Consider the following 228,922-nt stretch of genomic DNA (forward strand, 5'->3'; position numbering starts at 1 on the left):
AGATGAAAGAGCAGGAGAGTGAGCTCAATCCCCAAGCAAAGGTGGGATGCAGCAAAAAAGCCAGAAGGCAGCCACCGGTGCAGGCATGAACAGGAAACACCACTTGCTCCCAGTAAGAAGCCACTTTGCTGCAAGCAGGTTTTAAAAATGCAGAGGGGGAATGCAAGCAACAGAGCTCTGCCTGCTAATGCCACTCCGCTCCAACCCATGTCTCCACGCAGCAGCATCACGTCAGGGAAATGGCGGTGGGTGAATCTGCAGGAAGAACAAAGCACCACAGCACCCTTGCAGCCACAAAGCCGGATTGTAAAAACTGCAAATTGCCAGGCTCTGCTGAAGTCCATGAGCGTCACACAATTCCCATGAGCTAAAGGCTTTTGCAACCACTCACACTATCTCTAGCGCCTCTGAAACAAAGTTCCTTCCAAAAGTCCCAAAAGAGCAACAGAAAAGTCCAAAAATGCAATCATAGGTCCCTGAAGCACATAATACTTAGCACTTTTTAAGACAGAAGCTGTCAGTAATAGGAGCTTCAAATGAAGTTTCACTTCTAAATAACAGGCCTTCCTTTAACAGCACTAGTTACTCCTGGGAGCTCTGCATATTTTTATGAAATCAGGCATCATGATGAATTGCCTGAATATACTCATTTTTATACTAAAAATCTATTCACTATGCCAAATTCTGCTCTCATATCTACCAGGGATTACTTGAAATAATGGAGTCACCTTTTTTATCCGAATAAGTTTAGGGTTGTCTGGCTGATTTTTGAACAACAGCTGTTCAAGTATTTTTCAGCACCTTTTTTCTCTGAAACAGGATTTTTCTTTAGCAATTAAATATCCAAAATACAGACTTAATTTCTTTTTTGAAACAGCCTACGATTTTCTTGCAAACCATGTTTGTAGCGTCTTGGGCTTTTGGCTGCTCAAAGCTGTTTTGATATTCCCTTTTGGTGACAAAAGAATTTTGATAATCATTTCAATGATGCTATCAGCAAAAAAAAGTTTATTCAAAATCCTAAAATTTCCTGATAAATTTGGGCAACAACTGGAAAACAACCTACTTAACTATTTGAAATGTTATACCCTGCTTTAAAATACTTCCCCTCTCCAGTCTGTGCTTAGATGTCTTATTACATCCCTGACCTACGATTGCAGCAACGATGAAACTTTCAATTTTCCCCACTTCAGAAGAAAAAAGAAATGAGAGCAACCCCGGTAAGTCCTGAAGGACAGAACATTTGGATTCAATATTGTGACCCCAACAGCTAGTTGATTCTGTGAATATATGTGACATTTACTGCCCCCAAAACCCACTGCAAATGCCTTCCAGATTTACATACTTATTTTCCAGGTTTTTTTTTGAGAGTATTACCTTGGTTTTGTTTTCTTTTTATGTGTAGAGCCCTACATTAAACATATGAAAAATAATCCATCACACTCAGAGTGCCTGTGAAGCTACAGAGATGCAAAAGAGCCTTCCTGGAAGGAGCTGATCCATCAGAGAGACCCTCTACACTCTGCCCAAGCTTTGCAAAACTACCAGGGTCAGTGATAATTACCATCAAGGCAAATTATATTCTCTGTCATGTCATATCACAATTAACCAAGCAGCCGTAATCACCTTCTATCTTGCTGAGTCTCTGAGTAGGCAGTTTGCTATCTGCTGTTGGGAGATAAGACAGATGCCCATGTAGCCGTGAGAAACATCCTGTTTTCTAGATATGCACAATCCATTTCAAAGGCAATAAATACCCAACAGTGTGCTATTTCACTCTTTCCCATAACCTCTCTCTCTGCAACCTGATTATCACAGGGACTCTGCCTTCCTCCTGGCAGCGGCCCCGTTTATACACTTGCCCATCATTTCTCCAAGTGTGGGCATGCAGTAGGAGATACGGAAGTGTCTATCTGCACTTGGAGAAATCATGCACTAACATACGAATGTTTCCCTCGCAGGGTTGTCCATCATGATTAATCAGCAGAGGCAAGGAAGGGCAAAGCAGAAGAGTCTCCGGTGCATAAAAAGCAACCTTTGCACAAGAGAGTGCCTCACTGCCTTAGTGCACCTACAATTATACCGCCACAAGCCAAAAGTATCCAAACAGCTGAGATTTCTGTCTTGTGCCTCTTTCTCCCTTGGCTATAACCTGGCTTTTGGAGATCAGAGCTTCTGAAATCAAAGCTTTTATAACAAACCTATAGCACAACTCCCAGCAACAGCCAGTCAGCCCAGTGTCATCCTTCCACTGCTCATGAACAGCCTTGATGAGAGCAAAAACAAAAGCTAACAAATGGTAAACTTTTATAAATACTTTTGATCATTACTCACTGGCCTCATAAATCTCTCACACATTAGACAGTCAGACTAACAGGACACAGAAATTTTGCTCTTAGAGCTATAAATCTTTCTCATGGTCTTTCTATGGTTATAATAATAGAAATTTATTGTTGCTTTCGTTTCCTCCCATATTCTGTATAATTAATCTCGATGTGTTGCTGTGTACGTTTAGAGACAGTACATTTTGTGCCTGCCCATTTGTATTTTTTTCAACAGCAAGTCCCATCTGAGTTAATATATTGTCTTATATTATATATAACCACTGACCATAACTCAGATAGAACACAACACATTTTCATTTTGTTGCCCCATTATTTTTGCAGTAAGTCGATACAATATGAGGTGAAGCGTGCCTTGCTCAGCACTTATTGATCTGTCTGTTTGCTCATTGCTTACATCAAAACACCACTTGTCAGCCCTGGCTCTGTTATGATTATCTTATCACGCAGGAAGCGACAGCCTCAAAGACTATACACTAGTCAACATCCAAGGTCAGGTGATACCAAGAACCAGCCCAAAGGGTTTTCAGTAAGGCAGAGATGAGTAACTAACACTTCAGGACCAAATCTCCTTTTCATTCAGGGCACCTCTACACTGCAATCAGGAAAAACAGCTATGGCAGATAGGGGAACACTTCAACCAGCTCTTGCAGCAGAGCAAGGCACAATGTAGGAATGGTGATACTGTCACAGTACTCCAAAACAAGAGGAACCCTATGGATCACAAATGACAGATAGACTGTCTCAATTTTTTGTAGAATAAAGGAGTCTAGAGTATACCAAAAGTTTGTTCATCTTGTTATAAGGAACGCTGACCTTGTTGGAGGTTCCACTGGAGCAGAAACGTTGTGCATTAGTTTGGACTTTTTACTTCCTCAACAAGTGCCTTGTACACTACAAAAACATAACCCTGCTTGTTGTTGAGGACATTTAGCTGGTTGTGTGTCAATATGGCATATCGATATCGCTTTGGACCAAGACCAAATGTCCAACATGTCACCGCTCTGCATATTCAATGCACCAAGACAGCATATGGTGTTCATCCATCTTGCCCTGACCTCATATGATGCCACTTGAGCAACAAAAATCACTACACCCTTCTCTCTTTCGTGTTTCTAAACGATATACTGGCCCTCCCTCCCCTGCAGACCACTGCTTTTAAGTTATTAAAAAGCTTTGAAAAATACATTTTGAAAGGCAGCTCTGCTCTTTCAGAGCATGCAGCAGGGCAGTCCCTGAATAAATGAATATGATTAGTGAACCCCTGCTTAAAGGATCAATCACTTTGTCTTTGTAAAGAAGAGTTGTGGAGAGACAGATGCCAACAGCCAATGTGCTGATGCATTTTGGAGTTTGTCAGCATGGGAGAAGGTAAGGCTGTGAGTGACAGCAGAGCCTCCTTGGGGTTTGGGTCACGCTGTCTTAAAAATCCAGACAGGAAAGATCAAGATTTATGGATGGACTACTGCTTGACTGAAATTATCTATCTGCCTACCCACAAAACAGCAAAGGCCCACTAGCAACCTCCAGTGTACAGTTGTCCTACTACATGAGGGTCAGTTATAAGCAAGCAGGATTTTTGTGCTTGGGCATGTACATAGGGGTGAGACTTTGGTGCTCTGGAGGAACCTCATTTCTTGAGGCTTTACAGCCTCTGCAAAGAGAGGAACTTGCTTACATGGTTGTTCAGAGCAAGAAAGAAACCCAAGTATCGCCTGATGCATAGGCACTCTAGGGTGCTGCGCAATGGCAGTGTGCAGAAAAGGTGAGAACCCCTCCACAGTACGTGGGCATTACCCATTACCAAATTATCATTCGTCTCAATCCCATGCTTTGGAGGCACTAGGTGAGATCAAGTGATGCTGCCTAGCACCATAATCACTGAAGGAGGCCCCCAGGCAGCACAACACAGGGGTCGCAAACCTTTGCACACTCTACCCAGCAACCTCTCTTTTTTGCCATCTCTTCTCTGTGGAACAACAGCTAGAGGGTTTTCTAGGATAACAGTGAGTGTTGGTACTGAACGTACCTGATGGCTTGGGGAGCACAAGGAGAGCTCAAACACCATCTGAGCCTCCATGCACGGCATCGGGGAGCTATGTGGAGCACATTATTTCTTCTGCTTCTTTCAGCGCAAAGCTGCAAAACAGGTTTAGACTAACTCATTTATGGCTGTACAATGCCAGCACCCAGGAACTCAACAGTCCACATAAATACAGACCCAAATTATTTGTTGTAATATGCTTATAAAAAGGAACTGAAGAGCATTTCCATGCTCTGCATGGTTTGCATTACCGGTGATTTTTTTTTAATGTAATCCAATACATTACAGCTAAATCTGATGAGGAAACAGCTCACTAGAGTCCCCAGAGGATTGTTTTCACGTGTTCTCCGATTTATGACTGTTTGATTTTGCTTTCATGTGCTGGATTTCTGATTGCAACCTACCCATATGCAAGTTTCAGCCCATATACCACACACTGCTAGTTACAGACCAAGGGGGACTCATAACCCCTCCCTCACCTGCTCTGCGACCTGATCCTGCCCTTATAGCGAAGCCCACTTGCTGTCTGTAGAACTCAATGCTTTACTCTTTGATGCACACAGTTTTCCTACCATGTCTCTCCCTTAAACTTCCCAGCTTCAGCTTTTGAGTTTCTTACTTTCCAGAGTCCCTTTTCTCCATCAGACGGTGTCTGACTTAAAGGCTCACGAGAGCTGCCTTACAGGTACCTGCTGCATTTCTCTATCATAGTTTGTAGAAACCATGGGTGGCATCCTTTAAACCCACTACTCTTTTGTTATCCAGAAAGCATCTCTTCTCCACCAAAACCGTGGGGCTCTGCTGGCAGTAGGCACCTCCCATTGCCTGGTGTTTCCATCCCCTGGGACGATGGAAGGGAAAGGTGCTAACGATATGATATTCATTTTGCAGCTGCAATATGCTTCTAGAGGGAGATAATCTAATTGGTACCTTATTACTGGAGCACTTTAACAGCAAATCAGTGACAGGAACGTGCGCATTGAAGCACTCAGTCATTTGAGGAGAGTTGATACAAGCTGTGGTGTCTGCGCTCATCACCGTGAACTCTGAGAAAATTAGATAGAAGTGAGCTAAGAGAGAGAAATTCTTGAACTAAGCTAAACTCTGTTTGGATCCCAGAAAAGCCCAATTAATTTCCTCTCTTATTCCTCATCTTTTGGATGATTTGGTTCCAAAACCTGCAGCTCAGGACCTCTGATCCCAACATTTAACTTCTCAAGATCCTGGGGAGCTGGCATGGTTTGAGGAGCCTCCACTAAAATGGAACTTTTGTGTAAATCAGTGCGAGGCACTGCCAGGGTCCACCAGCCACTGAGGGGCCGATGACGTCTTTTGAGGCTTTACCCCTTGGCCTTGTCTGTGTGAAGGGGGCACCTTCAGCCTCCTGGTGTTGCTGACACTGAGGTGGTCAGAAACCACAGCCCAGCTGACAAAGAACAGCTGAGTCTTCATTTGAATACTCACAAGGGGGAAAAAAAGCTCTTTTATTCAGTTCATTCTTCCTATTATTCTTCTTTGCACATGCTGCGTTTGTTTTTGTCATTAGGTTTCCAGTGTCCCTAATAAGTTATTAATGAGATGCTAATTCAACATGCAAATTACAGGAGACTGGCATGGAAAGGTTGCTATATTTAGAGCCAGAGCAGGATTTTAATGGCTGTCTTCACCCATCTTGTGCCTTTTGTCAATTGCTTCCTTACTCCAGTGAGCAGCCTTGCATCCCTGAAGTGTCTAGGTGACCTTGGAGGTTAGGAGAAATTACACAAATTCTGGACTATGTTACCATGGTAGTAATGAAAAAAAACCCACTATGTTCCAAAGACACTGTCAAAAGGAAGTCGTCCTCTTTAAAAAAAAAATAAATACCTTGAACCCTTGCCTATTCAGGGACAGCAGCAAGGGAAGGAGATATCCTGAGAAATTAGACTCGTGTTGCCACACTGCAGAGTTCAGGAGTGATGCCAGGATTGACATGTGACCCCACCACATAACCCGGTTTGGAGGAGCAGAGAGGGAGGAAAAGGGGTGCGCATATATCCTGTGGTCCAGCACAGGCAGCACAACATGTCCCATGGCCTGATTCATAGACGCTCTGCTCCTCCATCCGAATTCACAGCAGGGCTGTGTCTGCCCTGAGATCATTGCAAGCATACCAGCAGTTTGCTCTCTTAGAACAAATGCTGTTGGAAATGTCATCCTAAGAAAATAAGCAGGCTGAATGCTCAGGTATTGAGAGATGTGAAGTATTCAGGATGGGACGCTCCATTCCCAACACCTTTGCATTCCCATGACATGCATCTCTCCCACAGCTGGTGGGAAAGAGGACCTTCTCGCACCAAACTTGACGGCCAGCAATACGAGTCACACAAGAGCTCAAGGCTTCTATTTTGTCACCTGGAAACTGAGAATAAGGATGCAGCCTTGCATTTATAAATGTTGTAGCACCACGAAACACAAATAGAGCTATTTAATCACAGTACTTTTAAAGGTGCCCAAGCCTGAGAGAAGACCTAGGTATTAGGTACTGAAAACAACGTGTCCTTTCTTGCCATAAGCTGTTATCGAGTACCCTGCCCTGGAGGTTGTCATGAGAGGCTTGATAACCATGTCCCATTGTATTTTTAGGGTCAGCTTTCACAGTGCTGGGACACCCTGCCCTGAAGCAGCGGAATTAGGCTTCCCATCACACCAAGGACCAAGCCCTTCAAACTGCCAACTTTAGGTTGTGTTTGAGAAGAAATAGACTATTTTTTTTTTAATTCTTATTACTGAAAGGTGCTAGCAGAAGCTCACCAACTCATTTGCTGTCACCATGTTATCATGTGCACATCAGATGACCCCAACTTCATTACAGTGCACCCCCAACCCCTGCTGACAGTCAGTCCTGAGACATTTTTGTGACTCACAAAAGCCTAAAACATCCTTTTTCAGTCTGTAAGGAGACACGTACTTAAAGGGACTAGTTTACAAAGTTACTGAGTCCCCTAAACTAGACTCCCAGGTTGTGGAAATCAGTCTCAGCCCTTGAACCACAAGTTTGGGCAGGCATTGACTCAGTCTGTGTTTGCAGACTGCCTCACATACCAGGCTTCTGGCCCACAAACAGCATTTTTAATATTACTCTTTTAGATATTACCCTGAATTTCTGGCCAGACCTCTACTTTCAGACAGATGGCCCCGTGGCTCTGATGCTTCTTATATATTTCGATCATTTGCATCAGCTGAGAAACTGGCTCCTGTTTTATGGATTTATTTTTTTTTTCCTCTGAATCAGTCTCCAGACTAAAATGCTACCAAAATCTCTGCAGACTTCTCGTTCCCCCAGTGGTTTCAGCTGTTTTTATTGCTCTGAGGCACCAGACAGTTTTGTTAATAACGGTAAATCCTTTTAGCCTCTGGTTAGTGCAGGTTGTGCTGTGATTGACAAGGTAATAAAAGTGTTAATGAGAGAAAATGGCACAGCCAGAGATCAATAGTTGCCAATAAGAAAAACAATTCTGATACTTAATTTTGTAGAATTCCCCCAAAGCGGTTGAAAATACATCACAATCGGTCTATTTTATTGTTTAATAGATGTTCTCTCCCTGGTGCTCTCAGATAGAGATCAAATTAACTAGAGATTGGGCAAAGTGTCAAAGAAGCGAAGAGTATCTTCGTTCCTCCCAAGTCTGCAGGACGGTTGGGACATGGAGCTCTGGGGCAAAGCCATTTCTGAAATAAATGTGTTTGGGGCTACCTTTCCCAGCCAGATGATTTCCCCAAACAGCTCCTTCTTTGTGCACGTTTTTCCTGCAGTACAACTATAGAGGGGGAAATAACACACGAGGCCAGCTGTAGTGCCAGTGGTCATGTCTAGATTATGGCCATAAGATCAACCTCATGCAACAAAAATGCTGCATCAACTGTGCTGCCCCAAAGGGTAAAGTGACAGAGATGCTAAAGGAGCCAGGGCAAATACCCATTCAAAAGAAGCAGCTCTAAGATTAGTGCCAGTCTGGGTTTCTGAGAGCTAATCAGTGGTAAAAGCAGATGAAGTGCATGCAACGTGCAGCACGGATTAACATCAGTTGCTTGCTAACAGGCTCCCATACATGTCACAACCCTGTGTGGCCCTAAACACCCTGTAATACCCTAAATCTCCTCTCACAAATCTATCCCAGGCCAGATTCATATAAAAGCCTAATCCCATTTCAAGGGCAGCTGTTAAACGTAGGAGAGTGTGTGCTGGCAGGAGGAAGCACTGCCAAAATGGGAATGCAATGAGAGGAGGGAAACAATTTCAAGAGGGGCACAGAAAGGCTCTAAGTCAAATGGAATAGAGGCTGCTATGTATTCATGAAAATATGGAGAAGGTGAGAAGAACCAAGCCTTTACAACACAAAAATGACTGCAAATACATTTTCCAGAGGCTGGTTGGATTACGCACTATTTGGACAGCTAACAGACGGCAGCTTGCATGGTCCCACTGTTGTGCACAGGGTGTCCTAGCAAAGTCAAAGCGAAACACTGAAGAAGACCTCTCCACATGGGCTGTGCTCATGGAGGACACTGCTGTGAAATGATTTCCCAGGCAGGACAAAGAAATCTCCAGCTCCAGCTCTGACAGTAATAATTTTTGTTACATACACATTATTATCTGACAAAAAATTTCCATTTCTGCCCCTACATTATGAGACATTGAAGGCATTTTGTTGAACTGGAAAGTACAGAGGGAAGGCAAATGGTACTGGTACAGGCCTGGCTTTGAGCTCTAAGCCTAGCAGTTACCAAAACTGGTGCCAAAACTTCACTTGACTTTAGAAACAGCAGAGCTTGGGAAATATTAAAGGCTTATAGAAATCCCTCCACCCATTATTTTTATGCCTAGGAGTAACACACAGGCTCTAAAATGGACTAGTCTAGCATTACACCTCACAGGTGTGTGTGGGTTTTAGGGAAGGCCCATAGAGGCTGGGGATCACAGATGCTCTTACTTTACATCACGAAAGCTCTGCACGCTGATAAAGCCAGGATAATTTTTCAGCTACCCAAGTATGCAGATAGCAGCATGCCAGAGGGCTATTTTTTCCTGAAAGCTTTGGCGTGAGCTCAGAGGTGTTGTGAGCTGCGCTCTCAGCTGGCAGGAGAGGAGTTGTGCCTGAATTTTCCAGCATGGGCCCTTCGGCTTGCAACTAAAACTGTATGGAGCTGATCGGCAGGTCCAGTTGTGCATGCAAAGTCTCCAAATGCAGGCTCTGCCAAGGCAAGTACTGATTTCTGATGAGCAAATACAACTACAGAAGAGCCAAAAAAGGGTAGCTAGATCCAAATCTGTTCTTCCCTCCCCCTCCCATCCCACAGCATAATTAAACAAATATTCCTGCCTGTAAAGAGAAGAGAAGAGAATAATTGGAATCAAAGAGCATGAAGAGAGAGATCAGCATGAAAGGATACCCAGATGACACCAAGGGGTTTGGCTTATCCCTTTGGCTTTATCCTCCTTTTCTCCTCCTGTCTGTATTAATGTGGTGCTAAAACCTTGTATTGTCTGGCTGCATTATTATTAATGGCAACTGGTACCCCAGAGGTCAGGGTGGCACTGCAGCTTGCCATTCACTTTAATTATCGACGCACATCACCAGCTTGAGAAATAAGAAGCGATAAGGTGAGGATTATTGAATCCCATCTTATGCGGTGCGTTATCATACACTCTACATCCAGATCCGTTCCTATCAGCCTTTCTCAGCTCACTGTGGCAGGGGAGGGGGAAGCAAGAAGGTCTCCTGTTTACATTTTAATTTTGCCCACATCTTTACAAATTTGTCCAAAACAAATACTGACCATCACATTAACAGCTACATCTGCCCAGGGGCTTGGCTTGTGGACACAGTATTTAGATATTTAGCTCTTAAAATATCCAAATATTGAGGTATTTTGCTCTTTAGAAACCAAAATATTTAGATGCGTCTGCAGGAGTTGTTGTACTTCAGGACTTTCACTGAGACAGGTTATGTCACAAATACATGGCTTAGTCTCATTTGACAGGACCAGATCAGCCTAAAGAGAACTTAAAGATGTAGATAAAATTCACCATTCTTTGATAAAACTCAGCATTCACTGTCATTTTACCCAGTCTCCACACTGAAATAAGCAAGCTGAAACAAAAACAGGGGAAGGGATGGATTTCCCAATCAACAAAAAAGATTAATAAGATCTCAAGTGCAGTAAATATTTTCCCAGCAGAGCCCTTCCAACCTGAAAAACAAGCTCTTACATGACATATTCAGAGAGAGAGAATTGCCGGGTGGAAAAAAATTAACAGGTTCCCGGCATCTGCAGAAAGTCCCCTCCACATAGTGGGCATTGCCACTAAAATAATACTAACGTCTTATTTATGGAAATATATGCAAAAGCTAAACAAGAGAAGCTATCCATATGCACTAAGCACCCGTGCTGATTTTGAAAGGCAGCTTAGAAAAAATAGTAGCATTTTATCTATCCTGTCATTTACAAGCCACGTAACTCAGCTCTTGAGTTCCAACAGATTGCATGCTCCCAAACGTAAATCGTTGTGTTTGTTGGTGATAAAACAAGATTAGGAGGAAGAGGGGTTCAATAAAGCTTTCTGTGGGGAACACTGCCCAAGCCACTACCCAGCTTTACCCTATTTTCATGCAAGGCACATGTACCTTGTTAGCATTTCTTTTAAAACTTCCAATTACAATCAAGAGGCAGGTAGGCCTGCTGCATGAGTCAAAGAAAAGGTCTTTGACAACCCCCTTTCTGTACCGAAGCAATGAAATATATATACGCACAGCTCCAAACACTTTGCTCCCTTTCAAAACATGATGATTGCCTCTTACAGATGCAATGACAAGAGGCGCCTTTGGCAATCCCACAGTCCCCTTCTCCTTCTGAGAACTGGCAGAACGAGGGGGAAGAAAAGCCCAGAAGCCTTTTTTAGCCGCCTTATTTTTCTTTGTCACATCATTAAGGGTTCAATGAATCTCCAATTAAATTTCCCTGACTGCTGTCACCATTCTGATTGATAGGTGTCCTTGGATCAACCTCAGTAAGGCATGTTGTTGCACTGAGCCCCCCTTTCCCCTTGCCATCCGTTATCAGCCCCTTGTCATCATTACCTTCACATGTCAGTTCATTTACTACAGAAACGGTGTCACCAAGTAATAGGGGCAATAGAAAAACATTCGTTACAAATAAGGAAAAACTCTAATAAATCAGGTTACGCTTCAGTTTGAAACCCATGGAAAAAAAATATTTCTCCAGTGTGCTTGTTCAAAAATAGCCCTCAAATATTTTTTCCTGATGTTATATAAAATCCTAAACAAAGCACACACACAAAAAATGTACTTATTCTTAGAAGGAACAAACAAACAGGGCAGAGCCATGTGCAGATAAAGTTAAAACAGCTTTTACAGCTTTGGATTTTCTTCATTTTGAATCAAAAAAAAAATCTGAACACTTGAGTTAACTTCAAGTCCCTTACACATTAACAATATTTAAGCTATAGAAGCTAGGACTCCTAGCTACTGGCACTGTCCTGAGATTTTCTACCAAAACAAATTTTTCATCAGAAAGCAAATACTTTATCAAAATTAAAGCCAGTTGTGAGAAAGGATAATCCGTGATGAATTTCTGATACAAAAAAAGAAAACAGGAAGAAGGGATCAAGATATTTTAAGCCTCATGAAATGTCATATTTTTGAATTTTAGCTGTTTTGAAATTTGAATTTATAATAAAAATTTAAAAACCCCAAAATATATAAAGCACAATGCAAATTTTTAATTTTATCAAATAAAGTATTTATATTTATTTAAAAGAAACATAAAACTTTCCTTTTGACTTCTGCAGTCTCAGGACAGAATTTGGCTCTGTTTTGCAACTTCTCTGAAACTCAGAGAATCTACAAGCTGTGGGAAAACTGTTCTGTGTTTGGCACCAGCACAAGGAGCAGTGCAGACTTCAGGTGACACACGTACGGTCCCAGTGATCTGACTAGGACAACAGCCAGGTTTTTCTCCCTGTTTGTTCAGCATCTTGTGGAGTAGGAACCTGTCTGCGACAGATATGCCTGTCCTTGCAGTGATTTATCATATAAAAAGGTCTTTACAATTTACACACCAAGGACTGCGTCCACAAGGACTGACACACAACCATTGCTACAATCCCTTTTCTCCTTCTTTCATCTGATCACCATCAAAGCGTGGAAACACCCCTAGATGCCTGCCAATTGACAACCCAGCAGGGAAGATCTGCCCTTCAAGAACAAATAAGGGAAACCAGAACAGCCTTGCTGAATTATTTGCAATTGAATCCTAACTGCAAGTGTGCTGTAACACATCATCGTCCCCATCCCAGCAACAGCTCCTGATACAGGATGAGGTCAGCACACATTGCCCTGAAGCTGTTAGGTCTTGGGGAGACACAGCTGCTGTTCATATGAATGAGTTTCATCCTTTGGTAGAGGTTTTTCCACTACAGTAAGGGGTAGAGGTGTTGGTCCAACATACTGGACAATTTTACTCGAGCTCACCCAGTCCTTACCTCTAGATCCCACAAGATCCACCTATGCCAAGGGAGACAGCCAACCTCACGGCAGGAGAAGACTGGCTTTTTCCTTAGGGAATGTTTGGAAGGTCATCCAAGCAATTTAAAAGCTTCCCTGCTATTGAAATCAAGAGGATTAATGCTCTTAAACCCCAGGGATCCTTGTTCATCAGTCCACCAGCACACACTTTTTCCCATTTACCTCTAACTGCTATTAGCTGATGCATCCAGGAGCAGCAGGACAGTGGGTTCACATGCGGCAGCGGCTGCTTGGTGAGCAGAGGCCACAAGTCTGCAAAGAGCCCTCCAGAGCCCCACAATACTGCAGTTTGCACTGATTTATGGCACAATTAGCACAGGGTGCAGCTCAGTGCACTGCCTATGAAAGACAACACTTTCAAAGCTCAGCACTTAAAGCTGACTTCGTATTCAGACACCTAAATAACCACCCTGGTTTTCTTCACTCATTTCAATAAGAATTTTGTCTGAAAATGAAGATAACTTCTACAGATTCTCAGCGCTGAAAATCTCAATCAAACCAGATGCACAGGGGGGAGGTTTTCAACACGTATGCGTGGACTATGATAAACACTAGGCATATGAGGGCTGGGTGGATCACATGTGGCTCCTTCCCATACCCAGACCATGCCATCAGCCAGCAAAATATGGATTGAAGGCAGTGTGATTTTAACTGCTCAATTTTCTCTGCAGCTTGCTGTTGTCCAGGTGAAATCCTCTGTTTGTGGCAAAAGTCTCAAATCCTGGGCCCCTCACAACATGGATCAGAAAAATGACAAAGTCAGCCACTGCGTTTCTATTGAATATTTGTTCCAGTGGTTGCCAGTCCCTCACTGGATAAAGGAAGTCAGGCAAGACTGTTACTGAGGTTTTTTTCAGTTGGCTATTCTGAGGTCTCCGAGCATGCCTCAGCTCCCATAGCCTATTGAACATGCCCTCAAGGCAGCTTCCCTTCCCTCTGCCATTCACAGCAGTACACCTGTTTTCATTCTTCTGTGCACTGCTGAAAGCCTCTAACCGAGCAAATAATTTTGTGGGGTAGAATCACACCCCTTCGACTAAAAAACTTCTCCCAGCCCTTATAGAAACATGGGTAAAACACAGGCATAGAGAAAGGAAAAATTGAAGTTACTCCTGGAGGAGAGTGTCCAGAGATTAACAAGAGCCCTTCACCGTTGAGGATGGGACATGGTGTTGCTCTTCCTATCACAGGAAAAAACTCTGTTGCCATAATTGTCTTTTTCCAGTATTTGTACATTTCTTTCTTTCCTTGCTAGCAAACTGAGAAGAATAAGATACAGAAATGCCAAGCTACTAAGAGGGCCAAACCAGACATCAGAGAAATAAAAATGAAATAAAATCTGACTTCACAGAACTTTTAGTGATACTGTTTGTGGGAGATGTCTGAATTGCAGTTATAAAACTAGTAAAAGGAGCTGAAGGAATAGTCCTCCCCAGCACTGCAGGCCTTGAATAAATCCCAGGCTGTCCTTGGGCATCGGGTGCTGCACAACTTTTTTTTTTTTTTTCCTTAAGCCACCAGTTCGACCACATGAAGAAGAGTTTACTTAAAAACAAAACAACAAATAATTAAGCCAATTTTTTAAAAAAAGAAAAACACAATAACTCTTTTTTAAAAAAAACCAATAACTCATGTTCTGAAGTCCGACTTTGTCGAGAAAGATGGGTGAACGTTTCCCTCCTCTAAAGCCAGGCTGCTGCCTCAGGTGAGCCAGCTCCCTAGCCTTCACACGGCAGCCACGCACCAGTCCCAGGGACAAGCAACCTGAAACAGGGCAGCTTGAAGGAGAAGCTCATCTCCCAGAGGCTATCTTTGGCCAAAACTCTCTGGAAAAGCACTGTGTTTGCGCTGCCCTCGCACTGCTGCGTCTGTGGCGAGGGGTCAGTGACAGGCGCCTGCGTGAGGAGAGGCTGCCCGCTGAGTTCTGGATGGGTCTGTGGCAGCCCCACAGCCAGGCACTGCAGAGCCCCTTGGCAGTGCCTTGGGGAAAAACGCATTTGAGAAAGGGCAAAAAGCCTCCAGCCGGCAAGGAGTGAGGAGGGGAAGTGTAAGAAACAGCCCTGCAAGCACTGAGATGAGAGAAAAAGGAGAAAGGGGAGGAGGTGCTACAGGCACCGGAGCAGAGATCCCCCTGCAGCTTACGGAGAAGAGGCCCCACGCCTAAGCGGAGTGGTATTTCCTGAAGGTGTGACTTATTTAAATTAATAATAATTAAATTAATCATTTTTGAGATGGGAAACAGTTGAAAGATTATTCCTCATGACTAAGCAAGCCTAAGTGCATGAAAATGAGTTCTTCAGCATCATCACTACCAAAAATGAACTTCACTTTGGATGTGAAATATGTCTGATGGGCATGGTTAAAAAAATAGAAGGCTAATTTATGGAAGTTAATAAAATAAGCATTTTCTGACTGTTCAGCAGCTGTTTAATAGGATATCTGCCATCAACTGGCTATTATAAAGAGTAAAAGGGAGGAAATCCAGAGAGAGGACAGGAGTTGCTATGTTCAGCGTCGCTCGGCTTTCCTGGACCTCAGTCAGCTCAGCACAGCTCAAATCATGAAGAGAAACCATCAGGAAAGATACAAAAATAATTAGCAATAGATTGCAAAGGACTTCTGAAAGTATTTTACCATATTAGATTGAAAGGAAATTTTGTATTTTCTCCTCATACACATCCCACGCTAAAGCTCAGCTAGGAAGACATTTAAGAGTCAGAAAGTTACAAACAGCAAATGGGGTACTTTTTACCCAGCTACACCTGCAGCTGGGCTGGAAACTTTAAGGCTGAGTCATAACACACAGTTTAGAGAGAAGCATACAGTTTTGCTATGAAGACTTAAGGCAAAAGGACATGCACCACGTCTCTCAGTGAGCTGTTTCAACAGTTAATTCCCTCATTGTTAAAATCTGCCCTTTGTTTTGTAGCCTTCAGCTTTCAGCCTTCAAATCTCATCACACCCTTGTGTGCTCGACTGAAGAGCTCCTTAGCTAAAGAAAACATGGCCACATTCAGTCTTTGATCCAATCACTTTTCAGTTTGCTCTTTGTCAACCTGAACAGGCAGAGCTTCTGGGCAGCTCCCACATCTTTCATTTTGAAGGGCAATCAAGGAAAAGGCAAGGTGTTATTCCAGCAGCAGCTGAACAGGGGTTCAATACAGACCTTAATCTCTTGGCCCTACCTCTTTTAAAAGACCATCATGTTTACACAGTGGTATCTTTTTCAGGACAAATAATTACAGTAAAAGCAAGAAGCTAGGCATTCCCCCAGACTGGCACAAGACACCAGCTATTTCCCAACTCTGTGTCTTGCATCCTGTGAGTTCAGGGCAGCTCGCACACTGACCACAAGGGGATTCACACTGACCAGAAGATGATTAACATAGACCAAAAAACATTACCCAGCTACCCCTGCATCTGTCTTGGTGAATGAAAAGAAGAAAAACTATCATCAAAGACAGAAAAAGGAAGAACAACACATCAATGTGGGGAAACAAAACCAGCATATGAACCACTAAAAAAAAAACCAAAACAAAACAAGTTAAAATTTTGTCCCCAGGTGTTTGCCTTTTTGCAGGTTTCCACAGCCAAGGATCAGTTATCACTGTTTTCACAGGTGCTGAGAAAAGCGAGAATTGGTGAAGACTGCTAAAGCACCTTTCACTGACAGAGCAAGCAATAGCTTGGGCAGGGTATGCTCAGCACACCCATGTCACTCCCTGCCTCCTGCACTGGTAGGCAAACAGACACCAGCACTAGGAAGAAGAGACCAAGCAATTAAAAATATTTAAATACACAACAAAGAGAATTCCAGTCATTTTAAAGCACTGTTTCATTTAGTGTGTGTTTGGGGTTTTTTTCCCCCTTAACTCACTAATATCAAAAATAACTAAAAATTAAGTGTTCTCTCCCAGCTGTGGGTACAAAGGGAGGCACAGACTGGAACTGTTTGCTATCCTTTTCACTGCAATAAGTGAGTAAAAATGCAGATAAAAATAAATGATACATAATTGTTATCACCATTAACACCATCTGTCATCACCCATGTGTGTTGGTGGGTATATTATTTACATTTTTTAATATATATACATATATATGTACACATACACACAAACCTGTATATAACCACCCCCAGACAGCAGATTCTTCAGGACAGAGCGTCTCTCTTTGCTTTGCAAACTGCAGGACCACAGTCTCAATCCTCCCTGAGCTGCTGGATGCCCTTGTAACATACCCATCAGCACTCAAGGGAGACACAGATGTGAAGCAACCCACTGCTCCCAGCTACTCCAGTCATCCGAGGGGGCAGAAGGGCTCCATAAGGCAACATCAGGCCCAGAGACTTCTCTTTATAAGGGCAGAAGTAATGGTTTAAATATACAATATCCAGTTCCTCCAGGGAAAGGACTCCTGTTTTATTCTACTCCCACGATGTCCCACAGCTGTGCCTTTGAACTAGACCTTTCTTCCATTGTTAAAGAGTTGTGACATTTTCTTTATTTAGCACTTGAGATTTTATTTAAAAATACGAACCACCGAATTGTAAATCTTAACCAGGAACAAGAACCATCTGTGCATACTTATAAAGTACTCTGGCTGGAGATACATTAATGATGGAATATGGCACACATGCAAATTCCTGCTTGGGATATACTGTTAAAATGCTTTGTTTCTACAGAGGAGGCAAATGACAAATCGCTTCTGTTGTTTAGGTGCTTGAAGTGGAAATCGGGCATTTCTGCTGTTCTGCCTCCATTCCTAGGTGCTAAGCCCACATCTGTAGAATAAAGATAAAGCAACCCACAAACAGTCCAGACCTTGGCACAAAATCTCTCCCTCCCCCCTTGCCCCCAGGCTAAATATCTGGACTAATTGCTGCCTGCACGTGTATGTCAAACTGTCCCATATGTTTCATGATTCACTGTTGCAAAACAAAAATTGATCTGAAAATATGTGAATGAATCCAAGGTCAATCACACTCCTGCTACTGACTCCAACTTCCTTGCCACACACCTTCAAAAAGAGGGGTTCTGCCCATGTTTTGTCCTCATCCAAAACCAAATTCAGATGCCTAAAAAGTTACCTATTTGGAATTTAAGCCACCAAAGTCTAACCCTATTCCTGAAAAAAACATCACACAGCTGTTACCTACACAGAGCTCACCTGAATTCATCAGGCACCATGCTAGATTGTTTCCAGAAAGGCAGGTAGTTGTGCCAGAAAGTTTCTAGGTGCTCCAGTCCTACTCTGCATGCTGCAAAAATTGAGGCCAAGCCACTGGGTTTCTGCTTACAGGCAATCCTAATAACAGCCTCAAAACAAGGGGTGTCTCACCCATTTCACTTGGGCTTGCTCCAAGGCCTCCTGTCTACTGGGATTTCATGCCAAATGCAGTGGGAGCTGTCGCTCAGAGTCATTGTCCTGTTGTGGTGGATCTGGATCCCTTCACTGAGTGATCGCAAAACCAGGGAATAACATCTCTGACCCTACTTCCAATGTGTCGCCATGCTGGAAGAAATTAAAAATGCCTTTGGCCAGGCAGGTAACTGGAAAGATCTTGTGTTCCTCCTTCTATTCCATAAATAATTGTATGCCTTGAAGAACAATGCATGGTTGGACTGACCCTTTCCAGCTCATTGGCTGCAGAAAAGTATTTTGAAAATTACTTTAATACATATTTATCCAATGGACCAGAATGATTCACTCTAGCACATGAATATGCCTGATTAAAAGCTGCTTACACACAGGTTACTCAACCCAGCCCTTTTTTTCACCTCTTTGAGGCATGTAGGAAATACCATGTTCATTATCAACACGGGGACCCAAGTTATTTCCCCTACCTTCTGCTAGAGAAAAGGGGGTACCTTAAAAAGAGCATAATAAAAATGTTTACAATTAGTGTTGCAGATGCTATGAACTGCCTGAATAGAGTCTGTCTGCAACTAAAGCCAAGAGATAAGCCAGCCGAGGCCTGGCAGGGCCTGTAGTGATAGGACAAGGGGTAATGGATTTAAAGTAAAAGAGGGCAGATTCAGACTAGATATAAGGAAGAAATTTTTTACAAAAAGGGTGGTAAAAGACTGGAACAGGCTCCCCAGTGAGGTGGTAGAAGCCCCATCCTTGGAAAAATTCAAGGTCAGGTTGGACTGGGCTCTGAACACCCTGATCTAGCTAAAGATGTCCCTGCTCACTGCAGGGGGGGTGGACTAGTCTATGATTCTATGATTCTTCCCACCCTCCAGATAAAGATTCTCGCAGAGGTTGCACCTGCCCAGGGTGCAGAGACCCTTTTTTAACATGTTCTGGAAAGGCTTGTTTTTCAGTGGGATAAGAAAACCTTTCCACTATCCTCATCCTCTGCAACAAGTCAGCCCACCCGCTACACGAGCTTGCTTCACTTTATGTGTTGGGGCCAATCATCAGGGCCGAGCAGCCTCAGGGAAAAGTGCTGGTAATGCAATACCTTCACTTAGCACCCGCAAAGCAATTGAAAAATGGAATCAAACATTTTCTGGCTACACATTTAGGGAGCAGCCGGCTGTGTTGGCACGTTACTCCATTACTTAACCACTGGGTCATATATCTGTGACTACAGATGGCTTTTACATCCGCACCTCTTAAGCAGCATCTGATACCATCACTGAACCCTGGCCCAAGGGGAGGGATGCATTTGTTCTGACCAGAAAGACTTTTTCCTTTAAATTAAACACCATCTCAGTCAAGGCATCCAAACGGTTTTCTGTAGCCCCATTAGAGCCGTGGAAGCAGCCTTCCTCATCTCTAGCATGGGAACCACCATCCAGCTGCAATCCAGCTTCAGCTCTGCCTTGCAAAGCACAAGAATTGGCAAATAAAATGACCTTTCCCTGCTGATCTCTCACCAGCATGCCAGGACACCCACACTGCTTCCCATGGTATACTTCTAGTGATGGTTCTTAGTGATATTTTTCCTCCAACTCCCTTTCACCTGAGTCTTTTCTTCTAGGCATCTCCAAGGTACCTACAGCCTCCAGGGATGGCTGCAAAAACATCACTATGCAAGTATTTGCACCATAAATCTGCCAGGCTTAACGCTGACATGGCTACAGCAGCATATAGAATCATAGAATCATTAGGTTGGAAAGACCTCCAAGATCACCAAGTCCAGCTGTCCAACCCAGCACCACTATGCTCACTAAACCACATCCCCAAGTGCCACATCTGCAAGTCTTTTAAATGCCTCCAGGGCTGGTGACTCAACCACTTCCCTGGGCAGCCTGTTCCAATGACTGACAACTCTTTTGGTGAAGAAATTTTTCCTAATATCCAATCAAAACCTCCCCTGGCACAACTTGAGGCCATTTCCTCTCATCCTATTGCTAGTTACTTGGGAGAAGAGACCAACACACAACCTCCTTTCAGGCAGCTGTAGGGAGTGATAAGGTCTCCCCTCACCCTCCTCTTCTGACTAAACAACCCCAGTTCCCTCAGCCGCTCCTCACAAGACCTGTTCTCCAGACCCTTCACCAGCTTCATTGCCCTTCTCTGGACACCCTCCAGCACCTCAATGTCTTTCTTGTAGTGAGGGCCCCAAAACTGCACACAGTATTCGAGGTGTGGCCTCATCAGTGCCGAGCACAGGGGCACGATCACCTCCCCGCTCCTGCTGGCCACACTATTGCTGATACAGGCCAGGATGCTGTTGGCCTTCTTGGCCACCTGGGCACACTGCTGGCTCATGTTCAGCCAGCTGTCAACCAGCACCTCCAGATCCTTTCCTGCCGGGCAGCTTTCCAGCCACTCACCCCCAAACCTGTAGCATTCCATGGGGTTGTTGTGACCGAAGTGCAGGGCCTGACACTTGGCCTTGTTGAACCTCATAGCATTGGCCTCAGCCCATCGATCCAGCCTGTCCAGATCCCTCTGCAGAGCCTTTGTACCTTCAAGCAGATCAACACTTCCATCCAACTTGATGTCAACTGCAAACTCACTGAGGGAGCACTCAGTCCCCTCATTCAAATCATCAATAAAAATGTTAAACAAGACCGGTCCCAACATTGAGCCCTGGGGGACACTGGTTGTGACCAGCTGCCAGCTGGATTTAACTCCATTCACCACAACTCTCTGTGCTCGGCCGTCCAGACAGTTTTTTACCCAGTGAAGAGTGCACCTGTCTCAGCCATGAGCCGCCAGCTTCTACCAGTCCAGGTAGATGACAACCACAGCCTCATTAACTAGGTGGGTCAGCTGGTCATAGAAGGAGATCAGGTTGGTTAAGCAGGACCTGCCTTTCATGAACCCTTGCTTAGCTGTTGGCTGCACAGGGAAGGTAACGCAGATGATCAGCAAAATCACTTTGGGCTACCAAAGCCAATGTAACAGCAAAGTCAGTGATCGTTCAAAATACAAAAGCAGAATGGTCTTGCAGTCAGATCCACGGGACATCAGCTTATCAAGTATCAATATGAAAGCATTCATGCCATGGATCCTCTGTAGCACAGATAAGAAATGACACAGACCACAAAATCATGGCCCCTGGCTTACTGTACTTACCCAGGCTTCAACAAATGCCTCAATGGACATGCGTGGTCTCTCATCCCTATGCCCACCAGAAGCTAAACATCCAAATGCCTCAACTTTGTCAGAAATAATTAAATATTTTTATGCCTATGGTTAAACAGTGAAAGATTGTTTTGTTCAGGGAAAACAACGATGGGTGAAAATTGTATAAAGCTCTTTAGGACGTATTTCCTTATTTGAATGCTTCCCATACAAGGGAAGCCTCATATGGCAGCAGATCTTTTACATAATCTATTCTACTTGTAGAATAATCATTCAAATTATTCCATGTTATTAAGGACCCATGATTTATAAAACAACATGTGAGTAGTACCATATGACACACTTTAGGTTAACAAAACCAATTTGTTTCACTCAAAATGAAACTTCTCATTCTAAGTTTGAGGACTTTTCACCTTGCTGAAAGAATATGTTCACAAACTTAAAAACTGGGGCATTTCTTCTTTACTTCCCAGTTTTCACTCTGTTTCCATACACTTCTTGAAAATATCTTTCCTTCTTTCTTTCACCCAAAACTGCTTCCAAAGCTCAGCACACACTTGCAAACAGAATGTCAGCCCAAACCCTACTTTTATAGCAAACATTGCCCTCACCCCAGCAATTCTGCTACAGAAGCAACACAAAACTGAGGAGGGTTCTGCTTTCTTTCCATATGAATATTTAACTGGCTCAGACCCGATTTGCCTGGAGAGTCAAGCCACCTCTTTTCAGTGATTACTCTGCTAATTTCTTATTAGTGCTGAAGATCGTCTCTGTATATTTAGGAAGAAAGTTGAAATAAACTGGAAAATGAAAAAGTATTTAGTGGAGAGAAAGGGGAGTAAGGCTTCAACGCTGAGAGCAAAATTGTTTTGAAGTCTTCATTCTAAAGCAGGATGGGTAGCAGTGAAGTTTCTGTTAGTTTTTTTTAAAGCTCCCTACCAAACATTCTTTTCCCTATGGTTTCTTGAGGCTATGAAGTAGGGTATATCTCACTTCAGTAACACGTCCACAATAAAAAAAAAGGAAAATCTAAAGAGGGTGCAGGGGAAAGAAAAACACAGGCCGTTTCTGACCCTCAAAAGAGAGGCAATGAATGAATATTAATCTTCTTGTCCAACAAGAGCAGGAGGGGAGAATTAGTGTAACGAAGAGGACAGAGAACAAGGATTTCTTTTTGCGGCCAAAGGGTACAATTACACATCTCCTTGGGTCTTACCTGGCAGGACTGCCCAGGGTGAGTTAATTGACAGAAAAAGCTGTGTTTTCAAAGAAACTCAGCTCCCAGACCCTCCCGTTAACACGAGTAGCGGAGCCCTTCTTTTGAGCATGAAGCTACTGGATTTAGTGGCTACCTCCAGTCCTCTCTGAAATGAGTCCTAATAAAAAACAGCCGATGGTTACTGGGTAGAGTTTTCAAGTCTGCTACTCGGTTTGATCAAAGGTACTTGTATTTATTTCAGTATTTCCCAACGTTGTAGCTGAACTAGTTCAGAGTAAAGAATCAGGCAATAATGAAATTTACTCCATTTAGAAGTTAACATTTCTTACAGTGTACCATGATTAGAGTTGTATTTAACTTGCCACCAGTGCTGGGGAGTGCAGCATCAGAGCAAGAAAAGCTGGTTGTTTTAAAATCTTTTGTCTTGAAAACACATTCTCCAATCCATCAGTTGGATCAAATTTTCTTGCTAAAGGAGGAAAAAAAACCCACATACCAGAAATGAAAGTAATGGAATGCAAACTCTACAGCAAAAAAAAAAAAAAAAAAAACCAACATTCAGATTAACATTTTGAATCCTAGCATTAGAAAATATAAGGTTATAGTTGCCATAGTGACTACAAATCAATTACTTTACACACAGCTATTACAATATTAAAGTAAACACGTCCACAGTCAAAACTACTCTGTAGCCTCATGGGGACCAAGTTAAAATTGTTGTGGAGCCCAGAGCACGGTGGTAATACAAATGCATTATTATATAATTTTTTTTCTTTAATTTTCTTTTTTTTTTTGCTTTGCATTTCAAAGTGTTTAAGACCCTCAGCACCACAGAGTCGTTTGATGGGGGGGAGTGGGATTTCTCCTCCCTAAAACCTGTCCAATTTGGCCTTACAGACCTGAATATCTACAGGGGACCCAGGTGGTGGAGACTCAGATGAGCAGGGCTGGATCTGCAAGAAAACATTAACTTTCATCAGGTCCTGCCAGTTGTGATGAGTCTCTCTACACTGACTTTAAGGCTTAAGTATCTACGTGAGGATGACGAGCACCTCCCAAAAGTCAGCCACAAGGCTGAGCATGGCTGCCTTTTGCGGTGTGCCTGTTGTGGGATGCTATTTATACAAGCCCCAAATCCACAGGAATACCCACTAGAGCTAACACATTTTCATGTGCATCCTAATGGCAACTAGAAGCTGATTTCTACCCATGTTAAAAGAAGAGTATCACTATAGGTGCATACTGTGTTACAGCTCTAGCCACTTTTTCTCTTAATAAGCATCCTTTGGGGGACAGCAATGATGACAGAAATTCACCTTTCTGGGCCAGGTACACCCTGTTTGGTACAAATGTGGCACTTTGTACTTCCCTGGGGCCAGAGAGGGGTGAACTCAGACCCATCCATGTAACCTAATCATGTGCGATGACATTCAGAAAGTCTGAAAGCTTATTGATTTGTTTTATAATCATATTGTACATCCTTAAGAGCCAAACAAGTGCCTGATTTAAATGATTGGCTTGATTTTTTTTTCCCCCCAGTTCGTTTTAACAAAGGGTGATAGCACTTACTTATCGCCATTAACAGAAATGCAATTTACATTTGGGCTTTCGGGTCTGCTACCCTGATAGAGGCAAATGTCAGAGCAAAAGGGGATGATGCCTGAGAACCCACCTGACCTGCTCTTTTCTTAATTTTTAAACTGTTTTAATTTTTTTTCTTTAATTTTTCTGCCTGCTAGAAGGCAACAGTCCTGTTTGCTTCTGCCCTCCGCCATTTCACATTACTTTGTGTCTGCACTGGAATAAGCCAGGGTGATGAGCATCAGCTACCATTTTTGTTTTAAAAGCTTATTCAATAAGCTAATGCAATTCTCCTAGTGTAGTGCAACTAGACATCATTTTCCCAACACCAGGCAAAGTGCTGGGACATGAATTCATACCCAAAATTGTTAGGTAGGAAAATATAATTTAAAAAAAAAAAAAGAGCATATGCCATGTGCCACAAAATTGTCACCATAAAGCTCCAGGTGAAAACTCGTTTTTCCCATTTAATTAAAATTTTTGAAGTATGTCCAGAACAAAACCCTATCGCCATTTTTATTACTAACTTTTCTCTTTGCATCTCCTCCTCCGGCATTGCCTAGAAGTGGGAAACAGGGGTCTGGGGGTAGCAAGGGGAACAGAGGCAGCCTGTACCCCAGGGAAAGTGTGGTGCTGTCACCCAGCCCGGGGCCCTGGAGGATCACCCAGGACACAGTGAAAAACTTGCATGTTTTCCAGCAAAATGTCATTAAAACCTTTGAGGATATTCGGTTCCAGTTAAGACAAATGAGCACTCTCCCAGGGGAAAAAAAAAAAAAAAAAAAAAAAAAAAAAGGCGTCTCACTGGAAAATTCACAACCAGCTTTAGTGTTATAATAATACGATATCCTTTTCACCGCGGATCCACAATTTGTTTGCTTTTCCAAGCACGACTGTTTCGCCACCTCTTTTCCTTTATATTTTCTCACATTCATGTTTATCAGTTACGCACAGAAATAAAATTGTTTTATGGTGAATACCCTCATTAATGTGCTTTAAACACTGTTGACTTTAAAATGATCCACTCCAAAGCTCTAAAGGCATTTTTGAGATTAAAAGTATCATTCCCCTTCTAGTGCAAACAATGTGAAGGCACCAGGTAGAAGGTAGAGATAGGGGAAAGTCATTTCCAAAGCTGAAAGGGATTCACGAGATTTAGCTGCAGCCTATCCAGCTTAAAATAAAGTTACAGCCCCGTCCTTTCCTATGGCTCATGTCTCTGACAGCAAATGTCATTAAAGCCATACAGAGAGGTATCGCTACTTGTTCTGAATCGCTGAAACTTGACGACCGAGAAAATAATGCCAGCTAATGCATCCCTCCAGGGCCAAGTCCTTTAGTGTTTTGTTTTGTTTTTTAATTTGGGCAGGGAATACTGCTGAGGAGAAGCAGTGCAGCGGGAGGACATGTCTACGGGCACTGGGTACATATCCTGACGATGGTGTCAAAATTTAAAGCTTACCCTTGCTCTGAGGATTCAGGTAGTTTTCCGAAGGCACTAAATGTCATTTAAGCTTTCAGGTGCTTTAAATCAAGTTCCCAAGACGTACCGGAATGATCTCCTACCTCATTCACCTGCAATGAGCCTTAAACCTACTTCTGCACACGCACATACCCAAACTGCCTTTGCTTTCAAGTGCAGCTTCCCTCTCACTAACAAAAAACAAAAAAGCAAATTATTCATTTCAATGTCAGACCACACTAGGCAACTTCCATACTCCGCCCAGCTTTGCTGCATAAAAGTCTCCCTTCTTTTTGTGTTTGCAGAGGAAACCAGCTCATGGTCCTTTCTGCAAGCCAGAGTGCTCCAGCCTCCCAGAAACCCACCTCTGCTTTTCTACAGCACAGTAACATTGCACTTTTTGGGACCCTCTACTTAGTTGCTTCTAATTTTACCCCTGAGACCACACAAGTGGGCTGAGGAATCATTCCCGGGACCCAAATCAGAGCTGTCCATCGCTGTGGCTGCTGCCTGCTCCCAGACCCTGATGCCTGCCATGTATCTTCAGAGCAATAACGAAGCTGTCAGTTGCAACCAGCCTTTGTGGATTACCCATATACATTTTGTTCCTGTAAAGCCTCTATTAAGGATGCCATTCCATGATACATATTTAAGTCAGTATCTCAGCACCACGGTTGCCTGCGTGAAAGAAACCGAGAAACTATTACTGTGAAATTGCCTGCAGCTCTTGAGCACAGGAGGTAGCAACTGGCTAATAGTTTCTTAGACAGCCCCGGCAGATGTGTCAGGTTGCTTCGCAACTGTGCACCTCGTGGGAGACCGACGCACACAAAGCTCCCCCCTCCTAGCATCCCCAGCTGTAATTAATCCATAGCATCATTTCTATAGTGTCAGCAGCACCATATGGACCAAGCACTATTTTGCAGGACTAACCATAGAGGAGGTAGATTGCAATTATGCGTCTGATTATTCTCCAGAGCAGCCACGGGTTGTTTTATGGAAGGCAGGAGAGTGTGAAAGGGGTGGGATTGCCACAAATGTGGCCAAGAGGAGGAGGATGACCAGAGGAAGATGAAACAGCAGATGAAACTGCCCCTTATCTTCTGTACTGCTACGATCTTACACGACACTGCTTCCAGCCTTGCCCACAACGTGAATCTAAAAAGGGCAGCTCCAAAAGAAAACCTCTATTTGGAATTCAACTCACCAAGTTGTCCACTGCATGGTACATGTTGAGTGAGCAGTTAAGAAGGGTGCAAGGACATGTTGCTTTGATGCCAACATAAGATCTTCCTCTTTCCAAAGCTTATAAAGGGCTCCAGGGAGCTCCCAATCAGAGCAGAGTGCCTCGTTTCCCACAGGTATTTAAGTCAATAGCAGTTATGAACGTTTACAGGTCGAGGTTTAGGGGCAAAACTCCTTTAATTGTCTTTGAAAGCCTACCCTAGAAGGAGGGAAACATTTTTTAAAACAGAACAGCCTCCCTAACCATGTATTGAAATCATTTTGTTGGCAATGCCATTATTTACAAATTATCTACTTAATTTATATGTCTATATTATATGCATAATCAGATTAGATATAAGCTGATTTACTCAAGGAGACAACTGAGAAAGATCAAACACTGTGTTTCGCTGGTGGCATCAGCATTGCAACAACAAACTTCACTCCAGAACCCTAAAGGAGAGATCAGTGGGCCCTTGTGCTCCCATCAGCAGCCTCAAACTCCCCTGTCAGCAGGGAGATGTTGTGTTAGCCGTGCCCTGGTGTGCTGGGCAATGCATGTCAGCTGTCTCCAAGGCTCCAGGAAAACCCCACCAAAGCAAACAAATAAGAGCACTCTTTCCTTCCTTCCCTCCTTCCTTCCCTCCTTCCTTCCCTCCTTCCTTCCTTCCCTCCTTCCTTCCTTCCTTCCTTCCCTCCTTCCCTCCTTCCCTCCTTCCCTCCTTCCCTCCTTCCCCCCTTCCCCCCTTCCCCCCTTCCCCCCTTCCCCCCTTCCTTCCCCCCTTCCCCCCTTCCCCCCTTCCCCCCTTCCCCCCTTCCCCCCTTCCCCCCTTCCCTCCTTCCCTCCTTCCCTCCTTCCCTCCTTCCCTCCTTCCCTCCTTCCTTCCTTCCTTCCTTCCTTCCTTCCTTCCTTCCTTCCTTCCTTCCTTCCTTCCTTCCTTCCTTCCCCCAAATTTGATGTTTACCAGCAATACTTTTGTCATCAATTCAATACAGGGAGAAAGAGTTCATGCTTAAAAAATAACAACTGCTTGTATTTGAATATGCCTTACAGAGACAGTTGAAATAAAGCAGTTATGATCTCTGTGACAGTCGCTACTGCTAATGCCTATCATAAAAGCCAGTAAGGAGGCAGATACGTTGATTTATCATGCATTGCTGCTCCCATATATCTACTTTCTAATAAAAATCTGTGGAATTATTGCTTACACTGAGCTTCATGTGCCCATATTTGTATTACTAACCTCTCCTGGAAGATTTCAAAGCTTTATTTATGGGAAGCTTTTATCTACCCCTAGGAAAAGCGCTTGCAATGGGAGTGTGCCTGCCCCCGAGACTCGAACCCGTTAAGAGTACAGATTTATACCACCCAGATTCCCCAGTGGAGAAACATGCTCTTTATCTAAGCTCTCTATTAAAGCATGGCTCCAACTCATGCTTGCTGGCACTAAGGATACTGGTGACTGGGGATTTTTGTACGAGCCCCAGAAAAGTCCTCCAGCACCATCTCTTCAGGCAGGACCACATGTATCACCTAAGGTCAAGCCCTCCTTCTAAAGCACTTAAGGTTTTTCTCACAGCCATGTTTTTTCTCCTTCCCAATGCACTGCTTTCTTACCTGTTTTTCAATCATATCATAAAAGGATTTTTTTTTTAGATTTTAGGGTTTGGGGGTTTTTTGTCTTTACTACCTACACACAACATGCTGAGACGAGCGACACATTGTTTGAGCCAAAGCTATCTTAACTACCCATCAGGACAAAGTGGTTCCCTGTCTTTTCTCTACAATTCTTGCAGATTATGATGAATTTTGCCAGAATTAAGAACCAAAGAAACATATCAAGTGCTCTGCTTAAGAGCTACAAGGTTGTGAGATGAAAAAGGTTGATGCTTCGGAGAAAAACACTGGTATTTCCTATGCAAGTCCTGCTTGAGGATGGAGGTGGATACAGCAAGAAGCAAACTCCTGTTTCCAGCAGCAGTTTGGAGGTGTGTCCATCCTACCATGCCCATCCGAGCCCCCAAATTCACACTGAGAGCACATCACCTATGTCCGTCTTCAACAGGCACGTTGTCATAGCTCTGACTCTGATCATGGGGAAGGATCAGCATGCAGTACTGAGCCTAAATCACTTCTTTTGGGACAAATATCCTGAACCAGAGCTGTCTCTTTGGAAATTTCTCTACACTGGGATTCTTACCCAGGTTTGGGACACCATGTCCTGTCCATGTTTTTGCAAAATCTCAGCAAGCAATCATAGAATATGTGACCCCATGGGCACAGCACTGAAGGGACATGTAAAGGACAACATCCTCAATACATGGCATTATTTAAGGGGTGGATATAGTACCCAGCAAGACTTACCTTCTGAAAGTTAACTGCTGCTCTGTTTCCTGCCTTGAAACCAAACTGCAGCCCCCTGGTAGTTGCTCCATCAGTCAAAACACAGAGATCATTCTTAGTTGGGGGTGAAGCACAGCTCTGCCCAAAAAAGTAATTAGCATTGGCTAATTAATGAGACAACGTGCATGTGTGGATTTTCTAAACCACAGGCAAGGAGAGCCCATGGGAAAAGAAAGCCCGGTATGCACATATTGCTCCCCAAAAGGAGAGAGAAGCTAAGGCAGCACAGTCCACCTTCACCATCGTTTCAATTTGCCTTAGGATAGTATCAGTGTTGTAAACAACCTCCTTAGAGGAGTTACCTGAAGTGTACTAGAAAAATCAGTCCCGCTTAAAGAAAAAGCAATAAAACATTTGCATGTGCTCAGAATCAGGGCCAGAAATTTTTTTCTTGCCTTTTCTACTTATAGCCTTCACAATAAACTTTTCTATGTTTTCTTTTTCTCAGAAATCACACAAACACAATATTGGCCCATGGAGGATTTAGGGCTTCAAAACTTCATTTTTGCCCTTTTTCCCCTCAAAATTCTTTGATCTTTTTTTTTTTTTCTCTCCATAATTCATTCAGAATACACCTGTCCAAACTGGAGTTTAGCAAATCCGTCTGCTTTAATTTTCTTCCTACAAAGAACACAGGAGCTATTTGTGTTGCAGCTATTACAACAGCCTTTTGATGGATGGGAAGGAAGAGCTGGATTCTGCAGCATTTCCTCCACCAGTCTCCCCTGAAACACTGACAGGTCCCATCGAATCGGACCCAAACGCACCTTGAACCCTGAAGTTAAAGACAGCCGTATTTACATGCTGGGAGGGATGCTGGGCAAGGGTTCACATCTCTGCATGATTCTCCTGCTGCAAACAGAGCCAGGGCTGGTACTGAGCCAGTGTCAGCCACAAGGGCTAAGCGGAAGAGCAGAGACCGAACCCCAGCTGAGATCTCACCATTTTTCACAGCTCTCTGGCCCAACGTAATGTTTTGATGAGAAAGTGCAAAGAGGTGGACTGGGAGAAGGTTCCCATCTCGGCTCTTTACATGGAAAAGACAGAACTTGTAATCAACATCACACAAAAAAAAGTATGCACCAAATAAACCTTGAGGGCATCAGGAACAAGATGTGCTTATTCAGTAACCCCAGCAGCATGATGCCCTGGCTTCACTGAACCCAACACACCTTTTGTTATTGACTACAATGAGATCCTGAGCTTTCTTGTTATCACTTTAACTGCATTTTGCTGGAGCTTGCTTTGGAGAATCACTTAAAGCTTACACTTAGGTTAAGACTGAATTCCCATCTGTATCCCCTGTTAGAAAAAAAAAAAAAAAAAAAAGGCTTAAAAGAAGAACTTTATTCCCCTTCAGCTCTCCAAACCAAAATGAAAACCAGTTTAAATTCACTGGGTTTTTTGTGTATTTGTCAAAAACACTACCGGGGGGGAGGGGGGGGGGGGGGGGGGGCACATCCAGAAACAGAAAGAATCACCAACAGTTTCTCCAAGACAAATTTTCATTTTCATTTCTGATTAAGTCTGTTTCTGATATGCTTGAGGACGAAACATATCATGTCTAGGAAATAAGTGTATGAGCGACTTCTAAGAATAATCAGGATTTACAATGACCTTTTATTCTAGGCAAGCAAAGGCAAGCGGTATGACGGGTACAGAAAAAAATTACTGAGAAACAAGGAAATTTGCATCCAGCATCAGCAGTAGCGAATGGGACACTGAAACGTGCTTGCTTTACACAGAGGGCTACAGTGCCATGTTACTGCAGACACATGAAGGGATTGTATTAAAAATGCATAATTTAATCAAGAGAAAAACTACTAATCAGATGGAAATATGCAGACCTGATATTGGTTTTTTAATATTAGTGTTATTAAATTCTGCTGTAGTTTCTTACAGAATCGCCCAAATGTAAATTAATATAAGAAGAAACAGTTAACAAAATTACAGGACCAGATCAAACATTCCTGCTCATTCACAAGCATCCCACTGACTTGCAATATTAGGGATGGCATAAAAAGCTTAGTATAAAATACTACATGTGCTGATCTAATAGTATTTTCCCCCATCGGAGCAGCTTGAAATGAGCCTGACACATTTGTTGGCACCAGGTGAACAGGAGCTGGGGTTCGGTGCCAGCGTAAGTCTCTGCCTTGGCCCAACACAGAGCTGCTGCCTCCATGTGCCATAACCTGAGCATGGCCAGAGGGCTGCCAGCTCCACCCGAAACTGGCCCATGCTATGAGGAGCAGGAACTTATTCCCTGGATGCAACCAGCCTCCAGAACCAATACCTGCCGTGAGAAAACAGGGTTGAACATTCCTCTGACTTAACAAATTAAAAATATCTTCCATTTGTGCACACACAAAGGATGCGAGAGTCATCATCTCCGCTCAGCATCTCTTGGGCTTGTGGCACCTGCCCTTCCTTCGCCGGTGCTAAAGTGTGAGCTTCCAACTTGCCCATTTGACATGAGAGCAAAACAGCTGGGCAGAAATAGTGCCTTGGCGTTAAAGCTAGGAAAAGACCCCAGGTCACTTTTCTCATTTAAGTGTTTCTGATGTGGCAAACCTCAGCAAAGAGACATGTGCTTGTCTTGAATCTCCGCCAAGGAACTTGGGGCTCACGTTTCAGGCTACGCGCCTGTTCAGCTCTGCTCGAGTTACAGCAAGAAAGTCACTCTGTAACACCATTTTTCCAGAAAACGAAGAATTATTAATGTTGACTTGGTTTGTAAGAGTGCCTAGAGGCCCTGGCCCCACTGTTTCAAGGAGCGCAGAAACACCAGAAAAATTACACTTATATTTTTTTTCCCCCCTTGTCAATTAGAACACAAACACTATAGAGCAGAGATTCTTCCTTTTCATTTGCACAGCACCTTGTACTGTAAGGTCCTAATCTTTCAGGCATATCTGAACACACACAAAGAGGATCAAAACAGGTAGTGAGCATTTAACGTTAACACTGATTCCCACTGACACTTTATTTGATATCCACGTATGAGAGAAAGAGGAGACACGCAGCAGGAAAGCAAGGGAAATTAAACAGCATGTGTGACCGGTAATACACAAAATTGCTCATTTTGCAAAAATAGCTGTAGACTCTTTTAGACCGAAAGCTGATGTGTCAGTCTCACTTCCTACTTCTTTTTCATTTTATGTTATTTACCATATGAGTGTTTGTGACACTACTCGCACCAGGGGATAAATAAAGCCAAACCAGATTCCTTCTGCTTCCTTATATCCCCATTTTTACCAGCTGCTACCTCAACCGATCGTAGGTCCTGCAGGAGCATGACACCGTAGCACTGCACACACGCAGACACCAGCAGCATCAGGTAACGGCCAGGAAGCTGCTGCTGCTCTCGATTCCCTGCTGTGTTACACCAGTGTTAATGAGGAGAAAATAATAATAATGAATCAGCTTTCTTCAGCTGACAGTAAGGCATTCAATATTCGCTGAAGCCACTGGCAACTCAGGGTTGGTTTCCAGAGGCCCCCCTGTCCAGCAAATGTTGCAATACTGCAAACACCATATATTCTGGAAGAACAACTCTATGGTATAAACTTCAAAGCACCTCATCCTGCCAGACTGGGAGGTCCTTTGCAGATGGCAGGTGAATGAAGCTGGAGGGGACATTCACCCTCATGGGTTCCAGCCTGTCTCAAGCAGTGTGTGCCTGGGCTTGACATCGCCCATCTACCCAAAGAAATGCTGCTGCAGAGCCCTTCTGGCTCACAGGGTGGGTCAGGATCTAGCAGATGCAGGTAAATCCTCAGGGGGTCGTGGGCACCCTGGCTGAGAGGGCTGCAATAAGCCATGCTACCACATAATTAGAGCTGGCTGGGGCAACGTCCCTCTGAGCTGCAATACCACTTCACTTTTGCTTCCTGACATAGCAGCATATCCTCCAAAAGGAGAAGCCCAACTCACTCTGAAGTCAAGTTCCCTGCAATCCCCGAAGAACTCTCGCAGGTTTAGGAAAAGCAGCCAAAACACAGTGCTATAACCAGGCCCAGCAGCATGGCCACGGGGGGAGCTGACACACATGTGCTGCTCACACGAGACCCCTGCTAGGCAGCAACAGAATCATAAACAATCTTCCAAGCTAATACACTAAGCAGTGCCTTTGTCTTGCTGTAAACATTTCTGGTTTTAACCAACATGTTAGGCAAAGTTATTCCTCACTGATTTGAGCCAGGAAACATGTGGTACTTCCCAGGCCAACAAGCTTTGTCCCAGATGGCTTCTCCTGTCTGTGACACAGAGCTGGCACCACCATCCTCATATCTGAGGAGTTTTGCTGTCCCGACCCTCCCAACAACTGTGCAATAGAGCACTGCTATGAGATATGATCCGAGGAGTCAGGAGGCAAAGGCACTCAGGCAGACTGGTGACAGAGTGTGGACAGGACCCTGCTCCTCAGCTAGAATTGTCTGCATTGGCTTGGTGGCTGGTAAGCACAAAATTTAGGAAGATCCATGGTAAAATGTAGTGGCTAAAGGCATACCATTGCCTGAAACTCTTAAAAGACCAAAGCACTGGTCTTACCCACTCTGTTTCCATCGCCATTTTGATGTTCCCTTTATTCTACGGAGGCTGCTACAGAGTTAACAGGTAGGAATTGAAAACGTGGAAGGAGTAAGTATAAGCAAATCAAGAGGACAATTCTTTAACTTCTGGAGAGTTTTGGGAACAAAACACTGGAAGGAAGACTTAGCAATTGAATTCCACTTCACTAGAGGGAGAACCATTTCTAAAAGAAATAATCATCAAGATGGAAATCCAACAGTTGAGCAACAGGTCTGGAAGGGAAAAAAGACACAGCTTTCTGCTGAAAGCCTTGCAGCAGCAGTGTCCTACACTTTATTGGCCTCTAGTGGAAAACAGAAGCTACGTTTTGCAATCACAAAACTTCATTTACTGAGCACAGGGTAAAATATACCGCTCCCCATACAGAGCTTGAATACATACCTGACGAAGGAATGCAAGGCACGCGACTGAAAAGGACGAGTATTCTGCATTCATGCAGAATCTTAGTATTGCTGTCAATCAGGGAAGACACTGAATTAAATATTAGTTCCTTTCTACATATGTTTCCATTCAGGTGCACCTCTTAACTGTCTGCCATAAAAGAATCAGAATTTCACCTGCAGAGGCACTACCTTTGTCAGTATCTGGGCTAGAAGCTCCAAGCCATTACATGTGACCCACTGAACGTTAACCCTTGTAGCACTCAGACCGCAGTGCTTTGGCTATAAAGTAGACTCAGTTGCTACCTTCTGTAAACACAGGCTCTCGAGAGTAAAACATATGCCTGTACGGAGCAGGCAGTGATTGTGATATCAGTTCTGCCTAGGTATAAATTTAGTGATTCAAAACCCATGGCTTCAGTTTCCATGGATATAAAGGAGATGACAGCTCTCTCAATTAATTAAAAATACAAACCATAATCAAAAGAAAGCACTAAGTAGGGTCACAGGAACAAACCTCTGAGAAGGTAAGTCAATGGAGGGCAGCAGGCTCAGCGCAGAGATATCAGACAGCATAAAAGAGCGAGTCATCTGTTGGACAGAGCAGAGCTCTCAAAACCAGAGCCAGCCAAAAACCAAACGCTGCCCCAGCAGAACTGTGCACACCAACAGTGAGCAGATGCCTCCTGAGCAGAGAAGGGATGAGGATCACTGGCGGACGCTGGCCACCTTCAGCTGAGTGCAAGTCCCTGTGCATCCCTCCAACAGCTCTGTAAGCTTGGCTTGGCTTCCTCCCTCCTCCAATGCCTGCTGCCTTCTGGAGCCCAGGGCAGCGTGGCAAGGTTTGCTGCATCTGTGGCGGCAGCCTTGAGATGGTGGAAGGCAGCTGGCAGCGCCGCACTCGGCACTGAGCGGACCGCTTGGCTGGCATTCAGCAGAGGCATGGCCCTGCCTCCAGCTCCAAGGGTGTGCCTGCGATCCTACACAGAGGCTTGGCACTTGGGAGCCTCCGTACACAGGAAAAGGGAAAAGAGCAACAGGCACTCTCAAACCTGGGAAAAAAATTATTCAAAACATACTTTCAGTCTATTTTGACTGGTTTTTGCATCTGTTTGCTCTCCTGCATTCATTTTACCAGCGTCTATGCCAGCCAGGGTACAGGAGCATATCATTTGAAGCTTCTTTGGAGGCTGAACTGCCAAAAAAAAAGCAAACAACAACAAAAAAAACCCATACCAAAACAACACAGCATTCATTCATTCAGAGTGAGATGATGTCAGCTACCTAACAAATCTGAAAAGAAAACACTTTTGAAAGCCAAGTGCAGTCTTCTGACTTGTTTGTTCCGGTCAAATTGCTTGCATTCCCTGTTTACCTTCAAGGAGAGAAGAGACAGCAACAGCCAAAAGCCACCACGTTAATATTTTTTGCCAGTTCAGAAGTGTTCATACCACCCACTCTGTGAGTGTGTGAGAGAAATGTAACCAGCAGCAGGGAAACTCTAGGCAGTAAATACCAGGATACCTCTTGCTTGAGTTCCCTTGGCTCAGTGCTGGTCCAAATGCCTTTTTTTTCTGCAACACTTAGCAGAGTAACCCAAAGCAGCCTGATTTTTATGCCATAAATGTAAAATAATCAAGCACAGGACTTTGAGCTCCTGAATCCTCAGGGCTGGCTGAACTCCCATCAGTAAATCCTACAGATTAGTTATGTTTGTTACCTTCATGAGGGGAAGAAAGAAAAAAAAAAAAGAGAGAGAAAAAATATTAAATACAATGATAGAACCAGTCTGAGCTGGAAATAGGTTTCTCTCCACCTCTTATACAGATTGGGATCTCAGAAAAAGCAATAGAAAGCAAATACAATGGCAGTAGGACTGGTGTGTGGCAGAGCTCCACCAGGCTGGGGCAGCATCAGAAGCCAAGTAAGGTTATTGCTGCACAGGAAAACTTTCCCCAGGGTCAAGAGAGGCAGCAGGGAGAGCTTTCCACACCTCGTCCTTTGGCTTTCTTCGCACAACATAATGAAGTCAGCTTTACAATCTTAATTCCTTAGGCTGCCAACAGTTGGCACCAGTTTGATATATATTCTTTCAGTTAAGCATGCATGTGGATAATACCCAGTTCAAAACAGAAAAGGGAAAAAAAAAATAAAAATCACACGATCCTTAACAGACAAGTTAAACCTGCTTATCTGCAGAGGAATGAGAGTCTTATTTTAGTAACAGCTGAATCATGTGAGAAAGCATCACAGTCATGCACCAGCAGATCACATACCAGTGTGACAAAGTTGCTTCCTACAGGAGAGAAGGATCCTTTTAACTCAAGATAGTAAAAATACACAAGAAACTCACATAGTAAAACCAATCCTGAGCTGCCAAAGATGTGTAATAAATGTGACTTCTAACAATCTCTTCTACCACCACTGGGCAACGTGGAGCTTCTGAGGCTGTTCTCAACTCACGGGTACAAGCATATGCCCTTACATCCACCACCTCTCAAGGCACAAATGAACACACGAGCTCAGAACTGGCTTGGTAATCCCCGAGCAGTGACTGTGGCTCACGGCACACACCAAGCAAGTAACTCGCATGCCATGCCTGCAGCTGAGCTACAGTACAACCACTGGCACCTTTGCTTGGTCCTGGGCCACTGGATAACCTGCTTCCTCCTGCTGTGCAGCAGAGAAAGCCATCCAATTCGGATAATTTTTAAGACAAGTACTTTGCTTTTTATCCACTAAGATAAAAATATTTAAGTTGAATTCTTTTACATGCAAGAGAAATTCAGCCTCAGTTTCTGTTGTGTCTCCTGTGGACTGTGCACCTTACCTGTTATCACTTCTTACAACTCCTGAAAGTTTTCAGACCTTCCAATGACATGACAAACTTGAAACAGAACATCTATGATCAGTGGAGGAACTGAAAAACACACACACACACAAAAGAACCAATACAAAGATAAAAGACAAAGAATCTCCTTGCTTCCTAAAAGTTAATACTGGGTCACTGTACAGATTTTACTGGAACTGCCCTCCTTCCATGAAGTTATGACTGGGTCTAATTGGCACAGGAAGGGCATATGTTCTGATTCTTCCAGGTTAAGGCAGGTAAAAGAAAAAGATGCATTAACAATCTTCCTGCTTATCAAAATACAGTACGTGATATACGTGGTTATTGCTTTGTTTCTGTTCAATGCATTGATTTGATCCAATTAACAAGAAGCTGTGATGGATTGTCCTGGATGAAAGCACCTCCAAAACACTGCAGTGAAGAAAAGCTGTAATGATTTCTCGTGTCAGACCGCGAGCACAAGAGAGCACGACCCTGTCTGAACAGTCAGGATGAGGAAAGAGAGTCCCTAGATCCATGTTCTGCTCGAGGGAAACTACAAAGCAACCAACACAGCAGCTGACCAGAACAGAACAGCGCTCAAGTCACATCAGCTTCGGGCCCTCTGCAAGAAGGCAGCGCCACCCTCCCCTTCCCATTCTGCACAGCCCAGGGGCACAAGCGTTGTGGATGAGTGCACACTCACCCAGGCACGCAGAAGAGGCACCAGACGGCTCAGCGTTAGAGCCAGATTTGCCACTGCTCTAGTTAATAACGGTAATTACTGGAGTTGAGACAGGGCTTCAAGAACCATGGGCACTGCAGGTCGAAATGCTGCACTTCAGCAAGGTTCTCGCTGGCACAATGCTGACACGTGCTGCTTGGGCGGGGTGGACGGGAATGAATGTTATAAACTGAGTTTATAGAACCTTCCAGGAGTGGAAAACCCCTCTTGCTCCCTTCTCTGCAACATTTAAATAACGTAATAGGCTATAATTCGTAGCACAGTACACTGCTGTTCTGGAGATTTTTTCCTCACACTTCCACCTCCAAAAATTGTTTTGGGTCCAGAATTGTTTTAGTACTGATCCAGACTCCCAAGTGTTAAATGCTGGACAACCCTACAACACTTTGCTTATAACAAAAACAGTGAGTTCAGATGAGGCAAAGATACTTTAAAACAACCAACCACCACCAAAAAGAAGCCCAACAACAACAACCCAGCGCTACCCATAGTATACTTGAGTCCAGTTTGAATTTTATATCATTCCTAGGGAGACCTACTATTATAATCCACAGTAAAATTTTGAGAAAATGAGCTCGTTGCTGCGGAATTAATGAGACCTATGTAGATTGATATTCCCAGGAGATAAAGGGAAAGGGAAAAATATTAAAAACTGATGCTCCTGGCAAATGAAAAACTAATGGACCATATTTTCCCAAAGGGATGGGAGGTGCTTTCATTTTATTTCACTTTGATGACTATGTGAGACCTGCCATAATAGGTAACTCTCAAAGCGCACCATCTCAAGCTAAATGGAAACACCTCGAAAATTTCATAGAGAATGCGGAGGAGAGTCGCATACATCACATACCAAATCTGAAGAGCGCTGAATAATTGAGACACTGTAGCAGAATGCAGCTCTCTTTATGATTTACCCAAAACCCAATGTATTTCTGCAACATTTCAACCCAGAGTTTCTGTACAACCATGGCAGGAACAGCAGGATCCAGATTGGAACCAAAACCACTGTCAACTAGGAATACAGTTTTCTCAAAGCTAATCTGTATTGGCATCTGATGTTCAACAAGGCCCACTGTCGGGTCCCACACTTGGTCACAACAACCCCATGCAGCATTACAGGCTGGGGGATGAGTGGCTGGAAAGCTGCCCAGCAGAAAAGGACCTGGGGGTGCTGGTTGACAGACAGATGAAGATGAGCCAGCAGTGTGCCCAGGTGGCCAAGAAGGCCAACAGCATCCTGGCCTGTATCAGCAATGGTGTGGCCAGCAGGAGTAGGGAAGTGATTGTGCCCCTGTACTTGGCACTGGTGAGGCTGCACCTTGAATCCTGTGTGCAGTTTCGGGCCCCTGACTACAAGAAAGACATTGAGGTGCTGGAGGGTGTCCAGAGAAGGGCAACGAAGCTGGTGAAGAATCTAGAGAACAGGTCTTGTGAGGAATGGCTGAGGGAACTGGGGTTGTTTAGCCTGGAGACAAGGAGGCCGAGGGGAGACCTTATTGCTCTCTACAGCTACCTGAAAGGAGGTTGTAGTGAGGTGGGTGTCAGTCTCTTCTCCCAAGTAACAAGTGATAGGACAAGAGGAAATGGCCTCAAGTTGTGGCAGGGGAAGTTATACTAGACATTAGGAAAAATGTCTTTACTGAAAGAGTGGTCAAACATTGGAACAGGCTGCCCAGGGAAGTGGTGGAGTCACCAGCCCTCGAGGTGTTTAAAAGACAGGTAGATGTGGCACTTTGAGACATGGTTTAGTGATGGACTTGGCAATGTTAGGTTAATGGCTGGACTTGATCTTAAAGGTCTTTTCCAACCTAAATGATCCTATTCTATGAAAAATATTTTACCTTCAAACTCCTCTTAACAGTTTCAACAACTCCAACAGAATCACAGAATGGTAGGGGTTGGAAGAGACCTCTGGAGATCATCTAGTCCATCCCCCCTGCTACAGCAGGTTCACCTGCAGCAGGCCACACAGGACTGCACCCAGGTGGGTTTTGAGTATCTCCAAGGAAGGAGACTCCACAGCCTCCCTGGGCAGCCTGTTCCCCGTGCTCTGTCACCCTTGATGTAAAGAAGTTTTTCTGCATGTTCACATGGAACTTCCTGTGCTACAGTTTGTGCCCACTGCCCCTTGTCCTGTCACTGGGCACCACTGAAAAGAGCCTGGCCCCATCCTCTTGACACCCACCCTTTAGATATTTGTAAGGGTTGATAAGGTCCCCTCTCAGTCTTCTCCAGGCTAAAGAGCCCCAGGTCTCTCAGCCTTTCCTAATAAGAGAGATGCTCCAGTTCCCTGATCATCTTAGTAGCCCTCCGCTGGACTCTCTCCAGCTGTTCTCTGTCCCTCTTGAACTGGGGGGCCCAGAACTGGACACAGTGCTCCAGATGTGGCCTCACCAGGGCAGAGCAGAGGGGGAGAAGAACCTCCCTCGACCTGCTGGCCACACTCTTCTTAATGCACCCCAGGATACCACTGAAAGATTTCACTGTTGGTGACGTCCTCAAAGCCAGTTAAGGTAACTCACATTATCTATAAATACTTACAAGTCAAACTCATACAATTACCTGCATTTTCAAAACCACATGGGCTACTAGAAAATTAATTCTTAAATGATTTGGAAATCAAAGAAATCAAAACAGCTTTGCATTGTTTAATTTTTATTAATACAAAAGAAAAAATAATTTGTAACAAATAAGGTATTTACAGTTTACACTGGAGAATGATCTTTTAAGACCAATGAAATGAAATAACATTCCCCTAAATCTGGGGTGTATTTCCAGTTGGATGGTAGTCAGTCTGTTCTTTAGAACTCCTTTGCATTAGATGATCTTCAATTTGCAGGCAAAGTTATGGGGAAGAGGTCTCCAACAACATGCTTCTTTCTTTTGGTCTAAATTATAAAAAGAATAGAAATTAGTCCAGATTAACACAGTTACTGTGCTATAATATTAGGGAGTTACTAGACAGTAAAGCGGAACAACTGCAAATCGTACTCACAGCAGCAAGGACATTAGAGCATTCACCTATTCCTGTGGCAAATCAATAAAAATATTAGTATCATTTCAATTATGCTCAGTAGAGCACATTAGCCTAATTTAACTAACGATGATCTCTAACGAATGTGTTCCTCTGTGCAAAGTTTGGAGTCGTCAAAGCCACACCTGGCTGTGACACTGATGTTTGTTCTGCGTGTGTGTTCTCATGCCGTCTCTAGTGGGAAAGGTTGTGTTTTGTGCAGGACCAAGAGGCCTCTGCAGTCAATGTGCGTGTAGGTTTCATGCTATTTTTATAAAAATCTTGTGTGTATTTTAATTCATTTAAGCTCACGTTTAGACAAATGGTCTGCAATCTACGATCTACAGTCCCAAAGGCCGCACAAAGCTGCTGACAGAAGGGAAAAGTCCAACAATTAAAACTGTTGCCAACTGGAGAGAATAACATCTGATGCATCTCACCACATCAAGTGACAGCAGAGGACTGTGACTCCAGATGCAGAGTTACACGGAAAAAGCAGCTACATGATAGCCTGGACTGCACAAGATGCCAAATTTTCAAGCTGGCTGGAGACCCGCAGAGAATGAAGACTGCTGTTAAGATTCGCAAAGCCCACTATCAAGATACCTTACACTAAAATGTTTTGGGGCATATAAGCAGAAAACAGTTGGCTAATTCCCCAAAATTCATCAGTGGACTTCTCATCAAACTCAGTGTGTGTCTTCCTTAGAAGGACAGCTCGGAGCAAAGACCAGAAGGGGACAGAGCTGACAGCCTAACACCACTCAGTACGTGGTGCTCTGGCAAACCCCACACTCTTCCGGGTGGCACATCCATGGCCTGCTGCGTGACAGGGGAAAGGCCCTCCGCTTGAGGCGTACAGCGTAAGGGTCTTCCCAACACGAGCGTGAACTAATCTTATAGAACAGCACCTTCCATAGCATGGCAGTGTCTGATTTCACAGAATGGTTGAGGTTGGAAGGGACCTCTGGAAGTCGTCTGCTCCGACCCTCCTGCTCAAGCAGGACCACCTAGGGCCAGTTGTCCTGGATTGAGATCAGCTCTCTTTCCCCACAGATGAGCTTTTGTCTCCTGATCTCTTCTGTACCTCTTGACCTCTCCGCTGCAACCACAACGACAAGAATGAGGATGCCAAGTATGTACGCAAACCCTCTGATGTACTTTGCAAATACACACTCCCCGCCACGGGCAGCAAGTAGGGTAGAACAGAGGTGGCAGGTTCTGAATCGCGTGGACAGAGCCGTGCCAGATGGAAGGGTATGTCAAATGCGCTTGGTATGTCTCTAAGAGAAATGCATGAAGGCGATCCTGAAGGGCCACACAGCATTTCCAGCTTATTCAGTCCAGGCTCCTTCTTAGACACCCCAGAAACACCAAAAATGAGGAAGATTATTTTCTCCTGGCATTTACCAGAAAAGCCAAGCAGCAAGGAGGTGTGAGAGGACAGACATGTCCCATCCATATCTGCGGCAGCAGGCATGCGCTGCCATGCTAGACCTCTGTGCCAAAACCAGCATTCCCACTGGCAAGCGGAATGAAGATGTAAGAGCAGGTGAATGCCTGGACTAGCCTGCCAATACAAAATCAGGGTATGGCACGGTGCCTAAGCGATGGCAGAGCCGTGGCAAGATCGTGCCAAGGCAAAGGAAGTCACCAGCATGCTGAATTAGCGCTACAGAAGGAGCAAAAAGCACAACGCCATGATGCTCTGGGCTAAGTCTGGCCAAAGGGAACAGTGCTGGGATGGATTCTTTCGGCACTGCAGAGCCAGCCTCACCAGATGGATGAGGCTCAAGGGCAACCATTCAGGTCTGAAGCGGTCTCAGTTCTGCTTCTGCAGTCTGGAAAACAGCAGATGATGGCAGTAACAAACACCGTGCCAGTGACATCCTAAGCCGACCTTCTTGGGATTAAAACCACACCAAAGCCTTTCAAAGAACGGAGGCCAAAGGAAGCTTTGCATCACTTCTCTGAGGGAGAAAACTGGGAGCTTTGCCAGGCTCCGTACAAAGCTTGAAGGAGAGGTAGCAAAGGAACTTCCAGGCACAAGAACACCTCTGAAATAATTCAAATGCCTGGAACTGAGTTAGAAGAATGATGCAATCCTTGCAAGCGGCACAAAGACAAAAAAGAAAGGGGCAAGGTGGGGCACAGGAGGACTGGGACATCCACCTCATTTGCAACCCTCAGCATCTCACCAGAGGTGAGCTTTGCAAGCTTATAAAGTCCTCCAGAAGAGGAGCCAAATTATTTTCATTAAAACCAATATTCCTATTATAGTGTCACATTTCCCCCCCCCTTTTTTTCCATCAAGGAACACAAGGTGTCATGCAGCGTGGGTGCAGGAGGTAAGCAACAGAAGCTATTTCATGACAAGGTAATGATTTCTGTGAACTTAAGTGGGGTTAGCAACTGAACAAAATGAAGCTATTCTAAATTCTGATAATTCACTCAATGCAATCTGTTTGAAAGGTTAAACAGGATGCCAAGATGGACCCAGGTTGCCACAAAATGAAGAGGCAAATAAAGTGAACGTTTAGAGTTACTTTGTCTTTACAAAACAGCAGGGCTTTCCCGCTAGCTAAAATACTGTTCAAGTCTGGCATCTGTGTTCCAAAGTATTCCTGCAGCGACCTCTGTGCTCTACCTATGAATTACCTCAAGAGTGCATAGCAAAGCTTACTTGCTCAACAGGCAAATGTCTGCTTCTACTAATATGAAGAAAATCAGCCATAATAAAAGTCAGAGAGCATTTGCTCGATGCAAAAAGGCCTCTGCAATTATCACTTAATTGTCCTTCATGGGCCAATACTGGGAGCCTCATACTTTCCCCTTAAGGTTGCTCCCTCCTTCAGCACTTTTTCTTAACTGGCTACTTAATTAGTCTTCCTTCCTGGACTTAATTGTAAATTTGTTTTGATTAATTAGCCTCAGAGCTGACTTGGCACTAACCGAAATACAGAAGTGCTCAGTTTCTTCAGCATATAGGCTACTGCATCCTAGGGGAGCTCCCTCTTTGTCAGCAATAAAATTTCAAGTTCAGATTGTGTTTGAAAAAAACTTCTTCATAATTAACTTTCATTTCTTGTAATTGCCCCCTCAGTACAGAAGTGATGATAACATAAAGAAAGGATAAAATTCAGTAAGTTCAGGCCTCTTGTTCAGCGAATTATACACCATGTTCATTAGCTGAATCCTGCAGTTTTAGATAAGCTGACAATGATCTCAAACACACGTGATCGTGGCACTACTAGAATTCCAAATCTAGAGTGTAAGTTACGAGCACAAACAGCTCTGTTCTCATGGCACTGATGCCAGAAAGGTTTCCCTTACCGAAGAGCAGAGTCATGCTCTGCTCTTCCAAAAGTTACGGAATTCCATTGAAAACCCTTTGCATAACCTAGACAAGCCAGTCTGCAACACCTTTGCACACTACTATAGCTCTTCGTTACGTTTACGCCTCTCATATCACTCCTTTCCTCTCCCTCTTTATGGCACGTTGACTCCAGAAGGCACCCACACAGTGTTACCATGCACCTGCCATCTTGATCAATTCTCATTTCAGCTGCTGTTACTGAAAACACAGGAAAAGGTAATTTCAAACACCATGACCATGAAACAAATGTAATAAGCTAAATAATGTGTGTTAGCAGCTATTGTACCCATTTAATAAACTTCCTAAATAGCTGTCAAAAGCACCTCAATTCTTCAGTTTTCAAATTTAGAAGTCCTTACCTATCGGCCTGCAAAGAGAAGTTAAAAATCCTACTCAGGACATTAATACGTTTTTCTGTGAACACTTTTAGATTTGCATCTCAACTGAACAGTCAGACTGAGAAAGTAAACACTTTGCTTCTTTCAGCTCCTTGTTTCAATTATTGTCCCTCTTGTGCTCCAAACAAAAAAAAAAGGCTGCAGAAATGCAAAGTAAATGTGGTTTTACAGCCTTTTGTGTGAGCCTTTGCTGGAGCACAGGAGTTCAGATGAAGCAAACCAGAACAGGAGCTTTGTGGGTGGGCTTATGAGCACAGAGCAGCTCTGCAGGCACTCCTGTTAATGTATTCTTTCCCTAGTAAGCTGCAGCCAACTGTTTTGACAGATGGTCACCTACTGTTTTCATCTTAGAACTGGACCATAGGAATCACTTTGGTTGTCAAATCCTAAACGAAGCTTTTCCATGCAACCTGAGAAACAGTTGGCTTCGAGATCTCTTCTGACTACACTTGTGAACATCCACGAAGTGACGGGACATTCTGAAAAGGAAATGTACCAGCTTGGAAGGACTAAGACATGCAGTTACAACAGCTGCCAACACCGTTTCAGAGGCACGGTCCATACTCTTTGGTTAGACGTATTATCTGCAGTCAATTACCACTTAAAGTAAATCCCGTATTACAAAAGACATCGTGCAACAGAGTCTATACATCAGTAGAAACGTAAGAAATATTCCTTCGTGCTGAAATGCCTTTTCAGCTGTTACAAAATGAAGTAACAGCTCTTTAGGTTTACTGCATTCCCCAAATGTTAATTTAATATCATCTGCAGATAGACAGAAGAGACTGTATGTGTGCCTCAGCAATCTGTTTATTTTTCTGTAATTACTCAGCTCACATTCTCCTATTTTATGTTTACAAAGTTGTACAAATATGAATGTGCACACATATCTGACAGTTTTGCATCCATTCTTCTACCACTATAAACTGCAAAGAAGCTTTATTTTGTAAAACAGGAACAGCTTTCTAACCAAATTAAACTACAAAAAACACCTTTTCAAGAGAACCTACTAACCAGTAAAGTAATTTTTTTCAAAGGGATACAAAGCCTTCAAAGCCCTGACTTTTTATTGTGGTGGGACACTGTCAGTTAAGCTCCTTAAAAGAAGCCTCTAATTGTTACCACAATACTACCATGGAACACATATACCTACTAACGTGAAACTGATGAAATACGTGACTCGGCTTTTGTTTCCAGCTCTCTCAATTACTGTTGACAGAAAACAAGGAATTAATTACTAAACCAGTGATATCCTCCAGGAATAGCGTGCGTACCACACAGTCAACAGAAAAGGCCACGTTTCTTTCACGATGACGATCCCAACTTCCCTCCGCAGAGGTAACACTGGCTAACTGACTTTGGCCTAGCTTAGCACAAACCTGGCTCAGACCTCTACTACCATTAGAGGTGATGTTCTGAACTCTAATGTAAGTAACAAGTTGTGCCATCTGAGCTGGCTATATAAGCCACTACACTCTATGAAATAATTTAAAAGCTGGTTTAAAAGCTGCAACAGTCAAATAACATTACAGAAGCAACACATATTTAAGCCTCAGACCATGACATGCTCTGTATGGGCTATTACTCCAGCATTTTACGAAGTCTAAATAGTTTTGTCTATTTGAAAACTATTTGAAACCATCACACTACTCTGTGGAAGTCAGATTACTGAACAGAGTAGAAAATATGCTGATTAAAAGAATCACACATACTCAGGAAGAAGAATGACAACTTCTTACGTTTCAGAGGCTTTTTTTTTTTCTTTCTTTACATATTCGCTAAAGGAAAAAATTAGACCACCAAAGGTTACCCACAACTACTAGTAGCCTGATGTACACAAAAATGTAGGAAGCAGGAGTCAAAGCAAGACCAGGTAGAGGTGAAACATCAGCTGCTTCTTCTAAGAATAAATTCTTGTTTGCCACACTGCACAACTCCACACCCATAGGAGTCCTGGAACTCAGACCATTCTCCCGCACTTCCTCACACTATATTCAGGCTAATGACATGGAAGCAAGTTTTTTTACAAGTGTCAAGCTGAAGAAAAAAATTTAAAATGCAATCCAGAGAAACGGTGAACAACGTAGCACAACTCAACTCCTGCTGTGCATTAAATGTTTTAAAAAACAACTTTGAGCAAGTGGCTCCAACTAGTACATCATACACCGTAACAGAGCAAACTTAGCAAGGTTCAGTGCCAAGTCCTAATGTTAATGGAAACTGATTTACATCTCCTTGCAACAGAATTCAACTGAATTTTTCTCTGCCTGTAACATACTCTTCTTCCCTCCTCTCAAAAACCAAACGCCACTGAACACAGACGCCAGGCAAACAGCTGTGCTTGCAGCCCCATCTAGTGACAAACAGTGGAATTGTTGCTAAACTAACGCAACATCCTGAAAACATCACCACGCTTGGCACGATTGATTTTGCTACTTAAAAAGAAACAAAACCAAAACAACAAACATTTTGAGATGTACCCTAGCTATGAAATGTTCTCTGCAAACTATACAGGACACTTTTCCCAAGAAACAGACTAGTCAGGAAGCAACAAAACCATCCAGCCTAAAAAGTTACATGCTTTAATAAATCCATCCTACTCTGTTGATGCTCCCAGCACAGAATTAGGAAAACTCAAACAGGCATTCACGGCATGCTGACCTCGAACATGCACTTGAACTATGGCCACTTCCCAGCCTGTGTCAGGAAAAGGTCTGCACACATGTTACTTCTGCTTAAGAAGCCATCCCAAAGGACGTATTTCTCATCATTTACTCATGATGACCTAAAAGAAAATCCACTCAAAACCTTGCTGCCAAGTTGCAGTACAGTGCAGCGGGGGAAGACGCATCGGTGCCTGATACAACAAGAGCAATGTACCACTTCTCATCTGAGCCCACCGAACGAGAAAATATTGCTGGAAAGCAGCAGGCTGCATTGAGCTCTGTCACAACATACATCCACGCTTTCCTTTAGGGCCACGAGCTCCAGTCCATACATGTTCCCTAACCTCTTAACAAAGTATCCTTCTGCTACCGAATCTGTAGACAGGTAACGCAGAAGAAAATTTGCAGGGTATCTTCCTTCTGAACTCCCTGGCCTTTAACAACTGAAAAGCAGTCTTGTTCTGACTGTCAGCTGGAACCAACGAGCTGTTGGGCTCAGAGACCAAACATCCCTGCCCTGACCACTGGGACACAGGCTTGGGCAAGGGGCAGAGGATCTCTGCTCTAATGCTAGCCCTGTACTGTTTTCCGAGTGGCAACTTTCCAGACCTCTGCAGACCTGAGGAGTTGAAAGACCTACAAACTAAATGTTTTAGTGGGTGGGATCCCCTGAAGTAGTGCAGACAGCATGTGTGCCCATCTGGTAGCTGGTATGGCTCCAACACAGAAGGGACAATATTTGAATCTTGCTGACCTTGAAGAGACCAACCCAAGCCCAAAACTCAGAAAAGCTGCCAACATCAAGTTATTATCAGCTCTAACTAAATGACTTGGGTTTTTTCATTTTAACTCTTGAACTCCTTACAAAAGTTGAGGCTGGGAAAAAAGGGGGAAAAAAAAGGTCCTTCCGTGCAGTCTGAACTCTGACAGCAAATAGTTTGTATCAAGACAGAGGAAGAATTAAATGGCTATAAGTACGTTCCTCTGTTTCATCTTCTCAAAGTTCAGCATGACCTAGCCATGAATGCAAAGATGCCACATAACTTCTACTAAGTATTTCCACTGTCTGTCTAAATACATACTAATCATAGGAACTACTGCTTGAAAGAGAACGGTAAAAAAAAGTATATTAACTCAAATTCCCCAATCTAAAAGGTCTTTCGCAGAGTCACGGTAATCTCGGTGTCCAAGCCCTTTCAGACACACAAAGTCAGGTGGTAGCTGAAAGCTTAAGGGAAGCACTAAAGCCAGTTCTTCTTTCCTACTTTAATGCATACTCCAGATTTAGCATGGCCAAAACCATATACAGGATCAATGCTCAATTCTCATTTCCTTAAAGTTTATGATTCCAATTAATTTTCCTTATCTCCTTCTCTTCTCAAATAGCAGTGACCACGCAGAGAAACCACCCTATCGGAGTAACTGTAGTTTATCCTTATCTTCAGCCAGAAAGAACCTTGAAGAGCTCAGGAGACAAATGCTACGTATACCATCTGCTGTCTAGACTTGGCTTCTGGACTATACAGTATAATTACAGTTTTCCCAAAGGTCCTCATTGTTACCCAGGAACACAGCAAGCAAAACAAAGGCAGATATTAAAAGTAATACATTTGGCAATGACCTATTGCTGTTACACAAAACAAAGCTATCCACAGCGTTCGGACCTAATCAAGCCATAGCTTCCATACAAAACATACAACCCATAAGCTTACGACCTCCCATTTTACAATTCGAATTTGAGGCACTAATCATACCTCTGCTAGAACAAGGAAGAGACACCTGTCCTTAACATATTAGAAGAAGGCTGGACCCCAGCACACAAGAATTCCAGCAGCCCATCTCCCAGACAACAATTACTGGAATGTGAACAACATGGTCCTCACTAAATACACATTATTCTAAGCAGTTTGTACCAGGCAGACATTAAGACTAGCAGATGTTAGCTGAAGATGTTAAAAATTTTTCAAGTGTGAAGCATCTTTAGGGAGATTAGGCATATAAATCCAATTCAGAACAACGTGCTCTACCCACAAATTTTATACATGTATCTTTCTGTCATTGGATGACACAAGACTAGTAACTGACGCAGAGTGAGGCCCTTCAGTCTGTCACTTCAGTTTGACAGCAAACTACGGAGGCTCTTTTGGTTTTGTTCTTAACTTTTCTCATGTCCATTTCAGCTGCTCTGTATTAATCTGTAACCTTAAGCTTGGCACACTCAAACACTTTTTGTTTGTAAACAGAATTTCAAAACAAAAAAGCTTGAAAAGTGTTCCAGCAAACTTTTCTGCAGAAAGTTCTTCACCTGTCTTTTTTGAGTTGTGTGAAGAAAAGAACACTGTCTTCATTCAGAAGATTAAGTATGTTATATCCATTTCCTACAAACAAAAACAGAGAAAGTTTTCTTTAGGAGCCACTAGTGATTTTTGAAGTTCTGTCTTCAGCCAAGTGAATTTTTATTTCATATATTTTACCAGAAGGAACATTAGCCCCTAATCTACGATGCCACCCTTACAGGCAAGTCACTGCATTTCAACGAGGTAACAAGGAATACAGACAGTAACATTTATTTTAACCTGTGGTAATGATAAAGTGCATCCTTCCTGCAAGTTTTACTGAAAAGAATGTAACAGGCTTGAGCTCTCAGCCCTCAAAACCCACAGGACAACTTTTAAGATGATTGAATTTACTTTGATTTATTCCTACAGAAAATCTGCACATGGAAATTTATCTGCAGGTCTTCACTTGGGATTTGCATACTAACATGACCACAAGTTTAGAAACATTTGAACAGAACTGAATGTCAGGAATGAGCAATATCCTACCATTCGTATACAGTCACACTTGACGAATTACAAAAAAGATCACCCACAACCATTGCATTGCCCATCCAGGCATACTGAGACAGGCCATCAAGTAGCAGGGAAGAACGGAAATAAAGTATAGATCCTTACAGCTATATGGAACTTTGAGCAGTCTATATAATCTGCTTTCCCAAAAAGCAAACTACAAAATTGCCTCTGCAGACCCCTAAATTTAAGATTAAAACAAACCCATGAAAAAAAGCTTCAAAGCATGAAGCATTAACTGAACAATGATTGTTCAATCGTAACACCATGGTGAAAATTTAATGGGAGAACAACTGGTAGCTTGTCATTTTCTAACGAAGACTCTTCACAAGAAAGCTGTACAAAAGCTCTCTGCAGCTTCATGAACAGCCTGCTTTACAACTACTACAAACTCTCCTGACTAGTGTCTTACCCACTGAACGACAGCTTCCCATACAGAATTCATTCCACTTTTATCTCGGAAGGAAAAAATCAGAGGTGTCTAAATTCTTAACAACTCATGTGAAGTTATTACAACCTGTGCAACAAGACATTCTGCACCTTCTACATATCGAGCACAAAGCGTAAAATATGGTGAACTGATCCAAATGGATTTTCATAATTTTATGTAGAAAATCCAGCAAGCAGATGGTGACTGAACCAATTATATTAACTACCACTATATTAAGCTGTCTGTGAAGTTTCCCCGACATTATAGCTAGAGACAGAATCAGAATCCCAAGAGAAATGAACTCTTAGAACTTGGTAGAGCCACCAAAAACTTCGAGGCCAACTCACATAAACAAGCAGCGTTTGTATGACTGCATTCGAAGGTTAGGTCATCAACCCACGTCCAGTGTTGGGTCACATTTCATTTTTCATAACCCCGTACTTTCCCACTCTCTACTCAAACTTCTCTCTTCCCATCATTCAGCCTGGTTTTGCTCCCTAGCATGCTAATTCAGTCTCATTTGTCTCCAACAAATTGGTTTTAAACACACGTACTTACCTGCTGGAACATAGAAATTGTCCCCTGTAGTCAGACAATATGGTGTCTTATGCAAGGTAACAACAATTTTACCATGGATAACATGGAAAGCCTTAATGAAAGCCAAAAGGTTCTAAGATTAGCAACATTTCCTTTGCAAACGTTTAAGAAAGTTATCCGAGAAAAAAAATACTCTTTGTTTTGCAGACACGTAACAAAGATCAAAAAATAAATAAGCTAGCAGAGTTTCTTCCCCACCCTGCCACCCCTCCCCATAATTTAAAAGGGGGGTGGGGGCCAATTTTATTTATTTCATACTTCTATCTTGCCTGCAAGATCCAGTCCATGGACATACAAATTCAATATGAAGCAAAGCAGGGCAACATGCACACAAAGTACCTCTAGCAAGTTCCTTTGGTTATAATTGATGTCACAACTGAAATTATTCATTCATGTTTCCTGTGTTTATTTGCATTATAGGGGAAAAAAAGCTGAAAAACCTGTCAACTTCATGCACTACTTCTAACCATTCTAAGATTTTCCATTTACACTGTCCATTTTATAAAAGTAAGAAAAAAGCATACTTACTATTGTATCCATGTGGACAAACTGGTGTCCCTTTTCTTTCAATGGTTTCAAAATCAATTTACCAGTGGCAAAATCAGATGTATTCAAATTTTTATATATCTCTACCGATTCATCTTTGTAGAAGCATGAGTGACTGCTTTTGGTGTTAATACATTCTACAAAAAAAGTCCAAGAGATTAACATTAATGCTGACACATAATTAGTCTTGTTACTTGCTCAGTAACTACTTATTAAATCATATGCATCATGTACTGTTTCAGTGCAACACCCCCAAGAGCTAGACTCAATATTTAGCTGAAAAATCAGGACACTTTTTGTGTCTCCCCCAGAATTTTCTCCAGAAGAGCAATGAATATTCCAACAGCTCACCTTTTTATGCCCAATGTGGCATAAACAACTTCTTTTCTTATCAGTCTAAACACTTACTACATAATTCAGAAAGGCCCTTAGTCAAATCCCCTCAACTCACCTAGAAGTATTTCCTCATTTGTTACTGGGTCCAGAACAGCGGTTGGCTTAGAAGTATCAGCAAGGGTGTAACACAAATTTGCAGGTATCTCACTTCCTGAGGAGACAAAAAACAAAACCAGAAAAATAATCACTCTACATTTTAAAAACTTAATTATTTAACCACAACTTTTCACAATTTTAGATTTCACATAAGTACTTAAATTTGTTTTGTTAAGTGACTAAACAGACTGAACACACTTTCTTCAAACAAAATGAAACCACTCCTAACAATTCTTTGAAAAATGCACTTTTCATTGACATTATTTCTGAGTGTAATAGATAACTAGATAAAAGGTCTCTAAATACTAAAGAATTTTCCAAGGGAATGTCAACTACCTATCCTGTGCTATTAATGACAGTATTTACTCAAATGTACCTGCATTTTTTAAAAAAAGGGCTTTTCTAGCAACAGATGTTGAGAGGATATTAAGAGAGGATATAAAATACATGATGAAGTATGAAGAACAAATTTTTTCCTTTTACCTACTGCTGATGGACAGGAGACTTAAGAGACAAAGTGTTCAAAAGAATAAGCACATCTTCAATTTTCCTTTCCTCAAGAAATACCATTACAGGAATCTCACTGTAAGTTGTAAACCAGAGAACTATTTCTATAATAAAAAGGATTTTTCCAGAGAAGGAAATAGCCTAAGAGTTGATGACAACCTTACACTTTTCAAATAGAAAAGAGATGCTGGAGAATGTTCACGACACAATAAACACTCCAAAGCTCTCTTGCAGAACTCTCTTAAACAGAAAATTTTAGCTCCACAGTGCACAGGAAACTTCTTTAAATGCAGGCAGAATAAGGTTGTTAAACGTAAGCTATAGCACTTGTAGGCACTCGTGGTTGCTTAAATACCCTTACAACCAAGACAGCCCGGGGCAGGAAGAAAGTTACTGTGTTTGACACAGCTGTGTTCCAACGAAACCATCTCTCTATAGAAAGAAGCGCTAACAGGGGCAACTCCATAGCTATAGCCACAGAATTTTTATCTCAATAAAATTTAGGAATTTGTCCTAGAAATTCTACTCAGCTGATGGTCCTTACATGCATCACTTAAAATTCAAGGATGCTAGTGAAAGATTATCTCTCAGGATGAATGTCTGTTGAAGAGGAGATTCATCACTTCTCGAAGACAGTTCAAATGCACCTGAAGCAACCAATAATTCTTGTGAGTATGAACAGTCACTAGAAGCTCAAGTTTACATGGACTGCAAATGATTTATACTAAAACATAAACTTTACTCAGATCAAAGGTTGATCTAGATCAGGATCCTGTCTCCCATCAATGGCCAAAAGCAGGTACCCCTTCCATGCCCCAAAATGCTGTAATAGAGCAATGGCACTTCCATGGAATACCTTCCACCTCTAACACGGAGCTCACATACTTTACATAGATCTATTAACAGTTAAGTCTTCTGTGAATTTATCTAGACCTCGCCTTGAATCTACATAAACATTTTTATCCACAGCACTCTGAGGCAGGGAGCACAGAGTGGTAAGAGCTGCCTTGTTTTGTTTGAAAAATCCAGCTCTCACTACCTTCCTTCCACACCTTCTAGCTTTTGGGTTTAAAAACAAACCCAACAGAACTAACTACAATTTACTTCTAGTCCTCTTCTCCATGTCACTCATTATTTTAGAGGTGGTTCTCACACCTCCACAGTACTCTCTTCAGGGCTGAGGAGCCTTCACCATGTAGTTGCTTCTTGTACAGAAGTCCTTTCACGTTTTTGACAAGCTTTCTCTGAACCTTCTCTACCTTGATCTCTCTAATAATTATTTCAGCCCCGGTGTTAGAACTGTGTCAGAACGATACAGCATTTTCCATGTTTGTTAGCTTTTGTTTTATCTGTTCTGTAACTTCACATAGAAATGGCTGTCTCAAACAAAAGCTCTAAACAGTCTCCATAAAGAAAGCTTTTTTAACATCAAAACATCTTCCACAGAGAGCATACTACTAATAATACAATATACACAACAATTTGGCTTTTGGATTTTGACTCTATCTCCCTTTTCTGAGCACTACCTACGTACTTATTATCTACTGGCATAGAAGCTCTAGCAAAGCTTCCTGTTTGTTTAAACATAAGATTTATTGCCCACTTTTAACAATTCTATGCACTGTTCTTAAAGCGTTCTCTTCAGCTACATTGTTATGCTTTTGTGTTTAACCTACAATAGCTTAAAACTGTTTTGACACCCTGTGCTGCCTTTTCAGATGTGATATTACAGGTATCAGTAAAATGACCGGAAGTTTTTATACCTTAGCTGTGCATTTTGAAACTAAACACACCAGCATCATTAATCAACGAGCTGAACAAGGACAGAAGTACAGCGCATTTTCTTCAACCCCTGCTTACAGACACCACAACACTTCTGGATATATCCTGTATCTCTTCCCTTCTAATGCTGAGAAGTTAGGAGTTTTTTCAGATTATACAGCATTGCTATAGGCAAGAGTAAGAGCAGCCTTTTCCACATGAGATCACGTTAACACATTTCATTATAAAATTATTTTCACCCAGAGAGAGAATTAAGTTTTTATGGGAGAAAAATCTTACAGCAATAGAGTATGGAAGCTGGAAAGGAACTTTTGCAAGTGCATGTAGTGATAGGACAAGGGGTAATGGTTTCAAACTGAAAGATGGTAGATTTAGATTAGATATTAGGAAGAAATTCTTTACTGTGAGGGTGGTGAGACACTGGCACAGGTTGCCCAGAGAGGCTGTGGCTGCCCCCTCCCTGGCAGTGTTCAAGGCCAGGCTGGATGGGGCTTTGAGGAACCTGGTCTAGTGGGAGGTGTCCCTGCCCTTGGCAGGGGGGTTGGAACTGGGTCATCTCTGAGATCCCTTCCAACCCAACCCAAGCTGTGATTCGATTACAGATTATTTGTTTAAGTATCAAATGAAAAATAGGTCTGTGTTCATACTTGTTTCATCTCTTTTCTGCTTCTGATCACGCTTCCTCCGTTTAATCTTCCTGTGAGGTTCTGTTTCTGGACATACTATTCCACTAATCATAAGACCCCCTGAAACAAAACAAAGTTAAACAAAGTTCACTAACCCATAATAAATTTATAAGAATGCAGATTTGCACAACCAACAAGCATTTCAGTTGAGAATATATTTCCTTGATGCTGAACTCTTCAGGTAGCTTCAAAAAGTCAGAGCAAACCAAAAAAAGCTTTTCAACATTAAGTATTTTGGAGTGCAATGCAACTTGAGACTTTTCAAAACAAACTTGCTCATATTTCAGTCAAAGAAAGTTTCAGAAAGCCATGACGTGAGAGTCAATTTTTAAGACAAAACATCAATTTTAGGGACACAAAAAAATTTACTATTTTCAAGCAGACTAATTGATTAGGAAAGGAACAAATTAGGCTGAATTGCAGAAAAAATCCCTGAGAACGAGATATATTCTACCATTTAGGGAATTTAACACTAAGACTGGATAAAATATTATAGTATCTGCTCTGGAGAACAATCCCCACACAAGGAGAAATGCTCCAATCAATGATCCAGTAGAGTGTCTCTTTTTCTGAGATACAGAATTTTTGATGTAATAAACGTGCTAGTATAGAGAACCCATTTTGTTCTTCCCTAAATAGTTAAGGCAAGGGTACTTAACATGCTCTGCTGATACTATTTCTAGCTGACACGGGAGTATCAGGAGAGAAAAAGACTACACAGAAAGATGACTGAATAGCTGAAGACCACAAATAATCCACTTTTTTTTAAAAATTACCAAATAGTAAGCTTTCACCGCACAAGATCAACCCACAGTTTTCTCTTTAGTGCCCTATCAGGAGAAAGCAAATAGGTATTTTTGAACTAATACCTGAAGGCCTCATCGTATAGTTTATACGCTCGCCTCGCCAATATTCCAGAGGTCTCAATCGTATCCTTTTTGTCCGACGAACGTTAGGTGTGTTGGAAGGCATTACTAGTTTAAAGGACGAAATCATTCACATTAAGTATGAAAGGAAAGTTCAGAAATGGAAAACATTAAATATCCTTCCCTGTTGTTCCATATCAGGGTGTCAGCGCTTCCCAGCTGATATTTATACCACGTGGCTATCATGACAGGAAAAGGGAATCAAGTCTTGCCAAAGCCACCTTTTGCACACATCAGTATTTCGCTCTCCTTTTTTCTTAAACAGTCACCACGCTGACTTTACATTGGTTTTCATTCCATGTGTCTTAGTGAATCTCTGCGATACAGACATTAGGGGCTCAAGCACAGGGAGCAGCAAACACACTACAACTGTGAAGACAAAGCTCTTCACAAAGACAAAAAATCTGAGGGATTTCATGAGGAACAGTGGAAAGGCACTGCCTTGGTTATGGCAAGAGGAGTGCAAGAGAGACTGCATAAGCAGCCCCTCTTCTTCCAGATTCTTAAGACCCATCTCCAAGGCCCAGAAGAGCAGCACTTTTGCCAACAGAAACCCCACACATTTCCAAGACTTCTCACATACTTACCTTCACACTTATTATGCAGTCTCAACTTTCAATTTTTCTAAGCTGCCATACATGAATACATAAGATTTCGTATTTTAGTGTTTAGTGCTTGTAAGGAAGAATAAGTGCCCCTTGAGAGTTGAGAGCAAAACCGTCAAGAATATTTAAATGCTAAAAATAAAAGTGGTAAATAAAAAATACTTGCTGAAATAGTTTTTGACAGTAGACAACTATAGTGTTGTGCATAAAATAACAATGAAGGGAATAAAAAAAACAATAAAAGCAGACTAGTATGGGACCGCAACCACCTGCATGCCCACTGTTCTCTCCTATCTGGACTCAGACCACCACAGAAGGCAGGTCATTTGCCCCCTCAGTTACACTATGTAACACTAACTCAGACTCTTACTTTTCTCACTGAACTCTACACAGTGTCTTGACTCAATATTAAATGAAAAATGGAAATGTGACAAAGGTAATTGTTGACTGTAGTAATAAAAAAAAGAAACACTAGAAGTTTTTAAAAGTAACTTAAAAATTAGAGCAGGGTTATAGTACCCTGAAGATCTAACAAGCCTTATCTGTAAATACTTATTAACATATGAACTCACTTCTAAGTGTTTTCCTGTCTCTCCTTCAGCAAAGTTTACATCAAGTTGGAAATACATTTCTATTTATGCAATTACATTAAGATACTTTAAAATAACCTTACCTATTTTATGTCTTGCCATGTCGTCTGACAACAGATCTTTCAATTGAGAATTCAAATCTTCAGAACTATCTGAAAACACACTCAAAAAACCACTATAGGTATTTACTATTCCTGACTTTTATTCAACATACTCATTAGAAGCAACCAAAGGTAACACAAGCAGAAGTCCTAATATTAGTGTTCGCACTAACACTTTTTTTCTTTAAACATATACAAAACCAAATGTAGAAAAAAACAGTATAAGCTTGAAAATTACTGAAAACTATACATTCAAGTTAATATTGCTCTGACCCATCCCTCTAATAAAATGAACACGGGCAAATTATAACTACACATACAACTTTATTGATCAAAGTGCAAGATCATTCAGCTTTATACTGCTCAAACCTAACTTCAGAACAAACTTCTTACTACAACACAGACAAAACCAGGTCTCTGAAGAAAGCATTGTACGAACTAGTAACATTCACAACTGGCTCTAAAACACTAATGAAAATACTTTCTATCCCTGGGGCTCACGCTCATTATGACAATAAGTGCTACTTGTGCAAGAAAACCAAAATATTTTGAGACAAACAGGCCACAACTCCCTAAGGCTATACAATTTGCTCTAGGGTGGCCTCAAGGGTGCGTATATAGTACCACCATATGGCAACACACCAAATTGGTACAAACTGAGTCTAAAAAATTTGTTCAAAGTATTTTGGAAGGATAACTTTTATCCTGGTAGATTTGATGCCAAACCATGTAGTGCTTGTCCTTCCACAGCTAACACAATGTGAAGCTGGCATAGTGTATCACCTGCTTGGGCAGAAACGTGACCACAGCCAGTACAATCTGCATTTCTTATTCTGGACAAGCTGAATACAACAGAAATTACTGTACCATCAATTACAGCTTATAAGAAGCTTATACATAAAATACAAGAAAATACCAACTTTAAACATTACCTGAAAATGTATTATCCTGCTCACAAGACTTATTTCTGGAAGTAAAAAAAAAAAAATACACCTCCTTGAATATGTCAAATGTCAAAGGAACATTACAGCACTACCAAGACCAGCAAATGTAAGGTTTTTTCAGATCATGTGGAGTGAGGTTTTTTCCCTTCTAAACATCTGTCTGTACTGATCAGACACTGAACCAAATGACAGCTAGTTAGGAATCACAGGTCTGAAATCCACCAGTTGCTCCTCTACTCGGTCATCTGGCAGACAAACTCATGTTCACACCTTTTCTCTAAACAGGTTTCCTAAAAATCTTGTAACTTTTCTTTTTTTCTCCCTTCCAGAAGAAACAGACCTTTTCCTCCCCTCTGTAGCATTATCTTTCAATTTTCCACAGACCATGATTATAGAAGTGCTTTAAAGAAATGTTTTTCATACTTTAAGGAAAGGACAGTAAACCAGTTTGTAATTATAACTTGTAATATGTATTGTCATACAGTCTCCCCCATACAATGACAATTAACGTGTTTGTAACTCCACCAGAGATTCTCTCGCAATCAAATCACTTATAATAGGACTTCTTACAGCCTTAGCACTAGTACCCCTAACCTTCCTCCTTCCCCCATCTGCGGCTGTGCTTTTATTATGCCAATGAAGTTCAGCTGTGACCCACCTAAACTCCAAAAGATGTATTTCAATGCTAGATTAGCAAAACTACACTACAAATTTGTCCAATTAAGTCTGTGGTAGGCTCCCTTTTAATAAAAAAAAATAAGATTTTCAGTAGAATTACATAGAATTTAATAAATTCACAGACCACCACTCCTGTTTGCTTTGTTATTAAGTTCCCATCCCATGAAGGAGAAGACACGTGCACACCCATGCGCACAAAAAAAGAGTTTAGATTGTAGATACAGCTCTATACCGTCCCTAACAGCGACTTTATTAGTGCAGTTGTTACCAGTTCTAGGAGCACTGGTATTTCTGTTCAAAAATCACACACTAATGGGGAAGTAAGCCTCAAAGGAAAAAAAGTCCCCAAAGGCAAGCAACTTACTATGATCCCTTATTCATGACAGAAAGAAGCACTGACCAGCTGTTCTGCCTCAGGGGGGCAGAAGTGGGATTAAATGTAAGTCTTGACAGACAGCTCAGGAAATTACCTTTCACAACGGGTAGACTTCTCAGCTGCAAAGGAACCTCTAGAAGTGAAAAAATTATTATTATGTTTACTGTTAAGTCAATTTTACTTCCTGAAAGGAAGCTGTAGGTCCACAATTTTATGTACTGAATAGAACCACAAAAAAAAACGTTTTAAAAAAAAATAAAAAGCAATGCAAAATTGGTGAAAAATTCACTTAGAGTCATTAAAGAAACTTCCTCTTTTGATTACCAATCATTAGTAGTGTTAATTCTACAAAAATAAATACAGCTGAAGAATTAAACACCTTGTTTTCTCAATTTATAAACAAAGTAACAAACCAGACAGTGAAGTTATTCTACGGGTGCTGCAAGTGTAGAAGCAGACACTAGATTTGGCACCCACCTTTGAGAATGGGATGTTGATTACACTAATTGGTTTCACTCTTAGCTACTCAACCAGTCTGAAACTGCCACACAGTTCAATTGGGCCACTACTGCTCAAAAGTTAACAAGATGTGTTTAATTATCTACCAAGTTACACCACACTTGTAAGGAATTACATTTAAAAAATGCTTACTGTAGTCCATGTGGCATGTTACGTTTTCTTTTGTTCCTTTTTATTTTCACATCTGGTAACTTCTGGGGTTTTCTTGCCATGTTCTGTACAGAAGAGCTGTCAGAATCCGTTTGAGACTCCGTGCTCTCAGGGCTTGTGCAAATCCACTGACAGGTTCTGAGATGAATTTTTTTGGGTATCTTCCCTGAAGACGTAGCTGGCAACTGTTTCTTTTCAGAATCCTTCACACTGTCTGTGAGATGTTGTAGTGCTTTCACAGGAGTTTTTTTATTTGCATCACTAAGCGACTCCAATGTGTGTGATACATTTTTAGGCTTTTCAGACTCAGAACTCTGTATTTTCTGATGCAGGGGTGAGGTAAACACTTCAGGCGATTTTACAGGCTCTCTTTCAAGCTCTTCTTCACCAAGTTCACTGCCAGAACTCTCCTCTCTTTGTAACTGAGGCTTTTTATTACCACTTTTCTTCTCAGATTTTTTAAGCTTCTTTCTCGGACTTCCTGCCAGTCTCTTAGCTACTGTACCTTTTGGAAGTTTCTGCTTAGCAGTTTGTTTCTTGTGAACTAAATGCTGAGAAGCTTTTGAAGCCGACTGCAGACGTTTGGAAGATGTGCAATTCTTTTTTGGAGACACAGTCCACTCTTGCTGATGCCCAGCTGAGGGCACGGGCAAATCCTCACTTGGCATCACCCTTGTTTTACACTGTTCTGCATCAGATGCTTTTGTTTCCAACCTAGACTGTGACAACACCAGATCGTCAGCTTCTGGTTTCCAGGACTTGTCCTTTTTCTGGTTCAGAGAGCCTTGTCTAAGTGCATCCTTTTTAGTCTCTCCTACCAACACACAAAACATCAGACATTAATATCTTTGCCCATTAAACCTGAAGATACATGTTGACATCCGAATGCATCAAAATAAAGCAAAGAATCAAAACAAAACAAAAGTATCACAAAACCAGATTTTTCCCTGATGGTTAGAAGGCGGCTTTCTCTGGACTATAGTGTATGAAAAATTCAAAACAGAATTTTTTGTGTACTTCCAGTATTTCCTAGCAGAAAAAAAGGGCAGCAACGTTACATTCAATCTGCTTTTCAGCTTCCAGTGCTTTCTGCTACTAAATCTTTCTCAAATAATTCCTAAAAACTGATCCCCTCCAGTTCAAAGCACATATCTTAACCTTCATTCTACGGAGAGCAAAAGCTTGCGGGTACCTACCTTCTTTGTCTGCTCATCAGAAAAACAACACTGCTAACTTAAATTTTTAATGTCCTAAGAGGAAGGGCTACCAGTAAGCGGTGGACGGGGCAGGGGGGAAGAGTGAAGACACTCTGTCTCACTGCGTTATATACATCCAAACCTAACTGTGCAACAGAAACATCCATTAGGAATCCATTGATGTCTCTCATCTACTTCATCCTTATTTCCCAATAAACCACCACCAAAAAAAAAATCCAGTAATGACTTAGGAGGAAGAGCCTGAAGACCTGTTAAATAACTTACCCACACGACTACTATTTCGCCTCTGAGATTTAAGGACCTTTCCTTCACTGTTAGAGACTGGATCTGATTCTGATGTTCGTTTGAAGTCATATACTCTGACATCCAAATCATCCACTTTCTGCTCAGTAAGTGCTTCAGCCTGTACTTTTCTGTTCTTGCCCTTCTTACTCTCTGTCTTCTCCTTTTCAGAGGGCTGAGATTTAGAAACAGGAGTCGCAGAGCCACCTTTTTTTGATTTTTTGTTCTTACGTGGTATTGAAAACCAAGAATTAAGAGATAAACCATCTGATTCATCAATTAAAAATTCACATTTGTTTTTTATTTCTGCATCTTCATCTTTCACAGGAGGAGGCGGTGGCGGTGATATTGAGGCTGAATACCTAAAGAAAGGAGGGACAAAGTATTCACATCATTTCAGGGGAAGAAAATTGACTTTCAATCTAGCAAATCCAGTGGTGACTCCTGAACACCTGAACAGGCTACAGCACATTCCTCAGAAGAATTACTAGAATGTTCATCATTCGTTGCCCTTTAGCTTCCAAAAAGAGCATAAGGCCTGCTTCTCCTTGCTTTGGCCTCATATTCACACCTCACTGTTTCTCAGATGCTGGACAGTCAACTCCCTATCTAACCAGTCAGATCCATATTAGCTCCGCAAAAGACTGCTTGATCACTGCTAACTTCAGAACCATATAAGGTTTTCCTGAATCCTCCAACCTACCTATCAAAATATCTCAGGCTCAACCTGAAACACTATTCAACAGCTATTTTACTGGCAGACAAAAGCAACAGCCCTGTTAAATCCTAACTGCACAAAACTTTGAAACAATTATTCAAACCCCTTCTCAAGTGGCATTTTTCAGTAATGTTGGACTATCCCAAAACATTCTCCCAGACCATGTTTACAGCTAAAAGGATGTTGCTGCAGTACTCAGGACTGTTATTTTATTAGCAAATTATGTCCATACTAAGCCTCAAACCTTTTTCCAAGCGTTCCCTTTGCTACAGCTGTTAAGACGATCGAAGAGAAAGATTTCTCTTTCTGTACAGAAGACGTAGCAATACATTTTGTTCTTTGCACGAGAACAACCTGCTCATCCCTCCCAGTCTGAGGTCCTTCCAAATTTTCAGCTTCCACGTGGCTCTTCACTGCAGCAGGAGTATCTTGGTCATCAAAATGAAATCTATGTATGAGAAAGAGCATTCAGATACGATGCTATAAGTCCTGAGTGCACATTAAACTATCACGTGGATGGACAGATGCTCTCATCTTCTCCTACTGACAGTATCTCACTTCTTATGAACGAGCTTCCACTTGGTAATTTGCTAGAACACAGGGTAGCGGTACTACTTCCCAGAATAGCAGCAAGTGTCCAAATCAACAAGGCAATACGGGGTCAGTTTGTGACTCTTGATCAAAGTGAGCACTGCTCAGCAAGACAAATTTCTAATTTCAGGAGAATGTGCTTCAGAAATCGTCAGGTTTCCTAGACCTTAGGTACACTCTGTTCCCAATCTCAGTCCATCAATGGGAGTCAATGGGATCAGCGTCAGTCCCTGTGGTGGTTCAGTGCCTGGTGGGGTTTTGGCGCAGATTTGGTAGTGGAGGAGAAGGCTACAGAGGTGGCTCCTGTAAGAGGCTTCCAGAAGCTCCCCTGGCTCCAATTTTAGACCTACCTCTGGCCAAGGCCAGACGAATGGCACTTCTGCGAATAACTATTTAAGAGTGAAAGCAGCGGTTGATTGCTGTCTATTCATTCCATCTGTGTTGGTGAGTGAAGGGGGGTGGGAGAGAGTCAGTCCCGCGGACACCTCGGTCAGTGAGGCAGGAGAGGGGGAGCGGTGCTGGAGCAGAGGTTCCCCTGCGGCCCGCGGTGGGGTGGCGGCTGAGCCCCTGCAGCCTCTGGAGCCCAGCAGTGGCCCAGCGGTCGCCCTGCAGCCCGTGGAGGGCCCCGGGCCGGAGGGGCAGGGGCCGGGCCCGAAGCAGCCATGGCTCCAAAGCAGCCCGCGCTGGAGCCACCCGTCGGTGGGAGGGCGGCAGCCCCAGGAGGGACCCACGCTGGGGGGTTCTGGGGAGCTGCGGCCCCGCGGGAAGGACTCGCGTTGGAGCAGCTGGAGGAGGAATGTCTGCCGGGAGAGTGACCTCGCGGTGGGGCCGGGGAGGGCTGCGAGGGCCCCTCTCTAAGGAGGAAGGAGCAGCGGAGACACCTTGTGCGGGACGGACTGTAACCCCCATTGCCTGCCCCCCTGTGCTGCTGGGGGGGAAGAGGGAGCAGAGCTGAGCGCGGGAAGACCAGAGCGGTGTGCAGTGGGGGAAGGTGTGCTGTATTTAAGACCTGGTTGTATCTCATTCTCCTTGATGGTGGTGGTTGTTTTGTATTAAACGTATGTTGTCATCCCCAAGCTGAGTCTGTCTTTTGCCTGTGACCGTAACTGGTGGGTGAGCTCTCTCTGTCCTTTGTCTTGATCCTCAAGCCTTTTTGGTTGCATTTTCTCCTCCCCATCCCTCAGGGGCGAAGGGTGAGTGAGCAGCCGCAGGGGGCTTTTGGCGCCAGCTGGGTAGGCTCAAACCACGACAGTCCCTATGATCTACCCTGGAGATTCAGTCCTCCATGAAAGCAGAACTGTGTCTGGGACTACTGGCCACTGTTGAAGCTAGGTTTCAAATTTTCCAAAGAGGAGATAATGATCACAACTGAAGTGGTGCTACTTTGTATAAAACATTCTCAAATTCAGAGCGAGAGGAACGACAACGGCTTATCTCTGCTTTAACAAATTTTTTGTCAACAGGATTCACTGAAAAAGTCCAGAATGAGAAGTTCATCGTTTGGGGCACTTCCTTGCGAAAAAGGAGTTCAAATCTATTCTGACAGGCTTCCTGCACTTGGGTACTGCACTTCTGGGAATTAACCTTACCACCAGAATATTTAATAAAAAACAATTCTGCCCTTTCTAAACCCAGATGCAGAAATTTTCCAAATAGCTTGGAATTATTTTTTACAAGTTCACAATCCAAATACATAAATGACTGAAATCACTGTGTTAATTTACCCTTAGGGGTGAGGTGGACAGTCGGGACGGACAACACAGTGGACACACCACCACGTTCAACTCTACTTACGTAGGTACAGGAGAAATTTTCGCTTCCTCCAGAAGAACAGGTGATCCAACAAACCCATGATCATCCTCAGTGTTTGCATACAGTGCAGGACTTTCGTAGAGTGCTTCAACATCTTTTAATACGTTTGTTTCGTTTTTAGACACAGGAGTCTTTGGTTCTTTAGAAACAGCTACGTAATCATGTATTGCAGGCTTCAGCGGTGTTTCATGTGACCATTCTGCCATATATATAGAATAGGTTTAGTTCTTCTACTCAAAACCTTACAAAATCCCAAGAAACAGTTACCCAAAAAAACTTAATTCCATAATAGTGCTACCAACCTCTGGTGCTGATTGTTTTCAGTGGTGATGCAGGTAAGGACTCTTGAGAATTAGAGGCTCTTTCCACAGAGTTAGTTAGGCATGCCTTTGGCAGTCATAGTCAATAACAAATAATAAGACAAAGTATAATATTTGATAAAGCAACAGTATTTTGTCAGGAATATAAATTTCTACAGAATGCGACACAATTTCCTTGCCTTCATTCTTACTCATCTGAAGCACAGTTCTATTTTAACTAAACACTTCCATTTTCTATAACGTAAGACTTTCTAAAACTAACTGTAAATTTTAAACAACAGGTAAACAGTGTGCACAGCAAAAATCAATTTGCAGCTTTGAACAGACATCCTTGCTAGTCCACAGACAAGCTATTGACTCTTTTCACTAGAATGAATTAATTTAAACAATTTAATTCACCTTTATTAGGTCAGGCTGAGGTTTTGCAAGAGTTACATTGATATTATACAGTATTCTAGTATCAGACTACAGTAAACAAACACGATTATAAGGGCTGCCCGTTCTCAACGCTACCATTAATAGAGTACACTATTTTTACAAAAAACTGCTAGAATCAAAATATGACAAATATACAAACTAGATTATTGGCATCATTCTCCCAGACAGCACATTAAGAAGTCCTTCAACTTGTTTGCACTCTTCAACAAAGCTACAGATACACAAAGTTATTGTACAGGTAACTGTTTATCAGGAGTTGACGAGCTGCTTTTATACAAGAATCATCTTGCAATTTTACTGTCCACCAGACAGCTAAGAACTGTGCCCATATACCTGGCAAAGTGTCTGAAAACAACCTCCAAGACAGCCGTACTCACCACCAATTACAAGGCAGTGTGCTTCAACCTGAGACCATGAGAAATTTATCCTGGACTAAAAGCTGAAAAAGCTTTCATTAGCAGAAACCCAAGAAAATGAGCTACTAAATAAATCTAGTTATAGAATATTTAGTATTAGAGCACAACAAACTAAGAAAAAAACATTACCAACAACCATTACAGAAAGGTTAAATTACAGCCTACATACTAATAGGAGTGACATATAGAGCTTATTCATTCAACACTCATAAAGAACTAAATCCTACAGAACTAAATGTGTACCCAAGTGAAACCGCACCCAACGCTTCGCTGTGACACTGCCATAACTAACTTACCTTTCGGCTATGTACTGAGGCCCTATTCTTGTTTCTGCCAATAGGAGTGGAGCAACAGATTGCACTTGGAGAGTTTATTGCAAGATCACTGCCACAACCTATAAAGAAAAAACTATGAATAAGGGATTCTTGGAATTATTGTCCAGGTTTCATTTATTTTAACAAGTTGCTAAGGCTCATTAAGGTCACATAAATCCAAACAAGAAAGAAATCAGCTATTTGGGAAAAAGACTGTGAGGAAGACTATCTATTTATCACTAAATATAACACAAGGAATAAATTAATTTTTCTTTAACCACCAAATCCAGCAAAACACCAACTAAAAGCTTACCTTCAAAACAATCCTGTACAAGTTTCAGTACATTTTGACCTGGCTGTACATCAATTTTCATTCTAGAAATAAAAGGGGAAAAAAATATCTTCAATCAAAAATACTAAATGTTCCTATCCCAGCCATATAGGAGGAGTGAAGTTCTCACTACTTAGTATTTTAGATTATTCTTTCCACTAGTCCCAACCTTAATATATTTTACTTTCACGCACATATCTACAAAGAAACTTGTCTAAATAGGGATTCCAGGAGAAAAAGTCCCACTGCCACAGAATATTACAAGAATGAATAAATCTCTCTACATAAAAGAAAACATACAACTACTGCAACAGCCCTCAGGCACAAGAGCTTTGGGATTAATAGAGATTCTTGCTTAAAATAAATATTTTTTTTAAAAAAAACAGTAACATTGCCTGCACAGTGATCCAGTCTCAGCAGACCCAGAAATGAAATGTGTAGGCTGCACATCCGTCCCTGCATACAAGGAGTCACTCTCTGCTTCTCTTTCTACCACTTACCCACAGTTATTCTGTGCTTTACAAAAGTTTCAGCAGAAAGAATTGACTTGAGGTATCAAATCCATCGGCAAGTGAACAGCTCAGCTGCTTGGGTTACTATTTCAAAGCTCCCCAGCACAAATGAAAACGGCAGAAGCGATCCACAAGCCAGACCATGTTGATCAAACCAAAAGAACAAGAACAAAGCCATGGGGTATTTCTCCCATGATTATTACATGCCTTTACAGGTAATTTGGTAGAGTGGCTAAGCTCATGAAATGCATGTCTAAAAATGGATTCCAGTAACAAAAAAGCTCACCAACTTCTGACACGCCTCTAAAGAAAGCTACAGCACTTCAAATGCTCAAACTCATCTCTAACATTTACCAGCAAAGGCCCAACAAGCTAGAACTCTGTATGGGCTTCACTTCTCTGCCTCTTGATAGGCAAAATGTTTGCACAGACTACTGCTTCCATGCTCAGGCAGCCTAGTTGGGGGTGGCTTAGGTATAGCTACACCACAGTCTGCTGCCTCAGCAGAGGAATACAATTTGCTCCTCCCACCACTAAGAAATATAAGAGGTCTGGGAAACATCATACAATCAGTTTAGTAAGATACACCCAATAGTTTTGATATTAAGCTCTGGGACAACAATCAACATAAGTTTTCCAAACAATCAGATCTAAGAATAAAATTTTAAATGTAAATTACCCTCCTCCATGGCAGAACCTTGCTCTGTAGCCTTTTTTAAAATTATTCTGTGAAGAAATAAGAATCAATTTTTAATAAGCATGTTGACACTCGACAGGAAAAACAAATAGGCGACCAACCTTCTGTTTCTTGCGTAAGCAAGTCCCCAGGATTCTCAATCCACCTGAAACTAGTGAGAGTTACTGCAGCCATTCTTCTTAGCCGCAGTAGCTACAACCCCCAAAACAACTGCCAGAAATTCATCTTTCCTCGAGAACCATCAAGCATCCACTGCATTTAAAGTCAGAGAGACTCACATGACAGAAATCACAGAGAATCTAAGGATTTGGTTAACATTTATGTGATGACTATAGAAATAATCTTTTGAGTAAGGAAAAGGAATGAACTGCCCCAAAGCAAGCTAGGACATAACCTTACAATGCATCCGCTGCTCTGTGAGAACTGCCCACGTGGAGATTCCTACCCTGTGTTTATCACAGGCAACACCAGGCTGACAGGCAGCGAGAGGACACCAGCTGTTCCATGGTAACACTAAAGTCTCTGTTAACTCCCAGCACTTCCTAATATACTTGAACCCTGAATATAATCAAAGTCACTGGAAGAGCAGACGTGACTCCAGACATCTATTACCACAACGAGAACAGTAGTAATTCAAACAACAGCAGTACTTTCTATGCCAACAAACGAAATAAAGCCTACTAAGCCGGGAGCAAGCAAAGACTGTAGAGGATAAAACCAGGAAGGAATGACAAGTCAAGAAAAATTCAAGAGCTAAGCAGAGTGCAATTTTTCACCAACATGACAAGCAAATGTCTCCCAAAAATTCTAAATGTTTAACTGAAAAACAATTATGACCTCTTCTTCATTTGTGTAAACTGGAACAGAGTGTATGCACAGAGTGAAGATTATCTAGCCCTAATACAACAGAATTCAGCACACCTTTCCTAAGTTTGCCACACTGACGTTACTTTGCACTTCTCTGTGATTCCTCTTTGGACGTTATTTCCAGTAACAAAAATAACCAAAACCACCTAAGGATTTATTCCACTACAAATTTTCAACATCAGCTTAAAATCGCAGGAAGAACCTCTAGGTCATATGGGACAACAACTTTAGAAACAGTGCAGAACCACAGTCAACAGCAAATCAGTCACTCAGGCTTAAACTTCTTCCCTTTGCAGCAGAGTGCAGTATAATCAACTGGCAAGCAACCTTTCATGTAAGAAAATGTAAAATTCCTGTACCGGAGAGCTTTTCACAGTTTAATTATTGTTATGTTCATACCCCGCTACACATAAAGCACTTTTAAAATTTAAGCTCCCCGTGTACCTCCGACAAATGATTTTCGGAGGAAGATCATTACTAAGGATTCTATGATTACATCTCCAGCACGTCTAGACAGAAACAACTGGTTCGTGGCGCCCTAACCCGCGAAAGAAGGATCTCCAGAGGCGAGCGACAGGGGGGGCTGCAGGCGGCCCAAGGGAAACCGGGCACCCACCGGGGACGCCCTCCGAGCAGCAGCGCCTGTGCCAGCAACCGGGGCCAAGAGGGACAGCAGAGCCCTCGGCTCCGCTTTTCTCAGGGGGACGCCGGGGACCGCCGGAGCCTGACGGCGCCGTCAGGGGCGGAAGAGCAGGCCCGCCCCTCAGAAGCGCGGTGAGGAGAAGGCCGCGCCCCGACTGTTACGAAAGAGAAGAGCCGCTGCCCGCAACAGACCCCGCCTCCTCCCGCCGCTTCCCCCGCGCCCGCGCGCTCTCACCAAGGCCTCCGCCGTCCCGGCCCGCCACGACGAGGACGAAGACATCCCGCCGCTCAGCGGCGGCGGCACCAGCCAAGCTGCGCGCCCGCGCGCGCGCGCCCGCCCTCCCCCAGCTGCAGCTGCTGCCGCCGCCGCTTTCAAACCTCGGGCGCCTTCCCGCTGCGCGCGCACCGGCGGCACGCAACGTCCCGGTCACGCCCCCCTCCCCCCGTCCCATTGGTCGAGGGCGCCAGCTTTTGCGTGGGCCCCCCCGTCCCATTGGTCAAGGGCGCCAGCTTTTGCGTGGGCCCCCCCGTCCCATTGGTCGAGGGCGCCAGCTTTTGCGTGGGCTCCCCCGTCGCGGGTCGTTGTCGCGCCTGCGCAGGAGACAGCAGCTTCCCGGCACCGGGCAGCAGCCCTGCTGCGAGGGGCGGCGGCGGGGGCAGCGGAGGGGTGCTGTGCTGTGCTGCCGTGCTTGGAGGGGGGCGGCAGTTCGCGTCCCCGGGGTTCTGAACGCTGCACCGCGCGTCACCGCAGCAGCGTGCAATTTGTTCTTTAAAACATGACGGTCACAGAGTAGCTGCGGTTGGAAATGACCTTTAAGGCCATTGAGTCCAGCTGCAAACGCGGCGCTGCCGAGTGCCTCTAAACCACGTCCCGAAGTGCCACATCTGCAAGTCTTTTGAACACCTCCAGGGATGGCGACTCCACCACCTCCCTGGGCAGCCTGTTCCAATGCCTGACAACCCTTTCAACGAAGGAGTTTTTCCCACTGTCCCATCTAAACCTCCCCCGGCACAGCTTGAGGCCATTTCCTCTCATTCCGTTGCTTGGGAGAAGAGACAGACCCCGACCTCACTACAGTCTCCTTTCGGGTCATTGTAGAGAGCGAGAAGTTCTCCCCTCAGCCTTCTCCTCTCCAAGCTAAACAACCTAGTGAAGAACTCATCGATAAGTGCAAAACAACTGCTTGAGAACATAACACCGCAATATCTTGCAGTATCTCCAAAGGACAGCCCAAAAATATAATTTTAAATTATGCTTTTTATCACACCCTGGCAAGAAGCAGACTAAGTGTTGTCTTGTCATCACCAGCCTTGCCAAGCAAAGTGCAGGTACCCATGTTCATTAGCTTTTCTACAACATTCAACAGCAAAGTTGAATTCTGCCATTTAAACACAATCAATAGAGAACATGTACAAAAATCTGCAATTTAGCCAAAATCTGAGAATATGTACCTGTCCGCAGCCATTTTTAGAGATGACATAGGGCAGAACTCCTCCTCTGCTAGAGCTGGTTGGCAGCTATCTGATCTATCACAGATCACCTTGCCGGCTAATTGTGTGCTCATCTTACACCTACACACAGCTGAGAAACAGAAAAGGCCACAAAGATGCTCAACAAAAACCAATACTTTTATTTTTTTCTAGTGTTTGCTTTGTATTTAGTAGCAATCAGCATCAAAACACAAAGCCTTGTCATCCCTATTCTTTCTGACCACTAAGGGGAAGGCCAGAAACCGAGTTAAACATCGTGGTTCTGTTAAATTGATGGAAATTTCACCCCTCCTTTCATCAGGACCAGCATTTCATTCCTGAACTACTGTCTTCCTTCACAATTTCTTTAAATGCTTTGGTGTGTTAACTCTTTCAGAACAAAAGTCTTCTTCCTACACGCATGTTGTGAAGTTCGTTTATCCTTGCCAGTTATAAACAAGCATAGGTAGATTTATTTCCAATACTACTTTTAACGTCCTGTAATCCCCCTAGCCATTTTCTTAAGGAAGTTCAACTCTGATAATCTCAAAGTTAACCTACACTCTCAATGAAAAATTTAAATATTTTTTCAGAGGCAGCTGAGAGCAGTCTCCCCGCTGGCAGCAGCCCACAAAAAGTCCAGTGCTGAAGTCATGAAAAGCAGGCTTTTCTGCTGTGACCTTCAGGTGACACCCATCACAGTAACGATGCGCTTTCTACCAGTATGGTCATCATCTGGATGTCTCACCTCAAGCTATACTGAGGAGCACACTCTCAAGAAAAGACCATTCAGTCTGGTTCCCCCACATGATCATAGACCAAGCAAAGAGTCAGCAGCATGTGCTGACATAAAAGCAAATACTGAGACTTCCTCTTTGAGGTGCCGGGTTTTTTCCCCCCCTCTCACTGGGGTGAGTTCTCTGGCTGAGCCTGGTACAGAGCATATCGATAACAACAGGAGTCGGGGGGAAAAGAGCACAGCGACAGAGGATATCCAGGTATCCTGCTGAGATAGCCAAAGGATGCTGGGAGGCATTAGGGAACAGCCAGAGGAAGCTCCCCAGCCAGCCCCTCGGCACATCTTCCAGGAGAGGCAGAGGATCACAGGTCTGCCTCTGTACTTCCAAGGTTACCTGTCTGTCCGGCACTCAAGATGCCAGGTAAGGTGCACAATCCTGGGCAGTGGTTGTGTTGAAATATTTCTTCAAAAATGAATTGCCAGGAGCTTCCAGGTCTATGGAAGGAAATGTTTCTCAGCACTAGCTGACACAAATGGTTGCACTGAAATAGTGATATCTAGTTATTTCTGTTCATATTATGTGTGGGGGGGTGTAAAATAAATTGTGTAAGGTAACCATTAAGGTAACCTTCAGTATCTCCAGGATTCCGTTAGAATTTACTATTACCTACTGAAATGTGAATTGAGTTTTACTGATTTCATAGCTACCACCATGGTGAAAACCTAATGCAATACTTTTAATACCAAGAGCAAAGTTTGACTAGCTTATGTTGCTCTGACACATCCTCTATTTATTGGAGAACAGTGTCCACCTTGAAGTCTTCAGTGACATGACATCTGAAGTATATGTGAGATTCTCTACATGTTTGGGGTTTTTTCTTGTAGTAAGGGCTAATAATTTAGCATATGTGGACTAACTGGGAAAATAAGTGATTTTTTTGACTCAAGATAATTGTTTAAGACGCAAATCTGTAAACACCTATGTACTTGTGTATGTTACAATAGCATGATAGCATGTATGTTCAGAGCATGTTCCTCATCAAGCTGATTGCCTTTTTTTTAGTGCTTGATAATGACAATCCCTGTACTTAGGGTTACAAAGTTGTTTTTACACTACCTACACTCATATCTCTGAAGATGCAGGAGCACAGAGTAGAGAAAATGAGTCACACAGTGCCAAAGGTAGATATAATCAAAAGACCAAAATAGCATAGTGGTTCACAAACACAGGAACAACCAGGTACCACAGAAAATAGGAACTCCAAGAAACAAAAAGTAGACTAATAATCTTACTATTAATTCTTCTGCAGCACTAGAAATTATTCAACGCATTGCTTTGTTGTATCTGGCAGAAGAACACCTGCAAGTTTAATAAAGCTCCCTGTTATATTCCTTTCTTTATATCCTTTTATGTAAAAGCTTCTTTTTCTCCCCTGAACAATTCCTCCTTCTGAAATTCAGTTAACTACCATATTGGAATAACAAAACCTAACAGGACAGAGCAATAATACACATCCAATCTGAAGAGACTTATGTGGGACTAAGTCTGACCAGATGCCCAAGAGAAAAACGTAAGTGAAGTAATAGCAAATGCTCTTGGGCAGCTCCTGTTACTATGTTTCCACGGAGCAGAAAGCACAGCACCCAAGGTGCATTGCAAACATTTCCCATGACATGCAGCCCTGTACCACAGCAGCATTCACAGCCTTCATTAACTTGCCAGGGACAGACAGTTTAACGAGGATGTTTACCTTGACACCACACTGCAGTGCTCAGAGGTTGGGGTCCAGAGGCTGAATGCTATAGAAATTTTACACTAGTAATTTGACAGAAAACACCAGAAATACTAGTTAGGAGCTAGCAGGGTAAAGAGCAAGGATCACCTGCAGGATACTCTAGGGAATGTCGCTCACCCTAATTCACATAACCTATCAGACTTCACAAGTTATTTCTTTTCTCAATTTTTGTGACTGTGTTTTAACACACACTCCAAAAGAACCCCACCCCAAAATGAACAAAAACCCCAAAACGAAAACAAACAACAAAACAGGTAAGTAAACTGAAAAGTAGAACAGCTTCTGTTTTATGGAAGTTGCCCTCCCAATTCAGTGTCTCGTAACAGCTACAGTTCTCAGGGTAACAGGGGCACGTGAAAATGGAAAAGAAAAACCTTTCCCATCGCTCTGGCATGACTGCATTAGGGAACAGTTAGAAGAGTCAGACAATCATGTTTTCCTTGGCATGGTGTTGATTTATGAACACTACTAAACGTAATTTAAAGACAAAGCATGTAAAATACCACTTCAAATGCAAGAAGTCCAGTCAATAGGTCAGACTACCATCAAGCTCATTGATTTTCTCCCTATAGCAAGTAAGCTGGCAGGATCAAAATTCAATGCAAATAGGCACTTCAGGAGAATGGTATTCAGAAGATTGGAGTCTTTACACATGGCTATCTCACAGTATTTTCCACTTGTAGTGTCTTTTAGGGAGAGCAAGGTTTTGAAGTGGCATTGAAAATATATTTTCTTTCCATCACATACTCCCTTTAAATTGTTTAACAAATCGTTGACAAATGTTTAAAACATTTAGATTAGTTAAAAGTAAAGTTTTATAGTTCCATGCTGGATTAGGATACTAGGAAACAAAGCCTAGAGCCTATATATCTTTTTGCCTGTAGAGAATAATTTGCTGAACTTTTTTTTGCATAAACTGCCTGCAGAATACAATACTCTCTAACAATCTTTAAACACTGAAAACTAATATATGACGACACAGTTTTTTCTCAGCAGTTCTTTCACTTTCAGCATGTTGTGGGAACTAAAAAGATTATCCTCACAAACTGACACTTCTTCCCTTCCAACAGGAATTTAGAGTGTATTGGACAGAACTCAGAGGAACTACGCTCTTCTTTTATGATGACAAGAAAGCCCCAACAGTGAGTAATGTGCTGTGTTTGTAACTACACAGCTGACTGAGTGCATCAGTTACTTCCATCAAGTAATCCTTATGTACTCCAGACACCTTTCAGCACCCTTTCCTCTCTCATCTGCATAGTCCGAAAAAATAGCACTGAACATTGTAGAAGAAAGGCTGAGATCAAAAAAAGCTAAAGTGAACCAAACTACAGCATATTAATTTGCCTCAATGAAACAAAAGAAAGGAGTAATTTTTTGGTACCTGAGCTACAAACGTATCAACATTGCTCCATTTTACCGAGTGCTTTTTCCTCAGCTGTGCATAAGGGTAAAATTGTGGTCTGCCACAATGACTTTCCTTTATGTTGCTGAGGGAAAAGTGCTTGGTATTAATATGGTGTACTCTGTCTGAAGGTTAGTTGGAGTCGCAAAGCAAATACTCATGGATTTAATCTGTTTGTGATTATGAAGATTAGGATGGGAAAAATCCAGAAGGTACATTGTTGGCGAGAAGCAAAGGACTGAGCATGTCTGTCAGTTAAACTTAATCCAAGTTCTAGCAAAAAAAAATTTCAATCTATTTTCTTCTAAACAAATTCCTTTGGAGAGCAGACAGATTTTTGGTGAAATTTACAACTTGTGCTATTTCTCTTTTCCCCCTGCCTTAGTACTCACAGAAATTAGATATATCAGCTTTGACCTCAGCCACCAGTGTTTACCCAGATGAAAGTGGCTCTGCACATTTCATCCTGAAGCTGTCAAATGGAGAACTAGAACTGAAGGTAAAAAGAGGAAAATTGTAATTTGTAAGCCACTTGGTACTTTACTCCATCTCCCACAGACAGTCAGAGCTCCATTTTGGTGTGGGAGTAGAGCTGCCTTCTTGACAAGTAAGCATAAAGCCTGCAGCCAGCCAGCACCGAAAGGCAGTCAGAGCGGGAGGCAGGACAAAGGAACCTAACACCAGGGAAACGCTCCCTCAAGGCATTAGAAGTTTTTCTCAGGAGTATCTGGGAATATGAAATGAGCAAAGAACTGAACAAGAAAATATACAAGAGAAACCAGGAAGTACCACACTGACAGGCCCACATCTCCTGTAAAACCAAGAAGAGGATAAAATATCTGACCACCGCACCGTTCAGAAGCCATGCGGACTGTAGTGCCCAGGATGTATCTAGAAGGTTTTATTCTTGAGACTCACTTATCTCCTTAGCGTGGCCTTCTCCTCGGATCCACACAACCTTCTCCTTTTGCTCCAACAGAGCATGTGATTTTGTTACCTTCCCACCTCTGTCCTTTCCCTCTAATTGAACACAGAGTACTGGGGAAGTGCAGGTCTTCAGGGTGTGATGTAGCCTGGCAGGGAGCTCATTTCTGGGCATGGTACTTCTAAGAGGGTGAGAGTTACTTCAGGCTTCCTCATGAAATAGCATGGGGGCTTTTGTTGCTGTAGTTGTTCTTACACTGCCATTTTCTGTTGTCTCAGGCTAGTGACTGTGAATGTGGGGAAGAATGGAAGGGGTTTATTCTCACCGTAACAAAGGTATGGAAGAATTTTATATCTCAATTCATGTCAAAAGTGTCTGTAAGGGGGTTTTGTCTTCACGCATGCCAGCAGCTGGCTTCCACAGGCACAAAGCCCCACTTCTAAGGTGTTGCACACACAAAACTGTTGAGGCGTTTCGTTGGTTTCGTTTTGTTTTTTTTCTTGAGGAGAGCAAGATTCAGGCTGATTTAACCCCAGCTCATCTGCAATACACACTCTGCCACAGTACCTAGTCAGACACAGTTCCCAATCCACTGTTTGCTGTCCAGGAAGGAAAAGACTTCTAGCACAAGTGCATTCCTTGCAGCTGTGAAAAAAAGGAGCCTGCTCTGAGAAAGACAACTCTCTAGATCTTTATCACGGGCTAAAGACATAACCAAAGAAGTGGCTGAACTGCGCACCTGAGAGAAACCCTCAGCCCTGTGTTTTATCCTACTATTCTTTTTAGCTAAATGCACTTTGAAAATAGCAAGGCCCTCTTTGATAATGACCAGTGAATAAATAAATGACATTTGTTCACAAATGACGTTACATTGGCCTAGCTGAGTCACTTGAAAAACTGAGGATGGCTGAAATAGGTTAAATTACATTTACACAGCCTTTTGCAGAATAGCAACTGCAAAATATTGTTGTGGATTCTTACATCATTTCCCACCTCTGTCAATGCACATTTCTTCTAAATCAGGAAACAGATATCCTTATTTCACTATTCTAATAAAAACACATGTGCAGCATTTCATTCAAAGCAGAGGCATATCCAAACCTTCCAGATTATCTCAGCTGCTTCAACCAAGCAGGTAAGAAACATTTCTGCACAGCAGCTGCACTCAAGGATTAGCTAAGATGCATACACAGAAACAACTGCTCTCAATGATTGTCCACTCTTTCATTTTCTTTTCAATTACATTGTTCATTTTCAGCTGTCAGTTCCATCAGATGAGTCATTACTACCTGGGCAGCGTACAAGAATGCATGAAGTGCTGGCGAAGGAAAAGGAAAGAAGAATTACACTGAACAACTGTTCCAGTGCATCCTTGAACAGAAAAAGCCCTCCCAGCAGTACACTGACCACTATGCCAGCGTAAGCTCTGACTGAACTGTACCAGCCCCAACCTGATTAAAGAGCCTTCCCTCCTTCTTTCAAAGTATTATTTCCATGCAGAGGTTCAAAATTCAGCTGTTACACAAGGGTTGTATAATGCTCAGTGAACAAAATCTACCTTAAGGCCTTTATAGAGATTTCCTAAGGGAACGATTACTCTTGCAGCTTTCCTACAATGCCTTTTGTTTTGAAAAGGCTGAGTGCAGCATATTGCTATGCTTAGAAAACTTTTCAGAAAGCCACATGTTGTGCTGCCGTATCAGCCCATTTGAGAAAATGCTGATTACCATCGAGAAATTCAAGGGAAATCCAGGTTACTCTTCTCACCTTTTTTCCAAGGGTCCAGAAAGCAGCATACCTGTATGAAAGCTTTGCTTTCTCTCTGAGAAGGCCAAAGCACTGCTGTCCTGAATTATGCTCCTATAGTAGCATTAATCAGCAAGAGTCCTTCAGGTGTCATGCCTCTTGGCAGCCATGGCGAGTTACCCTGGATAAGCCTAGCGCCGTGAAGAGGTGTTAGCCCGGCACACCGTGTCCCTTCACACAGCTCAGAATGACGCGGCCTTGCCAGCGTAACCCGCGTTCATGCCATTTCTATCTCCCTTCTACGCAGGTGCTTCTATGCAGTGTCTCGGCAAGAAGCGATAAAGATGTTAGAAAAGAATCCTTCGTGTGGGAATTTGATCCTTCGTCCCAGCAGCGACAGCAAGAACTACGCAATCACTGCCCGACGTGAGCTGGAGTAGGTTGATTCCACAATACATTATCCCATTCTTCACTAGCGTGCGCTGTATTAAAAGCTGAATTCTTCATACCTGGAGTTGATAAGTGAAACGTATGCCTTGCCTTCAGGCTACTTTAGGAAAGACAAATGAGGCAGCAGGGGCCGGCCTGAGGCTGATTTCTTGGTTCTCTGCTCCTCCAAAGCCAGTTCGGTTAAACAAAGAAGCAATAAAGATCAGCCAGCAAAAGCCCCCTTCCTTGGGAAATGGGCTTCCCCTGTTTGCCATGAAACCCTACTCAGTTTAAGAAATCATCTCACAGAATGAAAATGGAACAAGCTGTACCCCTTTGTAAAATGAGTAATGAAAGAGACAAGTATTTTCAAAGAGTAACTTAGTCTAAAAACACACCACATTTCAACTGAATTGCCATGTTTTAGCTTTTGCAGAGCTTCAGAACAAGAGGGACCTGAGATACCGGGAATGACATTCAAAATTCTCTAAACTAAAATGGGAAAAAACAAACCCTCTGCACACCTTCAATAAGCTCTGGGGATATTACAAAGCACACCCATTGCTCCTGCAAAGGAGTTTATGATGACAACGAAACATCAGAAAGTATTTCATTTCAGGTAGCATATCAACTTTAATTTTCTTTCAGTGACCCATGCTTAAAGCACTTCAAAGTGATGTCCAAAGGAACAAGTTACGTTCTCGAATTAGAAAGACAGGTAAGTGAGCAATTCCCTTCTTGAAGATTCTTAAGCAGGTGTAAGAAACAGCCCTTTGCAGAAAATCAGAAAAGCTCTAGTAAATTCCTAATTATAATTTGTAAATCAAAGTCAAGTATGCAGAGTTCAGCTCTCTTGTTAGTCCAACTAGCCTAATCTCAAAGAAAAAGCATCTTTTAAGAACTAGCAAAGTGGGACCCCCCTCCATCAGAATCTCTCTAACAAAACCAAACTCAAACCACTCACGAAACACTCAAGATTGCTTAACTTACTTTTTTTTTCAACTCAGGCTTTAGTACAAAGCCTGAAAACTGAGCTCTCATTGCAGCTAGAGGAAGTTCAACACACACTCCATATAACTATGAGAGATAAAATTAACTTAGTTGAAGGGTGAGCGAGGCTGTACGGTCTGTACATATTTGTTTTAAAACAGTTTTCTTCCACTTTTCTTAAGACATGTTTAACTCATGGCCTGAGAAACATCCTGTTGGTTTCACCATCTGCTGAAAGAGGACCAGCAATCATTGAAGAGCACAACAGTGCAGAGAGCGATCTCTTTTGGTGTGTTTACTCGTTTGATGGAAGGGAAGGATTTAATACGTTCAAGGGTCAAAACCTTTCCATAGGTTGCAGAGGGCTCTCCCAGACCTCAGTGCATCCAAATGCTGCATGTAAATCCTGTAGCAACTGAGAAACACTGCTAGGGATTCCAGCCTGCCAGCATGTTTTTGGAAATGTGTGCTCCACACGCATAGCATGTTTTATTTAACTGGCTAAAGGACAGAGCTCAGAGTTGTGATCAGTGGTGCTGAGTCCAGCTGGAGGCCTGTAGCTAGTGATGTTCCCCAGGGGTCAGTACTGGGTCCGGTCTTGTTCAACATACTCATCAACGACCTGGATGAAGGGACAGAGTGCACCCTCAGCAAGGTTGCTGATGGCACAAACCTGGGAGGAGTGGCTGACATGCCAGAGGGCTGTGCTGCCATTCAGCGGGACCTGGACAGGCTGGAGAGCTGGGTGGGGAGGAACCTAGTGAGGTTCAAGGGCAAGTGTAGGGTCCTGCACCTGGGGAGGAATAACCTCATGCACCAGTACAAGTTGGGGGTTGACCTGCTGGAGAGCAGCTCTGCGGAGAAGGACCTGGGAGCTGTAGCAGACAGCAAGTTGACCATGAGCCAGCAATGTGTCCTTGTGGCCAAGAAGGCCAAATGGTATCCTGGGGTGCATTAAGAAGAGTGTGGCCAGCAGGTTGAGGGAGGTTTTCCTCCCCCTCTATCCTGCCCTGGTGAGGCCACATCTGGAGCACTGTGTCCAGTTCTGGGCTCCCCAGTTCAAGAGGGACAGAGAACTACTGGAGAGAGTCCAGTGGAGGGCTACTAAGATGATGAAGGGACAGGAGCACCTCTCTTGTGAGGAAAGGCTGAGAGACCTGGGGCTCTTTAGCCTGGAGAAGAGAAGACTGAGAGGGGACCTTATCAACACTTACAAATATCTAAAGGGTGGGTGTCAAGAGGATGGGGCCAGGCTCTTTTCAGTGGTGCCCAGTGACAGGACAAGGGGCAATGGGCACAAACTGTAGCACAGGAAGTTCCATGTGAACATGCGGAAAAACTTCTTTACATCAAGGGTGACAGAGCACTGGAACAGGCTGCCCAGGGAGGCTGTGGAGTCTCCTTCCTTGGAGATACTCAAAACCCACCTGGGTGCAGTCCTGTGTGGCCTGCTGCAGGTTAATCTGCTTTAGCAGGAGGGATGGACTAGATGATCTCCAGAGGTCCCTTCTAACCCCTACCATTCTGTGATTGGGTGGAGTTGGGGTTTTTTTTGGTTATTTCGTGTGTATTTTTTTTGTTTGTTTGTTTCGGTGAAACAGGTGACTCTCCCAAGCCTTCAGGACGTTATCAATTACTTTGTGACCCAAACCCAAGGGAACCTGAAGCCATTTGTTCTACAGTCTTGTGCTGCAGAGGACCCAGTGTCCTGAAAGCAAGGTGGCTGCTGAAGGTACACGCAGGAACGGTCCTGCTAAATGAGGCACAAGAAGCAGCCCAGGAACTCCACACTACTGAAGATAAACATAAGGCATTCCCCAAGCTACTCCTCAATTTCTACAGCAGCTCTGTTGGCCCTAAACCAACAATGCGATATGGCAGAGAAACTTCTCTGATTCGGGGAGGGCAGATAACCCCAATTGCTGTAGAAGATTAAATGTGGAAAAAGGAGAAAAGACAAGAGTGGGAAAGAGAGGACACATTGCCCCTGCAAAATGCGGTAGAAAAACATTGTATTGAAATTAGGCAGACAGTGTTTGTGGGCTCAGTTCAGTCACTGGCTCACAGTGCAATAAACTCTTTATGTTAAAACTCCCCATTTCTTGTCTACTCTCTTGTAACAGTATCAGTGCCATTTATGCCATCCTACAGAGACCACAGGGATGCCTCCCGTATGCTGGGGCCTTGAGCAACACCAGAGAGGTGTTAATACAGACCAAAAAGCAGAAAGTAAAATTATGGGTAGCTTAAACTGGAGGTTCTGGGTTCTCTGCAAGGTCATGCAACCCTTACAAGACCTGGAACATCCTGAGTAAGGCGGCTGGGGCATTTCCCATCTTATGCAACAGAGAGGGCACAAATTCAAGCAGAGACATCTCCTCCCAGCTGAACATTCCCACCCCTTCTACATGCCAGCAGGGATGTTCATCAGACCCTGCCATGAGCTACTTCAGGAAACTAACCAAAACCCTGTTGGTTAAGGTCTCTGAACTACCTTCTCCATGGGCTGAGGCAAGCCCCAGTGAGCGCACAAGGAGGACAAGCTGCACACAGCTGGTAACAAGGGAAGGCAGGAGGGCATGCGAGAGCCCTGCTGATCATACCAAACAGCTGTGGAACTCCAGGAAGCCTTAGGCACAGCATCCATCATCTCGGAAACTGGGGATCCAGCCTTCAAAACCAGCAACATAAAGTGATCAGCAGTACGATCCAAGTTTAGTACTTGTAGCCTCTGTGTTCTGCCAGGCAGCTGGACTGAATAAAGCGCTTACAGGATGGGTACCCACTGCTGAGCTATGCTCCTTCATAGTGGAGATGATCAGCACCAGAGCCTGGCTTTTTTTCTTTAAAAAAAAAACCCAACCATAAACTGCAGCTTTTCTGTGACAGCTCCGGTGGGGAAGTATTCACACAGCTCAGCTGAAGACAGCAATGATGGCGGTACCAAAGCAGCCAGTGCCTTCACGACAAACGCAGGGAGTGCTCTAGGTAAAGTTGCCCTTATTTGCAGACCAAGATTGATTGTGATGTTTGTTTGCTATCAGCTGGGAATCATAAATGAATTATTATTATTTCAAAGATTATGGAAGTCAGTCAAGGCTTGGGAAGGTTATTTTAAAAGAATGGCCATGTGTTTCTAAAAGAGATTATAGAATCACAGAAACATTCAGGTTGGAAAACACCTTTGAGATCAAGTCCAACCATCAACCGTACTCTACCAAGTACACGCCTAAACCATATGTGTGACCATATGAAGGCGCAGCCACTGTATTTATAAAAGTATAACATAACATGAGACATTAGCACTTTCTTTTCATGAAAATACTTAACATCACTCTGTGAAGATGGTGCTGCTCAGTATGCACCAGGTTAAGAGCTGCAGCTTTTTCTCAGTATGAATTTGAAACTTGTGTGTTGCGGTGAGAAGTAGGAACATAATACTTCCCCACGGTATCTCACTTTTGCCATGCAAAATTATTCCCTTACTAGCAAGACAGTTCTGCTGGTGCTATCAGTGCTGTAACTCGCGACACCTTCAAGCCTGACCCTCAATAAGCTTTCCGCAGCATGGATAAACACCATGCTAGCTACTTCACTGACCACACAAAATATACCAGAAGACACGTTTACTAAAATAAACTCTCAAAAGCTCTCTGGTCAAAAGGTTCTCAACCCTCGGACAAAGGTTTCGATTGCTGCACTATGCTGCAGCACAGAATGCTTTCTGTAATTGCAGAACAGAGATAGTTAACAGCAATGGAAAAACCTTTCAAGCTAGTAAGTCAGCTGCATTTGGCCAAAATTCAGTTCCTTTCTTCAGACAACTGGCCTACAGCCACACTGTTTCAAAGAGACACGGAAAAATTCAGAACGTGAACTTACATAAAGCCTTTACTTATGTTTGATGTAAGTCAGATAGGTATACAAACTCTCTGCCTAGCTCAAACCCACATTATTTGAGGACGTGAGATGCCATGATGAGGTGACATGGTTTCTGCATTCACAGAGGCCCAGGTGGTGCCAGAGTTGTTCTATGTAGTCATCATTCTTGAAAAGCACCTTTTTTTCTTTTTTTTTTTTTTTTTTTTAAGTAAACATTCACATACTCACCATACATAGGAAAAGGGTGGGGAAAAAAGCTGAAAACATGTACTTTTTATTCCTTGTCTAGGTAAATAAAGTCCTAAATCAATCAGATCTGCCAAAACAGTCTTGTTAACGGTACCATGATCTTCACACAAAACCTTCACCACTCCTGGCATTAAAGAGACATGGAGATTAAGCACAGAGAACAGTTGAGCTGAGTGCTAAATGCCTCATGTTTTGCATGCACAAACATTCCTGCAACTATTAAAAATGTGAGAAATTTAGGGAAAGCCAGTGTAAATATAAGCAAAGTCTGTAGGAAAGCATTTGAGTGAGAAAGATCTTTAATACTGATATAAAACATCATCGCCGCAAGTCAACTGCTCTTTCAAAGAGTAACACTTTGAAGGAAAGCTATTCAAAGTATTCTAGAGGAAAGATAGTTCTTCACTGCTGCAGGGAGATGGCTACCTCTAGCTGCTCCACAGGAAGAGAGCATCAAACAGTCCTAGACACACACACACAAGCTTTCATTATAGTGAAAAAAAAAAAGAAAAAAGAAAAAAAGGAGAAAAAAAGCGGTTCTCAGATTCCAGGTAGTGCTACGAGCCTCTGCACTGCTAGCACTGGTAGTGACAATGCTGGAGATGTGGAAGACCAGCACCCTGAAATTCACTTACCTGGTCTGATTGAGCCCTTTTAGTGCAATCAGCTGAGCACCCGCTGAGACTTCTGATAAAAAGCAGCAACAGATGGAGAAATGGGCTGCATCAAACAAATTCACACTGAATCGGCTCACTCTGCACAATCTTCAGTATAAATACACCCACTCTCCATATCAGCAATTCAGAAAGTTTTAAAACATGACAACCAGTTTTAATGAGCCACTTGACATGCACAGTGCTTCAATATGAAGTCCCCTGGAGGTTAGTACTCTGAAGATTTTATCTAGGTTAACTTATATCCAGAAAATTTTAAAGGTTTGCTAATAAATACCTAGAGCCATTGGGCATTTTCAGTTTTTCCATCAGTAACTGTTTAACTGAGCAGAACCCACCCACAGAACAGACACCCATCCAACAGACACACCCAGTAAGGGCAGGGTAGGTACAGAGCCACCAGGCCTGTCAATTCTGGCTGCGATCCCTGCCAACCTCAACCCGGGCTTTCTGGCAAGGGTCTCACAAAACTGCATGCGTTGTCACTAATAAAAGCCATTTCATTAATTATAGCTGAAAATTTACTTTAAACCCTGAGCGCTGTCAGATGGGGTTCTAGCGAAGTACTGAGACCTTACTATTTTTATATGCTACTTACTTCGAAAGCATAGACATGATGTTAACACCACATGAACGTACCAGGGCATACTCAAAGTTTCATTTGTTTCCCAGCCTCCAACTGTGAGAGGTAACAGTGCTTTCGACTTGACCTAAACCTTTAAATGGTTCTTAGCACTAATTGGCGATTTCAGTTAAGAGTTCAGATTCTAATACTGCCCCAGTGAAATACATTTCAGTTGTTATTTAGAAGTGGAAACTTACTGTCTGCTTGTGTCATCTCTTGCACTCTAAATGTAGTCACCTTTTCTCCTGTTTCAAAGTTTCTCTAAAAGAAGTTCTTAAAAAAATGAAATAAGTCAGGTAGTTTAAAAGCAGTATTAGTAATCTAGAAAATTATAAACTAGACTGACTGTAAAACTATATACACCTTCCAGAAGGTGTGTATATATGTAAGACTAAATCCCAAACATTGGAATAACTGTGCTGATTCCAGCTATTCAGTTCCACGCATCTTCGTGTTCAAGTTCCCAGCCTAATAGCTGTTATTCCTGACTACAACTAACTGAGAAGGGAAAAAAGGAGAAGTAAAATTCCTGACTAGTAATATTCATTAAATGTAAAGATATCCCTAAAGCTCAATAAATTATGATCGAGGATAAACAGCTAAGTAGTCAGTAGCTTTTGCAACAGTTGCAGAGCTAATGTGCAATCACAATCTCTAAAGCTCAAACACATTAAAAGGATTTCCAGTTCATAGGTTTTTATTCTACCCTCACTCCACCTTACCATCGTTAGCAGAAAAAAAGAACTACCAGCTCAACTACCCAGTGTCTACATGACAGAGAAAATGAGGTGGTGTCGCAGATGCTTCTATAAGGCACCTCTGCCTCACCACAGCGGCAAAGCTAGTCCCTTAATCATTTCCAATTAAGCAGATTCTTTATACTTTGATACCCTAGGAACTGACTGATGATGACAAAAACATCAGTGTTCAGTGCAACTCAGACTGGTGCTGTGGCCAGCTGCACAGCATAACCACTATCAGGAAATGGCACCAAAAGGAGCAGCTGAGGAAACAGTGTCTGCTATGACAAACATCCAGAGCCATTTGCCTTTTCCTCCTTTCAAGGTCATCATTTGCTACTGTGTTTTTAATCTGGTGAAGGCAGAAAGGCTCAACCACACCAAACATTTTCTCTTTCTTGAAAACAAAGTTTTATTGTTGAAAACGTTAACTCAGCTCTCCGATAGGTTTCCACTTTCCCCATACTGCAGCATTCTCCAAAAACCATCTTAGTGCAGATAATCAACAATTCCAGCTCTCTTGACTTCAGGGCAGCTGTGACAATTTACACCTACCCAAGATCTGCCTCCCCATGTTTCCATGTTGAGACTGACATAAGATAGCTGCTCTGACACACGGTGTCACTAACCGTTCAGAAGACAGCACCAACACCACAATAAAGCTGCTCATCTGCTTTTAAGTGGGAGTTTAAACCTCTTGGATGGATTAAATCTCCCATGTAGATGGCAAGAATGAAATTCTTGTTTGAGAATTAAGTAACATATGAAATGGATTTGAGATGGTCTCAGAACACCAGGAGTATCACAAAATGGCAGTTTCCCCATTTTTTGCTCTCTTCTCTAAGCAGCACCTAATTTGTACATGGGGACCATTTGTTAGGTTCACCATTCTTCTTGCTTCCTTCAGCTCCCCACAAATTAATCCAGATCTTGTCTTTAAGGTAAGGACTGTACTGGACATTCCATCTCATGGAGTGACCAACGCTCCTTTGAGAAAACAGGTTTGAAGAAAACAGGAGCAGATGAAACATAAATCCAGTTTATCTTCAGTGCAAAGCCACTGACTTTCACCATTTGTTTTAATTAAGGCTTCACCAAAAAGAAATATATAGTACCATCTTTAATAGCTGCAAATTAGCACACTCCTTTCAGAACAAATGGTCCGAGAGTGACTTTTGTGTCTCTACCATCAATTGTCCTCCTGAACAAAGTAGTATCTCACTGGTGGCCCTGGCAAGTCTTCCTCTCCATCAGTCTCTGGAGCAAACGATACTGTCAAATCCACATACTTCTTATCAGCTGATGGTTTCACAAGCTTCTGCATCCTACAAGGAAATGAAGAACAGTATGTTACCAGAAGAAGGATTGGCAGTGGGAATTCGGGGCCAGACTAGGATGAATTTCGCTGCCAGCAATGAAGCCCAACATACTAGAAACCAGATTAAAATGGAAAATAAGCCACCTTTTAATTTTGACACAAAAGCTGTTCCTTCACCTGAGGTAAAGCAAATGGTATTCCACGTTCTTGATAAGACTTAGCCCATTAGCGAGCTATTACACTAACAAGTGCTCAGTACAAAAGAGAAGAAAAAGTGGCCAGTTTCGGATGGGATTCCTCACTGATGTCATTTCTCTTTGGTGCCCTGATGAGGCACAAGACAAAGTTAGCTTTCTGTGCAGGATTTTGGTCAGTGAGGAGGAGTAAGTTCTCAGTCTACCAATAATGGCTGGTTTTAAAACATTATTAGGGAGAAGCACTCGGGTGCAGACACTAGATACACAGTTCCAATGGAAAATAATTCTACTGGAGTTAAGACTTGTTCAGTCCTTGAATTTCAAAGGTGAAGAGCAATGAGGAGGGAGAAAACATCCAGGATCTGGAACTTCTTCCTTCATGACCACAATGTGAGTTTAAACTAGGTAAGCACGTCATGTCTTAGTGCAACTTGCCCCCTTTGCTCTCCATGGTCTCAAAAGCTACCGCTATTGCTTGGAAGTTTCACAATAAAAATACTGAAGTAGAAGGTCAACCAACCTCACTTTCATTACGTATCTTTCGATGTCTCAAAATTATTTTTTTGCCAACTCGGAGCACTAGTTCATGAGGACAGCTTAAATGCTAGAGGGCTGGGGGAATACAGTCACTCATTGCTCTTCCTCACAGGTCACCTAGAGAAGGATCTCCCTTCTGGCTATGCTTTAGCACACAGGTCAAAAAGCTGCCTTCCCCAAAGTACCTGTTCCCTTGCAAGAACACAAAGCATTAGTCTCTTCTCAGCAGAGATACCGAGGTCATATCCATTCGCATGAGGAAGCCCCAAGCTACAGAGCAAGGCAGGTAAATATGTCTCTAGAAATTGCTTAAAAGGAGTGTGCTATCAGCCAATGCTGTAATTTGGAAATGAAGACAGAGTCTTGCAATGCTTGTCATATTACTGCATGAAACAGATTGTAAACTCCTTAAGGAAAAACAAACACACAAGCAAGACCAGAGTTCGCTGTGCAAATATCTTACAAAGCATTTGGAACTGTTTGTAACAGAAGCCCAAGTTGCTGTAACTACATGTAAAGCTTGAACTGAGTCTCAGGGTAATAAGAAATCCTGATATTCACAAGAAGGCAGCTTCACACCAAGCCTCTGACTTCATTACACACCCCACTCATTCAAAATTATTTATACAGCTGTAGGAGAAGGAACACAAACAACTTATTTTGAGAGAGGCTGTAAATTCACACCTTAGTATGCCAGGCACTCTAAAGGCAGTACTGACTTAGAGGCTCTTCTCTCCCTGGGAGTTTGAAGCAGCTTGCCCGTAACACACACCGCTTTGCCTGACGTTACCTACTGGCAGTACCGATTAGCGCACCTGCTTGCTGCAGCAAAGCCTGTGAGCACCAGCCAGCACGTACTGACCAGCACGCACCGACCAGCAGCTGTGAGGAAGAAATTTTGAGCTAAAGAAGTTCCACCAATGTACAAAGTAGAACTAAACCTGGGTGAGATCTGGCTGTTACTTTCAAAGGCCGATCAGCCAAACACCAGAGCGCTCTGCTCTCACACCCCCCTGAACTTCCGGTTTGTTACACCCCAGTTTCCTGTCAGTAAGAGGCACTGCAAAGCCGTCTGAACGTCTTCATTTTCAGAAGGGCTAACGTGAGTTAGAATCTCAAGGAATTACTATGAATGGAACAGGCTTCCAGAAATCTCAATCTGCAATCAATACATTAACTCCTTCCCAAATAACTGTTCTCATTCTTTCAGAGTTAAGTTGCTAAATATGACCATTATTTTAAAGCCAGTTCAAGAAAGTTTGATTAGTCTTTGTCTGCTTGAACCAAGGTACATTCTTTCCCCCAAACAACTTGCTGTCAAACTTCTACGGGTTTCTTATTCTGGTGTTCATCAGTTACAAGTAGCATTTTGCAAGTTTCCTGTCCTCACAACAGAAGTTGATTCACTTTCTATTCTCTGTTTTTTTTCAAAAGGAAGAAATTACGTTTTTTCTTTCCCAAATATTAACGACTAGCAACCACTTTGAGAGAAAACATCACTGTCAGACACACGTCCTTATGATACAACCAGTGAACGTAATTCAGATGCGCACTTCCATCCCTCAATCCATTTTCCAGTTATACTTACGTCAGCTTTAATCTTTTAATGTGACCTGGCATCACAGGAACATACAGCATTTTGACTCCCTGTACAACCATAGTTGGTTCAATTCCATATTTCTCCTGGAATTCACAAATTAAAACTTATTAAAGGACTAGGACAGCTGCACAAGCCAGCACATACTACTACTGCTAATACTACAACTAATTGTTCAAAACCATAGGATCTCAACCAGAAAACTTGCTAATGCATGGATGTTGACAGATGTTTTATTAAGATACATTTGAGCCAACTGAATTAACAAAGAATTTGAAAATAGGATCGGATGTGTTTACTTAGAGACATTCCCATTGACATTGATTCTTCTTAGAATTACTCTGGCTTGAACAATAACTTGACAAAACCAAAACAAAACCAAAAAAAAACCCAACCCAAACCAACAATGAAAACCAAGAAAACCCTTTCCTCTTGTCTTGTTTTAACCCAGTACAGTAGGTAACTTACTCTGACAGCATTTATGAAGTCCAGCAGAGTAAAATCCTCTTTCCCATAAATTGTCCACCTGTCCCAGATTGTAAATGATATCCCATTTCTGTTTTAAAAAGAGAAAGGCTGTTTGTTACTTCAGAACATGAACTCAGGTGCTTCCTTTAAACATGTATTGAAGAACTGCTATGTCTTCTAGTGACTTGCTGTTTTATCTTGAGCAAAAATCTCTTCCCTCTCTGCTGCCATTTCTCCAGCCCTTTGAGCTGGCTAAGCACAAGACACAGTAAGAACTCTGCATAATCATTGTATCTGGTAATGAACTTACTGAGTTTCCAGACCTACGAAAAAACAGCTCTTCTATTGACTAAGACGCAGAAGTGTGTCCAGTCTGTGCAGACAGGATGTTTATTAATAACCACGCCACACATCTAACTCACCTAGAATTTTAAAGCCTCACTAGTAACAGCTTCCACCAAAACCAAAACTAAGCCCTTAAAACCACTATCTTTAAAATTAGGACAGAAAAGTATGTGCTGCATTTTTCAAACAGGAAGTTCCCGAGCAATGCATTATGGGACCCTTGGCGGTACTAAGAATATCACTTACACCTTTAGTAGTACGTAGTAAATGGGTAATAGTTTGATAACAAGCACTAAGTGGCTCATGATCTTCCAAGTTTAAAGGACAACAAAAAATAACCTTGAATAGCTGTATTGTTTAATTGGAGTATGACCAGGAGCTGTGGTTCCATCATAGTTCTGCTATGCAAGTACATAAGGCTTTAATCTCGTTCTCTGGATTCAGTAACTGTAGAAACTTCACACTTGTAACGGCTCGCCAAGTTCTAAGCATCAACTGTCAGGCTGCCAAATACCACCCTTCTGCCACTGTCCTTCCTACCTGATTTCTGTTCTTCTTACTTCCGCAGTTTCTGTAAAGACCATTATGGGAATAGCTAGGTTCAGAAAACAGTTCTTGTATGCATCAGCTGGGTAGCCACCCACAACTTTGATGAGTTCCAGTGCAACCTGCAGTAAATAAGAATCCCATACTTCCATGAGACCAAACACAGGTTTTGGGTACAGCGTTAGTAACACCAGCTTAGTTAAGAGACCAGTAACTAGAGAGTAAATTGTTAATGAGATCAGCCTTCGTCCAACAGCAGAGAAATCACATCCAGAAATGCAACCCAATATGCCACATCAATAAATTCTGCTGCTGCTAATGGAAATATATAAAATGGTCAAAAGTGTTCCTAATGTAGGATTCTTTCAAAATTGTTTAATTCAAGACACCTCCAGGTCCACGGATGTGAACTACTACGGAACAGTTCCTTTCCACTCTTGGCAGTTAGTATTAATTGCAGAAAACAAACCAAAATGCTGATCTCCAACTCCTCCTTCTGGTCAGCAAATCAGAAGTAAAAGCACCGAGGGCTTACCACAACTAGAACCAAGAGCAACCTCTTGTATTGGCACATGAGGGAAAAAAAAAAGATTATTAAGTTTGAAATAAACCCATTTCTGTAGCAAGGCTCTGTCAGGGTAGCGTTAATCAAAATCCAGACAACAGTGGTTTTAACCAAGGAACCATAAGAGGAAGAAATACGCATTTTAAGCATTTTAAAAAGCATACTCACCAGCCCTGATACTGCAGCAGTAGCTGTGGCAATTGCAGGAATAATCTTTCCAGCGATGCGCTTTGTTTTGAACCGATCTGCTGGTTCAATGTTGTACATCTTGGCTCGCAGGTTTGATGCCGCTGTTATGAAATCTATATGCCCATTACTGTCGTCATCTTTTTCAAAGGAGATCGGCTTCATTTGCAAGTCATCTGCTCATGAAAAAAAAGAAAAAGCAAAAATTATTATTAGAAAACTGAAGATGTGCTAAACATAAGTTTAGGGAACTAGAACCTTCATAAATTAAAAATTTCATATTCTGGAGCTTGGTGCCTTACTTAAAACTTGCTTTCCCATCCTAGAATCAGAAATGCCCCTATCAATACCAGTGAGTAATGAAGGAAATATCAACAGAGCTCCATAATTGTATTTTCCTTGCAACACCCGGAATAGATTTTGGACAGTCCTGTGGATGTTTCTTATACACCCCATCTCGCTACAGCCCCATCCTGTGAGAACCCTGTCTGTAAGCTTTGTTTACCTGTAACTGTTGCACTATGGTCTCAGCAGCATGGGAGACAGAGGTTAGGGTTGATACTCCATGGGATGCATTAGAGCAAAGCTAATCTTTCCCCTCTGTCATCACAGGCTAAAACTGCATGCATGTCATTGTTGCCCAACGACCTCTTCATGTGGCCAGGCACAAAAATGGGATTCGAGCATCCTCATTTCAACATACCTAGAAGATGCTGGAGATGACGAACAGCCTTCACAATTTAGGATCATTTCAGATGGATTCCTGTAAATAGTAATGCTAAACCTTCTCACACCAGAACCGCTTTCAGTCCATCTGGGATCTAGCCAGCACCCTCTCCTTCCTTAAGTGTTGAATTCCCTGCTGCCTGCTTCCTGTCATCAGGGTTGTACTTACACGCACGTGTCACAGAGAACCCTAAAACTTGCGGGAATCTCAGAAATACAGAATCATAGGGTAATGTCAAGCAGTAAGGAGTTATCTGCATGGCACTTCGGAAAGCCGCAGGTATCAGCTGTCTGCTTCTTGCAGAATTACAGAACTGCTTTATCCAAAGACCTGAATGTCATAATACTGGCTATGCAACTGCAAGACGTTACTAAGCTATGAAGCCAGTTTGCACTACTCACTTTCCAGAGCTTCATTGGATAGTATAGACTTCTCCAGCTGGAAAACAGCATTTCTTTCATCCTCACTGCTGACTGGAATATGATCTGGTTTTCTCGCAGTTTCATCAGTCTGTACAACCTGCAAGTGTGTGCAGTGCTTGAGTAATAAAATACATAAACTTTGTACAGCACAAGTGTGAAGAGTACTAGATTTCCTGTCTTCCCTGCAGTCTCTCCTCCCCAGTTCAAGAGAGACATAGACTTATTGGAGCAAGTCCAGCCAAGGGCCACAAACATGGTTAAAAGGACTGGAGCATCTCGCATACGAGGAGAAGCTGAGAGAGCTGGGACGGTTTAGCCTGGAGAAAAGAAGGCTCAGTGGGATCTTACCCATGTGTACAAATATCTGATGGGGGGGAAACACAGAAGACAGAGCCAGACTGTTCACTGTTGCCCAATGACAGGACAAGGGAGTACGGGCACAAATTGAAGCACATAAAATTCTATAAGAAACATATGAAAATACTTTAAAGAAAAAAACAAACAAAAAAACCTAACCAAAACTGTGAGGATGGCTGAACACTGGCACAGGTTGCAGAGAGAGGCTGTGGAGTCTCCACCCTCAGAGATATTCAGAACCCAATGGGACACAGTCCTTGACGACCTGCTCTAGCTGCCTCTGCTTGAGCAAGGGGATTGGACTAGACGATCTCCAGAGGTCCCTTCCAACCTCAACCATTCTGTGATTCTGAGTCAAAATACCAGTTTCGTCTCAGAAGGCAAGCATTTATGAGACAAGTGTTAACACTGTGCAAGAAAATACGAAAACACCCTGGAATATTTGCTAATTTAAATGATGACAAATGCTAGCCACTGCACAATGACACTTAAGCTGTTTTGAAGTTAACACTTCAAAAATAAACACAAAAGTAATGACACTTCCTTTATATTAACTAGAAAGAAATAAAAAATTTACACTAGTCTTGGATTGTTTTAAAGTTGCTTAGGAGTAAAATTTTACTCCTTTTATTGAAATAGTTATACCAGACTCATACAAACTTAAAAAAAAAGCTTGAAGACTTTCAATCAGACTCGTGCACAGAAAATGATGCTACAACAAATCATTTGCAAAACTCAAAAAGCTCCCACATCTTGCACTTAGCATCTGGTACATAGATACCTTCGCTATATCAAGTTATAGCAGTCCTGGATGCCACACACTTGTTTCCCCAAAACACATTTCAATTTGTGTTTATTTCTCATTAACATCAATGCAAGAGGTAGTTGGAGATGCAGGACAGTGCCTGTGGATTTATTTTTTTTTTTTCTTTAAACTACATGTCACACTTACTTTGTTTGAAGGTCTGAACTCTGGTACCTTCACAGCTGAAATAACCTTCAAAACAGTTTCCTCTGACAAATCCTGTTATAGTTTTGAAGAAAAACAATTTAGATCCACATCAAGTCAAAAAGGTCCCCACAAAAAGACTGTATATCCAGTAGCATTTCAAAGAATACCAAAACCAAAAAATCCCACAAATATTCAAAGATGTTTCAGTGAAACACCATCACTGAAACACCAAGTGACATTTCAGTTGCCACAGTGAATCACAGTGGTGTGAAGTGCCTAGCACTTGCAAACTGAAGAGAACTGAAGTGTAAACGTGACTTACAGCAAGACCCAACTAGCAAAGAAAAAGGGTAACAAGAAAAACAAAGGATAAGCAACACAGAGGCTGTGAGTAGTAAAAATAAAACTCCCAGACCATAGCTAAGACGCTGAATTAAAAAAATGCCTTAGAGAGATCTTCTTTCAGTTCAATTATGATATTGCAGAAGAAACAGGTCCATCAAAACAAGAATTCCTGAGTTCAGTGCTTACTGAAAACACCCAATACTCTTCTCGGAGTTAGGGATTTAAATAACAAAGGTGAACTGTAAGCAGTTGCTGAGCAGCCAGTGCTGAAGGACAGGTTACTTTCAGAACTGCTTTAATCAGTTCTCAGAAAATATCGGCAGCTGGATATCAGGCCAAAACCGAACACGTACATCCACGTTACGTGGTGGATTACCTTTTCTGTGAAAGGAACACAGTACACTGTTGCGAAGAGTTTTGCTGCGCTCACAATGAAACCATAGTGCCTGAAGAAGAGAGGAAGATAATTATTTTTGTTGGCTTCATTTTTTACTTCAGTCGCCCTAAGGTTTACAATCATCATCAAAGAGGCCTCGAAAAATGCAGATAAAAAGAATGTCCACCCTTGAGCGCAGCACACAGTACCAAAGATGACAGATTTTGAGGAACTCAGAAGCCCTCCCCAAAACTAAGCCAACTTTGACGAGTGAAGAGTTATTTAACAAAAAACATATTTCCTTAACCTCTGCAGTGAAGAAAACAACTACCAACACTCACATGACATCAATATGATAATAACAAGCTTCACCTCAGAAATACTTTGATATTTGCCATGATCTCAGTTTTCACCCAAATTAAAAATGGCGATCTCAACAGTTTCTCAAAGCAGGTGTAGATATGCAGCAGATAAAGCTTTTCAATCCCTCAACCACATCAACTTTTAAAATTACCTGTAATACCCAAGCCATCTAGATCAGATACTCAAATTGTGATCAGGAAAAGGGGTCCCTTCACTAGGGCATATTAGGTAGTCAATTTAATTTAAACCTGCATTTCATGATGTGGGCTGATGGGGACAGGGGGGGTACAACAGCAACAACTCCATAATTCTGTAGTCACACAATAAATGAAATAGGTTGTTCTAAGCCATTTCACATTAGATGTTGTCAGAACTTCCCACATCACCCTCCAATCCCATGTCAGTGAAAGTTAAATTACCTGCAGTGAAAGTATGAGACAGCTCACCACATCCACCGCAGCGCAAGGCTATGCACTAGTACCTGTCAAGTACCAGTCCAGCTTCCAGTGCTATGAAGCCATTGGCTTGCACTTTCTGCTACAGAGTGAGCGTTATGGGACCTTATAAAACTCATCAGTGGCAGTACCATACTTACAGGGGATCATTAAGTTCAAACTTCACTGGGAAAGGTGGCCTCTTTGGTGATTGCCAAAACAAACCTGGTAAGAAGACAGACTTAAGATGAAATCCTAAGGAATCAGGAACAGCAACACATGATGTACATCATGAATTCACAACAGGCACAAAGGGGCATTTGTACTTACTTCCATCTTTTAATCGTGTATCAAGGGGAAATGAATGAAGGAGCTGAAGAGCCTAGAGGAAAAACCAGAGTAGCTTTAGTAATTTGTCATATACAGATTGACATGACCACACTGAATCAAGCCTGCTTTTTAATAATGTTTTGAAATGTTGTTACAGCTTAAGACATTCCAATACTTAGTTGAAGTGATTTAAGAGTTAAGAAAATCTAAGACATCTGTGTCAAAATGGAGAGCTTAAAGACACAAGTACTACTAGACAGGGGACTTGCCCACGCATTCACAGGACAAAGATCACAACGTCACCTCATCCGTTCAAAGTCCAAGCAAGATACTTAATTCCAGAAGCAAAGTGTTCCCCCCACCCCGTGGTCAGATTCTTGCACACCGATTCACACTTGGGAATGCAATGTTTTCCCATTGTGACAACTACCACCAGGACTTCCATATGCACAGACAGGATACGTTTATTGATATACAACAACATGATCACAACTTTCCTACAAAATTACCCCCCCACACACATACTTTAAGCAACACTGTGGACCACATTTGCAGAATGATTGGCTCTTATTTCAGCCAACCTTTCTGTGACATCTTTGAGAAAATCTGGGATATGAAGATGAGTTCAGAAACAAAAGCTTAGCGGGGGAAACAAAAAGCCACTGCCCTTCAGTAAAAGACATCTGATAATCCTGCTGCTCTGAAAAAACGAAATACCTAGTCCGCTGGAAAAATGCAAAGAAAACTTCATGGAGGCTACTGAACAGAGCCACTAGGAGTGAGTTAATAAACCAGAGTTAAAAGCGCTACAGTAGAAAGAGGAAGGGATGCAGCGTTTTTCAGTTTCAGGTACAGTTCATTATTTATGAAGAAGAGATGGACCTGAGCGCAAAGACTTGGACACCTAGTTATTAGCGCTACCAAGTTTTCTAAAATCCTCATCAGTCTAGCACCACCTCATTTCCAGGTCTTACCTACCTTATGACTAAAATACTTCTCAAATTTTACTCTTGCTAGTTCGACACATTGAGTCCAACTTCGGGGTCTTCTACTGAGTGTTTTAATAACATGAAAACAGCCTTCTAAGCTCTCCCCTGATTTTATTCTCTAGATAAAGCAGGAAATATGAAAGTGTTAAAACATACAAGATTCTTCCCAATACAGTCAAACAGTAAACATGTTTTTAGTAAGTTATAGGCAAAAGGAAACAGAAGGTCACTTTGTGAAATATTATCCTTTATGTGATCCTCTCCACTCAGTTTTTGTCCAGGTGCTGTGGTCTACTTGATTTATTTCCACCCAGCCCTATGGACCACAGGCCACTCACACCAAAAGATATTAAGCAATTGAGTTTAACTTACTACATTGTTGAATTCACTTGAAACGAAGTCTTCCCTTCGTTTTTCCCAACTGCTTCTACATCAGTGTGACATCTACTATCCACTCACTAGCAGCGCCTCAGTATGTCTGATATTTGTACACCATGTACAGAGCACGTATGAGCTAGAGAAGCAGCCTACGCATAAGAATTTGGCTCTTAATAATGAGACACACTAAAAATACTGTTCCCGTGAAAGATCAACTAAGGACTTGGCCAAATAAGTCTCCAGGTTTTCTGAATAAAGTCAGAAAATAACCCAAATCTCACTGAAGTTAAATAGAAAGAAAATTCATAAAACATTAGTTTAAACCCTGTATTCTACACTGGCAACATTCACCTACCTGTAAAACTTCTTCTGCGGATGGATAGGTTTGCCAGAATTTGTTAAACAATGAAGGCTTGTGAGAAAATGAACTTTCAAACTAGAAAATAAAAAGAACAAACATGGCATTTTGCAAGAAGTGTATCAGACCCCACCTTTCCAAATACACATTAAGTTATGCTGAATGCCAGTAAGCTTATTCCTCTACCTTATCTCTTGCCCACTGTATCGTATGCTCAATGGCAGCTGGGAAAGACTTCAAGGTGCAAAAAGGTATTTCTTCTTCTGGTGGATCCCGCTGCAATTAAGGAGGGTTGCACGTAAATGAAGGCTTATTAAAGTTTATTGCTAATAATAGCATAAGAACTTCTAGACTATATAAATTTAAAACTCCACTGTTATGTAATACAAAATACAAATACTTATTTATGCTAAGAAAAAAATTTGGTTTATGAACACTAAACATCACATCCTGTTTCTGAAGAGTAGTCTAAACTCAACACTGGAAAGCAAAACTGAACTCTGAAACACAAACAAGAGAAGAAATTGCCAGCCAGCTTTTCCAAGACGTGCAGTTTGCATTCACATATACTCTCAACTCGCCCTTCCACTCAACGCCAGAAGGACTTCTTTCTTTGTGGACCCTTGCAAAACCAGTAGGATGCTCAAAACCCTGTCCCTGTGGCACCATTTCATGGTGTGCTCAACCAGCGAATTCCTACCTTGTAAAGGCAGTTTCACAAGAACTTAAACAGAGGGCTACTGCAAGAGTTTGAAGGCTCATTTCCCCCTTCCCTATTCAAGCAGAACTGTTACGTATGCTTGTAGAAACTGGCAGGCTAATTTTCTACTACAGGGCTTGTGTTTCTCCTACCCGCCTGTGGAGGTCACCAAGAACAGAACGAGCTGGCAGAACGCAGTTCTAAAGGAACAAACTCACAAGTACAAAACCAGTTTGAACGCCATCATGGGACTAGATTCTTATTTAGAATGGAGTTTTCAAGGAGAGAAAAGAGTCAGTCCCTTGGAAATGCTTCAGAAATAGGACTTTTTCCAAAGCTTGTGTTTCATGATTCATATAGCAGTTGCTCTTAATTATTGGCCTAGGTAAAAACATCAGCTAGGCAGCAGACATGGTATCTCCAGTCTGCTCAAATTTTATTTCCCGTGAGCTTTTCTTCAAAACCCAGGGAAGTAATTACTTCCTAATAGTACTGTTCTTCACCAGCTCAAATAGGCCACTTACTTCAGACAGATACATAAATGATTAAAGAATCAGAGGGCATGATGGGATCAAGCGATGGCCTTAAAACACTTACGTGACTATTATAGGACTCTGTCAGATGGGGCACAATAACTTCCGTGTGTCCTTTCGTTCCCATAGTTCCAGAGTCTATAAGAGGACGCAGGTTTGCTACACAACGACTGACACGGAAAGACACAGACTATCAGAATACAGCGTAATCGCTACACTCTTGCCTTGCAGACATACCAGAGTGTAACCAGAATTGGCTCTAGGCACTTTCAGAACAGTGGAAAGCTTACACCAAACTCAGGAAAAGAAGAGATTAAATAAGAAGAGCTATTTCAAGTTAGATCAGGATACCACAAACCTGAGCCTACCTGGATTAGGAGCATTAGTAAATCTTTTAAAATGGGAGCATTAGTAATTCTTTTAAAATGTAAACATCCCTACTTATAAATTTAAATACCTATTCTTATGCATAAATAATTCAACCTTAAGACTGCCACAGTATTCTCCCCCTCATCAGAACTTTACAGTTATTCATTTCCAAGAACCCACTCCAAGGCTCTCTGCCACATGAGCAGCAGCAGCCACACAACAGCAGAGCTGGTTTCCACCACAAGTATTAACCCCTTCCTCCCCCCAGCCAGCAACCCTATAAAAGAGCAAGACAAATGTGAGCAATTTGCTATCAGATCTTATAAGTAGTTGCAGATCAGGAAGATTAAGAACAGAAAAACAGAGTTCACATAAGAACGTGAAAAGTAGCCGTTACTTCCTTTCCACAACCTACCTATCAATGTATCTCCTTGCCTCAACGTTGTCCAAGGCAGTCACAATCACATCTTGCTTGGTATAGAATTCATCGCTGTAAGTGTTTTCAGTGGCCGGACAAACTTTATTAATATATGAGTCAATCTTTAAGTAAGGGTTGATGTTCAGAGTTGCTTCTGCTGCAGTATAGCTTTTAGGTTTCTAAAAGTATAAATACACATATGTGTGTATATATATGTGTGTATATATATCTCAACAATATTCAGATAAAGACCATCTGGGACACAGAAGTACCGACTTCATTTGCTGATTAGACAACAATTCACTGACAGAAGTGTCAGTATGCAAAACATACAATAAAGGAAATTCTTTAATCATATACCTCCCTCACTAACAAATATCTTATTAGCCTAGTTTTATTTTTAGTTTTATTTAAAGTAGTGTGTCAGAGACCACAAGGTGAAAGTGCTTAAATGGCGCAGTGGAAGTGTGTCAAGTAACTGAAACTGATGCCACGTGCTGCCTTCTCACACTCTCAAAACACCGTAAGAAAGGAGCAGTTCAGGACTGTCAGAGATTAAAACCCATTAGTTAGTGTGACTACGCAGCACAGACATCAGACACCTGTGAAGAACCACATTACTGCAGGGCATTCCACACAAAGCCAATTTCAGAAGCTAAACTGAAATAAGAGGCCTTAACCTACCTGACACTTCTAGCCATACCACATTCAATTATCTAGGGATCAGCACTTAGGACAGTGGAACTCAAGACAGTGTGGCTTCTGAAAGCTTCCAGAGTTCACCCTCCACTTATCTCTCCATCCAAAATGTAATCTGTTCCCAGATTTGCAAGACATAAACAGGAGGCAGATAATTCAGCTGCTGGGTTTTGGGCAGGGGAATCCCTTTTCCCCACTGCTGTCAGGATCTGAGCCATCTTTTTTATTTTGTGCACTGTTTGCAAGTACAGGGATATTCTCTCCGCTTATAAGGAATTAACAGTTTCTGTATCACACATTTACTGAATGTACATTTTTTTTTGCCAAGCTATTTACCAGCTTAATGAAGACTGAATTAAGTCAGAAGATAGAGCTACGGTCAAGTTCCATTAGTAGTAGCTCTCCTGCTGAGAACACTTCTGCCCGTGCAGTCTATTTTTTGTTGCTTTATTTTATTCTCCCTGAATTTCAATGTAAATAGTAAAGCCTTTCTGGAATATTAACCCACGGCAGCTTCTTATGCAACACAGCATTCCTCATCTAATTCTCAAGTTTGAGATACTTCTTTTGTCAAAGACACCAGTACAAATTAAGATCAGACCAGCCAATTTTACCGAACTAGTGACAAGTGGGATGCCAACATAGTTCTAGGTATTGTTTTAAAAGATAATGGATTTCATTACAGCCTTTTAAGTCTTTTCTCGACTGAAGTACGCACACTCACAAGTTCAGCTGTCCGTGGGGACACAGGACAGGGAAACAGAACAATAGACCAGAAAGTTTATTGAACAAGAAAGCCTACCTGTATGTGATGAGGCCGAAAAAGAAACTGCCTGTTCAGGTTGGATTTCTCTATCAAGTCTGGATCTGTAATTGTAACCTAAGTCAGAAGGGGCAAAAGCAACAGCTGAAGTTACAAGTTACATGTAGCACTGAGCAATAATCTTGATGGTATCTCTGCAGAAACTTGTCAAAACAAAGCACTCCTGTTGGCAGTCACTGTGGCTAACAGTTCTGCCTATACTGACTTACTAAATTTTGGTTTAAAATCAAAATACAGCAAGACTGCTCCAAGTGTATTCTGCTTCTAATTGCACACTACTTCCACTCTGTGCTAAGGCCATTTTACCTTCTGCACAGAGATCAACCTGAAATAAGGCTTAGACATTTTTAAGTAGTCTAATTGTTTAATTAGTCCTTGTCAAATTACTTTTTAATAAGCAAAGCAAGATTAACAGGTAACTTACCAACCCTCTGTCTTGCCCAGTACCAACGCCAAGAAGTGCAAAGTTTTTTAGCATTTCACAGCCTATTGCTCCACAGCCAACCTAAAGAAAATGACATTTTTAGAGTCAGAAATGTAAGTGAAAACCACAAAGACAAGCATAATAAACAAGTCTTATTACAGTTTTGGACCATTTATTCTGCAGTGGTACACATCATCAGGGCTGCTCTCATTGTTTTGAAGACAGTGGACGTTAGCTGTACCGACAAAGCGTTCACAAAAAGCCTAACAGTGTCAGTTATACTCACCAAGAAAACGTTCAAATCATGCAGCTTCTGGCACAGAGAGTCTCCAATACAAGCCCTCAAGGCATCGTACCTGTCTCCCCTATCCAGGCACAGGAGGCAAAAACAGAAGCCTAGTTATCACAGTAGTATCACTGATGCCAAACTGCAGTTTGACACGAACTAAGATGATCAAACTGAGACCTCTGTAATTCCTGTTCCTCCCATCCTTTAAATAGGACACACATTCTCACCCCCAAACCTGTCCCTCCAGCATACAGCACTGAACTAACTTTAAAAGACATCATCCATGCCTGCTTGAGAATCAGATGTGAACAGTACATAAATGAGCAGATTGCAGTTATATTTACCGTGGGAGAAATTCTTCAGAACCCATCTTTCCTAGATGTTTTACAATGTCTAACATATCTAGATACAGCTGTAAAAAAAAAAAAAGAAAACAAACAAAAACCTGTGAAAAACATTTGTGTTATTTTCATTTAAAAACCAAAGTAAATATTTTCTATTTAGAGCCTAGAAGTCTAGAAGCACTAAGTTTTCACTGTCAGTGGAAAACTATACAGCATTAAGTTCATTTCACAAGTTTTAGTGGACAGGAAAAAAGCACCTGGACACAGAGGGGAAAAGCAGCTCACTGAAATGTCAGCCGCAAGCTTTTGACTTCTGACAGGCATGTTACCCCTCCAAATTAGACTGTGAAGCTTTTAGACCTAATTTTATTCTGACACTTACGCTAAGACTCTGAAAGCACTGCTCTTACGTGCAGTAGGTTAAGATGGCATCTGGACTGTTCACACCTTTGCAGCCACGCACTGACATGCCAATGCTCTCCTTGCTTGGGGGAAAAAGGAATGTGATGCCTGAACCCCAAATAGGAAAATCTTAACTAAAACTGTCTGCACTGTTATTGTACACATAAAACCATATTTTTTTCTAAATTCAGTCTCGAGTCTTCCCCCTGCCCCCCCTCACCGTTATAGAAGTTGTTCAGACTATTTTGATCATACAGCATTTACACCCAACCATACATTTGTAACAACACTGTCAAAATAAAGATCCAAAACCAAGGCCAGCCTTACCCACTGTTGCAATGGAGAAAATTTTCCTGTTACTGCTTTCAAGACTTCCTGGCTAGCAACACCGCCCACTGCTGCAGCCAGAGGAGCTAGAAATCCCTGAGCAGTCCTAGACAGCCATTTCACTACATCTCCATCCACCTGAGGCTGAAAAATAAGACATAATAACAAGATTTATCCCTTTAATCAAGTCAGTGCTTGACAGTTGCATAAATTACTGTTCTTCAGCAAAAGACAGACAAATTATTTCACTTCGACTAGCAAAAAGGTTTTCCAGCCAAGACAGATCCGCTGTAGACCCTGTACTTGTAATATGCATTTATCTGAGAACTGAAGTCACACGGCCACAGGATTCAGCCTTCACGTCAGGTGAACATTCTGTTGGACCTGTGCTGAAAGACCATTCTGTTTCCTCGCACGGCCTTCAGAAAGCCAGCTGGTCCATCTAAAGATGGATACAGAGCCCAGAACCAGGACCAACTACTGAAGCATGACCTTCAGGCAAGTAAACAAGCGCATAAAAAGCGACTCATGATGATTCCTTACTCACTTTGTTTTCCAGTGTTTCACTTATAGAGATGGCCATTTTCAGCATTTCCTCAGCATCTTGAAGGCATCTAGATACCAAGGTAGAAACAATAATCACCACTTAAACATTCCAGAGTCCTTCTAGAAACATGATCAATGGAGCAAAAAGCACTGGATACAGTAGGAAGAGTTTGGAAATTTATATTGGCTTTAACAGTGAGCGTTAAAAGATGCACTTCTAAATGTTATGGTTAACTCAAGAACAGGAGTTTCAGTAGAGAAGCCCACATGCAAGTCCTGTCTTACAATTTATACTTTGCACATAGTTTTGTCTCATTTAACTCAAATTATGCACATCAAGAAATACAGCTGAAAAAATATACTGAAAGTGAAAAACAAATCCTTCAGACTTTGGGGTTTTTTTTGGTTGGTTGGTTGTTGTTTTTTAAAATCCATAAGCTACAGGATAACTCAGGAATCACTGAAACAACCTTTCCATATTAACCCCACAACGCAAAAAAAACTGGAACAGAGAAGGACTCCCTCCAGAATCGTTTTCTGTCTACCTGGGCCGAGAAAGTGCCACTGCTATACTGGGAAAGCCCTGTTACAAACCCAGACATGCATTAGATAACATTTTTCATTCAGAGTTCCACTTTTCATTTCTATGTCACCTGTTATGTACCAGACAGACCAGGTACCCTGCTGCATATCAAACCAGTAACTACAGTAAAAGGAGAGATCTATCTGACCCAAGGCTTAGCAAATGCAGGACTGCTGCATTACCCGATGTTCGGCTCACGACCAAAGTTCTCCTGGAAGCGGTTCAAGGCAAGCATGGCAACATGGATCTGCAAAGGTGCCTGTTTGGACAACAATAGCGGCTGATCAGGTATAAACTTGAGAAAACTGAAGGGAACAGAAGCCACTATTTGAACTCTTCTGCTACCATTTCACTTCCTTGTCTCTTAACCATACCGCTCCATAAAAAGTTTTTAAATAGCATTAAAACATGAATTTGAAATACCTTACACTAATGCTTTTACAAACTGGGATTATAAAGCATTATGCTGTAGTAATGCAATACCCTTCACACACATTCAGCACCCACTTCCACTAAGTCCAACTAAAGAGTCCTCAAAAGAATTTAGCGCTGAAACCGGAAAATGTGGTAATCTTTTAACTAGACATTAGAACACATCGCATTTTGCCAAACATCAATACCAAAGCCCCGCATCAATGGTAAAAAGCACAGAATCTGAACATGCAAGTCAGACCTTACGTTATCAAACAAGCAAAAAAAAAAAAAAAAATCACTAGATTGACATTTTTTTGTCTAAGATTTTAATGAGCCCTAGACTTACACGCCTTGCACGTCTGTAATACTTTACTAAAATTTACTTGTCTGTCCATAAAACTTCACTATTTGCCTCTGCTAGCTTCCTAGCCATTTAGGAAGATAGCAAGAGGCAAATACTGCTAGCTTCCTCTCATATTTTAAAAAACACCTCTGAATCATTTTTTCAAAGAAAAAAAAATTATTACACTGTTAACTCCAGTTCCCAATCAGCCTATGATCACCTTTTTATGATTATCCCAGCTTTGATGCCAGAGTGATTTTTATCAACAAAACATCACTAAATACAGGAAAAACGATTGTGTCACTTGCAAAGTTTGCACTCCCATGAATTTAAGCCTTATAAAACCTAAGATTTTAAACAGCAGAGGTGGCTCAGCTATGCATTTACAATATACTTGGCGCAAATCATGGATAACAAGCCTCTATGGTGATCTAAACCATAATGTGTCAGTTTGTGTGGTCACACAAACTGACACCTCACTCTTACTTCACTCTTCAAACTTACATTTAACTACTACAGAATAGTTAGGAAATTGTATCGTTCCGACACATGAACTGCAGATCTCATTCCATGTAGTTTTAACATTAAAGCACTTACACCAAAATTCCCACATGCTAATTACCTCAGGCTTGCTGAAATCCGCAACAAGGCATAATGGATTTGTTATCTGCTTCTCCAACCGTTCCTGGAAGAACAGAATTCATAATAAAAACACACCCAATTAAGGATATGAGAGTCATTGCTACCTGACAAAACAATACTCTTCCTGGAGAGAATCAAATATCCTTTCTTACTAGCATTGCCATTACTCTCTTCATTATTAATGCCACAAGAGATGTATAAAACAATCATCTACTGCAAGTTCTGTCAATCAAAAATGGTCACAGAGATGTTTCACATCCTAGTGGCAAGACCCATCTCAAACTGCTCTGAGGTCGGCTACCAGAGATTTTGTAAGCAACTGGCTGTTTGCTTGTGGAACCTCCCCACTTAGGAAGAACACAAAGCTACTCCTTCACAGAGACAAGACACTGAGCTGTGCATTCTCCTGTCAGAAGCAGGTGATCCTCACGCCCAGCTTTTTAACAGCATGTTTGAGGGCAGTCAGGATCTACTTTGTGCAGGCCCAGAAAGGCACACAGCCTCATGTAGCTTGCAACCCCTCTTAAACAAGCTTATCCAACTGTCTCTTCTTCAGAAGAGACAGGAAGGCCAGGAAGAAACCACATAATCTTAGTCCTTCATGGAGTCCCCAGCAGTACAGGGACATGCTGCCCATAAATATGTTTTTTCTCTACACTGGCAGGTAACTTTGAAGTATTTCCTATTCTCTGTGGTTTAGTAAATCGGTATCACTATTCTTCCCAATAAAACTACTGTCAACCCAAATCGCAGGTAGCCAGATCATGTGTCTGCTGAACTCTGCTTCCAGTGCTCAGACCATTAACACTCAAGAACCTGGTTATGTCAAGCACACACTCACAAAGTAAAACATCTTGGGCGTCTTCACTTGGACAGCTATGCCTCCATGCAAGTAAGGCTCCATCTCTGATGTATCACCAATGCTGAAGGAATACGGTGACACCACTGAAAAGAGAATAAACAGGGACTGATAATTAGAAGTGTCACCGGATACTACAGTTCTGTGTACAGTACGTGGAGATTTGCCAACACTTTTTATGCTGTAATTTTGTAGTTTGCAACCTTGCTTTGAAAGCATAAACACAGCTGATCCTCCTAACTAACAGGAGTGTCCCTCTCTGCCAGTTTCTGGTCTAAAGCATTAGTTTCACATGATCTGTTATGAAATAAGCTTTTTAAAGTGGCAGCAGATTTAACAAGAATTCTGATGACCACAGCTCTGTAACAAAAATGAAATCACTCAGTTTTATATAGTCTGTGCACAGCAGTGTCCAGTACTGCTCAGAATAGGATTTTATCCCCGTGACTAGAACAACAGGAAATCAAAAAGGGCAGCTGGAGCATTTAAGTCACTTCTTTCCTCTCATACCACCTGCAGCATCATTCAGATAAAGCAATAAGAGACAAAAATTGTTAATTTATGGAAAAATTAAACCAAATGCTGGGCTGTGATTAAGTGGAAGGAACTGAACACATCATCAGCACTATTAAAACAAAAGAATCCAGAGAAAACACTCAACCACATGTTTCAAGGGTATTGTTTTTGTCTCAGACCACAAAATAGTTAAAAACAAACACACACCCCACCCCCCACACACATCCCCCCCTCCCCCGCCTCTGCTCCTGCTCCAGACAAACAGGCATTCAGATCAGGGAAGCGGGCCATTCCCCAGCAGGCCTCGAGACACGCATGATGCAGACCAAAGCAGGGTAAATATACATCATGAGAATCACGTCAAAAGCATACTTAAAAACACAGTGATGTTCACGCGTCCCTGTACACTTATACTGTCACCCAAAAAGCTACAAGGCAAACAGTGACACACAAAGCAGTGTTAATTTAGTTCAAAACCTTGACAGAAGCACAGGCATTAGGGGACCCTCCAAAAAACAAAAGTTTCATCAGTAACCTCAGAGGCTGCCAACTAGTTTCCACTAGCTGAGAGCTTCCACTGCTCCTTAAGCAGGAAGATGACTTTGGAAAGACTTTACTAAATGGAAATGGAATCAAGACAACACTAGGACTTTTGCACCAGAAAGCAAATTTTTTTTTGTGGAAGCTCACTGGAGGCCTGCACAACCCAGCACTCCTCTGGCTACAAGTAGCTAACACTACAGTGAGCTAAAACAGGCCAAAAAACAAACACCTTGCAAACAAGTCAGTAACAGTTTACCTGTTATTTGGTGTGTGGATCCATTTAAGCATGACATTCCATTAACTTCCCGAAAGGTTAAGAACTGTCCTGTTTCAAGCCTGTGTGGATGACTTTCAAGGCAAGTGACAATACCAGGATTTGACTGAAAGCAAAAATGACAAAGTTAGCAAGGAAGAAATTCTCTTGTGTAAAGGAGTCATGCTTTATCGTAGACACATTGCTTTTTGCCTACTGAAAATGCAGCCTCTAACACTCCCATAACAAGGGACTTACGTATGATAACTTTTTAAGTCTTGTTATTTTCAGTTTAACAGTGTTTTCATAATACCAACTTTCTCATTTTTCCCTTCTGCAGTTCTCAGCATGTTAGCAAACTGCATTTGTTAGTTCTTAGCAATCAAATTAATTGTTCCGTTCTACAGTGGTGGCAAATTGATCTCCTTTTTTCCAAAAACAGACTACGTGTACACAGAAACTTTCACAGACATTAAGAAATAAAGTCTTATGAATGGTCCTTACTACTCCACGCTTCCTTTCCATCTGATCTCCCAAACTCATTCTTCAAAGTTAGGAAGCTTACAAAGCTGGACATCCTTAAACACGGGAAAGCCACAGCCTCAAGCGGATCACAAACAAGCAAGCTCACACTTGCAGGAATCTCAGGCAACATCTCACCCTGTTACAGGATGTCATGCCAACCTCCCACGTGCACAAGGATCCCTCTGCAGTCTGAGGACAGCCCACCAAGACCTTGTGGTGCAGCTCAGGCTGTAACAGAGCGGATTTGCAAGCAAGCCTGGCCTGTAAAGTCTCCTGACATCCCTTCCTGAGCTCCCAATATTAGAAAGATTTCAGTTAGGTAGCATAGAGCTTAATTACAGCGGACTACATTCACTGTGGCATGGAGAATGGGAAATGAGTTGACCAGAGAAAATTCTCTGATTTAGGGACAGAACGCCACCTCGACCCTGTCCACAGGATAAGAACAGACACTTGATGGCAGTTTTGGTATTGAGTTGTAGTTCTGGTCAGTTTTACACTTCAGAGAGCAGAAGTAAGATACAACGAAACTCAAGTATCAGATTATGAATCACAGGATATATATAAACACAGATATACGTTCATTCCTTGACTTGGCAGGCAATCAGCTCAAGTCATGAAACATAACTGTATAAGCTTTATGTAATTAATGAGAACAATCAAGTCATCCCTTCCCTTTTAAAGGTACCAAAGAACAGGCTAATCAAATCATCATATCACGCGCTTCAATTTAGATCAAACCCAACTTGCTATACAACCCCTTCTAGTTCAGTTACTATTACATCTACACTGGAGATATGACAAAAGACTCGCTACTGGATGAGTAAGGTTACAGTCTGAACTTCCAGAGTCAGAGAAGAAACTGAAGTTGTTTCCATTTATAAAACAATAATACAAGATCAAATGGACATCCTCTCTAACATTCTGCACTGGAAGCATTAGCAGTAATATCCTCTTCTCGTTGCCTCTGCTTTGGTAGGTTAAAACAAACCCTTAAATTTCTTTTCAAAACAGGCTCTCAACACCCTTGATCACTCCAGCAGTCCTCCTCTATATGCGCTGCAGTTCTTCCACCAAAAAAAGTATTTTCATGATGATTTCAGGGCTTCCTTAGAAGACTTAACCTATTCCCATATCAAGACTATGTCCTCTTCTCTCTACATCTCATTCCTTTCTCACTCTCTCTCAAAAAAAACAAATAAAAAGACACAATATTGTGATGTTACATTGTAAGTTACGACCAGGAGGCATCAGTATGCTCTACAATGTTAGCACATTATCACTGACTGGTTTTGATCGAGACACAAGAACGAAGTAACTTTGTTTGCCGCTGCTATACTACAAATTTTCAACTGCTTAGCAGGGTGCTGAAATGAAACACTCTGCTTGGTTACATAGCCAATAATGAGTCATTTAGAAAAAAAATAAAATTAGAGGACCACAACAACTACTATCCCTTACTTGTGTTATATTTGAAATGAAGATCTCCTTTGGCTCCTCTCCTGTTGTATCCAGCACTTCAAATTCATCACCAAAGTCACAAAACAAACGTGAACATATTCCATATACATCTGCACTGATGAACTACAAGAGAAAGCATAAATCAGGAGCACCCCTAAAACAGCACAAACCAAAGGAATGACCTCTCACATTCAACCTTGTCCATGGCTAGCTGGTTTAACTTCTAGGGTGGAAACCTATCATGTGCACCCAGGCCACTGACTATATAGCGCAGCACTCATGATAGACTTTGAACCTGCATAAGTGTTTCTGAACCCCTACACAAAAAGCAGGAATCATGCCAACATGCAGTGAAATACTGCCACTTCTACCAGTGTTACATTCGGTCTCAGCGTGCTCTTTTGGAACAATTATCAGTTAACAGTGAAAACCCTTTTCTTTAACCCCTTTTTTTTTTTTTTTTTTTTTTTTTTTTTTTAAGAACCAAGCTAGGTATCCAGGTAACACCAGACATATGTATAAAGCAGCAGGATCATACTCCCAAAACTAATACTGCTCCATCAACGTGCTATCTGCATTGAACTATATCCTTCATAACCAGTTTTCTCCATTTCTGGATAGAACATGTTGTAGGTCCAGAACGCTCACTGTACAGATTATTCACGTGTTTCATTTTTTCTGTTACCTTAATAGGTGGCTGCTGAGCATGACAAAAGTCATTAATCTTCTTCTGCAGCAACAAACTTACTTCAGTCAGTATGACACACTGTGAACAAGAACAGAAATAAATCCAAGACATCAAAAGCGATTGATGTCTTCAGGCTATGGACAAAGTAGTACTAACAGTGAGTTACCCAGGTGTCCTGATTCCTTTCCCACCACACATAACAGAGAAAGCAGTCTGGAGTCAAGTTTTCTCATTACACATTAGAACAGATGGGTTACTGCTCTGCAAGTTCCAGAAAAGATAAGCAAGAGCAGGAACAGTAAATTCTCACTTTTTTTTCCTGCAGCTGTGAAACTCAAAACCTAATTAGAATACTTACAAAACCAGTTATGGATAATCTCAGAGAAAATGCAGATCTTGAACGTTAAGATGAAAGTTAGCAAAACAAACACAATACTCTTCAGTGCACACCAATAAGTCTGCACAAGCTTCAATTACTGGTGCTCGTCAAAGCGCAAACACACAACTTCTGCAAGCATTCTTTTAAACTTTAGGATAGTATAGGGTTACAAAGCATGTGCCTTGCGTCCCATTCAGTTATACATGGCTTGTTATAGCTGGGACATTCAGAAACGTAGTGAGCTTGGGTATAACCAACAGCCACACAGTAAACGTTCCCAACTCAGACTGAGCCACGCACACAGGCAGGAGACAGCTGACTGAACAACTGAAAACATCCTCATTCCACCACAGAGAAGCTTAGGTTTCATTAGATACATACATACATACATACATGATCTTTCAAATTACATAGCCTGATATCTATTGCCTGGATTACAGCACACAAAATATACGTAGAACATCTGAGCTATGTAGCTGCAAGAAAAAAAAAAGGTCACACTTTCACCCTTGAACAACAAAAAACCCCTGTATGGCAATCTCACTTAGCTATTTATCATCATAGTAAATTCCATAATAATTGTCCTACGTGCTAGGAACACAAAACCACTGTTTCAGCCTTGAAAAAATACTAACCATGACCATTTCGTTAGTCCAAATACAAGACCAAATTCATTCTTTACACCACCTCAAAACGTAAAGTTCCTTTCCATCTTATTTACTTATATAAAAAAATCCAAGTTGTTTGCTCTGAGCAAAATACAGCATACAACTGCTTTAAGAGTGACATACCTGGTACTGCTTTAGAAAAGACAGATCGGTGGTTTCATCTAGTGGCACAGTTGATGCTGCTACATGGACATATGGATTGAGTTCTGCAATATGATGAAGCGTGGCCTCAGCCCTGAAAGAGCAGCAACTTTCAAGCTTTTTTATGCACCTACAAAATTGTATTTTCAATATAGAATTTCATACCACACATGCCCTACAAGGGTCCCTCAGAAAGTCTCCTGGCAACAATCACCAACTCAATCATTTACACTTAAATTCCTAGCAGGTCTGAGGAAAACAGCTCTGTCCAACATACAACAGGACTCACTGATGGTCTGATGTCATGACTGTTTTCTAGTCTCGCACTGATGGCGGAGAAAGCCCAAGAAAGAAATGCACCCTGGGCCTCACTATTAAATTTACATGACAAGCTCCCAACTGCAAGAAGTGAGATGTTTGACTTGGAGAGAACTCCAGTCCCAACCTAGACTTCCCCTAATACCTACCTGGGCACTGTACCCAAAACCAGTTAACTCCAGGGAAAGGGTTTAACACGGCTCTTGGACAACTAACTGTTACTTTTTGCTGATGAAACTGTTACTCCTAATCAAGTTCAGTCCTCCCTCACTCCAAAGACTTCACCAACCTGTTCCTCTGACTGGTAATATCATCTTCATGGATGAAGAAGTTGATCCCCAAATCCCATTTCGTGCACTGCTTGGTGTCATGAACTGTGAGAGCCTAAGAAAGTTTGGCAGAAAGTGTTTACTGGAAGAAGTGTACATTGTCATAGCACCCAAAACAATGGATTAAGCCCCACATAAAATGCTGGGAGACTAGCACCGCAGAAGATTTAGTTTTACCATGTATAAGAACAAGATCCTCCAACCTCTTTTCCAAGAAAACTCTTACTGTTTGAGAGACAGAAATGCATCTGCAATATACATTTCATTAAACATTTTTCTCGCAGCGAGGAGAGCATTTAAATACCAATGATGATTTTCGCCACATTGTGATTAAGGGGCAATCGTGATTTGTAAATTAATGGACTCCCAAAACTATAAACAAGGGGTTTTTTGATTGCGAGAAGAGAGCTTTAAAAAGCTTCTCTCTAATAAAATTAACCGCAGCAGCACAAAAGCAGTTGTTGGATTAAAACACCCAGCCATTCTAACATCTACATAAAAGGATTCTGATGGATGCCAGAATAGGATAACGTATTTTGAATAGTTTGGCTTTTGAGTTCATACCACTCCATTTCGGAGAGGCCACTTTGTACAAAAGGATTCGATGTCTCATCAGCAGCTGGCTAAAGTATTACATAAGGTATTTCAGAGTGCAGTGGACATTAACACGAGACCTGGACTTTACCACTAGAATATCCAGATTATTAAATGTTTTCACCCCCGGGTCTCAAAGGTTTTGCAGTCCTTCTACTGACATTTTCAGAAACTTCAGATTAGCTAGCTAGTAGTGTTGTCCCTTCTTCTCCTGCTCACCCAAGAATACCCAACAACAGAACTGTTTTACGTACCTTTACCCCAGCCAGAATTATATTTTTGGCTGAAAAATAAAACAAAAAAACAGAGAGAGATTTCTTGCAAATCTGTAATTGAATATTTATGTGGGTGGACAGTAACAATATGTCATCGCTAAGAACTTCACACCTTAAGGGTTTGTTCTCTTAGATTTGGCTCAAGCATTCTACAGCACCACTGACAGTAGAATAACATGAGCAAGGTTGAAAAGGCTCTCTACATTTGTTGTTTGTCAGCTGTTCAACCCACAAGCATGATTACAGAGACAGTAATGACAATAAACTGCAAAACCCCATGACTGTTCCGGCATCTGGTGCAGAGTAAGAACCAGCCTTGCTCATAAGGAGTAAGGGAAATCGTTAAGGAGTCTCTTGCACCAGGGCAGTTACGCATTTTACGCAAATTGCATCTGTCCTCCTACCTCCCACCCCCCCGTTTCCTACACAAGAATAATTCAGGCTATAGCCGTTCCTGTATTACATTCATTGATACTGATGCCTAAAGGAGTAACTTGGATTATCCACCCTCAACCTTCATCCAACACACATGATTCTGGGTAAAGCAATCTGGCCTATGGAAGCACATTTTAAAGTAAAATTTGAAATGTTGTTCTAATAAAAAGCTCACTAGAGAAAAGTCCAGGATCTTTCCTGCATCTGCTATGTTACTCATATGCATCATGCACGTGTAAATTCACTTGAATACTTCAGACATGCTTACGACACCTAAAGTAAGCTTTACAAGTGTTCTGGGATAGTATGTTTACATGCACTTGCGTCTGCTTAAATAAATGTTACCTAACTTACCAATCTCCACACCAAGACCACCTATACCACTCAGGAACACATGGGACTGAGCCATCTTCTGCATCGCCGAGTCTCCAAGAACATACCTCTGGCGACTACAGCAAAGATAAATACAGATCAAAACAAGAGACAACCAAGGTCAAGAGCATATGAAAGCAAGTCAAGAATTCCCAGTCATTTCCAAAAAACCTCAATTATTTTCAGTCATTCCATCATCCCAATCAGTTTCTAATCCTCAATACCAAGTTCTGCAGGTGAGTGTGTGTCACTAGCGACACGTACATAGTTCTATTTACCAGCCCGCTGTGCAACAAGCAACTGAGGACGTAACATGCCTGTATGTGAACTGTATAGTGCTTTAGGAAATAAATGTCTATCAAATGTAATATTTGCACTCACAACCCAAATCATGAAATGCATGTAGTACAGACCTTCTCAGTGCCATATTTTAGAGAAGAGAAATAACTTTTAATTTCAAATCAGTGTAAGACCTACTCAGTATCGTAGGCTTTTGGAATTAACTACTGGAGACCCAAGCAAGCCAAAGAATTTCTTTGTTATCAGAAATCTTCAAACCAGAGGGTGCAGCAGCTTTTGTAGTCAGATCCTGAGCTCTGAAAGACTCTCAGTTTCCAACTATACAATTAAACTTAAACCATTCTAAACACCACCTTTTCTATCAAGGAAAAGTATGACTTCCACAAGTGCCAAAAAGTAAAATGACACATAATACACAGGAAGCATTGTGCTGAATTAAAAAGAAGCCTCATTTGATCAGCATACAGACTTTTTTTTTTAATATATATAAAGAACCTTTAAATCCCACCATGTTTTTCCATTTGTTCTAGTACAGGCTCTCTGAACTATTGCCGTGCCAAGTGATCTCAAGACACTCCCAGCTAACAAATTAAAACAAACAAACAAAACAAAACAAAAAATCTACGAAAAAATCCCCAAACCCAACACCCTGAAGTCTGAAGGATATAATAGAAATACTGATGAAGCTCATGAGGACAGAGAAGTATGGCAAAGACTGAGGAATAAATGAAATTATGAAGGAGATAAACGTCAAAAAGGAAGGCGAAAACAAGGTAGAGAAAGAAGATGAGGAACAAGAAAGAGAGGAGTATCTACGTTGCCAAAGGGGAAACAAGCTAAAGACAAAAAGGGAATCCATATTGCAAATAGAAGAAGTATTATTCCTGCTTTCCAAAAAGCACACATTATTGATACTATTGGAACTCTGTACAATTCCATAGTATTTATCTATGCGTTTTACTGGTCAAATACTAATAATGGTCAGAAAACACCTGTTTTGAGACCAATAAAGGAACAGTTTTACAGCAAGATGGATTGTATCTTCAATTCACCCAGTTCTCGCCACTAACTTTGCAAGAAGTGGGTTTTGCTTCACTTGCTGAACACTGAGTTTTTTGCCTTACAAACGGAGGGACAGAGCAGCACAAATACACACACCTTTACCTAACTGGCAGCAGACAGCGTTTTCAAGCTTTCTCTTTCACATTACTGCACATAAACCTAAGATTTGCAGAAAGTCAAGAGCAACACTTCAAAATCAGATATCCTTACCTATACAAAGCATCATCAATTTCCATAGAGTCTGCCGCCATGGCGCAATGCCGTTCGGTTGCACTAGGAGGGTTACGAAAAGAAATAATCTGGTTACGTTGGATGTAATTTCACAGTTGGCCCCCCCTCCCCGCCACACGCAATTCTTCAATAGAAGAACTGAAAAACATGAAGTGACATCACACAGGAATCACTTTGAACATTAAGAAGCCTACAGAACACCACAGCACCTAGGTAATTAAAATGCACAGGAGCCAGAAGACAAGAACCCCCAAACCTTCAACAAACTGTTTCAAAATACAGATAGACATATTAATTCCCCCACTGAGGAGATGCAAGACTTCTTGTATTTGCCACAGTTACATTTACTAAAAGTACAATTTCCTTTTATATTAACAGCTCTGAGCTGTTTAACTTGCACCTACCTGATTGGTGCTTTTTTTTTTAAGAAAAGATAGGAAATCCCTGAATGAGTAGGAATAGTTATTTATACTGCATTATTTCTATGTTAATAGAAAATCCTTAGAAAACGGGTTACTATTCTATCTAAGTGAGGAAATCAATACCCAAAGATCTGAATTAACGCAACACTACCTAAGCCATTAAGTTAAACAGTTTGATAGCATTTTAAGAAAAACCATAATTCGTGCTATTGAGGCCTCCAGTCATTAGCAAAGACTTTTTCATTATTAAGTTACCTTAGTGACAACTAAGCATTAGGATTAGGAACAAACTGCCACTGGGCAGCTTGTTTCTTAGTTACACAGGCTGGGAATTGGTCTTTCCTGGACCTGGCGGGTGACTGCCACCAAATACAGGACAAGCAAATTAGACCCAGTGTTTGACCCAGAACATCAGTTCCCATCACTACTATGAAGGTACACATTTCATTTCAGCTCCCTGCAAACTGCCTTGGAAACCAGACACGGCTGACAACCCTTCCTCTGAAGGGACAGAAAAGCAAAGGCCTAGACATGCTAAGGAGTTTTTTCTCTTGAAAGCACAAATATACCCTAAAACAGCTTTCAAGGTGATCCTGCACAAAGGTTAACTCTTATTTATTGCTCAGATGGTTTTGGCAAACATTTTAACATTTCTGAAGTGTGGCACCTGCAGTCTGTCACAACTTGCAGACTACAACACTCTGACCCGAAATTTGTCCTTTGGATTTTTCAGGCTCAATTAGAGAGCGCTGAAGCAGCGCAGGAAGGGACATCGTTACACTGAAAGCAGGCCACAAATCTCACCAGTTAAGCTCTTCCACAGTGTGGATACTAACTCCTACACGTAAGCAAGCACACAAGGCAGTCACCATGAGGCACCACCATTGCAATCTGCACCACCAGTCACTTTAGTGCAGCTCCCATGTCCTTACATCACAATGCCAATGTTACTAGATCATCCTAGGACCCAGATATCAAGCCAGAGAGCCACACACCTCATCTAACAATCACAGGCTTCGGTCCCTGCTTAGGTAAAGGCCTTCATTTCAGCCACTGCCTGGGACACAAGACTGGAAGTTCCCCTCAAAGCAAGCCAGCACCGTCTCATAAAGGCCCATAGCAACCATCCCGGAGCTGTTCTGCACAATCACCCTCCACAAACAGCACAGGCACTCTGGGACTGCCCAACGTGAAGAGATTGTGGTACTAAGGTGGGGAAGGTGATCCACTCCTGGATAAAAATATCCAGCTTCCTCTGCTGTGATTGCTGACAGCCACGTCAATCAGTGTGCCCTCCCAAACAGCCCAAACAACGAGGATGTGCGCTCAATCCACAATAGAACCTTCCCCACCTGGGATCACACAGATCCATTTGACACTGACTCTTCCAATATAGTTATCAATTTGCAGTTCTCTTCCTGCATTCCCCGCTACAGCACTGAGCTGCTGCCAGCATACCCATCAGGTATGGCAAAACATCTCCTTCCAAAAGAGGACTTAGTGGTACTATGGTCAGGTGGCTCTAGGACAAAGTTTTGCTAATGTATTCCTGCATCCAAGCTGTATTTCTCATTTTAGTTCAATCAGTACTGAATCTGTCTCAAAGCAAGGCATGTCATACGGGGGGAAAAAAGCCATTCTAACATATGTCCTAGTATGCTAGACATTTATACACTCACCTGTTTCCTTTTAAAAGCTAACACTATCAGCTTTAATGCCAGGCTTCTATTTAACTGTGTAAGTAACATCCTTCACTTTTTAAAGCCTCAGCTGCTTGTGGGACATACCCCAGAGACACTACATTTTACCAAGCAGGACTAAGATGCTCCAAGGAGCAGCAAAGACACAAGAGCCGTACCAGTGGGCCAGTTTCACATCTCTTACCTCCAGCGCAGACCGAAGCGGTATTAATTACCGGCTGTTCAGCAGTTTGGGAAGGCGGAGAGGCCTGGATTCATCCCACCTACCCAGGGTTTCCAGAGGCAAATCCCAGTCGTCGCAGGCTCCCTGTTGGGTCGGCATAGAGAGAGAGAGAGAGGGGACGCTCAGACGCACTGTTAACTGCCCAGCCGTGCTAATGGGGGAAAAAACGCCACCTCGGACCTACAGCGGGGAACCCACACAGAGTCGACCGGCGTCGAAGCCCACCCGACCCTGCTCTCAGCAGAGCCACACCGACTGCAGCCCCCCCCACCCTCGACGCCCCAGAGGCGCTGGAAACCGCCACCCTGCAGGCCGGCCTGCCCCGGACTCGCCGCCGCCGCCCCTCCTCGGCTCAGCCCCGCCGCCCGCCCTCACCACCGTGTCGGCCTGGCGTTGCGATCAAGGCCTGAGCGCTGCCGGCGGCGACGGGGAAGGAGGCAGGAAGGGGGGGGGGAAACGGCGGCGCCGGTACTGCGGCGCTTCCCCGCCTGCGCCGACATGAGGGGCCGGGCTATGGCCGCCCGCCGCGGCCCGCCTCCTGCGGAGGCGGGCCGCGGCGGGCGGCCATAGCCCGGCCCGACATGGCGGTGTGCAGCGTTGAAAGGGCAAGTGCCCAGCGGGAGACGCACGAACCATTAAAAAACCGCCACCGCTTTCTGCCCCAAAAGTGACACGCCGTGTTGTTAAAAACAAAAAAAATCCCCTTTAGGTTCAAGCGTTACCAATTTAGACGAACAAGAGCACTCCTGAGGTAACACCACGTCTCGCAGGAGAGCTCCAGCAAGATGTCACCTCCCTCAAAAACAGGGAAAATTTCGTTAAAAGCGGAGAGTAAAGTTGTGAAATGCTAGAGAGGAGCCCAAGGCTGTAGACGGGCAGAGATTTGGGGAAAAAAGCAATCCAAGGCTGCAGAGGAGCAGAGATTTGGGGGAAAGTGGTCAAAACCAACGTATGTTAAATGCCAACATTTTGGAAATGTTGTGGAAAAGTTTTGCCTTTTTTTTTTTTTTTTTTTGGTGGCATTTAACCAGGAGAAAGCAAGATGCAGCAACCATTGCTCTGCCTCCACCACCAACTCAGCTTCGGCTCCTATATTTTCTCTCCTGTCTCCCAAACTCTTAAGATCCCAGCACTGCCTGCCTTCCCATCAGGCAGTTTAATCTCCCTTCCACTGAAACCCTGCCTTCCCTTTCGTTATCCCTAACCACTGGGGTAGTTGAGACGAGTTTAAAATCTTTCTTGATACCATTAGCACATCTTAGCTGGAATGGGAAGGATTCATGCTACTACACAAGCAGTGAGTTAAAAATGTCATTGCATACAGTGCATACAGAATAGTCACCTAATACTTTAAAATATTTGTAACTTTGAAAAAAGGAAACAAAACCAACTATCTGCATCCTGCAGTACAGAAGAAAAATTAAAAAAAGGAGGCCTTTTCTCTATCTTGATTGGGTTTTTGGGAACTTCTAGGGGCAAGAAGACCCATGAGTTGTCCTCTTTATTAGAGATAAATGCATTGGATGCTCACAAAGTTCTAGCAACCCTCCATGTCTTCCTCAAGATTTACACCTCAGTCCAACAACGCACACAGCTTTTGTACTGAATTAGTAAAAAAGGCTAAAAGCAGCTGGACAACACTGTGCTTGTTCAGACAGGGGCTATACTTTGGCATGATCAGGGTGAAAATACTTGTCTGCTACACAGCTTTTCTGACACAGAAATAATTAAAAAAGCAAGATGTGGACAAAGAACCACTAGAGGCCACTATAAGACTGAAATGCTGGATTGAAAGATGGGATAAAGGGATAAAGCAGTTAAGTTCTTCAGGATGACTAACGTAATCCTTACCAGTAAAGGAATTGATATTTAAGGCTGGTCTCTGCTTTGTAGCTTTTTCACATAATACATAAAAATCAGGAAACACAAGAATAAAATTACTTCCATTATTTCAATAAAGTAATTTCAAAGAGCAGTGTATGTACTTGATGAACAGAATTAACAGGAGTCCCAGCTATAAAGTGTGGGAAAAAAACAGTGAAGGAGAGTTTAAAGACAGCAAAAAATGTCAGCTTCAGTTTTGCCACTTCATTAATTTTCAGTTCTGTCAGTGATTTTTACTTTTAATTTTGTTGTTTCTTCCCTTAAAAATGAACCTGCTTCATTTTTTTTTAAGGTTAAACTAATAATTCTTATTTTTAAGAACTTACCAATCAAATGTGTTGTGAAAAACAATTTTAAAAAAAACCTGCTACCTACCATTTCTGTCCTGGTCATTGCATTTTTAAAGATACCAGTCACTTTGATATGCAGTCATGTCACATGAAACAGATTTTGCACAGTAACAGTGAATACTGACAAGTCTTATGCCTAAAGAGAGAAACGACAACATCCAGTTAATTCTTGCTTAAGAGTTTAGCAGTAATTAAGCAAAGACTAACCATCAGTGAAACTGTGAACCATGGGCATTCTAAGATAAATTGCCATATAAAAATGGACAGATTCTCTTTACCCCAGAAGCCAAAGAAACTGATTCCCCAATGCATTAATCAGTAGTTGTACTCAGGAGCCCTTTAGGTTGATGGTACCAAATCAGAAAATATACAGGTTTTTCTCTTATTTTCCAAGACTGCAAAATTTGAAACAAACTGGAGCTATTTGACTTCTCTTTTTCCCCATAGCCTTCTCTTTTAAAAATACATACAACTGTAAAATCTTAATAAATTTGGTTAGATAAATTAATTTTAAAGGAAATCCCAACTCCATATTTGTGCCACATTAAAGTCAGCTATAGCTTTTGAGATTGGCAAAAGGTACAAAGCAAGGCTGTCAGTTTACTAACTTGCAGAAGCAATGAGCAGTACATGGCTGTGGTCAGAACACCACCGCCTCTGGACTCGAGCCTATTCATGCCCAAAATCTCTGTAACTTCAGTTTATGTGCACTGCTGCAGATTCATTCTGCATGCAGGTATTGAATACATCTTTACAGACAATATTTTCAAAAGCACCTGAAGCTGATGTAGCTGTAAAATCTCCTTTTCATGTACTGGGAAAATCCCAGCCATTGGCACTTCTTTTTTTTTCAGTCTTTTAATTTCCTGAATTCCAGGCCTGATTTCACATTCTTAATGGGGACTCCAGAGTGGGAGGCATTTGTTTCCCTCATTTATAGTTCATAAGCAAATTAGCAAAAAAAAAATCTATGTAGTCTTCTCCCTAAAAATAATGTGTCATTTGAAAGTACTAAGGCAAACACAATTCAGTTTAGCATACAGACTGGTGCAGAAATGACCATAAATCCAAGTCAACATCCTTCAGTGGATTTCCAGACACCCTGCCGTAGACTACGGCTTACCATCAGCTCTTGCAGGAGCAAGGTGCTGACTGGCAAGGCTTTGTCTCCTTGGCTCAAAGCGTGGTGTAGGAGTGCTTTGCCGGCATGTTTAAAAGGACTCCAGCTTCCCAATGGGGTGGACCAAAGGATCTTGTCACTTAAGGCTGCTCTAGCAAGTGACACCTTCCTAGAAACCATGTTAACAATGTTGTTAAAATCATGATCCAGATAAACAAAGGCACCGATTACCTGAGCATGTGCACAAATGCATTTCCAAAAGCAAGAGCCAGCTTTTCTACGCACGTGCATCTCTAACACAGGCTGCGAGTTGCCAGATAAATATTCATTGGGTTAAATAGTAACTTCTGGCCCTCAGCTCTTCTGATTTGTTAAGAGGAACAGCAGATATGGAATTGGAGTTTCTACAAGCTTTGCTTACATAAGGAATCCCAGTGACGGATTGATGTAATTCAACCAGACTGCCTCACATGATTAGGCCTTGTGCAACCAGCCTCTTCTCTCTTTCCTACTTCTGCTCCAGGCTGAAAATTAGCATTGGGCATACCTCGAACAACCTGATTTGAATAACCAGAAGTTTGGAACACGTTTCTTGATGCTTTAAATCCGCCTGGGAAATCTCAGGAGAACTGGTATGTCAGCTGCATAGACCTACCTACAGCCAGTTTCCAGGAATGCCACGTTACAAGGATAAGTTTTTCCAAGGCCAGAAGCAAGGTGGTGGATTCTTGGATGAAGCTTCAGATCCATTCCCAAATTTGCATAGTGCTAGCTTAACTGAAATTCACCTTTGAGTATTTTAGAAAAGCAGATGCCCTGTCTTGTCTTTGCTGAAACATCTGTAAAGCTCCAACCGCCGTTAAAGACAACAATTCCTAAGATGGGGAATGAACGGAGAGAGCTGCGGTTTTAGAATATTCTTACATCAAAATAAGGAAGATTAGACTATTTTGCATCATATACCATTTTTAGCTTGGTTATTATTAAACAAAAAAAAAAAAAAAGGACAAAAAAGGAGCAATTGTTTTTAAATACATTTAATGTTATGAAACATATTACCTTTATGTTGTTTAAATCGTTGCTAAATCTTAACATCAACAATAATAAAAGGATTCTAAAAATCTTTTCTTTAATCATACAGTATTCTCTTTGTTTTACCCTAGGGCAGAAAACGAACAGAGTCTTCATAAATAAAACACTGACATGGAGCATAAGACAAACCCAGGCCAGACAGTTTGCTAAAAAATTTGTGAAAATTGCATCTGGCTGGCTCAGGACTCCCTGAGTAAGGTAGACATTCTCCCACACAGCTCTTGGCTGTTTGGCCTCTCCCGAGAAAATCTGAAATAAAGGCTGCCTTTTTCATTTTAAAGGTATTATATATACATGTCACTTGCAATGTGAGGTAGGAACCAGTTTATAGGGGTTGTATCTAATCTGGGCCTCACCTCCCTATTGTTGCCCTTCCATTTGCTAGGCAAAAAGATATATTTAAGTGCAAAACAAAGCCTTAGCTATCTGTGAAAGCTAACTGCTGTTTACTTTCAAATGCAATTCATCAGCTGACTAGAAGGAAGGACAATTGTCATGATTTTCACCTTCAAAGCAGTAAGAGGCACAAAAAATTAGATGTAATTTTTTTCCAAAGGATGCCTGCAAAAAAAGGGGACCTGAACACTAGAAGAAAACAGTGTTTCCAGGTGACCTAATCCAACATTCCGTGAAATTTCCATTTTGTAACTGAACCTGGCCCAGAGTAATAAATTCTTAGTTGAAAAATAGCAGCAACTCGAAAGTGCATAAATTACAAACTTCAACAATAAATTAAGGAAATGGATTTGCTGCATCTAACTATCATCCTGGCTGTCCCAAGATCCTTTTCATTTTATGATGAACATGGAAAATCAGAATAAAGATACTACTATTTCAAAACTAATCTAAACCCTCCAATAGATTTCTTTCTGAGATAAGGCTTCTTGTCTTTTACTGAAATTCAAAAGATACGTAGAAAGACTGGGAGGAGCCTAATAATAAGACAACTCAGTCCTCCACCACCGAGGCTTAAACATAGGCTTTTCCATCCATATGTAGACTTGTAATTCAAGGTGTGAGTTTCAGGAAATGCCGGGCATCTCTTTCCCAGGGATGCTGGTTACCGGAGAGCTCGCACAGTAGAAAGGCTGAGGAGAGACCCAGTCCTGAGCAGAAGGGGAGGCAGGATGCTTTGCAGAAATTTTCAGGTGTAGTAGGTTCAGCTGTGGGGCTTGCAGCTTCTTTCATGTCTCATACAGACTCCTGTGAGTCCTGCATTCACAGCCTAAGCAGTCCAGTGGCAATTCAAAGACTGTAGGAGACAGTACTGGAGTGACATTTTGGGTCCTCATATTGAAGGCCTGGGCTCCAGGTGACAGTAATAGTCACGTCACTGGACCCCCTTCCACCAGCAATCCATGAGATGTCAGGCACAGAGGTAGGCAAAGTGGTTAATCAGTGATAAGGATTGCATTTACTCTGAAGTTCGTATCGGGACTGTTCTTTAATATGAAATTACTCTTCAGCCTCCTAAGACAGGATCATGTTCATTCACGGCAGAGATGAGTCCGTCAGTGAAGCAAGACAGTATCACTAATTGCTTCCTTTGCAGTGAGATGGTTTCCACTGGCTGGCATGCCCTTGGGAAAGCACACTATTTCTTGAATGAAAAAGGTAGTTCCCATTTTATTTGTGGTGAATATTTGTTTTTCCTTTAGCACAAATTTAAATGCTGCGTTTCCTTCCAGGGAGGTTTTTCATGGGGACGCAGTTATTGCAAACAAATTTCAGTAAAGCTCGTGTTTCTGTATCTTAAGCGTATTGTGAGTTGAACAGAGTAGATCTAGAATGCAACTGGTACAGAGGTAGCAGCACAGTATTGTGATAAAGCACTTCCACAATAGCACTTTCAAGAAACTTGAACTTCACAGAATCCACAAAACATTTCCTGTAAAAACTGTGCTTCGAAAGAAGAAAGTAAAGCTTTTCTCTTTGCCTTTTCAACTTACTGCAAGCACAGAAATCCTTGTTTTCCTTAGATAGGACCTACCCTCAGTCCTGGCTGATCCACTGTTAGTTATCAAGGCCACGGAGCAGGGTGAGCATCCAGGGTCTCGGCTGCAGCCTGTGCAGATGATACTCTCTATCAAGAATAATAATCAAGCATTCACTTTGCCAGAAACACAGCTGTGACAGCATTTGCTTCACTAGAGGAAGAAGGTTCAGCTTCAGACCTCGTCCATGGCTGAAGGAAAATTTCTTTTTTTTTCCTGGAAAAATGTTTGTATTTATGAAGCAGGTAAATGGGTAGCTTTTAAATGTTAGTTTAGTGACATCAGTTCATAATTTCTGGTATGTGAGAACGTTTCAAGGCACAAAGATGAGGCAGGCAATCTCATATGTTTGGTATAAATTCACAAGGGGTTAGGATCTCTGACAGCAAAGATAGTGCTTGCTGCAGGCAAAGGTTGCTTCAACGAAAACTACATAGGAATATATATACTAAAAAGATAACCTTTCAGAATTACAGACAATATGAGTGACACGTAGTCTGTGTAGTTAAATCCATTTTTGACTTTGGAATTAGATGCCAGTTTTTGAGGTAATCCAGTCACGGAAATAAGTCACTCGTGTGTAAACTCCAGGTTTATTTGGTTTGGCACATTCATCTCCCCAGCTCACTATTCCCACGAGGTACCACATCAGTCTAGAGTCTGGAGTAACCAGTGGTCCCCCAGAGTCCCCCTAGAGAAAGAGGAGGAGAAAAAAAGGATTTAATTGGTCAGAAGGGAAAATACAATTCTCTCCATAGACAGGAGGGTGTGTCCAATAAGAGAAGAAAGCAAGCAGTATTTCAAGAGCTGATATTTGTGCAGCATCCAGGCTGTTTCTGAAACTCGAGTCAGAAGTCTGTGGCTTTTTCCTGTTTGCTATAGAATCTCCTGACCTGTCTCTTTGGTTTTACAGTTAAAAAAAAAAGAAAAGCTTCTCTTCTGGTTTGTGAAATACTGCTTCCCACGTGCCTTGTCTTCCTCCTCATAACAAAGTAGGGAAACACAAACATATACAGCAATCTAAGCCACCTTTTTTACAGTAACCACTATTCTTTCAACACATTCTTTTAGTCACTTGCAGCTATAACATTTCAGAAAGGATTTCATCAGGAAATTGGTTTTCTAATTAGACAATATCTCCGTAAGATGTTACCCACTTCCAAAGGCTGATTTCAGATACTGTTAATAGCATGACATGGTAATAATAGTTAAACTGGAAACCTTACAGGCTGAAAGGCAATCCTCACACAACAGACCAAATTTCCCATCTTCCATCAAAATGTTTCACTGAAATAAACAGCAATTGCACTCTTCTGTTCAGGTCTCTTCAATGCTCAGCCAGACAGAAACAGAGGAATTGAGCCTCCCAGACTTATTCTGCAGGGAATTTTGCTTTGGGCGTAAACCTGTAGGATGGGATTCTGGAAAGGGTCTGTACACTCCTTGTAAATAACATAAATAGAAATTACCCTTTTAAAAGTTACCGTTATGGAAATATTTTTGTTTGAACAGAAGCATTTCCTTGCAACATTTACAAAACTGCACCACGTATGTATCCTTACCATTCCATTTACACCTAGCTTCCTTATGGTTATTTTTGTTTCAGACAGTTTTCCTCCACTGATCCAAGTCCATTACCAAAGATCATATCATAATAGATCTGTTACAAGATGGTCAAGTCCAGAATGTAATTTCAATGAGTGATAGTGCATTTTTGCTGGCAACTTAACTGCTACATTCTTAAACTTCTTCCTTCCCAACTGTACAGGTGTCTAGTCTTGGCTACTTGAGGCATTTAATTTTTAGCCCATGTTTAGTATTTCAGCATTTAGTATCTCTGTCAATGGCTTGTCATATCACTTTGCAAGCAAATTTTTAGTTAGATTTCACACACAAGAAATTAGGAGAAGCAAATGGGCTTGTAGCGGCTATTCTGAGTTACAGAATAAGAATGTCATATCATGCTTAAATGAAAGGCTTGAATTCTGAATATTATACTAATTTAGCTCCCTTAGCATGGAGTTTATGTCCTAAATTATGTGTACTAAATGCTATTTCATTTTACAACTTAATTCCTTTTTGAGTGGACGCTGTTTAAAGGACTGTCAGTTAAGATACTGGAGTCAGCATTAATGTAGTTTTCTTTTCTAGTTTTCGGCTACAGTTACCTGACAAGCATCTACTCCTCCTTCCAAGTATCCAGCACACAACATCCTGGGTGTTATGTCCCCATCATACACTTCTTTTCTGTTGCAAGTGTTTGAGTCGATAAGTTTCACTGTTGCTTCCTGAAGAGCATTTGGAGCTGGACCTGAGGGAAAACACAGTTGGGGTATTTTTATCAACATAATTACTTTGCAGTAGTTAAGATACAGGAAGAGCATTTAATGTTCTGTTATGGAGGATCGGCTTGACTTGGTTTAATGTGGAGGCTTTGCTTGTTGATCTGTCCAGGTTAGGCCCTTAAGGAAAATGTACATACTCATAGTGTCACTTAGGAACTGTACTATTAAGACAGAAGTAATGATTGCATGGTACATAGTGCCTTAAGTGTAAAACCATATATTTTATACAAGTTCCATATAATACCATCAACACAAATTACCTAGCAATTTGAGCAGATGATACGAAATGAAGACATCTTTGTTCCATTCCTAAATCTACTCTTAGCATGGCCTGATAAGAGTGCAAGCTTGAGTAAGTCACCACCTGCAGCTCACTCTGCACATTCACCTGAAAGCCCAGAGTTATCTGTAGCTTCTAACTGGGACTGGGAGAATATTTTTTTAAGTACTATATAAACACATGCATGGCTGGACTACCTGTCTTAAGAATTAACAATATGAAATAGAAAGGCTAGAAAAAGAGAACAGTCTTCTTCCTGTTTTCTGCTTCAGTGGATTGTAGCTCTGTCTTTGTCTGGTCTAATTTTAGAACAAGAAACTGCTACTTACAATTAAACAAACCTATTGCTTATAGACAAAGCATTAGGCTTGCTGCCGTACAGCATGTGGCTATAGGAGTAGTGCCAAGTCAGTAGTAGATCAGAGCCACTCTTTATCTAACATACAGGTCACCTGGTAGACTCAGGACTCACCGTCATTGGTAAGTGCTCCCCAGCCTGTGATGACAGCGTAAGTATCGTACGGAAAAGTCTGAGATGGCTCAGGCAGGCAAACACGGTGTATGCTACTTGTAAACTCAACTCCTTTAGAGAGCTGCACAAGTGCAATGTCATAGTCATGTTCTGGGTAACGGTACTTTTCATGAATGATAATCATCTTGACTGATCGTTTCAAGCTTGGTGGCTTCAAAAGAGCTCCAAAAGTAGCATTCCACTTCTGAGGGTGACTCATGCTGAAAAAGATAAGCATGCTACAAGTATTTAGCTGTAAGTATGAGTGTTTGGGACTTTAAACTTGGTGAGTACCTTTATTGTAAAGCTCCTTCAAGCCAGCTCCTTACTAGATTCTTAAGGCATCCGTCACTTTCTGTAACACTATGTCCCATGTAATTGGGTGCTGCTGCTAGAAGAGAGCAATCCTGCATTGCCTCCTCAGCCATGGTCTCGTGCTCCTCCCTCCCCTGCTTCTTGTTCCTGATCTAGCCATTGTGTGGCCACAGGGTGTAATCAAATCAAAAAGCTCCTCTGCTAGAAAACTCTTCATCTCTTTCACATGTTAATAATGTGTTCAATCAGCTGTTCCATCTTACATGCCCTGCAGCTTCACAATTGCCATGCATGAAACAAAAAAAGTGCTGGGAGTGCATGGAGGAATGTAGGATTATAACTTCTAGTAGCAGCCTGCAGCAGCAGCAGCAACCTAGTGGTAACATGAAGGAGCACCTTTAGAAACATTCAGTGCAACTGGAAACAAATACTCTGCCATTTCGGTCACTTTCCTCAATATGCCAAATGACTATTGATTTCCACTCATACAATTGCCAGTTCTGCTCCAAAGAGTCAGTCTTTAATTTCTCACTGAAACATTCAAGTGATGGGTTTGCTTAACCCTGATTTTTCTCCTCCAATGCAGAAAATTTTTCCCCTGGAAAGAGTCAGGTGTGTGGTGCAAATCTGGAAATCTTGATATGGGGCACGTTCTGCTGCAGATTCTAAGATAGGAACTTACTCTCTGAAGCAGTGAGCTGCAGATACAAGCCACGTATTGCTGATGAGTGTCGCACCACAGCGATGGACATTATTGTACTGCAAACTAGCTTGCCACGGCCAGTCCCCGGTCTCTGCAGATGACAATCCACCAACTATTCGTAGTGATGATGATTTTGCCATTGACTTGACTGATCTATTCTGCCGTAACCCACAGACTGTCAAAAAGGAGAAAGAGCGTATTAGCTATTCTTCTGTTTAGTAAAGATGCCTGCCAAGGGCTGTGGAAAACATACATAAAATTACACATCACCTAGGTTCTCTAACAGTATTAACATCAACAAGAAAACATACCTTCCACCAGCGCCTAAATCAGAGATCCTCATGCACAAGCCATTCTGTTAGAAGCCTGAATGAACAACTGACTGTTATGGAAAGCCATGATGGTCAACCATTCAGGCTTAGCTGCATGAGCAGCCCAAATCAGGAATCAAAACCTTCACCACACACCCAGGACAATTCCCAAATACAGGAATTGCCACCTTCAACGTCTCAGGTAATTTGTCATTAGGATAAGATATGAACAAGGCAAAATCTAAATGGAAATCATCCAAGCCGTGGGTTTTTACCACGCATGCACACAGATTACGTCAGCAAGATGTCACCTGGAAACAGGCAACTGCGCATTGCACAAATGGCAGTCTGCAAGTAGACCTGGAGAGGCACTTCAGGCAAAGAGCATCACACTAATCCAAGCCAGAGATGTCAAAGGCATGGATACCTCCAGCACGGTGTGCATCCATGACAAAGAGTATTATCCTCCAAACCCAAAGAGAAAGTAAAATATCCATAGTTTCAGCCACTAAACTCAAGATATTCAGGAGCAGCTGGAGCTCCCCCATAGCTTTAGAAACTTCCTCAATGGACAGAGCTGCTTCAGCTGTTTTCTCCCATCCAAACAGCATCAAATCCATCTTACCTGGACCAAGACCCACTAGTTTTCATCCAGGCCCCGATTTCAGCTAGACATTAGGGAAGTTGACAGACAGGACTATCCCAATTCATTGAAAAAGAGACAGAGCTAAGAATTATTTGCATAGTGACAACACAATCCAAACCATTGCACTGCCTGTCTCCTGCAGACAGTGACCCAGAGGGGGACAAAGCAGAAATCAGTAGTACGTCACTGAAGAGCTGCCAGCCCCAGGGCCCTTGAAGTCCTCAGAAGTGAAGCACTGGAGCCATGCAGAGTGTAACCTCTGCTCCTTCCTGCTAGGATCCGCACAAGGTTATGTTAACAATACCTCACAGTCAAAAGCAGCAGCAATAACACAGCAGATTGACAGCTGTTCATAAATTTGGGGAAAAAAATAGTCATATGATATTGAGAAGCTCATGTGCTCGGTGTAGAGTCTGCCCTGTTCTCAGATTTGAAACCACAATTAAGGAAATCTGTGAAATCTAAATCTACTTGTCCAAAACTTTCCATATGAAAGGAAGACTGGAGAATATACCATAACTGATAAGACTGTCTGCACTAGCATGTTTCTCTCCTGAAAGCTATTGGTAATCCTCAATTACTGGTCCTAAAATTGCACACTCCTGTCAACCACCTGAGCAGTCAATGTTCAAAACAGAGGGGAAAACTCACAGTTGCATCAGTGCCCTAGAACACCAGCACCTAAAATGAACCCCAAAAGTGATGTTACTTAGTCTTTCATTACTTGACAGCCTGCTGCTAAGGAACTGATCAAACCTTCACAGAGTTAAAAGAAACCCAACTTGTAGGCAAAGATGGCTTTTTATGAGTATTAAATATCCAAACAAGCTGACTGCCTTCTCTGAAAGCTTAAAAACATCTCTAAAACAAACTACTTCAACCTAACCGCTACAGCAGTACCTTGAGAAGACTGATCATATTGCCTTATGTTTCTAGAAGGAACAATTTTGCGCTACTAGCCATTCCAAAATCCAGAACATTTTCATTATAATCACAGGCTGATGTAACTTCTATAGATTTCCTTATAGTCCTTCCTTCCAATGCACACTAAAGAAAATGACACATTCCAAATTCCTGAGAGCACACAGAATTATTCCAAACTCTTCTGTATATGCACAATCCTACCAGCTTTTGAGGTCACTCACAGGCTGTGTTAGAGGTCTCTGCTGGGCTGCCATCCTTAAAGCAGCATTTGCTTTAAGGTACATGTTCAGGTATAAATCTCATCACTTAATGTGTGTATAGGAAAATAGCAGCAAGGTGGAGATTAATTGTTGTGCTACAGCATCCAAGACCAGCATATATGAAACGGATTCTGCAGTTACTGCTCCAACATGCAGTTCTAATACATTACATCAGGGAGACAAGAGGACAGGGTGTCTACACTGTGCCAGCAGGATTAGACTTGACAAAGTATTCTATTTAAGTACATGTTTTAATCAATTTATAATAGAGATTGCTTCTAACAATAATCTGCTCAAATATAAAATGTACTCAAATCCATGATAAGGACTCTCCTGCCTTTAGTGCATGATAGTATACCTTTCAGCTAGCTACTCTGCCTGACATTAAAACAGTCAACTAGGGCATACAGGTAAGTTCCTTTATTTATTGGAAGTCCTCCTTGCTCACTCAGTTTTATTACGTACACGTAGCAGTCATCTGAAATGTTTAAGCTTTCACGTGGAAACGTGGCTTACTCTCTGTGTGTCCAAATACACAATTAAGCAGACGTGGTGTAAAAGCTTTCACTGCTAGCAACAGCAACTGGATCAGGCTAGTAAGTAAACAAGTGTCCTGAACATTACAGTACCCTCACTGGCTAAGTCCTCTGTTTCCTAAATGCCAGAGTTTGCATTTAAGATTCACGCTCCACCTTCTACACCAGCACTGCTGGAGGCAGAAGGGTGCCATAGGCACTTATGCATCAGGACCGGACTGTCTCCTCTCTGCCCAATGCTGGGGATTTCTACAGAGCCCTCAGCCCTTGCTCTTTTCTCATAATTTGTTCTTTTCTCACAGAATTGCTAATGTTTTTAACAGAAGGAACATCTCACTACAAAAAAAAAAGACCAGCGAACTCAGCAGCAAGTGTAGACTTTTTCTAGAAGGGATTTTGACCCCATCACCACTATTTTCAAGCCAGTCTTTCTAGGTATCCCAGATGACACTAATAAAAAAAGCTTCCTTGAGACTGAGCAGACTCATCTGAGTGAAGTACAAGGTCACATTCATTAGAGAGGAAGATGAGAAAAGGCTTTTAAGGGCCAGGAAAAGTGTTCAGAGAACATTAATGCTAATTAAAATGATTGGAGATTTCCCAGGCTTTTTAAAGCCCTCACTTACTGTCATTGAAGAGAGCTTCTGCTCTTTTCGTCTCGATATCTGAAACAAACAAATAAACAGTCAGGGTAAGGCCAGGACAGCACAGACAAGGTTTCCCATCTGCATGGTCATCCCACCCGACAGCTAGTTGAGTACAGGGCACCGCAGGAGGTATGGCTGCAAGGGGCTGCTAGAGAAACCAGTGTAGATCATATGTGGTCACATTCTTGCGCTGGCTATTGCACTCCCCTCTGCGGTGCTGCTTGCTGTTCTCCAGCCAGCCAATATCTTCTGAGGACCAGGCACAGGATCTCCCCCATCGTGCTGGACCCTGATGTTTTTGGAGGGGAGTACAGACAAAACAAGTCCTGTATTACTCAAGATGCACAATTTTCTTGGGGAGGAATTTTTACAGTGGAAAGTTTTGAAGTTCCTTTTTTGTAAAAAATCAACTGCCTGCATTTTACACCAGAATGAGGGCCAGAGGAGATCTAATACTCATTCTGTGCCTTCTTTGAGATCAGAAAGAACTGACTTCACTGCAGCAATGCCAGCTATAAAGTAGCAGTGGCTCACTTTCCTTTCTCCTGTTTTATTGAGCACCAGGGTGTCTGGTACACCATTAGTACTAAAAGAGGTAGTTAATAGCAATTTCTTGCATGGCACAGCAGGTTCTAGCAATACATTCACTCCTTTAATATGCATGTTGTATGTTTATGGACAATACAGTATGGTCATGCTGACAATAACAAGCATTGGCTCAAGGTGTAAGTCTATTATTCCCCTTCTTCCAGAATGCTATTTTTACTAGAGCTGCCATTTTAGTTGCTAGCAGTCAAAACAAATTTAAAAAATAAAAATAAGGAAAAAAATTTACACTTTCAATACGATTTTTAAATTATATAGGGATTCTTGTGCAGCATCCACAACTTCACATTTTGTGGCTGGATACCCTTTCTCAGGAGATCCCTGTCCTTATTCACTTACTTCTTTCCTCTTTGCAGGTACACAGAATAATATCCTAATTTTGATCCAAAACCACTCTAAGCAAGGAGTCTCTTTTGAATGCAAAGGGCTCTGGCTCATACTTGTCGCCTGTTGTGCTTGTATCACTTGTGTTTTGCTTGTGGGCTTGACACTCCTCCAGGTATGCAGGGTGAATTGTACGTTTGCAATCCACCATTACTAGACATGTATTCATTAATTTCTTAATGTGACATTAAGTAGATTATGATAGAAAAAGGAAACAAACAGAACTCCAGTGCATGTACAGCTTGACTGCAGGGAATGTTAACAAAGCAAAGACAGTGCTAGGGCTGCCGTATGTGTGTGCAGATGCTGCTTTATTTTGTAAGAAGGGAGATGAGTTATAATTGGACATTTATGTAGCAGCACAGTCTTATTCACTATAAACAGGAACTGTTCGCATAGTAAAGATCAATACGTTTTACTGGTGGGCAAGCAACAACTTGCAAGGACCCCGTTCAGTGAAAATGCTGACCTGTACTCTCTCAATTCCTATGAAAGAAGGAGGAAGACCCTAAAGTACAGGTACTTCTACATTTCAAGAATATCAGTTGTATTCTGTGAATGTCCATGGATAATATGGTTGGTTGTGGCCAAGACCCCTTACATCTTTGACACCAGACAGTAAAAGCTAGGCCAGCAGAGGGATTCAGAGGTGGTGTAAACATTACTGTTGGGTAAGTTACAAAGTGAGATAAAAAAAAAAAAGGGTGCTGAGCTGTGCTAAGGATTTGGCTACTTCACCTGTATGTTTATATTGGCAAGAAGTGCTTTGAAAAATCTGGCCCTACTTGTTTATTTCAATGATGATGAGCATCCAGTGTTTTCCTAGAAATTCATACAACCTTCAGAACTAGCTCATCATTTGGGACACACTAATATTTTACAGCTGGAGACTGGTAAGAAACCAACAAATGTAAGCAACAATGAAAGAGCACCTTTTGCCTTCAAATGCAATATTGATAATAATGTTTTTTTAGCTTCTCTCTGGGTGGAGAGACATTTACCTCATAATGCCTAATTATAAAGCCTGCAGTCAATTATTAACTTAGGTTATATTGCAAAGCTCATTGAGAAGACAAAAGGAGCAACCAGCTTGTTCAAGTGCAGTGCCAGAAGCAATTCAATTGGCATGTTCTCACTGCACTGAGTTTTGCTGTGAGTCATGCAGCTGTTCTGCAAGGCACCTGTCTATATCTCTATTTGCCTTTTTACGAGGCACCCAGAAAAAAGTACAAACCTCACGTGGGCAAAATTTTACCCATTGCTTCCAGTTGGACTGACTTGTGTGTAAGTGGAGAAACAAGGCTTCCACACGCACACTGCAAGTCTTAAATAGCATGTTTGTACAGCTTTGAATTTTAGCATACTTTATAATATATCACGACTATGCAGCCAATGTACTCTCCTACCCACCCACTGCTGAAGGAAAAAGGCCAGTGACTCCTGTCAATTAATTCAATGCTGTATTCACCTGCCAAATACAGTGCTCTGACCATGTATCCCACACTGGGAGCTGGCATACAAGTACTAAAGAAAACACCGCAGCAATGAAGAAACCTCAAAGTAAAGGAATTTTTAAGAGGTGAAAGCAGATCTGTCTGGCAGAAGACCCAGGAATGCATCGTGCAGATCAGGACAGGTGAAATTAGGGGCACAATACCCAAGACTCAAACCCAGAGCACACATATGTGTTTGGACACCTGAACTAACTGACACCATTTTCAGATAAGCTGAGCCCACAGTAGATCCCATCCAAAGCAAGGAGCGCTTTGGGTCACACAAACCTACTGAAAATCAGGTTGCTTACTGGGTTACCTCATTAGGGGCTTGCCTTCGTTTGTTAGTAGCTTTACATTTTGGCCTGGTCAACAGCATAGCTGTTCACATTGTGCCAGTCAACACGTTGCAAGCCCTGCCTTGAAGCAATCACTTGTAAGGCATGAGAGACAATCTTGCTGCCCTGCTCATTTACTAGTTGCCCTAGTTGTTTGCACTACCAAGAAAAAGCATCAATTAGTAACAATTAAAGTGTCATATCTTGTCCCAGCCACATTCAGCTGCAAAAATAGTTGTTTGTGCTGCATTTAGGAAAACAGTGTTCAGGCTTCCACTGTAAACAAGAACAAGTTCAACTTGAACACACATTGCCTACCTGTAAAATGGAACTTACTATTTAATTAAAGCTTGCCTAACTTAAAAGAGAAAAACAGTATTTAAATTAAAATCACAGCAATCTATTGAAACACAGCTTAGGGAATTCATCTTTCAGAATAGGGCTTTTTTCTCCAACTGGACAAGCAATTTTGTTAATACAGTTATTTAGTAAACAGAATAACCTTAAACACACATAAACTATTGGTCTTAATTTCTAACTAATGAAAATAGAGACTTGCAGGTACTATTTAATAACATATCAGTAGATAACTTCTTTTTTACTCCTCAACATATGTGTTTGAGCAAACATGGAAAGAAAAGGGGAGCAAGCAAGAGCAGGAAAGCGTCTTTGTTTTGTAATTGTTTATATGCAATAGCCAGGTAAGGCCAGGACTTCTAAGGGAGTTCAGTCCCCAAGGCCTGTGGATACATTTGGCAACCATCTAGATGTTTGCAGGTTCATAGTTAACTGCAGAGTGAATGTGACCATTTATCTCTGAGGGATTCAGAGATTCCTACAGAAAAATTTGCTTGCCTGCCACATCTCTAAATAATATCAATGTCACTGCGTCAGATGAATTAATCTTGTGCCCACTGCCTCATTTCATTTTAGCGACAGAGATCAGTGTTCATATTAAAAGGAAAATACCAGGCAGAACTCTCAGTGACATAAATGAACCGGACATTGTATTGAAGTAGTTCAAGCAAGGCAAGCAAATGCATTGTTAGGGGATATTATGCATTTTCAGTGTGGAAAAGACCAGACATGGCTGCAAACTTAAAGATGAAGAATCCATTTTAAAAAACTGATACAGCTTTACCCAATTACATAGTTTTTCACAGGTGTTGATTCCCACAGGAAACTTGATTTTCTTTAAAGGTTTCCACCCGTGATTTTCTATATGTCATGATACAACTGCTGGCTTCAAAGGTAAACTGCATGTTCCATCCTCTATTATATCAAGTTCCCACATCTTGCTTATATAAGTAATTTTTTTTCACAGAGAAAGCAAGGTAGAGATTATCTTAAATGGAGTATGAAGGGAGGAGAGGGTTGTAAACATACAAAAATTAAGAAGAAGTACGTGCTTCATACTAATAACACATTCTTGGACATGTGTTTGAAGCACAGCTTTGTGAAATGCACCAGGGAGCAGAGGAAGCATTTTCCTCACTGTCCTTCGTCACATTTTAATAACAACTTCCTTGAAAAGAGAGAGAATTACAAAATTCTCAGCTGCCTCAGAAACAAGGGGCTCACCTAGGTCAGTGTTATTTAGGCTAACAACAGTGCACCCAGGCAAAAAAAAAAAAGGATTTCTGGCACGTTTCAGTAGGTCACCAACCTGGGCAGTTGAGAGGAATATCACAGAGTGCCTCTGTCCTGCAGTGCAGACAGAGGTGAGGGTAATAGCTCTACTCTAACACCCTTTAATTACTTTAAAGACCATGAAGGCCGGAGGTACTGGGGTGAAATGGGAATGACAGCAGGGAGCAGCAGATTTGGTCGTAGAGTCTGTACCCAAAAACTGTACCCAAAAGGAAATGCAGGATTTTCCTGAAAGATGGTGAAATGTGAGCTTTGGGCTCAGCGGAGAAGTCATGCTCTTGTGTGGTTACATAGTGCGCACAACCTAAATGTCACCCCACTAACCTTCCAATATTCTCACTGGTCTCTCAACAGGAGTTACCTCCCTAGAGTTATGCACCCTTGTAGAAGCAGCAAAACATGGCTGAGATACAGGTGATGCAATTCTCATTCCTTGCACAGGGGAGAGTAACCTGGTACAGAAAAGACAAAGGCTTTGTACTTCTAATTGTCCCTGTCACCCAGCCCTTCCGTCCCTACTTATGTCCGCTGGACCTGTCCTCACACCGATGGCTTCCCCCCCGCCATCAACCCCATCCTGATTCTGTCCATGAGGACAGACAGAGGTCCACACCTCACAGCATACTTTCAACGCCATCTGCGTGTCCTGCAGCCCAGGGAGAGATCTGCATGAGGAACTAAATACCAGTTCTGTAGAATGTATGCAAGCTGATACAGTTTTTAGCGTAATTTTTCTTCCTGACCTACGCGCATGCCCCAGCTGCAATCAAGATCTCACTACAGCAGGGGCAGCCCAAATCACTTGCAACCTCTGCAGGCAAGGCAGAGAAAGAGAGAAACAAGAACTGAGTGAGGAAATTAATTAAATCAACTTATATGGGTCATCTAAAAAGTCAGGCCAGGATGATTCCCTGCTTTGATTCCTTCATCACAAGCATGTCCTTGCAAAATATTCATTTAAAAATACATTTCAGTCCCTCCCATTTCAGTTAGCCTCTCTAGACTGTTGCAAACACTGAAATGTACCACCTTGTGCCAAACTAATGGCATCAAAGTGGAGGAATGTCAGACCTCCACTATATTTCCCAATGTACAGATGCATGTCCTGTTCCACTCCCCCAAGCTGCTGGTGTGGCTGGTCAAATACAAAAAACTAGACTGCTACATACATTATTTGAGATGAAACATTCCCCAGTCATCCAGGTCAGACAGTCATCTGTATGTCTCCCACAGAAGACTCGATAAAGAAGTGAGAATCTCTCTCCCAAGTTCTGTACTTTGTATTTGTAAGGAGCTTTAGCAAGCTCCATATGCCAGATAAGTAGAAACAATAACAGTTGACTTGTTGATCAAAACTGATTCATGACTCATTGTTCATGGTCAAAACCCTTGGCTGTGCAACAGGTGGGAATGCTTCCTACTCACTTTGAACAGTGCCAGTGATCTTGCAACCAGTTTCTTTCTGACGTCAGAAGTACATTCCCAAAAATACATTTTGGGAGACTTCCAACCTACCTGACAAAGGGAAATAGTCTGGCAAGCTGCTCTACACTTTGCTTAATAGGGATCCGGGCTGTGAGGTGACTCTACTTCTAACCAAGAAACCCCAGGGAAAAAAAATTCAGCCTTGTAGGAGATCTCTTTGGTGCCAGAACTATACAGAGAACAAACTGCAACACCTTCTCTCAGTGCCAGTGGAAAAGCAAGTCCTAATGTGGATGTTTCCAAGTCACCCAACTTTGATATCTCATTTTGCTGGCCCTTGCACTGCTGTTCAGAGAAGATAGGACTTAGTTTGTTTGATTCTCCACTGAAAGGTATTTGGGCTTCTAGTGGGGTTTGTTCACAAGTGCTGAGGTCTCTATCACCTCTGATTTTCTATCAAAGCTATAGTGGATGTCTGGAGATACAATTATCCTTGACCAGGGGACTATGAAGTCTAGCTAAATAAGAAAGCAGGACCTTCAATAACAACACATCTGAAGATACCCCAATACAAATGTATTTTTGCAGCCCTAAAGAACACCTACTCTTTAGTAATGATACAAAACAGAGACGATACTATTTTGTTTTCCTTTAAGTTTTGCATGCTTGCTAATTTTTCACATCTGTACGATCAAGCTTCTCTCTTTGTAGGAAAAAAAACCCCACAAAAACAAACCAAACTGAACTAATAAAACATTGTCAGTTTAGATTTTATACCCTCTTTATTCCCAATCCTCAGGAATGAAGAGGCAAAGCAAGTTCTACCCCTGATCTGGCAGACTAGTAGCTTTGTATTGCTGCCCTGAACTGCAGCTGCACTGCAGTGGCACCCAATTTGCAAGAGTTTGTTGGAGCTTACCCTCAAAGCAAATACTTTTGAGTGAAGTGCAAGTTGAGACATGGTGTTGAATAACAAGATGATTAGATCCACAGAGGAAGACTTAAGAAGGTTCTTCTTATCAGACCGTCCTAGCATGCAATGTAAATAAGTGCCTGACCTGGATTTGTTCAACTAGTTAGCTATGCTTAGCTAAACTGAACTGTATCATGCCCCCCAAATTAGAATATTTTGATAAGGTGATTACAATGAACAGGTTAATGATTTTTTACAAGTCATTATGAAAATGTTCTGAGATTGCCTCAAGATAAACAAGGATTCCAGTTGGCAAAACCATCAAAGCTACAATGAAGCAAGATTTAGAAAGGTGCTGTAGAGCACGGAAGAAATCCACGGCTTCTTAGCTTTTCTTGGTTTAAATACTAATGTTGGACAGGGTGTTTCAGGAAAGGAAAGAGAAGTGGGAAGTGCAAAACCTAGATCCTTCTCTGGACTTCCAGGATCTGTTGAAAGTTGTCACTTCTCCCAGGTGTGAGGAAGAAGATGAGCTTTATAAATTTTGACCTGCGTCTCCTCTAAAAGCATAGGAGTGCTCCATTCTATACTGTTCCCTTGAGTCAACCTGGTTTTCTTAAATGGCAGCACCAACAGGACCTTGCCTAAGCCCCATAGCACTGCTGAAATCCTATTAGCAAAGAAAGATCCAAATGGAACCTTTTATTGTCGTCTCCTAGAAATGGCAAGGTATTGTTTATGTTCCTTTGTGTCACGTGTAACAGTTGCACAATGCTAGTCCTGTAGACCTATGTAGTCAGTGTTTTATGGTTAGACTGGGAGAGCCAAGAAAAGCAACACGAAGTTTATCATACAACTTTATCAAAGTAACACAGAGATGCCATCTTTTACTGAGGCCAAATATTTAATGAAAACATTGTGATTCAATTATATCAGCTAATTTTTTTAACTAGCAACTAGTGCATTACTGTAACAGCCCTGGTGCAGTTCAAGGTCAACTAAAACAGAGTTTTGAGCCACTTGCCATGTTTACTGGACTGAATAAAAGCAGCTAATCTGATAACTTGATGAGAAGATCACAGTCCTTTTCTAACAAGCATTTTTGTACTCCTTCCAATGTTATCCTTTATGTAAGGCACCAAATTAAACTGAAGCTTCAAAATTCACTAAATTAGGACCTGACTGTCTTTAGAAAAACAAACAAACAAACAAAAAAAAACCCACAAAAAACCCCAAAACTCTTTGAATTTCTCTAGTTGATGCCCACACATTATTTCTATCTCAGAGAAATTATATGTGCACTTTGCTGAACACGAATTACTGGCATATAAACAGTGCAGAGAAATGGTGATTCTTTGCCCAAAGGGATGTCACCTATCATCCTGAGCCATTCTAATGGGGATGACTGGTTGGCCCATCAAAAAACAATGGGTTTGTGACAAGCTTATATTTGAGTTTCACTGCATTGCTGCAATGCAACGTGCCCAGTTGAAGCACCGAGAGGCAGAACAAAAGGTTGCTCCTGGTAATTTCTGAGCGGGAGGAAGTCTGGATCCATCCAGCATGGAATCTGGCCTACCTAGGCTTCTTGTTCTTTCAACACAGGTATCCAGCCTCTTCAGAGCTCTGCTGGTTTAAGTAGTCTAGTGTGGAAAAGCAAGCAGTGAGTACCCACCAATGTGTTGTACTGTCACCTTTGCGCCAGGAGTGAGTGGAAGGTCTTCAAAAACAAATGGAGCAAGTATTTGCCCCTTCCTTTCAACTAGCAACTCGTTCTTGAAAAATCTGACACCCAGAAAAAATGCTGACGATATATAACTGAAGCCAAGTCAGAGACAAGAGCCAAAGCCTGCACAAAAATTCTCTAACAGATCAGAAGTGTAGGAGAGGAGGGAAACCCACCTTTCAGTGTTTGTTTAGTAATTCACTAAATCAAAAAGACACTGCTGTTAATTTGCATATCCTGCAGATGCAAGTCTGCTTTGCAAAGAAGGGGCTAGATCCCCAGCTGAGAAGTCACATAGATAAGAACATTTTCTCTTTCTTTCCCTTTCCCCTGGGGAATTTGCAAGGATTTTGATCCTCCCACCAAATATTATATTTTCAGTGCGTTGGCTCTTTCCCCACTGTCATGTGAGCATAGTTTCTGCACCTTCAGGCTCCTCAGAGAAGCACGTTTGTGTTGCTGTGTACTGAAGCACTGTGGTGAGGCTCCTACTCTTTACCCTGATAGTAGCGTAAGGTTGCTACTGCAGTTTGGAGGGAGGCTAAGGCTGTATACTGCTAGGCCACAAAGCAACAGCTGCTGTTGATCCATATTTAAGACACATTTAAAAGACTTAGGTGGGGTTTATACATCGCCACTTTTTTTGTTCTAACTTAATGAGCAGGGAAGACTGTCATTCAGACTCAGTAACAGCCATCATCAGAAGGGAAAAAATCAAGTCCCATCAATCAGCAAAGGGCAAGAACTACCTTTAAGAGAGATGTAATATACTTACTTGAAATGGTAGAAGATCTGACATTTATTCTCAGGGGCCCTGTGTATTTTTTCAGGCCCCTCCGTAAGATCCTTTCAACTCTTTCTCGCAATGTTTCTCTAGAATCCGTGGAGGAGAACCAGAATGTGAGCAAAGCCTCTGCCATCACACCGTCAGCATCTGGGCTACAAACCAACGAAACAGTCTGGTTACCTTCAGCCCATTTATGCATTTCTTAGCTTTTATCTTACCTCCTCTAGCAATGGCAATGTAACATAAAGGATTAGATATATTTTTGAACATTTTGTACATTTTTGAGGGAAGGAATTGCCAAAAAAAATCCAAGCAAATGCTGGATGGTCAAATACGTCTTACGCTAAAAGAAGGCATGATGCTGTCTGTGAACAAATGTCCAGACCAATGTTATAATGGAATCTAAAAAGCAGTCAGTGACTACAGGCTTGGGACGCAAGAGCAGGAGGGAATGAACTGATTTGATTGCAGTGAAAAGCTGGATACACAGTACTTCAGAAACATCAGGTAGGTGGTTAATGGCATCCAGACAGACCTTTCCAGGGCCCTGTACATACACAGAATAAAAGTTTCCAATCATCATCGAAAAGGTACTTGAGCAAAAGGGAGAAGCTACGCAACCCAGTTCCACCACTGCAACCTCTGGGGAGAATGTGACTAATAACCTCACATTATGCAACAATAAATGAAACCCAGTAGCATATCCACAATCTAGTTATCACAGTCAGGGAGATGCATCACAAAAACAGTCTCTAACATGTCACTGAAAAGTACAAGTAGCACCCACACCGGGACACACAGTTCCACAGTTTTGATGTAATGAGATCAGAGGAGAGAAAAGGAAGAAAAATCTTTTAACAGACTGAATTCACCCAGTAGTAGTATTTATTTTTCCATAAAGCATCAGATACTGCAAGAGATTGAATGCTAGACTACAAACACCAAAGTGTCTAATCTGGCATAGTAAATCTTGCTCTGTGCTTGCGGATGGCTTATCCTTGGTCATTACAGTGGGAAGATAAGAGTGTGCACCGAGAATCTTCTCTCCTCTGCCTCTTCTTATATGAGCCAAGAAGCAATGACACAACCCACAACAGGTGGAATCACAATTACTTCATACAGGGGGCGAGCTAAAAGCAGGTTGCTCTGTCTTAAGCATCACTTGGATAGGAAAGGAAAAAGAAGATCTTCCAGTTATATCTCACTATCTTGAAAATTTGTAATTATATATAGGAAAAATAAGAAAACTAACAATAGAAGGCAAGTAACTTATACAGAAGTCATGCAATCAGGCTATGATCTTCGAAAGCAACACGGACCAAAATGACACAGACATCCCTGCTATCGCCAGTGAAGGGCAAATAAAAGGCCATGTGTTATGAGCACATCAAGGCATGCCGAGTGTTTCATAGCTGGGCAGAAAGACATGTTCCTCGCCTCAAGGATCTCATAATTGAGATTGAGTAGCTATACGTGAACTTTCCAACAGGCTGTTTTTTCCTTTGTGCCAACTTCAGTGTGATTGCCACTCCGTTTATTTTCCACGTATTATCTGATCCAACTGTGGGTGTTGCTCTGCATTTCTGAGGTGTTCCCTCACCTCTCCCCCCACTCCTCTTCCTGTGCTGTGCCACACTGGAATTACCGTATCAACTCTTGCAAGCACACCACACCTCTCGAAACCCTCAGGTAAGTACAGCCTGCCTTGAATCACTCACTATATAGCAAAGGTCCAGATCCAAAGACACCTAGTCAAGATTTGTTTTGTCTTTCTCAGCGAGCAGTGGGCTTTATTACTAATGCATTGTTTATACTGAGCCAAAAAATATTCATAGTACTTTCCAACCAGATTTGCAATAACAGCCCTGCTTAAAAGAGCTTGCAGTCTGAGCACTTAAAGATGCATAAAGCATATATTTGAAAAAGCAAACAAGCTTTGGCTCATACAAGTCTTGCATTCAGCACAGCAAACATCACAGCAAATACCTCAGTCTGTCCTTGGGAATGAGAAGTAATGAAAAATGTTATTTCTCGCTACAGATTGGCCTCTCATCCTTATATCACTTTGTCTACACTTATAACACTCTAGTCAGTATCGAAAAATATTCCTAAAGTTACATTCTTTCAAATAATGACTTGTGTGTAACTGGGGATTAAGCTAACGTAGATCAGGAGGCAGGATGTCACAAACTGTAGAAGAACAAGGAGAAATACATTCACAAGAAGAAGATCTTGAGGCTGCTATCATTAGTCTTGCAGCTTTAGTGTGTGATAATTATTAAGACATTCAAGGTTTACTTGCAAAGCAATGGGCACTGTGACTCAGGAACAAGACCTTAGTATATTACAATAGACAGTTTTATAAAAAAGTAATTTTCAGCACTCAACAGTGGTCAAAAAATAAAATCAAACATTAGGTATTATTGGCAAATGAACTGAAAATAAAAGAGAAAAAAACCCCAAAACATTGCTCAATAATAATCCCAACCATGGATCTGACCCCTTCATCTCAAAAAGCAGGGACAGCAGACCTGAAGGAGATATGGAGCAGGGTGACAAAGTGACACGGAACAGTTCCTGCAAAGAATGGCTGAGCAGGCTGGGACTTTCAACTGAAAAAAGAGAGGAGCTCATGGGGTACAGGAGAGAAAAGGGATATGATGGGAGTGTCCGATACCACGAATTGCACAGAGAGGAGGGATAGAGATCAACTTCTCATCACCTCTTCCAGCACAAGAATTGAATGATCCAAAGAAGGTGGCTCTTCACAAGTAACTCCTTACTAAAGGATTGAGATGCACAAATTTCAAGAGCCCAGGGGAGACTGGACAAGTCCTTGGAAAATAACTCTACTGGGGGCTGCTAAACCAACCACAACCACTTTAGGAAAACCCAGGTGGTAACTAGCTGGAGGTAGGGAGCATACTAAGAAGCAGTTATCATACATGTCTGTTGTGCTGCTACTGTTCCCTAGGCACCTACTTATGCCTGTTCTTTGTGATGCAACAGTGACAAGTGGGACCTTCTGAACCAGCACAGCTGTGCTTGGGTTTTACCTGACAAGCCCAGCACAGTAGCAATCCTAGAAGTAAAATGACATTTGCATTATAGTGAAGGAAGTAGTTTTGAAAATGCTTTTTATTTTTAGATAGCTTTTTATATCTGCTTTGTTAGCTAAAGCTGGCTCAAAGTTTGAACACAAACTTGTATAGAATTTGGATTGACTGAAGTTTATCTTCTGCATCAAGATCCAAAGGAAAGGGTGGTTCAGAGTAAGATTATGCTCAACTGGGGTTTATGCTGCAGTCTTACATAAAATACACTTTACTGAGTCAGATCAAATGGCTCTCTAACAGGGCTTGGTGTACATTTCATTTTATCTCAGCTGCATGCATTTATTATCATCTCACATACCTCACTCTGATTAAGCGTGAACGGATGTATTTTTTCCTTAAAATGGAATTGTAAAATGTCTTGTCGATCTGTTGAAAAAAGAAAAATATAAGATAACAACAAAAAGGAGGGAAACAGACATATTGCTGGAAAGAGCATCCAGAAAACAGCATTCAGTTACAAACTCACAGCTTACAGAGCCAAGAGAAGTAATCCAGCCCAGCCTCTAGATAACATTTGCTGCAGACTTTTCCAAACCGTTTCCCATTTGAGCTAAGGCACATCATAAAAAGTTAACTCTTTTTTCTAAATATCCCATGACTACATCAATGTTCACTCTCAGGCATAATGAGAGATATTTATAAACATCCTTGAAACATACTGCTCCAATTTCCCAAAGCACAGCCTCCTAAAGGTGGCCTACAGAAAGGAAACAGCATGCTGTGCTCCGCACTGCACTGAGCCTCTCTTGCCACATGCTAGGAGACTTGTCAAACAATTCTCATCAGAAACTGGAAATCTAGGACTCATAACGAATCAATCTGCAAATTACATCTTTGCTGGTGCCTGTTTAACCACATCCTGCTGTAAGCTGAACATTGTCTCAAGGATTGCGTGATCAGTCTGAGAATGCACAGTGTGATATAACATGGCATGAAATTCTGCCAGGAATGGCTCAGGATCACCAAGTATTGAGAAACAGCAAAGTCACTAGTGAGTTACGCAGTTCCTCCTATCAGTGAATTGAATGTCTCCTGTAAACATCAAATTTATTATAGGAAAAACTACGTAGAAATGCTTTGCAAAATGATGCAAGTTGTCTTTTTTTTTTTTTTTTTTTGTAGTTTTTAGCCCATTAAGGCCGTCTGATTTAGCAAGTCTCCAGATTTTCTGATTTCCAAAGGAGAGAAAAAAGTAATGCTTCTCAAACTTCCAGTATGTTGAAATCTTTCAGCATGTAAGCATGAAACCTGGGGGGGATTCCTCCAAAGAACGCAAAGCCCCTCTTTCCAGCCTTGGCTGTCATAAGATGAAGCTTCATGTCATTACACAGTGATACTGAAACAGAATAATTTCAAGATGAAAATGGCACATTTTATTATTTTAAGGTGATTTTAAGCATACGTTCATAAGGAAAAAAAAGAGTTCTTAACGTTCATGCATTGAGCTGATCCATTATCTTGCTGTTACTGGGAGTTAATCTGGAATTACTTAGGCATTTGGAACAGACAAAATTCTACAGAAAAAAAAATATATGAACTGCAATGAGCTACTGTATATATGCAGAATGCACTTTATCCTGTCACTTTGCAGATTGCCAGCTGCTACCGCTGCATTTTATGAGGCATACAGTTAGAAATCAAAAATAAAGTATTTTGTTTCCTGTAACTCTGCAGCCTGTTCCACAACCCCTTAGTTATTGGAAGTATTTGCCCTCAGACAAAAAAGTTATTTTAATTATTTTTTTAAATGATAACATTTGCTTATCATTTCTGTTGCAGTGTGAACTGCTTCACGGATGATTGTGTAAGCAGAAGCATGGAGTTAAGCAGCACTGCCAGCTTTGTGGCACACAATGGCATGTGCTATCTTTGGCTGCACTGCCTCTGAGAGCTTTTGAGACCTTTGGGACAGGGACTTCTTTGCAGAGTGCTTTGTGAACAAAGGAGAGCCTTGAGCTAGGCTGATGTACACCTCAAGCTTCTACATTGCTAAAGAGCAAAGCGAGAGCAGGCTGACTTTAAGCTTGGGACTGAAGAGGGCAAGAATTCACAATCCATTGCAAGGGAGGGTTAAGTCAGTACGACATTCCTGAATCCTTTATGTCCTCCTGGCAACTGTGTTTTCAAGCTATCTATACTGTCTCATCTCAGAGACTGCAAGTGGGTTTTGCTACACTTTCCACCTGCATTTCTGCAGCAGATACGGGGATGCTTACTTCTGTCACCCATTCTCTTGTGTACCTTTGCTACAGCCTGAGCAGCTCATGTGACTGTGTTTTTTGTACTCCCAATATGTTGAGCTTTCTCCTTTTCTTCTCACCCTGGACCACTTCCTAGCTATTCTATACAGTCTGATCAGGAACACCACGTGCTCCAGCAGAGACAAAGATTTCTAGTGGCATCTAACAAAACACAATTACACACAGGGCTTTTTAGGAAAAGAATATAAGGAGTCCAAGTGCAACTGGACTATCAGCCACAGATATTGTTTTCAGAAAATTCAATCCAAAAGGGATGTTAGTTATTTTTTTGGAGAGAACACTAAACATATGATCTAAAATGATACCAAAATTACTGGACTTGTGTTACTTCCATTATCTTTCACAGTTTCATATCTGAGTGAGAAAGTAGCCACTTTCCTCTTCCTCTTACGTACTGTCACTAACTTCCCCCGCCTTAAGAGCTGCCTTAGTACTACATCACCAATAGATAAAAAAAACAACTGGAGAGCAGTTTTCTTTCCAGTGATCCTTGCAGGGCCTTTAACACCTTCAAACCTGACCTGGTACTTTTTACTTTTGTAATCTGCTCTATCTTATCAGGAAAGACATGCCAGTCAAACCTCTGCACTGTGGCAACTATCTCTCACCTGCTGATGAATCGGTTTGACGGATATGAATCTGTCCCAAATCTCTTTCCTTCAACGATGGTTTTGGTAACCTGAATTATGAATGGTAATCTTTATATTCATACAGAGTTTATGTAAGAGGAAAAGATGTAGCAAGATGCCTTCAGATAATAACTTTCAAAGATTAATGTTGTGTCTCATGTTCTTACTGTTCATCTTCTGGTAAAGCATTTTACACCCACATCAAACAGTAAACATTTCTCTCTAGCCTGCTTATAGCTTTCTTTTCAGCTTAAGTCACAACCCTGGAAACAAAAGCAACTAGGGCTCTAGTAACTAGATGGGACCCCGTCCTGCCTGGGAGAAGCATCTACAGTCATTTTAAGCATTTTGCTTTGATTGTGGCCACTCAAAAGTGACCCTGGCATGACCAGATGCCTTAAATCCACTGATTAAGTGCATCTCACTTGGTTTCCTGGCCCTTGTCTAGCAGCTGCTTAATGGTGACAGTTGCTGCTGCAGGTGAGGTCTGTAAGTATTCTTAACCAAGTGCCAAGTCCTGCTCCTTCAAGTGAGCAGCATTTTCCCAACAGCCTTTATTTTAGCATTCATCCAAACAAGATTTTCTTTAAGTTAATGTTTGCTAGCTTAATGCCATCTGGTATTTCCGCAATTTAATTTCATATCCTCTATCCTTTTTGCAAAACTCTCTCCATGCAGTGTAATTTTCTAAGACAAACTGGACTTCAGTCCTGAACGCTGGTCCATCTATGCCAATACAGTAACTAATAGTAGCTAGTACCAAAGATGCAATAAGAGGGCAAAACATTCCCACCTTTACAAACCCAGCCACAAAAGAATTTCTTCCTTGTTCCTTGCAGCCAGAAGTTGCTTTAAACCTTGATGAACAAGACTTGTTTTCCTACCCTGTCTTGAATAACTCTGTATCTCATCATTATTCTCTTTTTCTCGTGTTGCACCATGGCCAACCCACTGAGGCCTGTGAGCAACCTTCTAAAATCTTTATGATTTCAGAGTTACCTAATATGCCCTGCCTCCCTAGAACCCAAAAAACCCCCCAGGCTCTGGAAGGAGGTCACATGTGACAGGGATCCCATTGCTCCAGTGTAGGACGGGGCTGATGTGAGCTGGGCTTGCCCAGATGTACAGCTGGGTATCGAAGCAACCCAGCAATATCAGCTGTGTCAGCCCTTGCTTTCTCCCACAACACACTGCTCTGCTACTGCACGCAAGGTAACAGGGTTTATCAAAAAGGTTATCTGAAATCTAGTTTGACAGATTGGAATATTTGCTGAACCCACTGAATTACTTATGTGGGATGTTAAAAAGCATTCAGTAGGTTTGGGAGCACAAATCCTCTTGTTGCTCCATACTGTTGCTCTTTTGCTTGCTGCCGGTTTAGTCCTTCAACAGCTATCCTCATATTACATTCTTCCTCTTGCCTCACTAGCTCTTTAGGATGTAAAGCCTATTACTATTGATTTTTAAAGCTTTTTGACTGTAAATATTAATTGGAACATACCACCTGGTTCAGTGACTCTACAGTTTCGTGGCAATCATACAATACAAAGGGCTTCTAATCAGTTATGTTAATTCTGTACCTAGCACCCAACTTGCTGACCAATTTGCATCCAATTTACAGCTCAACCTGCTGAGACCCCCAGAGCTGACCGCAATGCAAATCCGGTACCAGCTCCCTTGAGAACTTAACATATCTCCTGCCCAGGTTTCAACTGAGGGGTTAGTTGGGAACTCTACCAGATGTTAGAGGGAGAGAGGGCAGGAGGATAAAGGACCACATACACGGGGACAGCAAAACCTGAACCTGGCACTGTCCCAAACCAGGATGTGAATATCACGCTCCCCTTAGGAACACAGATACCAATTACTCACAGCAGTGACAGCCCTACAGCCACAGTGCTTGCCCGAGATGAAGAAAATGGACCCGAATGAGAGTAAGTGTAATGATCCCTGGGCCTCCAGCAAACCAGAAGATCAGAAACTTCCCCATCAGAAACCGCACATACACAAAGACAGCATGTGTCACAGCAGGCAAGAGCAGTGTGATCCCATACATCTGCAAATGGTACCACAAACTCTTCACAGAGTTCAAACTAACCGGACTGCTAAAGCTGGGAGGTGAGTAAGCACTATCTGACTTTGCACTAAAATAAGGATCTCAGCTGGACGGTTTGTGGAGGTATCGGCTGCAAACGAGAAAGAACTGACCACGTACAGTAGTTCCTAAAAAGACTGGTCTTTCTAATAAAAGAAATTAAGAGGACTAATACATGGGATAATGTCAGGATTTAAAGTACTGTGCTTATGCCTAGTGCAACCAATTTCAAAGGCATGTAATGGCATGAGGGTTTCATTATAGCCATGTAATAGTGACAGCTGGAATTAAGGTCACCTAAGTATTCCCATTCCTACTCCCTGCTTTCAATTGTCCATAATTAGCTTCCTAAAACTTTCACACTGCCATTGAAATTTTGTCCACTTAGGGAGGAGATTTTCCAACTTTTGGAGAGAAAATCAAGTTTTGAGAGAAAACTGTTTGGGCCAATATGCAGAGAAGGGCTTTTGTGTGAGTGTGGGGTTTTTTTTTCAAAAAAAAGTATGCTCTTCCCAGGAAAATGATTCTGTGCCCTCTGTTTTTTTTTCAGCAAAACTTAGAGGTAAGTAGCTGAAATACAGGAATAAATAGCTCTTAGGAAAAGAATAGTTTTATGAAATCTAAGGAAGATCAGTGGTGATGTACTCAGGTTACAAGTGCCCAAATACCATCAACCATGCGAGTTCAGTACTGATTTTGGATTCTCCGTTTTGACAGCACAATATTCTAAAGAGCGGCTCTCTTGACCAGCCAGATTTTGATCTCAGTGACAGCAGTTCACGTCTTGAATCACTTCATTGATTTAATTACCTGTAAACAATGCAGTAATTCTGGATTGTGGGTTTATAATTAAGATAAGATTCTACCCTTAATCACACACTGCCCTTTATTTAATTTTTAATTCTTTTTTCCAGCTCAGGTTCACATCCATTTTCCTTGTGCACATTTTATAGCTTTTCTTGCCACACACTGGATCTGAATTAGAGTTACTTATTTGGAGGGGTGTGGGTGTGGTGTGTCTTCTTATGATTTTTCTGACTTTGCACGTACTTATTGGAGCTTCTACCTTGATGAACCAAGAAAAAAATGAAAAAGAAAAATCATCTTGTATACCTATTACTTGAGAAAATGATGTTGTATTAATAAGTCAAAGAATCTATGAAGTTGAAGGATCGTAGAATTGAAGTTAGAGAAAAAGTTGGATATTAGGTACATGGTTGATAACTAACTATTTCATCCTGGAAATTCATGCTATTTAGGTAGAGCACAGTGACAGTTTGAGATCTTAAAGGCGAGGGAGAACACTAAGCTACAGCTTCGTGCACCACACTGCATCAACTCACTCTAGCATTTAAAAGTACTTCATATTTTCTTCAATATTTTTTTAGTTCCCTGTGCTACTGTGACCTGTGGAAGCAGGAAAAACTGGAAATAGAAAGTTAAAGGAAGAAAGCCTCTCAGTTTTTAAAACAATGTGGTATATGCCTATGCCAGTTGTCTTTTTCTTCTTTGATTTCAATAGGAATTTCTGAAAAAAAGCATCACAAGTGAGATGCAAGTGCTTTCTGTGAGTTATTACCTCTCTCAGTGTAGAGCATTTCACCTATATCTTCAAGGCCACACCTGTATATGTACATACTGATAGTCAAGCATGCTGTCAACCTCTAATTCCAGAGATAAATAAACAAGTCGCCACAGTGTCATCTTGGCCACTGTTGGATTACCGTGTTTCCCAGCTGGCTGAATTACGGTGGAGAGATGCTTTCTGCTTTGTTTCCAGCCGCAGTTACCCATAGAGGGCACCCTTATTGTACCATGCTAGTCCAAGGACAATGCTTCCCATTTGCGAGGACCATTCTCTTAAAATAAAGCTTTCAAAGCAGAAGTTGTCAAATGCCCTAAATTTATTTTAGGATTTTTTTTTTTTCAAAATGCTCCTTAATCTTAAAGATCTTTTTTTACATAGAGAAAAGATTTTTTTTTCCGATTTTACAACATTATTTTGCAGAACAAGGAAAAGGGAAGAGTATTATTAAAAAGTCTCCAAAAATCTTAATTTAAAAAGCTTCATTTTCTGGCTTTTGTATTATAGATGCACTTCTAAATAGAATTGCCTTCAGAGAAGAACTAGAGAAACTTTCAATAAAAGTTCTGTTCTTCTCAGCTCGTATTGGTACTAAGCAAGTACTTAAGGTCACACATACAGAACGTAGGAATGCTTGGGTTTAAACAAGGACTTAGGTTTTAAATTTTGGGGTCTGTATCTGAAAACACTACCAAATCTCTTTTGAAACTTGATACATCCAGGAAGGTTCTTACTCAGTTTGGTCTGGGTGTTGCAAGACTCTGAAAAGTCCTTGGAAATGTTTGGCTGCTGCAGCTACCATAATTTCTCTTTCTGTGATCTGTCCAATGTATTTTTGATTTTCTTTTGTTTCAGGGGCTGAGAGGGGAAAATAAGTGTTTTATGGAGGTGGGGGGGGGAACAGCACACATATAGCAAATGAAGCTACATGATACTTGTAGATACTTGTACCTGCTGTGAAAAAAAAGAGTCGCGTTAGACTCCCTTGAACTTCAGCACACTCCCTTTCCTTGGGGCACGCTCAGTTATCAGCTTTAAATTAGTCCACACAGTCTGGTCTCCCAGAGCAAATAGTCTTTAGGAGTGTTTCAAAAACCTGCTGCCTTGGGGATCTGCTCCACTGAATTACTCTCCCGACCCAAGGACCATAAGGCACTGATGGAGCAAGCCACACGCTTCTGAGCTTTACCTTAACACCCGCCTGGAAGATGTGACAAACACAAGTTGTGTACAGTTTCAGGCAGCTTTGCAGCTAGCTCTTGGCTCTGAAGTGATAAATATTTCAATTCCCTCTATCTCCCAAATACACACACACACTTCTCCCCAGGAAGACTTAAGTCACATCTGACCCTAAAAAGGCCAAGTGTCACAAAACAGAGGTCTCATCTACTCACTTACTTACTGCCTGTCTTTTCAGCTAGGCTTCCTTTGAGTTCAGCTCAGATGGAAACCTCAGCCCGTACTTCAGGCTTTGGCCCTGCAGATGTGACAGTAAGCTATTCACAACTGAAATGATACAAGGTACTTCCTGATACCGGGGATGACTGCAAGCTTATCACTGGGTATAAAGCAGAGAGTCTTTCAGTTACAAGCATCCTGTTGAAGGCTAACCCACCCACCAAATAAGGTTATCAGGTGTTAAAGGTCTGCTTTCCATGGAAGCATGTGTCTACATGGGAGTCAAGAGAGAACAAGCACAAAGCAACTCAAGTACTGTGATGACAGTGAATAAAACCTGAGTGTACCAAAGGAACCAAGCAGGTCCTTTCCTCATTACCCATAGGCACTTGAAAAATTCTTTCCTATCTCTTCTCAGATGCTGAAGTGGCTTTACGGATTTGGCCTTTCATCTCCCTGCAATGCAGTTCCCTGTCTGCACAGAGGAGTTGTCCTTCACAGTGGTGGCCCAGAGGCCAGCTAAGCAGAAGCATTGGATTCAGCTAGCAAGCCCTGTTTGTGAGCCACAAAGCAGCAGGGACAGTGCAGAGCTGCAGACAGCTACTGAGTACCAAATGCTGCACTTGACAGTCCTTGAGATCCTCACTCACCTTAGCAGCACAAAGAACGGGGGGGGGGGGGGGGGAGGGAAATGCATGGCACCTGCCTGTCCCTCTGCATCTCCCCCCTTGTAGTGAGAGAAATGTGTTAACAACCTCTAAAATCATCATCTCCCAAGGGAGAAAACAGCTTCCTTCCTTACCAGCTCCAGTACAGGGACTCGTCTGTGAGTCCTTAAACTGATCGAGAACAGACAGAGGACAGAGTCATCAGAACAATTCTGCAGCATTTTCCTATGGTATCGCATGTGCCTCTGCAATACACAGTAGAGACACTATTTCTAAATTAAACCCACCCTAATTCATTTCTATCAGACAGGACAAACTTCAAGAGCTGTATTAATGAAAAACTTTCCCCAACATCTGTACTTAAGGACACAAAAGATTCTCTTATCACTGAAGCAAGTTGTCTGTTTCTAAAAGAGATGTCCTGAGACACAATACTGAGTCCTGAGGCAAGAATTACTTGATGAAATTCCATTACTTCAATAGAAATATTGGGATAGGCCGTAGTTTCTGAGGAGAAGTACCTGGGTATCCTTTTAATACAATACCCAGCCACTCTGCCTAGGTCAAGCCAGTTAGTTCTGTGTTGGGTTTCAGACGGTGAAAGGACGGGGGAGATCCCAGGTGCCTTGTGGATGATGAGACAACCAGGGAAATCCATGCCAGTCCATTCCATGGCTTGAGGCACTCACAGAGAGAAAACAAACACCTCACCTCTCCCCCAGCCACCTCATGAGCCAAGGAGGGAGCCATGCTACATTCATACCTGAGGAGCATCCATCCACCCAACCCACGGCCTGGCTTACCGTCATATTGGTGTAGGAGAGAGTAGGGGATAATGGACAGGGCATAGTCCCAGGAGCAGGGGAGGATACAGTGTCTAACGCAAGAGTCCACAAAGACACATGGACTAGGACAGGAAGAAGCAGCCCGACAGCAGGGCTGGGAACAGCTCTGGTCAGAGGAGAAGGAGACGGGGAGATACTAGGTGCCTGGGAAAGGAGAAGGGTGGCATAGGCTATCCTCAAAGAGGGGAAAGCCCACAATATCTAGGAAAAAGTATCAGAAAGTTATTGTAGTGGTAAAAAGAGCAGACAGGTCTGCAAGTCACTGGTGGGCAGGGTAAAGGCTGGTGTTCCTTTCTATTGAGCAACCAGCCGTGTACTGAAGGGGTCACGTGCTGAGGCTGCTTGGTATCCACTACTGTCTCACAGTTAGACACCTGCCAGCCTTCAGCTGAAACAATTCTCATTAAGATGGGCTTGATGAGGTACTGATTTCAAGCTCTCCTGAATGCACACCTCCTTCTCTTGGGGTTAAAGATGACTTTGCATTGCTGGACACAAAGCTGTGCCACTCTTCTCCCTGCACACAGGGCAGTTAGCACAGCTGCCCAGGGTAGGCAACTGGGATCATCCCAGTCACCCAGGTCTATCTAGAGCTGGCTGTCTCAGCTCCCTCCACACTTCTGAGTGCCAGAGGGGCTGAAGAAGCAAAGCTTAGAGCAAGGCCTTGGAAATCTATGCCGGGATGCTGTTAGTGAGAGGGTAGTTATGACCTCCAAGGAATTCTTGGGAAATCCAAAACAATTAATACATTTTGTGGGAGAAGAAAAAAAATCAAAGTCATGTGTAAGAGTTGGAGAAAACCAGTGGGTAAAAGTTGTGCAGATCAGCCAAGCATTAAGTGAACCCACTATAAAATAGAGGCTCCCTGGGGAAGGAGCCATTAAGGCTGTGACTGTGCCCTTTTTATCCACTACAAGAGGAATGGTCTGGAATTTTCTCTTGGCAAAGGAAGAATGAATGGTCCAGCTAGAAAAACAAGGAGGCTCTGGTGAGCTGGAAAATCTCTTTCCACCATGGCATTCAGTCAGGTCTGCTTTTTCGAGACACCACAGAGGAAGCCCTCATAGCCACTTGAAAGAAGCCAGGCAAGGAGGAAAGATCTTTCATCATCTGTTCCTCAGTCCCCCCAGCTCCACCCCACAAGACATTTTCCAGACTTTCCAGTCAGCCCTGAGATGTTGACTGGTGTACCAGCTTCATCAGCTCTCTGGCATGATCTGGCTGCATTCCCTCCCACCTTCAATGAGATAAGAGAGTCAGGAATGTTGTTCACACAATGGGTGTTACTACTCAACTCTGGAAACCAAAGCAAACATCAGGACATTTGCTGCCAGTCCCAAGCAAGGCATGGTGTGACTTCCCTATGGGAGCAAAACCATTTTTCCTGGTGGAACATCAACCCTGAAAAGAGCTCCTTTCAGGGTTGTTCTGGGAACAAATGAAGGAAGCTTCACCAGGGAGGGATCAGAGAAGGGAGCACTTGGGAGGGAGTCGCACTAACTGAGGTAATTTGGATGCTTCTGATTATCAGAGATGATTCACTTCTGTTCACTTTGCACCAAGTATTGTGAAAGACATCGCATTTATCTGCATTGACTCACTGTTTCACAACATGATCTTAACGTATCGTTACTACTATGACAATGGGAAGGCTTGGACATCCAAAACCCTGACAGCAGCCAGGGAAAGACTGCAAAGGATTTTGGTAATTCCAGACAAATCAGGGAACTCGATAAAAAAACTCAACTCTCTCCTCCTCTATTAAAGAGATGGTGTGAAAACCCTGAAAATAAAAATGCAGATGTCCTGAGACAGCTGTCTGTCAAGAAGACAAGAGGATATTTCTGTCTCTGGAAAGATTGCTTTGATTTTTATCACCACAAGCTGAGTTGTGCTTGTAGACAATCAGACTTGCAAGTAACATACTGTTACTCATTAGTGTATGGAGTCACTTTAAATAAGTTTATGGGCAATTCTCAATCATAGTTGTTGCTAGATGGAACATCTGGAGCTAAAAGCACAAAAAGTCAAAGTTTATAGCAGGGACTATTTATATCAGCTGACCTAAAATTACAGCAAAGAACTCACCAAATTTGAGACAGGGAGGTAGAAGTTAATGGCTGAACTAAAGACAGCTTTTAAGAAAATTCCCAGGAATGAAGGAAAGGCAACCCAGTTCTCTGTATGTTTGTTATAGTGTTACTTATCAGGTAAAATTAACATGCCCTGAAATAATGGTTCTCACTGCTCAACCAGCACTGGTATTTACTGTCACTATTGTCAGAAGTGCTCAACACCCATAGAGGAGACAGGGTTTCTAAAGCATTGGCTTCCATTCAAGCATCTAAATTAATAGCCACGTTCAGAGGAAATCTGACTGCATTGGACACTGTCTGAAAGAACTTCTTATCTAAAATAAGTGTTTCTTTGCCAAAGGAGCCACTTTTTTAAAAAATGAAGAGGGAATGGAGTGGGAGAAAGGGATACAGCTTTTCTCAGTAAAGTGTTATTCCTCAGACTTCTCCCCAGCACTTGCCTTCCTCCCACCTCAGCAATACACAGTATCTTCTTGGTCAGTGAGAACATTCCCTCTCCAAGGTCCTATATCACAAGGTTAAAAGCCTGCAATTATTAGGTAATAGTTATAAAGTGGTAGCACCTAAGTAAATGCAGCTTATGTAAGACTCTATACATACAGACATGCACCAGGAGCGGATCTTGGGAAATACGGTGCAGTCCCTGGTAGGCAAAGAGGGCAGAAAGGAAACAAGCACAGAAAAGAGGACAACTTGACTAAGATCTCTGAGGCCCTTAGCAGTGGAGTCAGGAAGAGACGCTAGCACTGCCAAATCAATTGTGCAAAGTATTGATTGTCCTGTTAACTGAGTATCTGTTCAAGGTTGCTAAACAGGAGGTAAGAGATATGCATCGGACCCTGGTGAATGAAACACAAAAAGATACAAGCACAATCACATGCTTATTGCTGTAAAGAGCTGAACTCTGTAATTATCATCTGTGGGGAAGTGTCTCAAAGAGAAAACAAGAAAGGAAATTGCAATGTGTCTATTTATTTCCATAGCTACTGTATGACTGAGAGCCACTCAGCAGCCTCTGTTATTTGTAGGAGGGTTTCCCAACAAAACATACCGAAGGCACAGGAAAAGGGCTTGTGTATTGTTTTCCCAACACACACACAGCAACAGGCCGACAGGTAGAATTCCCCACCCCGTAAGGGAGATGGTGTAAAAGCATGCTTTCCTTAGAGACAGTGGGCACAAATCACAAAGCCAGGCTCAGGGCAGGGAAAGAGAAGACATAAACAAATGACTAGTGATATAGGAGGAAGATGAGATTATTGTCAATATCTGCTCCACCACTGCAGGGACAAAGAGAGGTGACATGCTAGAGCAAGCAGACTGGCAAGTGCCTGGTCTGCCAGGTGCGATCATGACTCTCATGCCATCCATTTCCTGGGTCTGCTAACCATGGGGGCTCAGGGTACACCAGACACTCGTGGTCTAAGAGTGTGCCGTTCACATCAATGACTCTTGTATTATCACACAGCCCTTAACAACAGAAAGGCACAAAGGTCCAAACTTACCAGTCTCTCAATCCTCTCACTCAGGTCTCTAAACCTTCCTGAGGACTGTCTGGACAATTCATTATTGTACCGGATGTTGGTGATTTTTACATTGCCACTGTAATAGAACAGTTTCTGATCTGTAAAGGGAAAGAAGAAGAAGAACAGGCAATACTCAAAGCACCAAGATGAATGAACTTTAGAGAAACACCTGGAGCTGACTGATTTCCAGACATCTAGGGAGCGTCTGTATTCAACTCCATTAAAATACTGCTTCCAAGAGCTAGGAGCCCAGGAGCAAGAACTCAGTTGAGTTAGGTGATCTAAACCAAGTAGTGACAAAAAGCCTCGTTTCCCCAACAATTGTATCTGTGGCCAACCAACAGCACTTTGGGCTCACACAGGATCACAAGGTGCATCTTGCTGGTCAAGTACCTTCCTTCCTGGCCTGTATGCCCACTCAATGCCAAGCCCTGGCAGGTGGCCACTGGTGATCAGGGCAAGGTAACAGAGAAACACCACAGATAGAAACAAGCTGAAGGCTCTGTCACTCGCATAAGGGAGACCAGAAGACTTGTGTGTTGACCTCTTCACAGTAGTAGATAGTGAGGAAGATGTGCACGGAGGGAAAGCAAGTGAAAGCCAACAGAAACCACAGCCCTAAACTACCCTGCACAGCCGAAAAAGTTCTTAAGAGATCTGCAAAGATGCCAAATGAGGAAGGAAAGAGAGCTCTAGAGAAGTTGTTGGGTTTTCCCCAAATAAGCTTTAGACAGACTGATGAAAAGCAAACTCCCAGCACTGTGTTGCACAACAAGCACAAAGAAAATGCACTAAACATAGGAACGGTGATACGAAACTTACCATATGCCAGAAAATAAACTAGGAGACCGATGGTGATAGCTGCTGCCACTGCTGTTCCGGTAACAATTAGAGCAATTTTCCAGGGCTCAAGGTGTCTTATTTTGATGGCTGGCTGATGAATCCTGGGCAGAAATAAGAAGAAAAAAAGGAGAAGATTAATAAGAGATCCTTTTCTATTTTTTCTATTTAACATTCCCCCCCACAAATGAAGCTCAAGTTTTCTCCTTCAACATCAGCTAATTTTTCCCAGAAGTATTAATTTACTTCTTTCTCACCCAACGCCCTTGAAAGTGAAACCATAGCTCAAGACTATTTTGAAATAGATGTTGGGATATGCTAGAAGTCACAGAACACAGACAGTGTTTGAGGGTTCACGGGTTTTTTTTATTATTAGTGCCAAATCAAATAGGAGTCCCACTAAGCACTTTCTTATGTGACCCCTGACTGGAAATGCACAAGAATAAACTTATTTTTCAGCTAGGTGAAATTTTATACAGCAATATAGGCAGCTTTGAATTGGTTAAACAAATCAGTTATCACAGACACACTGGCACCTTTGCTCCCAAAACTGCTTTATGCAATGAAATTGGTAAAAAACATCCCATGCTTTGCATAGTACATATTTATATATTATGCAAGCTGCTCAGTCCATTTCAGCCTGCAAAGCAGGACTGGACATAAAAGAGAGTATTCAGAGGGCCAGCCTATGCCTAAATCTAAAAGCAAAAGGCAAGCACTGCTTTAAACAGTATTTGCTGAAGTGATGGAATGATGGGGAAGGGCAAGGACATGTGAGTGGACCAGGGCACATCAGTAGGAAGCCTTGCCAGATACTTCTCTCTGCTGTGCTCTTAATTACGCAGGTGCTAATCCAAATTAACTCAAGGAAAGTCAACAGTCAGTAGGTCAGTATTATAGTTAGACAAAAAACTGCCTGAAAAGGGTTACTTACAGCAAATTCTGCCTTTGGCTATGAACTCAACGACATCTGAAGATCCTTAAAGCCATTTTTCTATTATGTTATCAGCCATTACAAAATACAGAACAGGAAGCCACAATTTTTGTCAGAAAGTCCTTCATTCTAGAGCCAGCTACCTCACTTATGCAAACATGCACACCTTTCGGTTAAGGTACAGCGTCCCCCAGGAAAGCAGGCTGCAGGGATTCTCTCCTGAGGGTATGAGGAATCTCAGTGAGTTCCTACATTCGTAACGAAGTACCTATAGCTCACTTCCAGAACACATACCTCATAAGCCATAAGTTTAAATACATTAAAACAAGTTGAAAATAATTGCAAGTGATCACTGCGGCGGCGTGCAGGAATGAGACAGCAAGCACAGTGTGCAGGGTACACAGATATTGAAGCAGGTTCAGATATTTCATTCAAATTTCATTGTAAAGCCTTACAATTACAGCCTTATTACTTTGGCTTGGAAAACAACTGACTGGCTAAATATCGTGACATTTGATTGAGTGAAAATGGGAATATTCATTTGTCATTCATATCTGTTCTGTCTTGTCCTGGATCAGTGTTTCCTTCACTCCTGCTATCCTATAAAATGGCTGTTAATTAACCTCTCATCTCATCTGGTTTGATTCAAAATGCATTTGTGAATCCATAGCAGGAAAAAAAAAAAAGATGGAAATTAAACAGTCCTGTTAAGAGCTTGGAGATAAGCATCTCCAAAGTTATTTCTGAGACTACTGTATGAAAGCCGCCTTAAAATTATAACTGGAGAAAGGAAAAATATGCAGGTATAAATAGTCAGGACTCTACCTCATTAAGAAGACTATTTCTAAATAGTAGGTCTTAGGTGAAACCATAAAGTCAGTGGTGAGTTCAGCTTTAATTTGTCATGTGGGTTTGTTGGGGGTTTTTTTCCTCCACTCCAGCTAGTAGTCCTTTGCATGGCTTATACGCTTTCTAAATGTTTCTAGTCTGTTTGAAGTGAGAATAAGTTACAAGAAAAGACAATGAAACAAACAAAAAACCACATTTAACTTGACGCAGCCTATTAACATTCATTCTTGTAGATACTTTCATTTAAAAAGCAGTTGTCTTGATTAAGCTGCATGGAAGGAAAAACACTGAGACAGTCTTTCAGCTCTGGTGATCCTGGCATAGACCCAAACCAAAATGCTGGGTTTGAGAAGCCCATTTGAACGGCTGAATGCCACCTTTACACCACAGTAGGTGAGTGTGAAGAAATTACCTCCTATCATACCAGTGAAAGAGCGGTTTCAGATCAGAAGTAACATGGCTGGGACACAGTTAAATATTGAGTACTATATAATTTGAAACCTTTTCAGCATTCTTTTGTACATGGTATAACATTTTTGTAACTCTTATTCTCTATTTTTTCCCTTTCAAGTTCCATGCTGTCATTTAGCAAACAGAAGCCCCAGTCCACAACAGTTACTCACACATATAATTCTACTCACACAAGTGGCTTTCACTTAATTCATGAAACCTGTTTGAAAGCATAATTTCAAAGAGGTGCAAAGGGGACTCAGCATCAGCTTCTAAGCTGAATTTCCTCAGTTTGATAAATACATCTTAGAAAGTCACTTAAGGGGGAGGGGCTGTTTTGGGACTTGGGATGTCTTTTTCTTCTTGTTTTCTGAACAAACTTTCCCCCTTCCTTTTAAATAACAACATGAAACGACTGTTAAAGTTTACTCTCTGCTCCTAATTTGTTTTAAAAACAAAAAGAGGTTTTAAGGTATTTTTTAAATAAAATGTCACAGGTTAGGCTGTACCATATGGATACTTCCCTATTTGAATAGAGGTGCAGACTGAGCACACTAGGAGGATTTAAAATCCAGGTTTTCAAAGATACCTGTGAGACAAAACCGCAAAAATTGCTGGGCTGATACTTTTCCATTCCCACTAACTTCAAGGTTTATTGCTGCTTTGCTCTGTCTCCTGAGGTTCATTCCTCAAAGATTAATTATTTCATCTGACAACGTGTCCCACTGCATAAAGCTGGTCAGTATGGACGGGGATTTGATACACACAAGAGAAGTAACTGTCCCAGAACTGCTTCGATCCACATGATGACCCATCAGAGCTTGAATACTCTGCAGAGAACTGATAAAATGTTCAACAGTGGGAATTTATTTTCCCAGATCAAGAGTCAAGCAGTCCCTGCTAACTCCTTAGGAACTCAACAGAAAGAGAACAGGGAGTGTAATCTAGAAATGCATAGCAGGATTAAAAACACTCCAGCTGAGAAGGTCACTGAAATCCTCCAGAGTAGAAATGGAGATTTTCAACCTGAACCAAATACCAGCTGAAAGCCTCCCACTGACCTCTGTGGGCTTTCTGTCAGGGCCCTTCTGCCTCCAGCCTATGTGGTCCTCCTCTCTACCCCAGAGACTGTGCTCTTTCCCAGACAACCATGCCCATGCAGTAATCTTAAATACACCGCAGTCAGGGATGGGATTTCACCTCTCAGCAAAAGACTGCCAAGTCCCAGATTAAGATTTGTCCGATTAGGAAGAGGAGTGAAATATTTGCTGACAAAGAGAAACAACAAAAAACAACATAAAATTGCCCACACTGACATTCTTACTTGATTGTCATCTCTTTGTTTCCTAATAATTGCTAACACTGTCTTGGCTTTTTCAGCTGGCATTCAGCTGGCATTTTCCTAGAAATACCCATGGACACCCTTCCTGAGTGGTAGTAGGCCATTTGGAGCCCTGCATTCTGTACTTGGGTTCCCCCCGTCATGAGCACAAAACCACCCCCCAGGAACCCTTTCCTCAACAAGGACCTCACATCAATAAACACAGAGACAGAGGATTCCTCCCATTATGCATTTTACAAGGCGGACACAAGAAGGACAGATGTCTGTTGACTTTTAGTAACAAAGGAGTATCAGGAAAACAAAAAAGTCAGTCTGAAAGAAAAATCAAAAATCTTACCTAATATCCTAACTTGTTTTTTTTAAGGGTGCCATTCAATAAACTTATCATAAACACTGCATTAAATAAAACATGTATGCACTTGCCTCACTGCAGCCTGAAACTGCTAGTTTACAAAAGAAATAAAAGTGTCTTTTACCTATTGGAATTTAGATTCACTTCTGGCAAAGAAACAGAATTAAAACTGCCTTCTAAGAGTCAAACCGCCTGTTTCAGAGGAAAAGTCTCAAATGTCTTCCTCACCAGGGCAGAAAGCACACTCTGACGCCTATGGGAACCCCTCCATTACCTGCAGTGACCTTCATATCAGAGACAGTGTCTACCGAAGTCAGCATGCTCCATGAAAGAGAACACAGGCTCTGCTTTGGCATGCATGCACCGACAGTGTCTGCTCAAGAAAGGTGCTGACAGGACAGCCTAACAGCCAAACCCAAAACAGTCACCTAGAGATGATCTCTTGTGGGTTATTAAATATCCTTTGGGTTTAGTCCTGTAAGATAGGCATGCTTAGACAGACATTTCTCCACAATTTTGGAATACATCTGGTACTCCTCTCTTATAAAGGTGCTTTGAGAAAAAAATTTATAAAAAACCACTGTATCAGCCTTAGCAATGATTGTAATATATAAATACACAAATAATAGGACAGTGATGGTCTTTTAATCTGTTTACTGAAATAGATATTTTTCCTGAGGTATGAAATGTCACTGTAAAACAACTATACTTATATCACTTCAGAAGAATTCTGCAAGTTTGATACAACAGACAAGCCCTTCTGACTTCGTGATAGTTTGTGACAGCTTACATTCACTGAGAATCTGACAAAGTATCCAGATTTTCCTGTAGTTTGGAAGCTGATGTTTCTGGCTGAATAATAAGTTTTTCCATATTTTATATATAATAAACAATTGCTAGGCTTGGTAGATAAACAGTGAGATGCTGTAATCTAGCAATGTATTTTCACTGAACAGAGATGGACAAATTTCTTCATGGGAGAAATGCTGCTGAAATTAGAGAAGGCTCTTTAGACAAGTGGTTCAGCTGAGACCCTGAAACCCCAGGCAGTTTCTCCAGTAGCAGAGAAACTGGAGAATTCCCATATTCTGTTCTGTATGGAATCTGTCCCCCTCTTATCACCAAATCTGTCCACAGACCACATGAAGTTTTCAGATTGTCTTGTATCAGAAGCATGTCAAATTAAGCCATCCCAAGCTTTGTGTTAGCTCGACTTCTTTCAGAATGAAGATCTCTGTGCAACCAGAAACACAAATATGGAAGGAGTATGTGATGGAAGCAGAATGGCTTTAATTTAAAAGCTTATGCTGACTCAAAATGCCTAATCATAAAACTGTCTGTAAAAAAATTGATAAAGTAAGGCACTTCTGCAACACCCTTTAACAGGAACAGAGGCCAGAAAAGCTGCTGGGTTTACACTGGGTCTTGCTCAGTTAATGAAGACGACTAGATTTTAAGGCTCAAGAGGAGGTCCTTTGTCATTCTGGTTTTCCTGTCTAAAATGGTCAGAAACAGATTGAATGTGGCAAGGAAATACAAATTATACCAATTCCTTATGAGTTAAATCAGGTGTGGTGTGTACCAGAATCAAAAGTACTTCCTTAGGGATTCCAGGAATCAGGATCTACTCTAGGGCAAACTGAGCAGAATTGGTTTCTGTTTGGTACATGTAGGCACCACATCTGCCTCCTGCAAGCACCAAGGTTAACTCCCACTAATGCCAATGGGACATGAGTGTCCTTGCACCAGGGCTGGTATCCATTTCCTGCTACACCTCAGCAGTCTGTAATTTACACTCATTTTTCCCACCTACTGCATGACAAATTGGTGCAAGTGGCACTGCATTTCCACCTACCTATTCACTGTTAGACTGCCATATACAACACCAGCTACTCTGTACCTCACCCTGCCAGGGCACAAAATTTCACAAGGAAGTTGCGGGTAGGACACTGCATTTGCTTCCCAGACTGCAGGACACAGTACAACAGAGAAGGGACAAGACCAGCAAGGCTGCCTACTCCACCCAGTTTTCCTTAGCAGCTTTTCTTCCTGAAGGATTTTATGGAGCACACATTCCAACTTAGCTTGAAATGTGAAAAGAGGCATCCTTGCAGCTGAACTGAGGAAGTGTGGTCTAGATGATCGGGTAGTGGGGTGGATTGTGAATTGGCTGAAGGAAAGAAATCAGAGAGTTGTGGTCAATGGGACAAAGTCTAGTTGGAGGCCTGTATCCAGTGGAGTCCCTCAGGGGTCAGTACTGGGACCAGGACTATTCAATATATTCATCAATGACCTGGATGAGGGAACAGAGCGCACTGTCAGCAAGTTTGCTGATGGCAGAAAACTGGGAGGAGCGGCTGACACACCAGAAGGCTGTGCTGCCATTCAGCGAGACCTGGACAGGCTGGAGAGCTGGGCAGGAACAAATTTAATGAAATACAACAAGGGCAAGTGTAGAGCCTTGCATCTGGGAAAGAACTACCCCGTGTACTAGTATAGGTTGGGGACTGAGCTGTTGGAGAGTAGCATAGGGGAAAGGGAGCTCGGTGTCCTGGTGGACAGCAGGATGACCATGAGCCAGCAATGTGCCCTCATGGCCAAGAAGGCCAATGGCATCCCGGGGTGTATTAGAAGGGGTGTGGTCAGGAGGTCGGGAGAAGTTCTCCTCCCCCTCTACTCTGCCCTGGTGAGACCACATCTGGAATAGTGTGTCCAGTTCTGGGCCCCTCAGTTCAAGAAGGACAGGGAACTGCTGGAAAGAGTCCAGTGCAGAGCCACAAAGATGGTTAAGGGGGTGGAACGTCTCCCTTATGATGAAAGGCTGAGGGAGCTGGGTCTCTTTAGCTTGGAGGAGACTGAGGGGTGACCTCATTAGTGTTTATAAAAATGTAAAGGGTGAGTGTCAAGAGGATGGAGCCAGGGTCTTCTCACAAGGGGCAACGGGTGCAAGCTGGAGCATAGGAGGTTCCACATTAACATAAGGAAAAACTTTTTCACTGTGAGGATGGCAGAGCACTGGAACAGGCTGCCCAGAGAGGTTGTGGAGTCTCCTTCTCTGGAGACATACAAAACCTGCCTGGACGCATTCCTGTGTGACCTACTCTAGGTGGTCCTGCTCTGGCAGCGGGGTTGGACTAGATGGTCTTTCAAGGTCCCTTCCAACCTCTAACATTCTGTGATTCTGTGATCTTGGAACTGGATAAAGATGAAACTAATACTGAAGCACCACTCATAAGAAACTAAGGCATAGCATGATAAGCTCAAACAGCAAGGGTTATGGCTCCACACTCAGATCTACATCCCTGCCCACCAAAGAACTCTGGACACTTAACAGGCTACACAGGGTCTTTGTTAAGATCAGGTAGCCTCCATCCCTTCCCAATTGTGTAAATATTTAATTATCCAACACAGATTTCCCCTAACATACTTTAAATATTATAATAATCTAAACAACTATTTAAACAACTAAATCCTTTCCTAACTAGGAGGCAACCAAACTGGACTCCAATGTTGTTTAACTACCCTCTAGCACTCTGTCATTAAAATTATTTACACCACTGTTCATATGAACAAGACATGGCAACTAGATTTACAACTGACTAGAAAAAGGAATGGTTTTTCAATTCTGCTAGGTAGAGGACTCTCATTTAGTTTTCCCTCTTTATGCAATGTGCACAAACTGCTATTCACAACTGATGCAGATTTCTTCCTCACCTGACAGCTAGAGCAGCATAACTTTTAAGGTATGGATATTAAACAGGGCAGACAATCAGGGCAGGTATTGGGCAGCGTACCACTAACGAGCACAGAGCAAAAGCTGGACTCAGTCTTCTCCTGGCAAAATCAACACTGTATTGACTAAAATGATATTGTCCTTGAAAAATGAGAAAAAGACTTAAGTGGGCATAAAGAATAAGTTTTGCCAATCCAGAAACAATGTTTCTATTTCAGCATGTCCAGAAAGTATTTTAAAAACCCAATTTTTAAAAATACCGATGATGGAAAAAAAAAAGTAATATCTTGCAATCATCCACAGCCACTTGCCCAAAGCAATGCCAGAGAGGAGACTAATACTGTAGCCTTTAGCAATCACACACAAAAATACAGCCATCCAGCCAAATCATCAGGCTGTTTAAAAAAATAAAAAATTCAGATTCTTTTTGATTTTGTTTCTGAGGTCATCATTTTGAGCTTCATCAATTGCTGAGGCAACAACAAAAAAACAAACTCAAGGGAGACTGAGCATCTCCCATTGCCACATGAATCCATGAGCCAGAGCATTAAACAGAAACACTTCCATGAGGCTCACTGTAGCTTTAAGATGAGATCACTGCTCTGACCCAAGAGAACATAGTAGAGTGTCACAGCTGTGAGACTTATTTTTGTAAAAATACTCTGAACTTTCTGTCAATGTCTTACATATTGTTACAGTGAAACAAAACTAAGGATATCCAGCATCTCTGACTGCACAAAATACTTTGACACAAAACACCTTGTCATGACTCCCTAGAAACCATGGCTTTTTCCTTATAGTATGGATTTTTCCTTACTTTGACATAGTAAGGTCAAAACTGGAATGATGAACACCTATAGTGTTCTCCTTATGTAGTTGTGCTGCCATCACTGATTTAACTGGGACTTTTTGCAGGGTTTGGGGGAAATAATATTGCAACCTGACCAAAACCCATGGTTTCCCACAATCATGTTATTAACATTTGATTTTGACATAAAGAGTTTACCAGATTCTGCACTGTTGCAATAAAATCCTGCTGGGAGCAGGATAAGACAATCACAGGGAGGAAATGTGAGTGTCAACCTAAGCCATCATATCATCTTTCTAAACAGAAAGCAAATCTTTGCACTCCTGGCCATGCTAGGGAAGGACTTCCCTCTGTATTTCTCACTCCAGCCATATGTTATTCTTTTCATCCCGACCACAACCCCCAAAGTCTGCCTTTCAGTCTGCAACTTACTGTTTAGCTTTCCCTCCACCTATCGTCCCTTTTCACGCTGCACATTTCAGATGAATCCATGATGTACCCTAGATCTAAAAGGAAGAAAGGGGCAGAGATAGAGCAATGAGGTACAAGATCAGGCAAGGAAACAAACAGATTTCTCTTCTGTATCTATATATGTCCTTGAAGTCCTAAAGCTATTTCATAGACAGTATCCTTCACCATCATTACATCTCCAAATGAGACCTGCCGAGTTAAAACATGCCACCTACTTTTGAAGATCCCATGGTAGGTCCCGGTAGGTCTGGTAGCCTTTCTGACCGCCAACCAAGGCCTGACTAAAGTCTGGACTGTGTAGCGAATGCTGCTGGAAAATGCAGGAGTCACATCGACTGGTGTGACGGGAAGGGAAAGGTGTTGAATGAAGATCCTTCATTGAGGCACGGCTGGAGCAACACCCAGCACCCTGTGGGTTATTGCAAAATGAGGGAGCGAACTTCAGAATAAAAACAAACAGAGGTAAGCATGGAGTTGATAAGAAGACTGTAACCTTCAGATCAGATCCACATCAAAGAGCTCCCCAGGCAGAGATGGACAGAGCAGATAAACCGGCCCAGGCAAGAAGACTTGTTCTTCACCACAGCAGAACGGGAAGTACGTGAGATTTCCCTTTTCCAGCACTCCTTTTCTGTCCAACTTGTATCCCTACGACAGGCCTTCTCCTGAGTGGCAGCACCTTCTACCGTACACTCACTGTAAAACCCACAAGGGAAAGGCACCACACTGTCCGCAACGCTAAGTCACTTGCCTCTTAAGATAGCCAACACAAAGGCCAAACACAAAAACAAATACAGACATAAATAGCTTGGTCAGCCAAGCCTGATCTCCCTCAGTGCTCACTCCTTCACAGCTGTCCTGGACTCCCTTGGCATCAGGGACATGACAACTATAAGTATCCAGCCTCCTAATTACACGTTAGTCATTTAATGGTTGGCATAACCCCGCCTGTGGAAACTGCTTACTCTGTGAAAATGGCCACCAATCCCATTGGAATTCCCTTCTCCCAGCACAAACTTGATTCTTCAGAGCTAGCTGAAAAGGGGAAAACTGGATATTCTCTAGTGAGAAATTCTGCACTTGCACCCAAAATCCCAAACCAAAAAAGGAAAATTACCAGAAACCAAACTTCTGATTTATAGTCTTTGATGCACTTGGATTTGTGCCAAAAAAAAAAATTGAAGCATGTGGTTTTCCAATGAAGTCTCGAGATTTCACAGTCATTTTTATGGCAACACTTATTATCTTCCAGGAAGAACCTCAGGAACAGAGAGTTAAAAAAAAAAACAGCAAGAGGAAAATTTCACCTAATCATACCAATTCCTTTTCCATCTTTCCCCAAAGATGCCCATTCACAGGCACTTCAATGCAATTATAGAAGCAAGTGTCTGGACAGCCCATTTTTAGGATGGTGGGAAAAGGATAGCATCTCCTGTTTCTCTAACATCGATTTCTTCCTTTGCTTTGATCAAATGAATTGCTTTTTTTGGCTTCTCCTAGGTGCCCGTAGAAAGGGCATTGTTGCAGTTACCTATGTTACACAGGGCTTTACTGACTGAATGCACAATTACCTATCAAGTACTAATATCCTCCCTGGGCATTCCCTTCCCCCCAGCCCTGTTATTTTCTTTTTCAAGATTAGTAAAACTCAAAAAAGTTTATGCACAAAGAAATCCCTGCTCCACCCAGAAACACGCACATCCACAGGAACTCTGGCACTAAATGGAGTGTTGGAGATTGATAACAAACCAATTCAATCCAGGAGTCAAGAATACCATAGAATTCCTTGGGATTTTGTTTGGGCTTTTGTTTTTAATATTGTGATCGCAAAACCTGCCGTCCTTACAAAACGCACTCTTAGAACAGAAAAAGCTTAATTAAGAAGCACATACAAATGTCTGCCCAGAATGGTCAGGCTGAGTCTGTGCATAGTGATCTGCTCATAGAGATAAAAGCTGGCAGCATTTTTAGTGTGTTACATTAATTGCTTCATTAGTATTTAGAGACCACTAATCAGGTGCCCTTAGTACCCAGGCCAAGCACACTGGGAAAAGGTGCCCCTTGAAGTGTTTACCGTGTAAGATGCACAGAATGCGCACCCTGATGTGTTCAGAAGTTCAAAGGCCAGCTCTAACCACCTGTGCCAGGTAAGAAACATATTCCAGCAGAAGTAAGTTTTAGCAAACAGCTAGAGTTTCAGATAAAAGTTACCCGAGATCTTGGGCTCTGCCACAAGATTTCGTGGAGGCAAAGATCATTCATTAGAACACCAGGCTGCAAAAGGTCTCGGGAGGTAGTGCTAGAGGAAGGGTCTTGGACAACAGATGAATGAACTTCTGGTAACTTTCAGAGCACACTAGGATGGACCTTCCTGTTGTTATTCCAAAGCATGAACAACAGAGATATTCCAAAAACATGATTTGATTTCCTTACAATCTAGAATTTTTGGTGATCTGCCTAATAAAAACTGAAGTAGGTTGCTTTTGTTTTCAAATTAATTAACCATTAAAATGAACTGTCCTAGAAAACAGTGGAAAAATAAGGAAATACACTTGCCTGTGTCAGATTATGCAAAATCAATTTACACATATGTGTTCCCGAGGAACAATGGTACCAACAGGCCAAGAAAAGCCAATCATTAAGGGACAATTTTCCTCCCAATAAATTAGCATTGCAAAGTGCTTGGTATTACAAGGTTATTCAGTAAGCTAAGGCACTTACTAACCTTTTTGGTTAATACTAGGGAAGCACTACAGAAACTAGCTATCAAAGCGTGGGATGGAAATCCGAGAATGTGGGTGCACAGGGTTTTATGAATGAAAGGGTAAAAAGATGTAGTAACTGTTCTCTCCATCTAACCCTGCAAAGTCAGCCCAGCCAGTCAGACTGTTTGCCTAAGAATGGTAATAATAGGCTACCTTGGTTTATGTTTGCATAGGCTCCCTGGCTGTGGAGACAAAGAATGCCTTTCGAGAAGACCATTGGCCAGCTCCATAGCAAAAACATCTTTGGAATTTACAAGCAAAAATGTTTTACATAATTGTCTACCACTTTCTTAACCCAGGACACAAATTTTAGACCAAAGACAGCGGTTGGTCATTACTTTTAAACTGAGAAGTGAATGTCCTTGCCAGCAATATTTAACAGAACTGAAAGAAGTGCTGTTAAACAGTATGGCCTTAAACAACCTGAACTAATTAGATCTGCTTTGAGCAGGGGGTTTGACAAGATGACCTCTGTACATCCTACCCAATCTAAATTACTCTGTGATTCTGTGAGCATCTGATAAGACGAAACTGGTACACTGCGATGAAATCCTTCCCTAGGACGAGTCCACTCATTTTCCATCAGCACACCTTGACAGCTCAGTTATGCTTCAGACCTCCCCCTCCTGAAAATTACAAAGGCAACTTGCATTTGGCCTTCAAAATTCAGGAGAAGCTCTAAATGAGATGCATTTCTTTATACTTTTTAACTTCAGCTGTGGACATGCTACACAACTTTACTGTTTTGACAAAAAAAAATCATCAGGTTATTATCCCATGCTTTCTTTTGCCACATGAAATTCCCACCCATGGCTTCTAATAACTGGTAAGTAGAAAAACAAAACCAGAAAATCCACTAAAAGGACAGAATGATTTTCCAGAGCCAATATCAGGGCTGGGAGAGAAGCCAGTTCCTTTATCTTGAGCCTTGAAAAGTCACTCAGGGCCAGATTTTATTACATGCCCATGCAGCTTTGAGATACTGCATGTGCAGAGGCTCTCAGATGGTATAGCAACGGCCTCAAGCTCTGAAGTATGCTAGATCCTGCCCTGGTTGGTTTCAGATACTCCCTCTTTCCAGGCCCTTATAACAGAAACTGCTACACCCGTCTGAGTTGTAGACAGATAGGCCAGCCTGGAATACTGGCAACACCCTTAGACGACAGAAGTCCCCCACTGCCAGTCATTAAAAAAGAATTCACTGCCCATCACCCCATTAGGGGCAAAAAGGTAGCACATATGTACCTGTCCCCTGCAGCTGCTCAGCCAGAGCTGCTACTTGGTACAGTGAAACAGGCCAGCCTGCATTTTCTTCCAGGTGTTGCCTAGCAATCAGGCTAACAAGCTGCTCTCCACATCCACTGCACAAATCCTCTGCTCCCACTCAAGATACACAGCACCTCCAAAGAGAGGAGATCTTTATACAAATTGGACTAGGCCTACAAAGAAATAAGGCACATTAAGATAAAAATAAATCCTTTACAGGCCCAGTTCAAATTAAACAGGAGAACAACAGCATTGTTTCACACATCAGAAGCGCTGGAGAGACTTACTGGGAGCACTAACACAGAGCTCTGCAGAGACAACACACTCAAAACAAGACTTTTCCCGCATCTCTGTATCTCCTGAAAATGGTCAGTTTGGATTTGTTTTCATTTTATTTGTTAGCAGCTAACTTGTCTGGTGGAAGCCGAATGGAGTCTGGCTCTTTGAGATGCTTTCTAGAACAGCTGTTATCTGTTTCAATTTGCTCTTGTGAGCAACCACCTGATTTATTATACACTGCATTAGCCTTCGAGACTTCATAGACTAAATTAGTCATAATGAAAATCAAGCCCAAGACCTCCATTCTGCAGCCATTTCAACTCGTTGTCCTTTCAGCCACAGTTCTGGAGCTGAGTCACTCTTGATGGAAAAATGCAGCATGCTTTCGACAGGACTGCTCAGTACCAAATGTGGGCCCACTTGGTTTGGTGCCGCCCTCTGAGATCTTCTGGCTGATCTCACGCTTGGATAACCTGCTTTCTGCCTAGTGGCACAGGATAGATATTGTTTCCCCTTCCATGCCCTGCTTTTCATTGATTACTCAATCAACAGTACCAGTGCCACACAAGTTGGGGACAACAGCACTGGGTACTGCATCTAAGGGTCAAGCATGAAGATGACCTAGTGTCAGTTTTCTTTAGGTTGTCCACCAGAGCATTCACCTGTCATAGAAACAGTTGAGGGTCAGTCAGCTCATCTGAGACAGTACCTGCCACCTAGCCAGCTGAAGATGCCAGGCACTTTAGGAGAACAGAATCACAGAGTAGCTGAGGTAGGAAAGGAACTCTGGAGATGGTCTAGCCCAAAATCCCTGTTCAAAAGAAGGGCAGTTGGACCAGCGTGCTCAGGATCATGTCCAACTGGGGTTCTGCATATGTCCAAAGATGAAGACTTCATAACTTCTTCGGACAACCTGTTTCAATGTTCAACCACTCTCACAGTAAAAAAGGTTTTTCTTATGTTTTTACTACTCTCTATCATGGGAGACATTATTTCCTGGTACAGTCCCTCCATCTGGTCTGTCCACTGGGGAAGGAATGATCCCAGTAACAGCTCCCCTTGGTATGCAGGTCATCCCCACTGCCCTGGAGAACAGTGCCAGACTGTCTGGGTCATGAGTCCAAAGGCTGTAGACTGCAGGTGATCCCAAGAGTCTGGGGAAGGTCAGAGATGTGCGACAATTGCGGGCAGCTGACTGTATTGACTCACAGAGACCAATCTGTGGTTAAACCAGGCTCTGGATGCTAGGCTGATGGCAAGCCGTTCCTCAAGGAAGGGACTGCCCAGTGGCACAACTGGAAGATGGAAAGCATAGGAGCTGAGGGGACAAACATCACATAGCAAGCACAATCTTTCAGGTTTACTGGAGGAAGGAAAGATTTCAGTAGCTAATCAAGTGAATCAGAGACATGCCATGTATTTCTTGGACATATTCAAGCTTACATAAAAGAAAATAAATGCTTTTTTTTTATAACAAGCTCCTAAAAGCCTTTTCTCTGCCTTTAGGGAAATGATTTATTTGCTCCTGATAAAAAGCCACCAGCAATGAATAGCAAACAAAATATTCTTCAAAGGAAGTGTCATTTAAGAATGGGTTGAATTAAATAAAACTTTACCATAAAGTAAAGGAGATGAACTGCCATTTGTTATATTTGTTTCTGAACTATTCAAACCAGATGAGTTTTGAAAAGTTTTCTTTGCAATAGTGAATCCAAGACCCCAAGCAAGCTGAAATATGGACAGCTATGTTTTATAGAAGGAACCTGGTTCAACCACGCATACAGCAGAACATGAGGATTATTCTTCTGCTTGGTTCTTCACTTCAAACCCTTTGACAGGAACTCCACCCACATAGCTCCCCCAGCCAGATACAAACACACCAGCTGGACATACCCTTGGGTCATGGCACAGTTACCAGCTACTGAATGCTCATAAATGCTTTAAGTGTCACATACACAGCATGTGCTCTGTCAGAAAGTCAGCACAAAACAGTTTCTCTAAGCCATAAAAAAAGAAATAAAACCCCAGATTTGTTAAAATTATGTTATTTAAGAAGTCTGTCTCCAAGACTCTCTTTATTGCGCTTGACCCAGCAAAATGTGACAAAAGGACCACAGTTCTTCCAAACGAACAGCCACCTCCCCATCCATGGCCAACTTGGCATGTTCTGTAATATTGCAATAAAGCTGTTGCATTCCTTTTGACCCTCTCAGGCAATCTCAAATTCCAGGACCATCCCTTCAGCTGTTAGGTATTACAGACCAGGATCAATGAACTCCAGCATGTTTCATTCATCAAGAGCTTGCTCTTCTAGCTCAGAACATGGTGCAACTTGTACCAAGTTTTCCTGACCAGAAAGGGATAAGAAGAAATCAGGTAAGGTTGTTCCATCTACAGGAATCATCAGGAGCTGTCAAAATGGGATGTCAAAGCAAACAGCAGCTGTATGCCACTACAAACCTCCTGTCCTACGGATTCTCAAAATTACTGCTGCTCTTTGCTATCTTGTTTGCAATAAGGCTGACAAGCTCAGAAAATAGACCCATGATGCCAACAATACCTGACAATGTGCCTTTCCAGTCTACTTTTCCACAGGACAGAGGTCTGGCTATGGTGTGGCAGTGAAGCAGGCAAAACCTGCTCAGCCCCTTGCTCGCAGCCGTAGCACGCTGTACTTAACGTACTTAAAGCAGAGCATTTGATGCTAACTTTCTGATGGGGGAAAACAGTGAAACTCACCCAGTGCTGCAGAGGCCTACACTAAAAGCTGAACGGCTGTAGTCTCCTCAAACTTTGCAAAACAATCGTGTAGCAACTCTGCATCTTCAAGGCAACACGGACATGGTGCCTTGTCCTCCAGATCCTCTCTACTGAGCTGAAACAGAGAACCACCAGGAACCAAGAGCTTAAGGCTCTTCTACAATACGATTCACCCTCTAGTGGCTGACATGAGACCTGTTTGCCTGCACACAAATCTGGGGAATCTGGCCAGGTGGGTAAATTCTGTCCAAGTCTGGATGGCATTTTGCTCTTCTAACAGTTAAGCTCTTCTTCCATTTATGCTCTTCTAACAAGTCAATAAAACCAAACAGTTAAGACTATAAAAATCAGTACATAACTACATGGTACAGGATCAGTGTAACATGTTCTAAAACAGAGTAGCCCCCATCTTACAGTTACTTATCGTAACGCAGGAAACTAACAAGTACATGAAACAGAAGGCGAATTTTTAACAGGTTTTACTAAATTTACATATAAATTACATTCCCGTGTGTCATAGAATAGTTTGGGTTGGAAGGGAACTTTAAAGGTCTTCTAGTCCAATCTCCATCTTTAGCTACATCAGGTTGCTCATAGCCCCATCCAACCTGGTCTTGAACGTTTCCAGGGATGGGGCTTCTACCACCTCTCTGGGCAACATGCTCCCGTGTCTCACCACCCTCATTGTAAAAACTTCCTTCTTTATATCTAACCTAAATCTGCCCTCTTTTAGTTTAAAACCATTACTCCTTGTCCTATCGCTTCAGGCCCTGCTAAATGATTGCCCCCATCTTTCTCATAGGTCCTCTTGAAGTACTGAAAGGCCACTACAAGGTCTCCTCAGAGCCTTCTCTTCTCCAGGCTGAACAACCCCAACTCTCTCAGCCTTTTCTTACAGGAGAGGTGCTCGAGCCCCCTGATCATCTTCGTTGCCCTCCTCTGGACCTGCTCCAATAGGTCCATGTCTTTCCTGTACTGAAGGCCCCAGAGTACTCCAGGTGGGGTCTCACCAGAGTGTAGTAGAGGGGGAGAGTCATCTCCTTTGCCCTGTTGGCCACGCTTCTTTTAATTCAGCCCAGGGTATGGTTGGCCTTCTGGGCTGAAAATGCACATTGCTGGCTCATGTCCAGCTTTTCATATACCAGAACCCCCAAGTACTTCTCCTCAGGGCTGCTCTCAATCCCTTCATCCCCCAGCCTGTATTGATACCAAGGATTGCCCCAACCCAGGTGCAGGACCTTGCACTTGGCCTTGTTGAACCTCATGAGGTTTGCACAGACCCACTTCTCAAGCTTGTCTAGATCCCTCTGGACGGCATCCCCTCCCTCAAGCATGTCAACTACACCACTCAGCTTGGTGTCATCTGCAAACTTGCTGAGGGTGCGCTCGATCCCATGGTCTATGTCATTGATGAAGACATTAAATAGCACTGGTCCCCCGTATGGACCCCCGAGGGATGCTGCTCATCACTGATCTCCATCTGGACTTCGAGCTGTTGACCACTACCCTCTGGATGCAACCATGCAACCAATTCCTTATCCACCATACAGTCCACCCATCAAATCCGTATCTCACCAATTTAGAGAAGGATGTGGGGGATCGTGTCAAAGGCCTTACAGAAGTCCAGATAGATGACATCTGTAGCTCCTCCCTTGTCCATCAATGTAGTCACTCTGTCACAGAAGGACACTAGGTCAATCAGGCAAGACTTGGCTGTCCCAAATCACCTCCCTGTCCTCCTTGTGCCTTAGCATTGCTTCTAGGAGGATCTGTTCCATGATCTTCCCAGGAATAGATGTGAGGCTGACACGGTCCTCCTTTCTACCCTTTTTGAAAATGAGTGTGACATTTCCCTTTTTCCAGTAACCAGGGACTTCATCCGACTGCCATTACTTTTCAAATATCATGGGAAGTGGCTTGGCAACTATATCAGCTAGTTCCCTCAGGACTCTGGAATGCATCTCATCAGGTCCCATAGACTTATGTATGTCAGGTTCCTCAGGTGGTCACAAACCTGATCTTCTGTTACAGTGGGAGGGACTTTGTTGTCCTAGTCCCCACCTTGAGGCCCATCCACTTGAGAAGTGTGGGAAGAGAAGTTGCCAGTGAAGACTGAGGAAAATTGTTGAGTACCTCAGCCTTCTCCTCATCCGTTGTTACCAGCTTGCTAGTCTTGCTCATCAGGGGGGTACGCTTTCTTTAACCTTCTTTTCTGGCTGACATACCTGCAGAAGCCCTTCTTATTATTCTTTGCATCCCTTGCCAAGTTCAGCTCCAGCCACGCCTTGGCCTTCCTGACCTCATCCCTACACAACTGGGCAGCGTCCTTATACTCTCCCCAGGATACCTGTCCCTGCTTCCACTGCTTCTACACTTCCTTCTTGCTTTTTAGTTTGACCAGCAGGTCTCAACTCAGACATGATGGTCTCTTGCCTTGCTTGCCTGATTTCTTACTTGTGGGAATCGAGAGCTCTTGTGCTCTATGGGAAGCATCCTTAAAGATCTGCCAGCTCTGTTCTGCTCCCTTGTCCCTGATGGCAGTTTCCCAGGGGGTCCTATTGACTAACTCCTTGAAGAGCTGGAATTTTTCTTTCCTAAAATTCAGGGTCCTGACGTTACTCTTTGCCTGATGCATATCCCCCAGGACTGTGAACTCCACCAGTGCGTGATCACTGCAGCCCAGGCTGCCTCCAGTCCTGATGCCACTGATTAGCTCACTTGCATTGGTGATCATCAGGTCCAGTACGGCATCTCCTCTGGTAGGGCTGTCTATTACCTGGCTTAAAAAGTAATCTTCAATGAACTCCAGGAGACTCCTGCATTGCTTGCAGCTTGCCATGCTACTTTTCCAGCAGATGTCAGGGGGGCTGAAGTCCCCCAGCAGGACAAGAGCTTGCAAGTGCAAAGCTTCCTGTAGCTGGAGTAAGAAGGCATCATCCACAGGCTCCCCTTGATTGGGTGGCCTGTAGTAGACACCAACCACAAGGTTTCCTTTGTTGCCTTGGTCTCTGATTTTTATCCATAAGCTTTCCACCTGCTTGTGACTATTCTTCAGAGACAGCTCTTCATGCTCTACCCATTTCTTGGTGCAGAGGGCAACCCCTCCACCCCTCCTTCCTCACCCGTCCCTTCTGAAGAGCCTGTAACTATCGATAGCTGCACTCCAGTCATGGGATTCATCCCACCAAGTTTTGGTAATGGCAACCAGGTCACAGCTCTCTAACAGCACAGTAGCTTCCAACCCCTCCTGTTTGTTGCCCATGCTGCGTGCATTTGTGTAGAGACACATCAGCTGGGCTGCTGGCTGTGTCACCTTCTTAGAGGAACAGCCATTAGTTCCTTTGAGGTATTTTTCTGGTGTTTTCCTGTTGGCTCCTACTACCTCAGGAGGCCCTGACTCATCTTTTTGAGACTGCAAGCATGCTGCAGTGTACCCAGCACATGCAAGAGGCTGAGTGCCCTCACTAGCACCCCATCCCTCTAACCTTGGTGTGTTGTGCCACAGCTTGTCGCAGGCAAGCCTGAAATTATCCCCCTCCTGCTTCCAATCTAGTTAAAAGCTCTGTCAATAAGCCCTACAAGCTCCTGAGCAAAGGCCCTCTTTCCCCTTTGAGAAAGGTGAATCCCATCTGACCCCATCAAGCCTGGTGCTCTGTAAGCCGTCCCGTTATCGAAAAACCCAAAATTGTGGTGGTGACACCACCACATGATGTAATGCATGATTGTATAGTTAGACACATCCCATTCTGCCTTGAGTGAAGATGTTAATTCCTGTGAAAACATGGCTAAGAGAAGATTAGGCTTGTGGCTTCATAAATAGGTGAGACTGCAGCTTAAAAGAAATACAGATCTGCTATGCCACCTAAACCAAATAAAACATTTTGGCTGCCTACATTGCTTCATATTTCTATAATTTCCTTCAGGAAAAGCCAGACCATGCTGACATCAGTGTAGTTTTGACATGAGTAAGGGATTCAGACCCATCACATCCGTTCACACCAACATTCCCAGTGGATGAGGGGTGTTCTTTCAAGCGCTCTTCTTGACAGTCCCCATTTATACTGCTTTGCATCACCAAGAGGCCTCAGAGCATGTAAAATACATTATTTCCATACGAAACTGGATCAGAAGACTTGTTCCAGCTGCCCTCAGGAAAACTCCACAAGGCAGTCCAAAATAAAGGCTTCCAAAACATATACCCTGTAGATGTCAAGTCCTCTTCAGCCCCGCTCCTCCTGGCTGCACTGTGCTGGCAACTTGGCATTAAGGTAAATCAGGTACTGTATCTCTCTGAATAGATGCTCAGAACTGGCAGCTCCTTAAGCAAATAACAAGTTCATTTTTTCAGCCTGGTGTGCATCACTTTGGAGAACAATATTTACTGCAGCCCTTGATACAGAGCAAATTGCTTAAGGCTTTCTGATTTTGTACCCAAAATAAGCACAACTGGAAAGTTCATGGATGCAAAATAAATTTTTTGGACATGTACTTACCTGTTTTGGGGAACCAGTGAGATAGCTGGGATTTGCAAGCCTGAAAATATTAAGTTTCCAAGCTGCAATGAAATACAGCAAGATGGGGAAACCATTACGCCCTTTGAAACCCCAAGCCTAAAGTTCTTTGAGAACTGGAAATCCATGGCATCTTGTAACGATGCTTTTGATCACGAAGATCAAATTTTATTCACTTCCTGGGTAAGAAAATTGCTACCAGCAAGAAAAAAATTCATATATACTCATCATACATCACTTTTAAGCTTCCTCTACAAGCAATATACTTCAAAGTCATGTGCTGCTTAAGGGGCTAAAGTGAGATTTGTTGGGCTCAGACCTACGGAACCAGTCTGACACTTTTTACTCCCTATGAAGGAATTAAGCAACCAAGTTTTGTTTCTGAAGCTCACAATATTCCACAAGAAAAGTTCCCTGAGAAAAATTTTTCAAGTGCCAGGTTTCCTGATATACACAAGTATAGAACACACAACAGCTGCAGACCCTTGTCTTCCACACAGACCTTCTCTGGGCATCCAAATATTCCAGCACCTCCAGTGAGGCTCTAGAAAAGCATGGTTCTTTGTACTGGCAAGCAGCCAGATCACAGGATGCATAATCAAAATACTTCTGTTAACTCAATGGACTGCTGCTCTGTTTGGCAGGATTTGTAGCAAGCTGCATAGTCCAGAGGAGATCCCCTGAACCGCCGTTGACTACATCAACTGACCTGTGCTCCATTTGGACAACACTTTGACCCTAAGACTGTAGTCAGTGAGGGCCTGTTTCCCCCAGATCTTCTAACTGTGAGAATGCTGAAAGCCTGCTCTTGGCCTTTTCTAGCCTGGCATAAGATTCTTGCTTGCTTGCCACACTGGACCAGGTCTGAGACTTTGCAGTGTGGCTGGTATCTCCTTTGCTGAGTTCTTTCTCTTCTGACCATAGAGGGAATAGAAAGCAATTGAGTGGCTCATTATCTACCAACTAAGACTGCAGCACTTGCTGTTGTCAGGATCAGCATCCACAGAAAGTGCTGGATAGAGTCTGCAGGCACACCAAGGAAAGCATCCCTACCAGGAATAGGTGTGTTCTGCTGCTGAGGTATAGAAAATGTTTGAGATCTACCTGGTAGATGGAAACATGGGCTCCTGAAAACATGAAGTCAGATAGAATGTGATGTTTGTGTGGTTGAGATCAAATAAGTTATCTATGGTCTGGCAATGAGACACAGGCAATTCTTCCTGACAGAAGGGAGAAATCTTTAAATAAGATTACTGGGTCAGTCAGAAGTTCTGCCTTGCTCTGAAGGAGACAGGTATTTCCACTGTAACACAAAATCTTTTTTTGGGGGGATGCAGCAGAAGACGCACATATTAAATTATAAAGACTTGAGAACAGCATTCACAACAATAAGCAGTTTGAGAGGGGTTTTTTGGCAATGGTCATACTGAGATTGTTATAATCCTCCATCCTGCACAAAAAGGACTTTTATTAAGAACAATACAATCTGGAAAGGTAAAAATGGAAATTAATTCAGCCAAATACTCTGATATGACAACAGACTGGCATGAATATCAAGTGGGTTTTGGTCTTAAGTCCGGCAATCACTCTCATGGCAAACGCTGTGGTAGGAGCTGTTCATATGAAGTGATGAGTGGGAGTACATACACTTTTTTCCAAAGAAGGTGGACAGAAGCTGGTGTTTTCCACTGATTCCTTTTTCAGGATAACACAGCAAGGAAAAGTTCTCTATTCACCTAAGTAACATTCCAATGTGATATCTGGAACCTGGACTTCTCTAAGCTATCTTCTGTTCTTCATTAGAGTACAATCCCTGGAATGATGCAGGAAAAAGCTCAAGAAGAATTCAGAAGTGCAGCAGCCTTGGAGTAAGGGGCTGGATTGTAGCTGGTCTACAGACAGATGAGGCCTTGGGAGCACACTGCAAATGGGCAGGCCACATTTTAGTTGTAACTTGTCTTAGATGCTGATAAATCATTGGTTGGCCTCAAACACTTTGCCTGGGTGTAAGAGTCAGGGCCGAGACATTTGTCCACAGAGAAAAAAGGGTCAGTATATTGCATATAGACAAAGGCAGTTGTCCCTTTGATAGAGTACTTCCTGAACAAACAGCTGTCATGGGGATCAAGTCCATTCCTGCCTGGCTGTAGGCCAAATCAATTCCAAGTCCTAGACTACTCCGAGCTTGCTGGCACTTGATGCATGACCACAAGCTAAGCCAGCAGCTGTTTAGAGGGTAACCACAGAGCAGAACATGTCAGAGGAATAGCCGTACACAGCCCACAAAACTTAACCTGCTACAGGTTTCAGATGCCCGTTTTGGAGTTGATCCAGTCTCGATAGTAAGTCACTCGTGTGTACACTCCTGGTTTATTTTTTTTGCCACATTCATCTCCCCAGCTCACTATTCCCACAAGATACCAGATTCCTCTGGAGTTTGCGTGCACCAGTGGCCCACCAGAGTCACCCTAAGGAGAAAAATGTCAACAGGCAGGAACAAAGTAAACCATGTTCACCTCACTAAAGCAGCAAGCCTCAAATTGTTCTGTTAAAACTGACAGATATTTGTGTCTAGAGTACAGCTATAATTCAACCTCTACACAGTTTACTGCAAGGATAGAGGCTGACAGCCTGTGTCTAGTTCAGTCTCTCCCACTCCACACCCTCACATCTGTATTCTCTCACATGTGCATTATATATATATATAAACCCCAAACACTTAAGTGCAGACTTCAGCCCATGGGCCATAAAGCTCTTCATTTACATCTGTGAAGATCTTGAACCCCGTTAACTTAATCAGGATTTCCCAAAGTATATTTTATTTCTAGGAAACATCACCCCCTCACCCCACCTATTTCCTTTTTACTATTACCTATGAAGAGACTTACCTGGCAGGCATCCACCTGCCCCTCCAAGTATCCAGCACACAACATTCCAGGTGTTATCGCTCCACCATATACTTGCCTTCTATTACAAGTCGCAGTACTTATAGTTTTCACTTCTGCTTGTCGAAGCTGATTAACACCAAAGCCTAGAAGGAGAAGTGGCATTAGAATTTGCAAACAGGGTATGCAACATAAAACACTCAAGGATCAGGAGTAGCCAGGTTTTCCTACATCTTTTCTGCCATTACAGGCAATGAAGGGAGCTACCCAGACAATGTCTCAGGAAGAAGAAAGTTTTTTCCCCTGCCTAAAGTCCCCTGCACTTGCTCCTAAACATAACCGTTCTCCATCTTTCACCCTCACCAGATGCTCTTTAGCGTAATGGACTGTATTTGGTTTGGTGTGAAGGTTTTGGTAGCAGGGGGACTACAGGGGTGGCTTCTCTGAGAAGCTGCTAGAAGCTTTCCCTATGTCTGATACAGCCAATAACAGCCATCTGCAAGGTGGACTCACTGCTGGCCAAGGCTGGGCCCATCAGTAACAGTGGTAGCACCTCTGGGATAACATATTTAAGAAGGGGAAAAAGTTTCAGCACAACAGCAACTGCATCTGGAGAGAGAAGTGAGAACATGTGAGAGAAACAACTCTGCAGACACCAAGGTCAGTGAAGAAGGAGGGGAGGAGGTGCTCCAAGCGCCAGAGCAGAGATTCCCCTGCAGCCCGTGGTGAAGACCATGGTGAAGCAGGCTGTCCCCCTGCAGCCCCTGGAGGTTAATGGTGGAGCAGAGATCCACCTGCAGCCTGTGGAGGACCCCACGCTGGAGCAAGCAGATGCCAGAAGGAGGCTGTGACCCCATGGGAAGCCCGTGCTGGAGCAGGGTCCTGGCAGGACCTGTGGACCCATGGAGAGAAGAGCCCGCACCGGAGTGGGTTTGCTGGCAGGACTTGTGACCCTGTGGGGGACCCACGCTGGAGCAGTCAGTTCCTGAAGGACTGCACCCCATGGAAGGGACCCACGCTGGAGCAGTCAGTTTCTGAAGGACTGCACCCCATGGAAGGGACCCACGCTGGGGCAGTTTGAAGAACTGCAGCCCGTGGGAGAGATCCCACACTGGAGCAGGGGAAGAGTGTGAGGAGCCCTCCCCCTGAGGAGGAAGGAGCGGCAGAGACAACACGTGATGAACTGACTGCAACCCCCATTCCCTGCCCCCCTGTGCCGCTGGTGGGTGGAGATAGAGAACTCAGGAGTAAAGTTAAGCTCAGGAAGAAGGGGGAGGGGGGGGGGGTGGGGGTGGAGGGAAGGTGCTTTAAGATTTAGGTTTTATTTCTCATTATCCTACTCTGATTTGATTGGTAATAAAAATAAATTTTTCCCCAAGTTGAGTCTGTTTTGTCTGTGACAGTAATCGCTGAGTGATCTCCCTGTCCTTATCTTGACCTACGAGCCTGTTATATTTTCTCTCTCCTGTCCAGATGACAAGGGGGAGTGATAGAACAGCTTTGGTGGGGACCTGGCATCCAGCCAGGGTCAATCCACCACGTGGACAAAGGGATTTTTGTACACGTTTCAGTGTTGAATTCAACTGTAGGCTAGAAGATATGTCCTTGATATCATTGGAAAGACCCATTTGATTAACTGCAGTGTAGCTTTGGACAAGCACTACACACCCCAAGAGTAAACCATGAAACACAACCTATACAGTTCAATCGCTGTCATCAGCAGATTTATAGTCCCATCACCTCTAACTTCACTGACATGGACTAATTTGAATGAAGCTCACTCAAGTCATTGGGTGAAGCCTGATTTATGACTGAAGAGAGAATAACTGACGAAAATGTCATGATACATCTATAACAAAGCTGCATGGTGAAAGAACTCACTCACTGAGCTAAACCCAGAGGGACGGGTCCAGTGGGAACAGAGAACAGAACGTATTTAACCAGCACAATGCATGCAGCAATGAAAGCAAGCGGCTCTTATTCCTGTAAAGCTAACCTGTAGGGTCTTTCCCCCATATTCCAAGCCACTGACCAAGACAGAAAAAAAGCAGCAAACTAAGTCCACAAGTGTATCATTAGCACATGCACCTATGAAACACCAAGTCTAAAGAACCCGAAATAAACAAAACCTCCCATTAAACTAACAGCAGTCTTCTCAGATACGTGTGTGATGGGAAGGCAAGAGACACTCACCATCATTCTCCAAAGCTCCCCAACCTGTGACAAAACAGGAAGCGTTATCTGGGAAAATGTGAGATGCTTCAGGAAGACAGACACTGTGCACATCACTCGTGAACTTAATAGCAGAGGTAAGTTCCACAACAGCCACATCATAATCATGATCAAGAACTAAGTCGCTATATTTCTCATGAACGATAATTCTTCGGATGAATTTTTTCTGTTTTGGAGGTCTCAGCAGAATTCCAAAGCTGGCAGTCCACCTCCGAGGATCTCTTCCTCTGTAAGATATTTGAGGTTATGTCACAGCCACGCAAAACAAGATCCCCAAAGGAGCTTATCTCTCCATTTAAGCATCAAAATGCAATGTGGCCAGGTTTGCCTAAGGGACAGAGAAGAGCCAAATTACATTATCTTTCAGCAGATACAGACATTAGTGGGCCACAAAAGGTCAGAGCACCCAGGAGTCTTAAGGCCTGTAGGATCAGAAAGGTTCTGATGACTTACCCTCTAAAGCAGTGAGCTGCAGTCACTAGCCACCTATTACTGATCACTGACGCACCACAGCGATGGATCCCATCAAGCTGAATACTAGCCTGCCACGGCCATTCCCCATCCCGTGCACGCTGCCCGCCAACTATTCTCTCCACTCCTGTGAAGGAGAATGTCTGTCTTCGTATTCCACAGCCTGTCAATGAAAAGGCGGCTCTGCTTTAGCTGATTGAGGGACATCGGAGTGTTGCTTTGGGAAAGGCCCTCATGGCTGCAGGCACAGGCATAACAGGGCAGGGGTGTCAAGAGACAGCCTTCACCTAAAGCACTGCCTCCAGTAGCAAGGAAACCAAGTGTCATGGTCACAAGCGTCTCAGGACAGATGTGGGGTAAACAAAGAATTTTGGTAGAAGAGTCACTACTTTTTCATTAAGCCAGTTTTCAGACACAAGCCCAGATGTACTCCCATGGGAACTGAAGGCTGTATATCTGTGACAATGTTTATTTTCCCCAGTTCTAACTGTTTACCTAGTTAAAAAAACCCACTGCCTCTACAAACCTTGCTTTGTTTGATATTTGACCAGAGCTGTACAGAGCAAAAGGTAACATACATAGCCATTAGTGTGTCTGTGCATACAGGTACACACACAGGTTATTAGGCACAAAGATATGCACTGATAATTAACCTAAGCATTTACATTCATACACCTTTCATAATAACACCATGTAAGTTTCATCTAAAGACCAAACCTCTCTTGGTACTGCATGAAAAAAAAAAACAAACCCAAACATCCTTAGTTTGTTTCTTTAAAAAGACTTCTTAAAAATTGACTATGAAAATACTGAGGAACCCCCGCATAAATAACAGCCACCACATCAGGGCAGCTCTAGGCTTTGGTGCACACAACACTGCCAAAAAACGCACAAGACAGACACCGCACATCACTTGTGAACTCACTGGAGGCAATCTTCCCATTATTTGTAACATCCCACCTGTATAGCAAAGGCAAACCCAACATAGTCAGTATAGCTTTAAGTGTCACAGAGTTGCTGAAGACGAATTTTCAAAAAACCACAAAACCAAACAAAAAACCCACCGACAAACTAAGCAAAAAAAAGGGATTTTGTCAGGTCACCTCCAGGTCAGCCTTGACAACAGCAACAAAAATATAGTATCCTCTTCCTCCAACAGTTCACCTATAGCCAATGTGCCAACAGCAGAGTCATGTATTATTCAGCTGAAAAAAGTTAGATCCAAAGCAGTTAATTCTCAGAGTCCATTTAAAGATGGAAAGCTAACACAGAAAGGCTCCAAGACCATGCAGGGGACAATATAGTCCCCTGGGAGGGGACTTATGCTGTCTCCCTTTTTCCAGAGGAGCTTTAAGACCCCCACAGGGTGGGCACAGAACAGGAGAGGGAATGAGAACCTGACCCTCTTCAGGGCTGTGGCCATGGCCTTGCTCTCACTGTGGACAGATCTCCCTCTCCCATCCTTTGACCTCTCCCTGTATATTGCAAGGTTTAGCTCAAATCTGAGAGACATCTATTGCCAAACCTTTCTACAGGGAGCAGGGGATAGGAGGGAAAGTGGTTTTGGAAGGATTCCAGCAAGAATCTCAGCCCACAGAAACTGCAGTCCTTCTCACATACTGCAGCTCATCTACATGCCCCTACTTCCCATAACTGACATTAAAGCAAGTGCTTCCCACCACCAAGTCAGAATGCATGACTCTGCAAAAACTACTGAGCCAGCCTGACTGCAAGAAAATGAGATGAAGTCTTCCCTGGCTCATGCACTGTCTACTGCTCTAGTATTGTTGAGTTATTTTTTTCAACTTGCATCTCAAAAGCATAAGAATCTTGTAAACACAGATCCTATAGCACCATGTCCCCGGATCTTTTCTATAAAGCATTTGTACTTACAGTTGTATAAAAGGCTATCTCCCTTTTCCTTATTCAACTCTGAAATGAAAAGCAAACATCACAGTGAGTATATCTCATACTGCTACATGATCTACCACAGACTCCCTCCCTGTACCCAGTAAACACAAATTAAATGGCTTGCACTGCTACATGGAGTGACAGTACGGTAGAAGGAGTAATTTGCTCTGTTGGAGAAGTTCAATTAAGCTTCTGTTCCTCACTGAAAATGTAAGTCCAGGCAATGCATCTTTCTTGCCTTAGCCCAAAGCTAATAAAAGCAGCAGAAGACTGCAGATAGGTCCAAGTAACATCTACATGTGCTGGCAGCTGTGCACGATATCAACGCCTACATGCATTTGTTCAGGTTCAGTATGGCAAAGTGGTCAAAACAGTCTTCACAAATCCTCAGTGCCGGGATTGACTGGAGCTAAACTGTAACGTTTCTGATTTCTTTCCTACAAAAAATTCTCTACCAGATTCTGATGGTAACCAACTACAGATTCATGGGAGATGATTACTACCCAGGGAACCTCAGGGTTTTGTTTTGAACTCTTGCTACAGCAATCTGTCAGATAAGCAAAGGAAACAGCAGGGGGTGGAGAAGAGAATCATCTCAGCCTTGCATTTTTTTTAATAGCTTAAGGAATCTGTGTTTCAGTACCTAGTGATACAAGTTCTTGTCCAATTCACTGTGTGCCTTAAAGGAATCTTTGAAACCATGGTCACAAAGCTGGGCCTTTTTTTGATGGAGGGGAATATCTCATTCAACAGGGCTAGGTCACACAGAGAAAGCTTCTGATGCACAGAGGAGAGCTCACATTCATAAATCAGGGCCAATATGCTTTAGTTCTTTTCATGCTACTTCTTCCAAGTACCCGGGTTGTCAGCGATAACACACACTTTTGAGAAGGCAAAAGAATAAGAATAGCCCATATTTGCATACTAAAGTGAAACTCATTACACTAAGAACAGCAAAGTATGAGGAACAAATTCCAATCTAAGAACACAAACCTAAGGCACTTGCCTGTGAGACTAAGGGTAGACTGGTCAACATTCAAGAACGTGGAGCTTGTTTGCAGACTTCTGCGTAACACACGATTGACGTGACCCCAGCTCGTTGCCTTACTGTCAGCGGAGGCAAATTTAAATACCAGAACAACAGATGCAACCACTCCACCAGGATCTGGGCTGCAAACCAACAAAAACAAAGTGATGTCATTCTCTCTTTGCCCACTAATCCTCTTTGTTCTGTTTTGCACTGTCTGCCTTCTTTATACAAGAACAGGTCTGGACTGCACAGATACATAGAACAAATGAACAAATAGCATAGCTGTGCACAAGTAAAGGAAGATGATGACATGTCAGCAGGCAGCAAAAGGCTTGGTTCTTGCTATAACAATCAGAGGGAATTTTTTGGAAACTGTTATAAGCAGTACAGCTGAGAAGGAGAGGGGATCACTCCCTTTGGCCTCCATGCAGCTCATAGTCAGTACAATACAGCAAGTTAAAACCCTTCAACAGTTACCCAACAGGCCATTCCTAACAGCCACTCAGAAGACCCAGTTTAGAGCCACAGAAGTTAAAAAGATCTTTTGGCATTTCTTTCCATTTAAGTCACATGGCCCTTTATTGGCCAGTTAGCTCCATTGTATCTACAGACAAAGTTCTCAATAGTTTGAGTTATCAGAGCAAGGCATGATCTCTTACTGTCAGTATAAAATATTTGGCCCAATATTTTAGACTAACAGTCTAATAGAAAACCAACTGAAGCCTAGAGGGAAAGACAGCAGAGATGCAGCTAAGCTGGTCCAGTGCCTAGCTGCACAAAAAGGTACCAAGCGAAAACAAGTTTGAAAGAGTTACAGTTTAGTCAACCTAAAAGGTGTAAAGAGGTTGCTGAAGTCTAGCTCCCAAGTTCTGTAATTTCAGTTGATACACAGTATGGGAGGCTTGTGGAAGAAACCAGCAGCAAAACCCAATATAGAACAGTTTAAGGAAATGATTCATTCCATCTAGAAACAGGTAAAGACAAGAAAGCCCAGAAGTGCTTTGAAGAAGGACATTTCTGAGAAGTCTGGCATTCTTTGCTGTCTAGGGAAAAATATTCCACAGCAGAATTGAGCCTTATAGAAACACAATTCCAAACAAAAGTAAAGTGAAGGAGAGGGAAGTGATGGCTCTTATCGCTGAGTGATATATAATTACTGCAGAGAGAGGAAAGACTTAAAGGCTTTCACATTGGACCTTTATATCTGTATGTCCCACTTGCCTCCTTCCCTCAACTCTGAATCCAGGTATCTCTCAATGGAAAAATTTATTCCTTCAGACCTTTTCAGAGAAGGAGGAGAATACTCACCTCCTGCTGTACACAGTGCAGAGGGGTGAACACCAGCCTGAGCTTCCATTAAGTAGAATAAAGAGCTGACTCTGCATCTCTCAAGCCCTTAACTAGTAGTGAAGTCTGGGGCCACCGAGTAATTCAGCTACTGCATTACAGCCACAAGCAACTGGTGTTCAAGTAATCAATCTGCAGAAGCATAAGGCCAAATTTCTCTTCCTTGCTAACCTTTGAAGGTAACTGAGCCCTCGATGTTGTGAGTACTGAAGGAGAGCCACAGCCAGCGAAGACTTAAGTCATCCTGCTGGTGTAATCCAAGCAGAAACAACCAGGCACACTCCGTATGGTCAAGGGGTAGGAAGAAAGGGTATTTATCACATCCTTGCTTATTCTTGACCTTCACATTACTTACCTTAGACTGACAACATGGGACCTGATGTACCTTTTACTTAGAAAGGACTCCTTGAATACTGCAGATATCTGTTAAAGGAAAAAGAGCGTGTTAAAGTACACCTGTAATATGTACAATATAGCTCTCAAGCTATAACAGTCTCATGAGCTTCCAAGACACAAGAAAATGCCTTCAGATCTCCACCTCTACACCAAAGCTACTGCAAAATTTCCATCAGAGGGTGCAGAACCAAAATAAACAGCTGAGTTGGCCAATTTTGCTGCCCTTTCTGCTCTGCGGATGCCTGTTCCGCCACAGAGCTGCTGGAAGAGACAGCACCTGTGTTGCCATCTGCTTGCACACAGTCAGCGATGCATCTGTAACCCACTATGGCAGGGTTCGAAAGGTAAGGCCAGCCACATAAGGATGAGGCATAATCACCTCTGACTATTTCTAATCACACAATCACAGGACTCTTCATCATACGTCAGGCAAAAAGAGAGAAACATCTTAGCTTACCATGGTTTCAATATCTTGGCTCAGGTGCCTGAACTCTTCTGTGGTTTGCCTTTCATACTGAGGGTTGTACTCAACATTGGTGATGAGGAAAGATGCATTGTAATATCGATCCTGATCTACAGAGAAGAAGAAAAGGAAAGGTGGCTGATCTTCTTCAGTACAATTCAGACATGCACAGTACTTCACAGAGCATGGCACAAGTAAGGCTCCCAAGTTCCGGATGTGATCCCGTCAGCTGTGGAATTACAGCTTTAGCAGAACTTTGGGAAAAGGGGGCTCTGGACCATCTTGTTGCTTCATGGACTAGCTAGGGGGTCATTTCTACTTTGAGGACCATCCCAAGTACCTCTAAATTACATCCCCTACAACATTTCTATGGGAACCGTCTTCTCATCAGCCTGAGGTGAGCACAGCACGAGACATACCAGCCCACATACGTCCCTTCTGACTCAGTAGACACACTCACTCCTCCCTACCTGCTCTCTGGCATGTCCCTGTCCCTCTGAGAGGCAGGTGGCCCACAGCTGTTTGCATCTATTCAGCAGTCAGTTTAAGTTTAAAATCTAGCTCTTGGGTGAATGGCAGAGAGGGGCCCCATAACGCAGAGTTAGCAAAAAGCAAAGCAAAGTTGTAGCTCTGCCAACTGCTCCGTCTAGTGCCCTAACGCAAGCCTCGTCAACTCTCAGTGAGCTGAGACAGCAACACGATTAGTTCCATCCCAGCAGGAAGGCATTTCAAAACCCCGCTCGCTGATATCTCAGAGCCTGAGAATGGAATGGCTTGGCTTCATTCACTTGCTACTGAAACTGGGCCCATGGCAACCAGTACTGACTCATGGGCTCCAAAAAGCCTAAACCTCTGCCCTCTCTTTTTCTGGAATATCCTCAGCTAGAGGTGCCATGCTCAGTTTCTGCAAAAACCCTTTTCAAGACCAAGCTTACTATGCATAGCCTTAGTACTAGACACAGCCCTCGCTTACACAGAAGACTGCTAGCCCTTCGTTCACCATGGATACCAGTGGAGGCACAAGAGCAAGACAAGAAACAAAGAGGGACAAAAAACTTAAATTCCTGCTTCAAATAAATGATATTTTAAGTATTCTTGCAGTTTTTCTAATCAATTCAGCTCTTGAATAGGGTCTTAGCAAGTTTTCTCATGTGGATTCTATACCAAGGCTGAATTGTATACCTAAATCATCAAGCAAGACCACAGTAGCAAGCGAAATACAACAGATTCCTGAAGACTTGTGAGAACAAAGAGAGTGGTGCACTTACCATGGCACAAAAAAAATGTAATCAAGCCAATGATGAGGCTTAAGCCTACTATCACCGACACAACGATGACTGCTATCTTCCACAGTACGAGCTTCATTGCTCTGTCCACCTGGATCACTATCTGCATTGAAAACAACATGGAGAAATTCAACTCTATTACAAACACAATAGCACATCCTGAGCCAAATCATATCTGGCATAGCTTAGCTCAGCTGACAAACCTCACAGAATGAGGTAGGTTGAGAACGACCTCTGGACCTTGTGGGTCTGACCTTCTGTTCAAACCAGGTCCCACTACAGCAGGTTGCTCCAGGCTTTGTCCAGTCAAGTTGTTAGTATCTCCAAGGACAAGTCTCTCAGGAATCCTGGTCCAGTCTATGACCACCCTCATAGCAAAAGCTTTTTCTTTATAAGAATTCCCAATGTTCTAACTTGCCTCTATTGCTTCACATGCACCCCTGAGAAAAGTCTAGAGTTGTGCAGATATTGCTAGTAGAGACAATTTCCCATCAAGAAATATTACACAGATTTCAAGTGCAGCTGACTGCCCACGCAGGTGCTTAAACTGAACATAAATGTAATAATTCATGACTGATGAAATAACTTCTGCACCAAGGATACTCTAGGCTACCAGAGATGCCATATAACATGCAGCTTTTGAGTTATTTTTAGTGGTATGACTAGTAACACTTATTGGGTTTTGCTGCACCAAAACCACACATACATTGTAAGAGACCGCATCCTGTCTCCTGTCAGACAGTCTGTCAGAGGGGAGAGAAATAGCTACTGATGTGTAAACATGATATGGCAACAAAACTCAGACTTAGTGACTTGCTGAAGGCCAACAGCAGACCTGTAAAAGGCTTGGGAACTTGATTCACACACATAAGCCTTTCTGCTCCACTTATGTCCTCCTGTGCAGCATTAAGCAAGAGAACATTAGGAAAACTGCATTTTTGCACATGTCCTCAGTAGCTTTGTTGTAGGATGATGCAAAGCCCTAAGCACAATTATTTCATATCCCCAGTAATTCCACAGCACACTATGTAGTAACTGTTCTCATGCCCCGCACTGAGTCTCTACATCGTGGTTGGCATTAGTACGGGGTATCAGAAAAACAAATGGGGTAATCTCTCAAAGGTGCCTGGAGTGACAAATCACAACAGCCAGCTCTGAGGAGGAGGGACTCAGCTGGCTAGTCACCATGCTGTTTTACACCCAGTGATCCACGTTTGTATTGCTGTGGACCAGACATACTAAACACCATTTTCCCCATTTCAGGGCCATGGCACAGCCATTTCCGAGCAACATCTGAGAACACAGGGGCAGGAAGGGGCAGAAAGGCAGGCAGAGAGAGTAAGTCTTTGCAGGTTTTCTGACTAGAAGGTAGCAAAGAAGAAATCAGTGAAAGCAGAGCAGGATACCAGCAGAGGCTCCATCCTGGGAAATGAGCTGAGGGGGCAGATGAGCAGTGAAGGCAAGGGTATGATGCACAACTCCAAGACAGCAAAAGACAGTGAAGTGGTGAGAGAGCAGAATGGGGTTACACACTCTGCCCCAAGGGCAAGAAAGCCGAGCAAAGCTACAAGGAAGAGAGGGTAAGCAAAGAAAACCAGAAAAAAAGAAAAGGGTAAAAAAAAAGGATAAGCCACAGAGGAAGCAGCTGAGAGGTCTGCACACAGTGAGGGTGTGCTCAGTAAGTGACAGGAAGTTGGAAGCAACTCAGAGTTTAATCTCCTCACATAAAAGCTTGGTTTTGGCTAGTGAGACTACTGGCATGTATCCCAGAGTCCATTGCTTAAGAAGGGAAGCAGGCAAGTTTTTACCCACTCAAACAGGTGGCATACTGGAAAGAAAAAGTTAAAGAGGGTAGCTTCAGCCAGCACCCCAACTGCAGCTGGTCACAAGCAGCAACTTAGAGTTACCAAAATACACAGGACAGGTGACCAGGACCAAGCCTTCTGCTTCAGTGTCATATGCTACAGAGAAACCTAGTCCATCTCCTGTTGTACCTACTTTATTGGGGCAAAGTTATGTTCTGGCAATGCACAGTCCAAGTGTTCCCCAAATCTAGCTGTCTCCCCACTAGACTGGCTCAGTTCCCTGGTGGCAGGGCTCTGCAAAACAGAGTGTGGGGCAGCTGGTAGGAGTCTGAAAGCCCGTGCTGGCCAAGATTACTTTCTTCAGAAACGGCAAGTTGCAGTAAGCATGTAATACACATACTAGAGATCAATTAGTTTTGCAGAGGCCTTGACTTCTTGCCATCTAGACCTTCACTGTATACACTATCCATTACCCCTGAGGGTTTAACGTACGCAGACATTTGGATGAAAACCTGAGACCAGTGGGACTGTCCTGCCTCAGTTTCTTTAACATGCTGCAGCTTCCTATGGAGCTTTCCCATCCTCATCTCACTGCTCATGCTCTTTCACAGTCCCAGGCCATGGAATTGCAGCATACCTCATGGGCAGCCAATTACTGCCCTTGAGGACAAGCCCCTTGGCTAACCAGAACAGCCCATTATGGCAATATGCCTCTGCCCCTCCTTAGCTAGCCACCTCTCGTATTTTAAAGATTCTGCTTTAGCATCTGACTTTGCTTTCCTCACTGGAGAGCTTTTGCTCTCCAGCCTCAGCCCCTGCCATCAGTCTTGATCAGACTGGTTCCCTGTGCTTCAGCTCTTCTCACCCCAGTGTGCTTCCGCCTGAATGGCAATCAGAGCAACACCTCTCCATTGCTCTTGACAGAGAACACACAGCACAGCCCTGATGGCATATGTATGGATGACTCTACAGATATGAAGGCACAGTACTCTTGTTTCATAACCGCCGGCTTTTTTGAACTGTATACAGACAGATTTCCTCAAGACATGGCCTTATGCCTAAGCTACAAAAGCTTAAGACTCACACTTGAGAAACGAGTGTCTCACTGCCCGTGGGGCTCATGCTCTGACAGGCAGCCCTGTCCTCCATTTCAATCTATCTCTATTTGCTTTTCGTGCAAGTACCAGCTACCTTGACAAACACTGCTGGCACAGAGCCCCTTCTCATCTAATGTTTCAGAACTGCTTGCTCTCCACAGGTCACTAGACTTGCAAGGGGAAAAAGATAGCTTAGGAACTGCTGCAGTGCTAGGGGAAATGGAAACATGGGAGATGAGGAATAAAAACATCCTCACTTTAAATTTTTTTAAGAAAACAGTTTAAAGGAAGCAGTTCCATGTATTTCTATATTCATATAGGTAATTAGTTTGAATACAGGATAAATTAAAGTGGAAATACTTCTTCAAACCCAAAACACTTTCCTCCCTTTAGCAGGATGCTCTTGACTCCATCTTGCTAAAAGAAGTAGGAACAGGAAAAATCTCTTATGCAATGGAAGCACCAAGTCTCATCACCTCCCACAGTGCACAACTGCCAGTATGTATCCTTCAACTGCAATGCCTGAGTGCAGCACCCCTCTCAGCAGCATACCCCCCCCTTTTTTTTTTTGCATCTACTTTAGCAGCAGACATGCTAGTCACCAGTTATGGAAAACGGTTGTGAAAGAAAAACTCTGCTGTTTCTAGCTTTTTAGGAAACACCTAATCTTTTGCCACCCATTTCAGGAATCGGCATGAAGGCAGGGAACAGATGGTCTTGTTTGGCCCAAAATCAGCTATCTTTTACTCTTTGAAGAACAGCTCCACTGCAGGCAACACCAAGTGTGTATTGTTTGCATTAGAGCAGCCTATATTTCCAGTATTGCCTAGGAGTTCTAGCCTTTGACACTGTCATGCTAGGGTCTGTATTCACAAAACAAAACACAGTCACAACCAGGTCTGTTTTTCAGCCTGCCTCTGCTGGAGACGTACTAGGATGTTTAGTGAAAGGCAGTTCTTGTTCAGATTATGTCCAGTCAATGCTTTCAGTCAGTAATCACACACATTACACCTCTGACTAGCTCCTTCACCCCCCTAGCCTTTTTGCTGTTATGCTACAGAGGGCAGGATTGTCATGCTCTACCAGAATAACCACCTGACAGGGATTCCTGTGCCTGGGACATCCATCTCTGCAGTTAAATATTTCAGTGGCATGTGGATCCCCCTGTTTAGGAATCAGACTTCTGCATGGCCTTCTCTGCATTCTAGTAACCAAGAAAACTCTGCTCCACCCAGCAACACTCACTGGCCAGAGAATCACTGATCCTCTGCAGTGCTGATGAATGCAGAGGCAGAGAGGATCTCATTGCCTTCAACCACAGATGCATCCTTTCTTTCTTCTTGTGGCAAAGAGGCACTGCTTAACAGATAGGCATTCTCCTCAGAAGACCCCCAATACCACTGCTGTCTGTGTAGATGCCTTCTAGAGTCAGATATTTTGTACAGCCTCACATTTCTTGCTTCCTCATACCACACACTTTGATTTTTTTACTGCCCAAACTCCAGTAAGCTGCAAATTAACTCTCAGGAGGGCAGACAGGGGAATTCAGGTAACATCAATGCATTCATCCTCCAGCATGGATGAGGATATTTTTCATTGCTCAAGAGCAAACCTTAAAAAGAGATCAGAAGACAAACTCCACCAGGACATCTCAAAGGCTGAGTCCTCTCTGTTCTGAAAACCACCTCCTGGTGGTCTGCATCTGGTAGCTTTCAATCTGCAGTGAATTAGTGAGAAGCTTCAAACTCAAGATCTTTTAGTTCAGTACAAAACTGCTCATCTTGGCAATACTATGGATGAACATCAAACCTCCTCCAGCAATCCCTATTCTCATTTAAAACACAATTCATTCTCAAGGAGCCCGACAATCCATGGAGACAGCAGCATCTGACAACTTCATACCACAGTTCATTTAGGTCTGGAAATGCAAACTATTAAGTCTCCTAGCTCTGAGCCAAAGAATGTGTTTGATCACTAAAAAGTTATTCTATACCAAAAAAATTCATCTGAATGAACTGTTTTGGAAATAGCTACATTTGTATAGCATTAAGATATTTTAAACACAGTAAAGTTGTGTTTAGAGAGAGAGATATTAAATCAAGTCTCAATACAGGATATTTTAAGAAGTGAAACACAGCAAGAAATAAAGATACATTAATAGTTACTGGCACATTAGGAAGAAGAGTTGTACTGAAATTTTATGGAGCTAAAATTGTCTGGTCTTCCTCGTGAAACCAAGGAGAGAACAGATAGGATTTCAGGCTGGATTTCTGAGCAACCCTAAATGAATTCTTTACCTTCCAATTTGGAACATTTCCCAAAAGCAAAAGACAAGTACAATATACAGGTGACAAGCTGTTTTTCCTCTCTCATCTTGTACCGAACTCCCTAAAAGGTCACCATGTTCATTCACAATGCAAGTGATGAAAGTTCAGCTCCCACCTTTGCCCGACAGGATTTGATTCACTATATTGAGCTTATCGATCTCTTCTGGTTGAGCTACTGTGTGTTATTAAAAGCCTCAGTAAGAACAGTGCTGGAAAACTGATCAGAAAATGTCTATTCAGACAAGAAAAGGAAGGGTAGCTTCATCATCTGTGTCCTAAGAAACGGCCTTAGTCACTGAGCTGCTGGATAAGCAGGGAACAGCTACCCTGTTCTGTTATACAGACCTGCACTTGACATTTTTTAACTTCTTAAGCTAAGCCCTCATAGCACCCCAACCTAGATTTGCTTTTAGATGAATCTAAACTATGTTTTCTGGCATCAGCTGTTTTGCCATGCTCTGCATAGAAGAAAACATGCAAACTCTTCTAGCTGATCTGCTGCCATCTTCCTATATTAAATTTATTATTATATTTTTTACTATTATACCCCTGCTCACTGTCATTCCAGTACTCTCAGAAGAGCCAGTGGCAGAGTTTGGGTGGCACATCTGCTGATGAGGGTCTCTCTGCATTTATAGCCGTGATCAGTTTTTTCCTTTCGAAGATGGATTCAGGCACATCCCTACAATCACTCTTCCTAGAAATGGGACCTTTCACAAGAAACTGAATGGACTAATCTGCTGGCCTGGTGAGTACAATTTGAAAATCCAGACTAGGTCCCTGAAGCTATCTACCTTGGCAGGGTGGTTGGGAATGGCAGCACTGAAATACGTGGGGCTTAGTCCAGGATTCCTGTAGCAAAAGCACAGGGCCACAAAGCAAGACATGCTAATTCCACTCCTACCTTTGCCACAAGCAATCACACCAACGTAACACTTCTCTGCTCTTGTGGCATACTCAGAACACACACTTCTAAGAGAATGGGACAACAACCCCTACTACTTTAGAGATTGAAACAGAAGCAGCTAGTGCCTGCCTAAGTACTCCAAGACCCTTGTTTGGATGAGGTTGGTTACCTACCAGCCTCACTCACTCAATGTTTGATATCTCGCAAAGTAATCCTGATACAATGGAAGACTTCCAAAAATGGAAGGGATCTGCTGAGGGAAACAAAATGTGTGTGTTCTTCTATGCGTCACGCTGAATCAGCTTGATCTCCCCACACCCTTGAACATCCCACAAAAACAGTAGGTGCAGCATGCCACCCCCCTGCAGTCAGATAAAGCATCACTAATATATTTGCCACTTACTAATTGAGCTCCTCCCCTTAACCATCCAATTCTACCAAGGTCTTGCTGCTTCCCAGAAGCACATTTCAGCTGGGCAAAGACAACCGCTCCAAACACTGCCTTTGTCATTTTATTCAAGATTCAGGGGCAGCATTTAGTCTTTGGGATGTTTTAACTCAGAACCTAGCAGCAACAACATCCATGATGACAAAATGCTGCTCATACAAGCTTCTCTGATTATTTGGCCACCTTTGCAATCAGCACAAAAGGTTTGTTGTCCCTTCCTCTCTCATCCATTTTGCATACAGCTTTTTGGAGTTTATGAGCCTTTAATCGTTGGGATAGAGTTAGCCCCCCATACTACTACAACGGCCTGTGGGACATAACAATAATATCCTTGATCAATAACGTATCTTTCTACAGTTGACTGCCACAGCCAACATCTTGAGACAGACTCCCATGTTCTGAAACAAGCTTTAGTAGAACTAGGAGAGCTACTCACTGCATGAGGACTTCACAATCTGCATGAACACGAGTGGCCATCCCCGTGTAAAGGAAATATTACATACATGGCCACGGATCGCAATCAGTTTAGGATAAGGTTCTGCAGCCTCTGCATCATCTTTACCTCTCAGATTTCCACTTCCAGCTGTGTTGGTCGTAGACAAGTATCTTATTCTGTTAGTTCGGCAGTCCCAGAATATAGCGCTAGATCTCCGCTTTCCAGCCTTCGAAAATAGCTCTGCCTGCCTCCCTTCATCCCACTTTGCTTGGTTGAAATCTGCTCCAGAAGCAAGACACCAAACAAGTAGTTATAGTCTTTGTGAATTTTCAGTTTGATTTTTTCATTCCAAGGTGGGGTGGGTGACATGGTCTGGTGCCAGATTTGGTGCGTTTCCAAGCCGATTCTGCACAGATTAACACTTCACTGGCTGCATACAAAGCCCATGAAAATAAACAAGAGCACAAGAAGCTACTTTTAACTACTTTGCTCACCTTGTACTATGCTGTTAGCTCAGAGGTTGTGCCTGCAACACACTCTAACCGCACTAACACAAGTGGCAGTCAGGGTGCAGTGAGAGGATTCTCGCCTGCTCCCCCACTGCAACCTTCAGTGGCCTTAGGCCACCTTGATTTGTCATTATACCATGCTGTAGAGGAGCCAGGGAATTCTTGGAAAACAAATGAATTTTGGGTGAGGACAAAGTGTGAAATATCAGAAGGATTACTGATGCGTAGAAGGCAACTCAAATCAGAAGTAAGCTCAGAGCTAGTGCCATTCTCCCCACGCCCTCAGTCAAAGCTCAATCTCCCCTATAAATCTATTCACACGATATAGCCATGCTGCCCAAGCTACCAAGGAGCAAGTTAGAAGACTGCAGCACTCACCTCTGGCTACCACTGAGAGGTCAGAAGAAGCTCTTCTGTCTGGGAGATGCACTGTCCCGGATACCACAACACACTGTGCAGCATCTCAGCGTAGACTTGAGGCTTTATCTCCTGAATTAGGAAAGAAAGGAGTCATCGGCAAGTCAGAACAAACAAGTCCAGCAAGTCTCAGTGACAGAGGCTTACCCAGTAGCATGATTCCTCCCCTAAAACAATAGCAATACACTTCTTTCATCACACCTTTCATCCAGGAATCCTGAAGCCTTTTCAGAGCATTAACTACACCCTGCAACACCCCGAATCAGAACAGCCATGAAAATTTTGCAAGGACGCAGAGACTATTTCCCTCTTTGGTATAATTAAAAACAAATCAAAAACTCTGGGCAGGACCAATGCAGAAAATTTGCATGTTCTAAAAAGACAGCGTTCAGTCCCAGGCCAGACACAGAGCAGACATAAATTGAAGCCGGTTCAGAGGCATGGGCCTCTTAACTCCCTTGAACTTCCTTGAAATTGGTCATTTGACCAGAAGAGAACTTGCCTCCATAACAACAGCTACATTCAAGTTTGTCATTCTTCTTTAACTTCTTAGATATTAATTTTAAATTGTGGCCACCTAGCCATACACACTGGAAAAATTCTTCTAGGTCATAAAAATTTGTGATATAAATATTTGCAGGTTGTCTAGATAAGCACTTCAACTTGCTCTAACTAGCACAAGTAATCTGGCAAGTCAATTAACACAAGCACAAGCTCTAACCTAGAGTAGCATTTCTTTTCTTTGGAATCCTTTTTTCAATTTTAAGTTTCCTCAGTTCCACCACACTTAGTAGAAGACATATATGCCCACATAGCCTTACACATAGACTTGTTTCAGAAAGTCAATAAAGAAGACAGAACATTACAAGATACTTGTGTGGCACATATTTTCTTTGCTTTGCTTCAATAAAGTTTCTAACATCTAAGGACTCTTTTCCTCCACCTTAATGACCTTTATTTGACCCCTCTACAGCTCAGGGATCACCAGCTTAGTAACACACTAATGCGAACACATCTAACATGGCTGGAGCTCTTCCTTCTACCTTATACCAAGCCCATAGTCAAGTAACAGGAAGACTGCCTTTCTGGGAAGACCAGCTTCTTTTGAATGAAACACAGTCTAAAGATAAGCCTCAGCTTCTCATAATTTGGATTCAGCAATGTCTCAGCATAACTCGTTGTGAAACACAATGAATACAGTTGCTAATGATGCACATAACATAATCGCTTCTCAATACTTTAACTGGAAGCTGCATTGCCATCCCATATATGAACACTTCTATTGAGTCAGTCCAGATGTGCAACAGAAATGCAGTCAGAAGCCTAGATAGAGGGTGACAATTTCCAAGGGTAAAGTATCAAGTGTCATATGATTACCTGACCCATATGTAGGTGGTGCGAAGATATACTCATTCCAGGCAGCCCATGATCTTCAGAGATAGAGCCCTTTCTTGTGACTTGATCGTGGCACAGGTGGAAGGATGCACAACACAGAGGCTTCATGGCAATCTCTGAATAGTCTTACCTGCATGCAAAAAACCTATTGCTACTTAAGGAAACAGGTTAAACTGAGGAGGCTTTTTAGGGCACTGAAAGTTCTTCCAGCCCTAGTTTCATGGGCTGGCGAGGGATGTAATAATCCTGGTCAATGGTCCCCTCTCTGCACAAGGTGTCTGTGTATCTTCTTGTACTGACAATACTTCCCTGGGGCAGAAACCCCCACTGAGAAAAAGGGACAGGCAATAGCCATCAATGGTTCAGTTACCAGGTACCTAGAAGAAGTTTGACTGCTGATTCCAGAGACAGTGTACTGATGCGCGCACTGGTGTTACACTGACAAACTTCAAAAAAAGCCTGGACAAGTTGGGAAACGCTGGGAAGGAGGCAGGGGTTGTGGTCCACCTGGGCGCCACATAAAAGAAAGAAGAGAGATTCTGGAGGCAGAATGTAGGATGCCAAAGACCAGGACTCCCATTGTAACACAGCTGGTGAGGAGGCAAAGTCTGAATTCACAACTAAAGCAATGGAGTAAAGAAGAGAGGCTCAGGGTCATCAGGGGCTGGGGAAGCTTCTAGAATGGATTAAGTCTAGCAAAGGATGACCAGATTTCCACCTGAACTGAGAGGGAAACAGGATCTGCACTTCACATCAGGAAGATCACACAGAAATTTTAAACTGACAAGTAAGAGAAAACAGACTGGTGCACACAGGATGCACTGTTCTGAATCCTATGAAAAAACACTTTAGCCTCAAGAATAGAAGTCAAATAGTAAAGAAAAGTAGTAAAAACCAAGTCTAATATGAACAGGATACAGCAACAGAAAGCCAAACTCATGCTTTCCATGTTTCACAATTCTCTAAGAAGATAATAATGGCACAGACACAGAATGCTTACCTTAAACAAGGACATGGACACAGCAGGTATAAAAGAAACATTGTGGCAGGAAGGCAATGGAATGTGGAAATCCCATGGAACTGTTATTTCCAAATATTTTTATTACTCTGAAGTAAAATGTGAAATCTTCCCATTGATCACTCAGGTAATACTAGATTTCTAGATGCTGTGAATAACTGTTTCAGGAACAGGCAGCTAGGACACCCACTAAATGGAAAGCAACTCTTGATTCAGCCCTGATCAGTACACACAATTTGTTGATCATATCAGATTCAACACTTCTACAGATCCCCAAAGCGAGAAGATCGACTACTGTCATGCTCAATTTCAAAGACAGAAACCACACAAAAGTAGAAAAATCAATGAACCCAAAAGGGGAACTTTGAAGCATGTTTTCTGCAGGCAGAGAGACTATTTCAGGACATTATGTTAGTCTCAGAGCAAATGCACCCTGCCTCTCAAAGAAAAAAAAAAAAAAGCCTTGAGGAAGCCTGAAGCTAAACATAATGATATTAAGAAAAAAACAAACCAAAACAAAACAAAAAAAACAAAACCATTGGGAGTAAGAAAGTATTCTTCACAAAAGCTGAAAAAAAATTAAAAGGTTGTAAACTCAGGCACAAACTGCAAAAACAAACAAACAACACAAAAGTTAGGCAGAGGCATACCAGGTATTTCTCAGGAGAAAAGTATCAGTATAATAAAATGGGGGAAAAGCCAACAACAAAGTGACCAAGATCAGGTCACACTGAACCAGGGTGAAGGATGGAAAAACTGCATTATCAGTGATGGTATGCAGTCTCTCAACCAACGCTACTTTATTGCCAGAAGACCAAGGTAAATCATTCCAAAAAAGCATTCTAAAGCAAGCATGGGGAACCTCTGACAGTGTAGCATGATATACAAACCAGCTACATTAGCGCAAGCAATAAAAGTAACGGGTATTTCTATAAATATGCTGTATTGGGTAGAATCAACCTGAAAAGGGTATGCAGGAAGGAATAGGGGTCTAGAAAGTAACGTGTGGAGTAGTGAAAGTGAACAGGAAAAGACTATTCACTATTTCCTCTCATACAATAACTAGGGGGCTTCAAACAAGCGCAGCAGGTTTAAAACGAGCACAAGAAGATACTGTCATATAATATAGGTAAGGTATGCGACTTCTTGCTGCAAGGTATGTAAAATGTCAAGTATTTTGTTCCTTTAAAGGGAATAATCACTTTTCTAGAAGAAAATTCCTCATGGAGTTCTTAAACATGGTGATTTCACCTTTGTGATCCAAGAATTTCCTGACTCAAATCACTGTAAGTTTACAAAATTCTCCCAGGAAGCACCGTCATCTTACTGCTGTGTTCTCATCTTCCCTAGGCATCCTCCATTGACTACTCCACACATCTCTACTTCATTTATCTGCCAGGCATTCCTTCTTAATAGTAATAATGAAGTATTATTAATCCTGTGATAGAACGACTGCCAGCTTGGGATCAATGTTTTGCCCATCTGTTTCCTGAGCAAAATGTGGTCTGACCTGCCTAGCTGGATCAGTAGCCACAGGAAGGATGTATTGGTATCGCTGCTTTTAGACAGTTAAGGAACCATGGCAGCCCTCTCACCAGAATAATTCAGCTGGAAAGGTCCTACAATGACCATCAAGTCCTACTGCCAAGAAGCTATAGGCATTCAGCTCAGGTTGCAGAGGAAGCTTGTGCTTTGCAGCAGCATGCATTCGTGGCTACAGATCACCCTATCTGTATGGTACCTGTATCTGATGACACATCAGACTCCAGAAAGGGGCTGTGGCCCCCCCAAGTGAGTTGAATGGTGTTCCTCTGACCTGAAACAGACTAAAGGGGTGTCACAAAAGCAACAGCAGCTCATGTCTTGCACACGACCAAAATTTGCCACTGTCTTTTTGGAAATTAATTTCAGACACGCACTGTCATTTTCCTAGATTCCCCCAAAGCTCGGCAAGTGAGATACAGTATACAACAGGCACTTACCAGAAATCAAGGCAGAAAATTACTTTTTCTTTCACATGTGGACACTAGGATGACATCAGACTGTCAGTGATCAATGAGCCAAGCATGCTCTTCATCTTTTCTCCTCCAAAGCTGTCTAGTTACCAAGACACCTGCCAAGGAAACAAAACCCACTTTATTCACAACAATCTTAAATTAATGTTAGGATAGCAAATTCCTGAGAGGATATTTGCATTTACAAAGGTTCTCACCAGACAAGTTGCTTAGCTCTTGTGTTGGGACAATAGCTCTTCCTTCAAGAAAAATTCAATACTGATTTGGTGTTGCCACCCCAAACACAGCTCTTGACACAGGCAGCTACCAGGCAACCTTCCTGAATAGAAGAGCTGAAGAAAACTCAAGCTACACCTTTGTAGCCACAAGTTCAAGAGAGTCCAGTCCCCAATGCAGGACACTGCAACTCTTTCACATTGTGATCTGCAGACAGATTTGGTAAAGAAAGGAAGGCTGCCTACGGGCTATGCAAGTTGGAATGGAAAAACTTAAGCCTGTATAATTAAAGCCACAAAAAAGTTTGCAAGGCAGCTCTGTTACTACCCATTACAAATGCAAATCCAAATTTCATAGCTTATGCTTTCCCTCATGGTTATGTGCAACTATCTTCCAACATATTAGCAATATTTTAAATATTGAGCACAAATATCTTTTAAAATAGTCCTTTCAAAGTATTCAGAAAAGGCATATTCAAACTGCTGTATGAGGAAAAACCACACTATACACCCAAGACACCTTACAACTTGGCTTGTCCATAAGTTTGAGTGTCCTTTCCCACAAGATGCATGTGGCTCAAGTGTATCTGCCACTGGATTTCAGTCACATTCATTTGCCTTTGCAAACGCCAATTCTTATATCGCACAAACTGGCACACAAAGCTTATCTCAGTTCACCTCTGTACAAGTGGGTTGTACAGATAAACCCAAAATTTCCTAACAAAGGACTCAAAACCAGGGTTCCAGACTGAATTCTTTAAACCAGATATTTAGAAGCAGGAAAGTTTTAAAGATGCAGAATTTCCCGGGATAAACTCTAGTTAGACAAACTTCACTAAACACAAAATGGCAGCCAAGAACACAGTGTGCCTGCAGCCTCGCATGCTGACCATGGTTCCTCTGCCCAGGCCAGCAGTTAAGCCATATGAGCACAATGCCTTTGCACAGCACGTGCTGAACTACCCCAGTACAGACCTGCCTGTGCTTCTCTAAAGACCTAGCTCCAAATCCTCATCTAGTAGTTAAAATAAAGCTCCTGAAAAAGAAAATCAAGTCACTTTTCTAGAAGCCATCATGATCCTTTATCAGGTCCACACAAACAATAGCTACTAAACCTTGACTTTCCTTCTGATTTTATTAAGAGAGTATCTTTTGTTATGAAACTTCAAGAAACAAGAGAAGCTTTCAATACACAAGGACCTTCATCCACTTTTTGCTTTTTTTCTTGGTACCACCACTGCAGCTGCAAGGGCTGTGTTTGATTACAGTTGCTGCCAAGTTTATTTTATTGATAGTCTGTTTAATTCAAGGCAAAATATGCTTGAAACTTGAAGCCTTCTGTCCAACTTTGGAGTCTGTCATAGCCTGACGCTTGGTCTGCCCAGTATGTTCAAACAGGATCATCTTGCTGATGTCAGGTCCCCCTGAACCTAAGAATCAAAGTAATACTCAGGCACAATAACTGCAGGAACTGAAGCTGGAAGAATTTTGACACAAAGCTAGATTATTTTATTTTCTTTGATGGTGTCTGAACAGAGACACCCTATGGCAGCAAGACATGTATATCACTTAGTTAGCCCTGGTTCTGTTATTAAAGAGAAATTTAAAAAATCCATGAAGGGGTAGACATGTAGCTGACTCCCGGAATAAGTTCACAGCTTCATCTTAAGCACTGATATGTGCTATGTGGCAGAGAGCAGAGTTTCCCCACAAAGAGCTCACCATCCCATCTGGTCCACAAATGCTCTGGTACCTTTAGTGTCTTCCAAATAATCCCCACATCCTATGACTTCAGTCTCATTCCTTGCATAAAGGATACAGTAAGAAAGCCATAAGCAAACAAAGGTAAGCATTGTTTCAGCCTTTGGAAAGGCAGTTGCTAACTACCTCCTTTTAGCACACTGCTTTGATTTGTCAGTAACAAAACACTAACAGGATTAGGCTGGTCCTAGAACTGTGTCAGCACAACCTACAGCATATCCAGGATTCTGTTCAGCAGCAACCAGTCTAAATAGCTTATGTACAAGCTGGAGATTACTTAAAGCAGAGTTTACTGCACAAGCAAGTCATCAGCTATCCTTTTTTATTGCTGTACCATCAAATTAATTGAACTCATGCATATTGCAAGCAGATCGGGGAGAGATCCAAAGCCAGTGGATACAGAACTAATATTTTATGCCTGTGATCCTTCATTTTTTTTATTTTTCATCTTGTATTGCTTCCTATGCTCCCAACAGCAAACTGCATAGTTTCACCTAAAGCTCTGAGTCAAGCAGCATTTACTCAGTCTCTCACTTAGGATAATCCTAAAAAAAACTCCTCCTTATTAAAATACTGAAGTAATTTTCTGGTTGGAGCCTCCTGCTGCCTTGTCAATCTCGTCCCTAATTAAGAAACATACATTATCCAGAACTGCCCCAACTTGCACAATGCTGAAGATTTGTCTTAAAAGCTAAGCCATTAACAAGATCCTGCTATACTAATGTGTCATCGGGATTACTTCAACAACCCTTGTGACTCCTTCCCATCATGTTTGCCATGACAGCTCTTGATTTCTTCCTTAAACAATAGACACATATACATGCCTATGGCACATGCTATCACCATAGTATTTAACTTCTCCTTGGGCAGTTCTTCTTGAAACACAGAGAAGCAAGAACAATCATCTGTTGTAATGTAATGAATCGCCCATGTAAAAGTTAGTGCAAAAATATAAACTGATATGCAGGCACAGGTCTACAGCTAACTGAAATCATCTTCACTGCATTACCCGACACTGTAGTGTGCTAATACCTAGTAGCTGAAGATTTCTTCCCATTACTTCAGAGATGGCTATTCAGCTACAGGCAATGATGCACATGCTTGGAGACTAAGCTACAAGTCTTGTTAGAGGAAAAGTAAAAAAGGGGAGAAGGAACAGAGATATCAAGAAAAAATATCTCTCCTTATAATTTGTTTTTGGATTTATGTTCATCTCTAGGGGATGAAAGACAACTCCAAAGTGTAAAGTAATTTTAAATTTGTATTTTCTGTTTAACACAATTGTTAAACTACAAAGCTAGTATTAAGATGAAGAGAAATTTAATTACCTTATTCCTATTGTGAAGGATGAAGTTAACATTTCCATGACAGGACAAAATATTTCCAGGTTATCATTAGTCTGCCTGAAGAAAGAGACTCAAGGAAATGGAAGTAGATGTGATCTTGAGCACAGCTCTGCTTTCTAAATCAGGAAAGAGAAGGTGGTGGTGAGGAACAGTAAGATGAGAATCAAAAATACTGCAAATTAGACCTTGGAGTATTTGTCCATGAAGGCTGAGGCTGCCATGAATGACAAGGATCTAAACTCAGCTAAGGAGAGGAAAAAAAAAAAAAACATACAGAAATTAGTGTCATTCTCATGTCCACTTTTAGCCCCCAAAAAGGAATCAGGAAAATTTGAGGCTACAGCAAAGGATAAATGACTATCAATGTTTGAACTGCTGGACAGCAAAAGGGAACAGCTCTTCAATACTAGCCCAGTGGACGCTGCTGGCTCATGGATCCAGAAATCTTCCTGCCACACTGACAGGCATGACACAGTTGCACTACAGAGATACCAAACTCAGGGAATACAGAGCAAAGATGCCATGCAAGTAGCTACCAGCATGTGAGTGACACCATCCGTGACCTGCTGCATTTCATCACTCCTGTCCATGCTGTGGAGAGGTGCGCTAGACCATCACCAGCAAGAACACAGTGTTGCGCCCCTGGCTGTAAACAACTGTCTGTGCCTCCCAGCTCCAGTTCTCAAAGAGGGCTTAGTCTTGCAGACTGATCCAAATTCCCTCCTGTACCCAAAGTGTCTCAGCAGCGAAGACTAGTAGCAACCACAGATGACTTTTCTAGTAAGCCTGGAGCTTCATCCCCTACAGGAAACAGAGCAAGGTATTGACGATGCATAGGGTACTTTGTAACCCTCAATATTATAGACAGCGCACACAGTGGTGGGAGGCATTCTTTCTATAACCAGCAACCCTCCGCTGCAAACACTGAGTCACAGTGCTTCAAGACTTTTACTAGCTGGAACACAGCATTTTAAGGATTTTTTTTTTCTTTCTTTTAACTATAAGAGTACCGCCCCCGATCTGGTACCAGTACTTTCACATATTTAGACTAAAACAGAAGGACACATACGTACGGAATGCTTAGCTATAACAGGGCTGCAATAAAAACATGGCAACATCTTTGGGCTGAGCATATGGGTCATCTCCCTGTAGACAGGCAGGGTTCTCGGGATGTTCCACCCTTCCTACTTACTGAGACTGGGTGGGCCAGACCCTGGTCTGGGTTGCTAAAAAAAGAGAAGGCTGGTGCAGGGAGCCATGCTTACAAAGCACTTGGGTGGGGAGACAGAAACAAGCAGTGCTGGTGACAGCTGAGTTTCTCAGGCTGTGTCTCCATACTGCAGTCTGAGTACCTTCCCTACTTGTGGAGAGATGAGGCTCTCTGACTTAAATGGATGGAGCCTGGCTCTCCCAAATCATTTCTGCTATGCACAGACACTGCCAGGCAGCATGCGCTCCGGGAGGCAGGCTGGCACGCTCCAGTGCACAGCAACTACAAGGGGAGAAGTTTTGGCAGTGACAACCCAGCTCCCGGGTTGCACCTGTGCAGGGACAAATCAGCAAGATCATTTCTGAGACTGTCTAGGTAGGGCCGGAGACCTTGTTGAAACAGTACTCTGCAAGGGATGCAGGGACAACAGCTCTGAGCTGTCACAAGTCATCACTCACTTCTCTGCTCCAGGTTGACAGGGGAGCAGAGCTGGACTGAGTGGATAGTCAAGAGCCTGCTCAAGGGCCTGTTGCTGCTGCATTCATTAATCCATGTCCTCTATGGACAGTCAGCAAAGACAGTATGCACAGTATGAGAGACGCTGAACCCACCCTCCCTTCTGGGGGCACAGCCCTCAGTCATCTGCTTGTATGGTAGCATCCTAAAGATGTTAAAGGGGTGATACACCTAACTGTATGGCCTCAAAAGACTTACTACAAGTAAGGACAGAGGAGAAAAAAAAAGTCAGCTCTGAAAGCTGTCAGACTAATATGAGAGTACACAGAAACTGAAAGTATTGTGTACAGTATCTGGAAACAAATCAGGATTTAATTCAGAAGTAAATCACATAAAAAAATACAACAGTATACAATAGGGTGAAGTGCAAGATCAAGTGCTTGTAGACTAACAACAGTCCTTAAATTCTGAGAGATCATCCACTAAAAAAGGTCTTGCACCTGGGTCAGGGCAATCCCAAGCACAGATACAGGCTGGGTGATGAGTGGAGAAGGACTTGGGGGTGCTGGTGGATGAAAAACTGAATATGAGCCAGCAATGTGTGCTCACAGCCCAGAAGGCCTATGGTATCCTGGGCTGCATCAAAAGCAGTGTGGCCAGCAGGTCGAGGGAAGGGATTCTCCCCCCCTACTCCACTCTGGTGAGACCCCACCTGCAGTGCTGCATCCAGCTCTGGGGCACCCCCGTAATAAGACATGGACCTGCTTGAGTGGATCCAGAGAAGGGCCACAAAGATGATCAGGGGCATGGAGCACCTCCCCTATGAGGACAGGCTGAGAGAGTTGGGGCTGTTCAGCCTGGAGAAGAGAAGGCTCCAGGGAGACCTTACAGCGGCCTTCCAGTACTTAAAGGGGGCCTGTAGGAAAGGTGGGGAGGGACTCTTTGTCAGGGAGTGTGGTGATAGGATGAGGGGTAACAGTTTCAAACTGAAAGAGGGGAGATTTAGATTAGATATTAGGAAGAAATTCTTCCCTGTGAGGGTGATGAGGCACTGTAACAAGTTGCCTAAGGAAGCTGTGGCTGCCCCCTCCCTGGCAGTGTTCAAGACCAGGTTGGATGGGGCTTTGAGCAACCTAGTCTAGTGGGAGTTGTCTTTGCTCATGGCAGGGTGTTGGAACTAGATGATCTTTAAGGTCCCTTCCAATCCAAACCATTCTATGATTCTATGATTGATTCTATGACAAGTGCTTATCCATTGTAAACAGCGTTTTAGTTCAAACACTTAAGAACTTCCCCAAGCCAAACGATTGGGAAGTGCTTGGCAATCCTAAATCTTATGCTTCAGATGAGGAACGTGTATTCAAGATGTTCAGCCATACATGACGTTCCCACAGGAGTCAGCAAGATGTGGGTTTTGGAGAAAAATAAGTCTTCAACAAAAAAATTACAACTTTTCAAAGGTATCTTAACTCAAGTTGTCTCTGCCACCAGCAAGACGAGAGTGAGCGCTAATCCAGTTGCAAGGGAAAACTGAAATTTCCAACATCTCTGGCCACAGAGGGAAGGAGAAGCTCCCTTACTATTAGGCATACTTTAAACATTGACACAGTCAAGGTAAAACCACTCGTAGTTGACACTCATAAGTATCCCCACCACCACCCCCTTAGCCTAGCAGCCAGGTGCTGCTGGACTTGCTCTTCTGCCTGTTTCTTCAAGACAAAGGAGCCAACAGCAGAAAGCTCTATGCCTGTGCTGACATCTGCATCATGCACAGGCTCTAACTGCTGCTTAGGAAGGGTGAGGGTCTGCCCAAGTCCTACATGCCAAGAGAACATCTCAGATATCCCAAGGTGTCTCAGATAGTGTTAGAAGCCAATATGATAACAACTGAATCAAACCCAAGGGGACACTGCTCTTTCCAGTGCAAGGAGAGGGATCTCCATCACACTGAGGGTATAACACACTTCAAGTATTCTCCCTGAAAGTTCAGCACTGCTGGAGGAAAATTAATTCCCGGACATGATCAGGTAGGAAAGTGCTGTTTATACCTTAAATAATCCAGGATCCTTATATTGAGAGCAATGTGTGGGGGACACTGCTAAAGTCATTCAAGCTTAAATTTGCACCAAAAGCTTTCACCTCATAGGCACTGAAGCACACACTTCTATTTATGTACACATACAGCTCCAAGGATTTTTGAAAAAACAGCTAGCTCTATGCCTAGCACCTTTGAGAGTCCCATGTTTGAACACAGAACCTTGCCTTTCAAAGCTACCCACCTTTAACCCCATATGTTGGCAGTTAGAATAGCAAGGGACAAGTGTGGTGAGGTGGTCCTGTAAGGAGCTGAGGCTAAGGAGAGATGACTGCCAACAGCCAAGTCCCCACCTGTTAGCTAGCTACCAATTACCTGCTAAACTGTATTAACTAGCCAACTGCCAAGTGCAGGGTAAGCTGAACATACTTCAGCTGATTTATAACAACATGTTAAGCTAATATAATCTTGATTTGTGCTGTGATGGGATAGAAACAGGCATGCAGTCAACGTGACTCAGCTGAGCTGTACCCTGCTGAACAAAAGCAATTCAAAGGTCACCCCTTTTTCCGGCATCCCCAACAATCCTTCCTGTAACACTGGGGTGCGGCACCTTCATAGCATTACCAGTAGTTCACTATTAACCTCTTCCCCTATCCTGAAGGAAAATATATCAAAAAAAAATTAGAAGAGAACCTAAGAAACCTGTTAATCTGAATCTTTTCTTCCCTCCCTCTCCCCTCCACATCCTGTATCTTTGTGGTCATCCTCACAAATAGCCCCAGGACTAGCTTACTTAAATTGTATGTAACCTCTCCTAATTAATGCTGGAAAGAGGTGGAGCTGCTGTTGTAACAGCAAGAGGCAGTCTGTCACTAGCCACAAGATTTCAGATAAAAACCTAACAAGTAGAATTCTCCCACACACTGTACCAAGACCTGACAAAAATCTAAATATAATCTGTTCAAGGAAATGTATGCTCGTGCTACTCTACTCCAAGTGTAATGTCTGCCAATAACATGGAAAACTTAATTGTGTGAGGAGTGAAGACTCATTTATATAATTTAAGCTGCTAGGTCTTCATTAGACATTCCTAATCGTTAAGCAAAGCAGCCTGCTTTGTTCTAACCTTAACCCATGACTGGAATAGCATATGTTACACTGGTTTATATTCCAGATAAAGGTCTCCACCTTTCTGTCTTGAAGACTAGTCTTCCTTGACTGTCCCCCTACCTCCATTTCTGGTGACAACCACACTTCTTTCTTCTGTAGATCACAGGTTTTAAAATGACAACTTGATTATCAGCTACATTCAGTTGCACCTCCATGATGGAGAGGACTAACTGCTACTGCCTGAGTATACATCTAAGACAGGGTCAAGAAAAATCCTGCTGCAAATGAAATGGAAGATCAAAATATGCTTTGGTTGAAAGGTGCTTCACTAGACTTAGATTCTGACCGCCTAAAACTTTAATCAACCTCTATATGGAAAGGAAAACCAGAATCAGTCTGCTACTTGCAATGTTACTAAGGCATGACATATATTATATCTATATAGACTTAATAACAAAGGGTATCTTATTTCTTTTCAGTTCTTCATTCTCTTTCAAGAAAGCCAAGCCAAACAATGTAAATCTGTCATGAACAAGAAGCCACCTGGCTCCAGCTGGGAAAACAGAGCTTACTGTTGCTAAAGCGTATAACCCCAACACCTGAACTGGTCTCTGACTGGAAGTGGCTATAACTGCCAGTCTCTTCCCAGGACTCCTATGTACTGGTATTGAACACTTGGAACAGGGAGATGATCTGTCTGGAGTTTACAGATTTATAATGTGGATAGGTAAGCAATTCATATTCAGCTGTTACATCCTATCAATAAGCTAAGGTTTTTAAATCTGTTGGTTTTCCCTCTCATTTGCATTCTCTGCTTCCTGGGATAAATCTACTTAGTGCTTTACTACTCCAGTAGTAGAGCTCTAGAGTAGTAGAGCTCTAATACTCCAGTATTTCTGTCCACAATAACCACAATTTAACAGGGACAGTTTCAACTCTGAGTCCCTTCTTGTGACAGCTTGCAAACATTAGCCAGGTCTGTCACTGCTGAGCATGTGCCAACCACCAGCCAACAATTTCCCAGCTCTGCAGGAGGGGGGAAAGGACCAGGAAACCAAGCAAGAGCAAGCACAATACCTGCACCCACTTCTTCACCCTGCAGTCCTGCTTCCACCACATACAAGAGCAAGCACAATACCTGCACCCACTTCTTCACCCTGCAGTCCTGCTTCCACCACATACGTGTTTAATGACCTACCTCTCCCCAATGCACAACAGAAATCAGAAATTGTGAGGCCTAGCATGGGAACACAAGCAAGCTTTGCTAGTTCTTTACAGCTTCCACCTGTGCTTACCTGTCCTCAGTATTTAAACCCTGAACACACACACACAATAGCTCTGCAAAGATTAAGAAATGCCACATTTGCTACTGACTCGTACTTACTGTTGCCCAGCTTATAGCAGGAAGAACTGTTCTTTCTCCTTGTTCTGAGCATCTTATGCATAAGGTAGAGATGCTTTCACATGAACAAAAAAATAGTTTAGACATCTTGTCAGTCTCATCTGCACCTAAATCAAAGAATCATTTGGTTGGAAAAAGACCTTTAAGATCATCAGGTCCAACCATTATCCTAACACTACCAAGCCCACCACTAAACCATGTCCCTAAGCACCACATCTGTACATCTTTTGAAAACTTCCAGGGATGGTGACTCCACCACTTCCCTGGGCAGCCTCTTCCAATGTCTAACCACTCTTTCAGTAAAGAAATTCTTCCTAATAGCCAATTTAAATCTCCCCTGGCTCAGCTTGAGGCCATTACCTCTTGTCCTGTCATTAGTTACCTGGGAGAAGAGACCAACACCAGCCTCACTACAACCTCCTTTTAGGTAGTTGTAGAGAGCAATAAGGTCTCCTCTCAGCCTCCTCTTCACTAGGCTAAACAATCCCAGTTCCCTCAGGCGCTCCTCACAAGACCTGTTTTCCAGACCCCTCACCAGCTTCGTCACCCTTCTCTGGACCCGCTCCAGGACCTCAACATCTTTCCTATACTGTGGCACCCAAAACTGGACACAGTATTCAAGGTGTGGTCTCACCACTGCTGAGTACAGGGGCACGATCACTTCCTTACTCCTGCTGGCCACACTATTTCTGATACAGGCCAGGATGCGGTTGGCCTCCTTGCCCACCTGGGCACACTGCTGGCTCATGTTCAGCTGTTTGTCAATCAGCACCCCCAGGTCCTTTTCCTCCAGGCAGCTTTCCAGCCACTCTTCCCCAAGCCTGTAGCGCTGCATAGGGTTGTTGTGACCCAAGTGCAGGACCCGGCACTTGGACTTGTTAAACTTCATACAATTGACCTCAGCCCATCGATCCAGCCTGTCCAGATCCCTCTGCAGAGCCTTTCTACCCTCAAGCAGATCGACACTCCCACTTAATTTCATGTCATCTGTGAACTTGCTGAGGGTGCACTCGAGCCCCTCATCCAGGTCGTTAATAAAGGTATTAAACAAGACTGGCCCTAATACTGAGCCCTGGGGAACCGCTTGTGACAGGTCACCAACTGGATTTAACTCCATTTACCACGACTCTCTGGGCTCAGCCATCCAGACAGTTTCTAACCCAGAGAAGAGTGCACCTGTCCAGGCCATGAGCCACCAGCTTGTCCAATAGGATGCTGCGGGAAACTGTGTCAAATGCCTTACTGAAGTCCAGGTAGACAACATCCACACCTTTTCCCTCATCGACTAGGCAGGTCACCTGATCATAGAAGGAGATCAGGTTGGTCAAACAGGACCTAAAATGAATATATTAACTTTTTTCTTCCCAACACAATAGACACAAGGCAGTTTCCTTGCTCAAAATCTCTAGTGCCTCGCCAGCCATGCTCTTCCTGTTTCCTCCAAGAGTCACCCCTGCCTCTTGCACATGGGCTACCACCAGTCATTCCTTCCACACCCACATGAAGCAACCAAGGTTGTCAATGGCCATCTTTTGCAGTAGTTTTCCACACCAAGGATGCTGCAAAACTGGGTGAAAGGCTAAATCAACCTTTGATTCTTCCTGACAAAGTAGGAAACAGGAAAGAAACAACAAAAAGACAGTGCTGGAGGCAACCCCCTCCACACCTATGAAGACTTTTCCAGACATGAGACAGTGATTGTACAGTATGTACCCATGTGTGCACAGAACTTTCTCTAGGTAGCTACTGCTACCGAAACCAAACCATCTTAAAACTCACCACAGCAGCTCAACCCAAACCAGAAGAGAAGCAGATACATAGCACCATTGCAGGTTAACTGCTCAATTTATTCCCTCAGCCTCTTAGGCAGCTCTGGCAGCCTCTACTGAGCTTAGCTAGTGAGACATCTTCCAGAATGCAGTTTAACCAATTTAATGCTACCTGCAGGATGTCTGCCACACATCTGGTCCTGTGAGTGACAGCAGCATGGGTGTGTTGGACCTATTCTTAGTCTCTCCCATCAGGTCTTGACAACTAAATGGGTTAAACATTTGTAAGAAATGTGAAGGTTGTTTAAGGTCACCATGCCAGAAGCCTGGAATAAGTTTATTCTCTTGTCACAAAAAAGGCTTTAGAAACAAGAGAAGAAATAGTCAACACAGAACAGAAGAAGGGAATCTGTAAAGAGGATGAACTTCAAGAAACTGGAGATATGTCCAAATGCAGATGACAAAAATAACAATCTCTGGTTCATAAAATCCCATCACAACATAATAAAGGCTCACATAGAGATTCAAAGAACAGTGTGATCAAGACATAATCTGGCCAATGAGTCCTCTTCCAGCATGTCAGAGCAGGAAGTCCATAGGATCAACAGACTATTAAAGGAGTATTGACAGAAGATGCATTCAAAACAAGAAGTTAAGGAAGTTCTTCACCCCTCCTGAGACTTGTGAGGGCAGCTAGGAAGGAAAGTTACTACATTGATTTGGTTCTCAAGACAATACTTCCGTGCATATTAAAGTAGTTGGCAAATCAGAGACCATCAACACCTGAGAATAAACACAACAGCAGAAGTCGGACAGGCACCATAATTTCTGCCAGGTTCTTAGCTAAACCTCAAGAGGGAACAGGATGAAAAAACAGAGGCCTGAAAACCTCATCAGTCCACCTAGCAAGGTGGCAAGCAACCAAACATGTCTCCAAAACATCAGGGGACCACGCAGTGTGATAGCTTTAACCAGTCTGTATTTTCTGATATCTCTGTCAACATTTCTAAGCACATGTAGTCAGAACAAGTCTCAGCCTTTCTCAAGAAAAAATGAAGTGCCTCCTCCCAGATTTTTCTCATTAAGATAGCATGACACACAGCCAGAGATACCACACTGGAGAGGAGTTGGGGGAAATCCACACTAACTCCCCTAGGTTAGAAACCGCGCTGATCTAGACAAGACTGTACAGCATCTGGCCTTTCCCCAGACCATTGAAGAGGCTGCTTCAGTCTACTGCAGTATGTGCAGCCGCAGACTTGCCTTGTCCAGGATAGGGCTGGGATTCCCAACTGGATGTCAGAGCATCAGAACAAGGTCAGCATGGAAACACTGTCAACTACATACAGCCTAACTCATTCCCAGCATCATTCAGAAGAGCTAGTAATGACTAAAGGATTATTCCTATCATTCTCATGAAGTTATCAAACTCATGAATTTTAACAAGGCCAAGTGTAAGGTCCTGCACCTGGGTCAAGGCAATCCCAAGCACAGATACAGGCTGGGCAATGAGTGGATTGAGAGCAGTCCTGGGGAGAAGGACTTGGGTGTGTCAGTGGATGATAGGATGAACATGAGCCAACAGTGTGTGCTTGCAGCCCAAAAAGCCAACTGTGTCCTGGGCTGCATCAAAAGCAGTGTGGCCAGCAGGTCAAGAGAGGTGATTCTGCCCCTCTACTCTGCCCTCGTGAGACCCCACCTGGAAAACTACATCCAGCTCTGGAGCCCCCAACACAAGAGAGACATGGAGCTGTTGGAGTGAGTCCAGAGGAGGGCTACCAAGATGGTCAGAGAGTTGGAACACCTTTCCTACTAGGACAGGCTAAGAGAGTTGGGGTTGTTCAGCCTGGAAAAGAGAAGGCTCCAGAGAGACCTTATAGGGGCCTTCCGGTACCTGAAGGGGGCCTACAGGAGGGCTGGGGAGGGACTTTTTACAAAGGCCTGCAGTGATAGGATGAGGGGTAACGGTTGGAAGCTGGGAGAGGGCAGGTTTAGCCTAGATACAAGGAAGAAGTTCTTCACCCTGAGGGTGATGAGACACTGGAACAGGTTGCCTGAGGAAGTTGTGGATGCTCCATCCCTGGAAGTGTTCAATACCAGGTTGGATGGAGCCTTGAGCAACCTAGTTTAGTAGGAGGTGTCCCTGCCATGGCAGGGGGGATGGAACTAGATGACCTCTGAGGTCCCTTCCAACCCAAACCATTCTATGATTCTTATTTTTAACTCTTGTGCCCCAAAAGGAACAAAGCCAATACAAATTCTCACTGTAACACTAGCTGTGTGGAAAAGGGGAAAACAGCTTGCCTGCTCTTTTCTGCTCTTTAATCTTTCTAGAAGGTAATTACAGAGCTGGAGTGTGACAGAGTCACTCTCTCTGGCTTTAAGTGGCTGAACTGCTCAGACTGAGCTTACCTCAAACATATTACTGGTATTAAAAGCAGACACAGAAATAAATCACATCCAAACCTGGAAAATAAGCAACTGAATATAGGCATTTACAACATGAAATTGTAAAGTGCCTTTATCTAAAACACTAAACACTCTGCTTCATCTCCACATACTAGCAAGAGACATGACTTAACTGTTTACAGACCAGGTAATTTTCCAGCACTTGGAAAATTATCAGACAATGCAAATGCTACAGGCATTTAGTGAAATTAAAAGTAATGTGTCTACAGTGGGTTTTTACACATACAATTACTACCTTGCTGCAGGATATGAACGTGACAAACAGCTTTGTAATATTTATGAAAAATAAATATTACAAAGGACAGTTCTGAGCTGACATCACTCTTACTTGTAACTGGAGGGAATTTGTCTCCAGCTGTGGTAACACTGCAGAAGTCCTCACTTTGCAAAGGAATCAGCAAATTGGTCATAAAAACAAGGATCTCCCAAGGATATAACCTTCTGCACAACTGGCATTGGCCACTGAGACACAAGCTACCACATTAGTTAAACCTGGATCACTGTAAGGTACAATTGTTCTGGTCTACCCAACTTGCACTTAGATAACTGCATTACAAAGCTGTAAAGGAAAAGAGAAAGAACAAGCAGTATCTCCCATGGCATTACTCCTGAAATGACCTGATCCTCAGACTACATCCAGTTCTAGTATTTCCATTTTTCAACTACAAGTGAAGTAGCAGATCTGGTTTTGAATCCATACCAGACTGGTATCATACCCGTTCTATTTGGTATGGGAAGAGAAAATACCGCAGCCTGGTTTCTTTTGAGAAAAAAGTCCTCTTCAATCACACTTCCTCTGTATTTATCCTCAATAGTTTGATGCCACCATATGTTAATGAAAGGGAGACGATATTTACACCCCTGCTGAGAGAAAGGCTGGAATTTGAACTCAAGTCTTCTAGACATCAAGAAACCCTCATGAGCAAGGTGATCGATGACACATTACAAACACCACCGACCAAAAGCCAGTCAGATAAAGATTCATATAAACCCAACTTCCTCAGCCTCACTGCACAGAGCTGGTGTTTTGAGAAGGCAGCAAAAATGCTAACCTTTGCTCTGTGAGCACTGCCAGACACCTAGACAGACAGACAGCAGGAGCTAGGACAGGCATGGATGTATTGCTTATCAGCTAAAGCCTCTGATCCAAGAATTAAGCAAAAGCCCCAAGTCTGTTACCACTAATAGTGCCTATTAGTCGTACTCTCCTGTACGATAGCAGAAGGGAAAGCCATCACAATGCACCATACCTTGCCAGCACGTTCTCAAGAAGCCAGTGTCTGTGCACTCCAGGCTAGCTGGGGCTGCCAAGCAGCCTGCCTGCACACTGTCTGCTGCCACATGTAACAGGTCACACCTGGGGAGATGGCCTCCCTAGCTGCATCTGTCTAGACATCTCTTGAGGCACCAATGTACCGTTGCGGCCAAGAAGGACAATGGTATCCTGAAGTGCATTAAGAAGAGTGTGGCCAGCAGGTCAAGGGAGGTTCTCCTCGCCCTCTACTCTGCCTTGGAGTTCAGTTCTGGGCCCCCCCAGTTCAAGAGGGACAGGGAACTACTGGAGAGAGTCCAGCAGAGGGCTACTAAGATGATCAGGGAACTGGAGCATCTCTCTTATTAGGAAAGGCTGAGAGACTTGGGGCTCTTTAGCCTGGAGAAGAGAAGACTGAGAGGGGACCTTATCAACACTTACAAATATCTAAAGGGTGGGTGTCAAGAGGATGGGGCCAGGCTCTTTTCAGTGGTGCCCAGTGACAGGACAAGGGGCAATGGGCACAAACTGGAGCACAGGAAGTTCCATCTGAATATGAGGACAAACTTCTTTACATCAAGGGTGACAGAGCACTGGAACAGGCTGCCCAGGGAGGCTGTGGAGTCTCCTTCCCTGGAGATATTCAAAACTCACCTGGGTGCAGTCCTGTGTGGCCTGCTGCAGGTGAAGCTGCTTTAGCAGGAGGGTTGGACTAGGTGATCTCCAGAGGTCCCTTCCAACCCCTACCATTCTGTGATTCTGTGAGTAGCAAGCTCTGCCGAAATTTAAAGAGATTTTCAACTCAAAAAGACAAGTTTTACTAGAACCTAAATTAACTTTTTTAAGCAGGAAAAGCAAAGTGCCTATGCAAAATACAACAGAAATAATACAGATTTATAGACAGATCCCTCCTAAGAGACTTCTCCCCTTTTGCAGGTTTGATTTAGGTCACTCTAGCAGGTTTCTGGATTGCAGCAAACCCTATACAATCCCTCACTCAAGGAAGTTGCTCCTTCCATCACAAGAGGTCTGGCCACCTGCTCCCCAGCTCTATAGCATCATCCCATCAGTGGCAGGCTTCCAGGGCTCTTGCATCCCTTTTGCCACTTATCAATCAAGCAGGGACTATATCCCAAGCATTAGGCTTCATGACCTTGTACTGTTGCCCTCTTTCTTTTGGGAAAACCAAACTTCATGCTGTCCAGGTTGTCTTGATACTGCCCATTTTTGTCTACACAATCTAACTCCATACATTTAATAGTTTTTAATTCACTGCCCAAATTAAACTACCTGGATGTACTGTGATCTGCTTGGTAACACAGGAACTGAAACCAGTACCTCTCACAAACAGTTCCATAAGCACTGTAAGATGGCTGAGCCACAAAATAGGGCCCACGCACTCTCCTGCAGAAAAAGGGCAGCTGAGAACCAAGGGATCCTCAAAAACTAGGAATGTCTATTCCAAGGAGGAATAGCTGTCATCCAGCCTTTTAAGATGAGGCAACAACATTGATGAGGAACCAAGTCCGAAGGTTCCTGGGTTCCTCAGTGTCACAGCCTCCTTGTCAGACTTGAGACTAGGAGATAGTTACTTAAGTTGAGCAAAATATCCTGTGGCCATATCTCAAAATTATAGGCATTACAAGCAGAGTAAGTGAAATTGATTAAGTTGAAGTGAGTGGCTCAGATATTGAAAATTTTTTAATGCTCAGATATTGAAAATTTTACCCTATAGAACAGCTTCGGGAAAAAAATGGTTTAACTTAAGTTTAAGTTAAGTTAAAAAATACAGAAGCCTTAAAATTGAAGTAATCTAGCATTGTCAGAATGACCTTGAGAAAAAAACAAAACAAAACAAACATTTTGTTCCCAAATGAAAGTTATTTTTGCTGTTCTTTGGATTGTCAAGTTTTTATCTAATATAGCCACATTTGAAGCAACTATAATACCCAAAGAAGCCATAATTAAGATCATAGAATGGTTTGGGTTGGAAAAGACCTTAAAGATCACCCAGTTCCAACCCCCCACCATGGGCAGGGACACTTTCCACTAGAATAGGTTGCTCAAAGCCCCATCCAACCTGGTATTGAACACTGCCAGGGAGGGGGCAGCCACAGCTTCACTGGGCAACCTGTTCCAGAGTCTCATCACCCTCACAGGGAAGAATTTCTTACTAATAACTAATCTACATCTCCTCTCCTTCAGTTTGAAACCGTTACCCCTTGTCCTATCACCACACTCCCTGGTAAGGAGTCCCTCCCCACCTTTCCTGCAGGCCCGCTTTAAGTACTGGAAGGCCGCTGTAAGGTCTCCCCAGAGCCTTCTCTTCTCCAGGCTGAACAACCCCAACTCTCTCAGCCTGTCCTCATAGGGGAGGTGCCCCAGTCCCCTGATCATCTTTGTGTCCCTCCTCTGGACCCACTCGAGCAGGTCCGTGCCTTTCTTGCTCTGGGGGACCCAGAGCTGGACGCAGCACTGCAGGTGGGGTCTCACCAGAGCAGAGCAGAGGGGCAGAATCCCCTCCCTTGACCTGCTGGCCACACTTCTCTTGATGCAGCCCAGGATAAGATTGGCTTTCTGGGCTGTGAGCACACATTGCTGGCTCATATTCAGTTTTTCACTCACCAGCACCCCCAAGTACTTCTCCACAGGGCTGCTCTTGATCCACTCATCGCCCAGCCTGGGTCTGTGCTTGGGATTGCCCCAACTCAGGTGCAGGACCTTGCAGTTGGCCTTGTTGAACTTCATGAGGTTTGCACAGGCCCACCTCTCCAGCCTGTCAAGGTCCCTCTGGATGGCCTCCCTTCCCTCCAGCATGTTGACTGCACCAAACAGCTTGCAGTCATCAGCAAACTTGCTGAGGGTGCACTTAATCCCACTCACTGTCCATGTCACCAACAAAGATGTTAAACAGCACCAGTTCCAATACCAACCCCTGAGGAAAAATAATACCAGTCCCTGAGAAATGACTCCTGAGGAAAGATAATTAACCTATCATATAAACATAATTAATATATCTACTTCAATACTCTGAGGAAGAACTAACATGTTGTTACATGATACAAATTTAAATAGAACTTCAAAAGTAGCATTTAGTAAGCTATAAAATAAAATAGGAGGTAATTAAAACAGTTTAACTCATTGCAGAGACTACTATCACAAAGAGTATACTTGGTCTGGTTGGAATGGAGTTAATTTTGTTCACAGCAGGCCATTTGGACTTGTGACTGAAACAGTGTTGATAACACACCAATATTTTAACTATTGCTGAACAGTGCTTGCACATTACAACTCCTTCTCTGTTTCTCATTCTTCCCCTCCCTGCCAGCAAGTAGGCTAAAGGTAGCAAAAGACTGGTAGGGGTCACAGACAGGACAGCTGACCCAAATAGATCAAAGGGATATTCCACACCACATAACATCATGCTTGGCAAAAAAACTGAGGGGTAGTATTTTCCAAAGCAGTCGTTGCTCAGAAACTGGCTGGGCATCTCACTGCTTGTGGAAGGTCCCTTTGCATCACTTGTTGTTCTCCCACACACACCCCATGCTTCATTTAAACTGTCTTGATCTTGACTCATGAGTTTTTCTTACTTTTGCTCTTCTGATTCTCTCCCTCATCCTGGTGGGTGGGCCTGAGCCATCAGATCGTGGGTGATTAGTTGCTGGCCTGGGTCAGCTCCCCTCAGAGTCACACAAGACAGAGTTAGCCCTGACAAACCAAGGAACTGGGAGTCATGCAGGTCAGATTAAAGAAAATTTCAGACTACTTAGGGCACTAGAAAGAAAAACTACAGGTGAACTGAAAATTTATTGTAATAGCTAGGGATTTCAAGAGCAGAGAACAAGAAGAGTATGTAGTCTTTCCATTACATCAGAAGCCAGCTAGCTGAATGGTTTCTAAACTACCAGGACAAGGGTAAAAGAGATAAAGTCAGTGCAGTGACACTTCATATCTGCTTTCACTTTAGGAGATGCAGAACACAAGATCCTCAGGCTTGTGCTCATTGTTTTCAGGAAAATGCAAGGTACTTCTGAAAAAAAAGAGCCAAAACTCAAAGTATACAGGCCCACAGATACACTCATTTGAGTCCCACAGTCTATGCCTGAGGAGTCCAAGACCTGCAGAAGTGTCCTAAAAATGAAACATTAAATCCTACATCAGAAACAAGCAGACAAGTGGAGCTTGTGACCCAACGGTGCTGACAAACTCAAAAAACCCCTGCAGATTCAATTAGACCTATGTATTATGATTCATCTGAATAATTGCCCAGCAAGCTGTGCCTGAAAAACACACCTCAGCATGCAAGAATTTCTACACCTGGGTCAGAGAAGGTGAGCTGTACTTAGTTGCCTCGCTTTGCAGCAGAACTTGTCAGTGCCTTGCAGACAAAGCCAGGTGGCAGAGGAAGAGCAGAAAGGAGACAGAACAAATGACGATTCACAGTATAGCTGCAATGAGCCACAGAAGCAGATTAGTCCAACAACCAACAGACAGAGAACTACGGTTGAGAAGAAAAGGATAAGCAATATTTCATATGCATCAATACAGAGCTGTACGAAGAAGTTTGATGAGTAGATGCTCCCAGAGAACATCTGAGAGGCCAAGTCAAATTCTTAAGCTTTTCTGGGGTGAATCACTATTGCCTGCATCTCAAATCTCTTTTAGTCCATTTTGTTACCTGCTCCCACAATAACTCCTCTGGGACAAACCATATGGAGGCACAGGAGTTGTCTAAGGCCCCTCCTGCTACCTCTGACACATGTGCTGCCTCCCTGAAAATCACTGATTTTCAGCAAGGCTTATCAAGCCCCACAGGAAGCCTTGCCACACAACTGGCACCATGGCTTCCAGCAGCAGGAATCAGTCATTAAGAATTAGCTCACATACATCATCCAGCCAAAGCACGGTACCACACACACACACACCGTACAAGGAGAGGGGGTCATCCATATTGTATTCTGGTTTACAAGGGTGGGGTTTTTGGGGGAAGTATATGTGTAACTGGGGGAAACTTAAAGGCTCCAAATGTGCAGAAGCCCTTCAGGACACGATTTAAATTATTAGTTTGAACAATTCTAGAGGGACTACAGCATAGGCTGAGAAGTGACATCTCAAATAAGAGACATTTCTTGAATCCAATTCATGGACAATTGTCCAGCCTGAGAAGGATGGACAATTTCTTTGAGCTTCAACTTTTTCAGTGCTATACTGAAACCTACTATGTGAGATCAAGGCTTCAAACACACGCAATCCATTCAATACTGATTCTGACCACTGATTCAGAGTTTAATGTTTTCCTTCCATCATTCCACCTCTTCCCACTTGTCTACTGCAGACAAGATACTTCCTGGTAATTTAGTTCCATTCCTTTAACATTTATGGTAAGGCAAAGCACTAAAGTATGAATCCTACTCCTAAAACTCAAAGGCAATAGAATATCCACCCTTATGGTATCTGAGTACTTAATTGTCCAACCTGTTCTTCCAAGCTTCAGTTACAGATATTCCAAAGCTTCTGTAAATAAACAATCAGGAGCACTTAAACTCCTGGACATTCCTGTGGTGGAGGAGGAATCAAAAGACCCACCAATACCCTTTCAGCCCCAGCTTCCATTACAGCTCTACTGTTTATCTATGAAACCTCATAGTTTTGCTGAGTCATGATTCTAAGCATCCGATGAGGGCAACACAGATAACCATTCCACAAACAAGCAAGCTCCCACAGAAAAAAAAAAATCAAAACAAAACTCAAAATAACTGAAACAGGAGACAGAATGAGCAAGTTTAAACTCCAGTCCTATGAAACACAAGTGTTCCAGTGGCCCTAGAAACAGAAAAGCATTGTGGTTTAAAAATAGGGTGTGATACCAGATAACAGCAGTGATTCACCTGGAAGACAAGGAGAGTACAAAAGCAAGAGACAAGCCAAAACCTGCACTGTAATGACAACATACAGAGTCACAGCCTTAACAGCTCCTTTGGTGCAGGAATGAGAGGTTAAGAACAGGGCAACCTGGCATTCATGAGAACAAATCATAGGAAAAACTATATCCATCACAGAAGCAAAAGCCACCACAAACACAAACGGCTATTACCAGCATATCTACTGACAGTGATGCACACTGCAGCTATCCACAATCAAATACAGTAAGCCTCTTTTTAAATTAGCACAGCTTTTGTAATTCAAACCAAGACATTTATTCACAACCCAGAGTCTGACCATAAAGACTACAGATGCAGAGGGAGCAACATTGGGAGCAAAGGAATTTCCTGCCACAGTAGAACATGCGTTGACCATTATCCATGTGCTTATATCTGCAGAACGAGACAGTAATTCTTTATGCAATTGCTAAGGTCTACTTGCATACTGCTCCATTTTTATGAACAACATTAACATTTGGTCCCATTCTGCTAGGGTTCAATGTTTTTGGGGCCAAGAGATGCTTACATACACGACCTCTACCTAAAACCACATCCAGGCATGCTAAACAAACATTTGTACAATTATGAGATGGATTGTATTTTTTCTTAGCTTCTTCCTGCCCTTCAATTCCCCTCAGATATTGAATCTCTGAGCAGCTGCTAATTCGAACCTCATTTCTTAAAGAAAGACCATTAATGCAGACAGTATCTGCCAGCAAACTCAACAGGCTCTGAAATGTTAAGAACTTGAAGGTGGCGGAGGCGGTGGGGTAGTGACTTTCTTCAGGGAAAAACATTTATGTTCACACCTTGTTAGACACCAGAAACTCTGCTAAAGACAGACGGGTGACTGGGTTTTGCTTTGATTAGGCTTCCCAAAGAAGTACTTATTAACAGGAAACCCTCTACAAACTCACAAAACAAAAGCTTCCTTCTTTCACTAAAGATGACTTCCCAGCAACATTATTCCAATGATTATATTCAGTCTTTAATCAGACCTCCAATCCTGAACAGCTCTCTGCAGCCAGAAACTAAGCAGGAGATGTTCAGAACTGTCAGCATGCTGAAGGCCTCGCTGTACTTAGCTCCAACAGCGACAGCTGGAGAAGGTGACCTTTACAGTCTGGTACCTAAGCAGCACATAGTGCTGCATTTCTTGCAATTCTTGTCTGAAAGTCTGTACTATCAGAAAGGAAAACCCTCCGCATTTCTTCCTCAGACAGCACAGAATGGAGGAAAAATATACGGGCACAAGACAGGGAAGCTTGACATGTGTTCTCTCTATTATGTTGTTGAAAACTATCTGTCCATTACGTGCAGCTTTAAACTACGCTGCTGCCGATGGGTGTGAATACCTACTGCGCGCAGAGTGCTAGACGCTATTTTTGTGACCAAAAAAATTCCTTGGTTCACATCAGGGTGCTATTCATCTATTTCAGGATAAGTTAAGGTAGGGCTATATAGCTAATGATAGGGTCTGTCATAGTACCATGTAGACACCTAGTCTTGTCAAGCCTGTTCTCCAAACCCCTATCTAATTGGGCTAGACAGTTTGTACCACACAGTAATTGTTCATACACTTCCAGTGAGATGTCAACTGAGAAGAGAGCTGTACTTTTCAGCAACTATAAATTACTCTAGAGGTGAGTGAGTAGAGAATGCCAAATACATTCCTCACCCCTTCAGCACAGCATAGCACACAAACTGAGCTCCTAGTATGCAGCTCGTGGGCCATAAAGAGCTAACTGTAACACAAGATTCAGCAAGTAGCATAGGGTGATGCTTAACTTCACATATCTAGTTAGGACCTTGTGGCTTCTACACAGCTCAGGCAGGAGTTCTCCTAGTTCTGTAAATGCCCAGCTGAACTCAGGCCAAGCGAATGTGAACATCAAAAACAGATCTGAGAAATACATCTCAAGGATGACCTTAACTGCAACTTTACACCCTCTCTTGTTTCCCGGGAAAACAGACAGCACAAGGAGCAAAAATCTACCAATTAAAGTAACATCCAGAACAAATCCTGCCATCTCCAGACAAGGTCTAGCTACGCCAAGCAGCACTTTCATGCCAGTGATCCAGAGTGGACCCTGTATTTCCTTTCCTCTAGCCATAACCACTGTAGACCACTTTCCTGCAGCAAAGAAAATAAAATAGTTCACATTGGTCTGGGATCAAAATATGCACCAAACGCAAGGTGCTGCCACCTCCTGATTCAGCAGGGAACTGACCTAGAAAACCCCCAAGGCTGTACCGAGCTGCAGCTGGACTGAGCGCATCTGAACACTATTCATGCTGCCAAAAGGAGACAGTTGCCTTTTCTCTGTGCTCATCCTGCGTCTTGAAAAGTCATTTCAACTCACGTTTTGGAAAGTTACCAGGAAAGAAAAATGAAATTGTTTTCTTTCAAATTAGCAATTTAAATCAGGTAAGTGATGACTATGAGAACTGGGGGCAGCACAATTAAAAGCTAAGGCACACAAGAGACAGAAGAGAGGGTCACCACATCCTGCAGCAGAAATACGCTGACCACCTCAGCGATATCATCTGACCCTACCTTAGAGGATTTGAAAATGCAAGTGATGGAAAACAATAGTCTACTCTTTAAAGTGCTCAAACAAGGGAAAATTGCAGCGATGATTATGAAATGCAGATTTTTCAGGTCTCTGCAAAACAAGAATCAATGGGACGACCCAACAAACTCAGCTTTGTCCTAACTTGCTTATCACTGAAGTGACTATTCAACTTCTCACAAAAAGTATTTCCAAAAGTATTTCTCGGGTTTTATTTATTTATTAATAAAAATCGCACCCTCTTTGAAACCCAGTGCAAACAAATAGATATCACCCTTAACACTACCAGCATGAGAATCACATTACCTAAGGGGAGAAAGGGAAGGAGGAAGAAGCCTGAGAGAAAGAAAGCAGGCAATGAACACAAACAGGAACAACGACAGGAAAATGGGGCCAAACCCATATATTTTGGGAGACAGGGGAAAAACTTGTTGACTTCCAAGAACTGAAGTTTTCCTTCCTGCCCCCCCTGCCCTCTGCTAATTAAAAATTTATTTTTGAGTAATATCTGTAGAAAGTTTCCTGTTTACACAGCAGTAAATCCATGAGCCAATAAACTCAGTGGCCTGAAGTACCTGGCCTTGACACGGACTCTGCCCAGAATTACCCTGTAAACAGGAAGCATGCTACTGCCAGTGCACCGAGAAACAGGAACAAAAGGCACACAGAAGTTATACTTCTGCACTAGCACCTCCTGCAGCTTACTTAAAGTGCGAATCAGAAATTAAATCAAATACAAAAAATACTTTATGGCTATCTATGCCAACAAGTGTTTGCCAGCACTGTCTGCAGCTTTCTTTGCCAGCACTCTCTGCAGCTTTCTTTAAAAATCATCTTTTCTTTTTTTAATCATAAACATCTTCCATGGGCTGACATAGCCAAAATACTTTCAGACATCATAGGGTGGCTTTAGAAAGGCTTTTAGGCATAAGCAGATTGCAGCAAGGTAGAGGAAACTGTTGTTATAACATACACCTGACTGTTGCAGGGTTGTAAGCAGATGACAAGGGCTAGTGTGCGTACATTCTGAAAGGTATTGGACTTCACGGGAATCATACACATGGTAACACCAGTCAAACGTACGGGTGTATCAGTAGAGACTTATATACCAGGATGCAGCTACATGAATGGCTCCCTGCTGACTTGCATCATAAAAGTCTGCCTTTTGAGAAGAGCAGGAGCAGTAACAAATCTTATCCTCTGGTCTGGAAGACAAATTCTCAGTATCAGTGGATTTCGCATTTTAATCTAATTCAGGTAAGCTAACCTAGTTGACAAAAATGATATCGCCACCTCACCTTGGTTCTCCACAGTTTCAAGTTAGACAGGCTGCAGCAGGCCTACGAGGAAATAATTTTCAAAAATACACCTCCTGAGCGGTCAGCAGCCATCCCCAGCCAGTCCCTTGACAGACAGCAGAAGGCCTGGACGTAAAAGCAAGCCCAAATCTTGTCTCTAACGCAGGACATGATTATTTTCAGTCACTCGAGTCATTCCTCAACAGTGGCCCATCTCTAATACAGTCTTCAGAGAACGCCCATCAGCAGTCACTTGCACAAAAACCACGGACAAATGGGGTAACACTAAGGTGTTATAAAGACCATTTTAAAGGGAGAACTTCCAAACAGCGGGTTCTGAAAGGCATTCTGCAGACACCAAGGGAATTCTTCAATATTCCTTTTAAAACAGGTTTGGGCAAAGCGATTATCTGTCCCTTAAAACAAAAGTATAGCTATCAAATCTCTGGCACATCAAGAACTAAAAGGAAATCCACTACCAAGCTTAGCACCCTTTCCCCCGCTCCTTTCCATTGGGATTTGCTATATCGTAATCTGTGTGGGAAGCAACAGCTACCTGCTGCTTTTCTGCACTAAGGAGTCTCTCTTACCCCAGAATTCTTGAACAAGAGCCCATCAGTAACAGAACAGAAGAACAGCTAAGGTTGGAAGGGACTTCTGGAGATGGTTAAGTCTATCTAGCACCACTACACCCACCCTTGGGAAAAGCATCAGCAGCTATCCTCACTGCAGACTTCCCCCTCACAAACATACTACAGTAAAGGTGCCAGACTCCTGCTACCAAGATTCGAACTTTGTGTCACATGAAAGGCATGAAACCCACCAAAAGGGCCCCATTTGTCTTCAAAGCACAGCCTTCTCCAAAGCTGTCTTGATGCACCTGCAGGTTCAAAGAGAAGTAGGGAAACAGAGGAACTGCAGCTCTGTTTCAAGCGCCCTTCCACTTAACTCATGTTAAGGACACCATCTAGTGGATCACACACAGATCAAAAAAAAATTGACTATCTGTAACAAAACACCCAGTAATACCACAGGGTAATTTCTAGCAAAATTAGAGAATGCAGGTATTGCTTATAAATAATACATGCTAAATAAACTTGTTGTGTGCCTGCCAGTTGCTGAAAGTCCACTCTGCAAGCAGCTTACTCAATCGATGTGATAGGAACACAGACACTCAAGAATTGCTTCAGTCTTTGACTACAGAAGCAAGAGGTTAAGTGCCAGTAAAGCTAATAGCATCAAATCCTGCCTATATAACAAAATAAAACTCCATAGAATGGATAAAGACTTATGGAGTGAGCAAATGTTGAATCAGTCGTAGCACTACAGCAATAATAGTAACAACAACCTTTAATCAGACTGAGAAGCCAATACGAATTTGAAGAACAGGTATCTTTTCCTGGAAGCTTCACAATCACATTGTCATTTTTGCTTCTTCACATAATTTCAACTTCTATCATCTCTCTGCCGAAATGTTTCAGTTCTTCAGGGGATGCTTTTATCCTCTTTTCAGGCTTTGCTTTCACAGTTTTGAAGCGAGATGAACAACACCAACCAGTACAATAGAGTGCCCTTTGCACTCCAGCCTTCATCACTGGAAAGGAAAGGTGCTTCCTCAGCTAAGCAACAGCTACTGTGCTGACCAGACGTTTATATTAACCTGTCCACGCTGCAAGCGCAGGCAAACAAACAGACTGAATATCATGAGTGAAGCATCCTAGAACTGCATTGTTCTGGAGAGAGGAACTGGTGGCATTGAGTTCACTGGCTGCACCCATCAGGCTACTCTAGCTACTATCTGCAGCCTTAAAACAAGAATTATCATTTAGGTTACAGCATTAATCACTTTGCCATGCATTTACTCCAGTTAAATAAAAAAGAAAAAAAAAAAAAAAAAAAAAAAGGCAGGTAGAGCTGTTCTAAGAGTA

General features: G+C 42.6%; 5 protein-coding genes across 5 annotated transcripts; 1 reads left to right on the top strand and 4 right to left on the bottom strand.

Annotated features, from left to right (window-relative positions):
• Nucleotides 1-40,607: 40,607 nt before the first annotated feature.
• On the bottom strand, nt 40,608-67,847 carry CENPC (centromere protein C). Its single transcript, XM_086463954.1, has 18 exons — nt 67,821-67,847; nt 66,612-66,673; nt 66,281-66,378; nt 65,113-65,197; nt 64,793-65,009; nt 62,652-62,855; nt 61,672-62,051; nt 60,173-61,004; nt 59,616-59,654; nt 58,456-58,490; nt 57,506-57,574; nt 56,171-56,275; nt 55,263-55,361; nt 52,286-52,381; nt 51,817-51,971; nt 51,250-51,340; nt 49,718-49,790; nt 40,608-40,847 (listed from the first exon to the last, which is right to left on the bottom strand). Exons 2-18 carry the CDS (start codon nt 66,670-66,672, stop codon nt 40,805-40,807), a joined length of 2,682 nt encoding a protein of 893 aa, XP_086320080.1. The 5' UTR covers nt 66,673; nt 67,821-67,847; the 3' UTR covers nt 40,608-40,804.
• Nucleotides 67,848-71,839: 3,992 nt separating this feature from the next.
• STAP1 (signal transducing adaptor family member 1) lies at nt 71,840-80,559 on the top strand. The gene is made up of 8 exons (XM_086464791.1): nt 71,840-71,977; nt 74,423-74,494; nt 75,143-75,256; nt 75,961-76,017; nt 76,941-77,101; nt 77,736-77,864; nt 78,506-78,575; nt 80,449-80,559. Exons 1-8 carry the CDS (start codon nt 71,840-71,842, stop codon nt 80,557-80,559), a joined length of 852 nt encoding a protein of 283 aa, XP_086320917.1.
• Nucleotides 80,560-85,793: 5,234 nt separating this feature from the next.
• UBA6 (ubiquitin like modifier activating enzyme 6) lies at nt 85,794-114,632 on the bottom strand. Its single transcript, XM_009958819.2, has 32 exons — nt 114,592-114,632; nt 113,002-113,096; nt 112,192-112,220; nt 111,304-111,398; nt 110,679-110,790; nt 109,506-109,586; nt 108,821-108,943; nt 106,838-106,961; nt 105,505-105,608; nt 104,644-104,706; nt 103,447-103,523; nt 102,683-102,749; nt 102,136-102,279; nt 101,407-101,474; nt 101,060-101,138; nt 100,774-100,854; nt 100,329-100,406; nt 98,825-99,006; nt 98,105-98,210; nt 96,994-97,083; nt 96,805-96,885; nt 96,061-96,189; nt 95,083-95,134; nt 94,914-94,977; nt 93,956-94,025; nt 93,235-93,306; nt 91,905-92,022; nt 90,759-90,952; nt 90,020-90,147; nt 89,135-89,222; nt 88,658-88,752; nt 85,794-86,342 (listed from the first exon to the last, which is right to left on the bottom strand). The coding sequence occupies exons 1-32, from the start codon at nt 114,630-114,632 to the stop codon at nt 86,207-86,209; spliced, it is 3,066 nt and encodes a 1,021-aa protein (XP_009957121.1). The 3' UTR covers nt 85,794-86,206.
• A 9,294-nt stretch (nt 114,633-123,926) lies between these two features.
• On the bottom strand, nt 123,927-176,527 carry LOC104343335 (transmembrane protease serine 11E-like). Its single transcript, XM_086464792.1, has 12 exons — nt 176,388-176,527; nt 167,161-167,218; nt 166,411-166,604; nt 157,239-157,360; nt 156,396-156,514; nt 143,612-143,679; nt 140,186-140,349; nt 130,855-130,893; nt 127,531-127,726; nt 126,495-126,754; nt 125,566-125,708; nt 123,927-124,088 (listed from the first exon to the last, which is right to left on the bottom strand). The coding sequence occupies exons 1-12, from the start codon at nt 176,525-176,527 to the stop codon at nt 123,927-123,929; spliced, it is 1,665 nt and encodes a 554-aa protein (XP_086320918.1).
• A 3,555-nt stretch (nt 176,528-180,082) lies between these two features.
• On the bottom strand, nt 180,083-189,882 carry LOC104353841 (transmembrane protease serine 11E). Its single transcript, XM_086464309.1, has 9 exons — nt 189,780-189,882; nt 188,506-188,621; nt 188,008-188,075; nt 186,282-186,445; nt 185,258-185,296; nt 183,347-183,527; nt 182,855-183,120; nt 180,665-180,807; nt 180,083-180,244 (listed from the first exon to the last, which is right to left on the bottom strand). The coding sequence occupies exons 1-9, from the start codon at nt 189,874-189,876 to the stop codon at nt 180,083-180,085; spliced, it is 1,236 nt and encodes a 411-aa protein (XP_086320435.1). The 5' UTR covers nt 189,877-189,882.
• Nucleotides 189,883-228,922: the final 39,040 nt, after the last annotated feature.

Source organism: Leptosomus discolor, chromosome 4, assembly GCF_034619465.1.
Source record: "Leptosomus discolor isolate bLepDis1 chromosome 4, bLepDis1.hap2, whole genome shotgun sequence".
NCBI lineage: Eukaryota > Metazoa > Chordata > Aves > Leptosomiformes > Leptosomidae > Leptosomus > Leptosomus discolor.

Coding starts and splice junctions, on each gene's coding strand:
- LOC104353841 (XM_086464309.1), bottom strand. CDS start 189,876: ATGAAGCTCGTACTGTGGAAGATAGCAGTCATCGTTGTGTCGGTGATA. Junction 188,076..188,505: donor GCCAAGATATTGAAACCATG/GTAAGCTAAGAT, acceptor TTCCTTTAACAG/ATATCTGCAGTATTCAAGGA. Junction 186,446..188,007: donor TCCCATGTTGTCAGTCTAAG/GTAAGTAATGTG, acceptor GTTGGTTTGCAG/CCCAGATCCTGGTGGAGTGG.
- LOC104343335 (XM_086464792.1), bottom strand. CDS start 176,527: ATGGGCAACAAACAGGAGGGGTTGGAAGCTACTGTGCTGTTAGAGAGC. Junction 167,219..176,387: donor AGGCTCTTCAGAAGGGACGG/GTGAGGAAGGAG, acceptor CTAGCTCTGAAG/AATCAAGTTTGTGCTGGGAG. Junction 157,361..166,410: donor CTACCATGGGATCTTCAAAA/GTAGGTGGCATG, acceptor ATTTCTGCCCAG/GATTCATCAGCCAGCCATCA.
- UBA6 (XM_009958819.2), bottom strand. CDS start 114,632: ATGGCGGCAGACTCTATGGAAATTGATGATGCTTTGTATAG. Junction 101,139..101,406: donor TCTGAAGAATTTCTCCCACG/GTAAATATAACT, acceptor GTGCCTGGATAG/GGGAGACAGGTACGATGCCT. Junction 99,007..100,328: donor TTCGGCCTCATCACATACAG/GTAGGCTTTCTT, acceptor TTATACTTTTAG/AAACCTAAAAGCTATACTGC.
- CENPC (XM_086463954.1), bottom strand. CDS start 66,672: ATGAAAATTGATGTACAGCCAGGTCAAAATGTACTGAAACTTGTACAG. Junction 62,856..64,792: donor AAAATTTCTCCTGTACCTAC/GTAAGTAGAGTT, acceptor TCTCATACATAG/ATTTCATTTTGATGACCAAG. Junction 40,848..49,717: donor ACACAACTCAAAAAAGACAG/GTGAAGAACTTT, acceptor TTTATAATTTAG/ACCAAAAGAAAGAAGCATGT.
- STAP1 (XM_086464791.1), top strand. CDS start 71,840: ATGCTGGGAGGCATTAGGGAACAGCCAGAGGAAGCTCCCCAGCCAGCC. Junction 77,865..78,505: donor ACTGCCCGACGTGAGCTGGA/GTAGGTTGATTC, acceptor ATTTTCTTTCAG/TGACCCATGCTTAAAGCACT. Junction 78,576..80,448: donor TTCTCGAATTAGAAAGACAG/GTAAGTGAGCAA, acceptor TCGGTGAAACAG/GTGACTCTCCCAAGCCTTCA.